Source organism: Lutra lutra, chromosome 16 (assembly GCF_902655055.1).
Source record: "Lutra lutra chromosome 16, mLutLut1.2, whole genome shotgun sequence".
NCBI classification, from domain to species: domain Eukaryota; kingdom Metazoa; phylum Chordata; class Mammalia; order Carnivora; family Mustelidae; genus Lutra; species Lutra lutra.
This window is the reverse complement of record NC_062293.1, coordinates 33,969,589-34,211,107: the sequence shown is the minus strand read 5'-3', so window position 1 is coordinate 34,211,107 and position 241,519 is coordinate 33,969,589. Positions and strand designations below refer to the sequence as shown.

The 241,519-nt window shown below is 37.7% G+C and overlaps 3 protein-coding genes and 1 pseudogene across 15 annotated transcripts; 1 reads left to right on the top strand and 3 right to left on the bottom strand.

The window, feature by feature from the left end:
• Window positions 1–15,003: 15,003 nt before the first annotated feature.
• Window positions 15,004–153,503, bottom strand: VMP1 (vacuole membrane protein 1). Of its 8 annotated transcripts, none has more exons than XM_047706540.1 (12): window positions 153,329–153,503; window positions 131,103–131,204; window positions 128,641–128,776; window positions 127,254–127,344; window positions 125,973–126,083; window positions 96,634–96,801; window positions 88,311–88,442; window positions 46,047–46,127; window positions 42,290–42,406; window positions 35,664–35,725; window positions 18,675–18,777; window positions 15,004–17,416 (listed from the first exon to the last, which is right to left on the bottom strand). In XM_047706540.1, the coding sequence occupies exons 2-12, from the start codon at window positions 131,176–131,178 to the stop codon at window positions 17,273–17,275; spliced, it is 1,221 nt and encodes a 406-aa protein (XP_047562496.1). In that variant the 5' UTR covers window positions 131,179–131,204; window positions 153,329–153,503; the 3' UTR covers window positions 15,004–17,272. The 8 variants fall into 8 exon arrangements, with proteins under 8 accessions (XP_047562496.1, XP_047562495.1, XP_047562498.1 ...); XM_047706539.1 differs by having other exon boundaries at window positions 153,333–153,500; XM_047706542.1 differs by lacking the exon at window positions 153,329–153,503 and adding an exon at window positions 152,883–152,906.
• On the bottom strand, window positions 93,519–94,278 carry LOC125086908 (transmembrane protein 256-like; annotated as a pseudogene).
• Window positions 153,484–160,187, top strand: PTRH2 (peptidyl-tRNA hydrolase 2). 5 transcript variants are annotated; one of them, XM_047706547.1, is made up of 3 exons: window positions 153,485–153,735; window positions 153,853–153,991; window positions 159,570–160,187. In XM_047706547.1, the coding sequence occupies exon 3, from the start codon at window positions 159,570–159,572 to the stop codon at window positions 160,107–160,109; it is 540 nt and encodes a 179-aa protein (XP_047562503.1). In that variant the 5' UTR covers window positions 153,485–153,735; window positions 153,853–153,991; the 3' UTR covers window positions 160,110–160,187. The 5 variants fall into 5 exon arrangements, with proteins under 5 accessions (XP_047562504.1, XP_047562503.1, XP_047562502.1 ...); XM_047706546.1 differs by having other exon boundaries at window positions 153,853–154,008; XM_047706549.1 differs by lacking the exon at window positions 153,853–153,991 and adding an exon at window positions 158,720–158,798 and having other exon boundaries at window positions 153,701–153,735.
• Window positions 160,188–164,614: 4,427 nt separating this feature from the next.
• CLTC (clathrin heavy chain) lies at window positions 164,615–231,613 on the bottom strand. Of its 2 annotated transcripts, XM_047706831.1 has the most exons (33): window positions 231,136–231,613; window positions 209,207–209,414; window positions 205,769–206,037; window positions 205,150–205,311; window positions 202,505–202,618; window positions 201,915–202,088; window positions 198,360–198,557; window positions 197,198–197,398; window positions 194,738–194,890; window positions 194,011–194,133; window positions 193,193–193,330; window positions 192,828–192,992; window positions 192,512–192,692; window positions 190,814–190,977; window positions 185,427–185,552; window positions 184,683–184,825; window positions 181,909–182,143; window positions 181,133–181,255; window positions 179,991–180,136; window positions 179,576–179,759; window positions 179,173–179,365; window positions 177,278–177,435; window positions 176,926–177,090; window positions 176,702–176,809; window positions 176,453–176,620; window positions 176,172–176,321; window positions 175,948–176,079; window positions 175,509–175,619; window positions 174,007–174,177; window positions 173,438–173,659; window positions 172,169–172,189; window positions 168,218–168,293; window positions 164,615–165,639 (listed from the first exon to the last, which is right to left on the bottom strand). In XM_047706831.1, exons 1-33 carry the CDS (start codon window positions 231,175–231,177, stop codon window positions 165,515–165,517), a joined length of 5,049 nt encoding a protein of 1,682 aa, XP_047562787.1. In that variant the 5' UTR covers window positions 231,178–231,613; the 3' UTR covers window positions 164,615–165,514. The 2 variants fall into 2 exon arrangements, with proteins under 2 accessions (XP_047562787.1, XP_047562788.1); XM_047706832.1 differs by lacking the exon at window positions 172,169–172,189 and having other exon boundaries at window positions 231,136–231,612.
• Window positions 231,614–241,519: the final 9,906 nt, after the last annotated feature.

The window sequence follows — 241,519 nt, the reverse complement described above, 5'->3', positions numbered from 1 at the left end:
TGCTGTTTCCTTTGGCATGCTATGACCACAGAAAAGGAGGAAGACCTTTTAAATGGAGAATGTCATGTTTTCAATGAAAATGTCTATGAGATATTTTCATTAGTAAGAAAGAAACTGGTACTTGTATAAAGAAATTTGGAAACACTTTGCTGAGATGTTGGAACTCTGGAAGTATCCAAAAAAGGGAATATTCTGTTTTGTCCCCATGTTTCTAAGTCTTCCCTTCTTCTTCTTCTTTTTTTTAAGCTTTTATTTATTTGAGAGAGCGAGAAAGAGCAAGCACACAAGCAGGGGGTGGGGCAGAGGGAGAGAGAGAAGCAGATATCCTGCTGAGCAGACAGCCTGAGGTGGGGATCAATCCCAGGACCCTGGGATCATCACCTGAGCCAAAGGCAGAGGCTTAACCAACTGAGCTAACCCAGGTGCCCCTCTAAGTCTTCCCTTCTTTATGTCAAAAAGTATTCACTAGTGGCGCCTGGGTGGCTCAGTCACTGGGCATCTGCCTTCTGCTCAGGTCATGATCCCAGGATCCTAGGATCCAGCCCTGCCTCGGGCTCCCTGCTCATGGGGAGCCTGCTTCTCCCTCTCCCACTCCCTCTACTTGTGTTCCCTTTCTTGCCATGTCTCTATCAAATAAATAAATAAAATCTTAAAAAAAAAAAGGATTCACTAAATACCAGCTAAACTTTCACCACACAATTTGAAGCTAAGAAATTGCAGTTCTGCATTTTTAAAAAAAATTATTTTTATTTTTTTAAGATTTTATTATTTATTTATTTGCCAGAGAGAAAGAGAGAGACAGCACCAGCAGGGGGAACAGAGGGAGAAGCAGGCTTCCCATCGAGCAGGGAGCCCAATGCAGGGCTCGATCCCAAGACCCTGGGATCAGCACAGGAGCTGAAGGCTGACGCCTAATGACTGAGCCACCCAGGAGCTCCTGCAGTTCTGCATTTAATTGAAGTGGATACTTTGAACCACAAGAGGGAGTTATTGTCAAATGCTAGACCATGAACTTTTTCACTATTTTCTTCTGTAATAGTTAAGATTTTCCACTTGAAGCAGCTATTTAAAAATAAACATCAGCTTTTGTTAATAAACATAAATCATGCTTAAGTACAAAAATAAGTAAATTTTTGCTTTTCTTAAATTTTCTAGGCATCAGAAAATCAGGTCACCTTTTCTTTTAGATCTTGAAATGCAAGAGCAGAAACGGACTATATTCAACTAGTGCTTTCAGATTACTTATAGTATTTAGCTAGGATGGAAGATGTTTTGCTTGTCAGAAAAAAGGGGTAAGAGCTTTCATTAAGGGGTGCCTAGGGCGCCTGGTGGCTCGGTGGGTTAAGCCTCTGCCTTCTGCTTGGGTCATGATCTTAGGGTCCTGGGTTCAAGCCCCACATCGGGTTCTCTGCTCAGCAGGGAGCCTGCTTCCCCCTCTCTATCTGCCTGCCTCTCTGCCTACTTGTGACCTCTCTCTCTGTGTCAAATAAATAAAATCTTTAAAAAAAAAAAAAAAGAGCTTCCATTAAAATTTCACGAAGTTGAAAAAATTGCCAGCAAGGAAATACTGTCCTTGATGAAATTGACACATACAGACGTGGGTTTCACTGAGAAGAACAAAACACACTTGGAAATTGGCTACTGAACTTGAGAGTACTTGTGTATTTCAATAAAATACGTCACATGCAGTGTATTAAAAAATGTCAAATGGGAAACAAATAGGAACATTTGCCCCTTCTGCCAAATCTACCAGTGGTGATTTATTTTTATATGGAAAAATGACAGTTCACAGCTTCACTGGTTTCTTCCTTTTCTTTCCATATGGAAATGATTACTTTTATGCTGTTTTTCTTATCAACTGTTGCTATGATTTAAAATACTGAGCCATATCTTATTTCTAAGGAATGTAAGAAGTGGTCTGTTCAGCCACTAAAAGGCACACCCCTCTGCTGCATTTTGTTAACCCAAGTATACTTGAAAAATAATCAGATAATGATTTTTACAAAATAATAAAAGTAATGGTTTTTACACTGAAGACATCCAAAGCCTGAAACAGTTTCCCAAACCGAACCAGCATTAATGAAGATCTGGAGCTCCCCGGGGGTTAAGCTGATTCTGAGGAACCTGCTACAAGTGAAGCTTAAAGAAAGTCATAAGGTTAATCACTCTATATTTAAGGAAGTAATTCATGAGGTACCAACGGGCATGAGTTTATTTCTAGTTTGGCAACCCATGGAATCAATGGCAGGTGAATATTCGAAAAAAGCCGCAGGTAGACACAGCTCTTGGTCCATTCACTTATATGAGTAGAGCTTTTCTTTTATGATCCATTATTTGATGTGTGTGAATACTCAAATATTTGCAGACTTGTCTTAAACATTTACATGGAAAAAAAATTCTTTTTGGTCTATTTGGAGTAACATAAAATTTTTGCTAATAGACTTGTGATTTAACTTCAACACATAGAAGGTGATGCCAAAACTTCAAGATAGAGGATGTCACTGGAAATGTATTTTGCGTCGAGAAAATGACCTATCAGCAGATCAGCCAGGACAACATTAGGATCATAACTTCCTGGGCATACAGATCCAGAGGCTTTGAACTTGTAATATCTCAGATTACTGGGTAACTGGAGTACTACGTTGTCACTCACATTTCTCCCACAGAGCCTGCACACAACCCCTGTAGGCAGGAAGGAAGTGTAAATTCAAACTGCTTATTTTCAAGGCTTTTTCACCCCTTCATTTGTGCTTTTGTCAAGAGTTCTTTAAGCTGTAGAACCTGTTTCTCCCCATTCATTCCCTCTTGCTTCTAGCTTTCCTCCTGCCAACACGATCCAGTCAATCATAAACATCTTTCTCCTTTACTTAACCTGTCACTTAGACTTTCGCCAGCGTATCCACAGTTCACTGTTCTCAGGCCATTCATTCATTCAACCAGTATCTAGTCAGTGCCAGGCATTGAACTGGATGTTAAGGACATAGAGGTTAATACCACATAGTCAAAATGAAGAAGCTTACAATGTAGCTAAGTTTCTTTGAATGTCCTGATGCTCCAGTCCTAGCTTCCTAATTATTGCTTACTATTTTTCCCGTGTCCATGTTCCACTTTTTTACAGGAAAGATGTAGTACAGGGAACAACGAACTGGGAGCTCTAGTCTGGGCTTTAAATTGGTCTGAAAGGCCTCCTCCCTGGCTCTGGGGACTATTCTGCATGGTACATACCAGTGATTCTTCTGACCACCATGTTTATCACACTTGAATTCCTGTCCAAAATTTTGTTTTAAAACATGCTCCATATGTTCCTATCACAGTAGTCTCTCCCATGAGCCCAAGGTTTGGCAGTAAACCCTTTCTTGTTCTTCAACCTACCTACCAAATATGGCTTTACTCACTAACTTGTCATTTTTGGCAAATAACCAGTAATTTAAGAGATGTCTGCTCATCTTTATCAATCACACTGTTTCCTATGGATTTTAGGGATGTGAGCTAAAAAATCTGGCTCTACATATTTAACTAAATAACTTCCTGGGGTGCCTGGGTGGCTCAGCTGTTAAGTATCTGCCTTCAGCTCAGGTCATGATCCCAGGGTCCTGGGATCAAGCCCCACATCGGGCTCCCTGGTCAGCGGAGTCTGCTTCTCCCTCTCCGACTCCCCCTGCTTGCCTTCCGTCTCTCGCTATCTCGTTCTCTCTCTGTCAAATAAATAAAATCTTTAAAATAAATAAATAGGGGCGCCTGGGTGGTTCAGTGGGTTAAAGCCTCTGCCTTCGACTCAGGTCATTATCCCAGGGTCCTGGGATCGAGCCCCGCTTGGGGCTCTCTGCTCAGCGGGGAGTCTGCTTCCCTTCCTCTCTGCCTGCCTCTCTGCCTACTTGTGATGTCTATCAAATAAATAAATAAAATCTTTAAAAAAAAAAACCAAAAGAATAAATAAATAACTTCCTACTCCTATACTCTGAAATGTCTCAGACAATACAGTGTCAGCCTTACTAATAAAGGGAATCCCATTTCCACTAGCCAGAATACTTGCGCAAGAATTTAAGATAAACAACGTAAAGATCTCCATTTTCTGGGCAACACAGTGTGGGGTCAGTGTTGTAGAAGATAGGGCATTTAATGCAGAAGAGGGAAAAGATAGAAAATCCTGATCACTGAGATCCCAGGGAGCCAGTGACATAGGAAGAGATGAAAAGGAAGGTTGGTGATGCCCCCCACCCCCCCGCAACCCTCAAGAACTGCTTACAAAGAAAGAATAGCTTCCAAGCATTTTCTGAAAAAGACTTGATGGTTTCTGAATTTAGACCTTACCTAAAGTAACGAAATATCTAATAGCTTACGAGAATAGCTGAAGAAGAAACAGTAAGCCAAATAAAGTGTCACTTAGCAAATAATCCTCTTACCTGAATTTATCTCCTTTGCTCATGATGGAACCAGTAAGATGAATACTTTCATAGTTTGTCTAATTATCTACATGGGGAGTACACAGAAACGCAAAGATTCTGTACCTGTGGTGTCCAGTAAGGTAGCCATTAGCCACATGCAGCTAGCACTGTAAGTATAAAATACACATTGGATTTTGAAGACAGTATGAATAAAAGAATGTACAATATAAATATTTTTGATTGTTGAAATGATATTGTGGACATACTGAGTTAAACTCTTCAAATTGGTATACTTGCTTCTTTTTACATTTTGAAATATACCTACTAAAGTTTTTGTTTTTTTTTTTTTTAAAGATTTTTATTTATTTATTTGACAGAGAGATCACAAGCAGGCAGAGAGGCAGGCAGAGAGGCAGGCAGAGAGAGGAGGAAGCAGGCTCCCCGCTGAGCAGAGAGCCCGACGCGGGGCTCGATCCCAGGACTCTGAGACCACGACCCGAGCCGAAGGCAGCGGCCCAACCCACTGAGCCACCCAGGCGCCCCTAAAGTTTTTAAATTAGATATATGGCTTGAATTATATTTCTGCTGAATAGGGATATTCTAGACATTTCAGGAGCAAAAGCCTGGGAACTATAGAAAAGGGAGCTGAACAAACTTGTCCTTATTAGGTGAAGGGTCATGGGAACATGATAGTAAGAAACATGACATAAGGCAAAAGATGGGAGTTTCCTTTTTGGAAAAAAAAAAAAAAAAGGACTTTGCTTAAGTTCAGCTCATGTGAACGGTATGAAAAAGGCAGGATGTGAGCTTAACTCAACAAACATTCATTAACCACCCGCAAGGAAAGACAGCGCTAGGAGAGGCAGATTTTGAAAATGAGTAAAACCTGGCCTCTGTCCTTAAGGAGTTTACCATTTGATATATTCTTTGCGGCAAAGCATATGCCTGGCTCATGGTAGAGTTTATAGATTAATACACACGTCTAAGAAACTATGGAAGAGACAAAAAACTGCAAAACTAGAGGCACAAAGTAAAGCCCATTAAAGCTCACTTATTATCAACAGATCTCGTAACAGATAAAACTGAGGACGTGGAAATACAAACATAATTAAAAATATTTGGTCTCGGGGTGCCTGGATGGCTTAGTCAGTTAAGCATCTGCCTTCAGCTCAGGTCGTGATCCCAAGGGCCTGGAATTGAGCCCCACATGGGGCTCCCTGCTCAGTGAGGAGACTGCTTGTCCCTCTGCCTATGCCACGCCCCCCCCCCCCCCCAATATTCTCTCTCTCTTGCTCTCAAATAAAATCTTCAAAACGTTTTTTTTGGTCTCTGACCCATCTATACAGTTAAGAGCCACCTAGGACAATATAAACTCAATATGTTGAGAATGAAGAAATGTCTTTGTTTCTAAGTACTTGCCTAAAATCTAAAGCCCTAGTCCTGGAATTCCAAGCCTTCTGAAGTTAAGCACTCCCACTGTTCCCTTTACACATGCGGCAGTAAGCCAAGACAAACAGAAATGGCTGTTAAATGTTACGAAAAACACACGGATTTGTTTAATTTTGTTCAGTAAGGACAGGGACGGAGCAGTCTAACACTGACCTGAAGATACAAATAAGAGACGTGAACCAGTGATTCTGGCTGCCCCTGCTTTGACCCCCACTGCCAGGCCGCCAAGACAAAGGAGAATGGGAAGCTCAGAGCATTTTTGAGCAGTCCTGAAAGGATACACACTAAACTTCATAGTAATTTTCTCTGGGGGAGTATCTTTCTCAGATTTCCTTTTTATGCTATGCATTTCTTTTGCTTGCCTTTTTTAAAGCAAACTCTTTGCCCAATGAGGGGCTCAAACTCATGACCCCAAGATCAAGGGTAATGTGCTCTTCCAACTGAGCCAGCCAGTTAACCCGGCATATTTTTATTTTAAACCAAGCTTGAAAAACCCAATGTAAAGATAAACTAACTTGTTATTTTTTTTTAAAGATTTTATTTATTTATTTGACAGAAATCACAAGTAGGCAGAGAGGCAGGCAGAGAGAGAGAGGGAGAAGCAGGCTTCCCGCTGAGCAGAGAGCCCGACACGGGGCTCGATCCCAGTACCCTGGGATCATGACCTGAGGCGAAGGCAGAGGCTTTAACCCACTGAGCCACCCAGGTGCCCCACTAACTTGTTATTTTTTTTTTTTAAATATCTTATTTATTTATTTGACAGAGAGAGATCACAAGTAGACGGAGAGGAAGGCAGAGAGAGAGAGAGAGAGGGAAGCAGGCTTCCCGCTGAGCAGAGAGCCCGATGTGGGACTTGATCCCAGGACACTGAGATCATGACCTGAGCCGAAGGCAGCGGCTTAACCCACTGAGCCACCCAGGCGCCCCTAACTTGTTATTTTTAAAAGGGGTGTTAACACCTGAACAGTTTGATGAATGAAGAAATAAGTCAAATGAATCAGAAGGCAGTAACAAGGGGTTGAAGGAGAAGGCAGCATCATTGTTCTGTAAACTACCACATAAATAGGTGTAGAGATTACAGGATCCTCTATGTACATTCAGAGGACAAACACAGGAAGAAGGGAAATTAAAGACTAACTTTGGGGTCCTACTATCTCACCATTTCCTTCTAATGAACACACTGCCTATTGCAAGGAAGACTAGTAAATATTTCTCACACAAACACAGTCTGGGAGCAGCCTAAAAAGTAAAAAAAAAAAAAAAAAAAAAAAGTAGGAAATCTTTTGTATCTGAAAGAACTTTTAAAGATTTTTTTTAATTTTTAAGTAATCTCTACATCCAAGTGGGCTCAAACCCACAACCCCAAGATCAAGAGTCGCATGCTCTACCTCCTGAGCCAGCTAGGCACCTCTTACGTAGTTTCTTGAGACTTTTTTTTGTCTTTATTTTTAAGATTTTATTCACTTGAGAGAGAGAGAGAGCGCAAACACAAGTAAGGCGAGAGGCAGAGGCAGACAGAGGCAGAAGCAGGCTCCTTGCAGAGCAGGGAGCCTGACTCAGGGCTTGATCCAGGACCCGGGATCATGACCTGAGCCGAAGGCTGACATATAACTGACTGAGCCACCCAGGCAGCCTGAGACATTTTTTGTCTTTAAAAGTAATCTCTACACCCAATGGGGCTCGAAATCACAACCCCAACATCAAGAGTAAGATACTCTACCAAGGGGCGCCTGAGTGGCTCAGTGGGTTAAGCCGCTGCCTTCGGCTCAGGTCATGATCTCAGGGTCCTGGGATCGAGCCCTGCATCGGGCTCTCTGCTCAGCAGGGAGCCTGCTTCCTCCTCTCTCTCTGCCTGCCTCTCTGCCTGCTTGTGATCTCTCTCTGTCAAATAAATAAATAAATAAAATCTTTAAAAAAAAAAAAAAAAGATGCTCTACCGACTGAGCCAGACAGATGTCCCTGTATGAAAGAACTTTTATTTCCTCCTTGCAGAGTGCAGGGATATCTTTTGTGCTCCAAGGGATTCTTTATGTTTGAAGAAGGAAATGTAGAGCATCTGAAAATTTCTTTGATCTCTGTTTTTCTAAAAGCGCTATTTTCAGCTTCCGTTTCTCTTCTGAAATCATGCAAGAGCACTCCCACATAGATGCTTTTACTAGATAGGCATCTCATTATGTCTGATTCCATCAGAAAGCCAGTAACAGTGACAATCCCAGTTCTCCCAGGCTTCAAAAACTACACACCCACCTTAGAGAGTACTAGTTTTGTACCTCTCTTCTCCATCAAAGGATCACACACAACTAAATCTCTCCTTCTGAACTCTGCTGCTCCTGGTGAGTGGTATAATTGTGGTCATATGTCATTGATTTTGAACTCCTAGCCAGCCAACTTCAGTAACCATAACTCATTTATTGAAACATGTAAACAACACCAGCACCAAAGCAGCCAAATGGAAAGCCGCCTTGACCACATGCTAGAAGGTGTAATAAAGCCATGATTCTGCCTTTTGGCTTGGCAAAGGCAGTTGGGAGGATGCCCTCATACTTACTTGGGAATACTTATGACATCTGGGTTCTAGGTGGCTGCCAGTGCTGTCTAGGCTAGCACTGTTGGAATCTTGGACTCCAGTAGAAATATACAGGAAATCACATTGCCAAACTTTTCTCCTTATAAAGACAATCCATCCAGGAATTACCATCCTCCCAGTTCTCATAGGGAGGAGCCATTCATTAAGCAAGCAGGATACAACTGGGATGAGGAATTTTAAAGTGGCTTCCTGTGGCCCCAAGGTCTGGTTACAGTGCCGTCTTTTCAAGAAGAGAGCTATATAACTAGTCAAGGCTTAGATGATCACTTATGAGAAAGTACAAAGGACATATTACTGTAGAGAATTCTCTGAAAAAGTCCAGTTTATTCTCTGACAGAGTCACTGGGTGGTCGGATTGTACATTCACAAGTCCAGGAGTTAGAAATCCTGAAATAAGACCCGTGGTGGGACCCTCCATCCTACTGAGCAGTACCTTCCCTCTGTGTGTTCAGAACAGACCACCATTTCTCATGCTCTCGAACTTGCTCCTCCTCCTTTATTCCTGGCCTGGATCAGCACAACTATCTTCTCAGGTTCTCAGGTTCCTTCTTGACCTCTGCTCTACCTCCTTTACTCTGGCCTTGCCTAGTCCCCTGGGACCCTGACTCAGGTAGCCTCTCCTGTCCACCTTCGAATATACACCGTTCCTTCACTGGACGACTGCGAGGGTCACTAAGCAGACACTGTGAGCTTACTGAGTGCCAGGTCCAGGGCAACCAACCGAGAGCATAACAGTGCCTGCTCTCACAGGGCTTATGTTCTTGAGCAGGCAACAACAACAAAAAGGCAACAGAGAAACTACTTGTGAGTTATGCAGGTGCTTTAGAGGATACAAAATGGCGATAAAGCAAAGAATAACAGAGGTGTGTGGACTGACCTTAGGTGGCTCCTTGAGTCTTGTCTCTTCTCCCCACCTGACAGAGCTCTCTTCTCTATGCTTCCTGCTGTCCCACAAGGCTTTCTGTGGTTGGACTGCTTTCCCTCTGTCCACCCTAGCTGGCAATTCAAATGCCTCATCTTCATGAAACCTTTCCTGATCCTTCCTACTCAGCCATTCTCAAGTCCTCTCCTCAGTGCTTTCCTTAGCCAGACTTCACCTTGTATTGTAGTTATCTGCACAGATGCATAATACCCCCAAGAAGACTCTCTAGTCCTAGAGGGAGAAGATTATTGTCACTAGCATTGTCTCTTCCCCACAGTACCTTAAACCTATAGAAATTTAAAAAGCAAATTCAAAAATATCCCCCTCTCCCCCAATGTGGCTAATGCCACTTTTGGCTCTATTTCATAGGGTTGCTGTGAAGATCAAATAAAATTTAACATGTGAAAGTGCTTTGAAAGAGAGGGAAAAAAAAAAGGTCTATACAAATAGAAATTGCTTTGTGATCATAATTATAGCAAACATAATTCTGGGAACCTGCCCACACAGGATGGTTAAGAATGGAGCTGGCTTGTCCACCCTTGTGATACAGGGAAGCACAAAGACCGCTCATCTATTTAAATAGCAAAACTTTTAAGGCTGTGGGCTTGATTTCCAGTGTCTCTTTCTCCATCACCTATTTGTGATCACAAGAGGAAATAAGTTTGTAGCCAACAAACAAGCTTGGACTTTTGTACTGGACTTTTCTGGAGAACTGAATGTTAAAGAGCCAGAATGCCTAGGGTTTGAATCCTTTTTCTGCAACCTTGCTTCCCACACCTAGCTACTAAACTTTACCTTAATTTTCTCATGGAGTTGTAAGGACTTCAGTATTCAACAACACAAAACAGCACTGAAAACAGCACCTGGTACAAAGCGAGCAAACAATCATTATCAGTTACAGTAATTCACTGTACTTCCTGGTAAAGGGCACATTAGAGGAGGTTCCTGGGAGCTAATCTTGACTGCTGGTGTTACGTGGTTGTGTATAAGTATACCTTAGAAGGGACATGGGAATGGAAAGGGGCTGATACAATGGTCCGAATGGAGCAGAAGTGTCTGAGGAGCCTCAAGAATGTGGCCACTGTGAGGTTAGGCAGAGAAAGTCTGGCTGCTTTAAGAGGTTTAGGCTGGTCACTCAAGTGATAGGACCTCTCTGCTGGAAGGTGCATTAAAAAAATACAAGGCAGAGGGGCGCCTGGGTGGCTCAGTGGGTTAAAGCCTCTGCCTTCGACTTGGGTCATGATCCCAGGGTCCTGGGATCGAGCCCCACATCGGGCTCTTTGGGCAGCGGGGAGCCTGCTTCCCCTTCTCTCTCTCTCTGCCTGCCTCTCTGCCTACTTGTGATCTCTGTCTGTCAAATAAATAAATAAAATCTTAAAAAAAATACAAGGCAGAGAAAGGCATCCTTTCATTTTTAGCTTTATAATTTATTTATTTTTTAACTAATGAGAAGAGGTTGAGGACAACACGGTTCTTGGGGTGATTGGTGCACCAGGCTACTGTATTACAGCTAAGAGGAGGGAACCTGAGCTGCTCGTTTCCAACACATGGTAGCCAAAGAGAGACAAGAGTCATCTGAACAGCTATTTCCTACCTTCAGGGAAAGGCAGAAGCATCTCTCTTCAAATCTCAAACTGCTTTACTCCACGGAAATGTGTTTTTTTCCCCATTGGAAATAGGCTCGGGGGCGCCTGTGTGGCTCAGTGGGTTAAGCCGCTGCCTTCGGCTCAGGTCCTGGGATCTCAGGGTCCTGGGATCGAGCCCCACATCGGGCTCTCTGCTCAGCAGGGAGCCTGCTTCCCCCTCTCTCTCTGCCTGCCTCTCTGCCTACTTGTGATCTCTGTCTGTCAAATAAATAAATAAAATCTTTAAAAAAAGAAAAAAGAAACAGGCTGGGACACAATTCAGCAATGCTGTTGGGTTGGGTCAGTCAAAAGCGCCTGAAGGAAAAAGCTGCTCAAGCTCTAAGCCCCTAAAGGGGATACATAGCAACAAAGCTAAACTGCACATTTAGAATGATGAGGGCGGGGGGGGGGGGGGGGGGTAGAGAAATGTGGCCTATAAAGGCCTCCGTCCCAGAACAAGACCTCTCCAGAAGGCTTTAGGTGGGGAAGGCCATCAATTCAAGCTGCACTTACTCACCCTGTGGAAACTCTCAAAAGAAGGCAGTGCCTGTTAGCTTAGATAGATGGCTGGAGTCGCTTAGTCAAAGATGCCCAGAATAAGCCAGAGCCTTCCCCTCAAGAATTCAGGAATGTGGTTTCCAATGCAAATAAAGACTACATTGTAGAAATACTGCTGGAGTGCATCCAAGCGCTCCGCTCCCTTTGTCCTTTGAGTCATTTGGAAATAGTTAACAAACGGGTTGAACACCTGGGCTGATTACCCCTGAAGGGGATTTCCAGACTCTTATCCTGTAGTCATCTCCTCCCTTCCCAAAGCAGCTCTGTTCCTCCCTCTCTGAACTGTGCCCTAAAGATTCCAAATTTTCTGATCCTAAGCTTCCTAAGTTACAGCAGCAACTGCTGCTGACACAAAGAAACAAGGAGCCAAGCAACTTTGTGCTTTTTAAAAAAGTTTATTTTAAATTAAAAGGAACAGATGTCCAATGTTTCAAAAAGCCACACATTTGTGGATTTGGCTGACGAACCGTCTAAGCTGCATTTTGTTTCTGTTCCCATAGAGTCAGCCAGCCACTTACAACTGACTCACGCTGGGCCACAGTTTGGGTCTGGCTCCCGACTACAGAATTAGAATCCCAGATCTCAAATGAGTCCAGGGTGTTTGGGTGGAGAGCGGGGGCCATCTAAAATAAAATTTTCTTTTAATTTAGTAGTATCAACACCCACACAGCAAACTGTGCAAGGCTAGTGGGTCAAAGAGAATGAGCAAACAGTTGGCACCTGCCTATCCCTGCACACACAGTTCTAAAGGCAGTGAGTAAGCAGCTGTCCAGAGCAGGTTTTATTATAATCTCTTTTATGAGTACTGGTTAAATATGCAAATACACGTAGGTTATTTGCTGCAATTCAAGGCCTCACCCTCAAGGCAAATGCATTACCTCAGGTGAACTCCTGGCCTTGGTGGGAAGGGCAGGAACCTAACTCCCTGACTACCAGACACAAATGACTCAATTGCTTTTAGTATTTTAAAGTACATTATGTGCTTTCTTTTCTTGTTGTCTTCAAGAAAAAGGAACGAACACTTCAGATGCAACAGTTTTGCTTAGCATTTCATTTACCATGTTTTATGAATACCAGAGAAGCTTTGATCAACATCAGTTACAAATGGAATATTACTTGGCTTTCAAAAATGGCTATAAATGCCTGCTTACGGGCGCCTGGCTGGCTCAGTCAGTGAAGTATGCGACTCTTGATACTGGGGTTGTGAGTTCGAGCCCCACATTGGGCGTGAAGCCTACTTAAAAAAAATCCCATATAGGTTAACTTTTTGAGAGCACTTCAATCACAAATTATTTCTGAATAAAACAAACCGTTTTTTTTTTTTTTTCCTAACAAAAATGAGACTTTTAGGTCTACTGAGGAAAGGTCTTGCATGCCAATTTTTTTTTTTTTGTAACTGCTATAACTATTTACAACCAGCAAACCTCACAGGTTATTCTAGATGGAGCATTTCTAACCAGGTATTAAAAGCAGATAGGGGGCGCCTGGGTGGCTCAGTTGGTTAAGCGACTGCCTTCAGCTCGGGTCATGATCCTGGAGTCCCGGGATCGAGTCCCACATCAGGCTCCTGGCTCCACGGGGAGTCTGCTTCTCCCTCTGACCTTCTCCTCGCTCATGCTCTCTCTCACTGTCTCTCTCTCTCTCTCAAATAAATAAATAAAATATTAAAAAAAAAAAAAAAAAAAAGCAGATGGGGCGCCTGGGTGGCTCAGTGGGTGAAGCCTCTGCCTTTGGCTTAGGTCATGATCTCAGGGTCCCGAGATCAAGCCCCACATGGGGCTCTCTGCTCGGCAGGGGGCCTGCTTCCCAACCCACCCTCTCTGCGTCTCTGCCTACTTGTGATCTCTCTCTGTCAAATAAATAAATACAATATTTAAAAAAATAAATAAAAGCATATTCCTTTCTTCCTCTACCTTCTAATTTTTTTTAGTATTAACTGTCTTTATAATAAAAATAAATTAGGAAATGTTAATATTTTAAGGTGGTAATGTTAGAAAAGCATTTTCAATTATTTTGTAGTAATTTTTTAAAAGATTTTATTTACTTGACAGAGAGGGACAGTGAGAGGAAACACAAGCAGGTGGAGCCGGAGAGGGAGAAGCAGGCTTCCCGCTGAGCAGGGCGCCTGTGATGTGGGGCTTGATCCGAGGACCCTGGAATCATGACCTGAGCCGAAGGCAGATGTTTAACAACTGAGCCACCGAGTCACCCTTATAGTAAATTTTGTGTATCTTTGCTTTGTACCTTAAATTGCCTAGCTGGGGGTTTTAGATTTAACATGGTTTTGGTTTTATCAAGTTGGTTCCTTAATACATGCTTTTCTCTTTATTAATTTGTATCTTGGTTTAACTTTTTTTTTTTTTTTTAAGATTTTATTTATTTATTTGACAGAGAGAGATCACAAGTAGGCAGAGGCAGGCAGAGAGAGAGGAGGAAGCAGGCTCTCTGCTGAGCAGAGAGCCCGATGCGGGGCTCCATCCCAGGACCCTGAGACGACCATGACCTGAGCCGAAAGCAGAGGCTTTAGCCCACTGAGCCACCCAGGTGCCCCTGTTTTAACTTCTTTAAACAGGGTGTTTCTACATCCAAACAAGGGCATACAGTCTGAGTATTTAAAAACGTGTATACTGGGGCAGCTGGGTGGCTCAGTCATTAAGCGTCCACCTTCAACTTAGGTCATGATCCCAGGGTCCTGGGATCCAGCCCCTCATCACATCAGGATCCCTGCTCAGCAGGAAGCCGGCTTCTCCCTCTCACACTGCCCCTGCTTGTGTTCTCTTTCGCTCTGTCAAATAAAATCTTTAAAAAAAAAAGTTCTCAAAGTCACCTACATGAAAGGTATAATTATAAACCATTAACATAGGCTGCTGCATATGGAGGGAAATGTGTTTCAAAATTATGGAAGGCTTTTTGACACTAGAAGGCTGGGAACTCCCATAAGCTCTTTATACAGGGGTCAGTCAAAACACTGTTCACCCCAGGGTACGAGAGGGCAACCAGTTATTCTAATTAGCTTAATGCATTAATTGTACTCAAAGGAATCAGTGTGGAGCTGTGCAAGGAAGACAAGCCTCATGCTGTCCTACTAAAGCTACAGCCCACACAGAGCACCCTGGAAACAGGCTGAGCTGGTTTCTATGGGAGCCCTTGCTACTGCATCTACTAGTGTACTTCAGAAACTGTACTCTGGCCTTATCTTTCTCTGATTTTTAGAGAATGAGGGTGGCCATCCTCCAGATGAAAATAAAAATCTCCCTTTCTTTGGAGCCCCACACTCCAGCTCATAGATAGTAGAGCGAATACTACAAGTTCCCCACGTGACATGAACTCTTTGAAGGGAGTTTCCCCAGTGTGTCAGTGCACACACTGCGGTTGTGTTGCGTTATACCGCACTGCACTGCTTCTGGTCACGGAGTCGAGATATCATATAGTACCACAGACATTCAAGGCACAAAATGACACTTAAACAAAGTAGACTGAATTAGAATTCCCAGGCCCTTTTTTTTATTTGCAGTAACAGCAAACCATCCACTTACACATTTTCTGGTCTTCCATCACCTGGAATCAACTAGGTTTGTTTTTGGGATCACGTAGTTGTTGTGTCCACTTTGGTGGATATAAGAAAGGAACAAACCAACCACTGGAACAGAGGGTGCCATTCTGCCCCAGTGGAATCCAGCAGGACCATCTGAGCATGCCACACCTGGACACTTAGCAGAGGGAAGGAGGACAGCTGCTCTTTTGTTTTCCAAGTAAATTCATTTGAAAGTGAACCAACCATCATCCTACGTCAAATGTATTAATTACTTAGATCGTCACTCTAAGAAGCATTTTTCTTTTTCTAATACCTTACTCTGAAACAAATTTACCAATAAATCCTAAAAATTTAGTACAAATAGTACAATTCATATTTGATTTCCTCTTTCCTTTCTTCAAACACCAAATAAAATGCAGGTGAAAGACATGAAACCCAACTGGAAGGTAACTTGCAATTCATGATAACCCTAATGAGTGTAAAAAATTTTGTTGGTTAACATGAATCTCTCTAAAATAGAGTATCGGGGTACTGCTTTCCAAATAAAGGATCAATCACCTTGCCAGAAGGTCCCTGGGCAGAAAAAAAGATTGTTAACCTTTTCAAAACCTACAAGACAGGTTGGTTGTTCTATATTTAGCTGTGGTCATGGAGACCATCCCAATTTTCCATAAAATCTTCTCAATGCTGCAATATCATGGCATAAAAGATTCAAAGTGCCACTAGACATAAGGACCACAGTTTCTGATCATAAACCATGAGGCTAGGTAATGTTTAAATGGGAATATTTGATATGGATGGTCAGATGAAAGATACCAAAATGTCAGACAGCCCATCGACTGCTGTTGCCATGACATTCAACAGTCAACATCAGTCTGATAAGCTACCCGACAAGGTGGTACAGCCATGAAGATGTCACGACGGTAGGCAAAAATAAGCAGACATTCAGGAAGGATTTTATAAAACAATCAGGCATTTCTGGCCTGTTGCAATTTAAACCCAATTCTACTCTTAACATAATGCCAGAAACAATCTTCCTAAAGAAAAAAGAGAAACTGTTTATTTTCCTCCCAAGCAAAACAAAGTGACCAAGTTCAATCAGAAACATCCCAAAAGAACGTAACACTTATTGAAGAAAGGCAAGAAAATTAGGTTACATAAAAAAGTAAAATTTGTCAAAACCAGAGTACATGCTGAGCTAAAATTAACACAGATATGAGAAAGTGTTTTTTTTTTTAAACAAACAAAAGTTATTCTATCTTCACTGCCCTGTAATTTGTATACTTTCATTCCTCCTGTTTTCACAAACCCCTCGCTATGCAAATCCCTAAGCTGCTCTTTCAGCAATGGGTAGCAAGCCGCCCAATTCCAGCCTAACAAAAAAGTGCCTTGGTTGTGGCTCTTATGTGCGAATACATGAAGGCTTAAGAAATTATGGTTGTGGGCGGATTCGGCAAGGCTGACCAGTAGGTGGTAGTAGCTAAAATGAAGCAAAAAAATCAAAACGCTCAAGAAAACGGACACAATTTTGGAATGATCAAAGATGTCTTTATAAAGTTTGTTCATGACTTCATTCTAAATATACAGAATAAAAAATGGTGTCAACTTATTCGTGAGACACCAACCAGAATTTTCTTATACTGTCTCAAAATTTAAAGATCAGTTTCCCAAGAGGGTGTGCAACGCATCATAAAATGGCCTTTTTTTTTTAAAGGTAGGAGAGGAAGGGGTGGGCAGGATAGCATATTAAATTTTACCATGATAGACATGCAAGACTGTCATCCAATCTAGTATAATTTATATACATTTTAATGACTTAGAAAAACAAAGGAGTCATTTCTGACAAGCCTAAATGGCTTGACTATTCAACATACTTAGGAACTTTTTTTTGGTGCCCGGGATTCTTTAACTGTGCCACGTGGGCCTTTTGAAGGTAACAAAGAAAAGGACAGTTTCTGTTAAGTTTGCTGCTGAACATCACATTCCACCCTAATAAAATACAAGCTGGATTGAATTGAGGGTGGATACCTTACCTTAACACACAAAGGAAAAGTATGTCAGTGCAAAATATGGACTAAACTGCTTTCAGGGGAAAAAAAATTTAAAATTGATAGAGGTTGGAAAAGGGAATTTTCCTTCTTGGTTTGGAGTCCTCCCAATTTAAGGCAGAACCCATCCATTCTAACTTCTGCCATTAAAACCTTTTCCTGCTTATTTAGTTTTCTCCTCTGAGTTCAACCGCTGCTGCATTCGTTTGGCATAACTTTGTGCCATGGAGTTAATGATGGACAGGATGAAGTAGCACACCATTACAACCACCAACTTCTCAAACAGCCAGGATAACCAGTTTTCTCCCTGCAAGAATAAATGCAAAACAATCCAGAAGAAACATTTCATTAATTTGGTAGTAAAAAGGGAATCATCTATAATATTTAAGAAAAATGATGAGAACTTGCTGCTTATAACCTATAAGGCCTAAAAAATTAAAATGAGAAGTCTCACATCTCCAGGTATCCTGAAGTCTACATTCAGGCCTTTTTACAGCCAATTATTAGGATTTCACTTTGCTAGATGTGAAGTCAATGTTGATTCACATAGTTTAGAATGGGCCAGGTGTGAGGTAGCCTCTTATCTTTTACTACATAAGGATAAAATTGATTAAATTCTACTATCTGAAGTTGCCATGTAGATATTTGTAGAGAGTAGTGTCAAGATAGTTACGTATTCTTGTTCCAGCATTGGGAGCAGCTTTTTAAAATGTAAGCTCTTCCTGAAGTCATATTTGGTCAACTGAGGGCAGCAAAGGGCCACACAGAGTCTAAGGCCATCAAATAATAATAATAATAATAAAAAATAAATAATCCAACAGTTGGGGTGCCTGGGTGGCTCAGTTGTTTAAGTGTCTGCCTCTTGATTTCAGCTCAGGTCTTAACCCCAGGGTCGTAAGATCAAGCCCCGCACTGGGCTCCACGCTAGGCGTCAAACTTACATTAAAAGAAAAAAAAAAGAAAAAAAAAATCCAACAAGTATGCTTCCTTCAAGTTTCCCATTTCAGGTTACTGCTTACTCATTCTCTTCTAGTCATTTCCCTTTGCCACAGAACTGTTTACAGAAAAGGCAGGCTTAGTTTAATAAGTTAAAGTTTTTAAGTTCAGCTCTGTGAAGAGCCTTAGTTGATTAAAAAAAAAAGATTATTTTCCCGTCTCTGAAAATAGGGCAAAAATGAAGGGAGAGATTCAAGTGACCTTGGTTAGTCTAATACCTTTTAATGCTACAAAATGCTACAAATTTAAAATTTTTAATCCACTTGGGAATTATTATTTGTTAATAAAGCATTACAATCAGTGAACTCCTTCAATATAACAGATCCATTATTTTCTGTTAACTCTACCTTTGTTTTTTGGGAGAAGATAGATACAAAATATAAGTTACATTTCTGATTTAGACAAAGACAATTCCCCAGTAGAGAGTAAATAGAGCCGCAACCTCAGTTAAGAAGACTGACAAACAAACCTAGCTCTATTTGCCTAAAAATGCCAGTGAGTGCTGTGAATGTAATTTCAGCCCGAAACCACGGGGGTGGGAAAGAGAAGAAAACGGAGTCAAGTCTCACCTGTGGTGTGCCCATTTCACTTTTGTGGTGAAGCTTCTGCCGCTGGGCCTCCAGGTACTCCTGGAATGGCTTCTGCAGAGATGGACCTACGCCGGGGACAGCACTGGAAGCAGGGCACAATAACCCAAGGAAAAAAGATATATTTGGGGAGAAAAGCAGGAAGAATGTTAAGAAAAATCCACTTACCACCTGGATTCAAAAAGCAGGGATTGGACAGAAAGAGGAAAAAAAAATACAACAATCAGCAGAGCTGGCAAAGCCTCTAAACTTTTTTTAGTGGGTAAAATTCATCCTTTAACAACCCCTTAGAGAAAAATCTCTTCCACCAACATGTCTGGGAGAAAGTAGGAGCTGAGCCCCTTCTAGCAGAAGAGTTCATCCTCAGAGTGAGGGCAGCTAAGCGAATGCTGCACACTGGTATGGCACAAAGAATAAAATGAATGACTTCTGAGAAGTCCCACATTTATCACCACCAGTTCCTGTAAGAACTGGTTTGAACCGATTAATAAGGAAATGACTTATGCTTGTGTCATCCCCAGTTGAAAAAGAAACTGCCCGCCCTCTCTCTGACTTGTCCCATCTTCTCAGAGGGGGGCGGTCCTTTCTCAATCTAAGTCCTTATTAGGACAATCTGTGCGTCATCCTTATCCAAAAAGAATGCATTAGCAAATTTGGGAGGCACCTCCCACCAGTCAGAAGTCAGTGATTAACAAAGGAACAAAGAAGGAACTATGAACCTTGAATCACTTCGTGGCTTATGGTAGATGGTTCGCACAGAAACTACAGTACATTTCTAAACAACTTGTTCTGAAATGACTTGGGATAGTGATCTTTGATAAGTTTATGTACTCGGAGCTCCCTCTCACCCAGAGTACGTGGAGGCAGTGCTGTTAAACCGGTTTGGTAACCAGCGACCAGGATCCCGTTTTAGAAATGCTTGCAGGCGTTTTTTAAAATGGTAACTTGAGGCAACTCAGAAAATCAAACATCTCTATTTTCTGTACCTTTTATTTTCTCATCTGCCATAATAGGGCTAAAAGGTAGATGAGCCAAATCTCCTGCAGCCATCAAAAGGTATGTCAATACATACATGCAAGAACACCTAATGGTCTCCCTTATAAGTACTAACTTCACCTCCTCTTTTCTAGAACAACCAGTTACTGCTTTCTTAATAAAAAGCAAAGGGGCAGAGGAAGATAATTTTTTGGAATACTATATTTACCAGAAGCTAACACATACATAAACTCCTGGCTGATACTTTTCCTTGATCCTCTTAACTATCAACCACCTGATACTTAATGGAGTCCTTATTTTGTGTCTGACATTGTAGTTGGCACTAAGGGAAAACAAAACAAAACAAGGCAACTGCAAGAAACAGTTCATGCCCACAAGGAACTTAAAATCTTGAGAGATTCAAAACACACAGGCACACACACACACATAGATACAAATGGATTTGTGAACAAAAGAATTTACAAATCTATACTAAATTCTTTTGGTACAGAAGATGTATTTCAAAGGAACTGGAGAAAGAAAGGAGATCAGTGTGGGGTGAAGCTGTACAAAAAGCTCCTTTAATAACTACTGCAGGATATGGGAAAGAGGCTGACTAGACATGTACAGCAGAGGCAAAGACTGCACTGATCAGACCATAAGACCCATATGACAGCCATGGAAGATGGAAGAAGGAAAGTCTCTTAACCTACAGCCTGAGTCTCTCTCTCTCTCACCGACTTCTAAGTGGCTTTACACTAACAACCTGTTCTGGGGTAAACCAGAAGAGCTGTGTCTGAACTATGTTGCTATTTATCAGTAATGATTCTGACTGCAATGGGGCAAGAACAGGACAAACTTTCTCTTTATTTTTTTTTTTAAGCTTTACTTATTTAAGTTATCTCTACACACAACACAAGGCTCCAACTCACCACCCCAAGATCAAGAGTCACACACTTCTCTGACTGAGCCAGCCAGACATCCCCAAACTTCCTCTTTAAAAGAGAAATTTTCCTTGGATAAATTTCCTTTTCCTCACATAATGCATAAGGGAATGCAAATAGCTCATCCATTTACACTTGAAACAAACCACGTGAATATAAAAAAAAATTCTAGTAAAATACATGTGTAAAAACATGGGCTTTGAAGACGGCAGATTTATAAGAACTTTGTTTCGGATACCGATTCATATTCACTCCTAATAACAATACCCTATTGTCATTGTTTTAAATTCTCAAGGATAGCCATAGTCAAGCCATTGTCTTCTTTTTTTTTTTTAAGGTTAAGAAAACCCTTTTATTCATAAAGGCTGAAATGACTGTATGCTAATCTGAACAGCTGATTGTACAAGAAATGACTTGAACATTCTCTTTTTTATGTGCTTCAAGAGTTGGACTCCATTATATGTGCCTTGTTCTCTCTACAGACTTCTAACTTTAACTGGAGTTGAGCAGAAATATGGCTTACAGTTTCCCTTAAATCATTCTTGGGCTCCATTCTTGGGCTATAATTCAAAGAGAAAATGAAGAACTAAGACCCATATGTTAGAAAGGTTCTTCTTTTTTGTTGCTGTGGTTGAGGGGAATGAGGAAGGGACTGGCAACAATCATTCTAGACTCCCTTCAAAATAATCTTAAAAGTTAAATGATTGCCACTGTCAAGTCCATTAAGAGCTGCACACTAGTTGACAGAGAATATGTCATTACACATTTACATTTAGTGATGTGCAATTTTCAATTATCTTGGGCTAATGTTGAGATTTCATTTTTCAAGGTGCTAGAGTGTTACAGGCTTCTTACATGTTTTTGGTAGGTGGGAGAGGTCTCTGTAGTTTCTCATAAGAGACTAGGAAAACAGTTGAAAATAGAGAAGTTAAAAGCTTTTATTGCAGTATATTAACCAAAACTCTCATGATAAATGCCACATGATCTGAATAAATCTGAAAAAATGAACATATAGGTATTAAGTATTATACAACTAATTATTTATCAGATCTTCTTAATCTTTATATATTCATCAAAATTTTAGTTTTACTTTCATTGCTTTTTCTCTATAAACAATGGTTTAGGCCACAGTTGTCTCAGCTTATACAAAGCACACTTACATTAGAGATTCCTTAATTAATACTGAAGCTATTTTAGTAATGGACTACATAAAAATTGCAATTACATCTGTCATTCTTTACGTGCATTTAAGGCAAACAATAATAACCAGACTATGACCTCATCCCTCAAGTTATTTTCAAGCAGCCAACAGAAGAGTCATTCCAACATTTAAGATTAATTTAAGGTATATATATGGGAGGGTAGGAAGAATAACTTGCATTCCTCTCCAGTGGTTTTTTACAGTTGGCTTATTAGTAAATGGCTACAGTGCCATTCCCAGAAAGCCATTAAATTCAGAGTATCCTGTGCACCTGGCCAAGGACTCATCTCAACCTGTAGTTGAGTGGGTCCTCCATCTGCCATTAGGTGCTGATTAAGCTAAAAGTATTAAAGTTTTGTGATACAGATGAAAATAAAGTTGGAGAAGAACAAACACACACAAAACTACTTTTCAGTCAACTGTTGGCCTTAAATATGTTTAAATTAGCTTTGTCAACAGCCACTTTCTCTAATCAAGAAAGCCTTAAAGAAACCCCAAACCAGAAAAAAATAAAAACAAAATTGATCTCATCTGCTTTTCCTTGCTGTAGACATTCAACATGGTGGGTAGAAAAAGCTGTGGATAGTAATTGATATTTATTTTCTTGGCATACACAAAAGTGTTCCAGATAACAGAACTTATTAAAAAACACATTTCCAACAAATTATTCTAATGGCAATTTTAAAATTTTTGTTATTGATTTTAAGAAAGGGGGGAGGGGAACCTCTCAGAAAATGCAAACAAATGAGGGGGAAAAAAACAAAAAAAAAGAAACACAAAAACAAAACCCACATAAGTCCAAGCCCACCCGGAGCTTGAAAGTGGTTTCATGGGAACATTATTTTGTCAGGCTTACTTATCTTAGTAGGTGTTAAGAAACAAGACAAACTTCTTTGTAAAATTCTGTCAAGAGCCCTGACCAATATGCAAACAAAATTTATTATTATTTTTTAAAGCAACCTTTTTTTTTAAGATTTTTAAAAAATTTATTTAACACAGAGAAAGAGGTCACAAGTAGGCAGACAGGCAGGCAGAGGGGGAGGGGGAAGCAGGCCCCCCACTGAGCAGAGAGGCCAGTATGGGCTCCATCCCAGGACCCTGAGATCATGACCTGAGCCAAGGCAGAGAAGGCAGAGGCTCAACCCACTGAGCCACCCAGGAACCCCCTAAATCCATTATTTTTCTACAGTTTTAAAATTGTATGTGACTTTGCTTCTGAAACCCATTTATCTGATAAGAAATCTATAATTTAAACTCTCCCCATACTGACTCATTATAAATAAAGGTCTCCATTATTCTTTGTACCCACAAAAGCCAGAAAATCTTCCAGAGGAAGCATCACAATTGGCAAAGATTGCATAGAGAGTGGGTGGTGTGATTATTTTTCACAATGCTTTATATTTTCATTTTGTTGGTTATTCCTGGGCTCACACCCATTCCAAAAATTTATTGGTCATTATTATTCTTGTTTTCAAGGGACACTTTTCAAATTGTGTAACTTTCAAACAAATTGGATACTAAAAAACACACATTTTGATTTACTTTGAATCTCCTCTCCATCATAGGTAGTAATCAAACTAAGACTTGTTATTAGAATACCTGAAATTTTCCTATTCATGATTCTGTTTGGATTTTTCCAGACAGGTGTAGTTTTTGGTTGTCGTTGTTACTATGTACCACCATAAAACTTGGGCACAGTGTTAAATAACAGAAATAACATGAACTTAAAAACAACTGTTGTGTCTTGTTGCTTAACCTTACCTACACAAGGCTGCCTTATGTAAAGGTTAAACAGTTAAAATGCCTAAGGGAACTAAGTGGGTATGAATAAAGTAAATGTTATATTTAATATAGGCTCTGCACCTTTCTTAACCACTTTTTGGAGGATCTTAGCATTAATGTGATCATGTAAGTTACACTGGCTTTCCTGAAAACATACTGTCTAACATTAGTTCCCAGTAAGGCTACAAAGTAATAAGGCTTTATTTTTCTTAGAAAAAATTACAGGCACAAGTTTTTTTTTTTTGTTCGTTTGTTTGTCTTATCACCTTTGTTTCACTGGTTGTGTATACTTTGAGGCTGATTTTTTATTTAACATCTCTCTGATGATTAATTATAATATCATAAATAACATTCTCAGGGGTGATTAGTTAGACCTCTGAAAGCTTATAAGTGGAACAAAAATATTTTTAGAATAAAATTCAGGTCAAGGGGGATATTAAAGAAAGGAAAATACAGGGTTTAATCAATTCTAAGTGTTGTTATAATTCAGAAGCATGATAGAGATTACTGAAGTAAATTAATGATGCCCAGTACTTTTGTTTTTAAAAAGATTTTATGTATTTATTTCAGAGAGAGACAGAGAGCATAAGTATGAGTGGGGGGGGTGGGTGGCAGAGGGAGAAGCAGGCTCCCCACTGAGCAGACAGCTCAGGGCCCTGGGTTCGTTACCTGAGCTGAAGGCAGACCCTTCATAAACGGAGTCACCCAGGCATCCCATGTAAACATTTCTGATATATGTATATATTACTTATGCAAATAGTAAAATGCACAAATACAAAAGGATAAAATAAAGCTAAAATTAAAAAATTTTAAAAAATTCTTAATTTTAAAAGTCTTACTAAGTATCAAGGCTTTTGTGCTATCATTAGTGAATATTTCAAGATATATTACATACTTGTCCTTGATTAAAGTTAATAATTTCTAAATTTGTTGGCTGACTTCTGTAGACATATAATAGGAACAGGTAAAATGTCAATGCTGCAACTTTTTTACTGCCTCTTGTGACTGCACTATTACCACTCTTCCCCTTCTACTGTTTCTTTACAGGAAACTTTTAAAGCCGGTTGTGTGTTCTGTGAGGATTAGTTTAGTTAAAACTAGGAATTATAAATCTGATTAATGGGGCACAGAAAAAACACAATATATTGCAAAAGGTCCACTGTGAACCCTTTTTGCATTGTGGCACTCCCACTGTTCCCCTAGCCTATTTCTGTACTCCATGAGATGTAATTTTCTGACATGTGGCCCGAGGGAGTGCCAGTCAGACTGATGGTAGTAAACTACATCCTCCATATGTGTATAGTCATATAAACTGTGTATATATGTGCTACCATAATGTTATATACCTAAAATATACAAAAAAGAAAATAACGAAGATGAAAATAAATATAAATAGAAGTTCTAAAAAAAAAAAAGTTCTATTGTTTTAGTCCCATTCTGATGGTAGAGACCACTGGTATAGACCATGAGGCTAAACTTCAAGGGGTATAAATATTATACCTTATTCCCAAAAGTTATAGTTAGCAGACCAATTCAATGCAGGACTGTTAGGTAAGATACTAGAGAGAAAAAAAGCTATTTCTACAAAGATGTAGACTGTGGGAGGGGAGGCATCTGGGTGGCTCAGTTGTTGGGTATCTGCCTTGGGCTGAGGTCATGATCCTGGAGTCCTAGGATAGAGATTGCACATCGGGCACCCTTCTCAGTGGGAAGCCTGCTTCTCCCTCTCCCACTCTCCCTGCTTGTGTTCCCTCTCCTTCTGTCAAATAAATAAATAGATATATAGACAGATAATAAAGCAGACTGGATGTCTCTTTTTTCCTCAGACTTCTAAAGGTCATTATAAAGAGGGACTTTTAGAATCCAGATAGTTAAACCTCAAGAGACTGAAACCCTGAGCCCTCAGTTGGAACACAATTATATTTCAAATGAGTATCAGAGTCTTCAGAATTTTCTTGACTGAGTGAGGATCACTGCATGTAAATCAATAAATCAGATTCATCCTCTAACTCCAGAGAATTCTATCAACTGAGATTTGGGCCAGGAGGATTAGAGAGCCTATTATTAAATTGAAAATGGTCTCTTGTAGACTCAAGCCAACAGATTCTTCTGCTGAAGAGACTGAATTTTACATTGAAGGTACTAGTAGGATATATATATTCAGGGATTAAAAAAAAAAAAGCCCCTCCCACCCTACTCCCCCTTTATATGCTGATACTGTCTTCCATACAAAAGATGCAATAAAAACATGGTGGAAGTTCAGTAAGAAGACCGGACTAGCAATTCCCTTTCTTTTTTTTTAATTTTAAATTTTTTATTAACATATATTATTAGGCCCAGGGGTACAGGTCTGTAGCAATTCCCTTTCTTAATTTTTTGTGTTTTAAACTTTTTCTTTCTTTCTTTTTTTTTTTAAAGCTTTTATTTATTTATTTGACAGAGAGAGAGATCACAAGCAGGCAGAGAGTCAGGCAGAGAGCGGGGGGGGGGGGGGGGGGGGGGGGGGGAAGCAGGCTCCCCGCTGAGCAGAGAGCCTGATGCGGGGCTCGATCCCAGGACTCCAAGATCATGACCTAAGCCGAAGGCAGCGGCTCAATCCACTGAGCCACCCAGGCGCCCCTCTTTTTTTGTTTTTAAAGTAAACTCTACTCCCTACTTGGGGCTTGAACTTATGACTCCACGATCAAGAGTCTCATGCTCTACTGACTAAGCCAGCCAGGCGCCCCAGCAATTCCCTTTCTTGATAACAGTCTTATAAATAATTTTTTCTGTTTCCAGAAATGTGTACATTTCAAACAGTACAGAGTTAAGTTGTTCCCCCACCCCACGCAGTGATCTAAACAGGCTTAACGGTTAGTATTTTAATGAGTTGTCATTTCCTGTCTGATAAAGATTCTCACAGTATTTAACCACCAGTTTCCCTGGGGCCCAACCAATACTAGAGCTCTATTCATAGTGACTCAGAATGGATCTCAGACTCCAGGCCTGATTCAACAATGATAGATGGCCCTCCAAATGAAACTGTCTTTCCTCATAAGGTAGACTGCTCTGGAGAAGGGAGGAAAGGGGAATATAGTTTATCATGTAATCTTTCTGAAGAAGCCAAAGGCCATTATACTGACTCATTAATATTTATAACCTTCCCATCCTCAGAGATTAGAGAGAGAAAAAAAGAGAGAAACAAATTGATACCTAATTAACCCAGGAATATGACAAGTAAATGAACTGGTGCTAACTGCAAATCAACTTATATTTAACCTAGTAAAAATGGGATCCCGTAATTCTGTATGACTGTAATGAAAGGGTTATTAATTTTCCCATGTAATTGAATGGAAAATCTGAATCTTTGAAGCTAATATTACAAGAGAAAATTGTTAACTGATGTATTCTACTTGCTTTTGGATCTGAAATGTGGTAGCCCACCCAAACCAAATTCCTTTATATCTAAGGATCTTGGAAGAGTACCCCAACATAAAATAAAGTCAAAATGAAAGTTATGTACTACACTAAAAAATCTAGGGCTTTTTCAGATATAAAATTTTGGGCTGACAATCTAAATTGTTAACAGTCTAAAATTCGTTATGATTCAACCTCAGGATTTGAATTAAAACATCTTGAATTTCGTTCACATCTGTGTCTCTTTCAAAAGATTAAAACCTCTTTTGTACTCTAGTTAGTCCATTGTGTGCTCAGTGGTATTATAAACACATGACACCATCGGTTTTTTAGCGGCTGGGCAGAAGGAAGACCACTGTTTTATCCAGAAACATCAGGTGTATTGTGCTACTGGCTCACAGCATATTTCCATCACAGGCGTCTTTCAAAAAAAAGAATTTGCAATTGCCCTTGCTTTTGAACATTTAGAACTGTTTTCTATCAGAAGCAGAATGGAGGTAAAACCTCCTTATGATAATTAGTAGCTACTCTTTGAATTATGTGATCATTAAGGGACACTTTTGAAAACAAAACCTCAAATCAGAATGTAGACTTGAGCAGTAGGAGCCAAACAGGCATTTATGTCAATGAATGAGGCCAGAGCTAAAGGAGTGGTCTATAAGCACCAAGTCAAAGTGATTGGCTGCCAAAACAAAACCCTGTAAAAAAAATCAACTGATTTCAGTTCTAGAAAATGGCAAACTGGCAGCAGCTTTGTACAGTGACATATCTGTGGCTGGCTTGAAGACCACTGAGTTCTAAGGATGAAATCAGCAATAGAGAACCACAGCACCAACGTCAATAATAAAGAAGAGTTTGTAGAATTATAAATTGAAGGTAAAATGGTATAAGAACTTACTGACCTTTAGTTATTCAAAGTGGCATAATGGTCAGTGGACTAAAAAATGACATTACTGACTAGAATTCAATCTCATCTCAGAACAATATAACTATTCCAATATTAGGCAGAAAATCACTAGATGCAGTAGATAACTAAGAAAAAAGTCAGGATCCCTATCCTAATGAACTTAATCTAGACAGGTGATGAGAAAAAAAATGCATTTAAACCTACAGTACAAAGGCCAGTAGGTTCCTCCCTCAAAGTAACACCTGCAGTAACTAGTTACAGCTGCACAAAGTGAATACACTTGTGAACATGGAGTGGACAGAGAGAATTTCTGCTGACTCCTTATCAAATTCACACAGTAGCCATTTGACACCAGCGCTTTGTCCAAATCTACAACTTCAAGTAGATTATCTCACTGCTTTCCATAGCACTGACTCAATTCCTCTTTTCTACTTCAAAAGATCTTGGAATATTTACTCTAGTTTTGAAGGAAGAAGTGGTTAAGGAAACAATCAATCCACTTAGGCTTTTGATCTTATTTCTTGGATCCTATCTCCAACTCTTGCATTTATATGAATTTAACTTCTGTGTGTTTCAGTTTCCTCATCTATATAGTGATAGTACCTTATAGGTTTTGTTATACATATTCAATAAAAATATATGTAAAGCATCTGGCACCGTAGGTTCTTACTAAATGCTAATTTCCAACCCACATCCTTTTTTTTTTTTTTCATTTCTATTTTCCATCTCTAATTCTTTACTAGTCTTTCCCTCAGCCTAAAAATACTCAGAAGTCTCTCCTAATAATGAATGAATTCATGAATCGACAAATATTTATAGAACACGTACAATGTGTCAGGCATGACCCTGACCTGACTTTTCCTTTAACCAACAATTCTATGTAATACAATATAATTCAGTTTTAGTTTTCATCATTCTACAGAAATGTTCTAATTATGGTCAATAGTAACTTCCTAATACAATGACAATTTCTCATACAGTCCAGCTCCAGAGTTCCTGCTTATCCTTAGCTATGTTGCCTCCCAATATCTATAACAAAAATACAGAATAGGTAAGTGTCAAAAGAGAAGATAACAAATTACAGGAAAAGGACATGAAAAGGAAGTACTTTCCACCTAAATTACAGAAGATTGTGTTAAAGTCTGTATATAACTGAGTCTCCACAGTTGCAGTGTTAAAACTTAATATATCCGGGGCGCCTGGGTGGCTCAGTGGGTTAAGCCTCTGCCTTCGGCTCGGGTCATGATCTCAGGGTCCTGGGATCGAGCCCCGCATCGGGCTCTCTGCTCGGCAGTGAGCCTGCTTCCTCCTCTCTCTGCCTGCCTCTCTGCCTGCCTCTCTGCCTACTTGTGATCTCTCTCTCTCTCTCTGTCAAATAAATAAATAAAAAATCTTTAAAAAAAAAAAAAAACTTAATATATCCTTTTTCAGTTAATACAAGTATTTGTATTCTATACCTCCATTACCTTTTCTGATTATTTTATAGTGATCAAAGTTAAAGAGAATCAACTGTGTTAACCATTTTATATTTTAAAATGAAAGAATAGATTTGGGGCGCCTGGATGACTCAGGGGGTTAAAGACTCTGCCTTGGGCTTGGGTTGTGATCCCAGGGTCCTGGGATCGGCCGGCATCGGGCTCTCTGCTCTGCGGGGAGCCTGCTTCCCCGTCCCCTGCCTACCTCTCTGCCTACTGGTGATCTCTGTCTGTCAAATAAATAAATAAAATCTTAAAAAAGAAAGAAAGAAAGAATAGATTTTCTTTCTGTAGAAGAAAAAGTCCAGACTAACATAGCTCATTCCGACGACTTGTTACAAAGTAAGGAACAAGAAACATTGTTAAGATTCAAGAACTTAATTACTCACTGGTTAAAATGATCTCTCTTGCCACAGGCAAGTCCGACTCTGAGGTCAAACTTCAAGTTAACTCAGAAATAGGAGACAGCAAAGAGCATGGAACATTCTGTATCTGGTAAAAAGTCCCTGCTCCAGCCAACCCCCACCCCTAAATTCAATGATTGAGTTACTTTCCTGTGTGGTAAAACTAGGGACTTTGTCTTCCAATAAGACCCTGGCAACCTGACAATGAGCCAATGTTCTGCATATGGTTTGTTACGAGTCATAAGCTTAATGTTATTTTCTGGGAATTCTTATCCTCTATTTGGTGAGAATACTGGAACATGTAATTTTAATCATGATTTTAATGTTAGACTTGGTCATGCTCTTTAAGAAATATGTCCAGGTCTCTCTCATTGGAGAAAGTCTAAAATTAAATAAAAATTAATTTAAAATTAATTTAAAATCTTATTTAAAAAAAAATATAATGCCTTTGAGGCGCTGAAGTTCTCTCTTTCTTTGGGTCTGTCCCCTTGACTTATTTCAACCTAAGACACCAAAGAGCGAAAAACTCTATTACATGCCTAATCTTTTTTTCAGAATCTTTTCTCTGTCCCCTGCCAAACTTACCATAAACCAAAAGGCTTTTTCTCAAGGCTATTATCTGTATTCTAACATCTCTCAGAATATAAAACTGATTCATTATATCTGTTCAGATTTCCATATATAACTAGACAAACACTTTGATTTAGGAAAAGATAACAGAGATACTTTTCCCTAAACCTAATGACACTAGCGACCTTTCCAGAACAATCCAAGAACAATCCAAGAAATAAATCTAATTACTATTTCTAGTTGAGGGAAGGTAACTATTTACTCATAAAATTACAGTATATTTTGAAGGTAGGGCTTATATTCTCTCTGGGACCTTAGGACTGTCATAGAATGACATTCTGTACTAAAAATACCAAAGGCCAAGGGTATACTTAGGGTATCATATTTAGCAGGGCCACTCCCTACTTACATTAAGACCAGAAGTCCTTTGGAAAGGAGTATTTCCTTCAGTCGTCAGTATAGCAGACATACCTCGGTAAAATTAATACTAAACCACAGCACCAGAGATGTAATGGTCAACACTAACTCACTACCAGGGACGGTGTGATGGTGGTGGGCAGTTGGCCTGGCAGACCACCGGCATACCCATGGTGAGAATCTGCCCGAATCTGGTCCTAGATAAAATTATCTTATCAATACTAAGTTATCAAAACAGGAGTCTGCTGGGGATACTCTCTCTCCCTTTCCCTCTGGTGCTTCCCTCCCTCTCCTCTGCTTGCTCTCTCTCATTAAATAAATAAATGTATCTTAAAAAAAAAAGAAAGAAAAGAAATGTATTGTTTGAAAAAAGAGCAAATAGGGACACATGGGTGGCTCAATCAGTTAAGTGTCTGCCTTTGGCTCAGGTCATGATCATGATCCCAGGGTCCTCGGATAAAGCCCAGCATCCAGCTCCCTGCTCAGGGGAAAGCTGCTTCTCCCTCTCCAACTCCCCCGCTTGTGTTCCCTCTCTCACTGTCTCTCTCTGTGTCAAATAAATAAAATCTTTAAAAAAAAAAAGAAAAGAAAAGAAAAGAAAGGAAAAAAGAGCAAACAGAAGTGGATGCAGAGAGAAGCTAAATAACTGGTCTGGGGCAGAGTTCATACTCAAATCTCAATTTCTTTTGTTCAAAGGCTGTACTCTCTTTTCATATTCTACTCCCTAGCTCTCCTTTACTATTGGGGTTCATTTTCCATTCTTCCTTTTTTAGTATCTCATCATTTTAAATTTCAATTGTTGCTGACTTTTTGGTCTTGTCTTTTGATTTTTTTCACTACAATGGTAATTCACCACTCCCTTAATTGTGGGTATATAGTTTTTAATATCCTTCAAAAGGCTGTATTCCAAACTTTACTAGTTTAGTTTGATCAACTGCTAAACCATTTACAGTTTAATAGTGAAATGAGACAACAATCAAAGGATAATGTTATTACAGCAAACTACAGGCACTATTTTCATTCAGTTCTACTCAACAATGGGTCTAGGGAATCAATTTAACTATTCTTCTCTTTTCTGAAATAGATTGCTAAACTATTATGATATGTAAAAATAAATTTATGTCTACTAAAAATTCATTCTCCTTGTTTAACTTAATTTTCAGTCTAGGCTTAGTGAGTCTATTTATTAATTATCATTCGAACACTTTATTTATTTATTTTTAAGATTTTATCTATTTATTTGGCAGAGATCACAAGTAGGCAGAGAAGCAGGCGGGGCGGGGGGGGGGGGGGGGGGAAGCAGGCTCCCTGTGGAGCAGAGAGCCCAATTCGGGAGCTCAATCCCAGGACTCTGGGATCATGACCTGAGCCGAAGGCAGAGGCTTAACCCACTGAGCCACCCAGGCGCCCTTGAACACTTGTATTTAAAAGCATTTCCTACTTCAAAATACAGGAAAACAAATCATGTCAAGCTCAACTGGAGAATATGATTAAAAGATAATGTTATTCCTGACAAATATGAAAAATATACTCACTGGTGTCTGGTAATAAAGAATTATTATCATCTGCTAAATCTGATTATTTATACTGTTTAATACACTGTCTAGAAAAGAAATTGATGAGGTAATCCCTGTAGATAGCACTGGGGAAAAGATGAGGATATCAGGACACTCCAGTATCTATCTCCTGAAAACAATTTAAAAAATAAGACACCACCCATTTAGTTCAATAAAAATTAGATTATAGCAGGTCTTGAATATCTCAGAATGACTTTATGCAAAACCATCCTTAAGAAGGAAGAATCAGGGGCCCCTGGGTAGGCTCAGTTGGTTGAGTGTCTGCCTTTGGCTCAGGTCACGATCCCAAAATCCTGGGATTGAGCCCCACATCTGGCTCCCTGCTCAGTGGGGAGTCTGCTTCTCCCTCTGCCCCTACTCTCACACATGCTCTCTCTCTCTCAAAAAATAAAATCTTAAAAAAAAGAAGGAAGAATCATTGGGGCACCTGGCCGGTTTAGTTGGGGGAGCATACAACTCTTGATCTTGGGGTTATGAGTTTAAGTCCCATGTTGGGTATAGAGATTACTTAAAAATAAAATCTTAAAAAAAAAAAAAAGAATGAATCACTGGATTTTTTTGAAAGGGGTGCTAGATGAGATAACAAAGGGAAGTAACTACTGTTTTTGAAAACTGTTAAGAAATTCTAACCTTAAAATGTTGGCCTAAGATTATAAAAACTCTTTTATTTCTATCTACTGTAGATAAGTAATATAACTTTTCAGAAACTCCAAAGGCTGGGGAAACAGAAGATTCTGGGCTGTGAAATGATATGCTAATTTTTATTAGCCAGAGCTTTATTTGGACATCATGTGTTCATTATATTCACTAGATACTTATCAAGCACCTGTTAGATGTCAATCAAGAAGCCAGGTGCTACAGAGACAATAGTGAACAAAACTAGGCATGGCCTTGGCCAAAAAGAAGCTAACAGGTTAGTGAAAGTAGTTAGCAGAAAGATAATAATCATATACCCTCAAATATAAATGTAAAACACAACTGTCAATGCATGCAGTACATGTTGTTATGAACAAACGTCCCTATTTTCTAGGGAAAAGAGGATATCTGATTTAGTCAGGGAAGGCATTTTGTTTTGTTTTGTTTTTTTAAAGATTTATTTATTTATTTGACAGACAGAGATCACAAGCAGGCAGAGAGTCAGGCAGAGAGAGAGGAGGAAGCAGGCTCCCCGCCGAGCAAAGAGCCCAATGCGTGACTCAATCCCAGGACCCTGAGATTATGACCTGAGCAGAAGGTAGAGGCTCTAACCCACTGAGCCACCCAGGCATCCCGGGAAGGCATTCTGTTAATGTAATAGTTGAAATCTAAAGAATATTATCTAGGGTCGCCTGGGTGGCTCAGTTGGTTAAGTGTCCAACTCTTAATCTCAGATCAGGGCTTGAACTCATGACCCTTGATTTCAGAGTTGTGAGTTCAAGCCCTGCATTGGGCTCCGTACTGGGAATGGAACCTACTTAGAATGAATGAATGAATGACATTATTTAGGTCAATGGTTCTCAGTGAGGTCGGTGGTGGTAGTGAAGGTATATGTGCATTAGGACATTTGGTAATGTCTGCAGACATTTCTGATTATCATGGCTGGGAGATACTACTAATACCTGGTGAGTAAGAGGACAGGTTGCAGTTAAATATCTTACAATGTACAGGACAGTCCCCATAACAAAGAATTAGTTGGCTTAAAATGTCAAAAGTACAAAGGTTAAGAAACCCTGAACTGGAGTGCTTGAGTGGTTCAGTTGGTTAAGCATCCGCCTTTGGCTCAGGTCATAATCTCAGGGTCCTGGGATTGAGCTGGCATTGGGCTCCCTGCTCAGCAGGGAGTCTGCTTCTTCTTCTCCCTCACCCCTTCCCCTGCTCGTGCTCTCTCTCAAATAAATAAAATCTTAAAAAAAAAAAAAAAAGAAAGAAAGAAAGAAAGAAAGAAAGAAAGAAAGAAAGAAAGAAAGAAGGAAGGAAAAGAAACCCTGAACTAGGGGCGCCTGGGTGGCTCAGTGGGTTAAAGCCTCTGCCTTCGGCTCAGGTCATGATCCCAGGGTCCTGGGATCGAGCCCCACATCGGGCTCTCTGCTCCGCGGGGAGCCTGCTTCCTCCTCTCTCTCTCTCTGTCTGCCTCTCTGCCTGCTTGTGATCTCTGTCTGTCAAATAAATAAATAAAATCTTTAAAAAAAAAAAAAAAAAAAAGAAACCCTGAACTAAGCAAAGGAAAAACCACAAGCAAGTAAAGACCACTGATGGGAGACTCAAGAAAGGGAAATTATAGGGGATACATCATGCAAGGCTCTCTAGACCATGTTCAGGAGTTTTAGCTTTATCTAAGAAGGAAAAAACAATTTAAGGGTTTCAAGAAGATGAGGAGCTCGGGGGTAAGGACAGTGGTCATGACATGCTCACATTAATACTTTTTTTTTTTTTTAAAGATTTTATTTATTTATTTGTCAGAGAGAGGGAGAGAGAGCAAGCACAGGCAGACAGAATGGCAGGCAGAGGCAGAGGGAGAAGCAGGCTCCCTGATGAGCAAGGAGCCCGATGCGGGACTCGATCCCAGGACGCCGGGATCATGACCTGAGCCGAAGGCAGCTGCTTAACCAACTGAGCCACCCAGGCGTCCCAAGAGAATTTATTTTATTTTTTTTAAGATTTTATTTATTTATTTGACAGACAGAGATCACAAGTAGGCAGAGAGGCAGGCAGAGAGAGGAGGAAGCAGGCTCCCCGTGGAGCAGAGAGCCCGATGCGGGGCTCGATCCCAGGACTCTGGGATCATGACCTGAGCCGAAGGCAGAGGCTTTAACCCACTGAGCCACCCAGGTGCCCCGAGAATTTATTTCTTTGGTGGATCAACAGTCTCAAACTCCAAAGCTTTTAAATTTTTCTTTATTTTTTTATTTTTTTAAGATTTTATTTATTTATTTGACAAGCAGAGATCACAAGCAGGCAGAGAGGGAGAGAGGAGGAAGCAGGCTTGCCACCAAGCAGAGAGCCCGATCCCAGGACCCTGAGATCATGACTTGAGCCAAAGGCAGAGGCTTTAATCCACTGAGCCACCCAGGCGCCCCCCGCAAAGCTTTTTTTAAATCAAGAATTATATGACTTTAAAATTAAAATTTAATTAAAAATCTAAAATTAAATAAGGATTATCTGAACTTCACCTTTCTCAACTATAGGGTAAGAAAGTCTTCAATTTAACTAATAACAGGGCAAAAGATTTTTCCTTCTCAAAAAATAAAAAGGTATTAGAAAAATTCTGTCCCAATAAAATCTTTTATACTTTTTTTCTATTTGAACAGTGATGACATTAATATTAATCCCAAAGAATTACTCACCCAATGAAAGCCACCATCTGCTCCACTATGTGTTTGCTGAATGTTATTATAACGAAGATTTTCTGTAGAGAAAATACCAGTTAAAATAAGTATTTCTGTTATCAGAAAAAAAAAACCCTCAATATAAATTCATAATTCTGGTAAGAGTTTAAAGAGGCGAGCTGCTGCCCCAATTACAATTTTTTAAAGTTCTTTAAAAAAAAAAAATACTAAAAACACCACTTGCCTAACAAATGCTACCTACTTTGTATTTTAAAGATGTTTTTCCTTAAGCACAGCTCTAGTCTTACAGGATACATGACCATGTCTGAGGGAAAAATGTGAGTCATGAAACCCAAGGCTGAGTGAACATTCCACTTGTATGTGTATTTTAGAATGGAGCACACAAACTGAAGTCATGGGTTCCCATATAGCCCCCACTACTGAAATTAAAGCTGATCAACCTAAGGACATGGGTCTGGACTAAATCTAATCCAGAGGATCCTGAAAAGCTTGTACATCCTTTATAGAAAGTTTGCTGAAGTTAACATTAAAGTTCCATTCTTAGATCCTGGGTGATCTTGGACTTTTAGACTTACTGTACAAGCAAAAACATTAAGAGGTTATTGAGAATCTATATCAGATCTGGATCATTTTCAGTCTGGTGTTACTGAGGTAGTCTCCATTAATTAAAGATGTTGATACCTTACCTTTTAAATAAAGATGGCTTTAGTGCTAAAAGGTAGCAAATATCTTCAACTCAGTTGAAAATGTTCAAAATAATATAAGGCATTCTTACGGATTTTCAGGGAACATGAAATGGAAAGGACACTTCTTCAATGTCCTGAAGAATTTTTTTTTTTAAGATTTTACTTATTTAAGAGAGAGAGAGAGAGAGAACAGGAGTGGGCAGAGGGAGAGGGAGAAACAGACTTCCCGCCCTGAGCAGGCAGTCCTATGCAGGACCCAATCCTAAGATCCTGAGACCATGACCAGAGCCAAAGCAGATGCTCAAATGACTGAGCCACCCAGCCACCCTGTGCCCTGAAGAAATTTACAAATCTTTTTCTTTTCTTTTTTTAAAAAATATTTTATTTATCTATATGACAGAGAGAGAGAGAGCGCACACAAGCAAGGGGAGCAGCAGGCAGAGGGAGAAGGAGAAGCAGGTTCCTCACTTAGCAAGGAGCCCAATGTGGGGCTTGATCCCAGGACCTTGGGATCATGACCCGAGTCGAATGCAGAGGCTTAACCCACTGAGCCACCCAGGCGCCCCAATAAGTTTCTTAAAAAAAAATGAGGGGTGCCTGGGTGGCTCAGTGGGTTAAAGCCTCTGCCTTCAGCTCAGGTCATGATCCCAGGGTTCTGGGATTGAGCCCCACACATCGGGCTCTCTGCTCAGCAGGGAGCCTGCTTCCTCCTCTCTCTCTGCCTGCCTCTCTGCCTACTTGTGATCTCTGTCCAATAAATAAATAAAACCTTAAAAAGAAAGAGAACTATACATGACATTAGTAGTAAAAATGTATTCATTCTACGAGTTCAGAGAAAGGAAATGTCATATATAAGTACAAATAATTAGAGATTCAAGGTGATATTAAAGTTTAGCTCTAAAGGACTGATAATAACTCTCTTATCAAATATGAGTAATTCTAGATTCTCTCCAAATTTCTAATGATGCCTGCTGACATTTTTGTTATTGTTTGTCAAATAATAACTTGAGCCTATGCAACCAAAAGGGAGGGAAGAGAAATAAATGATAGACTTCTTTTTACCTACCCATCATGAATCTCAGAAAAGTAGCTAAATTAGACTAAAACATATTATTTCAGATATTAGACTAATAAGGCAATGACATTTTCTTAAGAAATGTCCTAGTGTTAACAGAGATATTGGCAGCCTCATAGCTGGATCTATGTAAGGAAGTAAGACTAAAAAGAAAAGTTTCAGTCTTTTTTGGTGTTTGTTTATGGTTTTTTTTTTTTTTTTAGTTTTATTTATTTATTTTAGAGAGAGAGCTGGGGGAGCAGTAGAAGCAGGACAAACAGATTCTGTGCGGAGTGTGGAGCCTGAACTGGGGCTCAACCCCACGACCCTGAGATTATGACTTGAGCCAAGAGTCAATTAACCCACCCAGGTGTCCCCGTTTATGTAATCTATTGATTTTAAAAAGATACTACCTATCTCATGAAAAAAGCAAGCACATGTCAAAAAGAGCTACAAGATGGATGATGATTTCATAACAGTGTTATATAAATGGTGTATAAAGATTATGAAACTAACAAGACAATTATTACAGATCATTTAGGGAGAAAAAGCATTACTATATGGGGGTCCTTCTAGTTTCCATAAAAGCCAGTTATTGGAGCTATAAATCTTTCACTAAGAATTAGAGCTAAGAGTTTTGCCTCTCAGTGATTTCACCACCATGAGTTTTCCCTACCATCATTTCCTAACATTGAAAATAAGCCAATGCCCAGATAATTGCATAATTCCATTGCCTGAAAACAAAACAAGACTTTCTTTTTATATGTAACAGCTGAAAATTCACTGTGCTGGGCAAGACATAAATGTGCCAGATATTTAAGAACTTATGTCTCATCTCATTCAGGCTAGAGGTTTGAGTGGGGATTCTACCAAATAAACAAAAACATCCATCACCAAACAGCCCACTTAACCATGTGTGCAGAGGAAAGGGTTGAGTGTGTGTTGGGGGGAGATATGGGTGCAGGGAACTAACAGTGCCAGAATGAACAAAGAAGAAACTATCTATAAAAGAAAATCCTGGGACCCCTGGGTGGCTCAGTTTGTTGGATGACTGCCTTTGGCTCAGGTCATGATCCCGGAGTGCTGGGATCGAGTCCCGCATCGGGCTCCCAGCTCCACGGGGAGTCTGCTTCTCTCTCTGACCTTCTCCTCGCTCGTGCTCTCTCTCACTGTCTCTCTCTCTCTCAAGTGAATAAATAAAATCTTAAAAAAAAAAAAGGCGCCTGGGTGGCTCAGTGGGTTAAGCTGCTGCCTTCGGCTCGGGTCATGATCTCGGGGTCCTGGGATCGAGTCCCACATCAGGCTCTCTGCTCGGCGGGGAGCCTGCTTCCCTCCCTCTCTCTCTCTCTCTCTCTACCTGCCTCTCCGTCTACTTGTGATCTCTCTCTGTCAAATAAATAAATAAAATCTTAAAAAAAAAAAAAAGAAAGTCCTTTGATGGAACAAAAAATCTTAAATTCATTTATTAAAAATTTACTGGATGAGGCAGGGTGCCTGGGTGGCTCAGTCAGTTGAGCATCTAACTCTCGGTTTTGGCTGGGATCATGATCTCAGGATTGTGGGATCAAGCACTGTGTGGGGCCCTGCACTCAGCACGAAGTCTGCTTGAGATTCTCTCTTCCCTTCTCCCTCTTCCCCTTCCCCAGCTCACACTTGCTCTCTCTTTCAAAAAAATAAAATCTTAAAAAAAAAAACAAAAAACACCCAAATTTACTGAGTGGGGCACCGTGGTTGGCTCAGCTGGTAGAGCGTGTGACTCTTGATCTCAGGGCTGTGAGTTTGAGACCCATGTTGAATGTACAGATCACTTAAATTTACTGAATGTCTACTACATGCCAGATGATATTCTAGGCACTAGAATACTCAGTGAGTCAAAGACTAAATTCTCCACCTTCATGGAGCTTATATTTCTGTGTATGTGTCTGTGGTGGAAAGATAAAGAGGCAATAAAAAATATACATGGTATCTAAGTTATAGGATTATGTAAAGTACTGAGTATAAATGTACTAAGTTTGGAAATCCCAATCTAACATTATTAGGTGGGCTAATTTGAAATTTTTAGGGGAGGTTTAGCAAATAGCAAGATATGAATAAAAATAGTATTTTGGCTGTTTACTTTAGGCTGGAAAAAAAAAGGGAAAAGAACCAGAAGATGGGTTTACTATTTTAGATGACAGAAAAATCTGTGTGTGGTTTCCTTCTGATTACTTCAGAAATAGTTAAAATATTTATATTATGCACTACGACTGCCTACCCAAAGAATGAGAAATGTTTGTCACCCTGAGCTACATCTGGATGTACATCAAGTGACATGCCTTTTAGAAACTATGTCTCCATGGTAAAATGGAACACAGAAAACATATCCCATGGTCTCAGTTTAATGAAGGAATGCGGATTCTCTGCTTTCAGAAACAGAAAGATTTTGGCTTTCTTTTTTTTTTGTTCCACACAGATACAGGGTATAGCTTTGAATTTATAGAGTTTGGTTTCAATTCCAGGGCTTTAGCCATGTATTTTATCTTCTCTAACACTCAATTCCATTACGTATGAAATATGGATAATAACTATCTCATGCGATAACCAATGCACACTGCCTGGCACAGGTCCTGATAAACAGCAGGCTTTAAACAGTTCAGTTTCCTTAATCACATAAATAATTTATAGTTTAGAAGGCAATGCAAAAGAATGGAAAGAACACTGAACGTGAAGCCAGAAGACATGGGTTCAAATTCCAGCTGTTACTTACTTTACTTATTAACCTTCTTAGCGTGACAATTATAAAACAGAGTAGTCCTTTTTCTATCCGAGGATTATAATAAAATCAACTCACAAACACTAAGTGCTTTAAAATGTGAAGTACCATATAAAAAACTTAAACATTATCATAACTTGAGGGGTGCCTGGGTGGCTCCGTGGGTTAAAGCCTCTGCCTTCAGCTCAGGTCATGATCTCAGGGTCCTGGGATCAAGACCCGCCTCGGGTGCTCTGCTCAGCAAGGAGCCTGCTTCCTCCTCTCTCTCTGCCTGCCTCTCTGCCTACTTGTGGTCTCTGTCTGTCAAATAAATAAATAAATAAAATCTTAAAAAAAAAAAAACCCTCTATCTTTAAAAAATATTATCATAACTTGAAAAAAACTGAGAATGTTTAAAAAATATACTATTTTTAATATTCTGTAATGAAAAATCTGATAAGTTGCATGACCTATCACTACAGAATACTCCTAGCATAATAAATTTTACTAAATTCATACAGAAAGTTACTACACAAAGCTGGGTACATAAAGCTTATGGATTCTCAGAGAAGTTCCTATTATAAAGGGAATTAAAATAATCTGTTATTGTTTCTTAGATATTAATACTTTCAAGGGAAAATTTTTTATTTTTAAAAAACAAAATATTAGGGGCGCCTGGGTGGCTCAGTGGGTTGAGCTGCTGCCTTCGGCTCGGGTCATGATCTTGGAATCCTGGGATCAAGCCCCGAATTGGGCTCTCTGCTCAGCAGGGAGCCTGCTTCCTCCTCTCTCTCTGCCTGCCTCTCTGCCTGCTTGTGATTTCTCTGTCAAATAAATAAATAAAATCTTAAAAAAAAAAAAATTAGCTGCCTTCTTCCCCAGAAAGAACTGAAAAGATGAAAGAAAAAAATTATCTTTTGTTATACTAAAAAATAATCTACTACTCCCATAGTATTTTATTGTTTGCAAAATCCTAATATGGTATTATAATGTTTACCAAAGTGAATAGCATTCCAACATTAAAAAACTAATTTCATTGAACAATATACTTAATATAAGTGAGAGAAAATATATTCCTTGAAGGAGTAATGCCCTTGGAATACTGAGTGATTATCATGGAGCTCACTAAACTCATCCTAAGCTCATGAGTTTAGGCTCACTAAACTCATCCCAAATGCCAATGTAACATTAGAAACTGGGCATGTAAAAGCAGCTCAAGTTTTCCTGTCTCATTCTTCCCTAAGAACTAAAGGTAGAGAGGTGTTAAGAAGAAACCTGGGACAAAGGGCTTTTAATTTTGAAGAAATCATACCAGGGCAGATATTACTCACTGCTCTTGCCTTTCATTTGGTGAATGCCTCTGTGTTGCAAACCTCACTGGTTAAGAAATTCTATTCAGGTTAATTTTGTTTTCTTCTAGTGAGATATGCCCTTTTAAAAGGAAACAATTTGTATCACAGTCCTAGAAACACCTATTCATTTCCCTTCATTCTCTCTCCTCTATTCATATATATACATACCTCTATCCTAGGGCTTTTGTTAAGACTGGCTTTGAACAATAGCAGATTCTCACTTCTCTAACCACAACCCACAGCTCTTCACCTCTTCAGAGACCCCTTTCTTCCCCATTCTCTCCCACACTAACATCTGGCTGGTTTTCTGTAAAGGACATTGATGCCTTGAGAGGAAGTTTTATTCGGGGGTATGAAAGAAAAGTAGAATTAGTGAAAGGCCATTTTCTCTCAGCTCATGGTCAGTAAAAATGTGAAATTTTTAGACTATATATGTGAAAATGACATGCATTTTCCTATACAGGAACACTATTTTTGGTTGGTAATAGTCTTGGATGAACAGTTTCACAAGGCAAAAAGTGAAATAAAGAAAGACAGGAAAGGAGGGAGGAAAAAGAAGGAAAGAAAGAAAACAAGAAGAAAAGTCTTAAAGGGTCACAATTTTCCAATAGGCACAGGAAAAATTTGTACCAAATTCACTAACTTCCAAATGACATGGTTAAATACCACAGTAAGTTACCAACCAAAAGAAGCAAAACCAAAATATTAACAATTCATACTGGAATGAGCAAAGAAATTAAGTTTTAATGCCTTTTAATGGGCTCATCATCATTAGGCAGTGAATCAAAGGGTATAATTACCTGGATATGCATTTTAATTATTGCTTTTCCAATCAGAGTTGCACCAAAGAAAGTCCAAAAAGGTACAAGAAAGTGTCCACATGTTATTCCAGCCAGATCAAATAGAGGATTTGGAATCTATTTAAGAAAAAAAGTTAAAATATATAATCCAAGGAACAGATTAATCTTACAACTTACAGGTATGGGGAATCATGCTTTAAGCCTTGCTTTCACTGCAAAGACAAGTATAGGTTCCCTCATCACTAGGCTGTTCAGAAGGTTAGGCAAGTATTCTAATGTTTCTGTAAGTTGGGTCTCATATTCATTTCAGGCTGCTGTTCAAAGCAAACCCAGCTGTCCTTTTGCTTTTATTATTTATAGCTAACATCCCATATATTTTTTTCTTTTAATCACATTAGAATTGGATAAAACCAAAGGACCTGCAGGAATTTAATACCTTTCAGCACATTGCCATTTGGTAGCTCTGTCTAAGCTGAGGTATAAATGAAGAAAAAGCTTATTTCAGTAGTTACTAGGGCTCTAAAATCTTCAGCTTGAAATAAGAATATTATCTAGAAAGTACTCACATCTTTACAGCAAACATTCTTATAAAAGTCACAAATACATTTATGTGGAAATGTGCTTTTATTCCTCAACATAAAAATTCATAATTTGTATATTGCACATACAAACCTCATCATTTGTATGACAGCCCAAGGCTGTGGGACTGTGTAATATATTTTAAAAAGAAAATCAAGTGTGGAAATATGAGCACATAGATTCAGATGTTTTGAATACTCAGTCCCAGACAAAGAAATGATTCAAAACAAATACCTTTTCCAAACATTCCCACATTTCAAGAATGCTGAAATACAATTTCATGTAAAAATGCAAAGAAACCACAAGCTGCTTTTGAGCACTTCATCCATTTTTCTCCCATAGAAGCACTCTGTCCTTGTGGCGGTTGGCAGAACCATTCAGAAGTCAATTAATTTATATAATTTCATTTTTGAAATTTCAAAGAAAAGCCTAGTTGTTTAAAAGATATTTGTCACATATGTTCTTTTAAAAATAAGTCTAAATTAGAATTCAAATATTCTTTTGTTCATAACACTTGGAATCAATAACTCAGTTTTGTTTTTCTCATCCAAATTCAAATTTTTTTTTTTAAAGATTTTATTTATTTATTTGACAGACAGAAATCACAAGTAGGCGGAGAGGCAGGGAGAGAGAGAGAGGAGGAAGCAGGCTCCCCGCTGAGCAGAGAGCCCGATGCGGGGCTTGATCCCAGGACCCTGGGATCATGACCTGAGCCGAAGGCAGAGGCTTTAACCACTGAGCCACCCAGGCACCCCCAAATTCAAATTTTTATGCAATTTCATCTGTCTTATAGTCATGTTAATAACAATACCATTTGTACAACTTTACATCAATCATTTCTTATACTTTCTCATGTGACCTTCATAACTCCATGGATTATAATTTTAATTGTTTTGCTATACTATCAGGCTCTACCTCATGTTGAAATAGAAATTAATCTAAAGTATACAAGAGGTAAAGCAGAGAAGATTAAAAATTACAATTTGCTAAACATGTTGGATACCTCAGCGTATGCTATATACCCTCAGAAGAGCATATATAATCAGTGAATTTATTGTTTTATGTGCATGTTATTAATTCTTGTTTTTCAACTCCTGGCTAAATACACAGAAAGGAAGACTGGGACTAAATGAACTAAGTAGCTTTGAAATTTTTCCTCAACTAGGAGTTTTATTTATCTTAGTTCGAATGTTAACAAAATAATTAGTAAACTTAAATGAAGTATATATGCTTTCAACACTTTAAGTATCAAAAATTTTCTAGAAAAAAGTTCCTAGAAGGCCAGACTGATCTATAAATTTGACTATTCCTAGTCAAATATAAAGAAGACTGACTAGTATAGAAAGTGGATTTTCAGAAGGGAGGACACATGGATAGACGAGTACCAAAGAATACATACTATTTTGTTTTAATAAACTGAAGGTACTCTGTGTTTTCCCCACAAATAATGAAAGCTAATTTTTCTTGAATGCTTTGACTTGTTCAGTACTTTTCTAAGATTTCTACATTGTCAACTTATTACATTGTCAATTATTTAATCTCAAAATAATGCTATATGGTACCATTACACTCACTTTACAGAAAAGTGAGACAGACAGGTTTGACAATTTATTCAGGATAGCAAGATTTCAGCAGCAGAGCAGGATTTCAACTCAGGCAATACGGCTGTCATGCTTGTTCACTTAGCCTCTAAAGTAAGGACATTATTATCCATTAGGCCTCTCAGCTTAATCCCATTCTGTTGACTTCCATGGCACTTTCTACTTATCCTTGTATTTCAACGGCCTTCCTCACTGGACTTCAGCATCCTTGAGAAAAGGGAGTATCTTTCATCTCTTTATGCCTAACACTCAGTGACTGAATCAAAGCTGATGAATAACAATAAAAAATGGAGGAACATTTTATGTTCTAAGCACTGTGTTAGTTCACACACATTTTCTTAAATCCTCACATCAGCCTTTACAATGAGTGTCTTATTGCCCCATTTTAAAAATGAGAAAATCAGGGTTCAAAGAGAGTAACCTGACTAGGTTATGTAGTTAATAAGAGGCAAAACTGCTTTAGGAATGCTGAAACCAATTCTCTTTCTACTATATCACACTACAAATAATCTTAACTTATAAATTGCTCAAATAGTTGAGGTCAATATTATGATAAAATATTAAACATTAAAGAGAAAACTTAGAATACAAAAATTTCTAAAATTGCCAGGTTCAAAGGCACATGTATATTTTACAGTATATCTAAAATGTTCACATCCATTAGAAATTTTGGCACCAATTGTCTTCTTTTCTGGCCATTTGCTTTGCTAAGGCAGGAGTACTCAAAGATTTATTCATATCCTAGTACATAATGGATAAAGGAGTTGTGTGTCAGTAGACAATAATTTTGTGAATTATACTTACAGTTGCAGTTTTCATCATATCAACTACATGCACCTAGTTATACTGGCGAAATCCACCACTGAAGTGCCAAAAATTGTGCACAGGCTACCAAAGAAAACTCTGTTCAAAATGTTCCATTTCAAATATAACTGTTTCTATTATGTTAGAAAAGGACCAGGATAAAAACCAACTCATCAAGAAATGTCAATTTTACAAATCTGCAATTTGAGACATTAACTACATTTTTGACGTAAGTGGCTTCTTAGTTCACTGTAGCCAAAGATGCACTTAACTTTGCCCGAGAGGTTTGATTACTTTGATAATTGTAAATATCCCTTGAGACAGGTTTCATATGAATTCTTCCTTATAATTAATGCTTGAAACTCTGGAAAAAGCCTACCTACTATAACTCTGGAAGGAATGAAGTCATCTTATTTGGTTAAATGCACGTCATTTTATAAGTTCTTCATGGAAAGGATGAATTTTATCTTTCTTTTTTAAAATCTTTTTTATTCTTACTGAAACAAGCTATTTAGGTCCAAAGTCATCAATGGCAAGATGAAATGTTTAAAAAGTCAGTAAACAAGGTATGAACCTATCCAACAGAAACAGCTCATTTGATGAGTAAGATGAACGATTAATAAAGTTACATACTCATTAAAAGTGATAACATTTTTGTTCACTCAAGTGTGTTATCTTTATTTTTCTAAGTGTGCTATCTTTAAAAACAAATTGGATCAAAATATAAATCTACCATTTATTAGAATCTCTCACTTTTAATACAATTCACTTACTGAAGCACAGGCCAAAATTCCAAAAAATCCAACTTTCTGTACTAGGTTTTGAACTGCCAGTTTAGCCCGGGAAGCAAAGTCCTGTATAAAAGGAGGATAATCAAAACATTAATGAAAAGTATAAGAAAGAATGAAAGATGGCTCTTTATAGAGTTTATAATATTAAATATCTCACAACCTGATTCACTTATTCATTGCTTTTGACGAATGATTAAAAAAAAATCACAAAAGGTTGCACGAGAAAATACGCAAATATAATTTTTTTTTTAAGATTTTATTTATTTATTTGACAGAGAGAGACCGCAAGAGAGGGGACACAAGCACAGGGAGTGGGAGAGAGAGAAGCAGATTTCCTGCAGAGCAGGGAGCCCAATGCAGGGGCTTGATCCCAGGACTCTGGGATCATGACCTGAGCTGAAGGCAGACGCTTAACAACTTAGCTACCCAGGCACCCCACAAATAAAATCTTGATAAAATAATTATACCCTAAAGATAAACTTTCACCACAATTCAAGAATAAGCCAAAACATTGTACTTTATTTTTCGTATTATCTCTCCATTATCTAGGGATGAACAAAATGTTATAAATTAACTATGAACGAACACATTTTTTTTTTTTTTTAAAGTAGGCTTCCACCCAGGATGGAGCCCAGTGTGGGGCTTGAATTCACAACCCTGAGATCAAGACTTGAGTGGAGCTCAAGAGTGAGACATTCCACAGACCGAGCCACACAGACGCCCCAAACCAATTCATTCTTTTGGAAATACTGACCTACCAAATTTGTCTCTTTTTCTTTCATTCTACTACTTGCCAGACTTACTCCCTGATTAACAACAGGGTCGAAAATCACAGAATTTTTCAAGACAGTCAATGAAGACACCTCTGCTGATCACCAGTCAGAAGATGAAAAAAATAGTTATGTGGCAATAACTGAATAAGCATTTATTACCCCCCAAAGCAAAATGACATCTTACATTTCACAGCTTGTGCTAGTGTCATGAAATATTTTCAGAAACATTTCACTCAAGCCTTTCAATAATCCTGCATTATAATAGAGCAGATCCTTTAGACTCTGCAATCAGTGCTCTTTTTATCTTACTATACTATCTTCCATGCTGAAACAGGCATTTGGCTGGCTAGCATACTTTCATGATTTTCTTTTTCCTGCATGTTGATGCTACAAATATACCTCCCCCCTTAAAAGTGCCACTCTGGGGATGCCTGGCTGGCTCAGTTCGTAGAGCATGGGACTCTGGACTTCAAGGAGGTGAGTTTAAGCCCCATGTTGGGCATTGAGCTTACTAAAAACAAACATAACAAAACAAAACACAAACTCCCTCCAACTTACTTGGTTGGTGAGAAAAGTGGTGAGGATGGTGAGAAAATTAAAGGAATTAAACCAATAAGGTATATTTTAAAAGATATTAACAGTTAAGATAACTGTTAAGATAAACACTTTCAAGTTCAAATATATCAGCTTTCAAAGTCAATCATTAACTAAATTTTATAATGCAGTTTTGTAATTTAACAATTTATTTCCAAAGAGAGAATTTTTCTTTTTGGGATGTCTTCCTTTTTCAGTAAGTCAACTATATCAGATTTTATATATATATATATATATACGTATATATATATATATATATGTATATTTTAACGTAAGCTCTACATTGAATGTGGGCTTGAACTCACAACTTTGAGATCAAGAGTCACATGCTCTACCAACTGAGACAGCCAGGTGCCCCCAATATTTAATATTTTTAAACAAACTGAACTACTGCAGCAGAGAGAAGTTTCTATTTTTATTCAGATTTTTTAAAAAAGATCTTATTTATTCATCTGACAGAGAAAAATACAGCGAGAGAGGGAACACAAGCAAGGGGAGTGAGAGAGAAAGAGAAGCAGGCTTCCTGCTGAGCAGGGAGCCCGATGCAGGGCTCGATCCCAAGACCCTGAGATCATGACTTGAGCTGAAGGCAGAGGTGTACCCCACTGAGCTACCCAGGAGCCCATATTGGTTTCTGGAGTAGAATTCAGTGATTCTTCACTTACATACAACACCCAGGGCTCATCACAACAAGTGCCCTCCTCCTTAATACCCATCACCCATCTAGCCCACCCCCCACCCCCCTCCCTCCATGAACCCTCAGTTTTTCCTCTATTGTTAAAAGTCTCCTATGGTTTCTTTCCTTTTTTTTTTTTTTTTTTTTTTTTTTTAAGGATTTTATTTATTTATTTGACAGAGAGGGACATAGCAAGAGAGCGAACACAAGCAGGGAAAGTGGGAGAGGGAGAAGCAGGCTTTCGGCTAAGCAGGGAGCCAGATGCAGGGCTCAGTCCCAGGACACTGGGATCAGGACCTGAGCTTGGTGTACCTGAATTCAGGATGAGTCCGAGGTCTGCACATACCCCAAAAGAAAATTTTAAGGGACAGGACTTTAGCAAAACAAAGTCAAGATTAGATATCATGACTGTTGATAAAATAGGCACTATCAGAGGGTAAATACACAGAGACCATTGGGGCAGAGAGGGGTGTAACAATCTGTTGCTTGTCCCTATGCAAACGAACCCTGCCTTTCTGCTCCTCTAAAGGTTAGTCCCTCAACATTGGCGACAGAGATCAAAACACTGTTCCACTGTAAGTGATTAAAATCAGACTTGTATCAGCAGGTTAAAAAAAAACAAACAAACAAACCTGAGCCACCCAGGTGCCCCTCCCTCTCTCCTTTTTTTCTTTTCCCCCTTCCCATATGTTTGTCTGTTTTCTTTTTTCAATTCAACATATGAATGAGATCATATGCTATTTGTCTTTCTCTGACTGACTTATTTCACTTGGCATAATACACTCTAGCTCCACCCACGTTATTACAAATGACAAGATTTCTTTTTTTTTTATGGCTGAGTAATATTCCCACTGTGTGTGTGTGTGTGTGTGTGTGTGTGTGTGTGTGTGTGTGTGTGAATACACACTACATCTTTATCCATTTATCAGTTGATGGCCATTTGGGATCTCTCCATGGTATGGCTATTGTTGATAATGCTGCTATAAACATTGTGGTGCATATACCCCTTCAAATCTGTATTTTTATATCCTTTGGATAAATACCTAGTAGTGCAATTGCAGGAGTGCAGGGCAGATCTATTTTTAACTTTCTGAGGAATCTCCATACTGTTTTCTCAAGTGGCTGCACCAGTTTGCCTGCCCACAAATAGTGCAAGAGGGTTCCCCTTTCTCTGCATCCTTGCCAACACTTGTTGTTTCTTCTAATCTTATTGATTTGAAAACTGCTTAATACATAATGACACCAATTTTCCTATATAACTTGTTTTAAAACAAATTATATTTCCATTCATTTTTAATAATTTATACAATCAATTCCCCAAGTCATTAAACTATAATTCACTAGAAGCACTAAATAAAAACTGGTAAGCCATAATGAAGACATATTTTGAGTTTTAAAAATATCAAACAAGGGTGCCTGGGTGGCTCAGTGGGTTAAGCCTCTGCCTTCGGCTCAGGTCAGGATCGCAGGGTCCTGGGATCGAGTCCTGCATCGGGCTCTCTGCTCCGCAGGGAACCCGCTTCCTCCTTTCTCTCTCTGCTTGCCTGTCTGCCTACTTGTGATCTCTCTCTGTCAAATAAATAAATAAAATCTTTAAAAAAAAAAAATATATATATATATATAAAACAATACTATTAGAGTATAAGCAAGTTATGAAATTTTAAAAATACAGCCCAAGATTTAAAAATATGAATTCAGAAAAATGTCTTCCTTTACAACCCTTGGTATCTTCATAGCAAATCCATTTTTTATGAGTGGTAAGATGGCACTCAACTGCTAAGAAAAAGTGAAACGGGCACCTCAGTGGCTCAGTCAGTTAAGCGTCTGTCGTTGGCTCAGGTCATGATTCTGGGGTCTTAGAATTGAGCCCTATGTCAGGCTCTCTTGTCAATGGGAACCTGCTTCTCCCTCTCTGTCCCTCTCCCTACTGCTCCCCCTGCTCGTACTCTCTCTCTCTCCATCAAATACATAAGTGAAATCTTTTTAAAAAAAAAAGACAAAGAAAAAAGTCTATATAAATTTTATTTTAAAGATAACACACTTTTTATGTCCCAATTTGGACAAATGTGGGACTACTTTTCCTTTTTTTTTTTTTTATTTTAAAGATTTTATTTATTTATTCGAGAGAGAGAGAGAGAGAGAGAGAACGAGAGAGAGCATGAGAGCAGGGAGGGTCAGAGGGAGAAGCAGACTCCCTGCTGAGCAGGGAGCCTCATGCAAGATTTGATCCTGGATTTGATCCAGGATCATGACCTGAGCCTGTTAGGTCCCCCAGTAATAGGACCGTGATCAAAGGAGCGAGACTGATATAAAGTGAAAGTCAAGCAAAGCTTTATTTCGCACCAAGCCTCGAGAATCAAACTGACCGGTCAGGGCCATCTCTTAACAAAGAGGCGACCCCTCCCTGCCTTACAGACTAACTTTTATAGAGCAAAGGCCATGTGGTTGGGCCTGGCCACACACAGGTGACCAATGAGATTGTAACACACAGAGAAAGCTGCACAGTCATGCTAGGTCACACACAGGTGGCCAATTGAATTACAATTTACCCTAGTACATACTTGAACTAGCCTATCACCTTGGTCAGAATTGGCGCCCAAAGGCAGGACCTACACTGCTTGGTAGCTAGGGAGACCGTCTGCATGCCCCACGGATTGGATGTCTCCACCTGGCCTGACCCGCCCTTGTATTTGGGCTTTGTTACCTGGGACTGGTTTCCCCGACTCGCTTTTAAGTAAATTCCCTGAGGTAGGGGCAGGGCCAGCTTTAGGCCCTTACAAGCCTAAGGCAGTCACTTAACCAACTGAGCCACCCAGCCACCCCTGGGAACACTTTTCTATCATACCATTTATATAGTCCTCATTATGTAAAATTACAGCAAAAAACCTATTTTTTTCTTTTACATAAAATTGTGTAGAAAAGATCAGTGAGGTGTTTTATTTAAAGTCCGGTGTCCTATTTTATCTTAATTTAATGGTTTTAGAATCTTTTTCTTTTTTTTTTTTTAAAGGTTTTATTTATTTGTCAGAGAGACACAGAGAGTACAAGCGGCAGGCTGGCGAGGGTGGCAGGCAGAGCAAGAAGCAGGCTCCCTCTGGGCAAGGAGATGGATGCGGGACCCTGGGATCACCACCTGAGGTGAAGGCAGATGCTTAAAGGACTGAGCCACCCAGGCATTCCTAAAGGCTTTAGAATTTTATATTTATTTAAACCAAGTTACTATGATAGTGCATCATTTTAAACTGATTTTTCCCCTATCCCCTATTATAATGATACATACACACGCACACATTTTTTTTTTTTTTTTTTTTAAGTAAGTTCTAGGGGCACCTGGGTGGCTTAATCATTAAACATCTGCCTTTGGCTCAGGTCATGATACCAAGGTCCTGGGATCCAGCCCTGCAATGGGCTCTCTGCTCAGTGGGGAGCATGCTTCTCCCTCTCCCTCTCCCCCTGCTTGTGCTCTCCTTCTCTCTGTCAAATGAATAAATAAAATCTTAGAAATAAATAAATAAATAAAGTAAGTGCTATGCCCATTGTGGGATTGAACTCATGACCCTGACATCAAGTCATATACTCTACTAACCGAGCCCCATCCAGGCACCCCCATATAAACGCATTTAAATTGGGAAAGACCATACCAACTGGTTTTTATAAAGAAAAAATGATTAGGGGTGCCTGGCTGGTTCAGTCGGTAGGGCATGCAACTCTTGATCCTGGGGTTGTAAATTCGAGCCCCATGTTGGGTGTAGAGATTACTTTAAAAAAAAAAAACAAACTAAAAAAAAAAAAGAGAAAGGAAGAAAAATTAAACATTATACAGATAATCTAATATACAAAACAATGAAAATATTTAAACCTACAGAAGTTCATGGAATGATGTTTTTAAAAACATCCTGAAAGTAAGGAGTCCTTTTAACCCTCTAGGGCAGAATCTCCTTATTCAACAGAAATTAGGTAAGAATAAAGGAAAACAGACTCCTTGCCCTTTCAGATGCCTGGGTGCTCATCATCAATTATCCTTAAGGGTACAGAAAGAATTTTCATTTGAGAGGAAAAAGAGTTACTTTATCTAAGTAAATGAAGTAGAAACCTCTCTTTAACTTTTTTTAAAAATTAATTTTCAGCTGCGTGTTTTACAAGGAAAACAAATTAAGTAGGTTTTTAATGGGAAGTTTTACTTTTTAAAGTCTGAAAGTTGTCTACTGAAAATGGATTTCATAAATCTTATTATGTGTTTAACACACACAGTGACCATGCTGCTTTCAGTTCCTGTAATTTATTTTCCAGGACTTACACAATATTCTCAGAATTAAAGTTACATTTATATATTAAACAATCTATAAACATTTATTTAAATTCAACTAATATGAAGTCTGCGCACTTGTTTTAATCACAAGAAACCAGCAATAGCAGAATATGCAGCTTGAGAGAATATTTTCTTGATGTTTCTCCTTGCCGTGTAATGAAAAAAAACTTCAGGGAAGCACTGTACTAATATCTGCATCAAATCTAAAATATTTTATGATAGTAACTCATGTTTAGATTTCATAAACACAACTATATTTTGTTGTTTTTATTTTAAACTTATTTTACTTAAAGCCATATATTCAAAACTTACTGATATGGCTCTGAAGGCTTTATTGAAAACATCATTCTTTTATTGTCTAAAATGTTCTACATGTTAAATGTAATTATACTTTGTTGCTCTGTAGTTTTAAAAGTTCTTTTTTTTTTTTTAAGATTTTATTTATTTATTTGATAGAGATCACAAGCAGGCAGAGAGGCAGTCAGAGAGAGAGGAGGAAGCAGGCTCCCTGCCGAGCAGAGAGCTTCAGGGGCGCCTGGGTGGCTCAGTGGGTTAAGCCGCTGCCTTCGGCTCAGGTCATGATCTCAGGGTCCTGGGATCGAGCCCCGCATCGGGCTCTCTGCTCGGCAGGGAGCCTGCTTCCTCCTCTCTCTCTGACTGCCTCTCTGCCTGCTTGTGATCTCTCTCTGTCAAATAAATAAATAAAATCTTTAAAAATAAAATAAAATAACTTCAGTACTTTAAAATTATTTGCATATTGACAGTTCTTATCATGTTGATTTTAAAGTAACATTGCCTATGTATATGTTTATTTACTTCAGCTTGCTTTTAAAATAGAATTGTATGGTAGGTACATTATTTGACAATAAGCCCAATTTACATGCCCGAACACACACACACACACACACACACCCTCAAAACCAGCCCAAAACGGTGTCTTTTAACTAAAGTTTAAAAGAATAATTTCTTTTTTTTTTTTTTTTTTTTTTTAAAGATTTTATTTATTTATTTGACAGACAGAAATCACAAGTAGGCAGAGAGGCAGGCAGAGAGAGAGAGGGAGAAGCAGGCTTCCCGCCGAGGAGAGAGCCCGATGCGGGGCTCGATCCCAGGACCCTGGGATCACGACCTGAGCCGAAGGCAGAGGCTTTAACCCACTGAGCCACCCAGGCGCCCCTAAAAGAATAAATTCAAACATAATTTGCTCTTCTTTTTATGCCAGGATATAAAATAAAAAAGCCAAAAAAAAAGTACACCAATAGTGCACAACAACATTTTAAAGAAGAAGTTTAACAAATTAATATGTTAGGCATTCAATATTCAAGTTAAATATCAAAGGAAATTAATATCTCATTTTAATCGTTTTGGTGTATTTGTGGGAACAAGGTAGCAAGTTCAGTTTGATTACTTCCTCAATTGTCATTCTTCAGTAAAAAAAAATCTGTACAACTAAAAACAAATTCCTTTTAATAGTTTCATTTCTCTGGATTCACATTTCACAACATTTACCTATTTCACAATTTAAATGCCTCCAAGTTTTATTCTCCAGTTCTACCTAAATAAGCAACACAAATATACGATTTGTAAATCGACTTTTTAAAAAATAAAATACAAGTAAAATTATCATTCCCTTTCCCCATTGTGATTATGTATTTAACAAAATCATGTTTCTGGAATTAAGAATGAGAGACAATAGGAGCATTTCCCCAATAACTACAAGACAAATGAGACAAAGTTACAATAAATCCTTCTTATCACTGAGACTTTAAGGATTAATAAATAAAGAACAGATAAAGCCTTCAAGTACAAATATTCCTGGACTACTATTACTTCACATTTCTTTTTCCTAAGAAAAGTATCTATGATTAAGGGAGAAGAGAAACTCTATGGTTAATTATTAGGTAGCTTGTAAAATACTAAACCTTGAATCTAAAGATACCAGATGGATTTAAGTACATGAAATAACATTTATCTACAGTACACTTATTTTAATTTCCATATGTGATCACAGGAAATTTCAAGATCTCCTTAAAAGCAACAAAAAAGGGGCGCCTGGGTGGCTCAGTGGGTTAAAGCCTCTGCCTTCGGCTCAGGTCATGGTCTCAGGGTCCTGGGATCGAGCCCCGCGTCGGGCTCTCTGCTCAGCAGGGAGCCTGCTTCCCTCTCTCTCTCTGCCTGCCTCTCTGCCTACTTGTGATCTCTGTCTGTCAAATGGATGAATAAAAAATCTGTAAAAAAAAAAAAAAAAAGCAACAAAAGATACCTAAATCTGTGAAACAAATGCAGTATTACTAGAGATAACTATGTATTCGGTTAATAGCTTATGTTAGTTTGAGATGACCTATTACTATCAATGTGATAAGTGGTGAACAATTTATAGATTATAATTTTGTAAATTATCTGCCTTCTTAATCCATAATATGTTAAAACTTCTGCTGAGCTTGGGATGGTACTGAAGTGGCTCCACAGATAATATTAAAAACGACAGAGCAACAGCTTCAATAATAATTCCTTGTATATAAAGGGAATTCAAAATATACTTTGTGTGTCTATCTAAAAATCTAAATCTATCTAAAATCTAAATCCATCTAAAAATGACTTTTTAGGGGCGCCTGGGTGGCTCAGTGGGTTAAGCCGCTGCCTTCGGCTCAGGTCATGATCCCAAGTCCTGGGTTCGAGCCCCACATCGGGCTTTCTGCTCAGCAGGGAGCCTGCTTCCTCCTCTCTCTCTGCCTGCCTCTCTGCCTACTTGTGATTTCTCTCTGTCAAATAAATATTAAAATCTTAAAAAAAAAAAAAAATGACTTTTTAGTTCCTTGGCCCTAGTCAAATATGTTGTGTCAAGGAAGTAAAACTCTATTAACCAGAAATGGAGCTAAATATGATGACTTAATATAAGCTGTTTCAGCATTGTGGACAATCATTCTGAAATAGTAACTTGTTATTAAGATCATAATAACCACGTAACTAAATGAATATTCTAGAATGAAGTCATATTAAACATAATAAATACAATTAAAAGGTACAATTCTCATTTTCATAGAAACTGCAGTGAGATAAAACTCATAATCTTTAAAGTTTTCAGACTAAAACATGTCCCAATTGCAATTTTCTACCCTTTATCAGGGTTCTTTATGGGTTATTTTCCACATACAAATGTAGATTAATTCACTGAATTCAAATGAACAAAATTTTTTTTTAAAGATTTATTTGACAGAGAGAGAGCAAGAGGGAAAGTACAAGCAGGGGGAGGAGCAACAAGGAGAGAGGTAGAAGCAGGCTCCCCGCTGAGCAGGGAGCCCGATGGGGGACTGGATCCCATGACCCTGGGATCATGACATGAGCCAAAGGCAGTCTCTTAACCAACTGAGCCACTCAGGTGCCCCTGAACAAAATATTTTATCTGCTAACTTCCTAAACAACATCAATAATGTAACTGCTGTGCTTTAACACTGCATATTTTAGTAAGTCTCCTTTATTTTTATTTATATTATTATTTTCTTAAAGATTTTATTTATTTGAGAGAGAGAGAGTGTGAGAGAGAGAATATGAGAAGGGAGAGGGTCAAAGAGAGAAGCAGACTCCCTGCTGAGTGGGGAGCCCAATGTGAGACTTGATCCTGGGACTCTAGGATCATGACCTGATTCCGAAGGCAGCTGCTTAACCAACTGAGCCACACAGGAGCCCCTATTTTTATTTTAAAGTCTCCTTTAAAAGAGGTATATTTTCAAGAGTCATGTATCACCTATTCTGTTTTTGAATTATAATGGGACTCAAACATGCCTATGTGGTAGAGATTGTAAGGAAATAAACTCTAGAATTAAAAGCAAAAGTAGGGATGTTAACTTGATGAAATAAAGTGATTCCAACAGTAGTAAGCAGTTAATAAATTTTAAATTTAGTATCTATAAAATGCCAGATTAAAAAATGGACATACACTTACCAAAAAAGGTTATCAGAGCAGAGTTGTGCAACAACTACTGAAAATGAATTTCTTTTTTAAGATTTTATTTATTTGACAGAGATCATAAGCAGGCAGAATAGCAGGCAGAGAGAGAGGGAGAAGTAGGCTCCTCGTTGAGCAAAGAGCCCAATGCAGGGCTCGATCCCAAGACCCTGAGATCAGGACCTGAGCCGAAGGTAGAGGCCCAACCCACTGAGCCACCCAGGTGCCCTGACAATGAAATGTTTTAATATCAAATTTATGGCTTTTGTATTGTTACATCAGAGATGATCACTGGAATTTCTTTTTTTTTTTTTAAGATGTTACTTATTTATTTGAGACAGAGAGCACACAAGGCGGGAGGAGCAGAAGGGGGAGGAAGAAAGAATCTGAAGCAGACTCCACACTGAGTACGGAACCCAATGTGGGGCTCAATCCCACAACCGTTGAGGTTATGACCTGAGCCGAAACCAAGAGTTGGTTGCTTAACTGACTGACTGGGCCACCCAGGAGCCCCCGAATTTCTATTTAAATTGGATAGTAAGGTAAAATTCTATAATGGTGCAAAGAGAATACATCACATAAACACATTTCATAAAAGCAAAGAAAATTTATTTTGAAAAAAACTTAAGAGATTTAGAAGTTGTGTTTAAAACATTTTAATTTATTAAATATTTTATTTATTTATTAAATATTTTATTTTCTTTATTTGGGACAGAGAGAGTGAGAGACAACATACAAGCAGGGAGGAGGGTCAGAGGGATAGGGAGAAGCAGACTTTTGGCTGATCAGGAAGCCTGATGCTGGGCTCGGTTCCAGCACCCTGAGATCACTACCTGAGCTGAAGCCAGACACTTAACCAACTGAGCCACCCAGGTGCCCTAAGATTTAGACATTTTAGGAGATTATAGAGTTCTAATTCAAGATGGTGACATAGGAGGCTCCTGAACACACTTCTTCCCACAAACACACAGAATGTACAGCTATCTAAAGAACAATTCCCTCTGAAAGAAATCCAGAAACTAGCTGAGCTATTCCTACATATCAGGTGAACGAGGAAAAAACCAAAAAACAAAAAACAACACATCAGGGCGCCTGGGTGGCTCAGTGGGTTGAGCCGCTGCCTTCGGCTCGGGTCATGATCTCAGGGTCCTGGGATCAAGTCCCGCATCAGGACTTCCCTCTCTCTCTCTGCCTGCCTCTCTGTTTACTTGTGATCTCTCTCTGTCAAATAAATAAATAAAATCTTTAAAAAAAAAAAACACATCAAAAGGGTGGGAGAGACTTGGAAACAGCTCACCATAAACACTACCTCCAGTGAGACAACCTGCAACTGGGAGGGAAAGCACAATTCTCAGCCTCTTCCTGAGGAACAAAGGGTTTGGCCCCCCACAAACTCATACTCAGCACCCTATCTTTTAAGACTTCCATCTGAGAGAGGCACACCCCAAACATCTAGGTTTGAAGCCAACACGACGTATGTCCAAAAGACTCACAAAGCCAAGCTAAAAGACAGTTCTTAAGCCCATGTCCTTAAGCACACGGACTCATCTTGGCTAACCCTTTGGGCCCAGTATACAGGCAGCAGACTAGAACACTCAGTCTTTCCATGAAGCAAGACTATTTGTTTATCTTAAAAGTTTTGGTCGGAGGGATGGGCTTCTAATTTAAAATGCATCTAGTGGTACCTGGGTGGCTTAGCTGATTAAACATCTAACTTTGGCTCAGGTTGTGATTTTGTCTCAGGTCGTGATCTTGGGATCCTGGGACCCAGCCCTGTGATGGGTTCTATGATCAGCAGGGAGTCTGCTTCCCCCCTCCCTCTGGCCCTCTCCCTGCTCGTGCTTTCTCTTTTTCTCTCTCTCAAATAAAAATAAAATCATTAAAAAAAAAAAAAAAAGTATCTAGAAGCTGAATGCAAACTCTCCAGAGCTGCAGAGACTGACAGGTGCCATCTTCACACTGTTCCTTTACCCATTTTTAGGTTTCTGGAATCTCCCAAAAAGGAGCTTATGGACATGTCCCATGCCCTGGATCTTGTAGTTGCTGTGCAAGGGATCCCCCTTGATTGTCTGGCTCTGGTGGCTAGTGGGGCTTACATTCACAGAGAATAAGACTGCGACAGAGAAACAGTCCTTAAGTGCATATCCACCAAAGGAACAGGAACAGTGCAGATGCAACTCAGAAATGCCCAGTCTTTCCATGAAAGAGGTCTATTTGTTTACCTAAAAAGCCTTGACCTGAAGGGCAGGTTTCTTTTTTTTTTTTTTTTTCCCCTTTTGGTTTTAAAGAAATCTCTGTACCTGAGGTTGTGAGTTCCAGCCCCATGTTTGGTATAGAGATTACTCAAAAATAAAATCTGGGGGGACGCCTGGGTGGCTCAGTTGGTTGGACAACTGCCTTCGGCTCAGGTTGTGATCCCGGAGTCCCGGGATCGAGTCCCGCATCGGGCTCCCAGCTCCATGGGGAGTCTGCTTTTCCCTCTGACCTTCTCGCTCATGCTCTCTCTCACTGTCTCTCTCTCTCAAATAAATAAATAAATAAATAAATCTTAAAAATAAATAAATAAAATAAAATAAAATTTGGGGGCACCTGGGTGGCTCAGTGGGTTAAGCTTCTGCCTTTGGCTCAGGTCATGATCTCAGGGTCCTGGGATGGAGCCCTGCATCAGGTTCTCTGCTTGGCAGAGCCTGCTTCCCCCCACCCCCTCTGCCTACCTCTCTGCCTACTTGTGATCTCTGTCAAATAAATAAGATCTTTAAAAAAAAAAATCTATACCCAACCTAAGGCTCAAACTAAAGACTCTGAGATTAAGAGTCACATGCTCTACCAACTGAGCCAACCAGGTGCCCCAGGAGGCTTCTAATGTAACACACATGGGGGCCCACTGCAATCCTTTCCAGAGACTGCATAAGATAGCAAACACCACAACTGCCCAGCCCATCCCCTCATCACTGGTGTCTCTGAGAAAATAGCTCGTGCAAACCTCCGGCGCCCCAGCTTTAATGGTTGCCTCGCAGGGGACACATCCCTTGATTGTCTAGGTCTGGTAGCCAGTGAGTCTTGTGTTCATGGATTTAACAGGATGGTATCAGACAGAAACAGTTCTTAGCAGACTGTCTTACCAGGGCTCAGTGCAGAGGGAGCAGAAAGAAATGCCCATCTCCGGGCGCCTGGGTGGCTCAGTGGGTTAAGCCGCTGCCTTCGGCTCAGGTCATGATCTCAGGGTCCTGGGATCGAGTCCCACATCGGGCTCTCTGATCAGCGGGGAGCCTGCTTCCCTCTCTCTCTCTCTGCCTGCCTCTCTGTCTGTTTGTGATCTCTGTCTGTCAGATAAATAAATAAAATCTTTAAAAAAAAAAAAAGAAATGCCCATCTCCATCTTCCCTTCAAAGAGGTCCATTTGCATACATTAAAAGTTGCTGCCTAAGGGTCCATTTTCCAATCAGCATGCATCTAGGTACTAACTAAGCTATTCCCCTTATGAACACTGACAGGTACTGGCACACCCTCAATTACTGGGAGACCCTAAGAACAAATAAAACTGTTTGGACACAATCACAAAGGACTGACAGACAACTAAGAGCCAAGACAGGGTTGAAAGAAATAGTTGATTTCCTACAGGAGGAAACCTGTTCAAGACTGAAAGAGGTGGATGTTTTACCTACGGCATAGAAACCAACACAGATGGTCACAGAAAATAAAGAAAAAGAGGAATATGTTCCAACAAAAAAACCAAGATAAAACCTCAGAAAAAGACCTTAATGAAATGAAGATAAATAAGGACCTAATAGAGAGTTCAAAATAATGATCATAAATATGCTCACTTAGATCAGGAGAAAAAAGCAAGAATTTTAACAAAGATAGAAAATATAAGTACCATACACAAGGCATAGAGATGAAGAACACAATAACTGCATCAAAAATTCAATAGAGGGGTTCAACAGTAGACTAGATGATCCAGGAGAAGGGCTCAACAAACTTGAAGACAGGTTAGTACAATTCTCCAATCAGAGCAGGGGGAAAAAAAAAAAGAATGAAAATGAGTGAAGATAGCTTAAGGGAATTATGGAGCATATTATATGGACAAATATTCACATTATAGTTCCAAAAAGAGAAGAGAGAGAGTAAGGAGAAGAAAAGTCATTCAAAGAAAAAAAAGCTGAAAAATTCCCTAGGAAAGGAAAGAGACACTCAGAGTTCCAAATCAGATGAATCCAAAGAGACCCAAACCAAGAAATTTTATATTTAAATTGCCAAAAGTTAAAGGCAAGGAAAGAATTGTAAAGGCAGCAAGAGAAAAACAACTTGTTATATACAGTGAACCCCTATAATACTATAAGCAAAATTTTCAACAGAAATTTTGTAGGCCAGAAGAGCTGGCACAATACAAAGTACTGAACGAAAAACAACAGCAGCAAACCCTGCCAGTCAAGAATACTTTACCTAGCAAAGTCATCCAGACTGAAGCAAAGAGAAAGAGTTTTTCAGACTAGCAATGTCTGAAGGAGTTTAGCACCACTAGACCTCACACTTACATGAAATGTTAAAGGAACTTCTGTAAGCTAAAACAAAAGGGCACTAATCAATAACAGGTAAACATGTAAAAATATAAATCATAAATATAAAGGTAGATACATAGTTAAATTCAGAATAATCTAATGCTATGAAAGTGGGTTAATCACTTATAAGCTAGTAATAAAGTTTAAGTGAGCAAAAATAACTATAAGTACAACATTGTGCTAATGAGTACAAAGACAAAAAGACATAAGTTGTGATATCAAAAACAAAATGTAACAGTAGTGTAAAAATGTACAGCTTATTTTAAAAAAATTAATGGTCCTTTAGATTCACCATTTTTATAAGTTAGTTTGTGTATACCCACCATGGGGCTCAAACTCATGACCCCAAGATCAAGAGTCATATGCTCTACCAATTGAACAAGCCAGGTACCCTAAATGTGGAGCTTTAAAATGTGTTTGAACCTAAGGTGTTATCAACTTAAGACAGACTGTTATGTTTTCTGTAAGCCTCATGATAACCACAAAGCAAAAACCTATAGTAGATACACAAAAAAATGAGAAAAGAATATAAGCATATCATTACCGATGTTCATGAAATCACAAAAGAGAGCAAAAGAAGAAAGGAACAAAGGAATTACAAAACAGCCAGAAAACAATTAAAAAAAAAATGGCAAATCCATACTTATCAATGACTACTTTAAATGTAAAAAGATTAAATTCTCCAATTAAAAGGCAAAGAGTGGTTGGATGGATTAAAAAAAAGTAAGAGCCATCTATATGCTGTCTACAAGACACTCACTTCATGGCTTTAAAGACACAAAAGATTGAAAGTGAAATGATATCAAGAAAAGGATATTTCATACAAATGAAAACCAAAAGAAAGCATGAGTACCTATACTTATATCACACAAAACAGACTTTAAGACAAAGGCTGTAATAAGAGACAAAGAAGGCCATTATATAATGATAAAGGTGTCAATTCAACAAGAAAATATAACATTTGCAAATATTTATGCACCAACATAGAAGCACTTAAATATATAAAGCAATTATTAACAGATCTGATGATAAACAGATAGATAGCAATACAGTAATAGTCAGAGACTTCAAAACCCTACTTTCATCAATGGATAGATCATTTAGAAAGAAAATCAATAAGGAAACACTATAATTAAATGATACTTTGTAAAACCAGTTAGACTTAAATATTTACAAAACACTATCCAAAAGCAGCAGAATACATATTCTTCTCAAGCACACACGGAACATTATCCAGGACAGATCATATATTAGAAAACAAGCTTTTTTTTTTTTTTTTTTTTTTTTGAGAGACAGAGAGAGTGAGAGAGTGTTGTGGATGGGAAGGGCCAGAGGGAAAGGGAAAAAAAGAATTTTTTTTTTTTAAGATTTTATTTATTTTAGAGAAAGAGAGTGTGAGTGAAGAGCGCTTGAACACACATGCTCATGCGAGCAGGGGGAAGGACAGATGGGTAGGGAGAGGGACAAGCAGAATCCACACTGAGCACAGAAACCCACAGGGGGCCCAATCCTACAACCCTGAGATCACCACTGAAGCCAAAATCAAAAGTTGGATGCCCAACTGAGCCACCCAGGCGCCTGGGAGAGAGAGAATCTTAAGCAGGCTCCATGCCTAGCATGAAGCCTGGGTCAGGGCTCATCTCATGATATTGAAATCATGACCTGAGCCAAAATCAAGAGTCAGACACTTAACCTTCTTCTTCTTCTTCTTTTTTTTTTTTTTTGAGAGAGAAGACAAGTATTAATAACTAAAAATACTGAAATTGTATGAAGCATCTTTTCTGACCACAATGGTATGGAAATAGAAATCAATTAAAAGAAGAAAATTAGAAAATTCACCAATATGTGAAGACTTAACAACATGTTACTGAACAACCGATTGGTCAAAGAAGAACTTAAAAGTGAAATAAAAATCTACTGAAACACATGAAACTGGAAACACAACATAGCACAACTTAAGGGATGCAACAAAAACTGTTCTAAGAGAGAAATTAACAATGTTAAATGACTACATTATGAAACAAAAAAGATCTTAAGTAAACAGCCTATCTTTATACCTCAAGGATCTAGAACACAAAGGACAAATTAAGCCCAAAGTTTGTAGAAGGAAGGAAATAACAAAGATCATAGAAGAAATAAACAAAATAGAGACTAAAATGATAATAGAAAAGATCAATAAAATGAAGCTGGTTTTTAAAAAATAAACAAATGAATGAACAAACAAACCTAACAGATTCGCCATAGTCAGATTCACCAAGAAAAAATAAGTAATAAAGTGAAAAATTTGACATCTAAAAGAAATGGATAAATTCTTAAAAATCTACAACCTAACAAGAGTGAATCATGAAGAAATAAAAAGTCTGAACAGACCAATTACTAGTAAGGAGATTGAATCAGTTAACAAAGATCTCCCAATAAGCAAAAGTCCAGGACCATATGGGTTCACTGGTGAATTCTACTAAACATTTAAAGATGAACTAATGCCAATCTTTCTCAAGCTCTTCCAAAAAACTAGAAGAGGAGAGAACACTTCCAAACTCACTACAAGGCCAGCATTATCCCAATACCAAAATCAGACAATGACACTACAAGCAAAGAAAATTACAGGTCAATATCTCTGAAGAACACAGATGCAAAAGTTCTCAAAAAATTTTAGCAAAGTGAATTCAATACACTATAAGGATCATCCACCAATTGGGACTTATTCCAGGGATGTGAGGATGATTCAACATACAATTTCAATCACTGAAATACACCATATGAACAAAATGAAGGATAAAATCATATGATCATCTCAACAGATGCAGGAAAAGCATTTGACAAAATCCAACATCCATTCATGACACAAACTCTCAACAAAGTGGGTAGAGAAGGGATGTACTTCAACAGAATAAAGGCCACATATGACAAGCCCACAGCTAATTTCATACTCAATGGTGAAAAACGGAAAGCTTTTCCTCTGGAACAAGACAAGGAAGCCCAATTTCACCACTTTTATTCAACACAGTACTGGGAGTCCTAGCCAGAGCAATTAGTCAAGAAAAAGAGACAAAAGGCATTCATTCAGAAGGGAAACAATAAAACTATGTTTGTCTGCAGATGACATATTATATGTAGAAAATCCTAAAGACTCCACCAAAAAACTATTAGAATAAATAAATTAGTAAGAAAAGAAATTAAGTTGCAGGATACAAAATCAATATTCAGTAGCATTTTTTTAAAAGATTTTATTTATTTATTTGACAGAGAGAGATCACAAGTAGACAGAGAGGCAGGCAGAGAGAGAGAGAGAGAGAGGGAAGCAGGCTCCCTGCTGAGCAGAGAGCCCAATGCGGGACTCGATCCCAGGAACCTGAGATCATGACCTGAGCCGAAGGCAGCGGCTTAACCCACTGAGCCACCCAGGCGCCCTCAGTAGCATTTTTTAAAGTTTATTTTTAGTAAACTCTACACCCAAGATGGGGCTCAAACCCACAACCCCAAGAGTTGCATGCTCTTCCAACTGAGCCAGCCATGTGACCCCAAAATCAGTTGCATTTGTATACACTAATAATGAAGTATCAGAAAGAGAAATTAAGAAAACAATCCCATTTATATTTGCATTATAGCACAAAAATGAAAAAAATTGAAGACACAGATAAATGGGAAGATAGTCTATGTTCATAGATTGGAAGAATATTGTTAAAATGTCCATACTACTCAAAGTAATCTACAGATTCAATGCAATCCCTTTTAAAATTCCAAAGGCAGTTTTCACAGAAATAAAATAAAACAACTCCAAAATCTGTATGGAACCGCAAAAGACCCAGAGTAGCCAAACCAATCTTGACAAAGGTCAACAATGCTGGGCTGGAGGCATCACGCTTCCTGATTCCAAATAACATTACAAAGCTATAGTAATCAAAACTGTATGGAATTAACTTAAAAACAAACACATAGATCACTAGAAAAGAACAGAGAGCCCAGAAAGAAACTCACACCCATATGGCCAATTAATCTGAAACAATGGAGCCAAAAACACACAATGGGGAAAGGACAGCCTTTTCAATAAATAGTGTTGGGAAAACTGGATGGCCACATGCAAAGGAATGAAAATGGACCCCTATCTTACACCATTCCAAAAAAATCAACTCAAAATGGATTAAAGGATTTGAATAAAATATCCAAAACCATCAAATCATAAAACACCTAGAGAAAACACAAAGAGACAGGCTCCTTGACACTGGTCCGGGAAATGATTTTTTTTTTGGACAGAACACCACAGCAAAGGCAACAAAAGCAAATAAACAAGTAGAATTCTATCAAACTAAAGAGTTTCTGTATAGCAAAGGAAACCATCAACAAAAATAAAAAGATAACCTACCCAATAGGAAAAAATATTTATGAATTCTGTATGTGGCAAGGGGTTAATATCCAAAATATATAAGGACTCCTACAACTCAACAGAAAAGAATCTGACTGAAAAATGGGCAAGGTATCTGAATAGATATATTTTCCAAAGACAAACCATTGATGGTCAACAGGTACATGAAAAGGTATTCAACATCGCTAATTATCAGAAAAACACAAATCAAAACCCCAGTGAGGTTATCCATTCATAAATGTTAGAAAGCCTATCTTTTTTTTTTTTTTAAGGTAAGTTTTATGCCCAATGTGGGGCTCAAACTCCTGTCCCTGAGATCAAGGGTCGTGCTCCATCAACTAAGCCAACCAGGTGCCCAGAAAGCCTATCATCAAGAAGACAAAAGATACTAAGTGTTGGGGCGCCTGGGTGGCTCAGTGGGTTAAGCCACTGCCTTCGGCTCAGGTCATGATCTCAGGGTCCTGGGATCGAGCCCCGCATCGGGCTCTCTGCTCAGCAGGGAGCCTGCTTCCTCCTCTCTCTCTGCCTGCCTCTCTGCCTGCTTGTGATCTCTCTCTGTCAAATAAATAAATAAAATCTTAAAAAAAAAAAAAAGATACTAAGTGTTGGTGAGGATGCGGTGAAGAGAGAACCCATGTGCACTGTTTAGGGACATGTAAATTGGTATAGTCAGTATGGAGAGTCCTCAAAAATTAAAAATAGAACAATCATATGATCCAGCAATTCTACTTCTGGGTATTAATCCAAAGGAAACAACCAATATCTTGAAAAAATATCTGTACCCCCCAAGTTTACTGTAGCATTATTTATAATAGCCAAGACATGGAAACAACATAAGTGTCCACTGATGGATGAATAAAGAAAATGTGGGAAATACATACACACACACACACACATGCAGAAATATCATCCCCCATTAAAAAAGAAGGGAATCCTCCATATGCAACAACATAGATGGGCCTTAAGGGTATTGTGTTAAATGAAATAAGACAGAGAAAGACAAACACTATATAATCTAACTTATTGTGGAATAAAGTAATAGATATGGAGAAATAATAGATATGAAAAGTAATAGATATGGAGAAGTAATAGATATGGAGAAAAGTAATAGATTATTTTTAAGTAATAGATATGGAGAAAGTAATAGTAATAGATATGGAGTAAGTTTAGTAATAGATATGGAATAATAGATATGGAGAAAAGATTGGTAGTGCTAGAGGCAATGGGGAGGAGCAGTGGATGATGGTGGTGAAATAAAGCCAGCTTTCAGTTGTAAAATAAATGAATTCCAGGGATGTATACTGCATGATGACATGTTAACAATACTGCATTGTATATATGGAAATTGCTAAGTTGCTAAGAGAGTAGATCTTGAAAGTTCTCATCATAAGAAAAAAAACTGTAACTATGTATGGTGATATATTAACTATTATTGTGATAATCATTTTGCAACATGTATGTATAGTAAATCATTAGGTTGTATACCCAAAATGAATACAACTTTATTGTCAATTATATTTCAATTTTTTTAAAAAAATTCAGTAGTTAAAATGAAAAAATAAAACAAAGGACTAATGGTACAACTGTTTCACAGATGTGGCCAAAATCAAGACTGCAAATGATATATATAAGAAATTTGTATTCTCCAATGTATAATGAGCAAGCAACTGTCCTGTCTTTATATTCCATCCAACACTAATTTTTTAGAGAATTAAAGATAATGATTATAAAAGCAATATTGGATTATCTAGCTAGAATTATTATTGCTTGCTTTTGTTACTATCTAAAACTGGGACTATGGTTCCCTTTTCTCTGGCACATTAAAAATAAATTAGAAGAACATAAAATAAAAACCATCTTTTCCCCTTTAAAAAAAAGAAGAAATTATATATAAAATATATCTCACATCCATCAAAATCAATGAAAATTGAACACAAGCAAAAAAGATCTGTGTATTCTTTGAAACAATAAGAAATACTTATTTTGGCAAGTAGCTAAGTAAATAAGTACTAAAAAATACGAGGTACCCTAGAAATCTTTAAGAAGAAAATTCAGTTTTTGTTCCTGTTCATATTTAAAAAAAATTTTTTTTTATTTATTTAACACACAGACAGAGATCACAGGTAGGCAGAGAGGCAGGCAGAGAGAGAGAGAGGGGGAAGCAGGCTCCCCGCTGAGCAGAGAGCCCGATGCAGGGCTGGATCCCAGTACCCTGAGATCATGACCCGAGCTGAAGGCAGAGGCCTTAACCCACTGAGCCAGTCAGGTGCCCCCATATTCATATATTTTTTAATAAAGATTTTATTTATTTATTTGATAGAGATTATAAGTAGAGAGGCAGGCAGAGAGAGAGGAGGAAGCAGGTTCCCCGCTGAGCAGAGAGCCCGATGCGGGGCTAGAACCCAGGACCCTGGGATCATGACCTGAGCTGAAGGCAGAGGCTTCAACCCACTGAGCCACCCAGGTGCCCCCATATTCATATATTTCTATTACCTAGGGCACTTTTATTAGATTGCATATTGTAAAAATTTAATGTGTGTATACAGGAGGGGGATAGTAATTGGTAGAAAAAGCAAAAAGAGATGATGAATGACTCAGGAAACATACAATGCAAAGGAGAACAAGAAAAACAGAAAAGATGAAAAAAAAATACTTAGAGAAACAATACAAACACTAATTCTACAGACTTCATGTGACTTCAAAATGATACAGTACTGATTATACTGTCTTTAAAGTTTCCTGAACCACAGTTTCTTCAGCTTGTCTATAAAATGGTGATAATAGTATCTATTACCATGATAAATAAGAGATAAAACTGCTTATGGGAAAAATTATAGACCGAAGTTAAATTACTCAGTAACTGTCAAAAGATTAAAAAAACCTGAGAGCCAAAGAAATAAAGTATCTTGTCAGAATTCTTAGTTGACATTATGATGAGCTCAGTTCTAGGCCAACCTTACAATTACGGTGATAAGTTTTTGTTTTGTTTTGAGTTACAAAAAGAGAAAAGCAACATGTTAATATCAAGGAAGGAAGAGGCTGTAAAGCAGGAAGAAGGGAAGGAAGGAAATGCAGTAAGAATTAAAATTTATCAAATCTGTCTTGTAATGCCAGCAATTAGTTTAACAAATCCAAGAGCGTAGCAATGGGTAAGATTACTACTCCTAGGGGCACCTGGTTGGCTCGGCTGGTAGAACACACAACTCTGGATCTCGTGGGTTTTTTTTTTTTTTTTTTTTTTTTTTTTTGCCCGCCCCTGGATCTCCTGTTTTTGAGTTAAAGCCCCATGTTAGGTGTAGAGATTACTTAAAAATAAAATCTTTTTTTTTTTTTAAAGATTTTATTTATTTGACAGACAGAGATCACAATTAGGCAGAGAGGCAGAGAGAGAAGAAGGGAAGCAGGCGCCTGGGTGGCTCAATGGGTTAAGCCTCTGCCTTCGGCTCAGGTCAAGCCCTGCATCGGGCTCTCTGCTCAGCGGGGAGCCTGCTTCCCCCTCTCTCTCTCTGCCTGCCTCTCTGCCTACTTGTGATCTCTATCTGATAAATAAAATCTTTTAAAAAATATTTTTTTTAAAGATTTTATTTATTTATTTGACAGACGGAGATCACAAGTAGGCAGAGAGGCAGGCAGAGAGAGAGAGAGGGGGAAGCAGGCTCCCCGCTGAGCAGAGAGCCCGATGCGGGGCTCGATCCCAGGACGCTGGGATCATGACATGAGCCGAAGGCAGAGGCTTTAACCCACCGAGCCACCCAGGCGCCCCTAAAAAATAAAATAAATTTTTTAAAAGGAATTATTCTCTCTGACAAATAAATGAATTCTTTAAAAATAATTTTTAAAAGTTATTTGTCGAGGTGGGGAGAGAGAAAGAGAGGGGGAGAGCGCTTGCCCAAGCAGGGGGAGCCGCAGGCAGAGGGAGAGAGAGAGAAGCAGGTTCCGCCCTGAGCAGGGAGCCTAATGCGGGACTCATCCCAGGAGCCTGGGATCATGACCCGAGCTGAAGGCAGACATTCAACTGACTGAGCCACCCAGGCGCCCAGATAAATATTCTTTAAAAAAAAAGAAAGAAAGAAAGTAAAGAAATCTTGCTATTTGCAATGGTATGAATGGAACTAGAGTATTATGCTAAGTGAAATAAGTCAGAGAAAGACAAGTATGATTTCATTCATATGTGGAATTGAAGAAACAAATGAGCAAAGGGGAAAAAAAAGAGGCAAACCAAGAAACAGATTCTTACTACTGAGAACAAACTGATTGTTACCAGAGTGGGGAGGTGTGGGGAGATGGACTAAATAAATGAAGGGGGATGAAGGAGTCCACCTGTGGTGATGAGCACCAGGTGTTGTTGGTAAGTGCTGAATCACTACATTGTATACCTGAAACTAATATTACACTGTGTGTTAACTAACTGGAATTTAAATAAAAACATGAGGGACACCTGGGGTGGCTTAGTCAATTGGGTGAGTGACTCTTGATTTTAGCTCAGGTCATGATCTCAGGGTTGTGAGTTTGAGCCCCATTTAGGGTTCTATGCTAGGGAAACTACTTGAGATTCTCTTTCTCTGTCCCTTCCCTTGGCTCAGAGGCACCTGGTCTCTCTCACTAAAAAAATAAATAAGAAAAGGGGGGGGCGGTGCCTGGGTGGTTCAGTCATTAAGCGTCTGCCTTCAGCGCCCAGTTCTCAAGTCAAGCCCCGCATTGGGCTCCCTGCTCCGGGAGAGGCCTGCTTCTCCCTCTCCCACTCCCCCTGCTTGTATTCTCTCTCTTGCTGTCTCTGTCAAATAAATAAATAAAATTAAGGAGAAAAAAATAATAAACATAGTTTTAAGAGGAAAAAAATAAATAAACTTTAAAAAAAAGAGAAACCATATGGTATTTCTTAGGAAGGGCAGGCAGGCATTCATTCTTATCAGTGCCTGCCTAGTCTCTATTTGAAATAAAAACAGACTCTGCAGTCCAAGAAGAACAACAGTGCTCTAGACACTCAGCGAAAAAGTCTGAGTATGCAAGATTTACTAGAAATGACACATTATACAAGTCATGCATTTTTCTTTTCTTCTCTCTTTTTCCAGTCTGAAGTTAATATCTCCTCATGTGATTATCTCATGTCTCACCAGAAAGGGTATTTACCAAGTCTTAGTTTGATGCTGGGGTGGAAAATCACTCTTCATTTTCAGCACTTTATAACTGATTCTATTTTGGTTACAAGTAATTAATAATGTTTATTTCCAAGTTCAAACTGGAACTGAGAAAACAAAAAGCACACGACAACCTGCTACATATGTTAAGACAACAATATTAGGTTGTGGGTGGAAAAAACCAAAAGTAATTGAGATGAACTTCACTTAAACATTCAAAGCTATGAAAACAAAGCCAGTATGGAATTTACAAAATTATCAGGGACAGGAAACTTAAGAGACTGAAAATAAAGAATAAAGATAAATGGGATCTTCTCTTATTGTAAGACATGTAAATAATGGGATTCTTTCCTAAGATAGAACCAATTTTGCTTAACAAATTTAAAAATGGTCCTGCAGAAGGAGCAAAGAGTTTAAGTTCCAAATATACAGATGAAATTAAAATTTTAAAGTAAGAAATACCAAATTCATGACAATAAATTGAGAGATCATGTGAACTTGAGCAAGAAGAAATTAACAGTGTAGACCAAAATAAGAAAACACATTTAGGGAAAAATTATTTAAATATAAAATGATGGGTTATAAGAGTTTTATATTATGAACAAAGGGAACTGGGAGTAGTCTCCCAAGTAAATGGTTTATTGAAGTAAACAGTTTATTAAAAACATCAGCAAAATGCATTGGCAAAAGGACAATAGTTGCAGAAATCTGAAAAAACATGAGTATAGTAATGCCCTTAGAAAATCATGTGCAGATCTGATAACTTCATGTTAGGAAAGATATAAAAGAATTAGATAATGAGCCATGAAAAAAAAAAAGGGATCAAAGACTTTTAGGGGCTCTTAGATATAAAAGTAAATGATTACTTTCTCTAGAAAGGCTGAAAAGGGAACCAACATGCAATCTATAGAGTTACGAAAAGAGGAAAGGGGAAGTGTTAAAAAAAAATCTTCTAATGCTAGGATGAGGGTGGCACCCTTTATGATGTGAGAGAGGCAAATTTAAAACCAACAAATGGCAGCACTGCTTTAATAAATGGCTGTGAACTTACTGAAGTCCTTATCTCAAGAAGTAGTAAACACACAAATTTTTATAGGTTTTGATCAATTCATGCAGATCTATATGAGGGAAGGAGATAGAGAAGTCTAGAATACATGTGTACTTTTGAGGGGAGAACTGAATTAATTATTATGCCCTCTTTCTGGTATCCTAGTGCTTGAGTTTAAAAGCACGACAGTCAGGTTCTTACACTTCCAAGACAGGAAAATAACAAACCAAACACCTTGGCTAATTAGAAAAAAAAAAACAAAACATATTTTGTGGGGCTCATGGGTGGGTCAGTCAGTTAAGCGTCTGCTTTCAGGTCAGGTCATGATCCCAGGGTCCTGGAATTGAGCCCTGTGGCGGGGTCCCCGCGTGGTGGGCAGTCTGCTTCTCCCTCTGCCCCTCCCATGTGCTTGTGCCTATATGCTTGCTTGGGTACACACACTCTCTCTCTCTTTCTCAAAAAAATAAAATCTTTAGGAAAAAACCACAAAAAACAAATTTTGTAATAGAAAATGAGCATAATAGTTATCCTACTGTTCGTGTTTTGCCTTAAACTCTGATCCGGGGGTGGCTCAGTGGGTTAAGCCTCTGCCTTCGGCTCAGGTCATGATCTCAGGGTCCTGGGATCGAGTCCCGCATTGGGCTCTCTGCTCAGCGGAGAACCTGCTTCCTCCTCTATCTCTCTCTCTGCCTGCCTCTCTGCCTACTTGTGATCTCTCTCTCTGTGAAATAAGTAAATAAAATCTTTAAAAAAAAAAACAAAAAAAACCCCTCTGATCCAGGGCCAAAACCCCTAAGTGCACTCAGCAGGTATAACAGAAGGTGGGTTTGTATTCCTATGTTGATTTGCGAACTCATGAGCAAAACCACAGCATACATAGTCTGTTGATACGCGTTTCAATGAAAGGGGCCTTTCCGAAGGCATTTTACAAAAGGTGTTTGAAACATAACCTGAAAAAAAATCTTTAAATTAGCTTAACAAAGGTAACCTAATGCCTAGCCACTGCTAATTTTTCCCCTATATCTGTAAACAGGTGTGCAAATGAAAAGAACAAAGCAGACATAAAACAAAACTATATTCCACTCCAATATACAAAGCAAACTGACAAAAAAAATCTTAACCATTTATTACTTACTGTGCTTCGCTAATGGCTAGGCTACATTAACCTCTTATTTTCATTTTAAAATCTAGATTCACTTATAAGTGCTCCTTCATCAAAAGAAAAATTTTTTTCTATTTTATTTTTTTATTTTATTTTATTTTTAAAAAGATTTTATTTATTTATTTCACAGAGATCACAAGTAGGCAGAGAAGCAGGCAGAGAGAGATAGGAGGAAGCAGACTCTCCGCTGAGCAGAGAGCCCGATGCGGGGCTCGATCCCAGGACCCTGGGATCATGACCCGAGCCGAAGGCAGAGGCTTTAACCCACTGAGCCACCCAGGCGCCCCTTTTTTTCTATTTTAATTTGATCACTGAGAGTTAGTGAGAATTGTTAGAATACAACAATTTTAAACTTCCACTATTCTATATTCTTTTTTTTTTTTTTTTAAAGATTTTATTTATTTATTTGACAGAGAGAAATCACAAGTAAGCAGAGAGGCAGGCAGAGAGAGAGGAGGAAGCAGGCTCCCTGCTGAGCAGAAAGCCCGATGTGGGGCTCGAACCCAGGACCTGGGATCATGACCTGAGCCGAAGGCAGCGGCTTAACCCACTGAGCCACCCAGGCGCCCCTCCACTATTCTATATTCTTTCCTGGGAAGACAAACAAGCTCAAAAATTTTCTACCACTTGTTTTCTCTAAATTTATTTTGATACCAAAAAAGTAAGCAGAATAAAAATGATTTTTAGGAGGTTGGATTTAAATGTATTCATTAAGTTTATTTTTAAAAGAAAAGTCTGGCTGAGATGACAACGTTAAATACAGAAATACACATGTAAAAAGAAATGGATTCAGGAATGTACAATGAGTAGATAAGTTTCCCAGTGGCCATTCACTCAGCAGCTTGCGTCAAGCTGCAACTCCTGTTCAGTTAGTTAGTTAATACTACTATTAAAATGGGTTAAAGAAATAGAGAAGACCTCAGAAAACAAATAAGGAATAAAAGTCTGGGAGTGGGGTGGTGAGAAAAAGAGTTCAAAATAAAGTAAGAGTTTCCTGAGAAAACAAATAAAATGAGGCATTAAGAATTCCACAGTAAAACATGCTAAGTGTGTGTGCTCAGAAACTACAACTATAGAACTATTTCAAGTGCTACCTTTTCTCATTAAGTCCAACACAAGTGACCTTTGTGTACCAAAGCTAAATGTGCTAGCATTCGCAATATCCTGCAACAGAATCCTTCAAAAGAGGCCACTTAAAATTGCTTAATCTTGATGGTACTTTGTGGTAAAATCATGAGCCAGCCTGAAAGAAGATCTAGCAGGCCTGTCTTCAAAAAAGAAATGCTGCTGGGTGTGGTTGATTCTGAAAAGAGAAACTACAGTAAACCCTGGTAGCTCTGACATGCCTTTAAACGATAAAGAAATGGGCTTAACATGTGTCTCTCCTGTTCATTATGGTAAAGCTGATCAGTTCAACCACTTGCAAACAGGGAAAAGATCTTGAGGACAGGAAGCTTTTCTGTGGAAGTCCTGACGCAACACAAACCATAGCAGTTACTGCAAAGCTTAATGCAAACCCTCTAGAGTCCACGTTGACAAATTCTTTAACAAGCCCTGTGGTTACAGGGAAGCTGGTTTCACTCTGACTCACTCCTACTCAAACAGTTTACTGGAAATGAAGGGGAGGGGGAATTTTCAGAGAAGTCATGTGATGACCAGACAAACCACAGACAGTAAAGGTTCGACAGAGTCAAAAACAGGTCCCAGCAACAACTGACACCCAGTGAGTTCAACTGGCACTGAAGTATACAAAAATAGTCCTGTTAGGTTTCAGGTCATCCACACCATGAACTCTTTCATAAATCTCTATATGTAAAGGAACAGATAGTTCACAGGGGGAGAAACCAGCAGGCAGTGATATGGTACCGGCAACTGCAAACACTTCATAGGAAAATGTGCTTAACAGAGTACAGCATCAAAGGAATGTTAAAGCACTCTGGTGAGTGTATAAATAATCATTATTAAATGCTTTCCCAAAGTCTCTAAACTCAAATGTTCAAACACATATTCTATCATTACCAAAAGAATGTCAAAAGAACCTTTAATTATCATCTTGTACTTTGGGGGATGTTCACTGGGTAATCTAGTCTACTGCATAGAGAGAAACATAGCAGCCATAAGAATGAGAATTACCATTAGGACTGGCAAGCTTTTTTGTGTTCTGTGCTTTCACTAAAAAAATAATGTTAGGGGCGCCTGGGTGGCTCAGTGGGTTAAGCCGCTGCCTTCGGCTCGGGTCATGATCTCAGGGTCCTAGGATCGAGCCCCGCATCGGGCTCTCTGCTCAGCAGGGAGCCTGCTTCCTCCTCTCTCTCTGCCTGCCTCTCTGCCTGCTTGTGATCTCTCTCTGTCAAATAAATAAAATCTTTAAAAAAAAAAAAATAAAATAAAATAAATAATGTTAATTTTTTTAACATTATTTCTGAACAGGAAAGGATCTTATTAACCTAAAAAAAAAGGTTTTTTGGGCCTTAAATACATTTAATACCGACTAGTAAAAGATACTAGCATTTAAACATAATTTGGTGGTTTAGCCTTAATAAATCAGATTAGGTGGCAAATATTCATCAATTTAGATATTATAGTCCTAAACAGAAGCTAAAAACATGCTCCCTTAAAACAAGATTAAATCCAGAAATTATAAAAATGCCTCTAAGGAAATACTTAACCTAAGATGGTGTACAGACTCGTGACTTACACCTAACAGGAAAACTAGCTGATCACTTTAACAATGGAGGAAAAAACTGCATTCTCTTGGGGTGCCTGGATGGCTCAGTTGTTAAGCATTTGCCTTCGGCTCAGGTCATAATTCAGGGGTCCTGGGACAGAGCCCCACATTGGGCTCAGCAGGAAGCCTGCTTCTCCCTCTCCCACTCCCCCTGCTTGTGTTCCCTCTCTCTCATTTCTCTCTCTCTCTGCCAAATGAATAAATAAAATCTTAGGAAAAAAAGAACTGCATTCTCTTAACAGATGAAGTTTTAAGAAAATTAAATTTCTTACTTCTGCCTTAATTCTCAATTTCCTATAGGAGTAACAAGAAACAGTAAATTTCACATGGTCAGCAACCTAATATTTTGTGCAAAAGAATCTAAGTAGCTAGGTCAGTTGGACAGATGGTGTTTAGGAAAGCAAACTTATTCAAACCATATTCTTCCAAGTAAATATGTACAAAATTCCTGCTCTATTGTGTAAGCTTTAAACACAAAAATACCACAACCACCCCCATGCTCCCATTTCCCACTGCTTCAATAATACTGGCCGCTCTAATCTTTTATGATACATCAAGTGAATAGGTTACTTTATTTTTCAAACTTCTTTAGTCCTAATGTTTCTGATTTTCCTTTTTTTTTTTTTTTTTAAAGATTTTATTCATTTATTTGACAGAGAGAAATCACAAGTAGGCAGAGAGGCAGGCAGAGAGAGAGGAGGAAGCAGGCTCCCCGCTGAGCAGAAAGCCCGATGTGGGGCTCGAACCCAGGACCTGGGATCATGACCTGAGCCGAAGGCAGCGGCTAAACCCACTGAGCCACCCAGGCGCCCCTGATTTTCCTCTTTTCTTTGGCTATGCAGCCTACAGAAAAAACAAGTTGCCACAAGAAACTTCATTTGTTTCTAAAATACAGAATTTTAAAAGTTTTCTTTTACTTACTGTGAATTTAAAAATTATTAGACATTTAATTACTGATGTTTCTTATATTATCTTCAAGTCTTGTTCTCAGATGACTATTAAACTCAAAGATGCAGAACAATTCAGTCTTTCTTATGTAAAATGATCTGTGTTCACTGCAGTTTACATTTTACTTTGCAGTGGAGTGAGACTATTAAATGAACGTGTTTCATGTAATGTACATTTTCACTCTTGATATTTCTTAATTTATTCAAAGTATCTACCACATGAATAGTATGTGCAAGACTAGGTGGGTGTTGTTGCAAATAATTTTTATGGTCTCCTCTCAAGCAATTTACAGACTCCTGGGAGAGATGAGAAAAGTCCAGAAATCATTTTATTTTTAAAAAAGATACTTTTTTTAAAAATTCTGTTTTTTAAAAGGAAACTCTATCCCCAACACGGGGCTTGAGCTCACCACCCCGAGATCAAGAGTCACATGCTTTCCCCACTGAGTTAGACAGGTATCCCAGAAAGTCCATAAACAGTTTTAAATGAAGGTAGAAAATGACACAAGAAAGTTACAGCAGGAAACAGTTTCTGGGGATTAGGAAGATTTTTGAGCAGCAAAGTTTCATGACATGGTTTTTTTTTTTTAAAGTTATTTTTGTAATTTTGTTCAGGAATAGATTGGGGGACAAAACTAGTAAAGAGGAGACCTACTGGGAAGTCACTGGAAATGTTCAGGGAAGACGTGGTAAAGACCTGAACCAGAGAGGGCAGATATGAAGATATTAAGGAGGTAGAGTCAAAAGGCCTTGAAGAACAACTGGATATGGGAACAAGGAGGGAGTCAGATGACTCAGTTTTGACTGTGATTATGAGGACAGTGACATCATTAACAGAAATCAGGAACAAAGAAGAAAAAGAATATCACAAAGAGAATAATTAAACCTTGCATGAGGGGTGCCTGGGTGGGTCAATCAGTTAAGTGTCTGACACTTGATTTTAGCTCAGGTCATGAGACCGAGCCCTGTGTTGGGCTCCCTCCCCACTCAGCACAGAGTCTGCTTGCGATTCTCTCCCTCTCCCTCCATCCCTCCCTTTGCTTGCACATGTACTCTCTCTCTCTCTCTAAATAAAATCATAAAAAAAACTTTGCATGAAATACTCCACCAAGCACATAAACAGCTATCTAGACTTATATTTTATAAATTATGCTAGAACAGTTCAAGGTCATAGGAAGCTACATTTATTCATGTCTACCTCCCACAGACATCTAATGAAAACATGATAGAAAGCCAAGAACAAAAGGAAGTCAATTTAGTGGAAAAATACTGCCTAATCTCATACTGTACTCACAAAAATAAATAAGGTACCATTAAGAATCTGAATTCAAATAAATGTATTAATAATCTCTTCTTCTCAAAATATTTACAGTACAAAATCCAACCATTACTCAAAACTACAATTTAAGCAAATACTTAGCTGTAAAATTGCTACCTAGTAACAATTTCCTAGGAAAAGCATATACACTCTTTAACCCAGTTGGAGAACACATGATAAAGAAATGAGAGCCAAGTATTTTTTTCATTCTTCCTGCTGATAAACTTATTCTATCAAAGGGCTTTACCTAGATGAATAAAAAACACATTTTCTACCTCAGTCTCAGGCAATCTTAACATTTAAATACCCACTCATATTACTCATTTTACTTAATTTCCTGTTTTAGCTACAGCTGATCCAACTTTTCTATATTTTAGTGCTCCTATCAAATTGGGGGTTTTACAAAATGCTTGTCTCTGTGAGGAAATTCCAGGACCAAAGTCAGATAAACTTCTGGATCCCTGTGACTGAATACTATAGAAACTTTTTAAATTACAATCACTAAGATATAACTAAAAGATGTCAGTAGAGTTACAGTTTACCAAATAAATAAAAACATAGTATCTATTTATATGTCAATAATTATTTACAAAAATATAATATCTAATTTGTAGCAATAAAGTTTAAGACAAAACTAACATACTGATACCATGGGAAAATGTTGGAATGACACAGAAATAGCTAGTTACTTAAAGGTGAGAAAGTTAGAGTTCTATATTAAAAGTATTTTAATAAATATTTAAAGATGAAAGAATCAAACCATAAATATACTAAAAGGAAATATGGCTGAATATTCACTACATAATCATAATCATTCAGTAAGATAATTTTAGGCATTACTTCAAAAGGCAAAGTCTAAGATACTAGAATTTTTGAAAAAGTAAACTTTTTATCCAAGAAAAGCATAATAAAAACACACACAATAAACAATATGGAAAAACAGCAGAAGCATATGACAAAAGAAATCTCCTTAAAAATGTTAATAAGAAAGTCAGAAATATACTAAACATGAAAAACAGGTAAATAAACTAGTTAGATGAAGTTTGTTCTCTCTTTTTTTGCTTATCTGCATTTTCAACATGTTATACAATGAACATCCTTTGTAACCAGAAAGAAAGTTGTTATAAAAATTGAAGATGTAGAAAGTATTTGATGACACTGAAAAATGTTTATGGGATGTTTTAATATTCAAAACAAGTCACAAAGCAGTAAATACAATTCACTCTTTAGAAAAACAACTGAAGGATAGAGGAATTATTTTTAAACACACACATAAATTTTCCACAATGACCTGTGTCACTTCATAATAACACAATTTTAAAAATCAGCATCAAATGTCTATGACATACATGTGAAAAAGGAACTTCAGACTAATATTTATAGTATGATTCTAGTTTTTATTTTTTAAAAGTTATATATCCAAAGAAAACAGTTGAGAATGTGTTGATTATTATTTCACTCTGGGAAGTAGGTATGCGGGCTTTCACTTTTTTTTTTTAAAGATTTTATTTATTTATTTGACAGAGATCACAAGTATGCAGAGAGGCAGACAGAGAGAGGCAGGCAGAGAGGTGGGAGGGAAGCAGGCTCCCTGATAAGCAGAGAGCCAGATACGGGGCTTGATCCCAGGACCCTGAGATCATGACCTGAGCTGAAGGCAGAGGCTTACTTAACCCACTGAGCCACCCAGGCGCCCCAGGGCTTTCACTTTTTACTCTTACTACTTCTGCAATGTTTCACCCCTATTACTTTAAGAACTTATGTAATTTTAAAATAAGCAAATTTGGAAAAATAACAGAAGCAAAGAGCCTAAAACAAATTTGTTACTGAAAAGATAAAAAATATTTTTAAGATCACTATTTACAAATAAAATGACCAAAAAACCCTTGTAAATTGTTATAAATTTATTTGCCTAATGAAAACCTTAAAAACAAAACCAAGAATGTGTCACAAAAGTGTATCAAACAGCTGAGGTATAATAGAGCTTATTGGACATAGTAATAGTCCACAGTGTTATCAGGAACAAACAAAAACAAAAACTTATTTTTGCTAAGCCACAGTTAGAAACTCTTCTTTAAATTATGAATTAAGGGGGTGCCTGGGTGGTTCAGTGGGTTAAGCCGCTGCCTTCGGCTCAGGTCATGATCTCAGGGTCCTGGGATCGAGCCCCGCATCGGGCTCTCTGCTCAGCGGGGAGCCTGCTTCCTCCTCTCTCTCTGCCTGCCTCTCTGCCTACCTGTGATCTCTCTTTGTCAAATAAATAAATAAAATATTTAAAAAAAAATAAATTATGAATTAAAATATTAGCACTATCTCAGATAATTTATAATGTGGAAAACTGGCAACAGTCCCCTCCCAACTATTCTACCCCCACTCCCATAACCACAAATAAATAAAGAAAAGTTATAAACCTCACACAAACCCTTGTCTAAATCTGGGGTTAAAGTATACAGGGATAAATATACCCACATAAGCTAAAATCTATAATAAGGCACAAAACTGGTGAAAACTGGTAAAAAACCAAAACAATGAAAGGCCATAAAGAAAGAAAAATCAGGGGGCGCCTGGGTGGCTCAGTGGGTTGAGCCGCTGCCTTCGGCTCAGGTCATGATCCCAGGTCCTGGGTTCGAGCCCCGCATAGGGCTTTCTGCTCAGCAGGGAGCCTGCTTCCTCCTCTCTCTCTGCCTGCCTCTCTGCCTACTTGTGATTTCTCTCTGTCAAATAAATAAATAAAATCTTAAAAAAAAAAAAAAAGAAAAGAAAAATCAAATCAAATATAGGAGAAAGAAAAAAATTTTAAATTGGTTCTTCACTTTTTATTGCATTAACCTAGAGGAAAATATTGCTATGCTGTAGTACAGTAAGCAGAGTACTAATCTTGATGTTGAAAAACTGGGTTGGGTGATGGCTCTGAGATTCCCTGGCTGTGTGTTCTTGAATGTACTTCCTGTCCAAATCAGGAAAAATATCCCTACTTCGGAGCTATACTGTGGCAGTTCATTTAAGGGCCTTATACATAGTTTTATTGATCTCAGAAAGAAAATCAGTAGTTGTCAGGGATGAGTTATTTCACTTTTTCTAGTCTGACTGCACAATTGGTTGATGTACATATAACTGCAATTCTGGGTAAAAACTTTAAATGAAATGTTCGTAAAGAATATGTAATTTCGGGCGCCTGGGTGGCTCAGTGGGTTAAGCCGCTGCCTTCGGCTCAGGTCATGATCTCAGGGTCCTGGGATCGAGCCCCACATCGGGCTCTCTGCTCAGCAGGGAGCCTGCTTCCTCCTCTCTCTCTGCCTGCCTCTCTGCCTGCTTGTGATCTCTCTCTGTCAAATAAATAAATAAAATCTTTAAAAAAAAAAAAAAGAATATGTAATTTCTGGGGCGCCTGGATGGCTCAGTGGGCTGAGCCTCTGCCTTCCGGTCGGGTCATAATCTCAGGGTCCTGGGGCTGAGCCCTGGGATTGGGCTCTCTGCTCGGTGGGGAGCCTGCTTCCCCCACCCCCCTGCCTGCTGCTCTGCTTACTTGTGATCTCTCGCTCTCTGTCAAGTAAATAAATAAAATCTTTAAAAAAAAATGTAATTTCTGATTAAAGGACATGAAACAGAATGCTCACATTTTGCTTACTTGATTTTTCAATAGAGGCAGATATAAAATTAGGGAATAAGAAATACATAGTTTATCCTAAAACAGTGATTGTAATTATTGGCTTTATAGGATGAAAGCAGCCAAACCTCATAACCATCAGAAATATTGTGTGCAGGCTGGTTTCCACGACTCAAAACAAACAAAGCAGAATTAGAGAAGATATAGTCAAAAAGTAACTAAAATAATCGGGGCCATAACAGATGAACAAAAAAGATTACTGCCCTAATGGTAGAGAAAGGTTAAGTATTTTCAAGACTCCAAAGTCTTCAAGAATTCAAATTATACATATGAGATGAAGCATAATTTACTTCATCAAATTCTAGAAGATCTGAGTTTTTAGAGATAGAGCTTTTATTTTTTTATTTTATTTATTTATTTATTTATTTTTAAAAGATTTTATTTATTTATTTGACAGAGAGATCACAAGCAGGCAGAGAGGCAGGCAGAGAGAGAGGAGGAAGCAGGCTCCCCGATGAGCAGAGAGCCCGATGCGGGGCTCGATCCCAGGACTCCGAGATCCGAAGGCAGCGGCTTAACCCACTGAGCCACCCAGGCGCCCCTTAGAGATAGAGCTTTTAAATGGTAACAAGTTTAGAGAATGTATTTATAATCCTAGAATAAAAAACTTGCAAAGAATGAAATGAGTCATCCAGTTAGTATTATACACAATGCAGGAAGTGCTATGTATGGATCTATGGAAGACAGCAGAGAGAGAGATAAGGTATTCATTCTTTTTGAAATAGCAGTTCCATTTGAACACATTTAAAATTAATAAGCAGTTGGGATTCTGGTTTTGTTTTGTCTTAATATTGAGCCACTGTGGGCCTCAGAAACCTCTACCCACTAATTCTAAGACAAAGTTTACCTCTACAGTTTCTCAGCATGACTATATTCTCTTGACATAGGAGACACAACTTTTTGGATATTTGACAAGTTCATTACTTTCCCCTTTCAAGGAAGTATGTCTAAATTCTTTTCAACAATCTCTTACATTATATAAATTCAAGACCATTTACCATCTCATTCCCCTCCTATAAAGAAATTTTGGCTTGTCAATGTTCTATTCTGTTAAAAATGATATCACATGAAGAGTCCCACTTCAAGATAACCAAGGAAGACCTTCGTTCCTGTAGTAGATTAGAGATGGCTTCAAATTCTTGCTTATTCCTCTCAATGACAGGTAGGATCTAATTTGCCTCTCTGAATTTGGGCTAGCTTTAGTGACTTACTTGGCCAAGAAAATATGGCAAAGTGACTAGGATTTCTGAGGTTACATCGTAAGAAACCTTGCATCTTCCACCTAAATTAGTTCTGAACGCATGTTTTTGGAACTCAGGTGCCGTGATATGAGGAAGCCAAAGAATCTCCATAAAGGGTAACTTGAGGTCCCAAACTAACAGTCCAACTGAACTCCAAGCCAACAGCCAGAATCAATTTGTCAGTCAAGTAAGTAAGCCATCTTGAAAGAAATTCTTCAATTTATAGTCAAGCCATTTTCAGTAAATTTCATATATGTAAGCACTATAAATGTTTTTTTGTTTTAAACCAGTAAATATTGAGTAGTTTCTTACTCAGCAATAAGCTGGAACACCTCCTATTTTCATAATAACCCCCAAAATAAAAAATAGAAACATGAACTCTGACTTTGATGGAATGAGCATTAATGAAGATAAGGGAAGATGGAAAAAAAGGTTATACCTGAGAACCTACAGTGAAAGATATGGAAGAGAAGAAAAGCAATCTGCATTATAGAGTTCCAAAAAGGACTTTCAGCTGAACTGCAGAAGAGGCTGGGGTAGGGCAAAACCAAGGAGACTGTAGTTTATTTTTTTTTATTTTTTTTATTTTTTAAGATTTTATTTATTTTTCAGAGTGAGCACAGGCAGACAGAGTGGCAGGCAGAGGCAGATGGAGAAGCAGGCTCCCGCTGAGCAAGGAGCCCGATGTGGGACTCGATCCCAGGACGCTGGGATCATGACCTGAGCCAAAGGCAGCTGCTTAACCAACCGAGCCACCCAGGCGTCCCGACTGTAGTTTATTTTTAAAGACCTATTTATTTTAGAGAAAGAGCACGAGTCGGGGGAGGGGCGGAAGGAGAAGATACAAAAGCAGACTCCTCACTGAGTGTGGAGCCTGACAGGTGGCTCAGTCTCACGACTCTGAGATCATGACCTGAGCCAAAATCAAGAGTCAGACACTTAACTGATGGGAGCCATCCAGGTTCCCTGAGGAGACTGTATAAGAAGTAGACCCCTAGGCCCCACCCCTACTTGGCACAGACAATTTCCCTTAGCCCCGTAAAAGACATTAAGTATAGTCTCTAGACAAAGTAAAGCAAAGGTTCTGGGCTCAGGACATGTTTATGCAGGTATCCATAGTCTGAACACTAAGTGAGTTAAATGATAAGTCTATATGGTAAATGACCATCTCTAACCCCACTTTATAGCCTAGCTTTACAAAGCAACAAAGTTAATATTCAGCAACAAAGTTAATATTCCCGAAGTAAGAAATTGGAGGATCCATCTAGAGAAAATGAACTATCCGAAATGAAAGAGCCACAGAAACTGATATATATGGAGGTTCCAATAAATAAGATGACGTGCCACTCCTACAACTTGCCTCCACACACACACCTTACACTCAGCCTTTACGTGCCTTATTCTTACATATAAACAGAAAAATAAGGATCACTAAGCTTAGAGGAAAGCTTCCAATATGAAGCAGCACAAAGGAAAAAAACATGTCTGGAGTAACAAAAAACCTGAAGAAATGAAGTATCTTCAAACACGTAAGAAACTGGTATGCCTGGGTGGCTCAGCTGGTTAGTGTCTGACTCCTGATTTTGGCTCAGGTCATGATCTCAGTGTTGTGAGACTGAGCCTGCGTCAGACTCCATGTTCAGCAGGGAGTCTACTTGAGATTCTCTCTTTCCTTCTCCTTCTGCCCCTTCCCTCTGTGCTCACACTCATGCACACACTCTCTCCATCTCTAAAATAAGTAAATCTTAAAAATAATAAATAAATAAACCATTTCTTGAAAATATAATACAAATCACTTTCTGAAAATAAACAGGAGAGTGGAAACACAGTATAATATTAGAGTTAGAAGATAAAATTGAGGAAATTGCATACAAAGTAGAATGTGATAAATATTAGGAGCAAAATGACAAAAAAAAAAAAAAAAATCAAAAGAGTAAGTGTTGGAGGCCCCACACCAAAATAATGAGAATTCCAGAAAGCAAAAACAGAGAATAAAGAGGGTAAATTGACACAGAAAAAATACAAGAACATTTCTCCAAACTAATGGACTCTAGATTGACAAGCTTCTGAGTGTTTATTAGAATAAAATTTTAAAGACCCTCCCCCCAAAATTTAAAGACCCATACCTCAGATAATGAGTAACATATCAAGAGAAGAAAATAAAACCACCAAAAAAGAATACCTACGAAGAGGAGTCAGGATGGCATTAGCTCCATCAATATCAACACCAGAGGTCTGAAGATGACTGAGCAATGACTTCCAAATTCTAAGTTAAAAAAATGATTTTCAACTTAGAATACTACATTTAGTTAATTGATTAAGTGTGAATGAAGGGCACAGAATTTTCAGAATTTCCATCAGGAAACTACGGTAGAATGTATTCAACCAAAATGAAGGAATAAGGCAAGAAAGAAAAAAACAAGGGGTGCCTGGTTGGCTCAGTCCGTAGAGTATGCAACTCTTGGTCTTAGAGTCACTGAGTTTGAGTCCCATGTTGGGGGTAGAGATTACAAAAAAAAATAAGAACAAACAAAAACAGAAGAAGAGATCCAAATGGAAAAAGAAGCAACTGTGCAGAGGGAATTCAAGAGAATGCAGTGCTGATTGCATTGTGTGGGGAGAGGGTAGCTCCTGAGTGAGGACTCTCAAGAAAGAAAATAGAATTGGTAATATTTTATAGGTGTTACCAAGTGGAAAGTGATATAGAAAGGTGTCTTACAGAGCTGATAGAAGGGAGAGAAGAGACTGAATGCACATGAAAAAATGTTAATTCCAAAACAAAAAGTTAAAAAAAAAAAAGAAAAAGAAAAAGGAAAACAGCGACAGTATACTAGTTGACTTAACAGAGAACAATACTTAGACCCGTTTGGCATCCAACCCACAGCATAAAAATTTAAGACTACAAGCATCCTAGACTTATTCTACTTTAGCTTTTTGATTTTATATAGATGAAAAAATGAGTTTTTGAAATGTTATATGACATATACTAACTACTGCCTAAATTTCAGATCTATCAGTTGTTGCTATTGAAGATATTCAGCCATTTAGTCTACGGATGGACATGGTTTCAGTAGTTGGAATATACTAATGACATGGGCATTCTGAGTTCTGGTTCTAGCTCTACTTCTAAGTGTAAAATTAGGGAGGTACCAACTTCTAGATCTGAAGTTTTCTGTAAGATTAGAAGAACAGTACCTTTCCAGACTATTTTAGTTATTAACACAAGGCTCAAATTAGATACTGGGTTTTAAAAAACATTAAAAATAATTAAAAAGTTGTTTATATTAGTAACAATTATCAGCATTAATATAAATATTATGACGTGAGGAGAAGAGACATAGTATCTGGTTGATAGATAAGGCAAAGCAAATACCAAGGCCAACTTGTCTCTTTCCACACAGAACAAATGCTCGTAGCTCTTTGGTTCATTTGTTTTATATTTGGTTATTTGGCTATTCTATATTCATATTTGAAAATTTTGTTTTCAATTAAAAACCATAACTGTTCTTAGTGGATTTCCACCTAATAATGCCTTTTTAAAAAGTCCATCTGTTGGGGAGCCTGGGTGGCTCAGTTATTAAGCGTCTGCCTTCAGCTTAGATCATGAGCTGAAGGGTCCTAGGACTGAGCACCACGGTCATGCTCCTTGCTCAGCAGGAAGCCTGCTTCTCCCTCTCCCACTCCTCCTGCTTGTGTTCCCTCTCTATCAAATAAATAAATAAAATCTTTTAAAAAATTACAAAAATAAAAAGCCCATCTGTCATTAAAATGTGTTTTCTGGGGCGCCTTAGTGGCTTACATGGTTAAGCATCTGCCTTGGGCTCACATCATGATCTCAGGGTCCTGGGACTGAGCCCCATGTCAGGCTTCCTGTTCAGCCGGGAGCCTGCTTCTCCTTCTTCCTCTGCTGTTCCCCCTGCTGTGCTCTCTCTCTCTCCCTCTCTCTCAAACAAATAAATAAAATCTTAAAAAAAAAATACATACATATGTTTTCTTTCCCCTCAGGGTAATGGTTTTTTGAGTCTCAGATTCCACTGAGAAGAAAACTATGAACTCATTCTTCATAAAAATATGTGTGTGCTTATGTGGGCACACATACTTATAAACACAAAACAGTAAGACAATTTTTCAAACAATTTCATTTCATAGGTTCATGAACACATCTGGGAAGGGATCTCTCTTTTATATCTTTTTTATTTGTCTATGTTGATTTCTACTGTCATTCCTAAGATGGAGACTCAATCAGATGATAATATTCTTAGGAATTTTCCTGCAAAGAATAAAACACCGGTTTTATAACATTAAGATAGAGGTTGAGGGTGCCTGGGTGGCTCAGTGGGTTAAAGCCTCTGCCTTCAGCTCAGGTCATGATCCCAGGGTCCTGGGATCAAGCTCCGAATCTGGCTCTCTGCTCAGCGGGGAGCCTGCTTCCTCCTCTCTCTGCCTGCCTCTCTACCTACTTGTGTTCTCTGTCAAATAAATAAAATCTTAAAAAAAAAAAAGTTTAAGATATAGGTTGATATATAGTTTATACTCAGGCTTAAAGGCCTCAGACTTAACTCCACCCCACACTGTTAAAGGTAAGTTTATCGTAATTATCCTTTCTTTTTTAAAAAAAGTAATATGGGACGCCTGGGTGGCTCAGTGGGTTAAAGCCTCTGCCTTCAGCTCAGGTCATAATCCCAGGGTCCTGGGATCAAGCCCCGAATCGGGCTCTCTGCTCAGTGGGGAGCCTGCTTCCCTTCCTCTCTCTCTGCCTGCCTCTCTGACTACTTGTGATCTCTGTCAAATAAATAAATGAAATCTTTAAAAAAAAACGAATAAAATATATATATGTGTGTGTGTATATATATTATATATATGTATAATATATAAATATATTTCAAAGTAATCTCTACGCCCAATGTGGGGCTCAAACTGATGATGCCGAGATCAAGAATCACACATTCTACTGACTGAGCCAGCCAAGTGCCCAAAAACCTTTTTTTTTTTTTAATTAAGATTTTATTTATTTATTGGACAGAGATAGAGATCACAAGTAGGCAGAGCAGCAAGCAGAGATAGAGGGGGAAGCAGGCTCCCCGCTGAGCAGAGAGCCCGATTCGGGGCTCAATCCCAGGACCCTGAGATCATGATCTGAGCTGAAGGCAGAGGCTTAACCCACTGAGCCACCCAGGTGCTCCCCAAAAACCATTTCTAAAAAAAGTAATATCTACTCTGAATGTGGGGCTTGAACTCATGACCCTGAGATCAAGAGCTGCATGTTCTACCAACTGAGCTGACCAGGCACCCTTGTAATTGTTCTTAGTTAGGAGTTCTCAAATAATTTCCTTTAAACATGGTAAACTATTTTGATGTTATTCTCAAAAACATTCTGTTAGTCAGAAGTTTGATTATTTTGGACTCATATCCTGACCCACCTACTTGTCCCCCTTATTTAGTTAGTTGTCTGCTTGGTAATACTTAAGAAAACATAATGGAAAAAGAAATGTTTCGACTTCTTAACTTCATTGGCAACAACAACTTGTCCTGGCTTCTGGTCAGGTGTTTTGGCTTAGTCCAAGTTGTCTTGTGGACTTTCTGTATCTCTTTATTCTAAAATTAAGATTATAATCACTTTTATATTTCAGCTTTTCTGAATATTCTATTCCACACCATGTCTTTTTTATTTTTACGCTGGCAGTTTTCTTCTTCAAAGTATCTATTAACAATTTAACCTTAACCATAACTTCTTTAAGGATAATTAAAGTATTCTGTTTTTTTCCTACTGTTCTTACTTGTGCAGTCTCTGCGTGTTCCAGCATTTCTTCGAATTCCTGATACTCTTCATCATCTGGTTCGGCACCTGAAAGGCGAGCTGCCCTGGCCATGAAATATGGAGGCAGCTCTCCAATTGCTGTACCGATACCCTATGTGCAAAACCAAATACTCATATGAGATTCTGTTCCCAACACAGTGTCACTAAACAGATCAAATCTATATTTTTCTACATTACCAAAAGCATGTTAAGATGCATGTGTTAGGGAGGAAAGCATATATACTACATAATCAAGAGAACATAACTGTGAATCCTGGCCCTAACATTGACATATGAAATGCCAGGCAAGATAATATACATTAAACTCTTAGACAATACCTGGTGCATTGCAGATAAGAAATTAATGTTAGTTCTCTAGCATCTCTACTTACAATTATTTTGCCAGTTTTTTCCCCTTTTCAAATGATTTGGTAATGAGTATTCACCAGTAGAACTGTTAGATAAAATATTTTTAAAAATTTTTTTTCTAGGAAACCTTCTGTTATTTAGGGTGTTGCTTTAATCTCAATATAACTTTATTTTGTGCAGAGTTATGGTCATGGTCAGGAAGCCCCTTGAAAACTCAACATTAGGATGGATAAATTTTTACCACAGGAAAAATGTTAATTTCCTCAGGACATTGAGTGACTCATGTTTCAGTCACTTTGTGGACTCTTGTTTTTGAAGACATTGTTTTTTTTTCAATCAGCTTAGGACATAAGGATGAAAACAAAGGTAAAAGAATCAGGAACTTGGTTTGGATTGAAAAGGCTCAAATGCAAGATAATATTGTAAAAGGTACATGGTCTTGAGGAAAATTCTCAACTTTGAACCATCCTTCTCATCTTGAGTCATAGTGAATGAAAAGCTGTGGTAATTCTCAGAAGCAATTTTAGGTCTTTCTATTCACTCTGTACTATGACTTTGTCAGCAAATGTCTTGAAAAGAATCCCTAAGAAACATTATTAATTCAAACATTTTGTGTTCACAGTGATATATTCTGATATGTGGAATAACAATCTCCAAATGAAACTGCATTATCCACATGTGAAACAAGAGTTCTGAAAAAGAATATACTTAAGTGCCAAAAGAACCAGGCTATACCTAAAGAACACAGAGAGAAATGAGAGGAAGGAGAGATAATACATTGAAGGATATATGAATAGAACACAAATCATATTTTGTTAAACAAAAAAATTAACATTAGTCAACTTTGGAGGCTATCAGAGAACTATTTAAAAAACAGTAAAAAAGGGGCGCCTGGGTGGCTCAGTGGGTTAAGCCGCTGCCTTCGCCTCAGGTCATGGTCTCAGGGTCCTGGGATCGAGTCCCGCATCGGGCTCTCTGCTCAGCAGGGAGCCTGCTTCCCTTCCTCTCTCTCTGCCTGCCTCTCTGCCTGCTTGTGATCTCTGTCTGTCAAATAAATAAATAAAATCTTTAAAACAAACAAACAAACAAACAAACAAACAAAACAGTAAAAAAAGGGAAAGAATCCATTATTTATCCTGTCTTATTTATATGAAGAATATCTCAGGGTAACCAAATTGGTGAAAAGGAGGTTTCTCTTTATAAAAATATTCTAGTTAATAACTAAAGGAAAAAATGATGTGATTGGAATACCCCTAGTTTATAACTCTTAATAAAATAATGGACTTGTATAACAATGGTGCTAATATCATAAAAAGAAAGATAATCAGACATTATTATACCTTATGATAGAACTACATAAGACTATGAACTGTGTTCTTGTCAAAAAAAGATTTTTTCAAGCCTCTCAATCTATCACTCACAAGAAACACAGGGAACAGAACTATGACAATTGGGATATAATCAGTAAAATCTAGACTGTGGGAAACTGTATTTGACAAACAACCCAGTTTCAACAACAAATAAATCTGAAACGAAAAACAAGGAAATAAACACAATCAGAAAAATCTGAACATTAATGGGGTAACTGATTTGAAGAAACTATTCCTAATTTTTCTTAGATGTAATAATGTTTTTTTAAGTCCTAATATTGATGTATTTACAGATGAAATGTGATATGTTATATAGGATATGCTTCAAGATAATTGACAGTCAAATAACAAAGGATACAGATAAATCATATTAACAAGGAATTAGTATTAGCTGAGGTTGAGTGATAATATATTAAACTAATTATATAATTCTCTACACTTAAATATTTTTCCCACTACAAAAAATAGGAAGAAAAGTTAATTACAACATTTTGTTCAAAACATGAACTTCTCTTAAAACCTGTTAACTCAAATGGCCAATAGTTCTGAAAGCAATCATATGATTCAAACTCATGACAAGTTTCCTTAAAGCTAAAAAGGAAGTAATAATGGATAGAAATGAAATCAAGAGCTACATACTGACTTATACTTGGTTGACCATATTTATTTTAATAGTTTAATTCTGCTCATGTTTTCCCACATTATCAAGAAACAAGAACAGTGATCACGAGTCAATAATCTGTTTTTATGCCAACAAATTAAAGAAATATAGTCATCCAGACAGGTTCCCCCAAACACATTATATTCTAGACATGAAGTTTATTTAGTCATTTATCTCAAATTAGATACTAAAGTTCCACTATCTCATGATTCTTAAAAAACAATTTTATAATTCTTGCAAAATCAAAACAAAAATCCAAAACAGAACTGTGGAACACTAAAAACTGTCAGCCTAGGTTTAATTAAAGGGAAGAAATAACTGGCTTCCTTACTGCAAAACAAAGAGACAAGTGGTTTTTAGTCAAGCAATAATTCAGAAAGCTCTTCTAAAAACTATGTGCTCCGTATCAATTGTTTACCCTGAAGTCCCTGCTTCTTGAATTGGAAAAGAGTTTAACATGCACAAAATATGCAAAACCAAGAGGGAAGTATCTTCCTGGAGTGTCAATTTTTAAAAAGATTTTATTTATTTAATTGAGATACACAGTGAGTGATCAAGAGAGCAGGAACAGGGGAGCAGAGAGAAAGGGAGAAGCAGGCTCCACTTCTCCAGGGAGCCCAATGCAGGACTTGATCAAGACTGACCCTAAGGCAGATACTTATCTCACTGAGCCAACCAGGCACCCATGGAGTGTCAATTTTACTCAAAGATTTGGGGGAGGAGAAAAATCCTGAATTTTCATGCTCTTAAAAAGTTTTTTCAAGTGGATTCACAAGCAAATCAGCAGCATTTTGCTTTTCCATGTTGGGAATCATAAGTTTAATGGTAAAACTCTGGAAAGCAGAAAATTTTACACATGCCGACTCTCAGAAATTACAATAATTTTGTATTATCTGTGTATTAATACTTTCTAAAAACAAAATCATTTTTCTATTACATATTCCAATTACAAACATAAATCAGAGGTTAAAAGCAGAAGTTAGGAGGGTAAGCTTGAAACCATTGAGAAATTCAGGGCTCTTACAGCAATGTTTTAAAAAAAATTGTACGATTCTAGCAGAATTATCAAGACTGATTTGCAAATAAAAGAGAAAATTTGCTTCCAGTTTCCCTTGGGTCAGTTTTAAAATGATTTCAGGAAGGAATGAACTTCTGACATATGCTACAACATGGACAAAACTTGCATTATGCGAAGTGAAATAAGCCAGGCATAGAAAAACAAGTTGTTATATGATTCCATTTATATGGGGTATCCAGATTAGACATTCAAAGAGGCAGAAAGTAAAATAGAGATTATCCCCTCACTCTCTCTAAAATAAATAAATCTTAAAAAAAATAGTTAAAATGGTAAAGCTTACATTATGCATGTATTACCACAATAAACACCCTCTAACCATGAACTTAACAAATAAATGACCTTAAAATGTGATGCTCTTTATTTGAAAGTCAACACACATGCTCTTCTCTTCCCTGCCCTGCTGTCCTGCTTTATTTCTTATCATTCCTGGGTCTGAAATGAAATCTTACTTCTTCATGGAAATCTTCCCTGAATCACAAATTAGGGAAAATTTTTGTGTTATACAGATTCCTCCTTCACATTTTTATATGCAATTTTTCCACAATATTTACTTATACATTTTTTTCATGATAATTATTTCCCTCACTAGAATGAGGGTAGAGACTTCAGTTTTGCTCACTCTGAATCTCCAGTGCTTGGACACATAACTATTACTGGAATTCATGAGTAAAAAAATTTGTGAAGCCTTGCATTGGTGATACAGCCAAATTGTGGAAGATCAAAAGGTGCAAATGAAAAAGAGTAACTAATGATCAACAATATCAAACAATTCATTTTAGCGTGCTCCTAAGACCCATATGAACAAGTTGAAACTGAAGGTAACCCTGATCTTTATGTTATAATTGAAAGTATTTTGTATTTTAATAGTTTTACTGATTCAGTACATTTATGATGATAGTGAAGTCTGTAAAGACATTTTACTTTGCTAAGTACAAATCAGATGAAAATTTCAAATAAGATATAAGTTTTTAATCAAGCAAGACATTCTCTTGAAAAAAACATATGAACATAAATGGGACATTTGTGAAAGGGTAAACTCTAAGAATCAAGGTCAACACATTCTTTTTTTTTTTTAAGATTTTTTTAAAATTTATTTATTTGACAGAGAGATCACAATTAGGCAGAGAGGCAGGCAGAGAGAGAGGTGGAGGCAGGCTCCCTGCTGAGCAGAGAGCCTGATGCGGGGCTCCATCCCAGGACCCTGGGATTTTGACCCGAGCTGAAGGCAGAGGATTAACCCACTGAGCCACCCAGGTGCCCCAAGGTCAACACATTCTAAATTAGGTTTCTCAACCTCAGTAGCATGAACTTTTTATGACTGTATCTCATTTAACCATTTTAAAATATAAAACTAAGTGGTACTAGTTGCATTCACAATATTGTGCAGCCCTCATCACTATCTATTTCCAATATTTTTCATCACCCAAATGGAAACTCTGTACCTATTAAGCATTAACTTCTCATTCCTCACAACTCTGATAACTTCGAATCTACTTCTTGTCTCTATGAATTTGAATCTTCTGACAATTCACATAAGTGGAATCATACAATATTCTTTCTATGGAATGACTTATTTCATTCAATATAATGTTTTCAAGGTTCATCTGTATTGTGGCACGAACCAGAGCTTCATTCCTTTTTATGGATGAATAATATTCCACTATATGTATATACTACAAAAAAAAGTGGGGTTTTGGGGGGTTTTTTTTGCTTTCTCTTTTAATCCCCTCCCTGCTCCAACTCTTAAAGAAGGACCCAGAAATCAAATGAAGGATGCTCAAAGAGCCAAGGCTAGTCAGCCCAAGATTAGCAGACTCCCTCTTACAGGGACTAAAGTCTGGATGCTGGGGTCTCCAGAGTCTGGTAGTAAAAGCATGTGCAGAATAAGGTGGTTCTGGAGGCTAGCAGTAACCTGGTCCAGAGGGACTTTCTGGCAATGGGGGCACCCGTAATAGGGTCAGGCTGTGTAAGAACTGGTGTTTGTTGGTCTTGTCAAAGAGCTTCTTCCTATAGGTATTCGGAAATAGTACCGTGCATCCCACAGGGGACCAAGCCTAAGGCCCCGGCTCTGGACAAGACGCCTAATTGGTAGAAAGCAGCCCCTGGCCTGGCCATGGCAGTGGATGGTCACATACATTTTGTTTATCCACTTATCTGCTGAGGGACACTGGGTTGTTCCCACCTTTCTGAAAATGTGAATAATGCTGCTTAACAGTGAAGTACAAGTATCTGTATTTACACCTGAGTCCCAGTTTTCAATTCTTTGTGGGTAATTATGTAGGAGTGGAATTAGAGGAGGGTCATATGGTAATTCTGTTTAAGTTTTTGAAAATCCACAGAACTCTTTTCCCCAGCAGCTGAATCACTTTACATTCTCATCAAGACTCTATAAGAATTCCAATTTTTCCACATCCTAACACTTGTTTTCTTTTAAAAAAAATAACAGCCATCCTAGTGTGTATAAAGGGATATTTCCTTGTGGCTTGGATCTGCACTTCCCCAATGACTAAATGATGTCGAGAATCTGTGCACTTACTGGCCATTTGTATATCTTCTTTGGAGAAAAGTCAAGTTAAGTTCTTTGCCCATTTTTTAACTGGGTTGTTTGTCTTTTGTTGTTGAGTTGTGGAAGTTCTTCAAACATTCTGGATATTAAACCTTTATCAGATAATGATTTATGAACATCTCCTCCCATTCTGTGGGTTGTCTTTTCACTCTATTATTAGTGTTCTTTGATGTAGAAAAGATTTTAATTTTAGTGAAGTTCAATTCATCAAGTTTTCTTTGTGTTGCCTATACTTTTGGTGTCATATTTAAGAAACCACTGCCAAATCTGACATCATGCAGATTTGTCTCTACATTTTCCTCTAAGAGTTTTATAGTTTCAGTTCATAAGTTTAGGCCTTTGATGTAATTTGAGTCAATTTTTACATTCGGCATAAGGAAGGGTCCAAATTCATTCTTTTGCATGTGAATATTGTTTTCCCAGCTATCCATATAAATGTTGAGAACAAAAGGAATCAATTTAAACATAACTTGATATGTGCTATACTTTATACATGACAAATAATTTCAAAGGAGGAAACATGAGTAGCAATGTGCAATGCCCAATGCTGATTGCTATGAGGATAAGAAATTTAAGGTACAGTCTATATTTTTTAGGAGCATAAAATTTGAGAAAGTAAGCCACTATACCAGCCAAATTAACTAATTTAAGAGATGCATGGAGCCAAGCCAAATGAGCATTCAGACAATATGAACTATAGGAGTTAGAGGAGGCAATTATCACTGCCAGCTGCAATGGAAGTTTTTCTTTGTTGGCATTAGTGTTAATCCAGCCATGTAAATCATTTCTCAAAGAACAAAAGCAAAACTAAAAACCAAAATCTATACACATGGTCTCTTTCTAGCATGTTCCAAGTATCTTCTGTTATTTTAATAATATTTTTCATCAAAAGACTAATGCGGTCAAATTTATAAAACATATACAACTAGTACAATGAATTTGTTTCCAGTATTTATAAAAGAGTAACAGGAAGTATGACAAGTTTTCCTGTCTTTCATATTCAACAAATTCAATATATGGCATTTCCTTTGTAATTCTTTTAAAATATAACATACTAGGTTATAGTATATATACTGTAACAGACAAATAACTTAGACTAAAAACAAAGACAATAGTTTGAAAAAAAAAAAAAACCCACACCCAAAATACTCACTAACATTTAAACATAATGTATTTGAAAACTCTGCCTCTTCTGTGGGTATGGTATTCATGTTCATTTTAGTTAAGATTTTTAAGTGATCTGTTCCATATGTTTATTTTATAAGACACTGTCAGGGGAAAATAGTTAAAGGGAACATAACTTAATGAGTCCAAACAATAAAAAAATATTCAAATGATAACAGGAAGTCTTTAGCAAAGGAACTATTCCTCAATAATACACACTTGAGGGGTGCCTGGGTGGCTCAGTGGGTTAAAGTCTCTGCCCTTGGCTCAGGTCATGATCCCAGGGTCCTGGGATCCAGTCCCGCATCGGGCTCTCTGCTCTGCAGGGAACCCCCTTCCCTTCCTCTCTCTCTGCCTGTCTCTCTGCCTACTTGTGGTCTCTCTTTCTGTCAAATAAATAAATAAAATCTTAAAAAAAAAAAACAAAAAAACCACTTGAGTGAATTTGGCATAATGAAAAAAAAAGAATGCTTTGTATAGATTAAAATAATCTGCCATTGAACATACAGTCCAAAAGCTTCCCAAAATGTACTTAAGCAAACAAACAAAAAAAAATTGGTACAACTGAAAGTAAGCTCACCACAGACAACAGCCATATAGTCTGATACTTTACTACAACAGTTAGGCTTATTAAGAAATATCTGACCTTACTTCAGTATCATTAACAACTCAGAAAATGAAATAAGCCTTCTAAGAGTAAACACAGTATCTGAATATAAGAGAGAGACATAATGTTTACTAGTGTGGGTCTGATACATAACCACTTGCTATGTGTTTATCAAATTTATAAACACTGGTAAAATTTTGCAAAATAGTACAGTTGGATTATCTGTACTCCTTTTCCCTCCTGTTGTCTACTTGGCATCCATTGCTTTGTGGTACCTATGGCTTCATGACTTCCTTCTGAATGTCATTCATGAATAGGGGAATCTCTAAAGGGTTTTTCTTAGAAATGGATAACCGGTGGCTACATGAATTAATTTATCTACTGACTTGCTAAGTAGATACATATTTGTACTCAATTTCAATGAACTATAACAAAGTTATCAAGATAGTGAGGTTAATTTTAGACAAAGATGAAAATGAACATCTTACCCACATGCAGGCCTCAATCCTAACTTTTGAGATGATGCTCCACAAAGAAATGGTTCCTTCAATGCCCTCTTCATCTGGACAAATAATCTGATCAGGATAGGGTGGTTCAGGGAAATTAACTGAATTGCATTCATAAGCAGCTAATGTAACTGAAGCTATATGTGGACCCTATAAAACAAATATGAGAAACCTCTGATGAGTATATTAAGGCAAAAGGAATTATCAACACACGTCATTTTAACAGTACCTTAATTACTGCATGTAAATAGAAAAATCTTAGCTTTTATTTATTTATTTTTATGGCAGGGGGGCATAGGGAGAGGGAGAGAGAGAATCTTAAGCAACATGGGGATCAATCTCACGACTGTGAGATCATGACCTGAGCTGAAATCAAGAGTCAGATGTTTAACCAACTGAGATACATAGGCACCCCCCAAAATCTTAGCTTTTATTTATTTTTTTTTTTAAAGATTTATTTGTCAGAGAGAGAGGGAGAAAAAGAGAGAGCATGAACAGGGGGAGCAGGAGGCAGAGGGAGAAGCAGGTTCCCCACTGAGCAAGAAGCCTGATGTGGGACTCGATCCTAGGACCCTGCGATCATGACCTGAGCCAAAGGCAGATGATTAACCTACTGAGCCACCCAGGCATCCCAAAAATCTTAGCTTTTAAAGAACAAGAATTGATCTAACTAAATATTTCAAGTTGCAGTTGGTAATCTGAAAATATAATACTGCTCAGAACTCCTTCCTGGCTTTTTTTTTAAAAATTCAGATTTACTGAGGTATAATTTACATAGAGTAAGAGTCACTGTTTTTATGTCTGTAGTTCAAAGAATTTTGACAAATATATTCAACTGTATAACCACAACCAATCAAGATATAGAACATTCCCATAGCTACAAAAAAATTCCCTGGTGTTGGGGCACCCGGGTGGCTCAGTGGGTTAAGCTTCTGTCGGCTCAGGTCATGGTCTCAGGGTCTCAGCTCTGTGGCTCTGTGGCATTGGATTGCATCAGGCTGTCTGCTCAGCAGGGAGCCTGTTTCCCCCTCTCCCTCTGCCTGCCTCTCTGCCCACTTGTGATCTTTCTCTATCAAATAAATAAAAAAAAAAATCTTAAAAAAAAAAAAATTCCCTGGTGTCCTTTTGTAATCAATCTCCTCCCCAACACCAGACCCTAGAAACCATGATTTCTGGCTTTATTCTGATTTTATCTATATTCTCATTTGCAAGAATGTTATAGCCTGTGATAAAAACTTTTTGTGCCCTCTTCTTTTAGGCATAATTTGAGAATACCACCTTTTGTCTTTACTTAAAAATAGCTGGTGAAGTAACTACCTCACTTACCTTCCCCAAAGATAACAGAGCTAAAACAAAATGAAAGTGTTGTATCAGTGAATTTTTCCTTTCTTTTTTTTTTTTTTAAGATTTTATTTATTTGAAAGAGAGTGTGTGTGTGAGAAAGAGAGAGATCATGAGCAGTGGGGAGAGGTAGAGGGAGAAGCGGACTCCCTTCTGAGCAGAGAGCCCAATGCCGGACTCAATCCCAAGACACTGAGACCCTGACCTGAGCCGAAGACAGACACTTACTGACTGAGCCAGGTGCCCTGAGCTTTTCTTTTAAAGCAAGTTTTTCCATGGAAGCTTTTGTGTCGCTGCGTACCTTTTCTTTAAAACATTACAAAAATTAATAATAATCGCACCGGTTAAAATGGATTAATATTAGATGTGTGATAAGGGCTTAAACACAATCGTTCTCAAGTGCACATGTATGCCAAGGTGAGGGGTCTGCATAAGAACCAAGTAGGGGGTTTACTAAAAATATAAATTTCCGGGGCTCCTGGGTGGCTCAGTTGGTTAAGTGTCTGCCTTCGGCTCAGGTCATGATCCTGGGTGCTGGGACTGAGCTCCACATCAGGCTCCCTGCTTAGCAAGGAGTCAGTTTCTCTCTCTGCCCCTCTTCCGTTCATATTTTCTCTCTCTCAAATAAATAAATAAAAATCTTTTAAAAAATATACAAATTCCTGGATCCCCTAAGCATAGATTTATTCAGTAGGTGGGGATGGAAATTTGAATGTTTTAAACAAGCTCCTTTAGAATTTCAAATAGGCTAGGTTCTAATAGGCTAGGTTTAGGAACCATTGGGAGAACAGTAAATTAAGCGTCAGAAGTTAAACCATCTTGGACAAAGTCACTTAACCTTTCCAGGCCTCAGTCTACTCTTCAGCAAGGCAAAAGAATTAGACTCACAGTTTTATCCAGCTCCAAAATTAAAAAACTCCAAATTTAATCAAATATGTCAATAAAAACTAAGAATAATTTCCAAAGTTCTCGTGAGGTGTCAGAGCTAAACCCTGGACATCCTTGAACATGTTGCATTAACACACAGGATAAAGCACTCTGCAGAGGGGCGCCTGGGTGGCTCAGTGGGTTAAGCCGCTGCCTTCGGCTCAGGTCATGATCCCAGGTCCTGGGTTCGAGCCCCGCATCGGGCTTTCTGCTCAGCAGGGAGCCTCTCTGCTTACTTGTGATTTCTGTCAAATAAATAAATAAAATCTTTAAAAAAAAAAAAAAAAAAAAAAAAAGCACTCTGCAGAGCCATACCATAACTTCTGGAGCCAGATGTTCTGGTTCAGGTTCTGGCCTCTGCCACTTACTTTCTGAGTCTTGCTCTCCTAATCTATAAAATGGAAATCATCAAATATCTTCAGAATCTACATTCTGGGGATATTGTAAGGTTTAAGTCAGTAACTCATATAAAGTACTTAGCTTAGACTAAGCCCTCAAAATGTACTAGCCATTAGTTATTATGAAGAAAAATACTATATTTGTAGAATAAAATTTTGTAAGATAATATTAAAATTTTAAGTTATATAATGTTATAAATATAATCTGAACTTATGTTATATATATAAAAAGTACACATAATTTTATTTTCTTTTGCTCTCTCTATACACATACACATACAGTAAGAGGTCACTGTATATAAAAGAGGCTTTTTAAATCATAAGGTAAAAGAATGTGTGGTTTAGAGGCACCTGGGTGGCTCAGTCCGTTAAGCATCTGCTTTTGGCTCAGGTCATGATCCCAGGGTCTGGGATCGAGCCCCAAGTTGGGCTCCCTGCTCAGCGGGGAGTCTGCTTGTCCCCCTTCCTCTGCCCCTCTCCCCGCCTGTGCTCTATCTCTGTCGCTATCACTGTCTCTCTCAAATACATAAATAAAATCTTGGGGTGCCTGGGTGGCTCATTCATTAAGCATCTGCCTTCTGCTCAGGTCATGATTCCAGGGTCCTAGGATCGAGCCGCACATCGGGATCCCTGCTCCAAGGGAGGCTTGCTTCTCCCTTTCCCACTCCCCACTGCTTGTATTCCCTCTCTTGCTGTCTCTCTCCTTCTGTCAAATAAATAAATAAAATCTTTAAAAAAAAAACCATAAAATGTGATTTAAAACAAAACTTTCTGTTGCATGTTAATAGGAAAAATATATTCATAAATCTGAGCTATGTTTCTCCCTATATGCAACCGGCACTGTGTGTTCACATAAAATCCAAAAAACGAAGTTCTACGCTTAGTACTGAGTTAATAAATTATTAGTTTTTTGGGTGTCTGGGTGGCTCAGTAGGTTAAGTGTCTGCCTTAGGCGCAGGTCATAATCCTGGGCTCCTGGGATTGAGTTGGGGGTCTCTGTTCAGCAGGAGTCTGCTTCTCCTTCTACCAATGCTCATGAGGCTCTCTCTCACTCACAAATAAATAAATAAAATATTTTAAAAAAAATTATTGCTTTTTTTTCTGGACCAACAAATTCTATGTGAATTTTTAGTCTATTCCTCTTTTCCTTGAATTTTAATTCACAGAAATCCATAAATAGCAATATTTACATTTAAAAAATAATTACATAAGTGCTTTTGATCAGTCGTTTTTTCTTAGTCACTTTTCCTTAAAAATTATGATTAACCATGAAATTCACAACTTCTTTGAATACTATATGCATAAGAGATTTCACAATTGGGGGGAAATTATTACTTTGTGATTCTTTAAAAAAAAACAAGTTTAAAGTTTGTGGAATTCAGAATAATTGAATTAGGTGAAAAATTTCTTACTCCACACATAGCTAAGTATCAGATGCAATTAAAAAAAACACTGTAGTGTCCACCTGTAATATTTGAAAACATGAAAGAAAAATGTGATACCAGTAAATAAGAAGAAATTCAAGGGTTTGTCCACAATAGCCCCACATAATTGACCCCTGTAAAATGTAGGAACACTTTGCCACTCAACTCTAGAAATGAACTCTCAATGAACAAAATTAAACGGTCCTGGATGCTAAACTAAGATTTCTGCGATACAAAGGAAAGAAAAAACTACATTTCTATTCTAGAAATACAGACAAAATATGTACTTCAACAGATCAAACACATTATCCAAGATAAAAGACGTATTCATAGTTTCAATTTTAAATAATTCTAAAAAGGGAAAATTTCAGCAATCTGATGAGAATTTTTTCCCTAAAGAAAGGACAGTTCACTCACACAACTAAACCGATATATACTTTCCATAACCACATTAATAAGTCATGATTACTCAGCCTTAGAGCAGATGTGGTGGTTCCCAGCAAAACAGACACAAATAACTCAGCTTCTTATCCTTTGTTCATTCTCAAGAGGCTGTTTAGCCTGTACCTTGACCATTTAGTTTAAACTATGCTAACTATAAGAAACCTCACAAGTTCTTTTCAATTTTATAGGCTGATGGTTCCTAAATGTAACTGAGTTGACTGAAATAAATATGTTTACAGAAAAAAATACAAACGCCAAAACTAAAAAATGGTTAATTAAAATAATTTTTAAAGGTTACACATACTCAATCTACCTCTTAAGTTTATTTTCAAAACAAGTCCCACTGCAATGTATCAAATATTAAAGAATCACATTTTAACTATACTAAATGAAAAAAACAAGGGATAAAGACAAACAGCTACTGTATAAACAGAAAAGGCTGTCTGGACAGAACCACCATGAAATATATAAAAAAACCTCACAATGTACTAAGCAGGAGGTTACGCTGTCCTGTGAGTATGCAGATATTGATATATATGGGTTAGAGGTCCTGGCCTTTGGTTAGAGGGTTTCTGAATCAGATCATGAAGTAAGTGGTACAGACTTTTACATCTTTAGTAATCTCGAAAACTGCACAAAGCATATGGAGCAATTCTTTTCAGGCATTGTATCACAGGCAGTACATGATTTCTGACTGCTAAGAGAAGGGATACAATGAAGAAACCCTATGATGACTCTGGCTTTTCATTTGTAGACACATTTCATGTCTATAGCAAAATCCAAAGAGAAAGAACCCAAGCAAAGCAAGGTGGTCTTGGGGCACCTGGCTGGCTCAGTCTGAAGAGCATGAACTCTTGCTCTCGGGATTGTGAGTCTGAGCCCCACAATGGCTATAGAGATTACTAAAAATAATAAATAAACAAACAAACCATGGTGGTCTTGCTGAGTTCAGAAGCAAACCTGAGTTTAGGGAGGCTGAATAGCTGAAATCTGTGGGACAGAATACTAATGAAGAGGGAGAAATGCAGAGAAAGAACTCTAGAAACACGCACAAGGTCCCCTTGAGATTTTAACATAAAAAGCTGCATTGCAGGCAAGGGTGAGATTCCATTAGGCTAGCAAAATAGAAGCAATGGGAAAACAACTAACATGGAGTTGTAAGCTAAACAATTCTTGGAGTTCACACAGAACTAGGAAACACTTGTACTTTAACCAGCTAAAGTGGAGAGACAGCATTCAGGGAAGACCTTAGAAAGAGCCTAGAGTAACAGTTACTCCAGATAGCCATAACATGTTTTTTATAAACCCTTAAACAGGGGCGCGTGGGTGGCTCAGTGGGTTAAAGCCCCTGCCTTGGGCTCAGGTCATGATCCCAGGGCCCCTCCTCAGGCTCTCTGCTCAGCAGGGAGCCTGCTTCCCCCCCCACCCCCTCCCTACCTCTGCCTGCCTCACTGCCTACTTGTGATTTCTGTCTGTCAAATAAATAAATAAAATCTTTAAAAAAAAATAAAAACCCTTAAAAAGGTCAAGCCGATCCACAGTAACTTAACTGCTCACCAAAACAAAAAAATTGATGCTCTGTAGAGGAAGACAACAAAATCCACATAATCAGCAATATAATACATGTCCAGCATCTATTAAGAAACAACTAGATCTGTGAAGCATGAAAATATGACCCATAACTGGAAGAAACATTAGTCAACAGAAACAGAAACGTCAGAGATAATGGAATTAGCAGACAAGAACCTAAAAACAGTAAATATAAATATGTTCAAGGATTTAAAGCAGCAATTGGCAAACTTCAAATACAGACCAAATCTGACCCACAATAGTTTTATGAAGTTCAAAGAATACAGCCATGTGCATTCATTTACAAATCGTGTCTGGCTAATACTGGCAAAACTGAACAGCTCTGAAAGACACTATAGTTCACGAAGTCTAAAATATTGAAAATATGGCCTTTTACAGAAAAAGTTTGTTGATACCTGATTTAAAGGAAAACATAAACACATGAGGAAAGAAATGAAATTATAAAAAATGGAACTTCTAGGGGTGCCTGGTTGGGTCAGTCGGTTAGGCATTTCTTTGTCTTCAGCTCAGGTCATGATCCCAGAATCCTGGGATCAAGCTCCATGTTGGGCTCCCTGCTCCATAGAGAACCTGCTTCTCCCTCTCCCTCTGCTGCTCCCCCTACTTGTGCTATCTGTCAAATAAATAAATAAAATCTTAAAAAAAAAAGAGAGAGAGAGAGAGACTTCTAGGGCTGAAAATAAAACACCCGTATAGAAAAATTCATTGGCTAGATTACCAATACATTAGAGGACTGCAGAAGAAAATATTAGAGAACTTGAAGATAGGAGAATAAAAAAGTATCTAAACTAAATGATATAGAGAATAAAGGCCATGAAAGAAATAAACCTCAGTAACCCATGGAATAATACCAACCAGTCTAGTGTACATGTAATTGGAATTCTAAAAAAGAGAGGAGAAAAGTGTGTGTTGGTGGGGAGGAGTGTGTGCAGAAAAACACCAACTCACAAATCTAAGAAACTCAACAACCCTCAGTCAAGATAAATACAAACAAATTAAAACTTAAATCACTGAAAATCATCATAATCAAAATATAATCAAATTGTTATAACTCAATAATGCTGAGAAAATCTTAAAAGCAATCTGAGGGATGAAGATAAATTATCTACAGGGAAATACAGATAAGACTTCTAGTCAGAATAATGCAAACCTAAGACAACGGAATTATTTCTTTGAAGTGCTGAAAAGGGAAAAAAAAATCTAGAATCCTGGGAAAATATATTTCAAAAAAGAAAGTAACATAAAAACATTTTCAGACAAACAAAAGCCAAAAAAATTTGTTCTACCAGATGAAAATTTTAATGTAAACAAAGGAGTAAGTACTGGAAATAATACAAGACCTTTCTTCCTCATTAAAAATCTCTTCAAAAATATCTAGCTGTCTAAAGTAAAAACCACAGCATATGTAAAAGTAAAATATATGATAACACCACCATATAGTATGGGAAGGAGAAAAGAGAATATACTATTGCAAAGCAGTTATATATACTAAAAAAAATGTTCAGTCCAAAAAAAAGATAGAAAAAGAAGAATATGAAATAGGTAGGACAAAGAGTTTGAGGATACATTTAAACCCAGTCACATTGATAACTACATTAACTATAAATGTACCAAACATACAAATGAAGGGCAGAGAGTGTCAGACTGCATTAAAAACAAGACCTCAGTACATGCCATCTATAAGAAGCCCATTTTACACATTGAGACCCAAAAGTAAAAGTAAAGGGATGAAAAAAAGATAACCCATTTAAAATAATAAAAAATATGCAGTGGCCATATTAATATCAGATAAAGTAGGCTTGAGTACAGGGCATATTACTAGAGGATCAATAATGACATTTCATAATGATAAAAACACTAATTCTCAGGAAGTCAGAACAATCCTAAGTGTGCAGGCACTTGATAACAGAGTGTAAAATACATAGAGCAAAAACTGACGGAACTGAAAGGATAAATAAACATCTCCAATTACAGCTGGAAATTTCAATATCCTTCTTTTAGTAGTTGATAGAACAATTAAATTGACAACTAGTATGGCTACAGAACACTTGAACAATATGGAACACTCCACCCAACAATAGCTAAACCCATATTCTTTTCAGGAACACATGAAACACTCATCAAGATAGACCATATGATGTGATACAAAATGAATCTCAATGCATTTAAAAGAAAGTGCCATGCAGAAAGGTAAAGATACAAGGAGCACTACCTAAGGAAAAGTGGCAAGTGAAGGTTCTTGATGGTTATTATCTCCAGTTAAGGTCAGCAGCCTTTAACCTATGAAGTGGTAATCAAAGGAAGCTAAACAGCTACATCTAGCCCAGGTTGTTATTCTCTGTCAGATGAAGGTCTATAAATTCCCTAGAGATCAAGTCATAAGTAACATTCACTAACTGTACTCCTAACCCCCAAGAGTTCCTAATTAATGTCAATAGAAGTTCCTGTCAATGATAAGGAGGTTAAATTTTAAGATTGCAATGAAAAGTTATACTCTCATCAAAGAGGCAAGTTTTAGTTTTGTATTGTTTTTAAGTAATTCAGTATAGTCATTCTAAGTGAAGTCACCTCATTAAGATAGTCCAGCTATTTGTGACATATCAGACATCTGGTTTTGCTTCAGTTCAAAACCTCATATATCTAAGTCTCATGAGATGTATGACATTATATTTTCCAAAGTTTTGACCATGGAATACTTTGCCTTGTTCAGGATAAATGATGTTTGGTTGGCCAGGGAATAGTATGTCTGGGTGAGAGCAAAATCATAGTTAATTTGGGGGTAAAATTTCTTATAAGAGCAGATATAGGTATTTGTGGAAAAAGTGTTTTAACCTTTAAAATATTCTTAAGATTTAAGTTATACTTCTACAATGTAAACTCTTTTATGAGTAGTGTATAAAAGGAAGTTTTAGTGATTGAAAAAGATTTAACAGAAATACTTCTATGAGGTCAATTTGTACTCTAACTTCAGGGATAGTAATAAACCGAAAGCTCTGGACAAATTATTAAAGCCCCGAGAATGAAGTCTTGGTACTGCAAACACAAATTAGGGTTTTTGCAGGAAGGGTGTGAGATATTCACGCTAACCCCTGAAAAAAATTACATTAGTAAAATGACAAACTTGTATGTACACTGCTGCTTCATTTAAAAAAAATGTTTTCTGCTTTTGAACTTAACTGTTGGATTTACTTGGGGTCCTTTGTTTCTTTTTTTTTTTTTAAGATTTTATTTATTTATTTGACAGAGATCACAAGTAGGCAGCGAGGCCGGCAGAGAGAGAGAGAGGAGGAAGCAGGCTTCCCGGGGAGCAGAGAGCCTGATGTGGGGCCCGATCCCAGAACCCTGGGATCATGACCTGAGCCAAAGGCAGAGGTTTTAACCCACTGAGCTGCCCAGGCGCCCAGGGGGTAGGGGGAGGGCTCTGTTTCTTGCAGAGCCATTTTTTAAAACGGGAATACCTAAAATGGTCATATCAGTTAATTGTTAGCCTATTCAGGCATAACTCTTTATCGACCAAGATGAAGAATATGATATCACATTAAAAAAGTGCAGTATGTGGGGCGCCTAGGTAGCTCAGTGGGTTAAAGCCTCTGCCTTTGGCTCAGGTCATGATCCCAGGGTCCTGGGATCGAGCCCCGCATCGGGCTCTCTGCTCAGCGGGGCGCCTGCTTCCTCCTCTCTCTCTCTGCCTACTTGTGATCTCTGTCTGTCAAATAAATAATAAAAATCTTAAAAGAAAATTAAATGTTTAAAAAAAAGTGCAGTATGTGTATGCAAGAGTTTCTGTAGGGAAGATAAGGGGACAGACAGACATTCTTCACCTTAGGCAGCTCCCTTAGAACTGATAAAACATTCCTCAAGACTAGAGTTGTTTGTACAACATCTGTAATGTCAATTCATAGCCTAATCCATCATCCATACACAGAAGTCAAGTGAGATCCCAAAGGCAAAACTTCCAATTAGTTTTGTCTGGAAACTTTAGGGCAAAGGTAATAAAATCAAGAATCCTGTGCTGATTCACTGGGAAAACATTTGTTTGCCACACTCCTTCACTAAGGAACAAAAGGAGTCAGTGGTTAGTCTGGAATGTGATTCATTAGGAATATCTGGGTGATAAATAAATGAAAGGAGATGACAAATGGTTGTCTGTACAACTTGCAAAACCTTTGTTTTCTTTAAGTCCAACGTTTAGGGGACTTCAAAAATGCCTTTGTAAACAGGAATTCTACTTCTCAAATTCTTTTAATTATTGCTTTTCTCATCATAGTCAGAAAACAACTTACTTAAGGTTATGGTGTACAGCAAATCATTCTAGAAGGCTAGAGCATATAACTATTAATTCTAAATGGGCACAAAAAAAGTTTAACTAGTCTTTATATTATTTTTGTGAGGAAGGTCCCAAGTTTACAAATTAAGGCTCTGGTCCCTCTCTATAATGCAGCATCACTAATGCCCAAGCAGTAATTTGGGCATTAATGTGGGTTTGTTTTCTGAAAATGCTAGTAACTTACTGGATATAATCAGACTTCTATCTCACATTCCTCATTTGATGAAAAGCCTATTAGTAGTCATAGTAGAAATAATAATAGTAATAATGCCTTCACACCTTAGGTAACAGCAAGAATATAGGAGATTCTTTTTTTTAAAAAGGTTTTTTATTTATTTTAGACAGAGTGCCTGCGTGTGCACAACTGGAGGAAGGGGTAGAGGGAGAGAATTTTCAAGCAGACTCCTGGCTGAGCATGGGGCTTGATCCCACCCCAAGATCATGACCAAGCTGAAACCAAGAGTCAGATGCCCAACTGACCGAGCCACCCAGGTGTCCCTATATGACATTCTAAAGCAAAAAAGTGTTACGGTAAGTATAAAACTGCTAACCAAAACAAAAAAATGTATAGTAAATTCTATAGTTCAAGACCCCAAGTTATAAGGACATGCTGTTGAAGTCACTTTTATTATACTGAAATAATCCATAAGATATGTTTCCTTTTTTTTAAAAGATTTTATTTTTACATAATCTCTACTCCCAATGTGGGGCTCAAACTCACCACTCTAAGATCAAGAGTTGCATACTCCACCCACTGAGCCAGCCCCATGCCCCTAGACATGTTTTACTTTTCTTTTCTAAACCTAAGCAATTTTTTAAAAAGATTTTATTTATTTATTTGGCAGAGAGAGAGAAATCACAAGTAGGCAGGGAGGCAGGCAGAGAGAGAGAGGAAGAAGCAGGCTCTCTGCTGAGCAGAGAGCCCGATACGGGGCTCGATTCCAGGACCCTAAAGATCATGACCTGAGCTGAAGGCAGAGGCTTTAACCCACTGAGCCACCCAGGTGCCCCAACCTAAGCAATTTTTTTTTTTAAGATTTTTTTTTATTTATTTATTTGTCATAGAGAGAGAAGCGAGAGTGAGCACAGGCAGACAGAGTGGCAGGCAGAAGCAGAGGGAGAAACAGGCTCACTGCCAAGCAAGGAGCCCGATGTGGGACTCGATCCCAGGACGCCGGGATCATGACCTGAGCCGAAGGCAGCTGCTCAACCAACTGAGCCACCCAGGCGTCCCAGCAATTTTTGATCAGAAAGTTGATTTAAGTGTTCAGGAGAAGTGGACCACATATTTACAGAGAACTTTAAAAAGGTTACCATAAATTGTTTAAAATATATACCCAATACGGCAGAGTTCAGTTAAACTAAATCTCCTCACCTTTCTTTTAAGCACACATTAATAAACAGTGATTTAAGGGCAGGAAGTTATCCAGTCTACGCATACCCATTTTATTTTGGGAAACCTGGCCCTATCTCCCGGAGACCCTGGTTTGATGTGGTGATGTAAGAGTTAATAGATGAATCATTCCTTGGGGAAAGGCAGGGAAAAGAACTGATCATCAAAAAAAGCACAGACCTTTTCTAAGAAGGGCCTGTTTGGTTTTCCCACAAGAGCCCTGAATCACAGCATACTTATAGACAGAGTCATTATACCTATACAGAGCAGTATGAAGTTATACTAGAATCCTACTTTTGCCAATGTCTCCCGTTTTTTTTTCTTCTTACAGAGGGAAAGACAGGTGAGCAAGAAGCAATAATCAGAAGTGAAGCAGGAAGAAAAGTAAAGAGGTGGGCTAACAATTTTTTAGAAGAATTATTCTACCACATGGCATGATGAATATTTCTATATTACTACAGTAATATTACTATAATATTTCTTTTACTGAACCTACTTCCCTATTTCATTTCAATCCATACCCATGTAGTTTTCCAAGTAACATTTACTTTAGGCATTAAACAGCCAACAGTCATAAAGTGTAAAAAATGTCTACATTTAAGGAAAAAAACAGCTTTTTAATAGCACACTACCAAGTACTATGTATGTACTATAAAGTACTTGTTCCTTAAAGGAAACAGGGTGCTATATACAGAAGGTTTCTATAAATATTCAATAGCAATCAAGAGGTCAGATTTTTGGGGGCGCCTGGGTGGCTCAGTGGGTTAAGCCGCTGCCTTCGGCTCAGGTCATGATCTCAGGGTCCTGGGATCGAGTCCCGCATCGGGCTCTCTGCTCAGTAGGGAGCCTGCTTCCTCCTCTCTCTCTGCCTGCCTCTCTGCCTGCTTATGATCTCTCTCTCTGTCAAATAAATAAATAAATAAAAAATCTTTAAAAAAAATGCTTTAAGAGGTCAGATTTTTTTAAATGTATAATTTTTAGCACATACTTCAGTGATGAAATAATCCTAAACTTTAAAGCAGAAACAGGCCTCTAAATCTTATACTAAGGCAAATATCTCATAATTAACTTTATATCTATTTTATAACAAAAAGAAAAATATTTTTTCTATTACAATGGTTACATTAAACAAATAATTCATTAATACTATTCAGATTGTAATGCCTTGATGTTATAGCTTCTAATAAAACCTGATTTGTCCACATTGGAATGAATTGTTCCAAAGCTTTTCTACATCCCAACTGCATCTAGACAGGGCAATTCTAATACTTTCAATATGTGAGTATCTCTCTCATTCTGATCCCCAAAGGTGAGGGAATTCGATGGTTAAAATATATACAACAAAGGGGGTACCTGGGTGACTCTGTTGGTTAAGTGTCTGACTTCAGCTCAGGTCATGGTCTCAGGGTCCTAGGATAGAGCCCGGGTTGTGTTCCCCTGCTCAGCAGGGAGTCTGCTTGTCCCTCTGCACCTCCCCCTGCTGGTGTTCTCTCAAATAAATAAAATAAAAACTTAAAACACACATACACACACACACACACACACACACACACACACACATGACACACCAAAGGGCAAAGTTATCTGTAAAATATATTCAGCCTTCTCTTTAATAGCTCAATATTTGGATGCCTTTTATCATTATTCTTGATAGGTATTGTTTCCATTAGACTTCATTTTCTAGGAGCTGGGTTTACTTGAAAGGGATAGGCTTGTTAAGGTTTTGTCCAGCAAACTGCTCCACCTAGTGTCAAAACTGTTCACATATCACATTATCTGAGACGTTGATTCTTGCCAAAGGACTCATTCTCTTTGTTATTATTAAACACAATAGACTTTATAAATCGTAAATGGCACTTACAGTTTATAAATGGTTCTTTAATCACCTGCTTGTCTTGTAACATGGTGAATAATAATGTACGTGCATATAAGGAGCATGTCTAGGATATATTTCTCATTATCAAGTACCAAAGTTCCTGTTTATGTTACCCTAGTTGATTACAGGATTATGAATCATATTTTTCTAGTAATGGGAAGTAATTCTACAGTGGCTACTGAAACAACCCATCAGTTTTCCCAATTGTTTATAACAATCTAAACTTCACCCATAAATTACTTACTTTTCAAAATGACTGCAATGTTGAAAAACGAGTATTTAATAATTGCACACATCAATGATTACAAAATGAAATAAGAATTAAATCTTGCTGTCATCAGGCACATCATTTGAAAGAAATTTTCCCACTTTCCTCTTCACGCAAAGTTAGTTTATTTTCCCTTGATGGTTTTTGAGACCATTCAAAGATTTGCACAACTATATTCTCTTCTAAAAACACCATGTTGGGCGCCTGGGTGGCTCAGTGGGTTAAGCCGCTGCCTTCGGCTCAGGTCATGATCTCAGGGTCCTGGGATCGAGGCCCGCATCGGGCTCTCTGCTCAGCAGGGAGCCTGCTTCCCTCTCTGTCTCTCTCTCTGCCTGCCTCTCCGTCTACTTGTGATCTCTCTCTGTCGAATAAATAAATAAAATCTTTAAAAAAAAAAAAATAAAAACACCATGTTAAGTCTAATATTATGACCTGGAAGAGAGAAGTGGTGATTCTTTTTTTTGGCAAAAGGATGAGTAAATGCATGTGTCTTGTAAAAAAATCCTTAAAAGGTGGCTAGGTCACTAACCCTGTGAGTTAGAGCAAGGGTTAAACAAACTATAGCCTGCAGAACAAATGTAGTCAGGCCACCTGTTTTTGTGAATAAAGGCTGATTAGAAAACAGTCTCATTCTTTTCCACACTATCCATGGGTGCTTTCTCATTGCAATAACAGATCTGAAGAGTTGCAAAAGAGACTATATGGTCTAAGATATTTATTATCTGGCTCTTTGCAGAAAAAAAATGCTGACCAGTGAGCTGTCTAGCCCTAGGTCAGACCATTATTAAGGTGGAAATTTTGATTCATCCAAATAGAGATGCATCAAAGAGGTTAACTTGTTTTTACTCTGGGCATAATTTCCACTAGTAAATAAGCATTCCTGGATCACTCATATTCTAAATCTTCTGCAAGGAAACTCGCTACGTGCTTGTTAAGACTAAAATAGATTTGTTAATGGATTTCTGAAAATGAATATCCAAGAGAAGAGTGCTTAGAAGGCGCAATCTGAGAAAAATCTGCCAGCTACAGAAGGCTTTTTACATCTGATCTACTTTTAAAAAAACATGAATAAAGTAAATGAATGAAGTAAGTAGCCTGCACTACTTGTCAGGGAAAATTCATCTTTATACAAAGGAACAAAAAATGCCTGCATTAGAAATAAAATTGGTGCTCCCTTAATTTTTTTTTTTAAGGATTTTGTTTATTTTTCTGAGAAAGACTGCACAAGCAGGGTAAGTAGCAGGCAGAGGGAGAGGGAGAAGCAGGCTCCCCACTGAGCGGGGAGCCCAATCTGGGGCCTGATCCTAGGACCCTGGGATCATGACCTGAGCCTAAAGCCTGACTGAGCCACCCAGGTGCCCCTACAAATGCTACTTAATTTCTAATTTGTTATTTAGTAAGGATACTTTTCTTATATGAAAAAATAACATGCCTTACTATACAGACATACCAGAGATCATAAGCATGCTCATATACACTAAATGAAAAACAAAAGCACATTTTAAGTCATTCATTGTGCCAGTGTTTATCTAAATTTAAGTAAATTTAATGCAAAGAACATAGTACAGTGCTGTTTATAAACCAGAGAGTAAATGTAGTTTTATTTGCTGGGGAAATAAAGAGGCTGTAGTGATGTTCAATACAAAACTGTTATGCAAAGTAAGAAAAAGCCATATACAGATTAGGTCATTTTTCATCAATAGTCATAATAGTCAGACATTAGGGACAGCCAATAAAGGAAGTCCAATTATTCTGCCTTATTCTGCACATCCCCCAGGATTTTTCAAATATTTTATTTTATTATTAACTTATTCAACATATATTTATTGAACACCTAGTATGCACCAGATACTATTCTAGATACCAGAATATAGCAATAAGCAGGGTAGAAAAAATTCCCGTCCTTAAAGAACTTATATTGTATATATTTGGGTTTTTTTAGAGGGGAAGGGGCAGAGGTAGAGAAAGAATCTTAAGCAGGCTCCACGCCCAGTGTGAGGCTTGATCTCACAATCCTGAGATCATGACCTGAGCTGAAATTAAGAGTAAGATACTTAATCGACTGAGCCATGCAGGTGTCCCAAGAGCTTATAGTTTAGAAGTGAAGCTCATACTTTAGTTTCTGTTATTTTATAGCATATTAGGTTTTCTTATTTCAGCTACTTGCACTTCCATACACAATCCAATCCCTCAAATTTGAAACCCTTCCTACGGTCACTGCTTTAAATCAGGTAATTCCTACCTCTCACCTGGACAGCTGTCTTCTAACAGGACTCATTTTCAGTTGCTTCCCCACCAAATCTACCCGCCGCACTGCTGCCAGAGTTATGCTTCTTTTTTTTTTTTTTTTAAGATTTTATTTATTTATTTATTTGTCAGAAAGAGAGAGCACACAAGCAGGCAGAGAGGCAGGCAGAGGCGGAGAGAGAGGCAGGCTCCTGGCTGAGCAAGAAGCCTGATGCTGGACTCGATCCCAGGACCCGGGGATCATGACCTGAGCCGAAGGCAGCGGCTTAACCCACGTGGCTGGGGACCACGCGTCCCCAGAGTTATGTTTCTAAAACACATGTTAAAACTTGTCTGAAAAACTCTTTACAACACATAAACTCCCTAGTCTGATGTTCAAAGCTTTTCACAATTTGGCACCAACCTATGTCTTCTCTCCATTTCCAAAATATCCTACTTTCAAGTCTTTGCATTCACTGCCTTTTCCTCAACAAACCCATCTTCATAAACTTTTCCTACTCCTTCTCCAAGAGAATTTCTCCTTATTTTAGGGGTCCCAAACAATTTATGAATATCACTCTTAGAGTACTTACCACAATATCCTGCAGCATAATTATTTATGTAATAGATATCTTCTGCTCTATATATCCAGTTCCTTTTGTAATTCACATAGTATTTCAAAGTGTTTTGCACTAAGTAACTGTTCAAGCTTTCTGAAATAAACTGAACTACTAATGATGATTTTATGAAAGAATTTTTTTTTGAGAATATATAAGACAACCCATTTGCTTGCAGTCTTAGTTTGAAAAAGTTTCAGAAAAATGAATGTTATCTAAATGAGTATTTCTGATTTTAGGAAGTAATTAGATGCCAATTTAAAAGAACTATAGCAAGGGTGCCGGCTGGCTCAGCTGGGAGAAGCATGCAACTCTGGGTCTCCAGGTCATGAGTTTGAGTCCCATGTGGGGTGTAGGGATTACTTAAATAAATAAAACTTAAAATAAAATACAATAACTACAGCAGACATTACTCATATGTACGTAGGCAAATGGACTATAAAATTCTTTTTTTTTTTTAAGATTTATTTATTTAAGAGAGAGAGAGAGAGTGAACACATGAGTGGGGATAACTGAGATCAAGAGTCAGATGCTTAGCTGACTAAGCCACCCAGGTGCCCTTGGCTTGGTTTTTTAAAAATTACTGAATTTTGAGGGTGCCTGAGTAGCTTAGTCAGTTACACCCTGGACTCCTGATTTCAGCACAGGTCATGAGCTCAAGGTTGTGAGATCAAGCCCTACGCTGGGCTCCATGCTGGGTATAGAGTCTGCTTAAGATTCTCTCCCTCTCCCTCTGCCCCTTCCCACTGCCCACTCGAACTCTCTCTCAAAAAAATAAACAAACAAAATAAAAATAAATCTTAAAACTACTCAATTGTTACCTGTCCCTATTACCTTGATAGTACATATTTTTGTAGTGCTTAGCCTATACATTATAAGTCCTTGCTTATTACAGTGTTATAGAAATTAATATTTTGCCTTTAATAGGGCAATGCAAATACCTTAGAAAAATCTTCAGTAATTTCAATTATTATCTGATTTATAGATGCTATATTTTAATTCTCTTTATATATTTTAATCTTTCAAGACATTATCATTACTGCTCATCTTAATTTAAATTTCTACATATATTTACCCTTTTCTTACTTTTTATTCCTTCCTAAATTCTCTGGGCTTCAATACAGAATCACTTTCCTTTGATTCAAAGAACACCTTTTAGTATTTCCTTTAGAGAATGTTTGCTAATACCTTAACTTTACAGGTCACAGGCTACTTCGAGTATACACTCCTCCTTTGCTAGCTTTTTTCTTTTACCCTTTAAAGATACCATTCCAGGGATACCTGGGTGATGCAGCTGGTTGGGCCTCTGACCCTCGGTTTTGGCTCAGGTTGTGATCTCCAAGTCATGAGACTGAGCCCTGAGCTGTGCTCAGTGCAGAGTCTACTTGGGATTCTCTCTCCCTCTGCCTCTCCTGCCCTTGTGCTCTCTCTCTCTCAAATAAAAAATAAATTTATGTGGTGCCTGGTGGGCTCAGTCAGTTAAGTGGCTGCACTTGGCTCAGGTCATGATCCTGGTGTCCTGGGATGATGCCTGCAAGGGCTTCCCTGCTCAGTAGGGAGTCTGCTCCTCCCTCCCTTTCTGGCCCTCCCTCCCTGCTCATATTCTCACTCACTTGCTCTCTTATGAATAAATTAAAAATCTTTTTTAAAAAACTGCATCTTCGGGGCGCCTGGGTGGCTCAGTCCTTGGGTGTTTGTCTTCGACTCAGATCATGATCCCCGGGTCCTGGGATCGAGCCCCACATCGGGCTTCCTGCTCAGCGGGAGGCCTGCTTCTCCCTCTCCCACACCCTCTGCTTGTGTTCCCCCTCTTGCTGTGTCTCTGTCAAATAATAAATAAAACCTTTAAAAAAAGAAAAAAACCCCTGCATCTTAAAAAAAAAAAAAAAAAAAGACAACATTCTACTGTCGGCTGCTGACTTCTCAACAAAATCAAAATCAATGACAGCAAGAAATCAGTCTTACTGGAGTTTCTTTGCAGATACTATGCTTTTTTTCTCCATTTCTTTTTATTCTGGACATCCTTCTCTGGCCTATTTTACAGTTTACTAGCCCTGTTTTAGCTATGTCCACTGAAAGTCCAATAATAGAGTTCTTGATTTCAGTTACTATATTTTTTTCAATTCTAGAATTTCCATTCAGCTTTCAGTCTCCAATTCTCTGCCAAAATATTCAAACTTGTTTTTTATTACCTTGAACACAGTGCTTTTAGATTAAAATATATGTATAATAACTTCATTAAATAAATGGATCTGTTTAATGGATCCACCCCTGTGGATCTGTTCCTATTATTTCTTTGACTTGATCAACTTATCTGGTCTCCTCAGATATCTGATTACTTTTGATTGAGTGCTGGACTTATATATAAAAAAATAAAGTTAAGGTAAAGACTAGGATGATTTTATTTTCCTTCAGACTTAAGCCTGAACTTTAGTCCCTATAAAGGCTAATTTATATCAAATCCATCCTTTCCTTTAAAGTATGGCCCCTTAGGCGCCTGGGTGGCTCAGTGGGTTAGGCCGCTGCCTTCGGCTCAGGTCATGATCTCGGAGTCCTGGGATCGAGCCTCGCATCGGGCTCTCTGCTCTCTCGGGGAGCCTGCTTCCTCCTCTCTCTCTGCCTGCCTCTCTGCCTGCTTGTGATCTCTCTGTCAAATAAAAAAAAAAAAAAAAAAAAAAAATCTTAAAGTATGGCCCCTTAGGGTTCCAATGCAGAGCCTTCAGGTTTATCAAGGCATTTAATTGTCCAGTATCACCTCTCAAGGCTTCCTCTTTAACACTAAGGTTGGCCTTGTAATTCTTTGTTTGTTTGTTTTTTAATCTTGATGATACCTTTAAACAGATGTTTTTAAATTTTGTTAACCTTGCAAAGATTCTTTCATGAGAAAATTGATCCAAATTGCCTAACCTCTCATCATTGGACATGGAACAATAATCAGTGGTTTTCAACTATACTGACACACTATTACATTATAAATCAATTGTGGGAAATGTTGCTAATAATTTCTTAAGAATAACAGTTGAAGTGGGGTACCTGGATGGCTCAGTGGGTTAAGCCTCTGCCTTCAGCTCAGGTCATGATCCCAGGGTCCTGGGATCGAGCCCCACATTAGGCTCTCTGCTCAGCAGGGAGCCTGCTTCTCTTCCTCTCTCTCTGCCTGCCTCTCTGCCTACTTGTGATCTCTGTCAAATAAATAAATAAAATCTTTAAAAAAATAGCTAAAGTACATAAAATGAAATGACTGCTTTTAAAATAAAATCAGAGTAAGAATAATGATAGTAGTAGCTATCATTTCTTGAGAACCTTATATATACTAGCACTGAACTGAAAAGTATACATATGTTATTTCATTTAGTTCTCAAAACAAGCTTTTGCAATAGGTACTATTATTATCATTCACATTTTCAGTTGAATTAACTATGGTTTAAAAGTTAAGAAACTTGCCCAATATCACAGTTAGTAATATCTGATCAGACATTCAAACCCAGCTGTTTGATTCTGAATATCCTTTATCAACTTCCATTATAGGAATGAAAGATTTTAGTCCCATAACAAAATCACCTTCAATCACTTGCATATTCCTGAATAAAAAAAAAAAAGAATGGAATTACAGCATTATATCTGAAACTGGGCATGCCAAGGAAGTATGGCCTACCTGTAAGTATTTATGTTACAATGGAAGTAAAGGCTAATAACTGTTAAACTAATTAATGAATATGGAAAACTATTAGGAAAACTTATTTTCCATTCACAAGCATTAACTGGTATTATATAGTTGTAAATACAGATAAATAATAGAATATGTCTTTAGAACTTTTCGAGGGTTTCATATTTATCTAGAATAGAACTTACAAATACAGTACACTACATTGATTGTATTTGCAATGCCACCTAGTGGCAGCCAAATATAGACATATTTAGGAAAAAAGTTCTACAAAAGTGGTTCTTAACCTGGTATGGGTTACAGTCTTTGGTGAATCTATTATCATAGGTCCTTTTTACCAGAAAGATGAATATTTGCAAAAACACATAACAACATGGATAGCTTCAGGGCATTAACAGACCTCCCGAAGTCCATCTGTCCACTATTACAATTAATGGAACAAACCAACTAACCTAAAGGCCCAACTAACTTCCCTTGACCCGTGAGAAAAAAAATTCATTCACTTTCCTTTTCTTTACTCTCTGGTTAGTAATCAGAAATCCTGCATAAACAGTATCTAACTTTTCCTTTGTAGCTAGATATCTGTTCTGTGAAAACTACTAGATTTCCACTGTTTTCAAATCAAACTTACAAAAAAATTTTTTTTAAAGATTTTATTTATTTGACAGAGATCACAGGTAGGCAAGGAGGCAGGCAGAGAGAGAGGAAGGGAAGCAGGCTCCCTGCTGAGCAGAGAGCCTAATGTGGGGCTCGATCCCAGGACCCTGGGATCATGACCTGAGCTGAAGGCAGAGGCTTTAACCCATTGAGCCACCCAGGCACCCCAAACTTACAAAATTTGACGGTAGTCCAAACTAGTCATTTTTCTCTAATGATTTTCATAAAATTTAATGTGGGTCACACAACTACATTTACTTCTGATGTCTAAAGAAATAATAAGAACCTTCAGGACATCTGAATTAACTTATAACTTCAATTATACCTAAAATATAAATGAAATTATTGATTAACAAACTTAAAAACCAAGACAACTTTTCCATTTTATTTATTTATTTATTTATTTATTTATTTTAGGTAGGCCCCACACCCAGTGTGGGGCTCAAACTCACAACCCTGAGATCAAGAGCCATATGCTCTACCAACTGAGCCAACTAGATGCCCCAAGACAATCTTTCCATTTTATTTATTTATTTATTTTATTATTATTATTTTTTAAGATTTTATTTATTTATTTGACAGACAGAGATCACAAGTAGGCAGAGAGGCAGGCAGAGAGAGAGGGAGGAAGCAGGCTCTCCGCCAAGTGGAGAGCCTGATGCGGGGCTCGATCCCAGGACCCTGGGATCATGACATGAGCCGAAGACAGAGGCTTTAACCTACTGAGCCACCCAGGCGCCCCGACAATCTTTTCATTTTAAAGGCAGATATACAGGTAACTAATATTATAGGAAATATAGTAACAGTTTGAGATCACCATTTAGTTGTAAAATGAGTTATAATTAGCTAAATGAAACATTTAAAAGAGGTAACTTCCACACTGAGAAGAACCTAATTGGGAAATTTTGCCTATTTAAAATATAGGAAAGATTTCCCTATTCTGTTTTTAAGCCATGATTTCTAGTAAAGAGTACTATGATGAAGAATGAATTAAATCTTTTCTACTTGCTACGTTTCATTTCTTCTTCACCTATTTTACTACAAATTATTATCAAAAGGATAGTTAAATTTCTGACCAGACTACTCTTCTAACATGGTCACTTGTTTCCTTGACTAAGGAGTTATATATGTATATAGAAAATGTGACAGTTTCATTAGCACAAAAACAGAAAACACGAGAATGTTAATATCACATCCCTATGTGAGAATAAAGGCTCGTAAATGAAAGAAGGTGTAATTAGGACTTTCTTTCTTTTTTTTAATATTTTATTTACTTATTTGACAGACAGAGACCACAAGTAGTCAGAGAAGCAGGCAGAGAGAGAGAAAGGAAGGGAAGCAGGCTCCCTGTTGAGCAGAGAGCCCAATGCGGGGCTCTATCTCAGGACACTGGGATCATGACCTGAGCCAAAGGCAGAGGCCTTAACCCCCTGAGCCACCTAGGCGCCCCGTAATTAGGACTTTCAAAACACAATCACATTTCACAGATAAAAGGCAAGAGGAGTGTATAAGGATGAACTCTTGATCATCTACCACCAAGAAAGTGTTAAGTTTTAAAAATAAAAAATTCTTTAGAATAGCTTCTTAAGGAGAAGGCTCCATAGCTCAGGGGTTAGAGCACTGGTCTCATAGAATAGCTTCTTAAATAACACAGGTAAAAATTTTTAGACCTTTACTTGAATCTGCTTTTGCTTTTGGTTTCCTTGCTATTTTGATCTGTTCTATATTTGCCAAAGTTTACAAGTGGATAGTCTATACTTATTGAATAATTTTTTTCCTCTACATCTGATACCCTATTGATTATTGACTACCTTCCTCTTGGGAGGACTACATAATTCATATAAAGTGCTAAGCACACAGCCTGGCACATAGTAAACATTTAGTAATTGTTAGTCTATCATTCAGGATAAGCTGTAACAACAAACAACCCAAAAATCTCAGGAGCTTAAGATAAAAAAGTTTATTTCTCTCTTCCTATACACATCCGTCACAGAATGGTAAAGGGAATCTGTTCATTACAGAGTCTCAGGCTCCATCTTCATACAATGGATAGGTGAAAGAGTGTGACAAACCTTGCAGTTTCTGCCACGAACCAATAGCTATCACTTATGCCCAAATTTCATTGGTCAAAGCAAATCTGTGGCTGGAGTTAAATATGATGCCGGGAATGCAAAATCTCCCCAAAGGTATTTATACCATAAAAATAAATACTAAATAAGGATTAAAAAAGAATAGAATCGACTTTAGTTAGTATTACTATGACAAGTACAATGATAATGTTTGCTACTGTATTAACAGTAGTAGTAACAGTGGTGTTAACTTCTTCCAATCTGACTTCCATCCCAACCAGGCAATTGAAAAATAAAGACCAGTGATATATTTTCCTTTTGCTCAACTTCCCTGAAAATTATTTTTTGTAGTTGCTCATTTTTCTTCATATGCCCTATTACACTTCAGGAATCCTGGAAAGAAAGCCTACGTCTAAATGAAAAGGTCTAAAAACTAAAATAATCTGATCAAATGGAAATGTCACATACTGAGTCTACTTCTTTTTAACAAAGACTTTACATACTGAATTTGTTTGCTATATTGGTCTGTTTGTTTCTTTGTTTATTAAAGAGAGAGAGAGAATGTGAGCACAAGAATGTGCACAAGCAGGGGAGTGGCAGAGGGAGACAGAGAAGCAGGCTTCCCAAAGAGCAGGGAGCCTGATGTGGGGCTCAATCCCAGGACTCTGGAATCATAACCTGAGCTGAAGGCAGATATTTAACCCACTGAGCCACCTAGGCGCCCCTAAAAAAGTATTGACAACACTGATGCCTGACAAAACTTTGAGCAAACTAGGAAGAGAAGTGAGCTTTATCAACTCAATAAAGTACATTTGCAAAAACCCTACAGCTAACATGATACTTAATGGTGAGAAACTAGAGGCTTTCCTACTAAGATTAGGAACAAGGCATGATGTTCCCCCACCATTTCTATTCACTACCACACTGGAAGACCTAAGTAATACAGTAAGAAAAGAAAATGAAAAGGTATACAGATTAAGATTAAAGAAATAAAACTTCTTATTTGCAGATGAGATGATTATCAATGTAGAAAATCCTAAAGAATAAACAAAAAAGTTCTGAAACATTGTTATAGCAAAGTTGCAGTATACAAAGTTAATATACAAGTCAACTGCTTACTTACATACCAATAATTAACATACACAACCCATGAATTATGCCCCTAGGTAATTACCCAAATGAGTTGAAAACTCATATACACACAAAAACTTAGTGCATGATTGTTCATAGCAGCTTGGTTCATAATTGCTATAATATGGAAATAACTGTGATGTCCTTCATTAAGTGAATGAATAAACTCTGGGGTACATCCAGAAAATGGAATATTATTCAGCATTAAAAAAAAAATGAGGTAGCAAGCCATAAAAAAAGACATGAAGGAATTTCTTTCTTTCTTTCTTTAAAGATTTTTTTATTTATTTGAGAGAGAGAGCGAGTGCAGTGGGGAGGGACAGAGGAAGAAGCAGACTTCCCGCTGAGCAGGGAGGAATTTTAAATTCATACTGCTAAATGACAGAAGCCAGGCAGAAAAAGACAGATGTATAAATCCAACTATATGACATTTTGAAAAAGCCAAAACTTACAGAGACAATTAAAGGATCAGTGGTTACTAAGGGTTTGTGGGTGGAAGAGAGGTGGAAGGTAGGAATAAATAGGTGGAACATAGGCAATTTTTAGGGCAGTGAAACTATTCCATATAATACTATAATGGAGGATATATCACATTATGTATTTGTCAAACCCACAGAACTGTAAAACAAAAAATGAATTCCAATGTAAGCAATTGGCTTTAGTTAATAATATATCAATACTGGCTCAACTGTAACAAATGTATTGTACCAAAGTAAGATATTATTAATAGTGAAATCATCATCAGTTGTATATCTAAAACTAATATATTTCATGTCAATCATACCTCATTTAAAAAAACAAAACAGGGGCACCTGGGTGGCTCAGTGGGTTAAAGCCTCTGCCTTCAGCTCAGATCATGATCCCAGGGTCCTGGGATCAAGCCCCGAGTCAGACTCTCTGCTCAGCAGGGAGCCTGCTTCCCCCAACCTTCCTGCCTGCCTCTCTGCCAATTTGTGATCTGTCTGTCAAATAAATAAATAAAATCTTTAATTAAAAAAAAAAAAACAACACACAGGGGAAGCTATGTGTGGGTATAGAACGATACATGGAAACTTTACCCTTTCTGCAGCCCTAAAACTGGTCCAAAAAATAAAGACTGTAAGCAAAGCAAGCAAGCCAGCCAGCCAGCCAGCCAGAAGTAAGGAAAGGAAGGAAGGGAAGGTGGGCAGGAGGGAAGGAAGGGTGGGCGGGGAGGAAGGAAGGGAGGACGGAAGGAAGGAAGGCAGGCAGGTGAGGGAGGGGAGGGAGGCTGGGTTCATGGGTTGCTCTGTTGGTTAAGCAACGGACTCTTGGTTTTGGCTCAGGTCATGATCCCAGTCAGGGTCCTGAGAGGGAGCCCTAGGTATGGAGCCCCCTTAAGATTCTCTCTTTCTCTCTCTCTCTCCCTCTGCCTTGCTTGTGGGCATGCTCTCATTCTCTTGCTCTAAAAAGGTGGGGGAGGAAGGAAGGAAGGAACAACGAGTGAAGGGAGGAAGGAAGGGAGGAAGGTAAGTAGGTAGGTGAATTCTCAGTCCTTTGCAAATTCCCCTTCTTTTCTGTCCAATCACTGGCACCAGCAACCCATGTGGATCAGGTGAAGATCTCATCTACGTTGCAATATAATTACTCTTTTTAGATACTTACAATTTCTCTTTTTAGATATTTATAATACATACTGAATACACAAGTGAACACAAAACTATTCAGTTAATAGTATCAACATCTACTCAAGTCAAAAACCAACAGTTATCTCTGGCTCCTTCCCAGGTAACCAAATCACAACATCTTTGTACTAATCACATTTCTCTAAGATTTGTCCTGTTCCATCTCAATGCTACTAACCACTCTTCTGAAATATTAAAAATTTATGCCATCTTTGACATCTGGTGTCATTCTGCTTGCCTTCTCTCTGCAAGTTCTTTTTTGTAATCTCCCCTCCTCTACATACTTCCTGCTACCTCCACAGAAGCCTCGTCTCTCAGAAGGATTATCATAATCGCCCATCTTCTTTCTCTCCCACTTGCAATCTATCTCCCACACTACAGCCAGTATCATGCATGGGATCTTGTTATTTTACTTGTATTTAATTTTAGCACATTTAAATAATTCTAAGGGTGCCTGGGTGGCTCAGTTGGTTAACTGTTTGCCTTCAGCTCCAGTCACGATCCCAGGGTCCTGGAATAGAACCCTGCATGGAGAATCTTTGTTCAGTGGGGAGCCTGCTTCTCCCTCTCCTCCCTGCTTGTGCTCTCTGTCACTATCTCTGTCTCAAACAAATAAATAAAATCTTTAAAATTTTTAAAAAAATAAAATAAAATCTAAATAATTAAAATAAAATATAATAAAATAATATAAGTATTTATTATGAATTTTATAGATATTATATATAATATTATTGGTTAATATTATATTAATAATTTTATAAATATATAAAAATAATAAAAATAAAATAAAATAATACAATAAAAAATTTACTTAATGCTAAAATGTGACCTGATCCACTCTGGACCCCAGTTTATTATTAGCAGTGATAATGGCACAAAACCATTACTTATTTATTTAGATTTATTTATTTATTTAAAAGAGAGAGAGTGCAAGGGGGAGGGGGCAGAGGGAGAGGGACAGAGAAATTTTAGCAGGCTCCATGCCCAGCGTGGAGCCAGAGGGGGGCTCAATCTCACGACCCTGAGATCATGACCTGAGTTGAAAGCAAGAGTTGGGCACTTAAATGGTTGTACTACCCAGGTGCCCTGCCACAAAACTTTTATATGGCTCTTAAGTACAATGTAATACAATTTCAGATGTTCCTTAACTAATTCTTCATAGTTGCTAAACTAGTGCAACATATACAGTACTGACTTTAATGAGAGTATAATACATTCCTTCAAATAGCTCTTGAAGAATTCCTTCTACACTTGTGAAAAGCCTAACCAAACCCCATTAAATCTGCCCTCTGATCCCCCAGCAGAACTACTTAATTTATGAAAGCAAAGACTTGACTTTTCACTCAAATGAATTTTATAATAAATGATTATTTGTATCTTTCTAAATTCTTTACTGGATACATGGATCAATGAAGACATTTTATAAATGTCATTTTATAAAGGTTTCTCACGGATATGAAAAGAAACAGGAAACATAAAACTTCCTTGTTTCAAATTTCTTTAACTTATTGTGGAATTTCTAAGTGTCATTAGAATCCCTCTTAATATTTGGTAGAATCTGCTACCTGGGTTGCTTTTTAGCTAGTTCTAAATTAATCAAATGCTACAAATGAATTCCTTAATCTGGTTTTCCCAAGGAATCTCAGAGAAAAGGTCTAGAAAAGGACAAAAGGTAACCTATAACAGTAATTCTTTTCCCTTCTCCCTCAACCTCTAATAGAGCATTATACTTCTAAAACTATAATTATTAAAGACACATTATTGTGGATTAGTTCTAAGATTTATGTCCCTATGTGGAATAAAATCAGCAACAAATCATGAATAGAATTCTAAAATTTGAGATTTTAAAAAGTCTTTTAGACTTGAAGAAGTTATGAATTACACATTAATCCTCAAATTATTCTTCAGGCCATTAATTTAGCAGGCTTCTGAACAATCACTCCTTAACACTTATTTCCCTGCTTCAGAAATGAATTCATTGAAGCATAAAGATTGGAAGTGTTTGCTGTGTTGAACTTTATTTTGGCAATCAGTACCACTGTGACAATTTTCACCTGTCTTTCCCCAATGAAGATCAAGCTATTTCAAGTATGAAGTTGCTTTCAATTCTTCAGGAACAGGAATACAGTGAAATAAGAGAGGCATCCAGGGCACAAAATTTAATGAAACACTCACTCATCAAGTCCATATTTACATGACCCTGGAAGCGCCATTTAAATTCAGTGCCCTAGGGGCGCCTGGCTGGCTCAGTGGGTTAAGCCGCTGCCTTCGGCTCAGGTCATGATCCCAGGTCCTGGGTTCGAGCCCTGCGTCGGGCTTTCTGCTCAGCAGGGAGCCTGCTTCCTCCCCTCTCTCTCTGCCTGCCTCTCTGCCTACTTGTGATTTCTCTCTGTCAAATAAATAAATAAAAATCTTAAAAAATAATAATAAATAAATTCAGTGCCCTAGATGTCTTGCTAGTCATCCCTGGTCCTAGCCCTGCTATAATTTCCATGCATGTGGAAAACCTTTTTTTTTTTTTTTTTTAAAGATTATTTATTTATTTATTTGACAGACAGAGACCACAAGTAGGCAGAGAGGCAGGTGGAGACAGAGAGAGGGGGAAGCAGGCTCCTCGTTGAGCAGAGAGCCCAATGCGGGGCTCGATCCCAGGACCCTGGGATCACGACCCGAGCTGAAGGCAGAGACCCCAACCCATTGAGCCACCCAGGTGCCCTGAAAACCTATCTTTTATCTTTCTAATTTCTTAAGTAAAATAGTATTTTTTAGGAGGGGTACATTTTTATATTTTGATTTTAAAGGATTTAAGAAAGCTTTTAATCCTACACACATTAATATTTCATTAATCACATTCAGTGAGAATGCCAAAATGACTATCCAGGTGTGTATACATGATATTTGAGGACATGAGGGAAAACACCATTTCTCATTTGCTGATTAACAGAAAAAGTAAACTGTTCAAATTAATTCTAAGTCTTACATGGCTTACATGGATAATTTCATATATTTAAAGAACTTCAACTATTAAAACGACAATTGCATAAGCAAAAGAACCATTATTCCAAAATCCAGAAAGATAAAAAACATTTCCTGGCTGAATTAATTTAAGTAAACAATCTCATCTGCTCAAGGGTTTTTCCCTCTTCTCTTTTTAAATCCTCAATCAAAAAGGAAAAACAAAACAGAATTCTAAATCAAACTTACTGATCTGAGGATGAGAATGCTTTTAAGATGCAAAGGTAAGTAAATAAAAATCTTAGAATTTTAACTTCTGAAGTAAAAGCACCAATTAAAACATCTCTTTCAATCTTCCTTATAATTCTTACCAGATAAAGGAGGAAGGTGTGCAGCCCTGTTCCAAGCCCAACAGAAGACAAAATTCCTAAGCCTATCCAGTAGGCATACAAAAGAAATTGTTTCTCTATACGTTGCACATACTGAAAAACAAAAAGGATAGAGTGAAAAAAAAAAAAAACCACAACAGTTTTTTTAAACAAAAATGTGTTATTACCTACAATCAAAATAAAACAAACCAACTAAAGTAAAAAGAGACCTAATTCTTCTTACATAAAAAAATTCATCTAATTGTAATAAAGTTTTTGGTTTAGGCCTTTAAAATCCTACTATTGCAAATGACATTTACAGGAAAAATGCAAATTACTAATAAGATAACTATGAGAATTAAGAGTTTTAAAGATAACTGAAAGTTAACAAAGATTTTGTTTAAGAAAGCATTGTAATAAACAGCGGTGAGAGTGGGCATTTATTTATATATTTGTGAATGGAACATATTCTTGTTTATCCAAGTAAAAAATGGAATAAAATTATTTTTGTATATTTAAGACCAAGATGTTTTTTAAACAAGAGCAAGCTGAATGAAGTCCACTGAGCTATTGTTGGAGGAATTCCAGACACTACAGTCTAGATTCTCATACTGGCAAATAAATTAATCTAACCAGTTCCTTACAAACTCTAAATGACGCACACAGATTTCTTCAAAATATTTGAAAGAAATGCATTTAAAACTATAAAAACTTCTCTACGATTAGAGGTTAACTGCTTCAAAAAATAAAGTAATACCACTTTTAGAACCATTTCCTATTAGAATACATTAATGTTTTACTATTTTAACAAAAGTTATTAACACAATGTCCTATTTTCTTTCAGTTGTATTGTACTTACGGACTACAGACAAATGAATGTCTCCCTTTTTATACATATAAAACCTAACCTTCAATCGAGGATGACTATATCTGGACAGATCACAGGAGGGTGTTATAGAAAATATGAAGACTTTGGTGCTGACTAAAGGATTCATGCTATTCTGACTAAACATCATCAGGAAAGTTACATTTGAATCCTTGAAAGTAAAAATGATCTATGCCAAATATAAAGGCTCAGCAGCCATCAACTGCGACAAGAATATTTTTAATATTTGGTCTTAAAAGAAAGACAGTAAGATATCAGTTATGAGATAAATTTAAAAAACAAAACCAAGCCTAAAAATGTGGAGGGTAGAAATTTTGTCAAACCCACAACAGTTCCATTTTGAAACTGTTTGGGAGGTACAAGAGGTACAAGAACAGAAAAGCTGCTGAACCTCTTACCTGTTGATGTGCTCCTTCAACATAATACGTAGCTATAAGTACAGCAAGCAGCAGTAAAAAAGACACCACAATGCTTTGACGATGCCATAATCTTAAAAACAATTTAAAAACAAAAACAAATGAAATATCTCACAGGACTTATCACTCCCAAAACAAGTTCTTGTTGAAGCACTTAGGTTATTTAGCATAGCTATAGAATCAGTTTTTTTTGGGCTGAACTCTTCTGTCCTTAAACACGATGGTCTCTTGGGATACAAAAGGAGGCTAAGAGAAGATAAATGGGTACAGAACAACCAATTTCTTAATCATAAACCCTACTGTAGCCTTTCCTTTACCCAAAAAAGACTGATCTTGTTTATATCCCAACTTCTCACCGGGAGAGGCATCATAATATAATGAGAAAAGCACTGGCCTTCAAGTTAGAGGACCTGGGTCAAAGTCCCTAAGTATTGCACTTTGAGAGAGACACTTAACCAATCTGATTCTATTTCTTGTTTTTAAAATCATAATACAGTTGACCACAACACGGGTCAGTATTGCACGGGAGTATATGTGGATTTTTTTTTTAACAGTATAGTACTATAAATATATTTTCTCTTCTTTAAGATTTTCTTAATAATATTTTCTTCTCCCTAGCTTATTATAAGAATACAGTATAATAATACATACACAAAGCTTCTGGTCAAAAGTAGTCTATTAGTAGTTATGTTTTTGAAGAGTCAAAAGTTGTATTTTCAACTATGTGGGGGTTGGCATCCCCAATCCCCATGTTGTTCAAGGGTCAACTATAATCATGTATTTGTTTTACTAGTTTCAGAGTTGCTTTAAGGATCAAATGAACTGAAAAATGTTACAAAATGTTTTATAAACTCTAAGTACAATAAAAATGTAGGACATTATTAAAGATAATAACTTAGAAAGGCAGGCCCAAAATGATAAGGCATGCAAAAGTTCAAGTTGGTCTTTATGATATCTGAAACAGGGCTCATAAGTACTAATCTTTAAGATACAACACATTTCCTTGACAGAGTACTTCTTCATTGGCTCAAATTATCAGTAAAAGTGCCACGTATCCTGAACCCTGGCCTACTAAATAATCAGTGTATCTCTTGCACACAGGCCCAACTTCTCTCTCATTTCCTATGTTCTCCTTTGCATAAAAGATTCAACATAAGACAGGGGTCAACTGTAATAATCCAGTGAGCAAATAGCAATATGTTCCCCTAATCTATTTTTCTTCAAACTATAGAAAGGAAAATAAGTATGTTCCTAAAACATTCTAAATTTAATTCATTTTGAAAGAGCAGTTGGTAGAGAGTAGGAGAATGTTAAAGATTTCTAAATTAGTAAATAAGGTTTACATAAAAGGTAATAAAAGACTCTTTACTTTGAGGTCCATTCCTTCAAGATTACTAGGATTTCCAGAGAAAAATACTTCAAGGTAATGAGTGGCTGTCTCCATAGGACAATATTCTGCCTTTCTTCCCGATCCCTCCTCTTCTTTTCATTCATTGAAGAGGGGTCTGAAAAACAGCGCAGAAATCTAAACAGAATGTTCACTTTTTCCAACCACTTTAAAAATTTATCTACTTTCCATACCACATTTGAAGGACTGCATATTTACCTCAAAAAACAAGCAATGTGTTCACACGATAAGTCCTAGACAAAGTGCTTCTACTCTACTCTTGAGAACTATTTTTGCAATCATTTCATTCTCAAGACACAAGTTTCCTTTCTTGTATGCTATTGGGATACTAAGTTAGCCCATCTTCTATGAAGGGCAATTAGTATCATATTACAGAACAAAGTGGTTTAGAGTTCAAAACAGGAAGGCAAACTACTTGGTTCCAAATCCTGGCTACAGGTCATGTGACCCTGCACAAGTTAGTTAACCTTTCTATGTCTCAGTTTTCCCCTTTCTAAAATGAAGATGAAAATAGTACTTACTTTTTTAGGGTCACTGCAAAGATTAAATGAGCTAATGTATGTAAAGCTTTCAGAAGAGTCTGACACTTAATAAGTGTGTAAGTGTACAATTAAGGTCATTATCAAAATTACCAACGCATATACCTTATAACCCAGTAATTGCATTTCTAAGAATGATTAGGTATGAGGTGAAATGTCTCTTGTACAAGTTTATTAAACGCAATGTTACTTGTCTAAGCAAAAGATTATGAACAACTTAAATGTTAACAGCAGAAGTCAGAGGAGTGATTAAAGTATGGTACACTCATACAATGGGATATTAAGCAGCCATAATGAAGAAGTTCTTCATGTGCAATTATAGCACAATCTCTAGGAAATATTAAGCCAAAAAAAAAAAAAAAAAAAAAAAAAAAAAGCCCACAGTACAGGAGAGTAAATGTGTCATACTAACATTAATTTGAAATTCCAAGGGGTGGGCAGCAGGGGAAGAATATATAAAAGTACATGCTTTTTGAAAGAAAGGACAGAAAAAAATAACATGCAAAAGCTCCTAATATGAAAGAGACTATATGATATATGCATGCCTATCTCTGAATCCTGAAACTCTTGGTGAAATGATATAAAATTTATCAATGATCAGAGTAACCAAAAGTCAGATAAATGCTGCAAAATGTCTTCTGCAAGGCAATGTAGTGATCAAGACAAAGAGAAACTACTATTTCAGAGAGCCTGTACTTCTTCCAATATAAGAGAATTTTTATGACATATTAGCACCATGCCAAATTATTATTTGCAATATGTTTGAGATGCCAAACAATTTAGAAGTCAAAAAGAAAATCATTACAATTAAGAGAAGTGAAAAATCTGTCATTGCCCTTTAAACATATTTTAAGTTCCTACTTAAACCATCTATGTAAATAAAAGCGATAATTTTCAGGGTTTTCAGGGCTTTTTTTTTTCTTTTGGTAAATGTACGAATAAGAGTCAAATACACTGAAATTTACCACAAACTCCAAATTTGGTGAAAATATAAATTTGTCACAAATGAAAAATTTAAAACAAACCCACAATGATCACATTCTGACTTTTTTGATATTTGTGTATTTAGGATTAGTGTAATAAGTAACTTTATAATTTGCTTCTAAAGTTACAAAATGGCATGATAAAACTGAGCACCAAACAATACCAAATAAATACTTAACACGCCATAAGATTAGCAAATACTAATCTTGTACCTAGAACACTCCTGATGTGACTGTGACTAGGCTGCTTCTGCTATCACTATCAAAATTCACCATATAGGCACTGGCCCATAATTCCACTTACTATGAGGAGTAAGCAAAAGATAATTACAGTAGTCTCCCCTTATCTGTAGGGGACATGTTCCAAGATCCCCAGTGGATGCCTGAAGCCACAGACAGTACTGAACCCTATATATATTTTTTCCTATATCTATATAGCTGTGATAGTTTAATTTATAAATTAGGTAGCAAGATTTACAGCAGTAATAATAAAACAATTATAAAAATATACTATAAGTTATATGAATGTTAACTCTCTCAAAGTGTCTTACTGTACTGTCCTTGAGATTACGTGATATGATAAAATGTCTATGTGATGAGATGAAGTGAAGTGAATGATGTAGGCATTGTAACCTGGCATTGGGTTATTACTGACCTTCTAATAATAGATCATTCTGTTTCTGGACTGCAGTTGGCCACAGGTAACTGAAACCGTGGAAAAAGAAAATGCAGACAAGGGGCAGGGGGGACTTCTGTAATCTTATATAAGACATACAAGAATCTTATTTTCTTATTATATTAACAAAAGACAGTAAGTATTAGATATATTTCTATTTTACTTCAATGGAAAGGATATAATTTAAACCTGCAGATCTTCTCCCTCCAAACCACCATAATTTACCTGTGAAGCTTCCATTATATTGTTCCTTGTTCATTGCTACACGTCTCTGGTCACAATTTTTTCCATTCTCTGCCATTTCATAGATCAATAACTCTTGAGGAGCTAATAAAGCAAATAAAATCCAATGATTTGTTACATACTTCTACTTTGCATTTATGACTGAATAAAACTGAGAAACAACATGGTAGTAATATTCTTTATGTTATCTGAATAATGTGTTTACACTTTGATTTTCTTTTATAACCAAGATTTGAATAATTTGTATAGAAACTCTAATAAAAATAGTAAAAATATAAAAGCCATGCAGTTGTACACCTTTTTCAGTCATTCTAGTGATCTTCCAGATTAAAATTTAGAGGCAATTTGTCCACTGCAGAAGGAGATAAAACACTAGCACCTTCAAATATCGATAAGCTATAATATCTGAAGTTTGGGTGGGGGCAAAGGGAGAGAGAGAATCTTTTTTTTAAAGATTTTTTAATTTATTTGTCAGAGAGAGAGAGCGCACAAGCAGGGAAGCAGCAAGCAGAGGGAGAAGCAGGTTCCCCACTGAGCAAGAAGCCCGATGTGGGACTTAATCCAGGACCCTGGGATCATGACATGGGCCGAAGACAGATGCTTGACCCACTGAGCCACCCAGGTGTCCCAAGAATCTTTTTTTTTTTTTTTAAGATTTTATTTATTTAAGACAGAGAGACAGAGAGAGAACATCCGCACGTGCACAAGCAGGGGAGGGGCAGAGGGAGAGGGAGAACAGGCTCCCAGATGAATGCAGAGCCTGACACAGAGCTTAATCCCAGGACCCAGAGATCATGACCTGAGCCTAAGTCAGATGCTTAACCGAATGAGCCACCAGGTGCCCCAAGAGAGAACCTTAAGCAGGCTCCATGCCCAGCATAGAGCCCAATATGAAGCTTGATTTCAAAACCCTGAGATCATGACCTGAGCTGAAATCAAGAGTCAGTTGCTTAACTGACTGAGCCACCCAGATGCTCCTGAAGTTTTTCTGATTCATAATTTAATATTACACACACTACTCAAATTTTACCCATCTTTCATAGTTTTTTAAAGCATTATTAGAAAAAAATGGATTATACTACCAAACATGTCAAAAATGTTGATACACATCGAAGACAAATTAGGAAAAAATTCTACTGAAAAAAAGGGCCTAAAAAAAAATAAAAATTATAAGTGTTTAAGATATGTTAAATGTACTCTTTATGTCATGCTTCATATTACATGTAGAAGTATAAATTTTTACTTTAAATCCCTGTATTACAGGGGTGCCTGGGTGGCTCAGTGGGTTAAGCCTCTGCCTTTGGCTCGGGTCATGATCTCAGGGTCCTAGGATCGAGTCCCACATCAGGCTCTGTGCTTGGCAGGGAGCCTGCTTCCCCCACTCTCTCTGCTTACTTGTGATCTCTGTCAAATAAATAAACAAATCTTTTTTAAAAAGTCCTGTATTACAACATATAAATTGTGCTGACATAATTATTCTACACAAACACCAGATTGCCTATAACTGTTATCATTCTTCAGGTGTTAGTAAAGCAAATCTTTCTACTCAAGAAGCACAGTACTTCAGGGCACCTGGCTGGCTCTTGATTTTGGCTCAGGTCATGATCTCAGGGTGCTGCGATTAAGCTGATTCTCTCTCTCTCCCTCTGCCCCTATTCCCCATGCTTGCTCGCTCGCTCGCTGTCTCTCAAATTAAAAAAAAAAAAAAACTTAAAAAAAAAAAAGCAGCAGCAGCACAGTATTTTGAGCAAGTCTGCAAAGCAGTTTTTAATATACTCTGAATGTGCCAGGAATCCTGCTAGACCAGGATTACAGTATGATATGGTCATGGTTTGTTTTTTTTTTTTAAGATTTTATTTATTTGACAGAGATTACAAGTAGGCAGAGAGGCAGGCAGAGAGAGAGGAGGAAGCAGGCTCCCTGCTGAGCAGAGAGCCCGATGTGGGGCTTGATCCCAGGACTCTGAGATCATGACCTGAGCCGAAGGCAGAGGCTTTAACCCCTGAGCCACCCAGGTGCCCCTGGTCATGGGTTTAATGCTCCTACAGTTTGTAAGTTGGAACTATTTTATTCTTTGACTAAAATTCTAACTATAATTACCACTTGCAAAATATATGCTTTGTAAAGGAAAATAAGTGAAAGACTATATATAAAAAGACTGAGCATAGAGTATACATTCATCACTTCAACAGAAGGTGTCTTCTTTAGACACAATCCATTTGTGGACACCTTTGTTTTCCTGCCATTATTTCTCAATAAGCAAATAAACACATCAGGAAATAAAGTATAGGTTTCCACTAACACAGATGGATAGCCTGGAGTAGATGGTTATAAGGTTGAAAGTTTGAAAATCTTGATTTGCATCCCAAATTTGTCACTAACTAGTGGTGCGATCTTAAGCAAACCACATTTTTTTCCTAGATCTTTTCTTTTGTTTGCTTGTTGTTGTTATTATTGTTTAGATTTTATTTTTAAGTAATCTCTACACCCAACATGGGGCTCAAAGTCACAACCCCAAGCTCAAGAGTCACATGCTCTACCAACTGAGAGCCAGGCAGGCACCCCTATATCTTGATTTTCCGATCTACAAAATGAGAACAAATTCTCAATGTTGCAGGATTGGTAAGGATGAAAGAGTGTGTGTGTGTTTTGGGGCATGCACGTGTATAACCACATCAAAAGGGTTGGAGGTATATGAAGCAGTAAGTGCCTATACTAGAGAAACTACTTCATTGGTACATGCCTCATTGCTACCATTTCGTTGATGTCAGTGTCTTTCATTCAGTGCTTATTTTAAAAATTCTGGAATCTGTACCAGGCTCTGAAGACATAAATATGAATAACACAAGGTCCTTGTCCTCCAAAGGGTTCCTTCTTCTGCAAGGGAAGCCAGATGAGCACAGGATTTCACTTAAAATGAAAGATATACAGTATCTAACTTAGTGGGAAGAAAACAGATTTTGGAGTCTAACAGAATGGATTCAAACTCAAACTCTGTACGTATCTACTCCATGAGCTTGTACAAATTTCTCAATCTCTCTAAACAAGAGTTTCTTTAACCTGTAAAATAGAGATAACATGACACATATCAAAGGGTTGTTATGAGGATCAAACAAGGTAATGTATATAAAATACTAATACACTGTCTCATTTTTCATATGAACTCAAGATATATACTAGTTGTAATGATGAGAAATAAAGTACAGGAGCAAATATGGGAGCTCAGAGTTCAGTATATTCAGAAGAGTTCATTAAAGCTGGAAATTTTGATTCTGCAAACTTAAGTCATACTTATGCGAAAATGTTTTCAAAAGATATAGTCCAAGCAATTACAAAAAAAAGCTAAAATGAAGTTATTTTGTGAAAATACTCTAAATTCAGAGCATTACAATTGGTTCACAAAATGTAAATGTATTCCACAAATCATGCTTTCTGAATAAAATTAACTGAGGATACTGAAGTGGATCAAATAAAGCAGTGTAGGATTTTCTATTTTCTAATATTTAACTAGAAGCCATACTTAAGTTCTGTAAAAACTTAAAACTGGTACATTCATATTAAGACAAATTCTATACCCAATTTTTTTTTCAGAGATGAACAGCCATTCACCTACGTTGCAATGAATAAAATGTAATTAATTTGTGGCAAAAAGATAAACAAGTCACAAAGGGGCATGTGTGCTATGAAAAAAAAATCCTCAAACTTGTCCCTCTGCAAAACAGCATAACTGACCTCATTTCCCCAGGTTTACTCTTTCCCATAGTATCACCTTTAAGAGATAAAAACTTCTGGGTGCCTGGGTGGCTCAGTCGGTTTTCTGCCTTTGCCACAGGTCATGATCCCAGGGTCCTAGAATGGAGTCCCGAATCAGGCTCCTTGCTCAGAAGGATCAGGCTCCTTGCTCAGAAGGGAACCCACTTCTCCTTCTCCCTCTGCCTGTCCCTCTCTCTTAGCTTGTACTCTCTCTCTGTCTCTATCAAATAAATAAAATCTAAAAAAAAAAAAAAAAAAAAAGATAAAAACTTTTATCCAAAACAATGAGTCGGTTTGAGTCCTTACTTATGACAATGGTATTATGCAACTGTTTGAAGATGTTTTTAAAGATATTGCAACAGGAATTTTCATTTGAGCAAATAATGTATTCTTACACAATATCTTAAAAAAGAAAGCAGCTTACTGACATTTCCTACTCAAAAAACTCTCTGGAAAACAAAACAGTCTGGAATTTACTTTTGTAAGAAATAGCCAAGGGAACGAAGTTATTTTCTTTTAATCGGTCTACTTATTACAAAATAAGTTCACAGTTTTAAAAACAACTTTTGGAAAACTTGTGGCATTCCCAAAAGAACTATAAATATAAAGCCAAACATGCAAAGAATCACCTGTGTTCTAAATAGTCAAGCTTATAGGGGTGCCTTGGTGGCTCTGTCATTAAATGTCTGCCTTCAGCTTGGGTCATGATCTCAGGGTCCTGGGATCAAGCCCCGCATTGGGCCCATTGCTCTGCAAGGAGTCTGCTTCTCCCTCGCCCAATCCCCCTGATTTTGTTCCCTCTCTCGCTCTGTCAAGATTTTACTTAGATAAAATCTTTAAATAAATAAGTAGTTAAGCTTACAAAAGCATGAAAACTTTTTTTGGATTTCAACCATTTTTAAAAATATTTTATACTATTTCTTGTCTTTTCAAACTCCCTTGAAAACATCCTCAATTCCTTCGTCTCCATCTTCCTCATCATATTTACACTTAGCAAAACTGCACTGTCCCTGGAACAACCTGCATCCTTATGGTCTGTGTGAACAGGTGAATGTAACTGGAGAAAAAGCACCCAACTCTTCAGCTATTTTATTTTATTATTTATTTATTTATTTTTTTTATTTGACAGAGAGATCACAAGCAGGCAGAGAGGCAGGCAGAGAGAGAGGAGGAAGCAGGCTCCCCGAGAGAGCAGAGAGCCCGATGCGGGGCTCGATCCCAGGACTCCGAGATCATGACCTGAGCCGAAGGCAGCGGCTTAACCCACTGAGCCACCCAGGCGCCCCCCCTTCAGCTATTTTAAATTCATACTCACTCTCCTCTCTGAAAGTAAAGAAATGAAGTCTTTAAAAAAATTTTTTTTTGAAATTTGTGATGGCAGTCAGATTCCTATGCGTGGGGATAAATCCAAAGTATTCCTAGCCTGTTTATAGGACTGAAATCTCCTCAAATAGGAATCTAGCACATATTTCTGACATTCAATGGAGCTTATTTTGCAGTGAAAGTTGTAATATCAATTTTAATAGCATGCAACTAAGTTAAGTTTTATTTTTAGGAATGAAACTGTTAAAATAAACTATAGGTGTATGGATAGGATTAGAAGACAAAAAAGGAAAGAAGCATAACTCAAATATCAAATAATAATTTTCATTGTGAAAATATATCTAGATACAAGGAATGCTTTATAAAAGTTGCAACTAGCAGATTTTAAATATAGCTGAAGCATTTAAAATGAAAGGTTGATATTAAGATATATGGGGTCTTTTGTTTCCGGCAGAAGTGCTGAGAAAATACTGCCAAAATCAGCTCACAAAGGTTCTTTGTAGGTTGTACATTCACTGCTAAGACTATAATACTCTATTCATTTTAAACATTAGCTACACTTGTAATGCAAAAACAATGTGAAACTAAATTACTTTGAATTCCCTAAAGCAACACAGAATACATTTATGGATGACAGGAAAATAGCAAATCCCAGAGTAATATCAGTGGAGAATTTAACAAGAAAAGGAAAAGAGTGATGAAGCCACCAATTCTAATTTTCTTGGCCACTGTATTCCAAAATAAAATGAACACACTTCCTTGGAAAAAAAAAATCATTTATTCAAATGACTCTACTTTCTCACAAAAATATTAAGTCAGGTTTCTCAATAATGCACACTGTTCTTCATACAAGGCATGCAAAGACAGCCAACTTGAATATTTCAGTAACCTTTCTTGCTTTTAGAAGTGTGTATAATTAGACTAGTATATTCATTCAAAGAGTACTTCAAAATAGCTGTATTATTTCTCCAGAACTATTAAGAAATTGAAATTTATTATTGGAAACTTAATAATCTAAACAAACAGTAATAAATATATTTTGACCAGTGAGGCTTTCATATAGTTTGTGCAGGAGTAAAAAGCCAAAGGTAATTCAATATCATGCACAATATCAGTGACTATTAGATCATCTGACTCTAGAAGCCAGAGATTATCACCTGGTTGAGCAGTGTAAAAGTATGTTCTCTGAAAAATTCATTATTTGAATATGAATACATGAAAAAAGAAGTCCTTGAATCTTTTTGAACTTCTTTTTTTAAAAAAATATTTATTTATTTTTGAGGGAACAGAAGGTGGAGGTACAGAAAGAGAGGGAGAATCCTCAAGCAGCTTCTCCACTGAACACAGAGCCCCACATGAGGCTCAATGCAGGGCTCAATCCCAGGACCCTGAGATTGTGACCTGAGCCGAAATCAAAAGCTGGCCACTTAACCAACTGAGCCATCAGGCACCCCTCTTTTTGAACTTTCTAAAGTCTATTGGAATTAAACAAATTAAAACCCCAAGTTAGGATACAATTTAAAGGCATTTGAAATATATATATATATATATATATATATATATATATATACACACACACACACATCCCAATAATCAGTTAACAGGTTATGAAGGTATATATTTCTGGCTTAAAATGTCCCTCAACTTAATTTAGTGAAGTGTAAAATACACTGAACAGTCTCCTAATTGTTGAAAAGGCCATTGCTCCAGATCTAATTTTTAATTACATAAAATTTTAACTAAAAATCCCTATTTTAAAAAGATACAACCTGGAGGACATTTTAGGGACCCCCTTCTTTGAGAGTTTCATAGGTTTGGGGGGAATGTTTATCTCTCATGTACAATATATAAAAATGTAATTCTATGTTCCTTTGGGTAAAAGCATGATATTATTTTAATACAGAAAATATGTAACTTGTAAAATTACAGTTTGAAAAATCCCATTTCTCATTTTCTCTCAATCTACTAAACGTTCACTCAGTTTTTCATAACCAACACAATCTTAGCAAATCATTTTCACTAAAAAGATGGGAGACTAAGGTTCCAAAGTTGGGAGATTCAGCTAACTGTGAGACCTTGGGAATGTTACTCCACATTTCTGCATCTCTCTTTCCCCATCCAATTACCAGGCACATATAATAAATTACTGCCATAATTTTCTTTCTATTCTAATACTCTAAGAACTCTACTTAGCCCAAGGTTAGGGTTTGGATTTATGTAACAATAACTACTCTGTATAGTGATTTATAGTTTACATACAGATTAGCTAAACTGATACTAACAACTCTTTGTAGGGAACAGTTATTTTAATCCTTGCCTTCTACAAATGAGAAGTTCAAGGGCTGGATGGGCCCTAAATTGCAATTCAGCAGCATATAAATGGCAAAGTGAGAGTACAACCTCACGTTTCTACATCCAAATTTAATGCTTCTTCTACTACACAAAACAGTCCAGTGAGATCCTTTCAATTCTCACCAAGGAATTCCGGAGTCACAGAAAAAACAAAATGGTAATAAAATAGTTCCAAAAGTTTAACATGTTCTAGTATTTACAAACATTTCCCATTAGTAGAATCAGGAGAACATTCATCTCTGTCGATTCTCACAAACAGACAAATAACGGACTGTCATTAAAAGCGGATGACTATCCTTAGTTCTTTCAGTCATTTCTTTGTGGGTTTTTACTATTTGTGTATGTCTGACAAAATTTTAAGCTCAGATTGCTTAACAGACTCCCTAACTTTACTGCCTCTAAAAACCTGGGTAATATAAACTAGCCCATACAAGTCATTAGTAAGAGAATAAGCTAAATCACAGAATATTTGTAAGTGACAAAGGCACACATTTCAGATTATTTAAATCAAAATGAAGGATTTTATCCATATAGTTCTAAGCTTTATGAGCAATGCAACAGATTTTTTTTAATTATCCACAGTTTGGAAAAAATACTAGAACTTGCTGTATGTTATCCATCCACTGAAATGGTAGTAATGTTCCCACTACACCCATTAAGACTGGTAAATGGAAGTAACTGTTGGTATTTTTTGGTCATTCAACATTAAAGCGACCGGAATGATCTCAGCACCTTCTACTTTGAATTGTCATTGTTTGCCCACTTTAAAGGGTATTTTGGGTTTCATTTTCTCTTAAATATTAAATAGCTTCCCGATAATAATCCTGATAGAAACTTCACTTCTACCTTAAGAAAATTAGAACCTACTGAGTAGATAAAATATGATGTAATTATGTGTAACAATGAATTCTTAGCATCCACATGGCTTCAAGATAGACTTTTATAAAATAAACTAAAATACTGCACATGGAAAAATGTAAATGAAACTTTTCAGTAACATATACTATGTGATGTCGGGTACATGTACTAGAAGGTTTGACAGTAAAATGGACCCTGGATTGGATATACTCTTTGAGAAATCACAGTTTCACAAAGGAAAGAGGCAGTCTCCAAGGTCCTCTTCCATCCCTTCAAAAAAATAAGTAAACTACACAACAGACCCAGAGAGACTGAATGCTCTGAGTTAGGTGATTGCGAGGCATGGTGGGAAAGGAAGAAAACCTGAGCAGCAGGAAAGAGACAGATAGGAGCAACAGGCAATTCAAAGTCTCAAGCTACCCTGAGAAAAGATTCTGAGAGCAACACTCCTTCCCACCTCGAAGACTGAACTTCGAGGTGGGAAGCTGTATTAGTGACTTTCGCTTTGGGCAAAAACCCATGAAGAAAAACAGAATGTCACCTCAAAATCTGCCACTTTGGCATACTGATCACTTTGAATTAAAGGCACTTTAAAGAAATGGCACTCCGTTTCTTAAAACGGACACTGTGACTCTCCTTTTTCTTCCTGAAAGTAAGAAAGAGAACTTCCGTGTAAAAGGTACCCTCCCTTTACCAGGAGGAAGGAAGACATTTTTATCACCAGAGATGGGAACTTAGGGCTGATAAATCTGTACAAACTTTGTCATATTAACCCTTATTTTCCTAGATATTTCTTCACCATTTACTACCTCTAGATCAAACTTCTTTGTCAATTCTTCACAAATTCATTGTTCTTGGTCTAAAAGGTATAAAAGCGTCCTGCTTTGGTCACTTCTTGGGGTCTTCATTCTTTTGTGAAGGCTCTCATTTACATGTAAAAAAATAAGTAAAGTTTGTATGCTTTTCTCCTATTAATATGTCTTGTATCAGTTTAATTCCTAGGTCCAGCAGGAGACCCAAAAAAGGCAGAGAATATTTCCTGGGCTACACCACAAAGGCCACTGATGTAGTCCCAAATCAGAGGTGCCTTTCTAGCTCTCAGCAGAAGTAGAAGTAAACCCTCTTTGTAAATTAGGTCTGCCGGACTCCAATACAATAAGATCAATCAATAAACTCACAAAAGTTCCAGGAAACAAGCCATTATCAGTATAGACTCCTCCAAATGACCCCACCAATCCCCTACCTCTTCAGGACAAGAACAAAAGATATCAGAGATTCAAGTACATATTAAGTATATTATAGAATTGCTATGTATATAATGTTTACAGAACAAAAGATGCAATTATAAAGATGAACACATGATAAAAACTAACACACCTTATGAAAGAAAGAAAAGCAAATGGAACTTTTAGAAATAATAACTGTTGAAAATAAAAGCCAACAATGGATTAAATGCTTGGATCAAACACAGATGAACTGAACTGGATGAGCTACCCAGGGAATTTATTAAGAACGCAGCAGAGGGACGCCTGGGTGGCTCAATTGGTTAAGCCGCTGCCTTCGGCTCAGGTCATGATCCCAGCGTCCTGGGATCGAGTCCCACATCAGGCTCCTTGTTCTGTGGGGAGCCTGCTTCTCCCTCTGCCTCTGCCTGCCACTCTGTCTGCCTGTGCTCGCGCTCTCTCTCTCTCTCTCTAACAAATAAATAAATAAAATCTTAAAAAAAAAAAAAAAAAGAACGCAGCAGAGATAAGATGGAAAATATAAGCAAATAAGAGACACAGAGGACGGAATGAGAAGGTCTATTATTTCTTTCATTGCAATCCCAGAAGAATATAAGGAATGGGATAAATGTAAATTCAAAAAGAAAAAGACCTGGAGCACCTGGATGGCTCAGTGGGTTAAAGCCTCTGCCTGTGGTTCAGGTCATGATCCCAGGGTCCTGGAACAGAACTCCGCATCAGGCTCTCTGCTCAGCAGGGAGCCTGCTTCACCCCGCTCCCTGCCCCGCCTGCCTCTCTGCCTACTTGTGGTCTCTCTCTGTCAAATAAATAAATAAAATCTTAAAAAAAAAAAAAAAGGATAAAGACCTAAAATTTCCAAAAATGAGTGCATCAATCTAGGAAGTAAAATATATCCCAAGTAGAACAAATAAAAATAAATTCCACCCAGAAAAACTGCAATCAAATTGCAGAACACTAAAGTAAAGAGGTCTTAATCTTGAAAAAAGTTGGAAAGAAAGGACGGATTGCTGGAAGAACATTGGGGTGCTGGGGTGGCTCAGATGGTTAAGTGTCTGCCTTCAGCTCATGATGTCTTTGGGTCCTGGGATTGAGCCACACATCTAGCTTCCTGCTCACCAGGGAGTCTGCTTCTCCCTCTGCCAATCCGCCTGCATGTGCTCTGTCTCTCTCGCTCTTTTTCTCTCAAATAAATAAATAAAATCTTTTAAAAAATAAAAATAAATAAAAAATAAAAATGGAAGAACAGTTAGAATGAAAGCAGAATTCTCAACAGCAACATAAAAGCCAAAAAACAATGGAAAAATGTCAGTTTTCAGATAAAATAGTCTGTAACTGTGTGCCCAATAAAATAAAGACATTGATAGTAACCAATAAGTAAGGGTATTTAACCAAGTATTATCTAAAATAATAAGTGTCTTTAATGATAATTTTATTTTTTTAAGATATTATTTATTTATTTGATAGAGATCATGAGTAGGCACAGAGGCAGGCAGAGAGAGAGGGGGAAGCAGGCTCCCCGCTGAGCAGGGAGCCTGAATCGGGGCTCGATCCCAGGACCCTGGGATCATGACCTGAACCACAGGCAGAGGCTTTAACCCACTGAGCCACCCAGGCGCCCCTGTAACAATAATTTTAAAAAGAATTGCAATTTGGATAATGACATATAACTCTGGAAGAGAAAGATGAGAGCTAACGTGTCCTAAAGATGGGGAGTTTCAAAATAGTACTTGATAGAAAAAGCCCAAGTAGTCCAAATATGCCAGTAATTAAACAATAACAGTTTGTCACTTTGAAAAGGTTGCAAATTGGATTTTTTAAAAAATCCGTGATTTTTTATAAGGACATAGAAAGGCTGAAAATGGGGTGCCTGGGTGGCCCAGTCATTAAGCGGCTGCCTTCGGCTCAGGTCATGATCCCAGGGTCCTGAAATCGAGCCCTACATTGGGCCCACTGCTCTGCAAAGACCCTCCTTCTCCCTCTCCCATTCCCCCTGCTTGTGTTCCCTCTCTCATCATGTCTCTCTCTGTCAAATAAATAAATAAAATCTTAAAAAAAAAAAAAAGGCTGAAAATAAGACAAAAGATAGAAGTCATAATTAGGGACAGCGAACATAATGATAAAAGATTTAACTCAGTAGGAAGACAGAACAATTCTAAATTTGAAAGCACCAATACAATATAGCATCAAAATTTAGAACATAAAAATTGTTAAAAATACCCAGAGCAATGGATAAATCCAACCGTATACTGGGAGATTTCAAAACAACTATTAGTTACTGATATTTCAAGCAAACAAAAACAATGTTAAGCAATGATAAAAGATTTTAACAATACAATTAAGAAATAAAATGTAGGGGGCAGCTGGGTGGCTCAGCTGGTTAAGCATCTGCCTTTGGCTCAGGTCATGATGCCAGGATCCTGGGATAGAGTCCCTAATCTGCTCCCTACTCAGAAGGGAGTCTGCTTCTCCCTCTGCCCCTCCCCCCAATTCATGTGCAAGCCCGCTCTCTCTCTCAAAAAAAAAAAAAGAAAAGAAAAGAAAATCTTTGGGGGAAAAAAAAAAAGAATAAAATTTCCTTAAAAACTAATGTAGGGGGGCACCTGGGTGGCTCAGTGGGTTAAAGCCTTTGTCTTCGGCTCAGGTCATGATCTCAGAGTCCTGGGATCCAGCCCCACATCAGGCGCTCTGCTCAGCAGGGAGCCTGCTTCCTCCTCTCTCTCTGCCTGCCTCTCTGCCTATTTGTAATCTCTGTCTGTCAAATAAGTAAATAAAATCTAAAAAAAAAAAAACAAAAAACCCCCCACAAATGTTTAAAACAAACAAAAAAAAACTAATGTAGGAATAGATACATATAAGATTCAGCATCTCACATTTAGAAAACACAAATTTTTTCATATGCTACTTATGATTAAGCTAAGAAACCAGTATTAACATATTCCAAAGAATGGGCATCATAGACTACATTCTCTGGAAACTCAGAAATTATGTCAAACAAGGAGGGCCTGGGCAGCTCAGATCATGATCCCAGGGTCCTGGGATTGAGCCCCATGTCATCCAGCTCCCTGCTCAGCTGGAGTCTGCTTCTCCCTCTGAACCTGTCCCCCACAACGTGCTCTTGCACCCACAAGCACTCTTTCTCAAATAAAAGCTTAAAAAAATTATGTCAAACTTTAGTAACAAAAATGTAACATTTGTACATACTTAGAAGTAATGCAAACAGTTTTAAATATAAACTCATGGGTCAAAATAAGAGAAAGCTGAAAAATGCTCAGAACTACTAAAACTAATAAATGAATTTAGCAAGGTCACAGATTAAAGGTCAAACCAACACTCTTTCTATTAAATACCTGGAATAAACAATTAGAAAATTAAATTTGAGAAATTTCATTTACAACAGCATCTAAAACATAAAATACTTGAGGTAAGTTTAACAACATACGTAAAAGACCTATTCTAAAAAAATAAGAAATTACAGAGGGTCTAAACACATGGGGAAATATACCAAGTTCATTATTTGAAAGACCTGATATTGTCATTATGACAATTTCTCTCAAACTGATATAGAGGTTTAATGCAATCTCAAGCAAACTTTTTTTTTTTTTTTTAAAGATTTTATTTGAGAGCAAGGGTGAGAAAGCAAGTGCAGGAGAAGGGGGAAGGGCAGAGGGAGAAGGAGAGGGTGATGCAGACTCCCCGCTGAGTGCAGAGCTGATGATACTCAGTGGATCCCAGGACCCTGAGATCATGACCTGAGCGGAAGTCAGATGCTTAACCAAATGAGCCACCCAGAACCTCTTAAGAAAGCTTTTTTAAAAATCAAAAGTGGTAAGTGGATTCAAATTTATATGGAAATGCAAAGAACTTAGAATACATTAAACAATTTGGTTAAAGAACCAAGTTGTAAGACTTGCACAACTGACTTTGGAATTTATTATAAAGCTCGAGTACTGATTAGTATGGTTCTGGCAAAAGGACAGACATAGATCAGTGAACAGAACAGAGAGTTTATAACTAGACCCACATATACTGGGTCAGTTAATTTTCAACAAAGGTACAAAGCAATTCAATGGTGAAAAGAAAGTCAATTCAATGGTGAAAGTCTTTTCAACAAATAGTACTAGAATAACTGAATATTCTTATGAAAAAGTGAACATTGACCCTTATTTCTCAAACGCAACTACTGATTTGAAATGGATCATAGACCTAAACCTAAGAACGAATACTATAAAGCTTCTAAGAAAAAAAAAAAAACAAAAACAGGAAAAATCTTTGCAATCTTGGAGTAGACAAAAATGTTTCTTAGGATTTAAAAAGCATGAACCATAAAAGAGAAAATTGATAAACTGGACTTTACCAAGTTTAAAAACTTTTGTGCTTTGAAACATTGTTAAGAAAACCAAAAAGGTAAGCCACAGAATGAGAGAAAAAACTTGCAAGATACATGTATCTGACAAAGTTCTTGCCCAGAGTATCTCTCTCCACACACACACACACACACGTAATAAAGAATGAAGGTTGTTTTTTTTTTGTTTGTTTGCTTGTTTGTTTTTTATTTATTTATTTGACAGACAGAGATCACAAGTAGGCAGAGAGGCAGGCAGAGAGAGAGGAGGAAGCAGGCTCTCCGCGGAGCAGAGAGCCCAATGTAGGGCTCTATCTCAGGACCCTGGGATCATGACCTGAGCCAAAGGCAGTGGCTTAACCCACTGAGCCACCCAGGCGCCCCATGAAGGTTGTTTTGTATAGGTATGGAAATAGAGAAAGCAACCAAGAAACATAAGAAATGGGCATTTCAAAAGATTTTTGTATTTTTGGAACTCTTTATGGCAAGATAGAACAGTAGGGAAAGGAGAGGTTATTCAAATTGGTTATCCATATAAGGAGAGAAAAAGTGGATTACTGCTTTGAGCCATGCACAAAATTCCATTCCAAATGAATTAACAATTTAAAAGTAGAAAAGCAAAACTTCTAGAAGAAAATATAAATACCTTTTTGCCTTGGGATAGGGAATGGTTTCTTAAGACACACAAAATAGAGCTACCCATAAAGGAAAAGACTAATAATAAGAACACTGAAATTAAAGCTCAAATTCATTACAAGGTATCTTAAGTGAAAAGATAAACCAGAGAAACACATAACTGAAAAGGACTAAGTAGGTTGCTTATATAAAGAATTAAAAATATTAAGAAAAAGATAACCCAGGGCGCCTGCGTAGCTCAGTGGGTTAAGCCTCTGCCTTCGGCTCAGGTCAAGACCCTAGGGTCCTGGGATCGAGCCCTGCATCGGGCTCTCTGTTCAGCAGGGAGCTTGCTTCCCCCCGCCTCTCTGCCTCCCTCTCTGCCTACTTGTGATCTACCTGTCAAATAAATAAGTAAATAAATAAATCTTAAAAAAAAAAAAAAAGTTAACCCTACAAAAGCAAAACAGGCAACAGACATAAAGACATAAAGAGGTATGGCACAGCAGAGGACATATATATGGCCAATAATGAAAATATCGACTTGATCTCACTGACAATCAAAAAATATAAATCAAGGGTGCCTGGGTGGCTCAGTGGGTTAAGCCACTGCCTTCGGCTCAGGTCATGATCTCAGGGTCCTGGGATCGAGTCCCGCATCGGGCTCTCTGCTCAGCAGGGAGCCTGCTTCCCTCTCTCTCTCTCTGCCTGCCTCTGTCTACTGTGATCTCTCTCTGTCAAATAAATAAATAAAATCTTTAAAAATATATATATAAATCAAGGTCACAATGAGATACCATTTTTATCCAGTATACTTTACTATGTAACAATTTAGTTCCAAAATTTAGTGATATCCCTATGATTATTTAATAAAAAAATTTAAGGAAAATTCTTTTGTCCCACTGAAGCAGTACTAAAAATCTGCTATAAACAGATCTTAAAAACTATTAAGGGGCAGAAGAACCTTGCATATTCTCTTTGATTAAATACTTTTTGCAATGTGGAGACTTGAGAGTTTCTGGAAAGAACTGGACTCAACAATATGGAAGTGGTTAGTCAGATCATCAATTTTAACTTCACTGGATTTTGGTCTATTTAACTGTAGAGAAAGATTTGACAGACCTGGCCCTTTTTTTCTTTCCTTTTCTTTTTTAAAAGATTTTATTTATTTGGGGCACCTGGATGGCTCAGTGGGTTAAAGTCTCTGTCTTCAGCTCAGGTCATGATCCCAGGGTCCTGGGATAGAGCCCGCATTGGGCGCTCTGCTCAGCAGGGAGCCTGCTTCCCCATCTCTCTCTCTGCCTACTTGTGATCTGTCAAGTAAATAAATAAAATCTTTAAAAAAAAGATTTTATTTATTTATTTATTTGCCAGAGAGAGAGTACATAAGCAAGAGGAGCTGCAGGAATGGAGAGAAGCACGCTCCTTGCTAAGCAAGGGACTGAGCCCAATGTGGGACTCAATCCCATGACCCTGTGATCATGATCTGAGCCAAAGGCAGAGGCTTAACTGACTAAGCCACCCAGGCATCCCAGAGCTGACCCTTTCTTGGAAGAATTCTGAATAAGTAAAAACTTTCACATGCTTTACATATGTTATACCTATATACACATATATATGTATATGTATATTTGAGTATATATAGATGAAAAAAATGAAAAATCTTGTTTCCCTCAGTACACTCCCTGCTAGGTATAACCACCTTTATCAGTTTTGTGTATCTGATCATTCTTTAAAAAAAAAAAAGAAAGATTTTTGGGGGCGCCTGGGTGGCTCAGTCTGTTAAGCGTCTACCTTCGGCTCAGGTCATGATCCCAAGGGCCTGCAATCAGGCCCCGCATCGGGCTCCCTGCTAATCAGGGAGCCTGCTTCTCCCTCTCCTCCCACTCCTGTTCTCTCTATCAGTCTCTTTCTCTCTTTCTCAAATAAAATCTTTAAAAAAAGTAAAAATAAAGAAAAACAATTTAAAAAAAGATTTTTTATTTATTTGTCAGAGAGAGAGAGAGAGAGCACAAGCAGGAGGAGCAGCAGGTAAAGGGCCAACGTGGGACTCGATCCCAGGGACCTGGAATCATGACCTGAGCCGAAGGCAGACACTTAATGGACTGAGACACCCAGGTGTCCCTCTGATCATTTTTTCTTCAAACACTCCTTGGACCCCTTTTGCCAGTTCTCTTTTACTTAACCCGGGCCCTCTCCTCTTCCCTGTCTCTCCAAGTGATTTTTCTGGTTCTGTAGTTTAAAATACTAGCCTGAATTTATATCTCTGGTCCTGATCTCTAGATCTGTAAACCTACAACACATCTGGATGATTCCTAAGCATCTCAAATTTAACACGTCCTTTCTTCCTTATTCCCATCCCCCCTTTTGTAACAAACCTGGTCTCCCCAAATCTTCCCTCTCCCAGTACTTGGCATAACCATCCACCCAATTACTAAATCCAGAAGCATAGTCATTCCTGACTCTTCTCATTTCCCTACTCATCACATCTAATCCAGGACCCAGTCCTATTTCAAATATATTTTTAGTATCCACCTATAGCTCTCCACTTTTTTGTCACCACTCGGGTCCAGGCCATCTTCATCTCTCACATAGATTACTGCCATGGACTCCTAATTTCTCTTTCTACTTTTATTCTTGTCCACTTCAATTCATCCTTCACATATAAACAAGAGTGGACTTCTTATAAATCCTATTACTCCCCTACTTGAAACTGTAGAACGACTTCCTATTACAGTCAAAATCAAATCCAAATTCATTTCCATGGCCTGCAAAATTCTATATAACGTGGACCATGAATATGTCTCCTACCTCATTTCAGGTTGCTATATTCCAAATATACTGTACTAGAGTCTCAAAAAGGCACATATCCGCATTAATTCGGGACCCTTTTTTACTTCATAATATTTATTACACTGTGTTTATTCTTTCATTTTTGTATTTACTTTTTACTCTGTTAGGTTCCCGACTGAAATACTTGTTTCTCTATTAGGCTCCCAACTAAAATATGTCTTTTCTTCCCACTGTTTTACCCCCAAAACCTGGTAAAAGACCAAGATATAAGACTTTCGCTCACTGACTGGATGAATGAACAGATATGGCAATAGATGTCATTGCAGAATAATCTTCCCATGCAAAGAAAGTAAGTGCTAGAAAATATCATTAAACATCAAATTCTCAAATTTCAATCTCAAATGCCGTTATGGCTTACACAAATAATGTGAACTATTAACAATAATACAAAAAGGTTGACAGAATAGCTCACAGGAATATATCATTTTTTAAAAGAATCTCATATATGTTGTAAAATATACACACAATGAAATGTATATATATTTATTTACTGAACCTTCACTAAAACTGACTAAACAACATGCATCTGATGTTTATAGCAGCATTATCAACAATAGCCAAATTATGGAAAGAACCCAAATGTCCATCAACTGATAGATAAAGATGAGGTGCATGCATACACACATACACACATACACACACACACACACACACATACACACACACATGGAATATTACTCAGCCATCAAAAAGAATGAAATCTTGCCCTTTGCAAAGACATGGATGGAGCTAGAGTGTATTATGCTAAGTGAAATAAGTCAGAGAAAGACAAATACCGTATGATTTCACTCACATGTTGAAGTTAGGAAACAAAACAGATGAACAAAGGGAAGGGGAAAAAAGGAGAGGGTAACAAAATATAAGAGACTCAACTACAGAGAGCAAACTGAGGGTTGATGGAGGGAGATGGGCAGGGGATGGGCTAAATGGGTGAAAGGCATTAAGGAGGGCACTTTGGTGAACACTATATATAAGTGATGAATCACTAAATTCTACTTCTGAAACCAATATTACCCTATATGTTAACTAACTAAAATTTAAATAAAAACTTGAAACAAAACAAAAATACTGAGCAAACAATGATCAAGTTAGCAGCAATGAAAAGATATGCTTTCAAAAAGGATTGGGAAAGAGTTCTCTCAGCAACTGCTCAGCAGACTACATGATGGTAACAATGGTAACAATCATGGTTAACCACATGCCATTCCGAATGCTTCACTTAAATCTATTCATTTAACCCTAACAGTAAAGGTACTGACTTCATTGTCTAGGAGGAAATTGAGATGGAAAGAGGTAAGTAACTAGCCCAAGGGTTGCAGAGCAGTAAGAGCTGGAATTTGAAACAAGGCAATCTAGCTTATTAGTCCTGGCTCTTAACACTATCTATCTAGTCCTTCCAAAAAAATCCATAAAGACCAAGCTTATGATTAAAGAACTTCAAGAACAAGAGAAAACATCACAATGAACTACTGAAAAGACTATGTATCTCTGAATACCGCAAACTCTTCAGCAATTACCATTAAGCTGGGATAGGATTACTCAGTGGGTTGCCCTTGCTTAACTCAAAAATGCCTTAAGCTTTAAATGGCTTAATCTTTTATCTGACACAGAAAAGTATCACCTGTTCAAATTTCCAAAACCTTCAAGGAGCATAATATTTTTAAATGAGCTTTACAGAGCGTTTACATAATACATAATATCAGTTTGGCAAACCCTATACAAAGCTGCTTTACCAGAGTTTGTTTCTTTCTTTCTTTCTTTTTTTTTTTTTAAGGCTTTATTTATTTATTTGACAGAGGCCACAAGTAGGCAGAGAGGCAGGCAGAGAGAGGAAGGGAAGAAGGCTCCCTGCTGAGCAGAGAGCCTGATGCGGGGCTCTATCCCAGCACCCTGGGATCATGACCTGAGCCACCCAGGTGCCCCTTTACCAGAGTTTCTTGAAGCAATAAACTCTTTAAAAGTTTACCCCTCAAAGTATCTGCAAGTCTGTGAAGGCAGATTATTAACTAATACAACAACAATCACTTAACTCATCCAATTTGTTTCTGAGGTTGGTAAAGATCCTGTACTCTAGCGTTTATTTCTATACCAAAGAGAGAGAAAGAGACACCAACAAAGAGCACTGGGCAAAAGAGCAGTGATAATAATTATCTAGCTCTCTGATCTCTAAAAAAGGGGATAGACTAAACAGGTTTTGTGAAATCAGTAGGAGCAAAACGGTTCTTATCAAGACAAAGAGTTAGAGATTCCTACAGTGGCTATCTACCCGAAATAAAATACAGAAATGACTCTACAGATTAACAGATAATTAATATAACAGAATATTAAAATTACAAAGAACTGGGGGAAGTTTTTTTAGCAGGAAGAAAGAAATTAATACAGTTTCCTACTTATTACCAACAACATTCATTCAGTAGAGACGTGTAACAAAGATACTCTCTTTTCCACTTGTCAGAAAGAAGACACCTTGATAACTGATAGTAATGAAGTATGAATTCAGAATAACTGTTCTGAAGAACAGAATTTTCTTTTTTTCTTTCCTTATTCCATTCCACTGCAAATACTGCCAAGCACAGTGTTTTTGTTTTCCTAGAATTTAAGACTAAATAAGCTAAAAAGGGGAAACATGTATACCTATAAATACCTTTAACACATGAAAGAAATCATTTTCATGCAAACCAGGAAATATTTCCAAACTATAAAGAGATGCCTGGAGACCACCTTAGCAGAACAGAAAGAACACTTGGGACCTCAATTCCAGTTCAGGTTCTGGTACTACCTAAATCATATGACGTCAGGCAAGCCAATTGCTGATTGCTGCTGAGGAAGAATACAACTATATGTTCACAGAGGTTGATTCTAATTCCAAATATTGCTTTCAATGGGTATCGGTAAAATGACAGGTTTTTTTTTACTTAATAATGTAAATAAGGCTACTTTTAACTATATATAAGCAACTTCCTCTGTACTTGGAAATTTTTTTTTTAAGATTTTAATTTATTTATTTGACAGACAGAGATTACAAGTAGACTGAGCAGCAGGCAGAGAGAGAGAAGAAGGGAAGCGGGCTCCCTGCTGAGCAGAGAGCCCGACGTGGGGCTCGATCCCAGGACCCCAGGATCATGACGTGAGCTGAAGGCAGAGGCTTCAACCCACTAAGCCACCCAGGCGCCCCTGTGCTTGGAAATTCTTAAGTGACAATACACAATGACCAACAAAGATCAGATTTAAACCCCCAAATGCAAAACTATATTCATTTTCCAGTCACCTACTTATTAACCATGGTGACTAATCAATGGGTTATAGTATCAAGCTATTCCTAGGTAGCTTTTATTGGGTTCAAAAGCAGGACAAAGATCATCTCAGGAAAGTGTGTGATATGTTCTGATAAATAACACACTTAATATAAAACTTAAAACTGTGAAATGATACATGCAACAGAATTCCGCACTGTTTTCAATTTTCAGAGTAAACTAATGTCACCGTATTTTCATTTCTACAGTGATTTCCCATTTCCCACCTCACTTAATCACTGTGACAATCCTTTGAAATAAGTAAGCAGTATTTTACCAACTCAATCCAGACCACCTTAGAAAGTTAGGTAACCTATCAATCATTATTCTAGAATGCAAATCACAGAAGTTAAACTGTATTAATCAAGTAGGATATATCCCTCAATGGGGGGGGGGAAGCTTTAATGTTTTAAGGTAATACAGGCAAAGAAATAAAATATAAAAGATTTCTACTATAGAGTCATTTCACACCCATACAAATAGGCCCCATTTGTCTAGGTACCATCATCTCTCTTCCAAAGGTCAATAAAAACACATTATAGAATGCATAAAATGTTGTCTAATAAATAATTTCTTACTATCATTTATGCTAAAAATACACGACTAAAATCACAGCTTATAATACAATTAATAGGCAGTAGCTGTAGGGACATTAAATTCTCTATCATTACAACACCAGAAAAACTTGTACAAGCTTCTCCAGAAGATCAGTGTAGTCTTGTCTACAATTTTTCTGACATCAGCCTCAAAGGAGAATTGAAAAACATTAAAGTTAGGAAAAGCAGCCGTCTTGCCATGGTAGCTAAACAGTTCTAGAACCTATATGAGATTTTTGCATGGATTTGCAGAAAAAACAAAAGATAATAGTTTAAACCTACTGGAGGTCATTAAGTAATCTTAGTGTGACACAGGGCCACATATGTCTTCCTGGAAGTTTAGAGATTAGGCTGACCTCCAGGTTTTATTGCAAATACCTCCACTGTAATAGAAGAACAAGGTGTGGGGGCGGGGGCAGTTAGGGACTTGGAAGCGGAAGAGAACCCTACTCTTCATAAAGTAGGAGATCCGTGAGGGCTCTTTGCAAAAGATCGACGGAGCGAAGGCCACAGACGCTTAAGACGGCACTTACATGCCTGAATTTTGTTTAGCAGCGAATACGTTTAGTATCATGTGTTACCATGTCAGTGGTTGGGGAGGTCAAACTGACAGGTCCTGAGAAACAGCTTGGTCATCAGCAGGGAGGATCTCATTTACTCTGAGGTCCTAGACACCCAGGGAGGAAGAGATGAGTACTGTACAGAGCTTAGAACAGCTTCCAAGTCCGCGACAATGAGAGCGAATGGTAGGAAACCCGTGTACGGGTTCACTGTACTGGTAGCCAACCCATGAAGAGGTGTCCCAGATAACCTGGCTACCGCCAGACTGAGACACAGAGCCAGCAGCGCCCTAAAACACTGCCTGAAGTCGAAATTACGGTGCCCCAGATCTGCATGGTCTAAGTGGCAGAGCTGCGGAAGAAGCCAAGCTCTGAGGATAGTCTCAGGCTTCCGTCCCCAATTCCACGCGCTGGCTTACCTACCCGCTCTGACCCCGGCTTCTCCGGATCTCAGGATCCTGCAAGCGGCTCGAGACCGCCTCTCACACCCGCCGCTGGGGTCCGGCCAACCGGAACTCACAGGCGTCACTTCCGGTCCGTTCTCCACCCCCTCCACCCCCTCCACCCCCTCCGGGGACCTCCTCCAAAAGACAAAAGTTCCCCTCTCCTTTTCGCAACCTCCGCGGATCGTCGCGGGATTTCGGTTCGGGTTTAGGATTGAGGACCTGTGGGCGGGGCGAGAGGAAGAATGACTGTTCGATTCGAGGTTCTTGATCCGGAACTTATCCAGGAGTCCCGGAAGAGGTAACTCGGGGGGTAGAAGCGTGTTCACTACCGGAAAAGAAAAACGTGAAGGCGTGAGTGAGGCGTTGGGGAGGTTCCCTAGGTAAGTCGGCCCTTCACAGAGCTAAGGAGAGGGATGTTCTCCATTCTCTCTCCACGTGGAATGCTTCTTCCCACCTCATTCCATACCTCCTCCCCCAACCTTTCATCTTCTCCATAGACTGTTCGGCCCAAGTAGACGTTGGAGCCTCTGTTCCTGTTCTGCCAGCCGTCCTTTGGAAGAAGGGACTAATATCCTGGGAAGGAGAAGGACCCAGAATTTCTGGTTCCCAGGCAAAGCCTCCATTCAGGCAGCATCGGTGCGCTCTCTCCGAATGTGAGAAAATATTGCGCAGGCCTCACATTCTGTTGAGTACTTACTGAATACCCACAGTGTCTGAAGTTGTTGAGTTCTACGAAAAAAGAAAAGGTTTCCATGAATACGACCGAAAAATGTGTCTCTCTATAACACAAAGTGTTCAGCGAAATATTTAATCCTTTAACCGGATTAACCCTTCGCTCCCCACCCCACCCCTCAGCACTGGACACCGAGACTATGATGTACAGTAGTTACGTGTAATTGCTACAGCAGTTCTAAGGAGTAAATAATTGATTGAGGAATGATAAAGAGTTCAGAAACAGGTGTCACTTGAATCACGCCTTCGTGGCTGAAGAGGTTGTGTTTGTGTATTTAGATAGAGAATAATAGAAAATAATTTGGAGGGAGAGATTGCTTTTTAAAGGGACCTAGCAATTTGGTGTGGCTGGAGAGTACAGTGTGTAACAGGAGAGTAGATTAGAAGGATAAAGTAGATTGTAACCAAAATTGTGTAGTGCTTTGAATTCGTGCTAAGGGATTTGTCTCATTCTTTAGGCGTTTATCCGTGGTTTTTGAGCTGGGAAATTACAGGATCAAGTTTGTGCTTTAGAAGTATAATTTTAATGCCAGATGGATTAGGCTGAACTAGAACATGTATGAAGCAAATGTGGAAAGATAAGTTGGAGAAGTTAATTTTGGAGGTTTTGGGCCAAGAGATCATTAGGGCACTGGTAGTAAAGGTAAGGAGATAGGCTTACCAGAGATAAATTTAACAAGGTTTGGTAACTGGATGTGGTAGAACAGAGGAGAAAAAGTCCAGGGTTACTCAGAAGTCAAGAATACAGAAGAAAGAAGTTTGAGAGGGAAAGGAAGATACTGAGTTCAGTTTAGGACACAGAGACTACTTCATAGTATGCTAGCAGAAGCTGGAAACTCAAGTTTGGAGCCAAAGAGAGACTTCAGGAGTCCTCAGCATATGACAGTTTAAGAATAAATATCTCACGATCTTGTCTCTCTCCTCCTACTAAATGTCAGCTCTATTAAGAGTGGGACTTTGTTTTGTTTAGTGCTCTATCTTTAGCATCCAGAACAGTACCTGGTACACAATAGGCCCTCCATAAATATCAATTGATTGAATGGAAAGAGAGTATATAGACCATCACTGTCCATAAGAACTTTCATGCAAATGTTCTAGATCTTAAAAGAGTGGCCGGCCGCTAGCCACTTTTAAGTTGTCGAGCTGTTGAGCACTTAAAATGTGGCTCAGTGCAACTGAAGAATTGAATTTTTAATTAGTTTTAATTAAGTCTAAATAGTTATCTTTGATGGCTACTATATTGGACAATGTAGGTATAGACTGAAAGGAGGTCCAAATGTATAAGCAGGGGTAATATGTACATCAGGGGCAAGTGACATAGAGCTAAAGGAAACTGGAAAAAAGCTATCAGAAAGGTAGAATGATAATAGGGTGAAAGTTAGATTAAAGAATTTTAGGGAAGAAACTAAAGAAAAGTTACCAGTGAGTTGTGGGGAAAGCTCAAGATGAGGCCTAAAAGGAGGCAACTGTTTGGCATTTAGCAAGTGTCTTAATTCCTTAGTGATTTCAGTTGAGTGGGGAAGGAAGGCAGGTAATTAAAGAAGTTGAGAGGTAAAGGGAAGAGGAAAAGTCAGGCAGTGATTTAAGGGTCAGAGAGGATTTTTGGAAAGGCTTTGTTTTTAGGTTGGAAAGGCCAAGGTACAGCCAGTGCAGTGGGATTAATGGGTGGAGTGTGGTTCAAAGGGGTTGGGATTGAGAGCATTGGTGAAAGGGGCTTAGTCTGGTGGAGGAATGAGAACGCACCAGGAGGAGGGTTTTATAGGACATGTTTGTTTGGCAGTGCCATCATTGCCCTGGATTATCCATGAGACTAAGAATAGTTGTTTACTGTGGTCACAAGCACTGGGTTTATTTATTTATTTATTTTTAATTATTATTATTTTTTATTTATTTATTTTTTATTTAAGATTTTTTTTTTTAATTTATTTATTTGACAGAGGGAGAGAGATCACAAGTAGGCAGAGCAGCAGGCAGAGAGAGAGAGGAGGAAGCAGGCTCCCTGCTTAGCAGAGAGCCCGATGCGGGGCTCGATCCCAGGACCCTGAGATCATGACCTGGGCCAAAGGCAGAGGCCTAACCCACTGAGCCACCCAGGCGCCCCAAGCACTGGGTTTATTGATATGTTTGCAGTGGATTTAGGGGGATAGATAAACACTTTTTGGAGGAGTTAAATGATAATGTGATCAGGCCAATAGGAGATTAGAACATCCTACAGAATAAAGATGTTAGGATTAACATGTTAGAATTAGAGACCTCATGAGATATGGTAGAGAAGCAATAAACTTGGTAATTTCTGGAACTTTTTCTGCGTTTGGTTTTTGCTGACTCCTATTGGTATATATCTGTTTTTAGATAAAGTTAAGATGATAAGAAGTTTTCTGTCATCATCTCCAGATGAGTTTCTTTATACCACTTCTACTAGTTATGTTACTGCAGATAAGCAGCTTCCCTGTTGGATCCTTATTTTTCTTGTCTTTAATAATGAGGCTCATGTCTTTTTTCTTATTTTCACAACGACCATAATAGAAGTAAAGGGTTTAGTAAGTTATGCAACACATAACAGATCCTATGTATGCAGTTACTTTCTTTAGATAGTACCTGAATCTGATATATAAGATATCTGGTTACTTTGCAACCTAGAAATTGGTGGAGAAAATCCTTCTAATTGTTGACATGGAGGTTATACATATAATTTTTACATAATTGAATATTTCTTCATTTTGGAGTCTGGTTAGATTATCAGAGAGAAGTCTTGTTGATGTGTAACCTCATGCAGTAACTAAATGATAGATGCATTATGAGATAATGTAGGTTTTAGTAAGAATTTGTTTTTGTTTTTTTTTTCTGGCTGCAAAGGCATCTAGAGCCATAAAGTACTGTCAGTATAGCTCTGTGACCAGATGTCACACCAGTGAAAGGAATAAACTGGGTACTGACAACTTAATGTGTGTGACCCTCCTTCCTCTGGCTACTCCATGTCACTCTCCTTTGATCCCTCAATGTTCATTTCTTTAGGATTCTGTTTTAGCCCTTCCATCACTCTGTATATTTGTCCCAGTGGCCTCACCACTTCACCACTTCAGTAACTTCAGTTATATGTTTTCTTAAATCTCTATTTTTGGCCTAGGCTTATCATCAGAGCTTTAAGATGGTATATCCTTTTTTATTGTTGCTGGACATCTCTGACCAGGATGTCTTTTGGTCAAACCAGGTATAATATATCCTAAACTGATTTCAGTATCTTTTACTTTCAAACCTACTACTTCAAAACAAATCTCTTCATCAGTAAATAATACCTCTGTTCTCCATTTGTTCAAATCCAGGTCATTCTAAACTTCTCCCTTTCTTCTATCACCAGACCTCCAGTGAGTCACCAAATCATACAGATGTGCCTTGGCTACTTCTTTCCTTTTTCATTGACACTTCTCTTGTCTTAAGTGACTTTCACCTCATCTAGACTATTGGGAAAGGCAAAACAGAGCAGCATTAAGAACATGGGAATGAACATACATGCCTCAACATGGATGAATCTTGAAAACATACTAAGTGATGGAAGCTTGAAACAAAAGGCTACATATTGTATGGTTTGATTTATATGAATGTCCAGAATAGGCAGTCTGTAGATTAGTGATTGCCAGGGGCCCAGGGTTGGAGAAAATGGTAAGCAACTGTAATGGGTACAGGGGTTTCTTTTTGAGGCACTGAAAATGTTCTGGGATTAGATAGTGTGATGGTTGCACAACTTTGTAGATATATTTTAAAAATTTTACTAAATTGTACACTTTAAAAAGGGAAATTTGGGGGGGCATCTGGGTGGCTCAGTAGGTTAAAACCTCTGCCTTTGGCAGAGGTCATGATCCCGGGGTCCTGGGATCGAGTCCCGCATCGGGCTCTCTGCTCAGCAGGGAGACTGCTTACCCCTCTCTCTCTCTGCCTACTTGTGATCTGTCAAATTAAAAAATAAAATCTTTTAAAAAGAAAAAGGGAAATTTTATAGTATGTGGATTATATCTCAAAATATTTAATATCTCCTATGCTATCCTCATTTATTTTTTGAAATTTTAAGATTTTTTTTTTTTTTTGGTAAGGATTTTATTTGCTTGACAGAGAGAGACACAGCGAGAAAGGGAATACAAGCATGGGAAGTGTGAGAGGGAGAAGCAGACTCCCCTCTGAGCAGGGAGCCTGTTGTTGTGGGGCTTGATGCAAGCCTGGGATCAGGACCTGAGCCGAAGGCAGATGCCTAACGACTGAGCCACCCAGGCACCCCTAAGATTTTATTTTTAAGTAATTGCTACACCTGGTTTGGAGCTTGAACTCAAAACCCTGAAATTAAAAGGCACATGCTCCATTGACTGAGCCAGCCAGGCACCCCATCCTCATTTTAAAATATTTGAAATAATATATTTCAATAAAATACTGAAATAAAATATTGAATACTGCACAGTCTGCCTACCATACAATTTAAAAAACACTTATGTAATGTCCTAATTTTAACATAAATGAGAAAAGGAAATTTGACAGCCATCTATATGCCATGTAGATTATGCAGGCATAATTGAGGTTATTACTTGTAAGCACCACAAATATGATGGCCCATACATTTCAATATATAAATGCTTACTCTTTCAGTAGAAGACGTTGATGGTTGTTTGTGCCTGTACATGGAAGCATTATGAGTCCAACAGCCTCAAATGTAGACTGATAACAGGTATTTTATTGGTGACTCAAATATCAACAGCTTTGCTGAGGGAACAGAAATTTCTAAAATATAAAGGACAAAGGATGATCTTCCTTTGTTTTATATGATAGTTATATTTTGGTAAATTCAGTGACTATTAGAACCTTGCAGAACGTACTTTGTGTCCATATGTATAATGAAGTTGGGTTCTTGTCTCAGGTGTTAATTTACTTTTCACCTATAATTTCCAGTGGGATGAATCTTTACTTCGTAAGACTTTTAGCACTCTATGCTGAGGTCGAGTAAATGTCAGCAGTGCACCTCACTCCAGGCCCATTATTGTGACAGCCAGAAACTTCTCCAAGGGGTTGGTACCATCCCCACTGAGAACCACTGGATCATGAAGACACAGTTAAATGAGCACTGTATGCCAGAGAAGGGATGAGTTATTCTTGTTTTCTTTGGGTCCTTTAGACAGCTTGGTAAAATGGAATATTTCCTTCCTCTCTACAAGACTTAGGGAATACTGAGGAACAGAGCTTTATTATATCCAAGAAAAAGATAGATACTCCTTATGTTGAGATTGAAAATGACCTAAACTGCTTTACCTGTATTCTTGAATCTTTTAGAATACATAGGGGAGAAAAACAATACATTAAGATCCAAAATATATTTTGCTTTTTTTCTGGGTACCTCATGTAGTTTTAAAATGTTACTGCTTATATTGTCAAGGTGTTTTGTCTAATAAGCCTGTATCTTTTCACTGCTAGATAGTGATAACTTTTTTCCCTTTCCTTTAAGATGCTCTCCAAATCCTTGGTAATGGAATATTTGGCTCATCCTGGTGCACTTAGCTTGGCTGCCGGAGTTGCTTGTGGCATGTGCCTGGGCTGGGGCCTCCGCGTACGCTTTGGGATGATCCCCAAAAGCTCGCTGAGCAAGACAGACACAGAGACTGGAAGTGAAGCATCCATCTTAGGAGAGAGTGGGGAGTACAAAATGATTCTTGTGGTTCGAAATGACTTAAAGATGGGAAAAGGGAAAGTAGCTGCCCAGTGCTCTCATGCTGCTGTTTCTGCCTACAAGCAAATTCAAAGGAAAAACCCTGAATTGCTCAAACAATGGGAATACTGTGGCCAGCCCAAAGTAGTGGTCAAAGCCCCTGATGAAGAAACTCTGGTTGAATTACTGACCCATGCGAAAATGCTAGGACTGACTGTAAGTTTAATCCAAGATGCTGGACGTACTCAAATTGCACCAGGCTCTAGAACTGTGCTGGGAATTGGGCCAGGACCAGCAGATCTAATTGACAAAGTCACTGGCCACCTAAAACTTTACTAAGTGGAATTTTGTATGATGGTCCCACCATGATGTGCTTTGAAACTTAAATTCTAACAATAAAAGCTGAATTTCTCCTCCTACCCAGCTTAAGTATTTTTGAGATGAAAATCCATTTCCATGTTCTTCTATTATGTACTTGGCTCAGTTACAGTTATGTTGGGCTTAAAAAAAAAAAAGTTGGTTAAATGATCCTGATGGTTCAAGTGATACCACTTGAAAAACAAGGAAGTATTTTTGAGAGAAACTTGTCACAAGATTGGGTTACAAGGGCAGGGGTACTGGGGAGAGCATCTCCTGTGCATCAATCATCAGCTCTCTGTGTTAATAGCTTTTCTTCCCCAAGACAGTGTTGCTATACCCCCTTGAAGGATCAGGGTTCAAGTATGTACCCATTGATGGAAACTACAGTTTGTTTTCCTCCATCACTTTTTGGAAGACTAGAAGCCATTAACAGATCATGGAATAGCTCCACACAATGGGTTTACAATCTAACCTTCTGGATTTGTCTCAAAATTGAGGTTTTACAGTCATTGATATAATCCACTTGTGCAGTACTTCATGTTCATTTTCCCGACCCACACTGGCCAGAGGTTCTCAGCAGTGCTTCTACACCATAGCCTATAAAAATTCCTTTTACTTCCCCCAACTTTTCTAATAGCAAAGGCATTGAGAAACATGCGAAGTGACTTGTATGGACTTTGAAGGTAGTACTGGGCCCACATAAGAATTTACAGTAATTGTGGAGTTAATACAGTGTGTCATCCCAACAGCCTACTATTTCTTTACCTAAAATTTAAAGAACCAGATAATTATTTAAGGGCACCTTTATCTCCCTTTTGATCTTTATATGCCTGTCATGATATAATTCCAGTAATTGCTGTTAAACCAGCTGCCCAGGATATGAAGGAGGTCCCAGTTCCCAAAAGCTACATAGCTTCTTGAATGAAAGCCACCTTTTAGGGGAATCCTGACAGTATTTTTAAAGTAGAGTATATCCCTAAGAACTGATGATGCCAGAGAGCGTTTTGGTAACAGGTGCACATTAAGTAGCTCCAGCTCTTCAAGGTTAATTTCAACAGTTAGCATTAGTTAGCATTTAACTTCAACATAAGCAGCATGGTAACACTACTTCAAGGTCTAATGTCAGTGGAGTCGGGGCAGATTACTGCAGCCAGATTTAGTTCTAATATTTAGTCAATTTTATAGAGTTTATGCTGGCATATGACAGCACAGGAGAAATCGCATCTGTAAATGATGCCACAGTAGCAACTGCTTCTAAATAGAGTGTTTATACTAGATTCAAAAGTGATGCAATAGCATGTAACTGAGATGAAGAGAACTCCATCATAAATGCATGATTCTGCTCAGGTTCTGAGGCTTGCCTCAGAGACTGATGACTCCAAGTTCAAAGACTGTGCAATCCCAACAGGATGGCCTGCTGTGGCTGACTCAAGTGGTTGTAAGAAGTCATATCTACTAGGATGAATTGTACACAAATTCTAGTAAATCTGGAAATATATTATGCTTATTTCCTAGTTCACCTATACTTAGTATTTATTTTACAGGGTGCTTAATCTTACAGTTCTCAGGGTATACTCTATAGAGCCCATAGGGTCCTTAAGATACTTTCTGGGGTCAAAACTATTTTCATAATACTGTGCTGTGCTGACATTTGCAAAGGTGGGTAAAACTGTTGGGACCTTTCACAAATTGAGGCAGGAGCATCCTATCTCTACAAGTAGTACTTCACTGCCCTACACCCACAGTTAACAAAAAGGTTCACTTAAAGTCCTTGATAAAGCGGTCAAAAAAAGTATTGAATTTGACCCTAAACTATGTGTATTTGTCTTAATATTCTCTGTAATATTAAGTACTCCTGGTACACACTGAAGTATGAATGTTGTCTTGGGAAAAAATGGGTGACTGAGTTGTGAGCTGAACTAGCAGCCTTTGTCATAGAAGATTTTTACTTGGAAGAACTGACAAACTAGTTACCCATCCAGGCCTTGATGTTTGGCAGGGATTTCCTCATAAATTAAGTGACCCAATCATTTTAAGGAAAACAACTGACAGTATTCTCGAATAGAAAACTTCTATCTGCCTCTCCTCCCAGGTTTCCCCAAACTTAAGATTTTTCTGAAGAGATCAGTGTTCCCCACAATATTTTTTAAAAGCTATTTGTCAGTATGCAGAAGACCTGCACAACTTAGTGAATCAGTATTTTCCATATAACCAATGCATGAGGGTACAAATCATGCATGGGTAAAAAGATCCACTCAAAATAAAGAGATTAATGGATTTTAATATAACATCACAAAAAGTTAAGTGGTAAGTCAGATTCCCACATTTCAACTGACCACAAGTATCTCAAAGGGCTACTAAAATACTCCCTTCCTTTCCTAATTACATACCTGCACGAGGCTAGACTTTCTTCACATACTTTAAAAAAGAAAAGAATATATTGACTAGAAACAAATAATGAGAATCCAGCAGTCCTCTATGAAGATGAACTTTGAAGAGACTTGTAAAAAAACAGTGCCATACCACTTTTACTTGTTTTGAGAAATATGATTGGTTGTTTAACAGGCAATGAATTTAAGTTATATTTAAATGGATTTTAAAATGTTTTAGGGGCGCCTGGGTGGCTCAGTGGGTTAAGCCGCTGCCTTCGGCTCAGGTCATAATCCCAGGTCCTGGGTTCAAGCCCCACATCGGGCTTTCTGCTCGGCGGGGAGCCTGCTTCCTCCTTTCTCTCTGCCTGCCTCTCTGCCTACTTGTGATTTCTCTCTGTCAAATAAATAAATAAAATCTTTTAAAAAAAATGTTTTAATTACTAATACAGTAAATATCAACACTTACAATTCCACTTAAAGCTCTTTGGGATCTTCATAATTTAAGAATATAAGAGGGTATTAAGTTTGAGAACCACTAGTGTGACAATGTCTACATGACTAAATCAATTTACAGAAAGTTTAAGCAGCCCTACTTGGAGATCATGTCAGTCTGTTCCTGTTGCTGAATATGTTGTATGATGTCTAATGTCTATGTCGAAATAATTATCAACAAGTAAGATATTTTTGGTACAATGGCTGTATTTGGATAATAGGGCAAAGATCATTGAAAACATGTTTACCTCCAGAGAGGTTTCCCATTAAATCTCTCTTTCCCTTCTTCCTTTCTGTTTCAGTTAAATTTGAGAATTGTAAGAACTCTTTATACTCTGTTTTTAGTTCCTTTTCCCAGACCATCCACCTATTCAGAGTAATATTAGGGAAGACACCTTAAAGTTAATTACCAATTTGTTCTACCACTTACTGTATAATACTTTACTGCCAAGTCGTGAGGTAGGTAGGCAGTATGATTTAAACATACTCCTGAAAATAATTCTGGGAAGTACTCATGTTAACATACACAAGAGGGAACATATTCAGACATTCAGCTTACTCAGGATTTGAACCTTTGTCATGCACTGCTGCAGTTTCATAATTAGCCCATTAGGGATGGTTGATGCAGCAACTCTATCACTGGACGTAGTATCACATTTTAGAACATGGTTGTTGGGTTTTTTTTTTTTTTTATTCTTAAGGTTATAAGAAAACTTTTACTAAATATTTAACTTAAGGAAAAGAGATGAATGATTCCACTGGAAAAACAAAACCCCCAGCTGATTCAAAGTACAGGAAAGATTCAGAAAAACAAATCTTGACTCTGAAAAGAACGAACTTCCAGGGACCATTGCTATTCTCCCTCATGATTTTGATAACAATAAAAGGGGGGGGTAGGTGCAGAGAACCTACAGAAACTTAAGTATAGCCGGATGTTTTCAGTTTGACAAACCAGAAAAGGTAAGGGATTTTCCAGCTAATACTTTAATTTTTGATAGGAAAATAAGGGATGATTACAAGTGGGAAAGGGCAGTGGTTCCAAGTTTCAAAAAAAGCCTTCCATGCAGCTGATGGTCATTTGCCTTACCTAGAGAATTACAGGACAACACAAGGCTAGGTGGGGGCTCTCTAACTCTATCGAGGATTAACAATGAAATAAACAAAGTAACATTCCCAGCCATAAACAAAAAGGGGTGAATTCAAACACTGGTTAAAAAACAAAGTACCCATAATTGGGGGGCCCTTACTATTCATGATAAGGGGCAGTATGTTAATTACATGCTTACATATTTTTATTTCAAGTTAATAAAACATCCATATCTGTATATTTAAGTGAAATGCTTAGATAAAAACCTAAGGTACCACTTGGTGAAAATGATGGGAGACAGCCAAAATGTAGCCCACTACAGTGCTGTTTCTTCAGAATACCGCATGTACCTTATTAACTACAGGAATGCACACGATATAATGCTGTGTTTCCACATGTCCCAATCCTCACTCTGCTTCTGTGCTCCTGTCTCACTGTATCGTGCCTCAGTTTTCAGTATGAAACTGTGACAACCATAGTTCTTTTGGTTAAAGTTAAAGAGAGGTGTTTAATTAAAACTGCCATTCTACGTGTTATTTCCACAGTCCAGTAATTTATTTTAAATTTGAGTAATTTCAAATTCCACAAACAAAACTGAAGAACAGCAATATTTTGTTTGAATTCTCTCTTCTGTACACTCAGTGATCTAAAACACCACAATATCCAACATACACAAACCTCAGGGAAGGGTTAGTAAATACACACAGATTGGAATCATGGTGCGCTTTGTTCCTGAATGGAATGGTCCCACAGAAAAAGCACAGGATACAGCACAACATAAGGGCACCTGTTACATATGAAGTGAGCAAAAACACACTAGCATTTTCTATATGCATAATGAGGAATCCTGCATAGGTTAGAGGGCCTTTTATGCTCATTTAAAAGTCAGGCAGGTTGTCTGTAATGCATTTTTCAAATAATTTGGAGAGCACTGCAATCCAATGTAGGATATGCTGATTAGTGTTGTCTTTGTTGGCATTGACAGTCTTACATGGTCACATACCAATATTTTTGCTGTAGCTTTTAAGAGATTTAAATGCATTTAGACAATACATATCGAAAGCTGTTTACATACACTAAATTTAAGAGAATCAATATTAGAGTTTTTTTCTCTTTAAACACTACAGAGTGCAAATCAGATTCTTCACAACAGATTATTAAGCAGTTCTTCAAAGTATGAGGGGGAAGAAAAAAAAAAAGCCCAAGTGAATAAAACATTGAAACTATTCCCCTTTGAAAATAAATTCTAAAATGATGCGGAATGTGAAATAAACTTTTAACACAGGTGATCTGAGTTTATAGTTAGAAACAAAGTAGTCCTTCATGAAATAAAGGTTACAAGAACATGTGCCTGTTTTCCCGTTATAAACTGAGAAGCAGTAGAGACGATGTTTCAGTAAGAAAATATGCGACTACAGGATCAGCTTTCTGTCTCACATGCTGTACCCAAAGCCAGGCTGTGGCTGCCCATAGGGTGGTGCAGTATAACCATAGCCAAAAGGTGCCTGGGGAGGGACTGCAACACTGGGTCCCGCTGTCAGCATCAACTGGGGCTGACCTAGAGAAGAAAAACATGAAGGGTCAGAGGGTGGGGAGGCAGGGGGTGGGAGAAATTGTTAGCACTGTAGGACTATCACACTCTAATCTCACACGCTCTTAACAACGTAATCACAACTTAGAATGAGTTTTGTGGTGGCTCTTTTGACTATCACAATTTTGGCATGACGATCACCTTAGTAAGAAGGGTTCTGCCTAAAAAGCCAACAGTTTAGGGCAGAGCACAGAACTATAACAGTAACTATGTTATTTCATTTCATTTAAAGCAATATACACAGACCTGCCTGACATGCCTGAGCAAGACAGCCGCCAATAAGCGCATCACTCCATGGTACTCATACATTATACAACATGTTTATTTTGTTTTTATATTTTTTTTGTTTTATATTTTATGTTTGTTTATTTGACAGAGAGAGAGTGAGACAGGGAACACAAGCAGGGGGAGTGGGAGAGAGAGGGAGAAGCAGACCTCCCACTGAGCAGAGAGCCCAATGCAGGGCTGATCCCAACACCCTGAGCCGAAGGCAGATGCTCAACAACTGTTAGGGTGACAATATATAAGCCTAGAAAAGCTTAATTTTTTTAATGGACGTGTTTTTCCCACAGATGAACTTTTAAAATTAGATTTAAATTTCTGATTTAGGGGCTCCTGGGTGGCTCAGTGTGTTAAGCCTCTGCCTTAGGCTCAGGTCATGATCTCAGGTCATGATCTCAGGTCCTGGGATTGAGCCCCACATCGGGCTCTCTGCTCAGGAGGGAGCCTGCTTCCTTCTCTCTCTCTACCTGCCTCTCTGCCTGCTTGTGATCTCTCTCTGTCAAATAAATAAATAAAATCTTAAAAAATAATAAAAAAAAAAACTTCTGATTTAGGTTTCTGATTTAAATCCCTGATTTAGATGCTCAGTAGGTTAGCGTCTGGTTTCTGACTCTCAGGTCATGATTGTAGGGTTGTGGGAGCCCCGAAGCTAGGCTGTGCACTAATCAGGGAGTCCTGCTTAAGATTCTCTCTCCTTCTCCCTCTACCCCTGCCCCTGGCTCGCATGCAAGTGAGATCTCTTCCTCTCTCTAAAGTAAATAAATAATCTTAAAAAAAAAAAAAAAAACTGATTTCAACATTTTAGTAGTAATGAAATGATAATCTAATGTAATCTAGCAAAGAATCTAGTACTAATTAAAACAAAAATAAGACACTGAAATATACATTAGGTATGAATATTTAGAGTATACACCCTGTTTCAAATACTATGTTAATGCTCTTATATACTTCATTTAAAAAAAATTTTTTTTTAAATAAACTATCCCCCCAACAGTGGGGCTCGAACTCACAACTCTGAGCTCAAGAGTAGCAGTCTCTACTGATTGAGCCAGCCAGGCGCCCCAACACTCTTAAGTATTTTAAGTAGTGGTTGACCACATAAAGAAAACAACCTGTAGAAAACCCGTCTTATTTAAAGGGAAAAAACAACATAATACCTCTACCCACGCCCCCACAGAAGTAGACTTAATCCCCCAAATGAATGTAAACCTAGTGCAAGGTTTCTCTCAGACAAGTGACCTCATGTCTCTTTTTTATGAATAACGAAAACTGTTGTTTGTGAGTAAATTCTTTTTGGAAATCAGCAGTTTGTAAAAATCACTTTTAACCTTGATGCTGAAATTTTCAACTGCCTAGACCAACTCTCCATTTAAACGCTCTGAAGATAAGTCAAATTCAGTAGGTACCCCCAAAGTATTATGGGATACTGTGTTTCCTATCTCAAATATGTCAAACATCTTGCTCCAATCTTTTAACCTGCTTTAATCTAATCATCTTTAATCTTTTAGATTTATCTTCTCCAACTTTATCAAAACCACACAGTCCTCTAAATTCCCGGAATCCTTTTAATATATAATAAAAAGGAGATAACTGTCATAATAGATTTGTATTTTATCATTTCCTTTAGCAAGGTGGTCACAATTTTATGCTTTCCTCCAAAGAACACCTGGGTATAGTGCTGTAATTTATAGCTCCCTAATTCATTATTCAAATGAGTATGCTCACCAAGAGTAAGAGGGAAAAGGGAAGTAGCTCAGACTTGCACACAGAAGAAATTAAACTGCCTTCAATATTCACGGTGAGTCTCAAGATCCTCTCTCTCTGGAAAGTTCTCAAATGGAAATAACCCAGTTCTCTGCCCTGGTTAGAACTTAAAGATGTACTCTTTATGTAAAGCACACTAAAGACACCCTTGGCATGTTCTCTTACTTTCTGCATTTCTGAAAACTGGACTCATTAATATTTCTTTCTTACGAAATATCCTTACGAATCGATCAGTGAGCAGGCAATAGGAAAATTAAAGTTATGATTTTAAGTGACTGGTTTTTAATATTGTCTTTGCATTTAAGATGACCTTAATCAACAATTTCAAAGTCTGCTTTAAGACTGTTTTCAGAAAAAGATGGCAGAATTATTCCTAAACTCAGTGAGCCTTTTGCACTTTAGAAACTTACTATATTTCTGTTTTGAGGTAGGATCCCTACAGAATGAAAATGTCTGCCTAATACTTTTCTGTGGGGTTAAACAAAGAGAGCGAGATTACCATAAACAATAGGTTGCGTCTCTGTAGCTTGTTCTTCTTCTTTTCTCAGTGACTCTGAAGCATCTAATTTATCCACCTGGAGAAAAACAGGTAATGTTACTTAATACCTCAAAAGTATTACAAACCTAGGTTTATGGCAGAAAGTGGAAAAGCCTTAGTATGTTAAATTTTGTCAAAATAAAACAGACTAAAGAACATTCTCAGGCCCCCTCAAATTCATTGGCAATATTCACAGTTCAGTCAAGGTGATTTTTAGCACTGTCATTATAAACCCTCAGGAAGGAGGGATTTATAAATGCCATAAAAGCTCACGCCAGGCTAAAACTGGGCATGCTAGGATGCAGCCAGCCTGAGGGAGGGAAATAACGAGAAGGAACCACTTTTTCAAATGAAGTTTAAACCATGTCAAAGGTAATAATAATGAACTCATGACCAGGCAAAACTTCCCTCCCCAAAGGAAAAGATATTCAAGGAAGTAAATGAGTTAATGACTGGGCAAATGCTCATTTGGAATAAGCTATCTTTTGCCAAGTGTGCAGTTTCTGCTGATAATTGTTACAGGTGCAGACTGAAGTTTAAGACACGAAGTGGCCCCATATTCCATTGTTTGATAAAGACAGGCTGCATGTTCTAATGCTCTATTTTCTAAGAAGTAGAAATAGTAGTAGGAATGCCTAATTTTTGCCCCAGTGTCTCAGAGGAAGAATTTTTTTTGCTTTTAATTAAGCAAAGTAGTAAATGGCTATTACATGCTAACTACTCTAAATAAAAGTGGATAGTATCAGAAAGAACTAATGCTGTAGGAGTCCAAATGTTTAAAAAAGTTTTTTTTTTTTTAAAAAGTGAAAGAAAGGAGCTGGAGTACACAGGTCCTTCCACAAACTAGTTGAGTGACCCTGGCAGACCATTACACCGATCCTCAAATGTCCTGTCTGTATAATGATAGCTGAATAAGATATTCTGCAAAATTTTTTCTAGGACTAACAGGATTTGGTTCTGTTATTCTGTGAAAAATTGGGGAGAAATGTTATTAGGACAGTGGGCTTATGGGATGTCTACTATACAACTTCCACCTGCATTTTAAATTATATTTGTCTTTTAAACTATATTTAAAAGTCTATCATTATACCTGAGGTAAAACTAAAACTTCAAATTTTGATGTTATCTATTACTCGTGGTTTTCAAAAGTCCTAAGTGTGTTGGGTGAGATGGGGGGCAGAGTGCAGGAAAAACTTTTAATGAGGTCATGGCGTATTCTTCAAAAAGGTAAACAGTGAAAATCACAAAAAAAGACATGCAGACTTTAGTGAAAAATTATAAAGACCAGGTCCTAAAAAGGTTAAAGTAGCCTGTAGTTTCTATTTGAAATGATTTAAAATTGCATGTGTGAGTCTTTACATAGGTTATTAAGGTCAGGACAGTATTTTATACATCTTTTGTCCCATATTAAATATTATAAATGTAAATCAAATCCATTCTAGTTTATCAGAGAATAATCTGAGAAAAGTTGGGGTACACACCCTAGATACCTTCAGATAAAATGTGGTTTTTCTACACTTGGAAAATGGATTGGTTATGCTTTTGTATGCCATTTTCCTATTTCATGGCCTATGTGTTCAGTGTTACAAATTACCCCTATATCAAAAACAACTACGGAATAGAAGTACCATGAGAAATAACCAATATTTGGCATTCAAGCTTAAAAATTATTTCAGCTGTATACTTTAAAGCACAGTCTGTGCCATCAGGGTCAGATAGGGTTTTGCTAACTAAACAGTATCCAAGGGGCACCTGGGTGGCTCAGTGGGTTAAAGCCTCTGCCTTCGGCTCAGGTCATGATCCCAGCGTCCTGGAATCGAGCCCCTTGTCGGGCTCTCTGCTCTGCAGGGAGCCTGCTTCCACCTCTCTCTCTATCTGTCTGCCTCTCTGCCTACTTGTGATCTCTGTCTGTCAAATAAATAAATAAAATCTTTAAAAGAAAAAACAAAACAAAACAAAACAGTATCCAAGAGTGAGCTAAAGAGGTTATACAAAAAAGTACATGGATGAGTGTAAATAACTTCCAAGTTATTAGAAGAAAAACGAAACACCAACCAAAAAAAAGTCACCACTGCATAATACATTTCCAGACTTTCAAGGAAAAGAATCTGAAGGGAACACATGTTTAAACATTAATGTCAGAGGTGAACCTAAATCAAATGTTCAAGAAAGACGTCCTATTAAAGTAGTACACATTAAAGACTTAGAAGAAAAGCTAGCAATACCACAATGCCCAGGCATGGTCACAGACAGGTTGGGCATGGGGGGGGGGGAACAAAAAATAGTAACTCTGAAGGAATAGCATCAAATTAAGCAAAAATTTTATTTTTCTATATAATGGGACAGCCTCTGGCACAGCAACATCTAATTTTTGTTTCCACTGACCCAATTTAGATTGCTCAAAAAAGAAAAGCAGAGAAGGCTTTAATGAACATAAGCTTTTGTTAAGAGCTGTAACAAAAGTTTCTGATCCTTGGATTTAAAAAGAAAAATACAGGTAAGCATGTCACTGAGTTCAGTTCCATCTGTACTATTAAAAATTCACTATAATGTAAAAGGCTTTTCCACAAAGACTGCAATATGCTGCAGAGGAAAAGTTAACATGCAGTCAGTTATTTTGGTGTATGTGTGCATGAAAAAAAGGCAAAAGTACTGAAGCAAGAAGTGAGATCTGAAGATGACTGTTGCTATACAGGCTCTCAAGGAAACACACACAGCCCACAGCAATGCTTTAAGAGTTTCAAAAGTAGTATGATGTAATTGCAATGACTGTTGTACATGCTTGATTTAAAACAAGGCATAACACTACAGTTCAATTACCTGTTTTTCACACACACGCTTTCTAACTGCCTTGCTTTACTAGCTGCTGAAGGGCCTCACACACAATGCATTTTATTCAGGTTTGCCGTAAGTTCCAATGGTGATTCCAGTTTGGTTCAACATAATGCCAAGGCACTGTCCCCCACCCAAAGTCTTTCAAATTTGTTTCAACTCTCCTTTACCTTCCCACCCTTTTAGTACAACAATTTGATACCAGTCATAAGTTTGTTTCATTTACACTGGGATGGAGACAAGCCAATGAAGGAAGCAGCAACCAAAAAGGTGCCTAAATTTGACCTTGGACAAGCCAACAGGATGAATAACAGCAAATTTTAGGTAGCTTCAGAAGTGTGCCTTATTACAGGAAGAAGTTAATATTGCTTCATTATATACAGAAATAATCCATGTTGCTTAGCAACAGTTATAGCAAGCTACTCTCAAGATTAAAAAAGTTTTGATTCTTCTTGAAAATGGACTAGCACCATAAGAACTGGACACCTGGAGAAACATGAGGAAAGTCTCTTCGGAAGCAGCTAGTATCTCTTGTATCTACTTTCAGCAAAAAATTAGTAAGAATCAAGAGATCAGAAACTGGATCACAGTCCTTCAATACCAAAAAAAAAAAACCCCAAAAAGCCTTTTAGGGCATATATGTACATATATAAATTCAACAACTGTCAGGCAAAGCTCACAAAATAAAACCAGAGGCTGCTTAAATTTATTTAGAGTATTAAGAAAATCCTATCATGGTCCAGATACCCTGACAGGGAAGAGAAATTTCCTGAAACTTTGGAATTAATATGGAAACTCACCAAGCTCGGTTTTTAATAATATATTTAAGAGAGACTGTGAACCAACTACTGATTAGCCTCCTGCCCTTCCTAAAGCCTATTAGCCGATTAGTAGCAAACATCTACTAATGTCCTACAGCTCTATTATAGTTATGTTTCAAGGGACTTGCAGAGGCTTTAGTGAAAATTTATTTGGGGGAAAAAGCAGCAGCAGCAGTGTAGAAAAGGAAGGAAAAAAAATCATGCAAATTCCTTAGACTTAGTCCTCCAGACTTAAAGATGGAAAAGAATCAACTTTCACCTTTTCCTTTATTGCATCAACCTGCAAAGGAATTCAGAAGGTGCAGCTTAGAAAAAAAATCAAATTCCATATTGAGCATAAAAAGGTAGAATCAGCAACAAAGGTTTAGGGGAGAAACAACTAACCACTAAAAAAGGCATGAGAAAAGTGAAAATAAAGGGCATACTGGAAGCAAAATTTAGGATTTTTTTTAAACTTCAGAGCTTACTGCAGAAGAATTTATGCTAGAGTCAGTGTGATAGAAAGCAGCTTAATCGCTAGTAAAACTTACAGCATTTCAGTTAACAGCAGCTTAGAGTCAGGTCTCTTAAGTTGGCATTATGCATATGAAAAGAAGCTATTCTCATCTATGGCTAATATAAGGCAACCGTTTTCTTATACTGGACTTCAAGCAGTTTTTATACCAAAAATGTTAATTCTTATAAAATTATGACTCAACACAATGGTATCTACTTCGATGGCACCCTAAGGAAATATTCACACTAGGGGTCATTAGCAGTACTTTTTTTCCCCCTTTACTCAGACATGCTGAAGAGATCAGATGTGAGACTGATTTTAATAAGCATGTTTTGTTTTAACAAATGGATCCCTTAGGACCATTTAAAAATGTTCTACAGTAAAAAAGCTAGTAACTGTTGAGGATCAAGTAAGTAAAAAAAAATTATGACATCAAAAAGGTACATTACGTGAATTTTGTAAGATGATTATACCCATGGCTTGTTTAATGCATTTTTAGGTAATATGTTGTTAATTATTAACCTGCTTTATTTTTAAATTAGGGGTTAAGCTACCAAAATGTACTACCAGAAGATCAATGGGATGTTAAGAATATAGATTTTGCTTCCCCAGAAGAAAACAGGCAGATATATTAAAGTCAAGAAGCAACCAAATAAAAGGGAATCTACACTACTAAGTTATGGATATCTGAGTTATAAGAACTGACTTGAGGAAGAGGTTATTTTGGGGGGCGAAAAAAATCTTTTTAGTAGATGTTTAAAAAAACCCAAACATACAATATAGAAGTAACACTATTCACCCTCAGAAATACATGGAGGGTAAACATTCTGACAAGTTATGTTTGAGTTCCTTTTTCCATTCAATGTCATTTGTCAGACATTATAAATTACTGAAGAATAAAAATATTTTATGACAACCAAATGACTTAACACTTCTACTAGAGAAAAAAGATTTGAAAAAAATAAATCTGCATGTGGAATTTTACAAATCCTTAAGATAAATAGCTCTGAATATACTCAGAGGCACCATTACCTTTGTCAAGTATTCCTTCATGACCTGGATGAAATAGGGCATGGCAAAATCCATGATATTGTGCCTCCATGCAGTTTCCAGGACAACATCTGGCCTTAAAAGATCATAACAGGTAAAAAGACAAGCTCCAAAGCACTCTCTTTTTTCTTCCTGCAAAAACCACTGTAGGAGTTCTTCAGCCAACTCCGTATCTTTAGACTCAGAGGCATACTGCATTGCATCCTATTCAAAGGAAAGGATGAAGGTCAAACATTAAACTCAAATATAATAAACTGGCAAAATGAGTAATACAATGAGGGAGGAAAACATTTAAATTTGATTTCTTGAAAGAAAAGATGACAGGGTGACTTTTTTGTTTTTTTAAACAGAGGTTTGACACAAACAGAAGATGACCCTTACAATCAAGAAAATGACTTAATTACCATCCCCCTCAAATGGGGGATTAAAGGCAATTCTCATATACTGATAACTTGTATAGACCATAATCACTTTGAATATAACATTCTTAGAGTTAAAACAGATCATCCAGTTCTTCATTTAATAGGGCCGCCCCCACCAACTTTATCCACCTTGTACAGGCTATCTTTCTTGCACAGCTCTACACTCTGTTTCCAACGATTGTTGCCTTTGAAGAGATAAGCAGCAATTCTTCTGAACTCAATGAGTTCATGTTTTTCCAAACGTTGAGCAAGTGAGATATTGTCAAAGTTGTCATAAGCATCTATTGATGTTCGCAGAGCCTTGAAAAAACAAAAAAATCCAATGCCAAATCAGTTTTAGTTTAAAACTTGTTCCATCATTTTTTTTTAAATATTTTATTTATTTATTTGACAGAGAGAGATCACAAGTAGACAGAGAGGCAGGCAGAGAGAGAGAGGGGAGCAGGCTCCCTGCTGAGCAGAGAGCCCGATGCGGGACTAGATCCCAGGACCCTGAGATCATGACCTGAGCCGAAGGCAGAGGCTTAACCCACTGAGCCACCCAGGCGCCCCTCCATCATTTTTTATCAAGAAGTCATTACTGTGTCTGACTTGACCGATATGCTGTATGATGTGTATGTCTAAAATACAACTTGATCAATGAGCCTTCTTCGAATACAACAGCCGAGATTCAAGCATCAGGCCTGAAAGTTACAAGCTGAACAAGTACGGAGGTTCTTCGATCTGACTGTATAACAATGCCGTCAAAGGCACTATAAAATTTATAAAAGGTACTATAAAAAATGTAGAATTTCTAAAGGTGCAATTTTCTCCAAGGTTTTCAATATCAAGAACTAACTTGAACAGTTATGAAAATGGGAGGATTTGTAATTTGGAGGATAAGATTCTTTGCTTTAGAGAAACTCCTGATACAATTAAACATGATACTTAGTAATACGGATTAGCATGAGATCTGAACCCATCACACGAATAGTAAGAGAAAAAAAAAGGGAACAAACTTAATTTTTTTTTTTTTAAGATTTTATTTATTTATTTGACAGACAGAGATCACAAGCAGGCAGAGCAGCAGGCAGAGAGAGGGGGGAAGCAGGCTCCCTGCTTAGCAGAGAGCCCAATGTGGGGCTCGATCCCAGGACCCTGAGATCATGCCCTGGGCTGAAGGCAGAGGCTTAACCCACTGAGCTACCCAGGCACCCCTACCTTAATTCTAACTTCATGTTTGCAAAATTCTTCCCTAGCGAAAGTTTATTAAAAGACAGATACTAATATACTATTGGGCAAGAAAAGCAGAGAATAAATACACTTAATACCAAGTAAGTTTTAGTTAAGAGACCAAAGACTTTTTGAACCTCACCTAAAATCTAGATGATTAAGAACAAAGTAACTACAATATTTTTCTAAAGCATCAACTAAGACATGATCTAAGCAAAATTCTGCAAACTTGGCAATTAGAACTCAGATTTATCAATCCTGAAAACATCACTAAATTTAGATCCCAGGCATCTACGTACCTACTGTTTACACAATCCTAAGGGATAATGGGCTTTTTTTTTTAACCCAAACACATCAGCTTAACCACTCAATCATAACCTGAGTTTCTGAAAATATATGCAAGAAATAAAAGGTTTTACCTGATAATCTTCTTCTGTAATGAAGAGGTTGTTCAGTGATTCATTCACAGATTTGTTATTGTGGTTTTGAACTGAACGCAAATATGGTTTCACCAGCGGTAGCTGTTTAACCTTTTAAGACAAAGAGTTTTGTTACAAACAGAGCATATCCTTAACGTTCAACAAAAGTTATCCAAACATGTCTTAGTTCCTTGCTGAGATTCTTAAGGTTGTTGTTGTTGTTTTGTCCCCAAATTTTATTTATTTGACAGAGAGAGAGAGAACACACGTGCATGCACGTATAAGCAGGGGAAGTGGCAGAGGGAGAAGCAGGGTCCCCACTGAGCAGGAAGCCCAACACAGGGCTCGATCCCAGGACTCTGGGATCATGATCCAAGCTGAAGGCAGCTATTTAACCAACTAAGGAACCACCCTGAAAATCTGAAGTTTTTAAAATTACCTTGCTGAAATAATTGACAGCACGAGTATGATCCAACCGTGGAGACAGCACCATCAGCAAATCATTTAGCAACAGAGGCTTGAATTCTAAGTAGAACTGTATTGCTCTGTAGTATAGTTCTACATTGGCAACCTAAAATGGGAAAAATCCACATGTAAATTAAGAGTCATTTCCTAATGAGCTTTCTCCTTTCAAAACTTCTATCTTCTGAAGAAGCTACACACCTTGGTAATGATATCTTTGAACTGCCCTTCCTTCCATGCATCAGTTGGATGGTTCATCATAGTAATTATGGCATTATCATATTCTTCGTACTTGTCATACAAAAACACCAGTTCTGCCCAAAGATGAGCTTGTTCTGCAGCTCTCAGCACCTACGTAAGAAAAGACTTAAATGCTTTAGATAGGAGTCTGTAATTCTAGCTAAAGCCTAAAAAAGGAAAGATGTTTTAAAGTTTTAATTACAGCTATCGAGCCACCTCACAATGTTAAAAGGCTGTGTTACCTTAGGAATATTCACTCTGGACCAGAACAGCTCCAGGTGCTCCCTCATTTTCTGTGGCTTAAATTTAGAATATAGAATAGCTAATTCGGTAAACATTCCCATATGAGCTCGCTCAAGTCCCAGCGCTGCTTCCAACATGGTTATCAGTTCTTCAAAGTAGCCTCGATCCTGAATAAGGGAAATACACAATTAAAGATAAGACCATCTGCAGCAACAGCTCTCAATTAATAAAAGACCCCTGTTCATTACCTGATAGTAGTTGATAAGTTCCTCCAATTCATCTGCATGTACTACTATATGAAGCCCACACATCTGAGCAAGACGAAACTCCTTGCCATCTACACAGGCGAAGCAGACCTATAACAAAAATTTCAATTATGTAAACTCAAATATAAACATGGCTGGTTAATTCAATTAATCAGTTTAAAGAGATTTCCAAGAATCTTAATTCTTCGAACTGGTGTTAAGATTACCTCTTTCCATGTTCGAGTACTGTTAGCTTTCCTAGCTCCATCAACAGCTGCCTGATATTCACCCAGATGAACCAGGGTAGATGCCAAGCGTCCAAAATTGGAAACATTATTATACAATAGTTTAGCAGCATCATACATCTTTTCATCATAACAACGGTCACCAACCTGAAACAATTACAATTCATTTTCAGTAAGTGTAAACTCGATCCTCTTTCCAAAGTCATAACTCAATTTAATACTGAGAAACATTTTTTTCTTGGAAATCATTAGTTGTGATAGGTTAGATACTATTTAAAAAGTTGCTTAACAGCTTATTTTTATACTCTGAAAAAAATGTGAATAGGAAACCCACTTGTTGGATATGAGCATTATTTGGCCCATTGATGAATTCTTCTAACTCTGCAAGGCGATTTGTTTTAGCCAGGGCAAATATCAATTCTGTCTCCACATAGGACTCACGAGCCTTCTTACGGGCCATCTGCAAGTACTTCACTAGTTCTTCCCAGTTTCCTAGGTGTAAAGAAGAAAGTAAGTCCAAACACTAACATCTTAACATTTACCTTTTCACTCAAATAAACAAGAATTATTAATTTCCTTTCTAAGGAAACAATAGAGAATAATAAATGTAAATGATGAAAAGTATCTAAAATGGCAAAACTTTTATTACATTTCTGTATTATCACTGACCAAATGAATACCTGAATTCCCCTTTTCCTTATAGTTGTCAGATTAGAAATCAATCAAAATTTTATAAGTAAACCAAAATTCCAAAGCCACAATGAGATACCACCTCACACCAGTCAGAATGGCTAAAATTCACAAGTCAGGAAATGACAGATGCTGGCGAGGATGTGTAGAAAGGGGAACCCTCCTACACTGTTGGTAGGAATGCAAGCTGGTGCAACCACTCTGGAAAATAGCATGGAGGTTCCTCAAAAAGTTGAAAATAGAGCTACGCTATGACCCAGCAATCGCACTACTGGGTATTTACCCTAAAGATACAAATGTAGTGATCCGAAGGGGCACATGTACCCGAATGTTTATAGCAGCAATGTCCACAATAGCCAAACTATGGAAAGAACCTAGATGTCAATCAACAGATGAATGGATAAAGATGTGGTGTACACACACACACACACACACGATTGAATACTATGCAGCCATCAAAAGAAATGAAATCTTGCCATTTGCGACAACGTGGATGAAACTAGAGGGTATTATGCTTAGCGAGTAAGTCAATCAGAGAAAGACAATTATCATTGATCTCCCTAATTTGAGGAAGTTGAGAGGCAACATGAGGGATTTGGCGGGTAGGAAAAGAATAAATGAAACAAGATGGGATCAGGAGGGAGACAAACCGTGAGAGACTCTTAATCTCACAAAACAAACTGAGGGTTGCCGGGGGAGGGGGGTAGGGAGAGGGAGGTGGGGTTATGGACATTGGGGAAGGTATGTGCTATGGTGAGTGCTGTGAAGTGTGTAAACCTGGCAATTCACAGACCTATACCCCCGGGGCTAATAATACATTATATATTAATAAAAAAATAAAAAATTAAAAAAAAAATTTTTATGAGATTTCAGGGGTGCCTAGGTGGCTCAGTCAGTTAAGCATCTGCCTTTGCCACAAGTCACGATCCCAGGGATTTCTGCATTGGAATCCCTGCTCAGCGGGGAGCCTGCTTCTCCCTCCCCCTGCTCCCCTCCACCTCCGCTTGTGCTCCCTCTAGCTATCTCTCTCAAATAAATAAAATCTTAAAAAGAATTCTGAGATTTGAAAACAGAAAATATTCCCTATGGACCTTTTAAGTTCACAAAATGCAGCCCTTCTATATGTGGACTAAGACGGAGTGCTAAATTTCTTCACAAGTAACCATGCAGTATCTCATTCCTATATAAATTCAGAATAGACCAGTATCTTGAGAGCTTGTTTGGAGGTTCTAGCAGGGGAGCGCAGCTACTCGTATACCCTTGACCGAAGAACGGTCCTCTCCTCTATCAGGGAAGGTCGTCCTCTTCGACCGAGCGTGCAGTTTCAGGAGGGACGCACGTGGAGCGGTGAGGGAGGAAGGGGACACCCGCCTAGCCAGCCAGATCAGCCGAATCAACCCTGGCGATCAATGGGGTGACAGATGTCGCAGCCAGATCGCCCTCACATCCGCAGAATAGACCAGTATCTTAATGCCTAGCTTAATCATAGCTTAGGTATATTTTCTGAGGTCACAAACACATAAAAGTAAGAAGTCATACCACTAGTATTGGCAGCTTGAACAACTTCCATGTAGGATGAAGGATCATCTGCTTTGATATATGAATCAATGGCTTCCTTCACCATTCCTTTCTGCAACTGGGCTTTTGCAAGCTGACTCCAGACTGCAGGTTCATTGCAGCGTTCAGCAAACTCATATGCCCGATCCAAATTTCCAATATGTTCAATCAAGACCTAAGCAAACAATTTTTGAATATGGATTGTAGTAGAATGAATCTTGCCACATAGCAATTACATTTAAACAGTCAGGATTGTGCTTGCTTCGGCAGCACATATAATAAACAGTTAGGATTTTATTGCTTTTCTATGCCAAAGCAATCAATTATGCTGAGTCTAACAGTATAATGCATACACTGAATCAACTTAGGCAATCTGAAGATCTACCTGAACTGCTGAAGTATTGACATCAAATTTCCGGAAAATGGCAAATGCTTCTTCAAACAGCTCATTGCAGATGGCAATATTGGCAATATCTGGGGCATCATAATTATCCAGGCGATTAATATACTCCATAACACGTGTACGGTCAGCCTTGATTGCAGTGAGGATGAGGAGGTTTTGCAGATTCCTTTCAAGAAAAAAAAATTGCATTATATCAAGATCTTATTAGTCATAAAGAATAAACATTGTGGCTATGAAGAGTTTTTTGTCTCAGAGGCAGGGTGAGAAGAGGAGGCTATTAGAAGAGTCAGAATTCAAACAACATTCTCTAAGTTTTGTCTTTTTCTTCTTCGCAAAAGTGATAGGCCGTAATTTAAGACTGAATATTAACAGCCAATGGGCCCTTCTTAGAGCATACCTGTGTTCACTGAATACAGAGTTATCAAGGACAATTTTCTCCAGGAGTTCAATGAGTTCATTAGGAAGGTCTGCAGTCATAAAAGCCTTGACAGTTACTGACACTTCTTCAGGGTCCTGAGTCTCAGACAAGGCTGTCTGTACAACCTACAAAGTATACAGAGAGAGAGATATATATACACATACATATGTATGTGTGTGTGTGTGTATGTGTATGTATGTACATATATATATACATATATATATTTGTTTATTTAGGGAGTTAAAGTACTGAAAATCAGGTGGTTACTGAAGACATTATCTGATAAGAATAAGGTGGCATCTCAGCAGAAAACTTGAAATAATGAAGGAGGAAAAATACCTTTAAACTCATCACACAAAGGTCTTTCTACACAAATCCACGTATACCCACATCATGTGTACTTCCAGTCTCTAGAAAAACCACCCTAATTACGTAACCTTTTTCCCTGATTAAAATATTACCTGTAATAACCACTCCTCATTATCACTTTAATGGCTAAATATGAATTAAACTACATAGATGTGGCAATACTGACTCAGTAATTCCTCTATTTTTGGCTAATTGTATGGCTCCCAGGAAGCTTTGTATCCAAAATGGGAATTTTCCTTAGACATGCTTCCTAGGACAGGAACAAAAAATAAATAACCTTCAATTTATTCTCTTCTATATTTGTACTTCTATCAAAAGAATTTAAAAACCATTAAGAACCTTCAATTTTTAGGGTTCTAAAAAACATTTTTATGATGTATGTGCAATATATATGTTAGTATAATTTTATTTTCTACTTTTTACTACCTTCTCTCATAGTTAAATATGATCTATTTGAGTACATATGGGTATGATGACAGGAAAGGTTTTTTTTTGTTTTTGTTTTTTTAAGTTATTTTATTTATTTATTTGACAGACAGAGATCACAAGTAGGCAGAGAGGCAGGCAGAGAGAGAGGAGGAAGCAGGCTCCCCACGGATCAGAGAGCCCGATGTGGGGCTCGATCCCAGGACCCTGGGAATCACGACCCGAGCCAAAGGCAGAGCCTTTAACCCACTGAGCCACCCAGGCGCCCCGGAAAGGTTTTATTCATAGTTAAAAAGATAAGCCTTAAACACATTTGTCAATTTTACCTGGTCAATTAGGGGTCTCCTGTAAGGATTGCTTTCCAGCAGCACACTACCCCATAATTCTGGATCCTTTCGGCGTACCAAATAGCGGGAAAGACTTTTGAAGAGGGAATTCTCATTACAAACCTAAATAAGATACTAAAGGTTAGTTTCAAAATAAAAAGTAAAGAATTTCTATAGACTAACTTTAGTTTTAAAGGTTCTTTCTTATGATTTATACCCTGTTAATGTTTCTTTTTTTTAATCCATCACTTTTACATATAAACCTGAATAGGTCACAACCAAGTTTTTATTAAAATTCAGTATATGCTACAAAGACATTATTGGGGCAATGACAAAACTAGAATAAGACAGAATTTAAAATTATTCTGTCAGTATCAAGATGACTAAAGTTCATATCTACAGTGTGGTCATGAAAACAGAATACCCTTAGTCTTAGAAAATACACACCGAGGAAGTATGTACCATATTCTCATATGTACATATATATATATACATATATGTATGGTGTGTATGTGTGTTTGTGTATGAGAACACAGGTGATACAACTACTGGGGTTAAAATGTTAGTAGGTGAATATAGACTTAATTTACTATTTTGGCCCCTTTAAATTCACAATTATTGGCAAATAAAGTTTTTTTAAAAAGCACACAACTACAAGGAATGCTCTATATCACCTCAAGCCACCATAAAACTCAAAATTCACTAATCTAACATTATACAACAGGCATTTAAAAATGCAGCCTTCTCTCTGTAAACATTTAGCTAACAGTACTCACATTAATAAGTTCCAGATCACACTGGCCACGTTCATAAGCAACACAGGCCAGATGTGGATCTCTCTTCTCACAATACTTTCCAACAACGCGACTGTCATAATAAGGATTTTCACGAAGAAATCTCTCTGGGTTGTTATTACTGTCTATGTAGATTTTGGCTAATGCATTGTGAGTAGCAGGCTCCTCACAGCCCTCATGAATTCTGGCCTCTAGCCAAGGCAGAAGCAGTTTCAATCTAGTATTTCAAAACAAAACAAAAAAACCACATACACACACAAAACCACACATGATATATTATTAAAAAACACACAACTCTTGACAATGCTAACTACAGAAATACCTTATGGTATATAACATGCTCTCCCATATATATATTTTGAATTCTCAACAATTTACAATTAATTGTTGAATTCTCAACAATTTACAAATTGGTAAATTAAGATTCAGAGACAGCTAAATGATTTGCCCAAGATTATACAAAAGGTATAGAAGACTCTCTTCAGAATCTCCCAGACCTATCTGCTACATTATTTATATAGGATATAGAAAAAAGAGATTATAGATTCATACTTTTTTTTTTTTTTAAAATACTGGCCAAAATACCTAGACTTCAGATAAATTTTGTTTGGAAGTAAGATGGGAATGTCATACAAAAAAACAGGCCAGATTATCTAAGGTTCCTTATAATTTTTCTTTTTAAAGATTTTATTTATTTATTTGACAGATGGAGATCACAAGTAGGCAGAAAGAAGAAGAAGCAGGCTCCCCACTGAGCAGCGAACCCGATGTGGGGCTGGATCCCAGGACCCTGGTATCATGACCTGAGCTGTAGGCAGAGGCTTTAACCCACTGAGCCACCCAGGCGCCCCCTTGTAAGTTTTTTAAAGATTTTATTTATTTATTTGACTGAGAGATAGTGAGAGCAGGAACACAAGCAGGGGGAGTGGAAGAGGGAGAAGTAGGCTTCCTGCAGAGCAGGGAGCCGGATCCTGGGCTCAAACCCAAGACCCTGGGATCAGGACCTGAGCTGAAGGCAGACGCCTAACGACTGAGCCACCCAGGTGCCCAGTTCCTTAGAGTTTTAACACAATTAACAGACCTTACCTACAGCCAAAGGGGGAAGTACCCTAAATACACAATGTGAACAAAATCTGGTGGCTTTAGAAGCTCTGGGTTTAATAATTCTAGCAGTCATATGACCATTCCACCAAGGAGCATTGGTTTCACTAAGCTATAGCTTATGTTTCAGTGGTTCTGATGACCCAATACTCTTTTGACGACGGTTTAATTATTAAAAGCACCTAGAGGAGGCGCCTGGCTGGCTCAGTTGGTGGAACCTCCAACTCTTGATCTCAGGTCATGAGTTCAAGCCCCACGCTGGGTGAGAAGGTTACTTAAATAAACAAACTTTAAAAAAATAATAATAAAAATAAAAGCACCCACAGGAAAAATAGCAGGCCATATTTTGGCTACCAAACTCGTATAGTTATTATGAACTCACTCCCATTAGGATAATGACACAAATTTGTATTAAGGCAAAAAAATCATGGTCCTATAAGCAAGTGCAACACAAGCAGATATGCCTGGCAACTGAAAAAATAAGTATTAGCTAAGGCATATCTAAACTAGTGACTCAGATGTGAATCTAGTTTATCACAATGTAATTTGTAACTTAAAGACAAAATTTTCTAAATTTTTCTGGCTATTTGCTTAGAATATACAAACAAGATGGTTTTCAGGTATTAGATTTAAGATGCAACTAAAACCTCTTTCTAAATGTTAAATTATTACGACCTATAATCAGTTCAGACCAGGCTCAAGTTTTTAAAATCAGTATTATATTCTGTATTTCCATTGTCTTTGAATACAGAATTTTCCTGTTTGAAATATTCAAATACAAATTCTAGAATACCATTTCAAGGATACCTATACCAACTCAGGTTAAAATTAAACCACATAGGTTTTCTTGTTGTCTTTTCATAGTCAGAGTAACTTCCCACAGTTAAACCAATCCACCAACCTCATTTACTACAGTAACACTTTCTAAACCAGTTCATCAAAATTTCTCAGCTAGGGTGCCTAGGTGGCTCAGTTGGTTGAGCAACTGCCTTCAGCTCAGGTCATGATCCTGGATTTCCAGGATCAAGTCCCGCATCGGGCTCCCAGCTCCTTGGGGAGTCTGCTTCTCCCTCTGACCTTCTCCTCTCTCATGCTCTCTCTCACTCATTCTCCCTCAAATAAATAAAATCTTAAAAAAAAAAAAAAAAATTTTCCCAGCTAAAAAAAAAAGACTTCATGGTATAATAAATACTAGAAGCACTTATACTATATTTTCCTCTAGTGGAAATTCAGAATTCATATTATCACATTAAGGTTCAAATTAAAAATCAATTTAACCCACAGTTACACACAGAATTCTTTTCTCTCTTTATACCTGACATAAATTAAAGAATTAGTTACTAAAACAGTGGTGTCATACCTAACTAAAAAGAGGCCTTTTACATAGTTTACATTAGAAACATAGCCAAACCATAGCTGTAATTATAAACATGTAAATAATATCTATAACAAAACTGTAATGTTTCAGAAAACAGATTTTTTTTTTCAGCAATATAGCTAGCTTGTCACTTCTAAATTAGATGTCTCCAGGGAATTATGATCCAGTTTTATCAAAAAGCTTTCAGGCAAATGAGAGTCTGTATTTTTTAATCCATTAGCCTGCTAAGAGAGACTACTAATTTATCACATTTATGTAGATTAAAATGGTACTATACCTGTTTCTTTTTTCAACCTCAGCAACAAGCTCATCAGTAGAGAATTGACCTCTTACAACAAGAATTAAATTTTTAATGACATCTTCAGAGCAATCAACATCAAGCAATCCTCCAATAACCACAGGAAGTCGACTTGGATTCACCTATGGTTAAAAAAAAAATGCCATTATGTCACTAACAAGCAAAACAAAAAGAGAGTTTTAAAAAAAAAAACGGAACTCTCATTTCCCTCTTTTAAGCTCAATTTTAAAGTTCAGTAATAAACCAAGAGTCTAAACTTATAAGTAGACAGAAAAAGGAGGAAAGGGGTTGGCTAATTACCTCAGCATTGCTCTAAATCCAAAGAAGCTACAGGATGTATATGAAAGACTAATTAAAAGATCTCCATTACAGCAAAACTGCTTTTCCATTTCTCAAGTTAGAAGGTAAGGTTTCAAATATCTATGTTTAAGACGGTTTTTAAAACTGCTCTAGAGTCTATGGCCTCTACCTCAGGAGTTGGGTTATCAAGTAACTAGTGTGTAGGTCACCCAACTTCTTCAACTACACCAGTCTGTTCTGTTTTATGCTTAACATGAAGGTAAAATTCTAATCCAAATAAAGATTCTGAACGAGGAAAGAAAAAAAGTTGCCAGGCACTGTAGCAGGCTACTCCCATTTTGTGCAGAGTTTCAAAAGGATATGAAGATTTCCAGAGTGTGAGTAGTAGAATTTAAGGTAAGGTATTTTTTAAGTATTACTTACCTTCTGTACATATATCTCTATATACTTTTGAAGATTATTTCTATATAAATAGAGCACCAAATCATGGACAAAGTCAAATCGATCACATACAATGATAAGTGGTAACTGATCTGTTAGCTTTGCTTCCTGAAAAAAGAACAAAAAGAAGACTTACTATCAAATCTATGTAAAATATGAGAATCTATTCTATACTGGCAGGAGAGGCTCACCTAAACTTGGTTCTTCTCTCAAAGAAAAAAATGCCCCAGTAGCTGGTGTTCCACTAAATTTTTCGTAATTCCACTAAATTTTTAGTAAGCTAGACTTAGATTCATAGCAAAATACAAGTCCTTTCCACATATACCCTTTATCAAAAAAAAGTAACAGATTTGTGAGCCACCAGTGGCATTTTAGGATATAAAATAATCACAGTAGGACTTTCATTAATAGTAACATTGCAAGTGAGTTTGGAGTTGACTTAAGTAAGAACTACAGTCACATTATAAAAATGACGACATAAATGGTTCGTAGTTGTTTCAAACTAATGATTTTTTACCCCTCCCAAATTCCAATCTACATGGCCCGCCTCTATTACAATAAAGTCTAAAGGAGCAGCATGATGGTTATAGAAAAAAAAAAAAGAGAGAGAGACAGAGAAAAAAACAAGCACATAAGGAAAAGACATCTTTAAATTACCAATTGTTTTTATCATTACAAATACCAAGCTATAATCCTACTTATAGATTGACACAGATGTTACAGACAGGTTGGTAAGACCTGTACTGGGCATTTACCTGATACATGTCCTGTTAAATTCCAGACATAAGGTACAGCACAAAAAACAATAGTTTCCATCAGGAATTCATTTACACACAGTGAAACATTCCTCAATAAATGATTCCTCTATGTCAGTCTAATAAGGAAGTACAACTAAGCAGAACAGAACTTTCCCCAATGACAGCCACTGAGAACATTATTTGCAATGTTAAAATAAAATGGTTCGTAAGTTTAGTGCATATCACTCATCCAATTATAAATAATTTGAAGAATAGCCTATGAAATGTTCAGAGAACACCAAACTAACTATGGGAGTCAGGAGAAAATCCAAATAAAAAATCAAAATGGCTGTAAATCTGAAGTGGAAGTCCAGTTGCAGATTTTTGCCATTAAGGAAAGTCTAAAGCATGTATTATTTAGCACCATGGAAACTCTGTACTAACAGCTACAGTAATTTCTAGAAAAAATGTTGATCTACCTATCCATAAGATTTCAGTTGGCCAAGTTTTTCCTACTAAATAAACATCAGAAAGTCAGTGGATCAACACACTAATCTTCTTTTTCCTCTTTAATATCCACATAAAATATTATATACTTTATTTTACCACTTAGAAAATACACTTAATAGTAATGTAAGATTACCTAGGCATTTTAGTCTCATGCATGGGTCTTTAAGAATTCTGCTGGTTAAGACAACTATACTGTATTTCTGAAGAAAATTTAAGATTAGAAAAGTAGATTAAAAACTAGTGTATTTTCTTGACTGCCTAAATTTGCACATGATTTCACATATGGGAAAAATGCTATTAATAGTTTAAATTATTTCCTAAAAAGGTTAACCCACTAGCTACTATGGTTAAACATTTTAAAGAACAAAACTGAAATTATATAAACACGTTCAGAGGTTTTCTTAAATATTAAGTTATTCACTTAAATCATATTTATTATCTATATACTGGACACTGTTCTTATGCACTAAGATATAGCAGGGAATAAGGTAAAGCATTCTCTCAGGGAACCATGTTCTGGTGGAAAAAAGGAAGGTCTTGTAATGTTAAGTGTTTTAAAGAAAAATAAAGCAGGACATGGATGAGGTGAAGACAGAAGGTAGGTTTTATCCTAAACACGGTAATCTGAGACATCCTTGCTCTTAACATTTCATCAGAAATCTGAATAAAGGCAAGGAATTCTTGTCATGAAGATTTGAGAAAAAAGTAGAAAAGGGCACAAGCAATGTCCTGGGGCAGGAGACGGTTCAGGGAGTTCTAGGAATAGCAAGCAGGCCAGTATGGTTTAAGTACAACCAGAAAAGAAAAATGGTAAAAGAATTAAGATCAAAGGTAACAGAAAGCAGATCATGGGTCTGAAGAACAGTTCCATGCTTTCTACAGAGAGCTATAGTTCCACAGGGTGAATGCATGAGCCAAATGATGCTAATGACAACATTTCATCCTGTCACAGGCTACTTTAAAGAAGAAGTCATCATCAATCGGTGTTGGTGGTATAGTGGTGAGCATAGCTGCCTTCCAAAGAAGAAGTCATAATCTACCAATCTCTGTATTCCTGGTGGCTAACACATAAATGGCACTTGAATGTTCAGGATCAGAGTATTTTTCTTCTCAGAGTTTACATATCACACCAGTCAATTATCATACAGCTAGTGTCTCCAAAATAAAATTTAAGGACCGCGATGATGAGATGTAGCATTATACAGGTCAATAAGGAAAGTGAGTGAAGGGCTAGTATGTTTATTCTTATTACTGCGGTACAAGGTAGAATACAACAGTAATATCTAAGTACTGAGCTCCCATTTCAGGCTGAAGATAAGACACAAGGTTTACCTTTAACTTCGGCTGGAAATAAAATTCCTTCATAAAGTCAGGAATAAAATAAAACCAAAGGGAAAACTTGCCTGATAGAAAATGATCACATGTTGGCTGACTCTACCTTATTTCCAGGTCCACCAACACAGTTTATTAACAATAGTTATCACTTGAACACCTATGGCATACAAGGTACTTGACTAGATGAACACAGCTTCTGGCTGAAGAAACTGAGGCGAAGGCATACTAGTCAATTTGCCTTAGTTAACAGCTAGACAAATACCAAATGTACAAACAATAGCTAATGACACAAACAGAATTTGAACCAGGGCTGACTGGTTTAAAAGCCCAGAAAAAACATCCACTTTCCTACTCTATCAAACTTACACCTGATTCACAGTGTGATGTGTGGAAGGGGAGTCCTCTTCTCATTAGATCTCAGGGGCTATGCAACATAAGGTTATACCATGCTAAAATCCAGAGGATTTCTGAAGCTCAAGATCATAATTAAGTGAAAATAATTAATTTAGTACCATTTTACATATAAATAATAGAAAAATACAAACCCAGTTCTAAAGCAATGACAACTGAAGCGTAACAGTTGAGAGCTTAATAACAAAAAAGGAATCAGTGTGAGAATCAGGTAATATTAAAAAAAAAAAAAAAAAAAAAAGAAACCATACTGATACTCAAAAGAGGAACTGAATTGTTTTCTTGGGTACTCTAGTCAAGCATAAAGCATCAAATCTTCCTGATCTAGAAGGCTTTTTGGCACCAGAAAGACTTGGGTTTGAACACAGCATACTAGCCAGGTTACTCAGAATACTCATGATGGCCAAGACATCATAGAAAGCTATACATACTGGGGAAAATTTATCTTTTAATCTAAAATATAAGGCAACTTCTATACTTAGTAACTAAGAGTTTAGCTGTTTAATCTAGAGCCCAGCAATAATTCTTCAGAAGGGACAGCAGCTAATAAAACTATAGATTTAGATAATCTATGTTATTTAGTACAGTATTTTAGATTCAGTATACTGAATTACAAAATAATTGTTTTGGTTTTAGTTTCAATGTAAAATTCTTCCAAAAGACAAAAAATACTTAACTTTATATACAGTCTCTGGAATTGTTTCATATATATACACATACACCCATGTTGTATAAAATTTAAGTGCAAAATATATTTTTAAGGGGTAATCGAAGTGTTCTATAGTTTATTTTTATCGGCAACTGCCAATTTTAAAGCTTTATTTTCCTCACTGTATAACTGGTAGATATAAGAGTAAAACTAAAGTAAACATTAAACAAATTTAACTGCCCATATGTTCTGATGAGCTAAAAATCTTTAAACCATTATTCTTCACTGCAACACAGGCAGTTCTTACTTTTCTATAACTAGTGTCGAAAAGCTGAGGGTTTTTTTTGTTAGATCTTACCTTCAGTTTAATTAGTTACACACAATTAATATTGAGTTTCTAGAAAAAAGCTACTTCGATGAGAGAGAAACCTAGGTCCTTTAGATAACAAGATAACAAAACCCTTCGTGTAAATACAGGCTCCTCAAGGACATAAGGGCAAAGTGACCTTAATCTTTAAGAGGAGTATACCTGAAAATCTAAACACTGAGAATCTCCAACTACTTTTCAAAATTTTTCTTCCAAAATTCAAGTGAAAGAAATTCTTTTGACACAGTGCTATTTTTTTCTTCTTCTTCTTTTTTTTTTTTTTTAAAGATTTTATTTATTCATTTTACAGACAGAGATCACAAGCAGGCAGAGAGGCAGGCAGAGAGAGAGAGGAGGAAGCAGGCTCCCTGCTGAGCAGAGAGCCCCACGCGGGGCTCGATCCCAGGACCCTGGGACCATGACCCGAGCCGAAGGCAGCGGCTTTAACCCACTTAGCCACCCAGGCGCCCCTTTTTCTTCTTTAAAAAAGATGTTCATTCGGGGCGCCTGGGTGGCTCAGTGGGTTAAGCCGCTGCCTTCAGCTCAGGTCATGATCTCAGGGTCCTCGGATCAAGTCCCGCATCGGGCTCTCTGCTCAGCAGGGAGCCTGCTTCCCTCTCTCTCTCTCTCTCTTTCTGCCTGCCTCTCTGTCTACTTGTGATCTCTCTCTGTCAAATAAACAAATAAAATCTTAAAAAAAAAAAAGATGTTCATTCTTTTTTTGTTGTTGTTAAGATTTTATTTGTTTATTTGACACTCAGAGATCACAAGTAGGCAAAGAGGCAGGCAGAGAGAGAAGGAGAAGCAGGCTCCCTACTGAGCAGAAAGCCAGATAATAGGCTCAATCCCAGAACCCTAAGGTCACCACCCAAGGTGAAGGCAGAGGCTTAACCCACTGAGCCATCCAGGCACCCCAAGAAATGTTCATTCTTAAGTATTACTTACCACTTCCCTTATTTCGAAGGAAACCACAGAGTATTAAATATGGAAGAAGTAATTTAGCACGTAACTTGAGAATGTTAAGAATTTCCCATTAGGAGAAACAGTATTTTTAAACATTTATTTATCTGAGACACAGAACAGACACAGACAGAGAGAGAGAGAGAGATAGCACGCACACCCATGAGTAGGGGAGAGAGGCATAGGGAGGAGGAGGAGCAGACTCCCCACTGAGCAGGGAGCCCAATATGGGCCTCCATCGAAGGACACAGAGATCATAACCTGAGCTGAAGGCAGACATTTAACCAACTGAGCCACCTGGGTGCACCAGGGAAAACAAATATTTAAAACTATGATGAAACCTATGTAAAACTACTGATCTTCAATCCAGCCAGAAAGTGCATTACTCAAAACCACTTACCTTGAGAAAATTCTTGACTCGCTCAGGATCATAGCAGTTGCTTTCTCTGCAGATTCTTTCTACTTCTTTGATCTGCCCAGTCTTGCAAGCTGCCTGAATATACTTAAAGTGCACATCTGGGTCCTGACTAAAGTTAACAATGGATCCCAGAAAATAAAAGAGACCTTAAAAAGACAAATAACTGAAATTAAGCATAGACGTACCTCTGAGAATGATAGAACTGAAAAATACTTAAGCAATTAAAGAAACATCATGTCAATTATACCTCAATTTAAAAATAACTTATATTGTATAGCCCCAAGTAAAAACTGGTTGCTCAAAAAGCTCAATAAGAATACTAATTAACCTAGTAATCGATTCAATAAATGAGCATTCACTTAAATCCCTACAGAACAGACAATTCAAAGTTTTCTAGTAGCTGAGAAGTAGTTAGGAGCTACCTATATTATTATAGAAGTAGTTAGGAGCTACCTATATTATTAGCTACCTAATACCAAAGCTAATCACACCATGTTGCACAGGAGAAATTTTAAATGAAATCATACCAGTTTCGTATGAGAAATTTTAAAAGAAGTCCCTTAGAGCAGGTTTTTCCTATATTCAGTTAACAGAAAAAATACAAAAGTGGTTTGAAAAGAATTTAATGCAGTGCTGTCCAACAGAACTTTCTGTGATAAAAATGTTCTATATCTGCACTGTCCAATATGATAGGCACTAACCATACACAGCTATTAAGTACTTGAAATGCGGCTGCTGTGACTAAAGAACTAAAATTTTAATTGTAGTGCTCGCTTCGGCAGCACATATACTAAAATTTTAATTGTATTCAATTTTAATTACTTCAAATTTATATAGCTACATGTCACTAGTGGCTACTGTACTTGAATGAACAGAATCAATTCAGTGTATAATACACAGAAACTGAGAAATTAAGTAAACTAGTAGAAATCTTATTCTTTCTGTCTAGAGCAACAGGACAAATAGAAGGAAAAAAAGATGACTGGGGCCCAGAAGCTTAGCTAATAAACCTAAGCATTATCCAATAGGTATTACACTGCCACTCAGTATAGCAGTGATTCTCACATGGGGTACTTTTCTTCCTAGGAGACAGACATTTGGCAATGTCTGGGGACACTTTTGGTGATCACAGCTGTTTTAGCTGCTACTGGCATCTAGAAGTAGAAGCCAGGAATGCGGCTAAATATCCTGCATGCACATGACAACCCACCCCCAAAACAAATTATCCAGCCCAAATTATCTATGGTGCAAAAAAACAAAACAAAACAAAAACTCCCCAAATTATCTATACTGTAAAGGTTGAGAAAACCCAGTATATAATGGTAAGTCACAAAATGTCCCTGGCTAGAAACATTTGCCATTTTAAGAGTCAGACAACAGAAGTGTGAAATCTTATTATACCTGACCATTAATATTTTCATTTTATACAATTATGACAAAGCTACTATTCAGGTTTATGTCTTAAAATTCTGCCTTTAATTCATCTATAAAATATCCAAGCTGAGTCTCATTCGCTGCACATCTCTAGAATCCAACATAAAAGGGTTGACATTTAATAAATAAAATTCAAATTGTCCCATAAAATTTAGCTTGTAGAAAGACAGAATTTCCAATAGTACAATATCATAATAATACCCCTCTTGGCTCTCAATTAAAAACAACTTAGAAACTCTTAATTACCTTCAAAACTCTTGAAAGATTCAAAAAGTTCAATCAGAGACTGAGTTGACAGTTGCTCATGATATTTCGAAGCCACCTGAACACAAATCTGCAGATTTTGACGAATATTGGCAGACAGCATGGCCCTGAGGCATTCTAGGGAGTCTTCCACTGATAAGGACCCAAAGTAATTCACTAACCACTAGAGGACAAAATAAACAGGTAAACAAATACATAAATGAAATAATATCGAACTTAATGGTAGAATCTAATTCAGTACTACAAACACATTTTCTGTATACCAATCATATCGCCATCTGTTAGATAAAGACAATACCTCAGGGTTAAGAAGATGAGTGTGAACAACCGCACGCTTTATGTCATATAAATCAGTGAAGTGTTCTAATGCACGCTGCAGCAGACCAGCCTTTTCACACAGCTGAGCAATATGAGCCCGGTCATAATGCGTGAACATCTGATTCCCTAGAATAGCATCTGCAACCTATAAAACCACAAATAGGACAAATTTATTTTATATCCCATTTACAGCAATAATTCTATATCCAGATTACACACTAAGATTCAATAGTGAATAAAGGAGAAAGTAAAGGCATCACAGTAGCTTCAAATAGCTTAATTTAAGAAGCTCTCAATATCTACTAACTAGAACTAACTAACTGCCTAAATAAAGGAAAAACGTACTTGAGGCGCATGCATAAGGTTCATCTCAAGCAACCGTGTCTGTAAAGGACCTTCAGATGGGCGGTTATTCTTCAGGGCATCAAGCAAGAATGCTGTACACTGCTGAATTAGATTGTATTCCATAAAGACATCCACAATCTGGGAAAAAAATTTTAATGAGAATTGTTTTTTAAGATGTTTAAAACTTGCTTTATGATCCTGTTGAAAATTTGTAAATGGAAGGAAATTAAATATCACTTTACATATACAAAAACTGCCAAAACGAAACCCAGATTTAAATATCATTTGCACAACGTAACTTCATAATTTTAAGAATAAAATTTTTGTCATCTAGTTATTAATTCTGATAAAAAAATTGTCAAGATACTATATATAAGAGCAGAATACAATCAATCAAAACAATAGTTCTAAAATTTTGATGAACTATTTAAAATACACAAAATAGGAAAAGTCTCTGAGTCCCACTTCCTATATGCATCTCTTCCTTCACCCAATGGCAGAAACCATTCTTTATTATTATTCCCATATATTTTTTCATATTTTTAATATATATGCATTCTAAACAAGATGGAATTTGTTTTACATGTTTTAAAACTGTTTATGGGTGGTATCTTCCTGTCCATTCTTCTGCTACTTGCTTTTCTGGTTTTTTTGTTTATTTTTTTAAATAAGATATTTGAGGTTTATGTTGACAGACACAGCTCTAATTTCTACAGACTGAAAGGTTAACCCATTCTTCAAAGCTGTTTAAACCCAGATCCCTCCCCCGAACTCACTTTTTAAATCAACTTCTACAGAATACATTTTAATGCCTTTACCTGTGTGATATCAGCAAGAGGTTCTTCATCCTGAACTAACATTTGGGCAAACTGCTGTCCCTGATCTGGACTGATACGCATGACATTCCTCAGCAAAAATATCCAGTCTGGAGTATATCCAACCTAAAAATAGACAATGATTTGCAAAGTTTCTACTGTACAGTTTCATTTCTGTTTAGCCTTATTTGAAGGCTTTTTCTACAACAGAAATTTACTAATATAGAACTACTGCAAGTACAAATTCAGTTTTAATTAAGTTAACATGCTCACTTAAACCTTGGTTTATATTAGGTGAATAGACCCCTTGGTGATAACATATTTGAATGGAACACTATAAATTTTTATAACTGACTTACTCATTTTCAATGAATGACCATTTCAAAGTTTGTTCTAAGAGGTTAAAGAGGCCCATGACATCTTAAATTCTGAGAAGCCAAGCAAGATTATCTTCATTTTTAAAAAGAAATCTCTCTACCCATTGTGGGGCTCAAACTTGACCCCAAGGTTAAGAATCTCATGTCTATCAAATGAGTCAGTCAGGCACCCCAGCATGTAACTTCTGAGTTAAGTGTAATTCTATATGTGAGCGCTAAAACAGGGTTTTTATGCTTTTTTAAGTAATTCAAAGTTTAAAGAAATTCACTACTAAATTCATTGACCATTACTGTAAGTTAATTTCTCAATGTTTTAATGAATTTATATTGAGAATCTGTTTCACTGAACTCACTTTTTTCGCATATAAAACAATCTTCTGGACTTGACCTGTTTCTGCAAAGCACTGAATGACTTTATTTGGGACATTAGCCCGCAGATACACACTAAGTGCCAAAGTAGGGTCCACAGATTTCACAAGGTCACCCAGTTCTTCTGAGCATTCCAGCTGTCCAAGGGAAAAAGAGACTTTTTAGTAATCCACGAGCTATTTTATAAATGAGCAGTTAATATTACTTCCACTATACATAACTAATGACAGGCACTTACAATTATCCCAGAATATATTATAAATATGCAAGGGTTGTGGTTAGTAAAGACTCTTCATTTTGTATTCACAGCACTGTCTCAGTAGAATTCTCCACACATCCTACTACTTAAGGATAAAAGGCCCACCAAGACTTCATGCTTATAGATATAACCAACTACTTTGTTAGGAAGTAGGTACCTAAAAAGCAGAGTCCTGTACTTCTATCTTTTATGAATATTCAGATCATCAGATCAACATGGCCCCAATTTTTCCAAAAAGAATCCAATTTTTAATGTAATGTTATCAAATGAAAATTTAATATTTAAGGAGTCAGGGGCACCTGGGTGGCTCAGAGGGTTAGGCCTCTGCCTTCGGCTCAGGTCATGATCTCAGGGTCCTGGGATCGAGCCCCGCATCGGGCTCTCTGCTCAGCAGGGAGCCTGCTTCTCCCTCTCTCTCTCTGCCTACTTGTGATCTATCTCTGTCAAATAAATAAATAAAATATTAAAAAAAAAATATTTAAGGAGTCAGATGAGGCTTACCCCTAAGGACCCTTCTTAAAATTAAGGTATAATTTGTATGTCTATGCTATCTAAGCTCCATTATAATTTTGACTTTTAGATCTAAGGTCGCAAAGCAGAACATACTAATTTTACAGGGACTGAGATAAAAACTTTAGAGTTTTAGGTGGTATACAAGCAAATACCCTCCTCTGTACTATTCAGATTGAGTCAGTCAGCTGCCCAATCCGGAAAACAGCTTCCTTAAGAGTTCTGATTTATATACTAGAGTTGATTTTCTACTTTTAATGGTTATGTCAGAGAACAGCATTTATCACCGAGAGGTAAAAAGTTCTGCCGGAGTCTATACCTCTTAACTGAACATGCTAACTAGTACAGAGTTGATCAGTATCCCTTTTACCATAAATAAATCCCGTACGATCATTTTCACAAAAAAGGTAATGATACCTAAAAAGCTTTCACATAGCTATATAGGTCAACTCAGTTACTTCGGCTGTTCCCATCCTCCCTTAACTTAAACAATTAGGACGGACCTCAAATACTCGCTAGTATGGCTAATAACTATTCTTCAGCAGTGACTCCTGTCCAAGCATCCCAACTCTGAAGCACTATTCTCCAGTATCCCATAAGACTGCTAGAAGCTGGGTCAAGAAACAAGGACTTAGAATTAGTAATGTAAAAATATTATTTTTAATATTTATATTTAATACAAACTGAAAGGTATAATGATATTAAAAGTTATTCACTACCAGAGTATTTTAAACAGAACCACCTCAGTTCCTGACAGTGGCATAAGACAGGGTAATTCAATACTACCACTTTGTTGAAAAAGGCTTTTTATGGTGGAATGAAAGGAATAATGCCACCAAGCAACTGTTTAAACTTGTTAGCTGCCTTACAAGTAAGCAACATTTTCCATAATGTGCTCAAGAAACACAGTGCTATTAACTGCTTTGTGTAAAAAGAAATTGCTGGGCAAATACAAAAAATACAGGGAAACCCTACAGAAAAGAAAGCTGGTTAAGAACAAATTTTAAAGTCACCACATCGATCTAAAGAGTCAAATTTAAATAAATTTCAAGAAACTAGTTAAATATTTTTCCATGTAATTGGGAATCCCTACCACTGCTAATTAGACAGCCCTGAAGTTTTGTAACATGTCAACAATCGTTCAACATTTCATGTTTCCCTTGCACATCCAAATACTTGTTACTAGTAGCAAATACAACAATTTTGATAATACTTGGGAATTTCTAAAAGATGTATTTGTAAGGTTGAAACTACTGTATATATCAAGTATGGGATGTGAGATAAAAGAATATATAACTTATGTCCAAAAGAGTCTTACATATGTTGACCATATGCATATATGTATATGTATACTGAAGTAAGCATCTCATACCAAAATTTTCCAAAAGCAAAAGGATAGCAATTTGCTTCCAGGTTAGTACTCTTAAGCACCAAGCAAGAATCCTGGATTCCATTTAAAAAACTGAACAAAGATACTCTATCTCAATGCAACATAAAAATTAAATACATTTTCAAAAAGGTAGTAAGTTAATGCATCTCATACAATGTCTGTCCTTGTTCTGTTCCTATAAGAAGTAATTAATGGGCATTTTGGTGCAGCCTCGATGTTTCTAACTTGCTACCATGGTATTTAAATACGATCAAGGCAAAAGTATGTTAACATAAGTTAATGTACCTTATCTTCTTTTAACCATTTCTCCAAAAGCTGTTTCCGTCCTTGCTGAAGTACAGGCCTACACAGTTCTAAGGATTCGTATTTGTTTAGCTGACCCTGGTCCAAAAGAATTCCAAAGTACTGAAGTAGAGGAGAAGTTTGACCTGGCTGGGCTGGGACACTCTGGAACCGACGGATAGTGTCTGGGGTACGAAGGATTCCCTTTAAGAAAGAGAAATGTGCAAGACTCCTTTTAAAGGTGATCCAACATTACACTAATAACTCCAAGGATCTCTTGCGTCAACCTTAAAAGCATGACTTCATCTACCAATAACAAATTTCAAATGTTCCATACACTAAATAGCAAAGATTCAGTCAATATCTGTCACACAACTGGTTCAAGGTTGTAAGATTATTCAGAATCAGAAATATACCAATCCAATTACAATGCCAATGTGTAAGAGAACAGCTTAATCGTAAAGCATTTACAGCTGGCTGTTGTTGCAGATTCACATTAAGTGCAAACTTCGTAATACTGATTGGGGTATAGAGTGTTAATTCAGTCCAACATAACAGTAAGGTGATGAGAATAAATTCAGCTAAATTTCAGACAATCTTCTTACCATAAACTAAACAGGATCTATTTAATTTTGAAGTTTAAAAATAAAAATCAGGGGGTGCCTGGGTGGCTCAGTGGGTTGAGGCCTCTGCTTTCGGCTCAGGTCATGATCCCAGGGTCCTGGGATCGAGCCCCGCATCGGGCTCTCTGCTCAGCAGGGAGCCTGCTTCCTCCTCTCTCTCTCTCTGCCTGCCTCTCTGCCTACTTGTGATCTCTGTCTGTCAAATGAAATGAATAAAATCTTTAAAAAAAAAAAAAAAAAAAAAAAAAAAAAAAAAATAAAAATCAGTAGCTATCGCTGATGAGGGTAAAAAGTGTTATAACTAACTGAACATTATTACATCTATGTAAATCATAGCTTGCTAGATCTACATAATCTGACACTGAGTTTTAAAGAGCTAACCAAGTCTAGAGGCACTGACAAGTAACTTATACTACAGGAAAATGCAACCTAAAAAGGGTTAGTTTCTCTGTGAGAGAGCTGGTTCCACTTCTAACATTATTAGAAATAGAACATATTAATATGAATCCCATCATGGCAATTTCATTTCCGTAACTATTTACCTTTGGTGCATTGGCAGCTACCTTTGCTGCCTCTGAGTAATTTCCCTGGGCAAAAAGAGCATTAAATTTCCGGGCAAAGAGTTCTTCAGCACCAGCTAAGTTGTTACGTACAGCCATTCTCAGAGCCAAATCAGGATTTTGTAGGACATTGGTGATATAAGGAATTATGTTTTCTTCTTCCACACATACTGACAGAACCTGCAATTTAAAGACTGATGAATAGCTGCAATGTATTCATTCGGATATCAATGACACAAAATTTGTTTAGAGCGGTTTACTATTGAGTCATAAAGATAATGCAATTGTGACAATTGCTTTCTTGTTGCCATAAATAAATTAAAAAAAAACTTAAGGGGACCTGGGTGGCTCAGTCAGTTAAGCGTCTGAATCTTGATTTCGGACTCAGGTCATGATCTCAAGGTCATGGGATCGAGCCCCGTGTTGGACTCCATGCTGAAGCACGTAACCTGCTTTGAGAGTCTCTCTCTCTCTCCTCCTCAGCCCCTTCCTCCTGCTCATGCACATGCATGCACACATGCTCCCTCTCTCAAAACAAAAAAACAAAAACAAAAAAACCCAAGAGAAAGAAGACTAAGGGCTGGTAAGCCATTTGGGGATTCTTAAAACATGGCCATATTTATAATATAAATATAATATTTATAATATAAATAACCACCTACTTCATACTATCTTCACACTGTCTAAACTAACTGCTTTGCAATCATCCATTCATTCTTAATACGGTTAATGTCAAAATTTAGGCTCCCATTTAGTTGAGCTACAAAAGGCAGCTCTCCATGTGGTTTATCGATTCTTGGGAGAGAGTCTGGACAATCTACAGGATTATGAAAAAGCTCTGCAATCTCAATGAAATCTAGGGCTCACCTGGAAGAAGCTTAAGGTATATTCCTTTTAACTCTAGGATTTTTTTTTTTAACAAGGATTTTCAGTAATTTTAATTCCATCTACACTCCTAGAGACCAGATTATATACTCAATGAGGGGAGGGAATCACTGAATCTTCATGCACCTAATATACTGCAACACATGCAGTAGGTGCTTTATAAATGTAGCATCAGCAAAGAGCACTTGGGGAACAGTTACTTACCCTTAATTCTCCTTAAAGAGAAAAAAAAAAAAAATCACTGTCACAGAATTCTGCCCTACTTGCCTAAATTCTAAATTACTCTCAACTGACATGAGAAAGGGAGCCTTCTCTTCACTACTTACATACCCATTCCACTCCCCTACACCAGAACTGGTTATACACCTCAGCTTAAAAACATATCCCAACAGCACTTCTCATACTAAAATTTCTCATCTGTTTCTCAGTCACTACGCCGCAGAAGGACAGGCACCTACCTTTCCTCAGTTGTATTATTAGCACCAGACTGTTTTGCCTCAAAGAAACGCTTCATGTTTGTTAAGTAAATGAAAATGGGAAATTTCTGTGCCAGTACTAATAAGAATCAAAACACAATCTGAGAATTCAATAATCAAAAGAGACAGGTAACAGTGTACCCTGTCTGTTCTATTTTTCCTTTTAAGAAAAAGAAATTTTAACTTCCAAATGCTTTTACTTCTAAAGGTCAGAAGGACCCCTCCCCAGCTCTAGGACTTCGGCTATCCTATATCTGCCTCTGTCATTCTACTACAAATTAAGACATTAAAGGAAGGAGTAATTACTTGTTCTTCATAGTCATTTGCATTCCAGACCCTAACCCTTAATTTAATGCTTAGTTCCCAGGAAAAATAAGGAAGATGAAGTTCCAGTTACAGTCTGAAGCTTCCTAATGATTGCTATGCCTTCGTCTTTCCCAAACACCAAATCCACAGATTCATCTTTATCCTATTTTAGACTGTTCTGGCAGATTTTCTAGCAACCAGTACTTAATATCTACAGGGGACAGAGAAGGTTCCTCTACCTCTAAAGTCAAGTTCAGAATTTAAGCTAGATACTGGCAAAAATGTTCTCGTGACAGTTTTTTTTTTTTAAGCTTTTGATTTTTAAAGCAATAGAAACCACAAACTCATTCTTTCAGGGCATATGCCCAGCAGCAATTGACTTTGATCAAAGACCAGAGGAAATGACTTGAGGCCTAAGGTCCCTATAAACACCCATCTCCCTACTCAAAGCAACTGGCACAGAAAATTTGTTGGGAAGGAGAATCATCAGTAAGTTCTCAGAATCAGAGTTACAAATGGCAAATATATATTGTAAAATTTTCCCACATACTTTATTACCTTAAAAATATCAGCATGGTAACAGAAATAAGGAGGTCTTTAGCTTAACAACTTCATAATTAAATTATCACTAACCTAGTTCACCAAAAGGCCAATTCATTCCTGATTTTTCCAAGAGAGGCCCATTCAACTGAATACATGAAAGCTACTGAATTTTTAAAGTTGTTTTAGTGCCAAGACATTGACTGGTATAGAAATACAATTTTTTTAAAAAGCCCCTTTCTAACGAAGAATAGTGACTGAAGCAGTTAAACAAGCAATTGTAATTCATTGTGATAGATGTAGAAGAGGAGAGCTACCTAAATTCTGGCAGTATAAAGCATAAGCATCTAATCAGGTGTGGAGATCAGACAGGGAATGGACAGATAGGGAAAGACTCCCTTTCTCTATAGGATCTGCCTCTTTACATACAAACCATTTTCCAGAAATTAACAGAACAAAGGTGGAGGGGAACCTATCTACTTCCTTTGCTTACTATCTGGGAAAACTACTAATTTGAAAAGCTAGAAAAAGGCAAGACCAGTAACAGTACTGCTTGAAATTTTAAACCATTTTTTAGAAAATAAGATATACCTCCTGGTGGAGTATTTTTGATCATGCTGAAATACTAAGAAAACAGAAAACGAATTACTTCTGACAATTTCAGAATAGGTAATACTTCCCCTATCTAATTGGATAACTTTCTAGGTACCCCGCAATAGCTATTGTAACACAGCACTTTCCAACATTAAATATTTAATAACAGGAAAAGAGATGTAGAAAGAATTCTTTCCCCAGTAGTTGATTAACCATCTTAGCAATCACAGAAGAAAAAAACCCCTATTAAAAAAAAGCAAAACCACCTACCAAATGTGACCCTAATAGTTTTTTTTTGCATGAAGTCATTTCTTTTTTCTTTTCTTTTCTTTTTTTTTTTTTAAGACTTATTTATTTGATTGGGGGAAGGGGCAGAGGAAAAGACTCTTCAAGCAGACTCCCTGCTGAGTACAGAGCCCTACTTGATCCCCAGATCACGCAATCCGTGAGATGGACCTGAGCTGAAATCATGAGCCAGACAACCAATAGACTAAGCCACCCAGGCACCCAAGAATCATTTCTTTTGACAATAAAGACAGATAAACACAATCCTAAGTGGCTATGTGTCAAATAGTTTCTCTTTGAATCAGGATCAAAGAGAGACTTTTTACCATGTGCTTCTATATTTTTATGTGTATATTATTTCTGACATCCAAACCATTTGCTTTTTGGGAAGAAAAAGCAAAGTTCATGGTAGTTTTATTTCACTGCTTAATTGGTTTCAACATTTCCTTACTTGTCCCTTTCTGTTGACTCCAATTATTCCAGCTGTAGCTTCATGAGGTGCAGTAACAAAGATCGTTTCTCCACTGATTCTATTCATGTAGATACAGGTACCAGTCTCAAGATCATAGAGGTGGATATAGCCATACTTAGTAATTAAAAACACTACATCATGCTTTTCACTAATCTGTATAAAGAAAATCAACAATTCAGTAAAATCATGAATCTACAGAGAGAAAAATTAATTCAATTCCATTTTAGAGACGCTAAATTCTAGAACTTTGACAAGAGGCTTATATGAGAAATATATATGGTTTCCTCATTTCTATTGCCATTTACTACCCCCAAGCTCTTACAGTTAACAAAGAGTATAAGTAAAATGTATAAAAGAGAAAATATAATTTTGAACTTAGGATAACCCAGTTTATTCATTACATGAAAATTAAGAACACTTCTTTACAAAGTAGCACTAATAAACTTTACTATTGAATAAAGGGTATTTTTCTAAGCACTACTAAATTACACTGACTTGTGAGTAGCAGTTTGGGGATTAATTTTGTTAGGAGGAGAGATTTAAAAGTCCAATTGTTTTGCTTAAAATACCTGCATTGCAACAGGAAAGTCATTTTGTGCTTCTGGAGGGAAGAAAACATCCACTGCCTTCTTTGGAAAGGGCTGGTTTCCTGTAGGTGGTGTGCCAACTTCAATGATATGTAACTGTTCAAAAGAAAATAAAATTGATACAGATCTCTCATTCACCAGTTGATCACAGCAACTTTATTTGTACCCCCACAGTGAAAACACAACCCCAAATGTTCTAAAATAGGTGAATATTAAACTATGGTACAATTATATCATGGAATACTCCTCAGTAACAATAATTTAAAAAATTCTTGTGGACATTACGCCAAGTGAAAAAAAATGCCAATCTCAAAGTGGCACATGTTATGCAGTTCTATTTATGGAGCATTCTTGAAATCATAGTATTACACAAATGGAGAGTAAATTAGTAGTCAGGAGTTTGAAACACTGGCGAAGCAGAGGAATCTGTGGTGATAGAATAGTATATATCACGAATCTACTCCTGTTAAATGACATAGAAGGATACAATTGTACCAATGTCAATTTCTGGTTTTTCAAATGTACTGTAGCTATGCAAGATGTAACCAAAAACTAGGTAAAAAACACAGGGCTCTCTCTGTACCGCCTTTGTATTCTTTTAAGATAAAGATATGTATTCTTTTAAGATAAACACTTTTAAAAAGCTAACTGAAAAAGCTAGAGGGATCACACCTCAATCTACCATAAATTAAGGGTACAGAATGGTAATATATGACCCAGGAAGGTACTTTCTCATCGTTTTCAATTATAATTTACTCTTTCCAAATAGAATTCTAACTTAAGTTGTTAAATTTTTCTCTACCTATACATCTACTCTAACACAGATGGAAAGTATATACCTAAGTTGGTTCTCTAATCACATATACCTCATGGATGAGAACATTTTGGTTTAAAATATCTGATGCTGCATATCAGCCAGGCAAGAAAAGTTTAAAAAAACAAAACAAAACAAAAAAACCCTCAATGAAAGAGCATTATATATTTAGCTTAGTCATGTCAGGAATGGACTCAAATAAAAAACAGTACAGTTTTTAAGATATATACCATATGAAAACTGTAGGGTCTCATCCTTCATTAGGATAAGTATCCATACTGAAAAGAATGGTTTTCTTTCAAAAGCCATGGCAAACTATAGCAGAGAACACAGCTATCTTCCAAAAGCCATGTCAGAGTACAAAAGATATAGCACTCAAGAACCTATACAGGTTTTCAGATACTAGAAAAATGACATTAAAGTTTTTTCCCAGTAGGACTTTTCAAAATATATCTCAGCTTTATGTCTTACGGATAGTATCTGACTTCTAAAACTTAAGTGTCTCTTCGTGAAATTCAATCAATTCAGACCAAAATACCAATGTTTTCTCCTATCCCAGTACTAACCAGGCCCGATCTTGCTTAGCTTCCAAGATCAGAGGAAAATGGGTGTGTTCAGGGTGATACGGCTATCTCACCATATTAAGAGGCTGACTGGATCATTCCTCAGTTCAGGGATTCTTATTCTGAAATTCTATGTAGAATTTTAACTTTCCATGCATCTATTCCCTCTCTGCTAAGAAGATATGGATTTCAAGCCACCTCTATCTTAACTTTTTTAACTACTTACGGAAGACTTAAGAGATTCTACTCTGGCAGTTACAACGGCAGCTAAACTGAGTTGCCAGGGCCAGCAGTACCAACTGTGGCATCCAAGTGCAGGCACAGTAGCAGGAGAATCCTCAGACTTCTGTGTTAGGGCTTTTGGCTAGGAACATGGCTGCTACCCATTCTCTCTTATTCCTCCTCATTTTTTTCCAAAGCTTGGTCCTTAACCTTCCTAGCAAATTGTAAACTATCTGTTATCTTTTCACTAAACTTTTTATATTCTAGTCAACCAGGCCTTGTTTCTATTATAACTAAGAACCTCAAGATATAAAGTACTTCAATTTGTCCAGGTGATTCCAATGTATAGCCAGGGTTGAGAAGCTGACTTAAGATGATATTACTCAAATTGTGGTCCACATCTACCTAGGGCATTTAAAATACAGAGGATGGACTCCACTTACTAAGTCAGACTCTCTAGATATAAGGCAAACAAACATACATCGTAGCAACCCTAATTCTTATACATATTATTGAGAAACATCAAATTAAGGCCTTTGCTAAAGATAAGCAAAAAAAGTGTCACTATAAACAGCTGATATAGGGACGCCTGGGTGGCTCAGTTGGTTGGACGACTGCCTTCAGCTCAGGTCATGATCCTGGAGTCCCAGGATCGAGTCCCGCATCGGGCTCCCAGCTCCACAGGGAGCCTGCTTCTCTCTCTGACCTTCTCCTCGCTCATGCTCTCTCTCACTGTCTCCCTCTCAAATAAATAAATAAAATCTTTAAAAAAAAATTTAAAAAAAATAAATAAACAGCGGATATAAAAAAGTTGTTAAAGAACATTATTCATTTTAGACAAGTATCACAAGAAAACATTATTTAGATAAGTATCACTAGAAGCAGAATTTAAAGTCACCACAAATCTTTATATTAAAAACAAATTAACAATGGAGAGAGAAGACTTTTGAAATTAGAGGACTAATTAAATTAGTAGAAAGACAAAGATAAGTTCTCACTAAATAATAATTTGCGAAGCCAAAACTCACCTTCCCTCCAGCTTGACCCCGTACTGCGAAACAAAATAACGTTGATTCTTCTGCATTTCCTTCCATTTTAAACTGCGCAAAGCTAGCCGCATGTCCTTCAATGGGCTGAGACACTTTCCTATCTACAGAATACAACTGCATAGCTCCCACCACACGATTTTGCTACAAAGGATCAAAAAGAACAAAGTTTGGGGACCCAGTGAATCTATAACTCTCAGATTCATCAACCATTAAAATGCTTTATATCACTTTTGGCAGGATTTATAATTCTTTGTAAATTTAGTCTCTCCATGTAGATTTGATACCTCTTAATTTAAAATTTGGTTCCAACATTTTCTTAATAAAGCTTAACATGAATATTTAAAATGTGCCTCAAAAACAAGCATCTCTTTACACTGTCTTGAAAAAAAAAAATCACTTGGTAAGAGTACTCCGAAAATGTACATTAGTATAAAGCCATTAAGCTAGCAACCTTTATTTCTCAAAAAAGAAAAAAAAATGCTTTCAAAGTAAGTCTGATACACCAGGACTAAACATAGAAGACATAATTTTAAAATAAACTTCAGTCTGCTCACATTAATTCTCTTTACCTTTTATTAAACATCTAGAAAAATGTTACCTGTGCAGATATGCCAGTCAGAAGTAACCACTTTTGCTTTGCATCTGTACGATAATTGATAATCTGACACCCTGCAAGGCTAGAATGGCGATCAAACATTTTCACTGGCTGAGACTCTCCTTCCATACTCCAATGATAAACTGCATTATCCGTAACAAGAGCAACCGTATTCAAAGAGATCCATTTCCAGAAGGTGACATCATCAGTCATGGTATGGGCCTTCATTTTACTTTTCATTTCAATGTTAAATATCTGAAGAGTTTTCCCAGCTAAAAACAAAATTATGAATTATGAGTCATTAGGTAAGCAAACTTCAGGATAAATTATCTAGCTAGACTATCTCTAACAAGCTGTAACTTTAAAACAAAATGGATCTATCAGGAGACTAATAACCAACTACAGAAGTCACACTGATAGAGCAGCAACCTTTGAAGAGATAGCAGAGACTAAGCCAACAATCTATATCCATAGCTGAAGCAAAAACTACATTACCTCTACTAAGGACATTTTAAATAAATAGTATGACTTCTACAGAATTCTAAATCCCAACCGAAAATGAGTCTGAAGACTTAACAGTGATGGAAAACAAGGTTGTAGCCTTCATGCTGATAATTAAGAATGTTTATGCATAAACTAAGTTAGTTGTAGGTACACAGAACAAAGCAAATCTGATACAAACACAGGGGAAAATGTCTACTTTTTAAAAGGCAATCATCCCTATCCAACCAGGTCTAGTGGAAACTGCCTATTTGGAGAAGGATCTACAACTCTGCCTTATACTAAGCACGTAAGAGAAGTACATGCTACATCTCATCAAGGAAAGGTAGAGGTGCTGGAAAAAAAAGGAGACAAAGGAGACAAAGGACAGTTTCAGATGCTGTTAATATGCTGGAAATACAAAGTTCAAGCTTCATCCAATTAAGACAGCAAACAGTAAAAGAAGGATGAAATTTGCCTTGAGTGTTAAGAGTTCACGGAGTCATATGCAAAGGCTTGTACTTATAATTTGAAATCCATCAGAATGAAAAGTGATTTGGTCTAAATTAACAGAGGTCAAAGCCCACAGCAATCTCTAGGTTAGCTAATCCAGATTAGTCCTTAGAGACTAAACAAAACTCCATTCCTGAGCCATAGAGAATCTGGCTCTTGAAAAACAAAAACTAAATGATAGTTGGGGGTGGGGCGGAGGAGTTGGGGTTGGCAGAATGGGACACAAAACATACAGTTTTGTACCATGATCCTTCTTACCACGTGTAAAACTTCTTCTATAAAACAAAGAATGCTATTCCCATCCCACACAATATGTAAACCACAACCAGACTTGAACAATTGTTAAAAGTTATAGTCCTGTTTATAAAAAGAAGTGAAGGGTTTAAAAATGGCTTCAGAGGGAAGCAGTATTTGGGAATGACTTACTTTTTCCTTTGCTGCCTTACCCAGCCTCTAGTTAACAGACTTTCACTTATTTATTTTTACACAAAAGGGATTGGAGTACATGTGTAGGGTGATTGGGCAGGTGGGCAAGATAACAGCTTAATTTCATAATATAGACATATAGACACAAATCTATAATGCTATTATTACAGTGCTCTGAAAATCCTTTCAATTTATTCTTCTTATATAACAGGACAATAACTAATACAATCTAATTTAAGATAACTCACCATCTGCACACATAAGAAAGCATTAAGAAATGTAATAAGTTAACAATAACATTAAAAATAGAAAAGAAATGTGAGAAAATTAAAATGATGGCCTTTTAATAGAGAAGAGTGAGAGTTGCTAAGCAGTTGAATCTAAATTCTTTGAGGAGGCTGAAGGGAGCTTAATACCTTAAAGTATAACATATGTATCATTTAACACAAGCAAGAAGCTTGCTGCCATAAAACATGTGGTCCTAGGTGAAAGCTGGACCACCTTTCCTTAAGATAAGATCAACAACTCCTATCTTGGATATGTGATGATGATGTAGTTATTTGACTATGCTTGCCTCTAACCCTGCATTTAATCTCCAACCAGTTTCACTACTAAATACAAGGTTTAAATTATGTGAAGAAAAACCTATTTAAAAACCTCAGCACCATTAACAACTCACCCACAAATGTATCAAGAAATTCCTAGAAACCTGAACTCTTCCTACTAGCAAGAAGAAAAACAAAGCAAAATAAAACAATTAAATGTCTTTTTCAGAGTCAGCAAGCTTGTCACCTAGTCCTCTCACAAACTTCTGTTTTAAACGGTCAATTATAGGGGCACCTGGGTGGCTCAGTGGGTTAAAGCCTCTGCCTTCGGCTCAGGTCATGATCCCAGGGTCCTGAGATCGAGCCCCACATCAGGCTCTCTGCTCAGCAGGGAGCCTGCTTCCTCCTCTCTCTCTCTCTCTGCCTGCCTCTCTGCCTACTTGTAATCTCTGCCTGTCAAATAAATAAATAAATAATCTTTAAAAAATAAAAATAAACGGTCAATTATATTCTCACTCTATAGTTCAAAGGGAAAAAAATAATACAGGCTTCCAGACAGTATGAATTTCTTTAAACTGCTCAGGTGGATGAATTGTATGGTTCCCTACTGTGAGAACCAAAAAGTTAATCTGAATAAACTCTAACACCCTTGATTCCAAAGATTTAACATCCATATACACATACTTCTAACAATCTGTAAATTGAAGACTTTTTTTTTTTTTTTTTTTTTTTTTTTTTTAAGTAGGCTCCACACCCAACATGGTGGGGCTTGAACTCATGACCCTAGATCAAGAGTCAGGCTCCTGGGAGGCTCAGTGGGTTAAAAGCCTCTGCCTTTGGCTCAGGTCATGATCCCAGGGTCCTGGGATAGAGCCCCACATCATGCTCTCTGCTCAGCGGGGAGCCTGCTTCCTCCTCTCTCTCTGCCTACTTGTGATCTCTGTCAAATAAATAAATAAAATCCTTTAAAAAAAAAGTCATTATGTTCTACCCATGGAGCCAGCCACTCACCCAATTCAAGACATTTTTAGAACTTGACATTCTAAATGAAATGCACACTTGAAGAATAAAAAAGGCACAGCATAAATGATAAGTTTATCTTCCTAACAAAATTCTGCAATGTTTAAGTACTAATATTAAAGTTTATTTTATTCCAGAATATGAATCACTAATGTCTTGTCTTCTGTATATGGAGTTGTATTTTTAGCACAGCCTTGTCACACTGGAGGTATAAAATTTAAATTCTTTCAACCTAAAACTTAAAATTTTACCGAATAGTCTATGCTGAGGAGAAAGTAAGACATTTCACAGAAACATATGCCACTCCATGAAAGTAGTTAAAATCAAATTTAGTAATATCTTTAACTTTGCAGATTTAACTAAATTTAATCAACACACTAAAAAAGGTAAATCCTAATTACTGTATCTGAATAAATTATACATAGGAAAAAAAAAATATCCCCACAATCTTTTATACCTTTCAATGCAATTACTTTGCTAGCTGGATTCATGATGGCGCTGTCTGCAGAAATTGGCCTTCGAATTGGATTACTTGGGTCATTCATGTCAATGATTACCACCTGGGCCTGCTCTCCTACTTTCTCTCTAATGCAGATGAATTTGTCTGACTCCATAGTTAGGGTACTGAAGCCAATGTTTGCTGGATTTATACCCAGGTTCTGGAGCTGGGGAAAAAAAACAAAAACATAATAAATCATGTTACAAGATGAATCAGAAAGACTTGACATTCATACATCATCATCATTACAAATCCTCATTTAACCATTAATGCCTTAAGGTCAACAGTGACAACTCCATTACAAATGAGGCAACTGATAGCCAAATGATGGACCTTCTATTCTTTCAACAAATATGGCATTCAATTATTTTGTTATATAGTTTATAGTTTTAACTAGAGTTACAGTTTTAAGTTTTAAAACTTATAGTTTTAACTAGAGATGTGTAACTCCAGGGTTAAAACTAAGAGGCAGAACAACAAGTACTTAAAAGGGTAAAGGAGGGGATCTGAGATCACCAATGTTTCTTGGTTTAAGAATCTGTCCTCCCGGGACGCCTGGGTGGCTCAGTTGGTTGGACGACTGCCTTCAGCTCAGGTCATGATCCTGGAGTCCCAGGATCCAGTCCCGCATCGGGCTCCCAGCTCCATGGGGAGTCTGCTTCTCCCTTTGACCTTCTCCTTGCTCATGCTCTCTCTCACTGTCTCTCTCTCAAATAAATAAATAAAATCTTTAAAAAAAGAATCTGTCCTCCCTAACCCACTTTAATATTTCACATGCACTGGACTTTAGGAATGAAAATTAAGTTCACCATAAAAAGAGTTAAAATTTCAGAGTTCTTATCTAAAGGAACTCAGACTAACAAAAGCACACAGACAAGTACACAATTAGCAATTCTTTGCAAAAAATACCAAAACAAAGATATGTAAGAGGGACCTGTCAGGGAAGGCCCGCCACTAAAGGGAATGTTTTTAAGGGAAGTCGACAGGAGAAGGTGCAACAGAAGCTTCCTTCTAAATACTAGGGCCCAGAGATGTGAAAGCGTAAATCTGCTAAGGAAAACAGAAGTACTTCTGTTAACACTGGATACAGACTATGAAAGGTTTGCAGAACAAAGAATTAATAAGGTTTTAAAGACAAGCAAGGGCCAGACTGATCAGCTAAATGTATCCCAAGAAGAATCCTGTCTTCCACAGGCAAAGGAAGGTACTTAAGGGTTTTAACAAGGAAAATAATGGAATCAGATTTGCTTTGTATATTCAAAAGATATTATCATATTTGCTAAGTAAATATAGAGGATCCAAAGACAGTAGGTCCCTGAAAACCTAAGTGTGTAAGATCGAAAGACACTTGTAGAAGGAGGGCTCTATCAGAGTGGGTCATTAATATTCTGGTTGACTAAATGTAGTATGACAGATTAAGCAGATTAAGTCCCACTAAAAAGTTACCAGCAGATTTTTATTAGCCTTGGCCAGATTAATTTCTTTTTTTTAAAATTTTCTCCAATGGATACCAAGTTCACACAGAACAAAATACAAAATGAAAAAGCATGGTGGGGCGGGGGGGGGGGGCAGGAACACATCTTCCTTCTGCCCAAGTCACCCAGATTCCAATTTCCTTCCTTCTCCTCAGAGACCACCACTGTCATTACTTTCTCATGGACTGGGTCAGCCAAGTTAATTGTATTTTATCTAAATTCTTCTGTCAAATTCTGCTAATTCTGCTTAATTATAACCAGGCCAGGATCTGAATAAAATACAACATAAGATTAAGACACTGCACTTTACTTTCACTTTCCTCTTATACCTCAATGACTACAAGCACAACTAATTATAATGTGTAGTTACCGTAACTTAGTTACTGAATATCAGGGCAAGGAGTCAAGTAACTGTTTAACTATTAATACAAACATGGTAATAAAATAGATTAACTGGCTTTACAAACTCAAGTATACACTGTAACACAATGCAAGTATAGAAGCTGTGAGATAAGTAATTTATAATAAATTTGGTTAAAATAAAACTTTATAAATTATTAATTTTCATTTCTTCCTGACTTTAACTTTACAGTAACCTTTAGATCCAGAACTAATGAAGGAAGATAAATAAAAGAGGTCTCCGGGGCACGTGGGTGGCTCAGTGGGTTAAGCCTCTGCCTTCGGCTCAGGTCATGATGATCCCAGGGTCCTGGGATGGAGCTCCGCATCGGGCTCTCTGCTCAGCAGGGAGCCTGCTTCCCTTCCTTTCTCTCTGCCTGCCTCTCTGCCTACTTGTGATCTCTGTCTGTCAAATAAATAAATAAAATCTTAAAAAAAAAAAAAAAAAAAAGAGGTCTCCAATCACATATAAAGGGACTGTGGATGGGCTTCCAGAGGCCAAGCTGTCCATCTAGTTTCAGAGGTATATTTTTCTGAGTGGATGGTCCTCAAACTCTTGTGAATTTAATCCAGTTACCCTTCTAATAATTGTGGAGAAAAAATTCAAATGGTTCCCAGATCACCTAGAACTTTATGTGTAAAAGCAACACATCATCTTCTTAACTATTCTGTAAAATAAGAATTCTATATTTCTAAGTCACTACACCAAACAGTCATAAGACAATTTTGAGGTTCAACTGTCACAGCTTAAGTCCTATAATGCTGAGAAAGAGAAAAATTAATAGTGTTAGTCAATTAGTAACTAACTGAATCCCAAATTATTCCTCAGGGGCAGGTGCAAGACAACTATAAGAAAAGAAAACTATTAGGAAAGACGGTAGAGGAAGAAAAAAAGAAAAACCAAGAAACTTTTGTTTCTTATTCCCAACTAGGTCTCCAAATAAATGCAGTCAAAAAAAGCTGTTGTCAACAGTTAGCACTGACCTTCAGCCTCAAGAGAGGCTACTTTTGAGCTACAGCTTTTTTGCAAAAAGAGCAGATTTGGTTACAAATGGGTGGGGTTCTTGCACTCCTTGCAATCTACATAATCTTATGTCCTTTTCTCATTCTTCATTTACACATTCTACCAAGAAAGCTATGCATATGTATTTTTGATCTTCCCTACCATGAATGTACTACTGCTATTCAAAATACTTCATGTGAAACAGACATACATGCTGTATTTAAAAAAACAAAATTAAAGAAGAGGCAAGTGTCAAGCTCTCACCAATTTCACATATTTAAATATTTTTTAAAAAGCATACTTAATGTCCATTTATACTACTACACAGGAAATTGCTCCCTCCTGAAAAGCTTCTCCCAGTTGTTAGGATAAGTGGCAGAACTTCCAGTGATGTATTCCTTTGTCTCTATCAAATACAAAGCTGTATTTTATTCCATTTCTTCAAATAAGGTCGGTGAGATTTTTTTCTCCACTAGTGACACTTTTCAGTGAAAGTGCTCAGAACACTCATCAATTCTTCCCATATTTTCCTACAACATATTCACAAAAGGGAAACATCCCAAAACACATAGTAATAGGACAAGACACCATCATTAATAGCGATTTTGGCTTAGGTACATCCTTAAAAGGGATATACTAGGTAATTATGTCTACTAATATCTGTACAGGTAAAAACTTCTAAAAATGTTTTTAAAAAGGTTTTATTTTCAAAACAGCACAAACTAACCATAAAAACTTCTTAATTATAAAGGTCTGATGGTACAGGAGACGTATTACCAGAAACATAAGTGGGTGACTTTTCATAGTATACCCTTTCGTACTGTTTGAATATCTACCACAGAAGTTGTGCAACAAACTACTAATAAACTCGGAGGCCGTGTAAGAGTCTCCAAACTTGCAGCTATTTTCAGAGGATAACAATAATATTCAAATTCTGGTTACATTTTTTATAGCCTCAATTGACAAGATGTTGCTACTACTGAAGCTGGGGGATATTCTGTCTTGCTATATGCTTGAAAATTTCTAGTAAAAACTTTTTTAACTTCAAAAAAATTCTACTTTCTGATTATAAATTAAAAAGCATAAATATGGAATCAACAAACTTGGGTCCAAGAAAAGGGGTTACTTATTTTTTTGAATAATTATTACATACACATGGCAAAGTATTCAAACAGTATATAAGGGTATACTACGAAAAGTCACTCCTATGGTTCCAGTAATACCTCTCTATCCCCAGCAATTAGAGATGCTTTTCCATCTTAGAGACAGCCTACATATTTGAAAGTATAGATTTCCATCCTCCCTTAAAACAAAACAAAACAAAACAAAACCACCCACTAATAGCACACACTCAAAACCATACAAATTATCAATTGCTCCCTTTTGAAAGAAAACCAACTCGAATGTCGCAATTCATTTGATTTCCACACTACATTTTGGGCCCTGGTCTGTAGGTGGCTCTATTGTAGGAACTGACACTTAAGCCTGGCTTAGCTACCAGAAAGTTTAAGTAAATAAATTTACTGTTAACCAGCCAACCCAAAACTCTGGAGAGTCCTGGAGTTACATGTTAGAAATGATATAAAAATGGAGCACCTGGATGGCTCAGCTGGTTAAGTATCTACCTTCGGCTTGGGTCATGTTCTCAGGGTTTTGGGATCGAGGCCCAGGGTCCCTGCTCAGTGGGGAGTCTGCTTCTCCCTCTCCCCTTACCCCCAACTTGTGCTCTCACACTCTCTCTCTCAAATAACTAAAATCTTAAGAAAAACAAAAACAAAAATGTTTCTTTTTCCTTCTCACACCAATCTGGATTAACATGCCTGGGGGGGGGCATGGGGAAACACTACATTCTTAGTTTTTGTTGTGTGACTTAGTATTTCAGATTCCCCATTATCTACAGAACACAGAAGGTTCATCATTCAAGTAGACAATATTATAAAAATATATAACTTTGATTATAAAGTAAAAGTGCCATCCAAAATTAGTTCTGTGGATTCTTCATAAGAAAAAAATGTCTGGTTTAGTCCCAGTTTTGTCACATAAATGATCACAGGGGAATCAGTTATCTGTGTAATCTGTTTGTCTTCTTAAATATCTGAGATCCCAAAATTATGAGGATTTAATGTGGAGCACTTAGAACAATGTCTGAGACATAGTAAAAGGTCATTATATTAGAACACACAACACATCAGTACTTAGGCCAGCTCAAAATTAGCTTTTTTTGTATTTGTATTTTACTATCTGCTTAGTTCAGCTGTCCTCCAGGTTGCTTGAAACCCTGGGTGTGAATATCTTCTGACTACTGATAATAGATTAGTGGTCTCTGGGTGCTTAACTTACTCAGACACTGTGAAGTGTCCCTTTTTTTCTTTTCTTTCTTTCTTTCTTTTTTTTTTTTTTTTTAGGAATAGGAAATTACACTTAAAAACTTTTAAGTCTGTTCTTTAATTTGGCTAACTAAAGTTAGGTAAAGACCAGAATCTTCAAAACCTCATAACATTTTCATACTAAGTAACCCTGTTTTTAAGTCCTATTTTTAGGTACACCATGGAACATTGTTAAGGCTTGCTAACAAACTTGGCAAATATGCCTCTAACACCTTTGCTGAGGAAGCAAGGTGGGAAAGCTAATGCAAACATATGGCATAAGGTCAGCATCATCAAAAATTCTCTTTGCCCTAAAGAATTCAAGGCTAAGAAAACAAGGTAAAATGTAAAGCAAGCATTGAATTTATCTCAACATGTAGAAAAGTTTAAGGCACCCTGTTCAAAAACACATACAAATCCATACTATACCTTTCTAAAACCAGAGATTCCCTATTGGTCAATACCACACAATTCCAGGTCAATTTATCCAACTAAGCTTCAAAAAACTTCAAATAAAAGTTCTTCAAATGAAAGAACTTTCTTAAAAAGTAAAACCTTCTTCCATCTTTGTTTGTCAGTGTGTCTAATGTTACAGAGGCATCATCTTACACAGAAAGATAGCATTTCTGTTGCTATACGTACACTGAAATTACGTTGCAGGACAATTATAGATTAGAAGAGGTTTATAAAATCAGAGTCAACACTGATATAAATAATGAAAAATGAAAAGCTCTTTCTTAATGCAAACTTAAAAATGATGAAAAACCAATGGAATTTTTGAAAAGTCACTTTTTTTCAAGTATTACAATAACTGATTCAGGGAAGAATCATCAATGAATACTAAAATTAATGGGTGAAACTTCCTCCCTTTGGTAACTACAGTATGGTTATACAAGACAGACATTTACATAGTCTCATACTACTTCCCAAGATACTCATTACAAAAGGGGAGAGTGGGGTGCCTGGGTGGCTCAGTCAGTTAAGGGCCTGACTTTGGCTCTGGTCATGATCTCAGGGTGGAGGGAACCAGCCCCTGTGGGTTGCCTGCCCCGTGAGGAGTCTGCATCTTCCTCTCCCTCTGCCACTCCCCACTTGTGCTGTCAAATAAATAAGATCTTAAAAAAAAACAAAAAAAAAGTGAAATGGCATGATAGCTTCAATTTCTTTAAAATGTTTAAAACAAAAAAGCAAATACTGCAAAATATCAAAAATCTAGATGACTAGGATATAGCTCTCCCCAGTCTTCTATGAAAGCTTTCAATTTTTAAAGTTTTTTAAAAAGATTAAATTTTACTCTTTTATAAGGCTACAGAAACTGAAAATTAAATTGTAAGAAATACATTTTTATTAGGTAATTTACCTGTAGGCCAAGAAAGAACAATACAACTTTCAAAAGGTAAAGATGATAATCAAACCAGAGTGATAACAATTCAAGTGTTAAGAGTTATGCTCTATAGGGGCACCTGGGTAGCTCAGTGGGTTAAAGCCTCTGCCTTTGGCTCAGGTCATGATCCCAGGGTCCTGGGATCGAGCCCTGCATCAGGGTCTCTGCTGAGCGGGGAGCCTGCTTCTCCCACTCTCTCTGCCTGCCTCTCTGCCTACTTGTGATCTCTCTCTCTGTCAAATAAATAAAATCTTTAAAACAAAAAAAAAGAGTTATGCTCTATAAAGGAGTTATACACCAGATATCTGTGCAATCAGAACTAAGAAGTTTGTTGCACTTATACTGTCTAAGATAGTGGCCCCTGGTCACATGCAGCTATTCAATTTTAAGTAAATCAAATTTAAATTCAGTTCCTCAGTCCCACTAGTCACAGTTCAAGTACTCAACAGTCACATGTGACTACTGTATTGGAAAGCACAAAATATACATTTCCATCACTGCAGTCTAATGAAGAGCATTGTTTTCAGGTGTTTTCTTCGGAGTCTAACAAATAAGAGTACTATCGGGGCTCCTGGGTGGCTCAGTGGGTTAAGCCTCTGCCTTCGGTTCAGGTCATGATTCCAGGGTCCTAGGATCAAGCCCAGAAACAGGCTCTCTGCTCAGCAGGGAGCCTGCTTCCCTTCCTCTCTCTCTGCCTGCCTCTCTGCCTATTTGTGATCTCTGTCAAATAAATAAATAAAATCTTAAAAAAAAATTAAACTCTGGCAAATATGATAGACAGTTGGTAATGTCACACAAGAATTTCAAATACAACAAGGAGAAACAGGAAAAAGTAGAACTTTCAAGTTTCAGAGTCCAGATAGCTACAGGAGGCTTGGTGGGGGAAATCTGCAAAGTTCAATACTAGCAGAAGTGAAAACCTAAGAAAAACTCCTCAATTTGGGTGCCTCTTTCCTCTCAAGAAATCACTAGACTTTCAAACAGTGAAGGCCTAGGGTTATAAAAGACTGAGAATGTGCAGATGTAATAAGATGCAATTTCTTCAAAGAACATGAAAAAAGAGAGGCCTGTCTCTATGCTTGGTAAACTTCCACTGCCTCAATTTCTCAATGTCATAAAGCTTTTGGAGAAAGAGTACACATCTGTATGATGACTCCCTAATTTAAAAAACTGTAAGTGTGAAAAAGACTGTATTAAAATAAAAAAGATATTGTAAGAAAAAAATTTAACTTCAGCAACATTAAATCAGAAATCTAAGTTAAAGATTCATAAGTTTTCAACACTTTAAAAGCTTTTTCCTGTCTTAGTTTCAAAACTATACTTGATTTGACTATATGATTGGCAAACAGAAAAGAGGAATTGTCCATCCTTGCTCGGGTGAGCAAAGCATGGATAAGTGCTACATGAAAGGTTAAAGTGAATTAGCACATATCAAACACTTAAAACAGTGTGGGGCCGCATAAGCACTCTGTTTCATGGATTTCTATCATTTCACAGTTATCTAGCTCAGGGACTATGACATCATGACATATACTATTCCAAAAGAGATTGACTCTGACTTCATGCTACTAACTTTACATAGTTAAACCTAGGGTAGGTGAATTTGCTTTGTTCGAAACACATGTTACTAAAGACAGCTTAGGAAAACCTCCATATAGTAAGGAATCAGGAACCCAGTAATAGTCAGTCAGCAGCTTAGTAGAAGACATTAGTAATCAACCTATTAAAGGGACCTAATGGACAATGGATATATATATAACCCAATAGTTTACATTTATTAAAAAAGGAAGAAAATACTAGCAGAAGACAATACAACCAAGTAAAACCATGTTAGTTTTCAATGCCCAATTCTTGGACTGGAGAGGAGATTGTTAGCTTAGTCTCTCTCTCAGCAATCAATCGCAATTGTTTGTGCCTACAACCATCAAATAATTAAAGGAATATTAGTCTTGCTTTAAGCCTACTTATTTCAACCAGCTGTTGTCACGTTTGATCAAATAGGAGCATCCACTGCAAACAGCCTTCTTCATAAGCATACTCAGGGAGACTGCTTCCTATTGAATGACTAGTAAACTCAGAACAGAACTCATTTACCAGCTGTATCAGCTGAAAATCAAAATACCTTAAAACTTGTGTTTATGACAGCATTACTAAGAACTTATGTTTCACAATTAGTGCTTGGCTTTACACTTTCCAGATCCTTCCTCCTTGTTTCATCTGAAGAGTCAGAATGGAAAGGAAGTATGTACAAGCTACTACATTTCAGATGAGACCATTTTGTAAGTGGTCTATGTATATAGCCCTATTTCAGTTGCCTTTTCTTGAATCTTCTATCTTGATAAAGACTTAACAGGTGTTACCACTACAAAATTAAGAAGTTAACAATCTGAGAGAGAACTGCTGATACCTGGATATCACTCAATGCAGTTATTCTGAAGTTAAGTACCTAAAGATTTGGTTAACTTCCCATCCCAAGTACTTCACTCAGCATAATTTCCTTTAAAAGTCCCTGAACATCCTCTACCTTCACTAGTATCAATCACAGTGACAAAAACTGCTGACAGCAGTCACTTTGCAGAGCCCTTGAAGCTAGCTATGAAACCAGCAGAATGTCAAATAAAAGCTGCAGTTGCTGTCTTCTACAGGAAATGGAGAAAAATGCTGAGAATGCAGGATTCCTTTAATTCTTCCATCAACAGGATACTGGCCATTGTTTTGTGTGCTCCACACATTTCAAGCAAGTAAAAATGCCTTTAACTCTTGCTGACCCTTTGTTTCTACTCCACATTAGCTTTTGAGGCGATCACTGTCTCTAGGAGAATTGGACTCTGGTCACTCTAAAATTAAGTACTACATTCAAGAAGGAACCACGGCTGGATTGTAAGACTATTAGCTTTGGCAAATTATCAGGAAACTCAAAGAGCATTTTTTCCTCCTTGTAGCCAACTATTAACTGGAAAATTAAAAAACTTTAAATCTGACTCATTCTTAAAACAATCCAATAATTAGATGAAATGTCACACATTGATTCTGATCAAGCTACAGGAGAATATAAGGAAAATTTTATGTCCCAAATCTTGCAGATTCTCCAAAGTTATGCCCTTTTCTGCATAAAGGCCATTCAGGGGCACAAAACTAGTGAATGCTACCAAAGTCATGACTGATGATAGGTGTTTACTTATGTGTGTTTGGGGTAGGGGTGCAGGCAAGGTGTCGTAGTTTGTCCAGACATTCTTTTCAAAGAACTAGAAATGAGGGTTACTTTGAGGGTTCAAGATTATAATAAAACTTAGTGCTCACTTACCATAAAAAACTTCGAAGGATGATTTGAATGTCCCTAGGCAGACACCAAAGGCTTGGTTTCCTTACTATTAAAATTGTAAAGGTTACAATGAAACTTCATTCTATGACAAAACTTCCCAAAATGTATTTCTAAGAGGGAGCCCAGTGATTCAGCTCAACCCCATTACTGCTGCTACTACTACACATATTCATGTCTTTTTCTACCCTATATCCACAGACCTGATAGGAAATGAGATATTATGCAGTTATTGCTTATTTTTCTAGTTAGAGCACTCATCTGAAGCATGATCAACATGTAGGTGCTACAAGTTACAAGACCCGAACCATTTTTTCACATTTGAATCACTGAAATATTTCCTTGTGAACCTAAATGCCAAAAATTACAAGTTCAACAGAGTGAATGAATGAACACTCAGCAAAAAGAGTTACAAGTAACTTTCTCAAAATCATTTAATATTAACAAATTCAGGAGCACCTGGGTGGCTCAGTGGGTTAAGCCTCTGCCTTCGGCTCAGGTCATGGTCTCAGGGTCCTGTGACTGAGCCCAGTGTCCGGCTCTCTGCTCGGCAGGGAACCTGCTTCCCCCTCTCTCTGCCTGCCTCTCTGCCTATTTGTGATCTCTCTCTCTGTGTCAAATAAATTTAAAAAAATAATAAAATAAATCTTTAAAAAAATTAAAAAATAAAAAAAATTCAGGGAGTCTGAAACGTTAAAATGACTAAATGACCAGAATTTATTTTCTAATATCTATTGAGCATCTATTATTTGGCAAGCTAACATCAATTCAATATTTTGTAACCTACTATTTAAGTTTTGTGTGAGACCACCTTTACTTTGTGTTAAGCTACAAATCTTACTACTAAGTTAACAACCTATAGGGAAAGTAACAGGTTTTAGGCTCAGAGGGGTTTGAGTGTACAATTTGCACCTCACGTCTTCTAAAAAGTGGAAAAAAAACTTTTCATCCCCAGAGTCTATAGATACTGCTTCACTATCTCTAACATTCAGAGTTAAAAATATAAGACTACCTTAACTTTTTGGTCAGGGAGAGGATATGCTTTGGATGCTTGTAGATTTTTGTTTTAAATCTCATGGTACTAAAACTTCCCCAGGCCTGTCTCAAACACTGGACCCTTCAAATCTTCTTCTTCCTTTGTATCAGTTACATTTTCTTCCATTGTCTGAAAAAAGCTTCCATTCCAATTATTTGTTTCTATAGTTCTTATATTTGTAACCTATTCTGTCACACCTCCTCTTGTTTTAATTGTGTGATTTCTCTCTAAATTTAAAATCTTCAAAAAATTCAAGTTAATCTTCCACACCGCTGATTTCCACAGGGGCAATTCTGCTGTGCCTAGGATCAACTGTTTCTGTATATATTCTATTGCTGCAGTCTTTTAGGAAAAAAAAAACATTTCCTCAGATCTGTTCCTAGTTCTGTAGTATTTTTTCCAATAATCATACATTTAAACAATGAGCAGCTACTGTATGCCAGACACTACACCAATAGAGAATTCTACAGTGAAGGTGCTATGGCCTTCTCTACTCAGTGTGTTAACAAGAAGATAGCAGGGGCGCCTGGGTGGCTCAGTGGGTTAAGCCGCTGCCTTCGGCTCGGGTCATGATCTCGGGGTCCTGGGATCGAGTCCCGCATCGGGCTCTCCGCTCAGCGGGGAGCCTGCTTCCCTCTCTCTCTCTCTGCCTGCCTCTCTGTCTACTTGTGATCTCTCTCTGTCAAATAAATAAATAAAATCTTAAAAAAAAAAAAAAAAAGAAGAAGATAGCAATTACAAAGGTGCCTTGGGGTTACAAGGATGCATGCCTAGCCCAGATAGATGTGGGAGTATACACAGTGTCTGAGAAGAAATGGAAATACAATCTGAAGCAGGACACATAATTCAAGGGAGGACAGAGCTACAAACTTGAGAACAGAACTAAAAACCCTATGTGCCCAAATATAGTATTCATTTTAGCAAGTGGACTATTCCCTGGACACTCAAGAAAGCTTCTGATCAGTATCAGAATGTGGAAAAACTGGAACTTATACATTGCTGGTGGGGATATAAAATGGTGCAGCTGCAATGAAAAACAGTTGGGTAATCCCTCAAAAATTTAAAACAGTGCTAAACCGTATGACCTGGCAATTCCACTCCTAGGTATATATCCAAAAGAACTGAAAACAGGTATTCAAACAAAAACTTTAATGTTCATAGCAGTACCATTCATTCATAATAGCCAATGGGTGGAAAGAGCTCAAATGTCCATTAACTAATGAAAGGACAAATAAAACGTAGTGTATCTATTCAATGGAGTATTATTCAGCCATTAAGGAACGAAGTACACATCTATACTGCAACACGATGAACCTCCAACATCATGCTTAGTAAAAGTCAAACAAAAAAGGTCACACATGATTCTACTGATCAGTAAATCCATAAAGACAGAGAGCATGTTAGTGGTTGCAGAGGATGGGAGGGGGTGGGAATGAGATACTGCTTAATGAATTTGGGAGTTTCCTTTTGGGGCAATGAAAATGTTTTGGAACTAATACAGGTGATGGCTGCACAACATTGTTAAATGTATTAAATACCATTAAATTGTTCACTTTAAAATGGTTAATTTTGGGACGCCTGGGTGGCTCAGTTGGTTAAGCAGCTGCCTTTGGCTCAGGTCATGATCCCAGCGTCCTGGGATCGAGTCCCACATCAGGCTCCTTGCTTGTCAGGGAGCCTGCTTCTCCCTCTGCCTCTGCCTGCCATTCTGTCTGCCTGTGCTCGCTCTCTCTCCCTCTCTCTCTCTGACAGATAAATAAAAATAAAATCTTTAAAAAAAAATGGTTAATTTTAAGATATATTAACTTTATCTCAATTTTAAAAGAACTTAGGCCCTGTTAATATAAATTCTTAGGAATTAGATATGCTTAATATATAGTTCAAGTTGTCATTTGACTTAGCTCACAAGGACATTTAAAATTATAAAATAATTTACAGGGGCACTTGGTAGGCTCAGTTAGTAGAGCAGATGACTCTTGATCATAGGATCATGAGTTCAAGCCCCACGTTGGGCATGGAGACTACTTATAAATAAAATAAAATTATAAAATAATTTTTATACCTGAAAATGTTTTTCTACTCTTCACATTTCAGAAACCATTTTAATTCTTCATATGCACTTTTTTTACATCAGTGTTTTCATTAGCACTGGAAAGTCATCTCCATTCCACTGAAGTGCTTTTTTAAACTAAATCCATTATGTAACAATCATGGGAATTTTAGAACATGCCTAAATTTCCATGTGCATATTAGAAGAGCTGGGTTTTTTGCTTGTTTTTGGATTATGATCTCCAGAAATATACCCCTAATAGACTGGGTCTTTGAGGGATGTTTAAAAATGTTTCCTTACCACATCCAACAGTCATAAATGTGAGACCAGAAAACAATAATTGTTAGATATGTTACATTTACCTCTAATCAATCCAGATGATTTCAAGCCTACGAAAGTCTTCAATGCACAGTGTTGTAGTATTCAAAACAGAATTGTGAGAGGGCTAGATAAATGCAGAGACTTGTTAAGGCTTTTAATATACTGAAACTCTTGGGGCGCCCGAGTGGCTCAGTCAGTTAAGGGTCTGCCTTCAGCTCAGGTCATGATCTCAGGGTCCTAGGATAAAGTCCCAAGTTCAGCTCCCCACCCGGCAGGGAATCTACTTGTCCCTCTCCCTCTGCCCCTCCCTGCTCATTTCCAAATATAAAAATCTTTTTTTTTTTTTAAAGGTTTTATTTATTTATTTGAGAGAGAGACAGTGAGAGAGAGCGTGAGTGAGGAGAAGGTCAGAGGGAGAAGCAGACTCCCCATGGAGCTGCGAGCCCGATGTGGGACTCGATCCCGAGACTCCGGGATCATGACCTGAGCCAAAGGCAGTCGTCCAACCAACTGAGCCACCCAGGCGTCCCTAAAAATCTTTTATAAATGGGTTTTAAAAACCCATTTAAAAGAATATATGTATAAAGGAAACTCTTTCTTGAAAAATATTTTATGGTAAAAAAGAAAATTACCTTAGCTTTGCAAGGTTCAAAAGGAAGAATATACAGTATTGCAGAATGGGGAAAGACATGAATTTTGTAAATGATGTTCTCCCTATGGGTTTTTTTCCCCCCTAATTATTCAGCCTCAAATAAGGAGAGTGATCCAGTCAGCTGTTTGCTAAACTGAGCATATGTGGATAGTCTCCAGCCTCACTGTGTCCAAAATGGTGGTTTTTAAGTCCTCTTTCTCAGCTATTCAGAAACAGATGAAGGCAACTCCACCCAACTCCCATTTTCATCTACTCTGACTCTCACAGTCAGTAGATGGGAGTCATCAAATGGATTCTACTCTAGAGCCTCCAAGAAGAATGTAACCCTGCCAAAACCCTGTTTTCTCCTGTGGGATTCATTTCAGCCTCTGTCCTCCAAAACTTTAGGGTAATAAATTTGTGTTGTTTAAAACAAAATTACCTATACACAGTTCCAGCTCAAGATCATCAGAAACTGCAATCCCTAGAATTGCAGTGTGTATCACTATTAGAGTTCTTCCCTTTCCTCTTCCAGAAATGGGCTGGATGTAGACAATAAAAGGGAAGAATCTGGTGGAACTCCAAGATCTTGGCTTCAATAACTGGGTAGATGGTAGTTTTTTCCTTTAGCATGGCATGTATGTTCTACTCTACTGGATAAAGGAAGACTCTCCTCTAGCATAGGGCTAAGAACTAACATTTGAGTGTCTCACAAGCTACGTCTTACAACATAAACACAAACACATACCACAGTCTAATTTCACAATTGCCAAAAAGTATTATTTTAACTTAATAAATGAGGAAGTTGGAAAAAGATAAAAAGAGTTCAGATTAAACATCTGAGACATCTTCTGCAATAGCACACAGAATTTAAATTTTCTATGTGGCAAATGGTTGCAATGCACTTAATCCCTATTCCTTCAGAAGTAAGCTTTAAAATCAGCTGGGCGCCTGGGTGGCTCAGTGGGTTAAGCCGCTGCCTTCGGCTCAGGTCATGATCTCAGGGTCCTGGGATCGAGTCCCGCATCGGGTTCTCTGCTCGGCGGAGATCCTGCTTCCCTCTCTCTCTCTCTCTCTCTCTGCCTGCCTCTCCATCTACTTGTGATCTCTCTCTGTCAAATAAATAAATAAATAAAATCTTTAAAAAAAAAAAAAATCAGCTTTACTTCAGAACCCAAAGAAAAGTCCTTACTTACCCAATGATTCAGAACAGGAAGTACTAATATTACTGGTAGTTCGGCCTCTAAAGCACAACCCTGTCTAAGTTTGTAACCAGTTTTCCCCTCTATGGTTATGCTATTCACACTGAGCAAACATGTCCAACTCCCACTTTCCTTCTCCCCCACCTCAAGCACCATTGCTTTCTTATGAGTTCTGTTCAAGTTTTTTATTAGTACAAACGCAAAACATGAATGCAGTAAAATCAAAAGAAGCTTTCTGCTTTCATAAGTGGCTTCAGACTGGAACACATTCACTCTCTTGTCATTAAGAAAAACTCCATAGACACTTTTGAGAAGTTCAGCTTTATGAAGGGGATAAAGATAATCCTCATCTTTAAGTTAACCTGATCCCAATCATTCTGTACAATTTTCTAGTAGGATGTTAACATCTAGTAGATGTTAAAAACATCTTCTAACCATTTAAAGCATAGAAAATCAAATATTGGTTCACCGGCCCCTACTTTTCTCATAATATAGAAACTATTAAGGGATACCTGGGTGGCTCAGGTAGTTAAGCATCTGCCTTCAGCTTAGGTCATGATCTTCAGGGTCCTGGGATCAAGCCCTGTGTCTGGTTCCCTGCTCAACAGGGAATCTACTTGTCCCTTTCCCTCTGCTTCTTGCTCTCAAATAAATAAATAAAATCTTAAAAAACAGAAACAAAACCAAAACTATTGACCTAAAATCAAACCACTGGTAGAATGTGTACAAAGAACACCATAACACAGATGCAAACAAATTGTGCTATATTTTGCAGTTCAAATTATATAGCTCATTCACCAAATGAAGCAATGTGCCACACTGCAAAAAGACCAAGTATTAAAGTCTGACCACCCACTCACTAGCTATGGGACTCTAAAAGTTAACTTCTGTTTCCTTATGTGTAAAATAAGGCTAACCCTACCTACCTGACAGCATTTTCTTGCTAATTACAGGAGATTATGAACATAAAATATTTAGCAGTGTTCTTGACACAGAGTAGGTACTCAAGAAGCTAGATGGTCAATTAATTTTGATATTATAGATGTCAGCACAACTGAGATTTGATGGATAGTTATTCCCTTTAAGAACAAAATAAATTATGCCTCTCATAACACACAAAAAAGGGAGACAATATCCAGTCTGACAGATGGGTTTCGTATAATGCATTCAGATCCAAGCCTCCTGCCATGCTTTCAGGTTAAGAGCTTTAGCCACAGACACCTGGCCAAGGGACGGGACATCTAGAACTATAAACTTTGCTATGATTTATAAGCTGATTTGTGAAGTTGCTTTAGCATGGGCATATATGTAAATAAAGTTAAGAGAAATAACCCCATTCTAATATAAAGGACTGAAATGTTAGTTTTCAACTCATTTCCCATCTAAGTGAGAACATTCACTTTAACACTACCATCTTAAAGAAGGACATATGTAACACTAGCAAAGGTCTGACTGGCATTCCAGGTGGGTATTTTAAAAGATTTGAGGAAGTTTCTCAAATATATCTGACCAAGGAACACTAATTAAAAATGTACCAATGGGGGTGCCTGGGTGGCTCAATGGGTTAAGCCGCTGCCTTCGGCTCAGGTCATGATCCCAGGTCCTGGGTTCGAGCCCCACATCGGGCTTACTGCTCAGCAGGGAGCCTGCTTCCTCCTCTCTCTCTGCCTGCCTCTCTGCTTACTTGTGATTTCTCTCTGTCAAATAAATAAATAAAATCTTAAAAAAAAAATGTACCAATGGCAGACAGCAAGTGCTCATGGGACAGAATAAAAAAGTAACTTAAAGATTTTTTTCTTGGGGCGCCTGGAAGGCTCAGTCGGTTAAGTGTCTGCCTTCTACTCAGATGATCCCAGGGTCCTGGGATGGAGCCCAACATCAGGCTCCTTGCTTAACAGGGAACCTGCTATTCCCTCTCCCTCTGCTGCTTCTCCTGTGTGGTCTCTCTATGTCAAATAAATTTAAAAAAAAAAAAAAAAAAAAAAAAAAAAAGATTTCTTTTGGGCACAGTTTCAGAGCGGGATTAGTTTTTCATATGAATATTTGTATTAAGTCCTGCACAGCATCGAACACTGAATAACATCCATGGTTGCAATTATGTGTGGATAGCCTTTGCCAACTAATCAATGCAAGCTTCAGTCTGTATTCACCATTTTGTTTCTAGTCCAACACAGTTGCTGATAAGTACTCAAATCTTAGGTATCAAATATTTATAAACCATAAAAATCTAGGTCTGCAAATAAAATACTGTGTCACTGCTTCTGAGATACGTAAATAAAATGTACTAGACAAAAATTATAGCTAATAATTAATATTCCTAAAGTGCTACACCAAGTACTTCCGAATACATGATCTCAGACCTTTACAGTAACTTTGTGAGTCAGTAGACCTATTTTACTGAGAGAAGAAGTCTTAACCTTATGTTCTTCAATACTGGAGCCACATTTTCACAAGCCACATGTGATATTGAGCACCTGAAATATGGTTACTGTGACCAATTTTAAAATAATTAATATAGTAACTGATAATTCAGTTATGAAAAACTGAAGTTTGGAATAACTAGATATGCAGATCTGCTTTTTCAACTGTAAATATTATGAAAGCTAAACACAGATCAAATATTTCCAATGAAAATAGGGTCTAAATTGGGATGTGCTCTAAATGTAAAATACACATCAGATTTTGAAAAATCAGTACCCCAAAAGGAATGTAAAGTATCTCATTTGAAAATTTTATACTCCTTACATGTTGAAATTATAACATTCTGAGTCAAATTATAACATTCCTGGAGCAAAGTCTAACACAAAAAAGCACAGTAGGATACTGTGTAACTTCTCTTCTTAAAGCCATTCTATTTCCTTGAAATATTTTGTCTGAAGACCCAGGATCAAATCCTATTTTGACAGTGTTCTCTCGGGTGGAGTCTCACTTTAACTATTTAATGTCTGGGGAGATTTAAGTGAAGACCTGAAAACACCAAGCCACAGTCATAGGGGAAAATAGGCTCTCACAAGAAGTCTGCTGGTCCCTTCATTCACCAGCCATTGTTCATCACCAGCATGACCCAAAAGAGACAGCAGAATTCAACACTTTTTTCAATTAATACTTTCAAAAAATGTTTTTAGTTAATAAAATGTAAATGTGGGTGGTCAGATAAAATCTTCACTCTTACAAAGTCCATCAGTATGGCCTATAATGGTGCTGTCCAATGTCATAGACAATAGCCTCATGTGGCCATTTACATTTAAATTAATTAAAAAGAAATAAAAATAAAAATTAGTTCCTCAGTCACACAAGGCACATTTCAATATCCCTACGTAGCTACTAAAAATATTCATCACAGAAGAAAGTTCTTTTTTTTTTTTTTTAAAAAAAGGGAAGAATCTTAAGCAGGCTCCATGCCATGTCCACCTCACAACATAGAGATCATGACCTGAGCCAAAATCAAGAGTCAGACACTTAAGTGACTAAGCCAATCAGGCACCCGGGAAGAAAGTCTTATTGGACAGTAACTCTCAAAAGGAAAAAACACATCAGTAACAGAGACAGAAAAAAACATATTGTTGAATGTAATTCAAGTATTACAGGGTATGGTTTCTAAAATCACGCACTGCACTACACACTAAAATGAAAATGACAGTGGTTCTATACACACACACACACACACACACACACAGAGTACACGCGCACGTACACACACACACACACACAGTTCCGGATCTTGAATTATTTCCTAAACAGAGTGAAAGCATATTCACTAGAATCAGGCACACCCCTTTAAGCTGAGTAAACTGACAATTAGGAAAATTCTGAAAAACATGATACATCTTAAGTTTGGAAGCCATTACCAGGTTAGACTGTAACAGAATTCTAGGCAGTATGCCTCTCCAGGCAGTATAGTACCCATATAGCATATTACAGTAATACTTAGCACTGCTTTCTCTCTGCAAATCAAAATAGCCAGAGCAAGAACCCGTACCACTCAATTCACAACACATCCCATGCCTGCATTTATGGATCAAAGGGAAGAAAAAAAGGTGGGGAGAACCCAAGATCCTAGGAATACAGTAGAATGTGCCAATCAGCACAGAGAAACTTAATGTGCCAAGAATTGAAAATTGCAAGCAACATTTTATGTATAGTCCAGGAATTTTTTAAAAAACTGCAATTCTAGTAATCTCTTGCTCAGATAGGCACTCATCTGTTGACTATCAGCCTAAACATCCAAAGGGGGGGGAAAAAAACAGGGGGCAAAAAACTTCATAACTTAAAATATTAACATTTATTTGATGTAATTCCAAGCCTTGATGACAGATACTTCAATTGGCCAGAATGGTTAAAAACAAATTTACAGTTCACCTTTAGAAACTTTCACAAAAGCTAACTCTACACTCAAGTTCCTCAATTCTTGTTCCCAATTCTTATCCTCTTTCATAAAGTTTTCTGCTACTTAGCAAACTGACAGAACTCAGATAAAGACATGAGATGCCAATTAAAATAATCCTTATTAACTTTTTTAAAAGGGATAAAAGTGAGAAGTTAGGGGATATTCTGGAATATCTGGAAGAGGTTAGTGGTCAGGGCGCTTTGCACAATTAATCATTATCAGCGGGAGCATACAGTCACACTAGTAAGCTTTACTTTAGCCATGGCATATCACTATCAAAAAAATGACTGAATTCTTCAAATACATTTGCAAAGCTGCTTTATACTCAAGTCTTCAAATTATTTCCAAAGGTAATTGTTTCACTTGAGTATTTGCAGAAACTCAGAAATCAGACCCGAATTAAATCTGTCTTCAATTAGTGACAAGGCTGGATTCCAATCTTGGGGAGTATTTAACAATACTTGTCTCCTCTTTAAGAGAAATGAAAAGCTCCTGCCCAAACCATCACTAGCCAAGAAAGAAGGTTTACTAATGGGAGATACCTCTGCCTTGTAACTAGTAACCATACCTGCTTCTGTTTCTAATTTACCAACATTGGTCTGCAGAAGTATTATATTTCAGAAACATTGTGAGGATAAGCTTGTTTTCCCCTCACACTCAAAACTATTTTTCTAAACCTCTACATTCATTTACACCTCACTCTAACTGAAATAACCACAGCAATTAAAACTTGAATTGAGCAAAAACCATAACTTCGGTGTCCACTCCATCACTTAAGACTTTAACCTTTTTAAAGTGTTCCATTACTTCAAATGAGTTATCCGAAAACCACAGATGACCAAGAAAGTTTTACTTATTTTTTAGATTTATTATTCATTACATTTCAAGACTTAAAGAAAAAAATTTCTTGCTCATGCAAAGATGGTAATACCTGTAAAGAAACATGAGGTTATTGACAGCATAAATATTCATATTTCAACCTTTTTATTAACAAGAATCTTTAATGTATTCAACTGCAGAAAGAAAATAAAACAGCTTTCAATGGCTTCCAGTAGGTCACTAACATTAATGTCACATCAAACCACAGCATCTTTTATCATTATGAATTTAGGCCTTCAGAAGGTTGAGCTGAAGCAGGCCTCTTTAAGGGAGTATTTGGGAAGAAAGCAAATTAAGATGAATAAATTACTGCAGCCAAAGTAAAACCAGGCTTGGTGAACTAAGAAAATCAGAAGCTCAGAACAGGCTTAATTCACTCAAGCCCTCCAATGATCATCTGCCTCGGCCCGCTACGGGCACACTGCCAGATAAGACAGTATGTTGCCTACAGGAAAATGCACCATGGGAAAGAACTCTAGAACCTACTAAAAGGAAGCCAATTACAGACCAAATAACTTTGCATATCTCAGAGCAGGCGTGCTCTATCTCCAGGGCTCGGTTCAATTCCATGCACTCCTGAGTGAGGTACTTACACCAAGCCCACGACTACCTGCTACACTCCAGCAGACCCCAAGATAACCTCTGGAAAACTCTTCCCTACCTCTTAAAAAGAAAGAGGGGATAAGAGTCACACCATTCCCAAAGAAATAAGGGAAGGAAAAAACGACGAGTACCCCTAGGGACCTTGACCCCACGCACTCCGAGACTGACACCGCCCTGAGAAATATGTTCCCCCATTCTATCCTCCTCCTGTTCCTTTAGTGACCTTCTGTTCTAACTGCCTCGGGGAAGGCAAGAGGCAAGCCGCCGCAGTTCCCGCCCCCCCCAACCCCAGGGGAAGGTGCCTTTCCCAGTTGAGAGCTGCAGAGGGAGGAAGAAAAAGGGTTGCTCCTCCCCAGCCCACCCGCCCCACAACTAGGTGCAGACACGATGGGGTAAAGGGAAGAGAAGAGTAATGGGAGGTGACAGCTCTGCACTGGCCTAGGGGATGAAAATCCCTGGTCTGGAAGAAACGCGGGAGAACTGCACCCTCCACACCGTCCAATCTACCCAAATGAATGAACTGAATAAAACGGCGAAAGGGGAGGGAGTTAGAATGCGCAGTTCTTACCACCCAGGAAGCGAAAATAAGAGGCCCTCGAACCCAGGCCTGGCCTCCCTGCCCTTCTCACCCCGACATTCGTCTTTTCTATCCAAGCCCCACATCATTAACTCTTAAGCTTTCCGAGATAGTGCCCCCATCCTCCATCTACCCCGAACACCAATACCCACCACCCCCCTCTCCGATCCTGTTCCTTCTACTTGGTCCCAGACTCCTGCTTCTTCTTTGCTACCACCCTCTCCACAGCCCTCACCGGCCCGGGCCCGGCCGCACCTGGAGATGCTCCTGAAAACGAATTGGCAGAATCTGGGCCATGGCGCTGTCGGGGTGTATGGTCTCCTCCTGTCACTGGGGCTGCGGGGCAGTAGCTGCCCGGGCTCTCCAAGGGAGAGGAGGAGAAGGGGGAGGGGGGAGGCTGGGCTCAGCAAGATACTCTCCGGGGACGCAGAAAACTGGCAGGCAGACGAAAGAGCTCGGGTCGGGGGCGGAGGCTCCAGGGTCCGGGAGAGCCGCAATGGCGGAACCGGGCGCAGCGCAGACTCCGGAAACGGCTGAGCCCTGCGGAGGGATCCCGACGACAGAACTCCGCCCAAGTCACCTCACCCCCTCCGTCTTATGTACCCCTCCACGGAGCGCCGCGGTGCAGTGGGGCGCAGGAATTCGGGGCGCAGTGCGCCGAGGGCCTCGCTTACTGCTGCGCCACTAGGGTAAATTAGAGGACTCGAAGGGACTATTTTTTTGGACTCATCACTTTCCCCAGCCTCCCCAGCTTTTCCTCCCCCCACTCCTTTTTTTTTTTTTTTTGCATTTTGCCACATCATGCGACTAGCAGCGACCTACGTCACTTCCGTGGGCTCTTTGGTCGCACCCACGTACTTCCGGGTGCACGTGATGCTGGTCGGGAAGGGTCGGCTGGTCGCTGCCGGAATGCAGAGCGAGTTCTAGGGAAATGCAGTCTCTTGGGAATAGGGTGGCTGCTGAGCTGCCTTGAGGAATAGCGGTGTTATTATCTTTTCCTTTGGGCCCTGCCTGTTTAAACTGCGTCCCTTACGAAAAGGACGTGGCGTGGGCAGATGGGCCCAGCCTCCCGCCCTCTCCGTGACTCAGGGAAACGGCCTCCTTGCAGAGCGCTTTCTTGGCAGCCGGCTGCAGTACTCCTCCCCCGCCTACTTTAATACCGTGGGTGGTTTCTTACGTCTCTGGGAGGGGGAATGAAATGGGGTTTAAGATCCTCCCTGCCCTTATGCACACCCTTCTGACGCTTGGAGAAGCTGACGCTTGGATTCTAACTAGAACTAGCAATTTCTTTTGCATATTACCTAAATAACTGGCTCAAAGGACAGTGAAGGCCATCTATGAGGTGTCTCAGCTGGTCTTGAGATAGCTTCTTACTTCTGCGGACATTTTGGAGGACATGTATGTGATACGGGTCTAGCTTAGTACAGAGTTAGAGACTTTGAGTATCGTGTATGTGCTGCAGAATTGGACCAGGATTGTGGCAGGAGGGTTTTTTTTTTTAGCCACATCAAAAAAGGAGTCTTAAAGATTTCGATAATGAGTTTAAGGGGGAGGTTTGAAACCCTTAAGTTCTTCTAAGGTGTGGCTAATATACATTCTTGGAAAAAGGGATTAACTATTAGAGGTGTATTTCAGTGGGACCACCTTAACATTGCCAGTTAAGTAGCAGTATTTGGGAATGTAAATGCTTCAATCCTGGAGCATCTTGTTTTCCAATAGCATTAAGATAACTACAATATTATCGATTAGTAACCTTCCCAGTACTTTATTGCTAAGGTAGAAGCTGTAATACTACATTAATAGCACAAATGCATTAAAGGTTTAAGAATTTAGTTATGTTCCTTTCATCTTTATAAGAGATGTGGCTAGTTTTCCAGAAAGATCTTGAAAAACAAGTACAGAGTGATTCTTTTTAGTGCTCTTTTCAGTTAAACATAAAACCCTATTAGGTATACAGTATTTTTTTTTTTTTTGAGATTTTATTTATTTGACAGAGAGAGAGAGATCACAAGTAGGTAGAGAGGCAGGCAGAGAGAGAGAGGGGAGTAAGCAGGCTCCCTGCGGAGCAGAGAGCCCAACGCGGGGCTCGATCCCAGGACTCTGGGATCATGACCTGAGCCGAAGGCAGAGGCTTTAACCCACTGAGCCACCCAGGTGCCTCAGGTATACAGTATTTTTGTGTGTTAAGCAGTTTTGCTTAGAGAAGTTTGCTTAATCATTTAAATTGCTTTTAATGTTTTTCCCAAAATGTATCTCATACTTAGGATGAGAGAAGAATCTTTGGAAGGTAAGAGAGGAAACAGAAGGCTGTTATGCAAAGGATAAGAGTGAATATTTATGGTAGGCAAAATTGTGTGTTGTTTTATTAGGCCAGATGCTTGAAGATGTTCTGTATTCTGCAACATTTGGAATAACTTTTCTAATTCTAGTTAAATAGTACCTGCTTTCAATCCTTTTTGGAAGTGGACAAATTCTAAATTAAAAATCTAAAGGAGTTATTGTTTTATTATAGTAAAAGCAGTATCTTAATCAGGTTTCATGTCTAATTTCAGAATCTGGGATACAAGAGCTGTATCATGAATGGACCACCAATATTTTCTTTAATTTGCTAATAACTGTCTTCATTTTCTTACAGACCTATAATTTTAAGTACATTTAGAATTCCAAAGCAATTGATTTTTAGCTTGGATATTTGAATATGTGGAATATCTAACCAAAAGTGCACTGAGGTTCTGTTAATGACTGCTGTGTCATCACACATAGAATGTAATAAATGCATTGTTTTCAGACGTCATTTAGAAGAAAAATAGATTACAATTTACAAGTTCATTTTGAACACTATCCTTCCAAGTCAGTAAATCCAGAATTTTTCAAGAGGAAAAATGATCCAGAGGATAAACATTAAAACCCAAACCTGTGCATTTTAAAGATCAATAATTTGGGCTGAGGTAATAGAGCTTTTCACAGTAGTATGCTGTTCCTGCTAATGGTGTAAAGGCAAAAAAGGTTATCCTTGGTTTAGAGGTCCCGAAGGCTGAGTCACTGTTCGCAGTTACCTGAGCAGTAATCAAATGGCTTTGTTTTCAGGGGCTACCTTAGGTTAGAGAAGATAGATAACTGTATAAATGAGAAAACAAACGCTAGGTTTTGGGGTTTTTTTCCTATGACAAAGCCTTTCAATACATCTGCAATTTTTAAGATTTTATTTATTTATTTGGCACAGAGAGCGCACGCAAGGGAGCACAAGCATGGGGAGCAGCAGAGGGAGAGGAAGAAGCAGGCTCCCCGCTGAGAAGAGAAGCCAACTTGGGGCTCTATCCCAGGTCCCCCCAGGATCATGACCTTAGCTAAAGGCAGGTACTTAACTGACTGAGCCACACAGTTGCCCCTGTATCTATTGCTATTAATGTATTATCGTCCTGGCTTTTAGTTTCATAAAAGTATTTTATTAAGTAGCCATATTAATAAAAGTGGCCAGATTCTTCCAATTTGAAGCTATTTTTATCAGAATATTCAAAAGTAGTTCCTCACTCTGAGTCACAGCAAGCACCATTAGCAAAACTGCATTGCTCATATGCTATTTTGAGGAATGTCGGTTTCTCAAAACCTATACAAAAAACCTTTATTGTACCTGTAATTTTATATTTTATGCCAGGAAATACTATGTATATATAATGTAAAATATAATAATATAATGTTTAATGTGAAACATCCAGTGAGAATGACATCTCAGAAGAACATTCATTGGATTTCTCTATAGTTGTTTATCTTCAGGCAGCCCCCAAATTAAGGCCCCTGTCTTTTAACTTGACCTTTTAAAAACAGCAGGAGCTAGCTACATTGCAAAACCCACAGAATGAAGACATTTCTCAAACATTAAGAGATCAATTTTAAAGCAGAATTTTAAGCTTAACCCATCATACCCACCGCTTAAAAATTCAGATGTTAATGAAACCAAGAGGGATATACTTTAGCATTACCCAATAAGGTAAGTGGTTTTGCCATTTAAACAGCAGCTTTAGGAGCGCCTGGGTGGCTCAGTGGGTTAAGCCTCTGCCTTCGGCTCAGGTCATGATCCCAGGGTCCTGGGATCGAGCCCCTCATTGGGCTCTCTGCTCAGCAGGGAGCCTGCTTCCCCCCCTCTCTGCCTGCCTCTCTGCCTGCTTGTGATCTCTCTCTCTCTGTCAAATAAATAAAGAAAATCTTGAAAAAAAAAAAAAAAAAACAGCATCTTTGAAACATTTCAGCCCCCTAGGGCCACAGATATGAATCCCACAGGATTAGGTAAAGAGCAGCATATCAAATGCACTGACTCATGTATCAGGTCATCCTACAGTGCCCACTTTATTTTGGCCCTGTACAAGGCACTGATTGTGGGTAAAGCTCACCCAAAAAGAAACATTCACAAAGCCAGAATAAATTTTTTCATGGCCTTTTTAGTAGGAGATGGACCTGAATTTACAATTAATATCATTCACTTACTCAGGCTTGTCCTAAATCTAACTTATACAGACAAGTTTTAAAATGTATCATGGGGGCGCCTGGGTGGCTCAGTGGGTTAAGCCGCTGCCTTCGGCTCAGGTCATGATCCCAGGTCCTGGGTTCGAGCCCCACATCGGGCTTTCTGCTCAGCAGGGAGCCTGCTTCCTCCTCTCTCTCTGCCTGTTTCTCTGCCTACTTGTGATTTCTGTCAAATAAATAAATAAAATCTTTAAAAAAAAAATAAAATGTATCGTGGATGGCAAATAAGATCTGTAATGAATCTTTATTCTGTGTCAGGACTGAGCATGTTCCAAGTGAATCCCCAAGACTAGCCCTGTGGGAATACAATATGGAATCTAGTCATATTATATAGGCCCCTCCCATGTTGTCTAAAGGTTAAATCGGATTCCAGCGGAGGAATGAAGTGGCTCATAACATTACCTTAAGAAGTCATCTCAGAAAAGTTGGTTCCAATATAGTGATACAGAGAGCATTATGGACAGAAAAACCCATTAGAGTTATAATCCTCCTGATCAATAGGGAGTCAGATGCCATGTCGCTATATCCCTTTCATATCCAAAAATTAAAGTCACAAGAAGCTTGAGTTCTATACAATAAAGGGATGATGCGGATCAGGATGTTGGAATGATTGTTATGGGCTATTTTTTTTCTTCCTTTCTAAATATGTAGAACTGTCTCTATTCATCTCCTAGGGTTATTACCATCTCCAAAACAAGGCATGACCCACAAACATGTTTTCTCAGCAATTTAAAATTCTGTCACACTCCAGGGATAGTTCTACTAGTAATAATGCACATATGCAGCCTCCTTATAGTAAACTCTCAGAATAAAATGGTTAAAAACTGAGATCTGGTAAATAAAGTTTTGATTAGCTCTATAATAAAGTTTTAAGGAAGCATAATCTAATTTACTTGGTTGACAAATACCTTTCAGTACATACAATGAAAAATTAAATGCTCAATGTTAAAATCTTCCGATTGAAAAGATTCTTTTTTTTTTTTTTTTTTTTAAACAAAGAGTGGCATAGCCAGAGAGGGAACACAAGCAGGGGGAGTGGGTGAGGGAGTAGCATGCTTCCCGGTGAGCAAGGAGACTGATGTGGGGCTCGATCCCAGGACCCTGGGATCATGACCTGAGCTGAAGGCAGGTGCTTAACGACTGAGTCCCCCAGGCACCCCTACAAATCACTTTTAAAGAAATGACTTACCTTAACATGACACGACTGATGAAAGTGGATTATGTAAAATGATCCAAAAACCTGGTTATTTCCTTTTCCTGGTTGCTTTTATTCCAAATAACTGTGAGTTTATAATGCTGTACAGTATACAACTATTCATTCCATACATTCCAGTAAAGAAAAATATGTAGCACTCATATAAGCCTACCTCATTTATTGATTTAAATTTCTTTTTCTTTTCAGAGCCAGCCCTGTTAGCACCAAGAGGCATGAAAAGTTCTCTTTAGGGTGAAAATAAAAAGTAACCTGATACAGACAACCTCTTACCATCTCTACATTTTTGGGCTATCTAGCTAAACCATCAAATCAGATTTAGAGATGAGATTATACCCATTACTGAGGAGGGTTTAAAAATTCCATCTCTTGAAAGGTAACTAAGTAGAGTAGCAGACAGGTACACAATAGCAGTCTCTAAGTACTACATGTTGTAAAAGAATAACCCAAGTCCAAGCCAACTTTCACATTTTTCTGTAAGAATGAGTGGCACTCAAATTATTCATTTGACCTACTTGGTGTTAGCCCAAGTTACATACTGGAAACTGAAAAATATTTCAAAAAAGCCCCTCTCAAGGTGACACTAATATTCTTTCCATGCTTAACTCTGGTCCCTCTCCCAATCACACAAATTGTCTCCTTTTTAATCTAGTCCAAGTCCTACTCTGCCTTAAAAACTCAGCTTAAAATCTATTTATCCTACTTCTTAAGCTAGTATAACATTTATTTTTTTTTTAAAGATTTTATTTATTATTTATTTGACAGAGAGAGAGATCACAAATAGACAGGCAGGCAGAGAGAGAGAGAGAGAGAGAGAGGGAAGCAGGCTCCCTGCTGAGCAGAGAGCCCGACGCGGGACTCGATCCCATGACCCTGAGATCATGACCTGAGCTGAAGGCAGCGGCTTAACCCACTGAGCCACCCAGGCGCCCTAGTATAACATTTATTGACTGTACTGCCTATTTAATTCAAAGCCTGGGCCAACTTATGTTGTCAGTAATCATACCTGGAGCTAGCACAACAATTATTTATAAATATCTATCATACACAAAAGGCACCAAACTGGGTGCTATGTTGTATTTGGGATTAACCCATCTCATTTCCTATGTATTAGCTGAGCACCAAGTACTATTAGTTAAAGAAACATGTAGATTTCATCTGGACAATATACTTTAAAAAAAAAAAAAAAAGGCACCTGGGTGGCTCAGTCAGTTAAGCATCTGACTCTTGGTTTTGGCTCAAGTGGTGATCTCAAGGGTCATGAGATCAACCCTTACATTAGGCTCCTCACTCAGTGGGGAGTCTGCTTGAAGATTCTCTCTCTTTGTCCCTCCTGCCACTCACACTCTCTCTAAAATAAATAAATAAATCTTAAAAGAATTGAAAATCTTTAATAGTTTCACAAGAGAATTTTGTATTATTCATATTTTAAGGTTAAAGGAACAGCTAACAAGTAAGTAATATAGATTGCTTTGAAAATTCTGGGAAGAATAGAGATTATAATTTAAATTTATTGATGCCTAACATTATGCTCAATCCTATCTACTATAAAGAAACATAAAAGCCAGAAAAATCTCAGATATTTTTATGAAATAAAGATCTTTTCTTACAAATGAAATAATCTGAATTAGAATGGGTATATGAAAAGTCACTTTCCTGGATTAAAGTGCAAGTGGTAAAGAAGTGAAGTCAAAAGAATGTTTCCTGGGGCGCCTGGGTGGCTCAGTGGGTTAAGCCGCTGCCTTCGGCTCAGGTCATGATCTCAGGGTCCTGGGATCGAGTCCCACATTGGGCTCTCTGCTCAGCAAGAAGCCTGCTTCCCTCTCTCTCTCTCTCTGCCTGCCTCTCCGTCTACTTGTGATCTCTCTCTGTCAAATAAATAATAAATAAAATCTTTAAAAAAAAAAAAAAAAGAATGTTTCCTGATAGGAAAATTACATGAAATTTAAATTTCATTGTCCATAACTAAAGTTTTATTGAAACACAGCTCTACCCTTTTTTTTTATGTACTACCTATGGCTGCTTTTTATACTATAACAGCAGAGTAGTTTCAAGACTGACTGTATGGCCTGAAAGCCTAAAATATTTACTATCTGGCCATGTCAAATTCAAATCAGTTATTTCTTGTAGACAGTTTGAACATAAGGAAAAATAGCTGAATATCTAAAATATGTAAATTAACATAATAATGAGGCACCTTTTTGGTCTATAATTAGAAAAAATTTTTTGAGGGACTACAGGCTATACTAAGGTACTTTATGACATTGCTGTTGGGAATGCAAACTGGTTCCTTCATCTGTTCTGCAAAGCAGTTTGAGGAGGCATCAGGAGTCTCAAAAATCACTTTCACTGGTGTATATAGAATTTGACCATAAGAACATATCACAATTATTCAACCATTTCCTCATTGATACATACATACTGTTCTCAATTTATTTGCTATTAGAAATGGAGTATAACATTTTAATGAATGCCATATTTAACTTTTTATGTGCTTAACATCAATCATTAAATTATGCTAAATCTATGTGAGTCAAACCTTATGAGGAACAGAGTATTTTATATAATCCCAAAGAGTTCCTAGGATATTAATCTAAAGGTGGGCTTGCTGGGTCCTAGATTATGCACATCTTCAACTTTACTAGCTATTGCCAAAATGTTCTCTAATATAAGAGCAATTCATTCTATGCCAACACTTTTCAGGCATATTGGCTATTGCCAATCTGATGAAAAAGAATGGCACCTCAGTTTTAAACTGGATTTCCTGGGGCACCTGGGTGGCTCTGTGGGTTAAAGCCTCTGCCTTCGGCTCAGGTCATGATCTCAGGGTCCTGGGATCGAGCCCCGAGTCAGGTTCTCTGCTCAGCGGAGAGCCTGATTCCCGCTCTCTCTCCGCCTCCCTCTCTGCCTACTTGTGATCTCTCACTCTGTCAAATAGATAAATAAAATCTTTAAAAATAAATAAATAAACTGGATTTCCCTAGTTACTAGTAAGATACAGTACCCTCGTATTACCATTCACGTTTCCTCTTTTGTGAGAAAACATGTGAGAAAACATGTCCCTTGGCCATTTTTCTATGATAACATTTGTCTTCATTTGTTTTTGTTTTGTTTCATTTAGTAATTTGAAGGTGAATCCTTATTCTTTAAAGAACAAATTTGTCCATTACCACTACCATTCCTCCAAGGCTCCTTCCACCTTCTTAATTAGATCTAACATTCCTCTCATCCTATGGACAGCCTCTCTCAGTGGAAATCAACTATTTTTTTTTTCAAAGATCTTATTTATTTATTTGAGAGAAAGACAGTGAGAGGAAGCATGAGCAAGGAGAAGGTCAGAGGGAGAAGCAGACGCCCCATGGAGCTGGGAGCCAGATGCGGAACTCGATCCCGGGACTCCGGGATCATGACCTAAGCCGAAGGCAGTCGTCCAACCAACTGAGCCACCCAGGCGTCCCAAAATCAACTATTTTTATAGGAACTATTGTCACAATTACCATAAAGCTTTAACAATGTCATTCTCCTTTAATACATTCCTATAGTACAAAATAAGTCCAAATTCCATAGTTTGGCTTTCAAAGCCTTGTATAATATGTTCTCAACCAACATTTTTAACTTATTACTATCCTACATGTACTCTATGCACCAAATAAACTGGATTGTTTGCCACTCTTCTCAAATTGGGCTTTCTAATGCTCTGTCTTGATCTATGCTACTCCTAGCATGCATCTGTTCCCTGGAAATTCTTCTTTAAAGAAAACTCTTTCTTATAATGCCAACAAATAAATATAGGAAAGAATTAGGGAAAGAAAAATCACCATTTTGCGACCATAAGAATAAACTGATTTGGCAAAGGGTGCCTGGGTGGCTCAAATGGTTAAGCCTCCGCCTTCAGCTCAGGTCATGATCTCCAGGTCCTAGGATTGAGCCCCACTGAGCTCCCTGTTCAGTGGGGAGTCTGCTTCTGCCTCTCCCCCTGGTCATGCTCTCTCTGTATCTCTGTCTCAAATGAATAAGCAAAATCTTAAAAAAAAAAAACTGATTTGGCAAGAATCATCATTTGATGATAAATCCAGAGGGTAGTAACTTATGAGGAATAGGCTATTTAACATAATCTCAACATCTCTCTCCCCAAAATTACCTTTTTTTTTTTTAAAGATTTTATTTATTTATTTGATGGAGAGAGAGATTCCAAGTAGGCAGAGCAAGGCAGAGAGAGAGGGATAAAGAGGCTCCCTGCTAAGCAGAGAACCCAATCCGAGGCTCGATCCCAGGACTCTGGGATCATGACCTGAACCAAAGGCAGAGGCTCTAACCCACTCAGCCACCCAGGTGCCCCCAAAATTACTTCTTAATAATAAGAGTAACTACACTGAAGAAATCAAAATACCCTAACCAAGTAATCAAAATTAATGTCCCAATGGGGGACAAATGTTATGTATCTCCAGATTTGATGCCTTAGGAAAGACACTGGTATTACTTACACAGTTTTCCAGTCATGGAACTCCCATCATGTGTTCCAACCGTGAAGAAACATTAGAGAAATCCAAACTGAAGACATTCTATAAAATAACTTAGCTTGGGGGCACCTGGGTGGCTCAGTCGAGCATCTGACTCTTGATTTTGGCTCAGGTCATGATCTCAGGATCGTGAGATCAAGCTCTGTGCTGCTTAAGATTCTGTCTCCCTCCCCCTCTCTAATAATAATAATAATAATAATAAATATAATAAATATTATTATTATTGTTATTTAGCCTGTCAAAAATGTTAAATGTGAAAGACCAAGAAACACTAAGGACATTTTCCAGACCAAAAGAGATTAAATACAGAACATGATTCTTGACTGGATCCTGAACTGGGGGAAAACGCTATAAAGGAAAGGACATTACTGGGACAACTGATGCA

Excerpts from the sequence above, each read along its gene's own strand:
- CLTC (XM_047706831.1), bottom strand. The coding sequence starts at position 231,177 with ATGGCCCAGATTCTGCCAATTCGTTTTCAGGAGCATCTCCAG. Across the intron at positions 179,760-179,990 it reads TCTGTATTCAGTGAACACAG|GAATCTGCAAAACCTCCTCA; the intron begins GTATGCTCTAAG and ends TTTTCTTGAAAG. Across the intron at positions 176,621-176,701 it reads AACTTATCAACTACTATCAG|GATCGAGGCTACTTTGAAGA; the intron begins GTAATGAACAGG and ends TCCCTTATTCAG.
- VMP1 (XM_047706536.1), bottom strand. Across the intron at positions 88,443-96,633 it reads GGATTGAGGCCTGCATGTGG|GGTATCGGTACAGCAATTGG; the intron begins GTAAGATGTTCA and ends TTTTGCACATAG. Across the intron at positions 42,407-46,046 it reads GAATTTTGGCCTGTGCTTCA|ATTCCAAATCCTCTATTTGA; the intron begins GTAAGTGAATTG and ends TTTCTTAAATAG.
- PTRH2 (XM_047706548.1), top strand. The coding sequence starts at position 159,570 with ATGCTCTCCAAATCCTTGGTAATGGAATATTTGGCTCATCCTGGTGCA.